This window comes from Maylandia zebra, linkage group LG17 (assembly GCF_041146795.1).
Source record: "Maylandia zebra isolate NMK-2024a linkage group LG17, Mzebra_GT3a, whole genome shotgun sequence".
NCBI classification, from domain to species: Eukaryota; Metazoa; Chordata; class Actinopteri; order Cichliformes; family Cichlidae; genus Maylandia; species Maylandia zebra.
The window spans coordinates 34,012,564-34,263,510 of NC_135183.1; the positions used below are offsets into that span (position 1 = coordinate 34,012,564).

The 250,947-nt window shown below is 41.4% G+C and overlaps 9 protein-coding genes, 1 long non-coding RNA gene and 1 other non-coding gene across 23 annotated transcripts; 5 read left to right on the plus strand and 6 right to left on the minus strand.

Moving 5' to 3' along the window:
• Positions 1-373: 373 nt before the first annotated feature.
• Positions 374-31,301, minus strand: strip2 (striatin interacting protein 2). Of its 3 annotated transcripts, none has more exons than XM_004560825.6 (22): positions 31,008-31,301; positions 25,708-25,777; positions 21,171-21,245; positions 19,271-19,405; positions 18,918-19,038; positions 17,578-17,646; positions 16,786-16,892; positions 16,538-16,665; positions 15,234-15,422; positions 14,821-14,871; positions 11,452-11,684; positions 10,745-10,810; positions 10,593-10,656; positions 10,239-10,310; positions 9,015-9,089; positions 8,605-8,702; positions 7,700-7,826; positions 6,788-6,888; positions 6,513-6,579; positions 6,310-6,414; positions 5,918-6,122; positions 374-4,394 (listed from the first exon to the last, which is right to left on the minus strand). In XM_004560825.6, exons 1-22 carry the CDS (start codon positions 31,026-31,028, stop codon positions 4,144-4,146), a joined length of 2,430 nt encoding a protein of 809 aa, XP_004560882.1. In that variant the 5' UTR covers positions 31,029-31,301; the 3' UTR covers positions 374-4,143. The 3 variants fall into 3 exon arrangements, with proteins under 3 accessions (XP_004560882.1, XP_004560880.1, XP_004560881.1); XM_004560823.6 differs by having other exon boundaries at positions 30,918-31,301; XM_004560824.6 differs by lacking the exon at positions 14,821-14,871 and having other exon boundaries at positions 30,918-31,298.
• Positions 31,302-32,847: 1,546 nt separating this feature from the next.
• ahcyl2b (adenosylhomocysteinase like 2b) lies at positions 32,848-83,006 on the minus strand. Of its 4 annotated transcripts, none has more exons than XM_004560820.3 (17): positions 82,590-83,003; positions 50,769-50,877; positions 47,451-47,594; positions 47,068-47,168; positions 46,872-46,974; positions 46,620-46,714; positions 46,274-46,380; positions 44,681-44,797; positions 44,447-44,510; positions 43,289-43,377; positions 43,136-43,206; positions 42,240-42,334; positions 40,671-40,769; positions 38,770-38,838; positions 38,593-38,671; positions 37,676-37,796; positions 32,848-36,066 (listed from the first exon to the last, which is right to left on the minus strand). In XM_004560820.3, the coding sequence occupies exons 1-17, from the start codon at positions 82,923-82,925 to the stop codon at positions 36,060-36,062; spliced, it is 1,806 nt and encodes a 601-aa protein (XP_004560877.1). In that variant the 5' UTR covers positions 82,926-83,003; the 3' UTR covers positions 32,848-36,059. The 4 variants fall into 4 exon arrangements, with proteins under 4 accessions (XP_004560877.1, XP_076732015.1, XP_004560879.1 ...); XM_076875900.1 differs by lacking the exon at positions 82,590-83,003 and adding an exon at positions 81,236-81,426; XM_004560822.4 differs by lacking the exon at positions 82,590-83,003 and adding an exon at positions 52,313-52,465.
• Positions 83,007-83,859: 853 nt separating this feature from the next.
• On the minus strand, positions 83,860-90,784 carry tmem209 (transmembrane protein 209). Its single transcript, XM_014409615.3, has 15 exons — positions 90,716-90,784; positions 90,256-90,416; positions 90,107-90,165; positions 89,485-89,616; positions 89,100-89,329; positions 88,806-89,010; positions 86,959-87,134; positions 86,761-86,832; positions 86,565-86,661; positions 86,303-86,428; positions 86,032-86,129; positions 85,586-85,700; positions 85,356-85,453; positions 84,865-84,938; positions 83,860-84,659 (listed from the first exon to the last, which is right to left on the minus strand). The coding sequence occupies exons 2-15, from the start codon at positions 90,393-90,395 to the stop codon at positions 84,605-84,607; spliced, it is 1,677 nt and encodes a 558-aa protein (XP_014265101.2). The 5' UTR covers positions 90,396-90,416; positions 90,716-90,784; the 3' UTR covers positions 83,860-84,604.
• A 7,351-nt stretch (positions 90,785-98,135) lies between these two features.
• Positions 98,136-100,391, minus strand: LOC101468601 (achaete-scute homolog 4-like). 3 transcript variants are annotated; one of them, XM_076875822.1, is made up of 4 exons: positions 100,282-100,391; positions 99,992-100,129; positions 98,948-99,000; positions 98,136-98,851 (listed from the first exon to the last, which is right to left on the minus strand). In XM_076875822.1, exon 4 carries the CDS (start codon positions 98,845-98,847, stop codon positions 98,308-98,310), a length of 540 nt encoding a protein of 179 aa, XP_076731937.1. In that variant the 5' UTR covers positions 98,848-98,851; positions 98,948-99,000; positions 99,992-100,129; positions 100,282-100,391; the 3' UTR covers positions 98,136-98,307. The 3 variants fall into 3 exon arrangements, with proteins under 3 accessions (XP_076731937.1, XP_076731936.1, XP_004560876.2); XM_076875821.1 differs by lacking the exons at positions 99,992-100,129; positions 100,282-100,391 and having other exon boundaries at positions 98,136-98,848; positions 98,948-99,961; XM_004560819.2 differs by lacking the exons at positions 99,992-100,129; positions 100,282-100,391 and having other exon boundaries at positions 98,948-99,959.
• On the plus strand, positions 100,288-105,517 carry prdm4 (PR domain containing 4). The gene is made up of 12 exons (XM_004560818.4): positions 100,288-100,376; positions 100,664-100,730; positions 100,928-101,043; positions 101,653-101,841; positions 101,936-102,706; positions 102,794-102,943; positions 103,033-103,151; positions 103,253-103,338; positions 103,426-103,553; positions 103,802-104,356; positions 104,440-104,608; positions 104,711-105,517. The coding sequence occupies exons 3-12, from the start codon at positions 100,929-100,931 to the stop codon at positions 105,063-105,065; spliced, it is 2,637 nt and encodes an 878-aa protein (XP_004560875.3). The 5' UTR covers positions 100,288-100,376; positions 100,664-100,730; position 100,928; the 3' UTR covers positions 105,066-105,517.
• Positions 105,518-107,625: 2,108 nt separating this feature from the next.
• LOC101467807 (suppressor APC domain-containing protein 1) lies at positions 107,626-112,532 on the minus strand. The gene is made up of 4 exons (XM_004560816.2): positions 112,296-112,532; positions 108,899-109,069; positions 108,333-108,488; positions 107,626-108,171 (listed from the first exon to the last, which is right to left on the minus strand). Exons 1-4 carry the CDS (start codon positions 112,392-112,394, stop codon positions 108,082-108,084), a joined length of 516 nt encoding a protein of 171 aa, XP_004560873.2. The 5' UTR covers positions 112,395-112,532; the 3' UTR covers positions 107,626-108,081.
• A 2,039-nt stretch (positions 112,533-114,571) lies between these two features.
• Positions 114,572-114,654, plus strand: trnal-cag (transfer RNA leucine (anticodon CAG)). The gene has a single exon. It is a non-coding gene; the product is annotated as a tRNA-Leu (tRNA).
• Positions 114,655-131,173: 16,519 nt separating this feature from the next.
• On the plus strand, positions 131,174-136,673 carry cdkn1d (cyclin-dependent kinase inhibitor 1D). 3 transcript variants are annotated; one of them, XM_004560813.4, is made up of 3 exons: positions 131,174-131,346; positions 133,466-133,941; positions 134,037-136,673. In XM_004560813.4, exons 1-3 carry the CDS (start codon positions 131,207-131,209, stop codon positions 134,093-134,095), a joined length of 675 nt encoding a protein of 224 aa, XP_004560870.3. In that variant the 5' UTR covers positions 131,174-131,206; the 3' UTR covers positions 134,096-136,673. The 3 variants fall into 3 exon arrangements, with proteins under 3 accessions (XP_004560870.3, XP_004560872.3, XP_004560871.3); XM_004560815.6 differs by lacking the exon at positions 131,174-131,346 and adding an exon at positions 131,589-131,804; XM_004560814.6 differs by lacking the exon at positions 131,174-131,346 and adding an exon at positions 131,837-133,263.
• Positions 136,674-136,861: 188 nt separating this feature from the next.
• Positions 136,862-146,012, minus strand: slc37a3 (solute carrier family 37 member 3). Its single transcript, XM_004560812.3, has 14 exons — positions 145,890-146,012; positions 143,531-143,729; positions 142,404-142,518; positions 142,036-142,128; positions 141,627-141,710; positions 141,329-141,474; positions 140,893-140,989; positions 140,698-140,782; positions 140,113-140,321; positions 139,889-140,030; positions 138,922-139,023; positions 138,553-138,752; positions 138,316-138,381; positions 136,862-138,070 (listed from the first exon to the last, which is right to left on the minus strand). The coding sequence occupies exons 2-14, from the start codon at positions 143,605-143,607 to the stop codon at positions 137,978-137,980; spliced, it is 1,509 nt and encodes a 502-aa protein (XP_004560869.1). The 5' UTR covers positions 143,608-143,729; positions 145,890-146,012; the 3' UTR covers positions 136,862-137,977.
• Positions 146,013-146,124: 112 nt separating this feature from the next.
• Positions 146,125-160,913, plus strand: LOC101466557 (DENN domain-containing protein 2A). 4 transcript variants are annotated; one of them, XM_004560811.4, is made up of 21 exons: positions 146,125-146,257; positions 146,331-146,417; positions 148,813-148,884; positions 149,968-151,098; positions 151,189-151,280; positions 151,668-151,762; positions 151,858-152,070; positions 152,695-152,788; positions 152,874-152,924; positions 153,018-153,214; positions 153,332-153,441; positions 153,632-153,701; positions 154,006-154,083; positions 155,747-155,887; positions 156,406-156,554; positions 157,133-157,310; positions 157,404-157,445; positions 158,028-158,136; positions 158,532-158,801; positions 159,345-159,431; positions 160,356-160,913. In XM_004560811.4, coding segments are annotated over exons 2-21 (3,213 nt in total). In that variant the 5' UTR covers positions 146,125-146,257; positions 146,331-146,415; the 3' UTR covers positions 160,388-160,913. The 4 variants fall into 4 exon arrangements, with proteins under 4 accessions (XP_004560868.3, XP_076732152.1, XP_012777196.3 ...); XM_076876037.1 differs by having other exon boundaries at positions 152,880-152,924; XM_012921742.4 differs by lacking the exon at positions 146,331-146,417 and having other exon boundaries at positions 146,132-146,257.
• Positions 160,914-207,407: 46,494 nt separating this feature from the next.
• Positions 207,408-221,504, plus strand: LOC143413249 (uncharacterized). Its single transcript, XR_013093878.1, has 4 exons — positions 207,408-207,474; positions 212,514-212,547; positions 213,940-214,038; positions 219,518-221,504. It is a non-coding gene; the product is annotated as an uncharacterized LOC143413249 (long non-coding RNA).
• The last annotated feature ends 29,443 nt before the right edge of the window (positions 221,505-250,947 follow it).

Below are 250,947 nucleotides of genomic sequence, written 5' to 3' on the forward strand. Positions count from 1 at the left end.
TGAAATATTACCCTAGATACAATAAACGGCAATTTTCACTGATTGTACAGTTTTCAGGTAGAAAAAAAACAACATTTTTTTTTGCATTCCAAGTCTTCAGTATGGACTTGAATGCAGATAGCAGAAACAAGAGAATAAAAACAGGAAATGGCACTCAAATTTGGCACAAGATACAAAAAGAAATAAACATTACATCTGAACTTTAAGTGCGACCAACACTCACAATGAGCTACTGTGTTTTTGTGACGATGCACAGCTTATGCAGTAAATGTTTAGAGGTTCAGGTGTATCAGAATGTATATTCCTCTTTACAGGTAGTGAGCCAGAGAATGGCAAGGAAGCTTTTAAAACTGTTGTCATATATATATATATATATATATATATATATCATCTCCATAAACCTGAGAATCTATAAAGTATACAATATTATTGTTAAAGATATCGCCTTCCTGAAGAAGAAAACAAAAACAGAATCCTGTGTGGTGCACAACACTGTACGAGTGACTGTACGAGAAACAAAAAAAACTTTTCTTACTGGACTGGAAAGACATTAACACGTGAACACAGAACAGAACCATGGTCATGCACATTTCAACAAGACTGAGTATCAAAATTATTTCTATACAGAGATAATACGTAACAGTTTGTAACCCCTCAAAGCAAGTAGATAACAATCTGAAACAATCAACAATTGTACAAAAACAAAAGTACATGCTTTTTGTCCTTTGTGCTTGTTTGTGTGCTTAAGTAAAGACATATCCAGGAATCAAGGTGCTCACCTCTGAAGCATCGTTTAGGCAGTCGCATCTACAGGAAGTTGCACTAAACTGGAAAAGCAGCACCATTATTGTGACAACCGCCACCACCAGTGTGGTTCACATGTTGTGCTGTTGTTGAGTGGAAGTGGGGCGTCAGTTAACGGAATGGCCACTGTTCCGATCATGGGTTCGAATAACTCCAGATGGTTCGATAGAAAAGCTCAGGGAAGCAAGCAGACACAGTCCAGCCAAGACAACAAATTCGTTTTCACTCTAGAGGTCTTTTTGCTTTAAAATAAACAAATTACAACTTTTGGAAACACTTCATAAAACATTTTTTGTTTGGTTTTTAATGTCTTGCTTCTTTGTGGCGTGCCAAGACAAAACAGACACACTATCGACCTTTAAGTCTGTGGAGGACAAAGAGTGCCAAACTAAACAATCAATAAAAAAAATGCTCCATTATTTAGATGAAAAACCTTTTAAATTGCCTTAACTTAGTTATAAAAAGGGACAATTACATTATTTTATTTGAATTTCTTCTGTGTGTGTAAATTTCTCTATTCACAACAGCCAAGAAAAGACACAATCAAGACAGACTTGTGGACTTTCCAATATGTCCATAATATTGAATAATAATGTTTGCAAATATCTGTCAGAACTATGTCTCAAAATGTTTTTTATTGAATAGGTTTCTGGTGCATTGAGAGAAACTATTTTGTGTTTGTTTATGTATTAATATTTGTTTGAGTATTTCTCTGTTTGCATTGTTACCACAATAATCCAAAGACATCCCGAAGCTGTAAAGTCATAGAAAATAAACAAAGAAAAATAGACTTTAACGTCAAAGCTTTGACATTTAGGAAACAAAGATTTTTTTTTTTTAAAGACAATTTTGGACTTGTTTTTCAAATACTGCACATATTTATTTATTTCCAATTAAATTTAAATCCTTAATCAATTTGTTAAACATGTACTAAAAATAGCAGGCTCCAGCCCCCCGTGACCCTGACAGGGAAAAGCAGAAGAGAATGGATGGAATTTACTAAAAATATTTGTTTTAAATCGTGAATGTATTTCAGTGTTATTTCCGCCTTAGTGTCTACGATTTCAAGCAGCTTTCTGACTGTTCAAGTTGAGCCTGGCATTAACTAACCAAAAGACACGACGATGATCTTATGATGAACTTGAAATTACAGCTGCTCAATTTGCATAACATAATAAGATATTTATTGAGAAATGAAAAGGTTGTAGTTGAAACATAATAAATGGATAAATAAACAAATGAACAACAAGAAATAAATGGATAAATTGGCAAATATGAGAATAAATGCACGAGTAAATAAATGCTATGCCTATATTTTTGGGATATTTTAAAGAATATTAATTAACTGAGTCACTCATTTTTTTTAATTTAGTTCTAATCTTGGCAGTTTTGGTCTTCCATATAGGTAAAAAAAACCTTCCCCATTCCACAGTCAATAACAAATTCAAACAAGTGATACACAGGTCATATTATGGCTCAGTCACACTTGAGTGAAACTACAACTATAACCTCATTGTGACTGGGAGAAATGAATAATTGCCCAGGAGCTGCACTGAATTTTTCACATTCGCCAACCAATTGCAAGCATTTGTGGTGACCCACTGGGGAGATCGAGAGTGCAACGCCCCTACGTCTGTGCAACCAGTCCCAATTGTAACTGCCGAGGTCGCCTGCCGGGAGAAAACCTGTTTTTAAACAGTCGTTGTCCAATTCAAGACTGACTGCCAGACAAACAGAAAAAGGTTTGCAAATTATTGTCCGTTTAGAAATGCAGACAAATTACCAACATGTTGCAATCTGAGCCAGTTTGTTTTGTTTTCAACAGAGAACTCAAAACAACTGGCTTTCAATTGACTGCATTTTGTTAAATTCCTGTGTAATTTTCAGTAAAAATTGCTGTCCTGCAGCAATTACGTCACCATTTCTGAATTTGTATTTCAGATCTTTGAGGTTCTGGCTGGACTCTTAATCTAAGCAGTGATGTCCTGTGTCTGTAGATAGCAACAGATTTGCAGTTTTCACTGATTTATCTTAGCTGATTGCTTTATTATCACAAACGCATTGCATTTAATTTCCAACTTGACCATATTCAGTGACAGACTGATAGAAGACTGACTCCATCTTGTTGCTGGTTCGTCAATATCTTTGTTCTTGGCACACCACAGTGGCTTTGAAGACAGCGACTGACTGTGAGTGGTTGCAGGCTTGGTCTGCACCTTTTGAAGGAACCATTTCAAAAGCAAGTTCATTGCACACGGTTGCAATAATTGTGGTCACACTGCGACCTCCAACCAATGTTTTCCCCAGTGTGACTGTAGCGTTACAGCTTCATTCAAAGTGATATGAAAAACTGAAGCGTTTTGATAAAAAGTACATCCAATTAGCTTCTGTGACCTCTTCATCTCTCACGACATGTATCGAAACAAACCCTGGAGGACATCAGTAATTATAGGTTTGACGTTGCTAAAAATGAAGCTAAGATATTTGGAATAGCAGGATTTCTGTATATAAGGTTAATTTTCTACTTAAAAATACAGATATATATTTTTTTAGGACAAAACATTTTGTTTTTTAAACTCACATCTCCCATTTTTTCAGATTTCCTTCTCCACACAAAGACTTTTACACATCCACAGAACAAACCCATACACTAATACGCTGGTATATTTCTCTTTAGTTTTTTTGGTGCCTTCGGAGCAAAGAGCTCCCATTTCTACATTTGGACTATCATAACCCTGTGGCTCCATTTCTCTTTTATACAAAATATATAATAGAAATGTTTAAACCCATCACCGACAATCCACAATCTCTATACCTACAGTAGGCTCTGTGTTAAATTTAAAAAAAGGTTCTTTCAAACAATCATTTATCACGTAATGTTTAGAACACACGTTGATACAAATAAAGAGGAAAACATCACTGAGGAATCAGAAGAGCACCGACGTGTTAAAAAAAGGGACATGGTGTAGAAATCGATGTTTTTGTTGTCTAACATGGGGGCGGGGCAGTATAACTGGCCAAAAAAAACAGTTTCCTGCTACAGCGATACCAGGTGTTTCTTATAACTGCTACCTCTGTTCTTGCCGGTCATGTGTGTTCATAGTAGTTATAGGCACATGTCAGTGTGTGGCACTCTTTAATTGGATCCATTTTACAACTCATCTTTGATCCTCTTGTCGTTTCTTCCATTGCTGCATGCAGCTGCCAGCTCCTTCTTCCCGCTGGCGCTGCTTGGTACGACCTCCTTAAACCACTCCCAAGAGGCTCAATGTGTGACCTTCGCACAGTTACATCCACCCCACGCCCTCATGCCCCCTCTCTTCCCTCCCTCCCCGTACGTTATGGATTCTGTAGTAGGCCCTCCCACTGGATTGGCTGCGAGAAGACCTCTCTCTCCAGCCACATCTCGTAGCTGTAGTGGAAGTCCTCCGGCAGCTCTACGCGCTGGCCCAGCACGCTCTGCAGGCAGTTGTCCACGGGCGCGAAATCTCCGTTCCTGTTCCTTTCGTAGCGGCGGCTGTTGAACTTCTCGATGCTCTCCCGCAGGGCACACTCCTCTGCCTGGAAGTCCCACGGCCGTGCGTCGATATCTGCGATTTTTACACAATTTGAATTTAAGTGCCTGCTTCTTCTTTCTATCTCCTACTCTTTCCCGCTCTCTCTGTCACGCTCACAGTGACAGCTTGCTTGCTCTCCCAGCAGGGATGGAGACCCTGAAAAGTCCCCCCACCCCACTGCCACCCCCATCCGTGTTGCCATAGCAACACAAACCAGACAGTTTGCCATTGGCTGCTGGACAACTGTACTACACACATATATGACAGTATAGGAATCATGCAACCAGCTGCACAAACACCCACATACATGCAGTAACTACCCTGAACGTTCCTGTTTTCACAGCCCCGGGTACACATGTTCATTATGCTGCAGTCTCCTCTCTGTTCATCAGCTCTGAGTGAGGAGCACTGCTGGGGCCAATTAGCTCTGTGACTGCTTCGTTTAGGAAGATCTAAAAGGCTAAACTGAATGTATTCTGAGCAATGCTGCAGGATGTTCCTAATTTAATCTGTGACTCCAGCCTATCAGACTACAATTTACTAAGCTCCACTCGACAGTTTTTGACTAACATAATAAGTACCCTGTGTCATCATCATAAAGCATACAATAAAACTGTCACAGCTGTTCCCATTAAAACGCTGTTAGAAAATTCTATTTTGCATTTTTAAATCGGATTTTTAATTTGCCTGCCTCTCGCCCTATGACAGCTGGGATAGGCTCCAGCGCCCCCCGCGACCCTGAAAAGGATAAGCGGAAGCGAATGGATGGATGGATTTTTAATTTGTATTATTTATATTTTTACTACATTATCTTTTCTTTTAGCTAATGTACTTTGTCACTGTGAACTAAGAGTCAGACACTGGCTTATCATAGACATATTAATGCATACTGACATTTTTTTAAAGCACACTGCAGAAAATCTGAATTTGGAAGTGCTGTTATAACAGCGTTTGTCCAGCAGAGGTTGCTCTATGTGTTCAGCACTGCAGCACAGGTAGCAGAGAGTCATCAAAGCTGAATGGTGCAGAACAAATGCCTTCTTCACTTAAGTTACAGTAACTTTATGGTTTAGATATACTGTATGTGTATTATACATAAAGAATATGCGTTGCTATATTTATTAAAGGATTTTTTTTGTATCTGTCCCCAAAATCACATATCAGTTGCTCCAAATTGGATAAAAATTGGCTAAAGAAAAATTCCTAGACAAAGTGTTAAAAGGAGTAAAAATGAAATAAAACCCAGAGAGCACACGAGTCACAAAACATAAACTGGTCTTTAGTAAATCAAACTGAACTGTGCAAACAGATGGCTGTTCCCCAGTACACAAGGATATATTCTCTTCCCATGAGACGTGTTTTTTGACCTTTCGTCCACACATAAACAATGTTTTAGGTCAGTGAAAACGGAGCTTCCGTGCACAGTGTTATTTGTAGCTTCTGATTGGCCAGTATTTTCAGATTTTTGGGGGTTTTCGTGATATTTTTCAAAATGTAAGCAGAAAATCCCTGTTTCAACAAATCCCAGCATACTACTTCTGCCAGCTGCTATTTACCGTTTCCATAGGCCCAGTCATCATTGAGCCTGTGCCGGACCTTCTGGTAGATAGCCGACATGGTCTTCATGTTGCTCTTCCTCCACTGGCGGCCCAGGTACTTGGTCTGAATCTTGAGCAGTTTGAGAACATAGAGCTGCATCATGGCCTGCTTCACCTTCAAAGCCCTCTTCAAGATGGGGGCAGACTTGAAAACAACCAGCATCTGAAAGAAAGATTAAATATAATGAAGCAAATTGAAGGAATCTTACAAACTAAATGTCCCTTTAACAGGATGCACACTAGTAAGGAGGCAAATATCACTTTGCATTCAATATAAAGATATTGAATTCAGGTGGGTGTTCCAACCTAAGGCTTCCTTATGAGACGCAGACTAATGCAGATTTACACACCATGGTCCTCGAGTGTTTCCACTTGGTCAGCTTGTTCAGGATTCTCAGCAGATTAATGCAGGAAAACAGATTCCTCCAGCAGAACTGACTGCTGTCTCCGGCTTCCTGAAAACACACGTGGAGACACCGAGATCATCATTAAACAGCGAGCGCTACGTTCTTAGCTGACTATTACTCATTGAGGCTCAATCAGTGTGACTCACCAGGCTCTCAGCTGTAAGCTCAGGCATCTCATGGACCACACAATGGGGAAAGTCCAGCACACATATACTATAGTGTGAAAACACAGAAACAAACAACGAGAGACAAAAACTGATAACTCTGCAGATCAACCTGTCACCTGTAACTTAATGTGAATCTGTATGAACCTCTTTTAGGTTATTACACAAACAGATGCTTGTGCGACTGATCGTCGGAGGTTGAATATGGTGACGTAAATGGCGCTGTAAGTCGAAAGGATGAGAGAAAAGGATCCTACCTGTTTTTGGCACTGATGTAAGACATGATGTTCTGGTTAAAGAACTTGAGGATGAGTGGGATACAGTTGGCAAACACCAAGTGCTGGGAGACAATCTCAAACTGCAGGGAAAAAAAGAGGAGGCGGCAGTGAGGAACAGTCTGGAGAAGAGCCATGGCTGAAAATGCAACGGTTACATTTAGTGATATGTATTGAAAGAAAGGAAAGCCAATCAATCAGTCAATAATAGTAAAAATAATGCAACACATTTCAGACTTTTCATTGGGGGTGTGGGGAAAAAACAACCCAATATTACTGCTGAGTGTGGAAAAGATCAGGAGCCAAGTGGGGTCATTTCTCATGCTGAAGCTACAGTATTCATCTCAATGCCGAGTTTGTGTGGGTCTCAAACAATCCGCAACCGATTTGGCTTCCCACTGGAGCCGCTTTCCCCTTCAAAATTGTGTCAGCATGTAATCTCCTTTAGTTGCAACAGAGGGCGCTATCATTCTAAGTTTACAGAGCAGCTTTTCAACTATGTAGATATCCCTTACTAGCATCAGAAAAATTCATAATCACTGAAGCAACAAAAAACTGAGATACTAAGCACCAGAAATGAGGATGTATCATTTTTCAGTGAGTTTTACGTCCTCACTGAGATGAACTCCAATTACGAGTCTGTGTGGCTGAGTCAGGGGTTTGCGAGTTGTGAGTGAAGATAAAGCTACAAACGTGTGAGGGGGGGAGGAGGATGAAATGGAGAAAGCGATGGCACACTTGACTGATTAATCAGGCGCAGGACTGGGGAGGTTACAGTGGGGGAGGTGTATGGATTTTATCAGGGAAGAGAGGTGACATGTAAGAGGAGGAAAAGTAAGTTAAGGTGTATGTAGGAGGGCACAGTGAAGGTGTCTGTGTGTGTGTGTGTGTAACCTGATAGATATGGTTGAGTTTGAAGTGCTTGAGGAGCAGGAGCAGCAGAGCAGAGATGGCCTTGACGATGATTTCCTTGTGCCGGTTAACATCGATTCCCAGCTTCATGCTCTGCAGGACGGTGATACTAAAAGAAACACACGCTGTAACTGTAAGGCCTTTGGGTCTTTAACAGTATAATCACTTCTCTGACAAAGTGACAGGCACAGAAGGAGACCGAATAAGATTTATTTTGGGCTTTTTAAAAAACTTTTTTTTTTAGCCAGGACAGAACTGGAAGACACGCAGGAAACAAACTGGGGCAGACTTGAACCCAGGCACCCTGTATGGCCTTCTGATGGTTCTGCTGCCAGCTCAGGCAGGTGAGCGAGTGCGTAGTTTCAAAACACGCTCACAAAAAAAAAAAGAAAGAAATGGATTTCAGCCATGAAAATATCAGACATCTTTCTTTTTTCTGAGTGGGTGTTTTTGCATCAGGAAAACTGTCTCTCCTTTCATTGGCGTGTCAGCGAATCTAAAACAGAGCCATCCTACAGACCACGAACAACCCACAAGTAGTGCATTTCCACCAGTGCTAACAGCCAAGAAAATCCATAAGAAAAGCAGGCTGTTTTTTTTCTTGCCAAGCAATTAGACAAAAATAAAAATAAATCGTACATAAACAGCAGTGCAAAGATGCTCCCGAGAGAATTTCTTTCTTTTTATTCCACACTGCATCTTTTTTTAATTATCGCTGAGCATTATTAGCAAAAGTGTGTTTACTCTTCAAAACTGTCTCATCTAAATATGGCTCTAGATATTTACAGCATCATGACAAAATAAAGAAAAAAAAAAAACAGCAGCACGGGTAGGGGAAAGAAAAGAAAGACAGTCAAGGATCCCAGCAGTCTTTCTGCAGTACTTACGGCATCTCCTCAGGCAGCACATCAGCCAGGATGTTGATGGAGTCCGTTTTGGCTTTGGAGGTCGGAGCTGCAGCGAGCAGTAGCTTCAGGAGGGCAATCTGATGCAAAAAAGAACACAAAAATAGAGGAATAATAACAGGATAATCATTCAAGTTTCTACAGTACCCTCTTAAAAATCTTGTAAGCTTTTTTGTCCTCCACAAAACACATTTCATATGAGATAATGTGCAATAATTTAATGCTAGCTAAAAAAAAGAAGCACGAAGTGCTATCAGAAATATGATTGAAACCAGTACAGAGACAGTTGCTAACCACTGAGACTCTGTGTTAGACTATTAAAGATTTAATGAGCTGGTTTTATTAAACAAAGGTCAATAACTCCGGTGAGAATTTAATCATTAATCACTCACCACATACTGTGACAGGTTGGGAAGCATTCCCAGGTACAGCATCTCTGCTGCTGTGTCCTCCACTTCCTCTTCACCCTGGGAGATAACACGTGCATACAGTGGAAAGTCAACACTGAGTGCTCAATAGGGCAACATTCGAATCTTTCTTCCAAATTTAAGTTCAAACACCTGAACAAAGGCAGATATAAGCTCAACACTGACAGAATTGGGGAAATTAGAGCCAATCACATGATGTGATCACAGCCAATCGATCGAGTTAATGTTGCTGAACCAGACCTATATTCACGTTCATGCTCAAGTTTGACATCAGCCACTGTATTTCACACAGTTTTAATGTTACCGCGCTGACAACATCTGTCCAAAGGCAAAACAATGTCTTTGTATTGGTAAGAATTAACAGATCTCTGGATCACATGATTCCTTCTTGCAGCCAGTGTGGTCCTACTGGCTTCACCTGCCCTGGAGATGCTCCAAAAAACTGCAATGCTGTGGACTTGTGGCTGATTTAAACTTCTGCAGTGAATCTTTGTAGAGACCACGACATAACCTACATAAGCATTGAGCATGGGGTTAAATACTTTGCAGTTATGTGAATTAGATCTATGCAGTATCACGCATATATATATTTCCGGTATATATAGATATATTTTTCATTTATGTTCACCTGCTGTCACAAGCTGTGGGTAGTGACTGACGGGATAAGGTCATGGACACTAGCAGCATGAATCACATTCACAGGTGTTTGTTATCACCCGCAGAGTTTGGGTGAGGACCTCAGACATTTAGGATGCAACCTTCTGCTGGGAAGCCTGGGGTCCTATGATTCATGTACTGTATATGTCAAGTAAATGCCCGCGGCAGTCACTGGAACACGTCGGATACACGGAGGCTCCAACAACACTGGAGCAGAGATGTTGCCGTGGCACCAGCACGGTATCAGGCAGGTGGTTTACGGCTGTAGCTGATCAGTGGACAGAGATCTGAAGGACCGCTTATGCCAACTGTGCAAGATGCAGTTCTAAACCTTAAATATGTATAGCTGGCAAAGAGTTTGGCTTGATGGGAATGGTACTTTCTTCATTTTTAATGTATTTGTGAGGTTACTGTGTCTGGTGCATAAGCCTAATAAGTCTTAAATCAGGCGTGCTTGGAGAAATCATTACAGTTGTGCCTGCTCCCTGTAATACACTCTATATTATACACAAGCCTGGTAGGATTGCTGACCAGAGTCAGTGGACACTGCTGCAGCTCCTCTTCCCTTTTGATCTGCACTTCAGCAATGGACATGTACTTATGCTGGAGAAAAAAACAAAAACATATGAGAATAATTGTTAATTAGCATCGTCGGCTGACACCCAGAGCTGTGTGATTAAGCATATCAGTCTGTTCTATGAAGACGTTATGGATTTTTCAGTGGGAGGCCAATTTCAAGAGGATTCAACAGTGTGGGAGTATTGATTAACGGAGACTATATCCACAAGGAAGTGGATAAGGGCATCTAGAAATGTGAATTTGTGTAAGAATGACTTACTAAGTCAAAAACATAGAAAATAATCCCACAGTAATTCCCACACTCACCTGTTTAAGAGTCTTGACACTCTCATGGATGGGTCTGGGTAAGCCCACCAGGGTTTCTGTGTCACTGTAAAGTAGCAAACAGCACTCGAATGAAGAAGTCGGCAAAAACTGAATGAATACAGATATTTAACAGTCTTAGATGAAGCACCTACTTCCCCAGAGTAAAACCGATGAACTTGTTCCTACTCGTCTCGAGGAAGTGCTCGATGTCTTTCTCCCTGAAGACACAGGAGCAGACTTAAGCGAGATTTAAGCCACAAATATGTGCGCACACACCCACATAAACGCACACAACACAAGGTCACAGCGTACTGCATCAGCTCCCTCTCAAATCTCATCGGGCACACGGTGTGCTGCTGCTGTTCTCTGTGAGAAGGGTTAAGAACCTCCTACTGATCAGAGTCTAATCACCATTGTGTGATGCAGCGCTCTGACCAAAGAAAAAACACACAGTAACGAGAGCGCCCAGTGACACGGCTCAGTTAAAGAAAAGGCTTTAACTGATGCACTGCTATAAAGTGTTTGTCTTCTCTGAGATGTATTATTCAACAGCAGCCCCCTGCAGAGACACCCAGGCTTGTGTCTGAAATACACAGATGGAGAGCATATTGTTGGACGTTGGCGAGGAGAGAAATCTGGAGGAGGTTGTGTTTAAGATCTACTTTTAACTTCTCGAAACCAGGGTGGGAAACAGACACCACCTTCCCGTCATGTCCCAGCTGAAGTTTCCTGTACCCCAGTGGTCACCATGGTAACAAACCAACCAATCCTTTGGAACCTTTGTAGAATAAAACGTCATATCATGAACAACTTTCTGACTTTTAGGAATACAGATTGCAACAACATTTTTTTTATTAACCTGACTTTAGGGGCCCAAGGAAGACCTTTGGGGAAGTTGACCCTCTCTGTCGGTGGTCTTAGAGGAGGTGGCGGTGGTGGCGGTTGGATGATGACGTCGCGGTCCAGAGGGTCTACCTCACCCTCAATACCACTGTCCGTGTCCTCAGGGTCCTCCTCTTCGTCCCGGGCGTCGTCGTTCTTAAAGGGGTCTCGCTCGTTGTACGTGTCCAAGCTGTCCTGCTTGACCAGGGGCTGGGAGACAGAGGGGAGAGGAGGGGAAGGAGGTGCAACCAAGGAGTTAGCAGCTCGTCCAAATTTTTAAGACATAATAAATTCCAGTTTTCACTGCAAAACCAAGAAGTGATTGAAAATCCACCATATAAACTTTACCTGTGAGTTTATCAGCTTTAAGCACCTTTTTCTCTGCAAATGTATATAAAATCATGCAAAAGGAATTAAGGTGCTTCTATCTAGACTGCAGGAAGCAGTGCACCAGATACCATTTTTACTCCATAAGACGATGTGTTTTAATTAAAGTGCCAAAAAATTCACACGCATACTAAAAACTACACACTTTCAGCTCAAGCGTTCCATATGTGGTTAGTAGTTGGACCGATAGTATATAATTTATAGCAATGCAGTCTCAGTGTGAGGACTCTTCAGGGACAGCTGAAGCAAACCTGCTGCAGGAGGAGTATTAAAGAAAGCTGCTGACGGAGGTATTTGTGAGGCACCACATACTGGTCACACTGAAAACACACAGCCTTCAAAAAGTGTGTAAGTGTACCTCAATGGGAAATACATCTTCTCCTCTGCTAAAGGATAGCAGAGGAGAAGATTGACTCCACTATTATGCATCATATCACCTTAGCACAGAGGCTAATTACGACCCAAGTGAAGCTGAAGTCAATACATGTTGAGATTTACATGTCACAGTTACAATAATGAGAATGACAAATGTGCACAGCTTCTTAACAGCAAAACAAACCGCAATATATCTGCACACACCCACACAGACCTGTGAAGTGGTCTAATTACACAGGAATGAATACACCTGTGTGGGTGGATGTGTATGTGTGTGACTTAAATATGAAGCTGTATACAGGAGGCTAGCTTTAGGGATCTCCACCTCTATTGCTCACTTAATATCAAATTTCATTATTTTGAGGCAGTGATAGCCTTCCTCTTAACCTTTAAATAGAAAGAGGCAGCTTCCCCTTGAAGCTAAACGAAAGTAATTGACATCATTCCATATTAAATGTAGTGTTATAGCATCTGCAAACACCTTTAAAGCTCACTAATTAACACACATTAGAAGCAGTAATAGCAGTCTTTTTGACGTTTGGAGGGAACTATGTTTGTTTTATCAAAATACTATCAAATACTGATACTATACTAATACGCAAAGCTAAGCTAACTGTTTCTTTGGGCTTTTTGGTCATTGATATTTAAGCTGTCAACCAGCACCCCTAAAGCAAATTATTGAGGTTTAGAGCTAAGGTATGTTTAATAATAATAAAAAGTCTATAAAAAACCTTATAGGAGGATATTTATTTGTTTTTTAACATTAGCTTAGAGTTGGGTTAGCTGTTTAATTGCACGTCATGCTACACCAGACCTGGAGGCATTCGGCCCTTTGCATTATTATTTACTTCTGAATCCTATTTTTCCTTTAACCTCACTGAGGCCGGTCAGGCACAGGCAGTTTGCCCCATTTTAGCCACCAAACACTCTTTGATAAAGTCCCCTGCTACATGAAGTCCAGTTGCCTTCACCTCAAGTGCGTGAGACTGAAATAAGCTGGATGGCTGGAAACCTACATAGACACATGTTTATTACGCTTTAAGTCTTTATGCTAAGCTAACAGATATTCCGCATAAAAAACTGAAGCAACAGATTTCTTGAAATGTTCTTTTAACTCTCTTAGGTTACTGTGTCCTGTCAAAAACCTGTGAAACAAATGTGATATATTGAAGAAAGACTTCCACAACACCACAAGCAGCATGTCTGATTAAACTTACCACACACCACACATCTGCACTGAAGAAACGGGTAAAAACGCAAGCGGCAGTCTCAAAAAGACAGTGTTCATATTGAACTCTTAAGTGCCAAACACACACACACACACACACACACACACACACACACACACACACACACACACACACACACACACACAAAGCATCTTTGTTTTCTACTTCTACAATGAATGATTGTGGTAAGAGTGCAAGCATCAGGCATGAGTCAGCGTTCGGGGCATTAGTTGAGCTACTGGAGTTGATGTACAGTATTGGTGTATCAGTGGTAGCGCTAATGCTAAGTGAGCACTAATAGTGAGTGTATGGTGGGAGCGAGGGAGTGGGAAGAGGGAGAGGAGAAGGTGAGACTGTGTCGTGAGCCATTCTCTATGGAAAAGCCATTCTCTGCTATGTGGGAGGTAAAGCTAGTGGTTTTTTCTACCAGGGTTAGGGGGCAACTGCTTTTAATGCCATCCATTTACGAGAGAGGTCAACTGAAACCTACAATACAGCACCTGCAGAAGTAAAACTACAGTAGCGGTGATCTCAATTCACCTCCTCAATGAATGCATTTTAAAGACATTGACCCCTAGTCCACACTCTACGGTGCAAGGTGATTTTTGAGACCAAACCCAGTAGCAATGTGATGAAAACTACAAGGGAGATGCTCCTACTGTTGATGTCTGAAGTGAGCTTTCTTTATGGGACTGCTCCAGCGCCAGTGATTACAGCCAGCAAGTCAGCCCTGTCCCTCAAACCCTGCCGCCCCAGGAGGAAGAGGAGGAAGAAAGAGTAACGAAAAGAGGGGAAAATAGTGGAATATGAGCACAAATAAAAGAGGGGAGAAGACAAAATGGAAAAGCAAAGCAGGGGAAGGGAATGAGGGACACTTGGAGGATTAAAACAGAAGCATGCAAAAATGATTAAAATAACAGGAGACTTAAAGGAAAGCAAAAGAAATACACACATGTGCATGAAGCTGGAAACAATTAAATGGAGTATTAGAAATTAGGCAGAATGTAAGGCTGCACCAAAACCATCTATAACATCAGAATTTTGCCAATCCATTATCTATTCAAACACTAAAGAGTTTGCCCAGTGGATAACTTCAAACTCCAATTTAAATCAGGTAAATTATCTGACAAGTGCAGTGCATCCGGTCGGGACTGGATGAGTTTTAAATGGCAACAGTTAGGACACGTAGAGGAGAAAAGTAAACGCAGGTAGAAGGAGAAAAAGGAAGCCAAAGTGGCAGAGAGAGGAGATTTTGCACGGGGCGGGTTGCAGGGATGTGGGAGAGGAGTGCAAAAAGTCTAGCTCAGTGCAGAAAGAAAATGCAGGAGAATAAGAGGGAACTTGTGGGTAAAGACCTGCTTCTTGGGAAAAGGACTGTCTCCTTCCAAGCTATCAACAAAGGCACTCTGTGGGGACACAAGGAAGGAAGAGGGGCAATTAAAGAGGAAGCCTGTCCAGTCAAACTTTGTAGTATTAAAAAAAATAGAGAGGCTGGGATTCTCAAAGCTGTCCGAGCACCAAGATCATCTGTGGTCACTGACTTACAGCAGGGAACTGATGATGTTGGAACTTTTGGAAAAAGGTGACCCAGCAAAGAGTTAGAGAGTGAGAGTCTACTAGGGTAGATAGATGAAACTGATCAACATTACATTAGTTTGTATTAATAACAGCATGCCAGCAATATACACTAAAGTGACACTGTCACCTAAACGTTGTCTAAATGGATTTAGCTTCAGTGTGAGATCCGTGTGTGCTTGAGGGCTAGTACCCTGCGGCTGCGGCGGCCTCTCTTCTGCTGCTGTTGCTGTTCGATGAGCTCCATGGCGGAGGCCGGGGGCGAGGCCGCTCTCATGGCCCTGACCACCTTGATGCTGTCCTCTGGCAGTGGGGGCAGGTTGAGACGCTCCCGGTGTCGCACCTTCATCTCCTGGAGCTCCTCAAAACCTCCCAAAGTAAACTGAAAGACAGAAAAGACCCAGGTAAACAATGATTCATTTGTTATAAAACATTAGCAACTAAGTTTAAGTAATGTCTATTAACAGCGGAATTAATTTTGTAAACAATAATGTGTATGTGTTAGTCCCCATAGGGAAATAACTCTTCTGCATTTAACCCATTCACCCAGTGGGCAGCCACCAGTACAGCGCCCAGGGAGCAGTGTGCAGGGACGGTACCTTGCTCAGGGTAGCCGTTCAGTGGATTCGAACCCCCGACCTTCCCATCATGGGGCAATATTAGCCTGTTTGACTTCCCCCCCAATCAACCAATCACATGGCAGCAACTCAGTGTATTTAGTCATGTAGACGTGGTCATCACGACCTGCTGGAGTTCAAACTGAGCACCAGAATGGTGAGGAAAGACAATCCAAGTGGCTCAACCTGGCATGGTGTTAGTGTCAGATGGGCTGTGTATATTTCAGATTTTCCACATCATAGCCATCTGACAATGGTATTAAAAAAAAGGAAACTATCCAATGATTGGCAGTTCTCTGGGAGAAAATGCCTTGATGACGCCAGGGTCAGAATCTGGTGTAAACAACATAAAAGCATGAATCCATCCTGCCTTGTATCAACCGTTCTGGCTGCTGCTGGTGTAATACTGTGGACACTTTCTTGGCACACTTTGGGCCCCGCAGTGGCAATTTTGTATCATTTAAACGTCACAGCCTACAAGACAGTACTGTTTTTGACCTTGTCATGCCTTTATGGCCACAGTGTACCCATCCTCTGACTGCTGCTTCCAGCAGCATAAAACCAGATGTCAATGCAACAGAGTAGCAAATTTACAGCGACTGTGCGATGCCATCATGTCAATATGGACCAAAATCTCTGGGGAATATTTCCAGCACCTTGTTGAATCTATGCCACCAACTATTAACACAGCTAAGAAAGCAAAATAAGGCCCAACCAGGTACCAGCAAGGTCTAAATAATGAAGTGGGCGCTGAGTGTTTGTGAAACTTGTTTTATTTAAAAAAAAAAAAAAAAAAAAAAAAGCAAAACAAAAATGCAGACATGGACAGAAATAGATTTATTTGCATTACATGCAACAACCATGACTGTAACACACTGACCAGTATTGTTTTCCACAGCAGCAGTAGTACTTTCTTCATGGGGAAGTGTGGCGCGTTCATGCTGCAGAACTTGGTCACCATGGTGAAAAGCAGTAGAGCAAAGGGCTCTCCGTTGTAAAGAGGAGAAGCTGGAGGGGGGGGTCAAAGGCAATGTTTTTAAATGGAATAAAATGACATGCAGCATGAAAGCCAATGAAAAGATATACTCATGCAACTTCAAAATACTGAATAAACACACACGCACACACCGAGCTCATTCTTGAAGGTCTCTCTGGCTGCTATCCACTCAGGTCGGTCGTCTTCTGTTTGCACTCTAATGGTTTCCACCATCAAGTACATGATGCTCAGTAAGACTCTGCGAGAAAAAGAAACATCCAAAGAACTCATCATGGACACATTGAGGTTATGTGTGCATTTGTCTGTGTGTGGCATGCATTTAACTGCTGCCCTGACCAGATACAATGGCCCTAAATGGCCTATAAGTACAAGAATCATTGATATAACAGAGGAAATTATAAGCAAGTAGCGCTTGGTTTTGCAAATTGCTCGCGCATTTAGGAAAAAATAATCTCCGAGCTCTGGCTGGATAATGCAGCCATTCCCTCGTAATTATCTGATGCAATACAGGTGGTGTTTTGTACATTAAATGCTTTGTTCGCTCAACAAAGCTTCTCGCTCGGTTCAAAAGGACTATAATGGCTTTCGGTTCTGCGGCAGTAATTAAGGGCAAATCCACTCGTCTAGCTTGTAATTATTTGTAAGTGTTCATCTAGGGAACGCACAGACGGTGCTACTGTATGTGTGTGAATCGTATGATTTCATGTGTTTGTGTGTAAGGCCTGTTGTGTTAAAAAAAATCAATTTCATTAGGCAGAAGTAGAGTGAAAATGAATGTGAGGACAACAGTCAGCGAATACAATTACATTTTGCAGATTAGGCCAGATGGCATGAAGTTAAGCATTTTGGTTATTTTTAAACGGTATTTATTGGCCTCCTGATCTGAAGCAGACAGGAAGTTGAATCGGTTTTATGCTGCTTACCTGAGCTCTGTGCTGTCTGCAAGAGAGATGGCAGGCTTCCTCACCGCACTGCTGCACGCCTGGCTGTTGCTGCGGGAACAAACGCTACATGATTTTAGTGGATTATCTGAACGTGGCAAGCCAGTCTCTGAATACATCGCAGGTGAGACTACCTGTACCTGTATGATTAACACTTCATCATGTTTTTCCTGCTCGTCTTGCTGAAACCGCCCTGCTCTGCAGCTCTATGCAACTTGAAGATGCCTCGCAGCAGCTTATGTAACAACAAAGCAGCACTGAAGCCCAACTGAGGCTGACACCAGCAGCAACAAAGCTGGCTTGAAGGAGCCTTTGTCACGCCACGTTCCCAGTGAAGGGGTCTGTTGATCACAGGCGGCGCGCTACCTATAGTCTCTCCTCAGCAGCCTTTTATGTGTCTCTGCCTCTCTGAAGTAATGAAGAACAGAGGTGTAGTGCTATGTATCCAGTTACAATGCGCTCCCAGTATCATTACATTTGTATATGACCATGTAACTAAAGTGGCAAGTTTGCATACATTAGTCATCTTTAACTGACCACATCATCAAATGATGGACTGGATTTATGATTAGATCACAGCCATCTGTCTGTTCAGCTTCAGCTTCATCTCTGCCTGGCTGACCATCTTCATCAGCCTCTGCATATTCCTCACTTCTCTCTCTCTCTCTCTGTTTTCTCTCTGATCCCCAGGGAATGCTAGCCCCTCTCTCCCTTACTTATTCTGAATTAGACTAAGACGTGAACTTGTATTTGTGTTTACAAGGCAATTACTTTTTCACACAAGACGAGGTTGGCATTTTCACTCAATTAATGATATCATCATTTACAAAACTGCATTTTGTATTTACTAGTTTATATTTGTCTAATGTTAAAAATTGATGATCTGAAACATGTAAGAGTAAGAAATATAACAAAAAAGAAACTTTTTCACTGCACTGCAGGGGCATGTCTACAAGGGGACATGGGATGGCAGCAGCATGCTTCTATGCCAGCCCATAAAAAGCTTGTTTGAATCTCCACTTTTCTTATAATAAATCTGCGATAGGACAGAGGTTTGTACCTCAGTTTTCTATAATTGTTCTATTCTTTTTGATAATTTTGTTTTAATTAAACAGTCTGCACTCATTCTAAGTCAACCCGCCGGGGGCGCCCCAGCGAAGGGGACCCGAACGGGCATTGCAGCTGAGGCGATCCACAAGAAGGGCGAGGAGGGCGATGGAGCATCTACTCCCCCAGGAGCGCTTCGCACCCCAGCCTGGAAACATCCCTGCAGCACTGCATAAAGAACAATGTTACATTTATAACCAGGGTGTCTTACTCACTCTATCTCCATGCTAAGCAGCTCCAGCAGTGCTGTGAAGATGCCCATGTCGTACAGCAGGAAAATGTTGTGCCTGGACCAGTGGAGGACATCCACCTCTGTGTCACACTCATCAAACACTCCTGGAGAAACAAGGCGAGAAGTGATGACTATTCGAAGCAAATGATGGCAGAATAGCAGTGACCGGTGTAAATAATGAAATCATTCTATTTCAGGTGCTGTGCATTCTGGCTCACTGTCACGACCTTGTTGAAGACTTAGCCATGGTTAATATTAACAGCAAGACATGTGCGTTTCCTCTAAAACCTAAATGTCTGCTGTGAAAAAGGCTTGTATTTTGTGCAGCCCACACACCCTGAGCCAGGTAGAGGATGGCCCTGGCCACCTTCAGCCTCTTGTCCCTGTCCGTCACCTCCAGCGCGTCCAGCAGCCTCATTACATACGCCCTCTGCTCCTCCACCGTCAGCTCGATCCACCGCCTGCCTCGAGCTGCAGAAAGGACACAGAAACAAAAGGTTCAAGGTTGCAGTCAGATAAATTTAATTTGTATTTTTTTTCTGTGCCTTAGAGAACTCCGAGTGTATCTGTGTCGACTTTTTCAAAGTTTTGATGCACTTTGCAGCATTTTTTTATGCGAGTGGAGGAATAAGTGGAGGAAAAAGTGAGGAAAAGAAACTTGAAAACAATCTGAATCTACAGGGAAGTTAATTTTTCAAAATAACAAGAATAAATAATTTTATAATAATGACACAGTCCTCGTACCTTGGTTTGCTATGGTCAAGGAATGATGCAGTTGCTACGTGCTGCACTAAAGCCGTTTCCTATAGTAACATGGATGTCGTAAACCCAGGATTCTCATTGGCTGTTGCACAAACGAGGTACTTATCATTTCCTGTTCTTGTTAGGAGTTTTCTTCATCACAGTGGATTACATATCAAACAATTAAGATGTGATTAAAGTGCAAATTTCCAGCTTTAATTTTACTGCACTGTGCCGTGCATGCAATTAATTAAGCTAACTGCAAAAGTAGCTGTTAGTTCTGCCATCTGGGAATCCATTATATTCAGATATTTTGGCAGACTTGTATGTTGTGGCTCACTGCATTAGCTGAAAGCAATGAGGAGAAACCTGATGTATGCTTTAAAAAAAACACTATTTTTAAGACTAGCAAAAACTAAGTCTGAGTGCACCTCAAACAACTACAAAAACAGCAGCACTGCAGAAATGTCTCAGTCTCTAGCAAGGACTATGGGATTTATTTCCTCCCATCTTCTACTCTTAGACTCTTCAGTTGATTAGACAGGCAGTGATAAGCATTAAGGAGTAAAGCATCCTCACTGATCTCTTTCAACTTAACACATCTCACTTGTGCAAGGAAAACACACAAAAAACGTTCTAATTTCAGCACACATCACAAAAAACGTTTTTTTTAAACAGCAAAGACCATCAATTAGACGTGCCTTGATAATAACTGTAATTCATGAGAGTGACTGGGAGGGTAGCAGCATAAAACATTGATGAGCTCTCACATGCTACACTAACACGTCCACAAAAAGGACGAGTCAAACAGGAAACCGCACATATAAACACTAATGGAAAGACAGTGATGCAAACAGGCAGCTCTGTCCTCTGTTCCTCCATAAAACAGTGAAGCTCTCATCTAATTCTGCTATTCATCATCACACAGCATGGAGGGAAAGTGACAGACGGCGAGGACCACTCACTTCTGATTCAAACCGTCTACAAAGGGCGCCTCGACACCGTCTCTGCAGGACTTGATGTAACGCCCTAAACCTAAAAATAATACCTCCCTCAATACAGAAAACCCGACTTTGTCACAATAAAATAAATCAAGAAGAAAGTTTTTCTTCTTGCTCAACAGGAAAAACGTAATTTAATGCAATTTTCCACACAAAAGCAGATAAAGCAACACCGTATTAAAGCTCGATCCTGTCAGGCTGATAATAACGCCGACGTACAGACTGGAAAAGCCACTTTGTTCTCGATAACCAAACGTTAATCACATGCTTTAAGGGTGGCCCCTTCAATCTGTAGGGATATCAATTCTTTGAACAGCTTAAAAGAGCAGAGCTTTGATGTGTCTGCTCACCCTCGCCTCGCCTCACCTCACCGGTCAGGTTGTAAACCACAGCAGCTCATTGAACACGTCGCTTTTACAGCCTTTAGTGTGCAAGTGCAATTTTGTAATTCTGGAACTTGAAGGGACACACACACACACACACGCACACATTACCATGGCTTCTGAAGTCCTCCTCGAAGTAGTCTCTGTTGAGGGCAAACTCTGGCTCTTCTGTGTAACTGTAGAGCTCTGTGGACACAACAGGATACAATCAGGGATGAAATAAATACTATAACCCACTCAGTAATGGAAAACCAATTTCCAGTTAATTCTAGAGCTTGAGAAGCAATTTAAACCCGCTAATAATTCCCCAAGAGTAAGAGAATGAAAAGAATACATCAGAAGAAAGATGAGCCTCCTAGCAGAGGATTCGAAATCCTACAGCGCCTTGTTCTCGAATCAAAAGATTTTGAGAAAACCTGACCTCTGACCTTGACTTTAAGGTTGAGCTCACCGAGATTCAAACTCGCCCGAGATCTTTAGTAGATATACCTATGGTATCAACTTGAAGCTCCTACGTCAACTTGCTCTTAAGTTATCACATTCACAAACTTGGGTGCGTCCATGCTGCCGGCCCGGTGAACTGACGACAGTACCCCGTCAGGCTTTTAAAGTTAAGGGCTAAAAATGAAATGCTCAAATCCAGCACTCCCCAAACTGCATTGTGCAGTGTTGAAGCTGTTCAATATTGTAATGCAATTGGGATGTTTTTGTAGCATCTGCTCCAAAAGGCTTGGATAAATCAAACCATGCTGTGGTATTTCAGTCAGCAGTTGTCCAGATGAATTATTCCGTAGTATCCCAAGAGTCCTAGATTTCCTTGATAGAAAAGAAATTCACATTTTACTGATTTTCAGAAGTTTTTTGAGTCTGCAGACTTGTATAAGCTCTAACGAAATAAATGTATTTACTGTTAACATTGGAGACAAAGAATTAATTGAAGACGTGTTTATCATAAGTCTGAATTCATTTCCGGCTTCATATAATGTACATATAAATAAACGTGATGATAAGATGTCCCTCCATTATAGACCAGTACAGTCACACCCAGAGACGTGCGTCTGACAGGTTTGTAAAGAGCTAGGGATGGATCTGAATGAGAGTCCAACAGACACTGCACTTTTACGTGGTAGGAATCTGTTAGTCCCAAGGTAGACCCACCACCAAACACCAAACATCAGTCAATCACAGGGCAGCAACTTAATGAATTACACACAGCCTGGATGACTGTGGATGTACAATCTGAGCATCAGAACGGGGAAGAAAGGTGATTTAAGTGACTTTGAATGTGGATGATGAGCTGGTCTGAGTATTTCAGAAGCTGCTGATCTAATGGGATTTTCACACACAACCATCTCTAGGGTTTACAGAGATTGGCTTGAAAAAGAGAAAATATCCAGTGAGCGGCTGTTCTCTGGAAGAAAATGCATTGTTGATGCAAGAGGTCAGAGGAGGAATGTCAGACTGTTTTGAACTGATAGGAAAGCGACAGTGACTCAGATAATCAATCAATACAAAGTATGCAGAAGAGCATCTCTGAACACATGGAACCTTGAAGCAGATGAGCTACAGCAGGAGACCATACCAGGTGTCACTCCTTTCATCTAAGAAGACACTAAAATTACCATAGGCTCAACAATATTGGACAACAGAAGACTGAAAAAACACTCAAATTCTACTACGATATTTGGATGTAGAGTCAAAATTTGTCATGAACAATCTGATAGGATCCATCATGCCTTATGTCAATGGTTCAGGCTTGTGGTGATGGCGGTGTGGGCATTTAAATGTCACTCAATAGAAAAGAGCACAGTGAGGATGTGGTGGTGAAAGTGCAACATCTTGTTGAATTGATGCCACTAAGAATTAAGTCCATTCTGAAGGATAAAAGGGGTCCAACTCAGTACTGGCAAGGTGTAACTAATAAAGTAGCACATACTCTGTAACCACAGCTGTATGCATGTAAATAAGAATGCAGATCCACTAACAAGCATGCAAAAATTCTGATTTTTTCTTAAAATCACTCTGCATCTATCTCTCTAAACAACCTTCATTCCAAAGCCCTGCAAAACCAAGAGCTAAGCCTCACAACAACAGTGCTGTGCAAACACCGATTAAAATAACCCAAATAACAATGCAGTGCAAAGAAAACGTATTCCGCAATCTACTAAAAGCCAAAGAGATTATGAATTGGCAAAATATCCGTCCGCCCACGCTCGACGGGTGAGGTCAAGACACAGATAGACCTCCATCTACAGCGAAAAACAACAAATTTAACTCGGAAATCCCAGATTTTTACAGAGCTTAAGGGCCTTTCAATATTATAGCGACACTTATAATAAGACACCTACATCAAGACCAGCAGGAGAATGAAATAGGACGACTTTGCAGCCCACTACGCACAACACAAAAAGCACACATGCACATGACAAACTGTAAATGCTGCATATAATTAAGGAGATGAATTATTTTCTGCCATAAGTTATAATATAATAATGAAAATTCAGGTTTGTATGTATGCATCCCCTTCACATTCACATTATTGTAACCGTATGATGTTTATTATATGCTCTGATGCTTTGAGCAGCTGTCCTCCTTGGTCTGTTTCATGCGCAGTCTAAAGATCCGTCACACAGTCACGCGTCTCCTCCTGTTCTCGGAGCAGTCGTCATTCCCTTACCCCGAGGAGCTGTCGGCAGAAAGCCGCGGTGACTGTCTTGCCCGTTTGTGTGTGACTAACCTTTTTGGCAAATCAGCTGCGGTTTGCCATCTACCAGGTGGACCATCATTCTGACTTCAAATCGACACACTTATTCAACGTTTCTCTCAGCACACCAGCCGGATCGGAGAAAATAAATAATATGCTCTCTAAATAATCTTTTTGTACTCGGCCCTGAAAGGAACATTATTAACCAAGCTCCAAGTCAAGTACAGGCTGTTACCACCTTACACAGATGCTGCGGTTCTGAATGAATAATCAGTGTTAATGATTAGTGTTAGTCATTTTTTCTGTGCGTGGCAAAAAAAATAAATAAATACCAGCACGCACCAAAAGATTTTTGTTCTGCGCCTTCATCGCTGTTCTCGCCGACTCTCTTTGTTTGCATGTGTAACATAAAACAGCTGAAAGGATCCTGAGGAATGTGGATGTTTGATTTATTTTTCAAATCAATGGCACATTCTCGTTCCTATGCTAAGTAGAAACAGGGGTGTCACCGTAGGAATTCTGTGGGCGAAGAGCTCTGTCATGCATAACAAGCAGACATAGATCTTTGATCTGCAGTCATGAGAAAGTTTTCACAGCAGTCTATACAGTCCACACTCACTGCTTCCATAAGAATTAGGAGAAAAAGAAGCAGCCAGGTCCTGCTATTCAACACTAGATTTGCAAAGTTGCATCTGAACAAACCGGTTACAGCTGACAGCTGCCCCTCCCTGATCCTGGTTCTGCTGTAAGTTTCTTCCTGTTAAAAGGGAGTTTTACCTTCCCACTGTCACCAAAGTACTTACTCAGAGGGGGTTGTCTCACGGCTGGGGTTTTCTCTGTATCATTGTAGGGTGTTTGCCTTACAACATAAAGTGTTTGAGGTGACATTTGACTGTAATAGACACAGCACCATGTTTGATGGAAAGCACACGCAGCATATTAGGGTAAACATCTGATACCAACTATAAAGCATGGTGGTGAAGGGGTGATGATTTGGGTTTGTTTTGCAGCCACAGGACCTGGGTACCTTGCAGACAGATCAACCGCAAAGTCCTCTGTATAGGTTGGTTTGGGCTTAAAAATTGGGGGATATTTTCTTGGCATATCTTGGATCTCTTAGTACCGACAAAGTATCTTTTAAATGTGAAAGCCTACTCCAATATTGTTTAGCCATGTTCTGATGTTCTGCGCCATGTCACAAAGCTCAGATCATCTCAAACTTGTATTCTAAACATAACTGTACTCAAATGGCCTTCACATTTGAGTCCATATCTGAGTCAAATGTGAGGCTATCTGTCTGACAGCTAAAGCTTGGCTAAAACTGAGAGATACAGCAGGATAATGTTCCAAAACAATCCAGCAAATCTACAAAGGGAAAGGCTGAAAAAGAAAAGAAAAGAATCAAAGAATGACTGCAGTGGCCCAGTCAAAACCTCAATTCGACTGAAATGCTGCAGTGGGACCCTAAGAGAGCTTTGTATAAATGAACGTCAGTGACTCTTAATCAACAGAAGCAACGGTGTAAAGAAGAGTGAGCCAAAATTCCTCCCCAGTGGAGAATATTTATTATGCACAGACTAGATGCACAGCACTGCATCGAGCCCTGTGAAAATGTTCCTTTTTCACATGACTGTAAGTCTGCTCTGGCAGCTTTTCGACTGACAGGTGTCCCAACACAGATTGTCAATCGAGTCGCTGATCTGCACCTGCATCGTGTTTTCGCTTTTGGTGGCTGTTAAAGTAATTTTATTGGAATCATTTGACGAGTAATATGGCCCGCTGTGTGGTACTGACCATCCAGATGGCTGTGCTCCATTTTTGATGGGTGAAACTTCGCACCTGTCATTCAAATACGGCCACAAAAGCGCAGCGGTGGTCAAAATGGTAATTCTGAGGCTTCGAATACAAAGTCCAAAGCCAACGGATGACGGTCTGTGGTCTTACCAGAGAGCTCTGCAGTCAGTGTGTCCGTGTCTCCGTACTCAAACTCCAGGTTTGGAGACTCCATGGAGCTCTGCAAGAGCAAAACACACATTAGCACACATAATGTAGCTGAATTCAGTTAATCACAGTTTCCCCAAACGCCCACAGACATTGAAATAGATGCAAAAAACATACTGTGGGATATTTACATATCCCAACACCTACAATTACTATGTACTCGGTTTGCAGTCACATCCATACACACATCACCCACACACACACACACACACACACACACCATGGCTTTTTACTGGTGGCTGTTTTTTCAGGCAGTGCTGATTAGTCATTTACATCTTTCCTCTGAGATCCTCTTACGCAGAGCCACTCACTCATGGTTACAGGTGCTCTCTATGGACGCACACAGCTACTGCTTTAATCAGCCTAATTGAACAGTCAGAGAAGGCTTTCCCTAGCCAGCACCAGAACAAGAGGAAAGAGAAGGCACAGGAGTCAACATGCCCCCACCCCCATATCAAAGCAGATTATCCACTGTATCCAGGAAAAGGTCTCTCTAAGCTCTGACATTAGCCTCACCCTGTGATTTACAAATACCCACGAGACAGGCTGCACACATTTTCTATGTTTCACGCAATCGCAACACTCAGAATCTGTGAGCGTGTGAACAGTATGTCATCCACGCACCCGCGCACACACACAGTCATATTTAGAGCGTAACCTTAGGGCAAGACAACTGAAAAATGTAACTTTGTCCGAGATCTCGCCAAACTAACAACACTCCCAGCAGCCTCAGACTCTTTTGTCTAGCTAGCTTAATGACCAAGACAGACCTAATAAATTATGAATGCATTTTATGAAGCCTTTCTCAACATCTAAACAAGTAAAACCAAAGTTGGGAGGGTAAGCATGTAATCGCACGCACACAACAGAGGGAGATGGGCAGATAAGCTCGCAGAAAGGCCTGCAGTCACTGTCCTTTTGAAACAAATTCATTTGCAGGGAAACAGGATGCACAGTACACATAATGACACCTTACTAACTTGCACCAAGACACACTGCACAATAAGTAGCATGCAGCCATACAGAGAGGCTTTTAAAACCTTGTAAGGGTAGGAACAAAGTGGTGAAAGGGTTGTGCTTGATAATAACGTGAAGCGAAATTTCTCTACAGGGATTATAAAAGATTCATGTTATGCTAATGAGAATTAAGAAACGCTCCTGGCAGCACTTAGCTTCAGGCTAAGGGTGTGAGCCGTGTTTAACCCTGTGCAAACCGCCCTGGGGACCGGTCCAGGACTGTAAATAAGGATCTGCTCTCTGAGTCAGGCATCCTGGTTAAATAACTGTGTGCTGCCATGTCTCCTATAAATACCTGCTGCAACCAAGTCAGCAGGAAGTAGAATATGCAGGACATCAGATGGCAGTTTGTTTATGACCGAGAGCCTGAGCAACACAATTTGATGTCATTACTGCACTTGTAAACCAGGAAATGAAAACCACTTGGGAGTCAGAATGATTGAAGGAAAATGCTTATCGTGACCCTTAAAGCAGCAGAAGGGAGGCTCTGCAGTGTTTATCCTTGGCTGTCTGTTTTTGAAGGGGGCGGGTGAACCAAAGCTAGGGGGATGTTGGTGACAGTGGTAAGGGTTTTATTTTCTAGGGACAGTTATGAAAACGAGCCATATCGTCATTTTAGACGGATTAACACTTGCCGGGGAGGAATTACGGCACTCACGGTAATTTACAGAGTCATCTACACCTTGAGTATTAATGTCTTCACATTACCACACTCTGGTTAGTGTATGTGAGAAAGGGCTTTACACACAGACAAGCCCACATGATAAAACATACACAACAGAAAGCCCAGGAGAGCAGAGGACAGAAATTAGTGTCATCACAAGACCCTAACTAGAGCTCGGCCAAAAGTAAAGAATAGATGGGAGAAATGCCTTTAAACCATGTTTTGAGTGTTGCTGTTGCACATTTTTTCCACCAGGGGGCAACTTCCCTATTTCAAACATATGTTTGGAAGGTAAAGGAGTAATCTTTGACAATGAAATCATTGTTTTTTAAGGTCCAAGATAATTAAAGAATCCAAAGACTTATAAATAAATGCACATAACAAATATTAGAGAAGTATGTTTATGTTTTTTGTGTCTGAAAGCAGAAAAAAAACATTGGCCGAAATATCGAATTTTCGTCAATTATCGGCATGGTATTCGTCTTAAAACTCCCATGTCTATTAGGCTCTAAATCTAACTTATAGCTTTAAGGTAAGTAATGCTGGTACCAGTACCAATAACAACATTTCTGATAGTGTGACATTCCTACTTTGGACTTGTTCTTATTTTTGGTCTTCTCTTTAACTTCATGCATTACAAACACATGTTTCAGAACAAACAATTTTGTCAGGCAACTTTTATCAAGTGAACTTCATCTGATTAGTAGCTACTATAATATTACAGCTATTACAAAACCATCCTTTATTAACATTATTCATCATTAATAATTAAACAATGCATAAAATTCCAAGGATTACTAGTTTTCTTAGTCGATTAGTTTTATGCAGAAGACTATACAAAAATTCAAGAACAACCCAAACTGTTTAGCTTACACTGAAAATTGTGTGACCATGCAAGAGCCCACTCCTGAAAGTAAAAGTGATTGAGGCGACTTGTTTTCAAGGCCGTTAACACTTTCACTTAGGCTTAATTAGCCTTGATAAATTACTTAAATAGATTATATTACTGAGTCTCTTAGTCCCTCAGTCCTCCATTGGCATCCCTGAAACTGAAGTTAACTCCTCTGCCCAAACTGAAATGACACGTCTCTTTATGTTTCTCTTTAATTCTCATGCCTCTCCTCTCTCTTCTTCGTCTGCTGCTACTCTTACATTTCTCCTTACAATTACCCAGTCTCTCTCTTCCACTCCTTCATTTTTCCCCCATTCACTCTCGTTTACCATTCCTCTTCTCTTTGCCACCAGCTGATAACCAAAATTGCCCCGGCTCCAAACTGAACTGGCACGGCTCCTGTGTTTGCACGCTCTACACCGCATCAGCGTGCAAACACCGGGCGCAGTGTCAAGGCTGAACGCCCCCTCTCCTACCAACATATGCCAACATGGACAACCGATGACCACTCCAGCCAGCAAGAAAGACAAACAGTCACGTACACGACTGAGTAAGGTTTGAGATTCCTGGTTCAACTGTAGAGGCCAGGGAACCTCATTCATTCACCCCCAACCCCCTATCCATTGACCGTATGATGAATATGCTCTAGTTCCCCCAAAAAACATTCAGCGTCCTCTTTCAAAGCACTCTGAATGGTTTCGGCTTCAACGCACTCTGAGTAACATCTCTTATGTATCTGGACCGAGTAACCCCACCAATGAAGCCCATCATCTAGTAATTTTTTCATGAGGAGGATGAATTATAGCTGCCGAGCACTGAGGGAGCCTTAACAACAAGCCTCGCCAGTCAAATTTAGAAATAGCGGAGGAGATTACAGCTTACAGGTCCATATTACAGAAGGTGACTCCCATAAGCGTCTACGGTGGCTCTAAACACTCTTTAAACCACAGAAAATATGCTTATACACCGGACCTATGGGACCGCCTCAGTCTTTTTTATCAAAAAAAGGATACTGCAATGATGTAAAAAAATAAAAAAAAAATAAAAAATTTATTGGCTGATTCCAATGTACACCCAGCAGTTCAAACACAAACTCACTGGATTTGCAGGTACAAATTCTTAGACAGTAAAAAGGCTCTAATATCAACATATTACTCAATATTCTATTTACATACACTTGCTAGCTACTTCATTAAGTATACCTGTTCAACAGCTTGTTTATGCAAATAACTAATCATCCAGTTATGTGGCAACAAGTCAATACATTTAGGCATGTAGATGCAGTCAAGTCGGCCTGCGGAAATTCAAACTGAGCATCAGAATGGGGGAAGAAAGGTGATAATCTACTGGGATTTCTCCGATGGCAAGACTGCTTCAAGCTGAAAGGAAGGCAACGGTAGCTCAAATGATCACTTGTTACAACCAATATGTGCAGGAGAGCATCTTTGCTGCTGAAGCAGCAGAAGAGCACAATGGGTCCCACTCCTTCCGGTTAAGAAGAGGAAACTGAGGGTACAATTTGCACAAGCTCACTAAAATCAGGCAGAAGATTGGAAAAAAACAAACATTGCCTGGTTGGATGAGTCTCGATTTGCAACAGGATCGATATTTGGTGCAAATGACATGAAAGCATTGATCCACCCTGACGTGTAGCAATAATTCAGAAGGCAATTATGGTCTAATAGTCTAGGGAGATAATTTCTTGATTCACTTTGAGTTAAAATACAATCTCATTTATATAAAACGCATTACAAATTTAAACTTTCTAACTCACAACGTTTACGCTGACTACATATTTTCATCATTTGTGCCTCTCTGTTTTTATCAGTTTACAATAGACGATAACAGCCTCCAGAGCTAGCTAGAAGGCAGAGGAGGGCACCTGCTGGTGATATGTATGGGACTGGAAACAACTGTACATTTAGTGGGACTGTAGCATCCAAATTAGGTCTCTGACGCGCCCCAAACAATTCTAAATTTATAACAGGCCAGCATCGGCTTATTATTGTGCCACCAGTATATCACTCATACTGTAGTTCAAACCTCAAAGATTTTAAATTTGCACATGTTTTATTGTCTGGCAGCCACTTTTATTTCAGTTTCCAAGAAAGCGTACTAAACCAAATCCCTCCTTTCACAAAGATACCAAATAAAACCAATAAATGCTCATCTGAGGAGCAGGCGGACTGCCAAAAACCGATCCGATTCTCTGATTGATTAAATGGAGGATGCACTCCAGATGCCATAAGGACACCACGAGGACATAAATATGATATGCAGTTACGTTCGGTGGTCCTGGGAGCAGCAGTCACATTTCACCACCTGCAGTCCCCCACGCTGAGCACCGCTGTAGGATTACCGCTGGGTTATTTATAGGAGCCGCTGCCAAAATAACACCTCGCCGTCTGCCCGCATGCATGCTCTGGAGCAAAGACGACTCGCTGCATGGAAAGGACATTCAGCTGATCTGAAAGCTTCCCAGCAACAACACACACATACACACACGTACGCACACACAGCCGTCCAGTGCGCTCCTGTACCAGGAGCTGTGGGAGCCCGCTGTGCTGTACTTGAATTTACCTCTGACTCCTTCTGCTGATCCTTGAACACATCTTTCCCTTTCGGCCTCTGTCTGTCGCCGTTATCGTTAAGGTTATTAATGATAGGTACCTCCATGTCCTCCGTCTGCATCTTTCACGGTCGGCTCGGCTCACTTCCTCCTCCGCGGATAGTGCATACCGATCCGGTGGACAGCTCAAGACTGCACCGAGTCAGGAGGGGGGGACCGACTCCGGAGAGCCAAGTTGAGGATCTCCTCCTCCTCCTTCTGCTGCTGTTGCGACTCCCCCCCCCTCCCGATATGTTTGATTCGCTGTCCCTGCTCGAACCGAGAGGGCGGAGTTAAATAGAGTCGCATCAGCTGACACATGGAACCAAAACGATGTCAGTGTACTAAAGTGGAGGTTGAATGACTCAAAGTATTAGAAGCACCTACATCTTATAAAAATAACTGCTGCATCCCCTTTGCTGAGCTGCCACACAGTCTGCCGTCAGCCGTGATGTCACTGTCGCAGATCACTTCACGTGTGTGCATCTTCATTTGTCATTTCACCTCCTGTCACTTTCCCCTGTGAATTATTGATGTGTGGCTGTGAGGGGATTGTCCTGCAGACTGAAACACACACAGCCCCCTGACTGTGGAAAAACCACTTAAGATGACATGATTGGAGTGAACAGTTCAGAGCAGGCTTGTGCCACATGGCCTAGGGCAGTGGGGGAGGTGAGAGAGTTCAAGGTTAAATAGTAATTTACTGGTGGTTAAATCCATCGCAGGCCAAGATCAGCAGACACAACACAGGAGCTACAAAAACACAGTGATGTGAGGAACTCTAGAACTCTAGTCTAAATGTAACTCAAGTACTCACTTTCAGAATTTTATGTGATTTCAGTTGATGGACGATTTTTTTTTTAGGAAGGCAAATTGGATTTATCAAAAACATTAACTGTTTAGTTTCATGGTAGCAGACAAACTGCAAAGTACCTACAGACAGTTTTTGCAAGGACGAGGTTTCCTATTTTCTGTTATAAATTCCAGGCCACAGCTCAGGTTTGGTCTAAAAACTATTCCAATGGTATCATCAGGGTTAATTTCTCTTAAAGGTGGGTCAAGGCAGCTTCAAAAGGCCTGACTACAGACTGTATGTAAAAGATGGCAGCAGACAACAGTGGTGGATCTATTCACATGACAGATGTAACATTAAGTTGTTTGCTGTAGGGTTACGTGAATAAGGCTCCAGTGAACAAACCTAGAGACCAGTTGGCAACTACTGATGTCTATTCTCTGGTTGGGAAATAGTTGGTTAAATAAATGTTAATAATGAGTCCTCATTGTGTATTACACTGGCATGAATGCAGTGTAGTAAGAAGCAGTGAGTTTCAGAGCCACCCCTGTGAAATTAATGGTGGCAGTCTGGTGACCTTGATAAAACCCGTCTGGCTCCACTGCTGTGCCCACTTCAGGCCACCCTCTCCCTCCACCTTAAACACTGCAATTTGTCACAGTGACACTTCATATAAGAAACTAAGCTTGCACATTACTGTTGTAGCACCCAAACCAAACCTCATTTTAAATGCTTCAAAAGAAACAAGCTGAAATAGAATGTAACTGGATTATAGTGTAACACACATACAATACGATTCTATTTAAAGTAATCTGCTCACATAAACTTGACTAATGTTTCTAGAATAAATAGAGGCTCAGAGCCAGCTCGGCTCAGCTGATGTCAGAGATGTCCCCGTCTGACTGCTGCTGGCTCAGATGAGCTCACTGTGGCTGTGACAGACCTCAGCAGCTGCATGTGTCTTCTTCTTCCACGGCACATAAATACAACTAGAAACCAATCCACGATGACACAACACAGGCTGCGACATAAAAAAAAACCCTCTGTATGTGAACACACTGGGTGACTGTGTATTAAATGTAGCAGAAATAAAGCAGCACACAAAGGAATAACTTTTTTTCCCCATTTTTTTATTCATTCAGATTACAGAATTTTGTCATTATTGCTCATCATCTAACATTATCACTTGCAATATTTAAACATAGGGTTTATTTTTTCTTTATTAGACAACTTAAAACATGTTGAATTTTTGTCAGTTTGAACAGTATGAGGATTTACAACAATAAATACAGGTGTCAATTCTTCTTTTACCTTCCTATACTTTTAAAGGTTGTCATATCTGCATATAGTATGTATATACATCTATGATGCTGGTGTCTTCCCCCGCCTACCCGGTCAGCAGAGCGCTGACGGAAAAACAAAACGGTTTCTCCACCCCTAACACACAGGCTAGGATCCTGAGGCAGCTGGTAACAAAGCAACTATGGCCTACAAAACAGAAAGGATGCTTACAAATACAGAGAGACATTTAGATGTGCACCGTCGTCGTCGTCATCACGCTCGTTCACACACGCGCGCACAAAAGGAAGAAAAAAGACTTAAGACAAAAGGTTTAAGTACTACAGACAAGCAGTCAACAACATGAAGAGACGGATGAAAGGGACTCAGTATAGGAGTTTGACTAAAGGGTTCCCATATTGTTCTTATTTTTGCCTAAAACAAAAAAGGAACAGTTTTATTTATTTATTTGACCAAAATTTCAACAGATGCGTGAAACCTTGTCAAATAGGTAGTACAAGCCCTCTCAGGAACCCTTCAAAATAAATCCTGAACTACTTGATTAAACTGACCTGCAAAAGCATACTTATTCAACTGGTAAACAAAGTTTTTTTGTGCCACTCCCACCTTTTCAAAAAATAAAACTTTTACTGTTACCTTTCATATCTAGTACGATACAGTAAACTTTCAGACTTGGGTAATGAGCCACTCTGTGTGCGTTTGATCCTAGTGTGTGAAAGCAGAGCTGGCGGCGTCTCGCAGCACGCCAGAAGAGATTGTGATCGGTTCAGGTGCAGAGCCGGTGTGGCAGCGGGGTACACTTCAGGTGAAATCACTGTCAGGGCTTTTCTAATTTCAAATGTCAGCTCAGCTGGGGACGAGCTGCAGTGGATGGCGACTGTGCAGCTCATTACAGCCATAAGAAAGACAGACAAAGAAAGAAAGCGCCTTCCGGGTGGGAGAAAAGGCGGAAATGGACCTGAAAGGCTAGTGCACGTCAGAGATGTCGTGTGCGTGCCGTCTTTCATTTGTAAGCTCAACTCATCTGTGAGTACCAAAGAGTTGTGTCATCTGATTATGGCAAATACAGTAATTCTTAACAGCACCATGTGTTTTACTGAGGACCTGACAGAAGAAATCTGCTTAATGGGACAGCTCACCTCACAGTCATTTATTAAATAGATTATACTGGCATTTAGTGTTATTTTATCCACAATGTACACTGCACAGATAGAGATGTATGCTGTAGAGGCGTCTGCCTTCTCTTAAATATAATGGACGTAAGTGGGGTTTTGCTTAAAGCGGTAACTCAAAAATACTGTTGGCCTTCTAGTAGATGCAACTATGGTATCAAGTTAAAAATCATACATCGTTTCATTCTCGAGTTATCACATTCACAAACCTGGGTGTCTACGCCGCCTGCCCAGCAGGGTGTGGGTAAAAATCTCATCTTGTTATTGGAGGTTTCATGTAGGAACTATTTTCTTTCTTCTGTCTACATCAGCCAAACAAACAGCTCAGGGGACGGGGGACACCCATTAGTGTTCACACCCTGTCACAAAAATAAGCGTTATGAGTGAGAGGGTTGTTGTAATTCAGCAGGAAGGAAACAGTTCCTACATGAAGCTGCTCACAATATTTGGGTGGAGTTTTGTTCCTTTATCTTGAATAGCCGGAGCATAATTTTGCGAAAGTAATCCTGCTACCTAGTTTCAGATCGATTTTTTTTAATGCTCCAAGAACTAGAAGAGAAGGTAATGCTTTTTAGTTCCATGACGTTCAAGAGAAGGCAGATCCAAACAAAGCTACAACCTACATTTGAAAGAAAACAAACAAACTAACTAACTACATTTGATTTTTGAGGTGAGCTGCTCCTTTACGTACCAGGGTGGCTGCTGTTTGGTATTTCTGTAAATATTTTCTCACAGTATTTAAAACGAGAGTTCGAGTATATTTATTACACGCATCATTAGAACATTATACTGCAATGATATTAGAGGAGAGGAAATAAACGAAAGATAGAAAAATCTTTTCTTTATAAACATCTAAATACACAGTATACCCTCGTGATGATCCAAAAGCCTGCCATGCTTTTACTACAGTATTCTTGTTTAAGTGAAGGACCAAATAAAAATACTTTTCATTACTTCAACACTGGCGTCGCTAGAGCGGGTGAGAAAGAAGAGCAGCGAATGAGATGGTTTCACTGTGGGTTTGAGTGACAGGTGTTTGGGTGAGGGGCTGGCGGGGGTCACCCTCCAGTCACGTTTTAAAAAACAAAGGAAGAAAGAAAAACTACAGGGTGACCCGTAGTGACATAAGAGCATACTAAAAAAAACCAACTTAAAAACAGACAATTCGCAATCAAATAAAACGATATGATTGGACCCTGAGACCCCCGCCTAAACCCTCAGTCTAGCCCCACCCGTCCCACCCCAATAATACACAAAAAAAGAGAAGAAAAAAAAATCACAAGTAGAAAAGAAAAGACGACAAAAATAAGGGACAGGAAAAATTGTCCGACACAAGATAAATCTTCAAAGGTGGTCTTCATTCACACAGTTTTTTTGTTTTTTTTAAATCAAGATTTTTTTTTAATATAGTATATATCTTTAGCTTCAGTAATTTCATATTTAACAGATAAACGATAAAAGATCTGGCAACGTGGAAGGGAGGATGGAGGTTTACATACGACTCTACATACAAATGAGCGTCTGAAGAGGACCGGGTGGAAATGATGAAATGACGAGTGAGCGGGAGACGGGGTTTGGGAGCTAGCTCGAGGTGAATGGCAGGAGCAGCTCCGAGGTGTAGTTAATGTTATTATTGTTATTATTACTGTTATCAGGCGGGGGATAAATAAAACGACTGCCATAAGCAGGGAAAGCCACGCCCCTCCCCACCCCCACCCTGCAGGCTCGTTCAGAGCTCCGCCCCCTTCTCCCTTACATATAAAGCAGGTGTATTGGCTGTTGTGTCCTCCCTCCTGTCCTCCGCTACCAGTCTGTATGATTCACGGAGTTCTTCTTCCCACAACACTTGGCTAATACCTTAAAAACAAAGAACATACATGTTAGCAGCTGTCGGAGCAACTGAACTGACTGTGGCGGAAACAAGCAGGTTAAACTGATGTACAGGTGTCAAAGGAAGAAATCAAAATCATTTTGGATAAACCAAATGCAAATTTAAATGATAATATATACCCAAATATATCTAAAAACCAAACTTTGTTGTTAATCTGATGCTTTTCATTACAGTTCTGCACAGACGAGGAGAGTCGAGTGAAGCAGCTCCTTCAGGCTGACAGACAGGCATTGCTGTAACCATGGCCTCACCTAATGGTTTAACAAATGTCCATCCACAGCAGCCTGAGACTGCATCCATGCACCAAAACTACATTTATCGAACCCCTTGATCTGGATTATTATCCTCAAAACTTTAAAATGACGTCTCCATATTTTTTGTCTTCTTTTAATTTGATATACATTTGTGAAGATGTGACGGGATGTGAGTGTTGAAATTTGCACATTTGCCTAACAAACAAAAGCTCTCCGGTTTGATCTTGGGAGGAAATGCAAAATGCCACTTTATCCTTCAACGGTAAAGATTCCTTCTAGATAATCCTGGATTCAATTACGGATCCAGATCAACTTTAAATTTTCCTCTTTCAGTTTAGCCATGCCCTACTTGTTAGGGTTTGGGGGGATCGACTGAAATTGTGATAGCGTCCACAGCAATGCTGGTATTAGCAGTGGCTAATACTACCAGGATAGGAGTGATGCTTTTGTTTGTCTCCTATAAGCCCAATGCACTCCATACAAACACACTTGGCTCCGCCCCCTCCTCCCTACTCTGCTGTATTTAGTAGGCGGTAAATGAAAACACTGCAAGCAGTGATGCGTGTTGAAGGGAAATTCTCTACTTTGGCAACACCACCAACTTATTTGAATACATGAAAGATCACAAAACAGAAACAGCTTCTTCCTGGAATGAGCAGCAAAAGAAACAATGAGGAGGAAGAAATGCCTTCAGACAGATCCAGTGAACAAAATGTTTCAGTCATGATGATGATTCATCTCTTATTAATGTCACACAGCTATCCTCAACATAAGATCCCATTATAAGTCAAAAATACCAGTATCTTTACTTTGTATCAGGAATACTGGCTCTGCATTTTCGTCGCATTGGGCGGATACCGTATCACACATCACTACTGCACAGCATCAGTCCAGCGACGCTGCTCTTTACTTGCAAATTTGTGTTTACGTTGAAATGGACCATGACCTGAACAGTAAGCGCGACACAGAAGTTTAGGTTCTGAGTCTATATGGAGCTGGTAGACAAAACACCTGCATGTATTAATCTCCCAAGATAACCAACCTCTTGCTCAAAACAAAGCATGGCTATAGTGGTGCGATACCTGGTGGCTGCTGTAGCTCATTAACATTCAGACCTAAAGTCGCTTGGTGAAAAGGCTGATTAGAAAGCTAAACCCACCAGTATTCAACAGGGTCTTTGAAAGGATTTAGCTTTAATAAGAGGGTGTGGTACACTATGTCAATTTAATAACAAGTACATACACACGGGATCATTATTTGAATTACGGGATTATATGTCAGCCACTCAAAACAGTGCAAGTGCGCTGAGGTGTTTGCTTACCTATAGTAATTTGGCTTAAAGGGCCCGTTCTTGTTTAAGCCCAGGTACTTGGCCTGCTCGTCGCTCAGCTCTGTAAGATGCGCATCAAATGTTGGGAGATGCAGGCTGGCCACATACTCATCTGAAGGGCAAGAGCGAGAGAACGTGCTTACATTCACCAGGCGTCCATGTTTGATTAATCATTTAAATGAGAACAGGAAGTAGCAGGATTTCCCAGCTGTTTTCTTCTGCAGTGATAACCGTCTTCCTTTTTCCCTTTCTCTGACCGCATTCTTCTCTTCCTTATCCGAACCCGGCCCTCTCCCACCTCTGTGTCAGTGTGTGTTGTGATAACAGTGGCAGTTGCTTACAGACCGACCTACATTCTTCTCCTTGTTTTTCTCTTTACGATATGTGCGCTCTGCTCTCAGCCTCTGAGAGACGGCTCAGAGATGTGACAAGCGGCAGACATGCACACATGTGTCTACAGATACACAGGATTCACTCTGCTGTGAGTGATTTGCTATCCGGGGAGACGACTCTGGACTGAACAGATGAGTCTGTCTGCAGAGATAAATGTAGTCTGTCTGCAGGGCTTCTAACATGCTGTAATCACATCCTGTACATCCACGTAGATGGTATTTGTTACACAAGAGGTTTTTATGTGTTCTGATATCAAAGTGGACTCTAAATCATAAAAAACTACTATGATAAAGTCCAAAATAATTCGTATTTATCTCACACTGGGGTTAGGCACAGCCCTGCAGTTCATCTTCATCATCCCCTTGAAGACAGAAGGTTTGAACAACAAGTTGGTGGAGCTTTTGCCTAAAACCTAAGAGCCTGACTGAAATTACTTGAATGCCAAAGTCGTTATTTGAAATGTTTAATACAAACATCCACTACTTTAACACATCCAGAAATGATGGTACTCTTACCCATCTTCTTGGGCAGCAGGTAAACATCCTGTTTGTACCGTCCTTCAGGGGCATTGTAGAGCTCTATCAGTGCCAGTGCCTGGACAGATCCACACACACACAAATGCAGCAATGCAAAGTGTAACAAGCCAAACATATGCGACAATATAAATGAGACAAATTGATCCACAGCTTTACCTGAGTGGTGGCAGTGATTGAGAGAACGAAAGTGGGCACAGTGGAACAGCTGAGGTTCAGCAGACGACCCTGGACAGGAGGGAAAAAACAAAACAAAAACAACAACACAAGGTTAGAGTACAAGTCAAAAATACACATACAGGCTCGCGCCTTTGTGTAAAAATGTACCTTTTGGGCGGCATCATGAAAAGGAATCAATAAACTCAGATCTCGGTGTCCCTCAACAAATCGACTGTGTATCAGCTGTGTAACGCTGCAGTCAGTCCTGTTAATGAATGAAACTGCTGTGCATTAGCTTACTGATGAAGACAGATGTTGCTAACTATGCACCGAGTGGCCATCCCTCTGAAACTGAAAAGCTACACGAAGAGAGGGGAACAGACTGCCGTTCAACTGTTGTTGCTGGATGATGAAAGCAGAACAGAAACTCCACACAGGGGTTTAATTTGCTGTACACACTGAAGTTCACACACACGCTGCTCGCTAGTGCTGTGTGCATTTTCACATGATAAAGCAGCTGTCTGTGAACCATCTTACAGCTTAATAATGCTCATAAATATGACATAAATGCCTGAGTGTGCATTATTACACTGGGACACAAAAAGGGAACAAAAAAATAACTTCCTTTTTTTGGACAGAGCCACAATTTAAATAAACTTTAAACATCCAAATGTTAGCTATACTAAAGGATCAGATGTTGTTTTGTATATTTAAACTGAATGGCATTTTTGGAGCACTGCTCTATTTTAAGGATCAGAACAGAGTGATCTGGAGGCAGGTGAGGTGAGGATGGAGGCGCAAATCTACTGATGTGGTTAAAACTTCTGCAGATCAAACAGCCTCAGAGAGGCAGGCATTGACAGGCTGGCAGTTTGCCTGTCTGGCCCTGTTGGACTGCTCTCATTCTGTCACATACGCACACACACCTCATCTTATCCTAAAATATTCATGATCAGGGGGTGAGTGTGTGCATATTACTGCAAGTAAAGTTGCAAAAAAGTTTGCAGGGTAAGTGTCCTGTTTATGTGTTTATTCCATAACAACTTGCACTACATTACAAAAGAATATTTTAAATGATGATTAATCAACCAATTATTAAATATGAGAGGATAACTCTGCCAAAGAGGTTTCCAAAGTGATTAAATCAGAGGAGAAAATAGGATGAATAAACTCGCCTAAAAGCAAGAATACGCCCTGAAAGCAGTCGAACTTGAAGATAATTTAACGGATGTGGTTAAACATCGTCTGTGTAAACGTCTACTGTATTTAATCCTTTAAAATTATTTTCTTAAACATTGTCATGGCAGTGGGCCCATTTTACAAAGTGCTCTTTAAATGGCCATAAACCCAATACAGTTTGTGACTCTGATGACAAACCATACGGGGATATTTGTGGTATCAACGCAGAAGAAAGCATTCACAAGGTTCTGCTGTCTGAACACAGACAACTTGGTGTTTTAGGCATAAATTTGGACACGTTATTCGATTATTTTGCCTGCTAACATTAATGCATTATGTACTGCTCTGTTTGAGTGGCTGTTTGCCTGCCAGTTACAGTCTACATACAAAGTAATGCAGAACAGCACTAGCTAGGGGTTCTCTGTCTTACAAAAGTACTCCTGACTTCCAGTTACACAAAGAGGTGCTTAAGAGAATGAAAGAATGAAAAGTGGAATATCCAGCTCTCTAAATAAAGTAAAAGTTTTCTTCTAGGATTTTACATTCTGTTTTTGTATCGCAGCACCATGAATCACTTTATGGCAACCATTTATTTAAATATGGACATATTATCAACATCATCACACCAAAAATGTCTAGTTGCCTGTTGTTGTACCCCGGACTGAACTGATGCCAATTAGACACCAGGATTAGAAGGAAGACGCGTGGCTGGGTGTGTTTACCTCTGCCAGCAGGACTATCCTCTTTCCATCAGGCCAGATTACGTGGTCCACCTGAGAGCGCACTCTCTCCCAGGTGAGTTCAGGAGTCCGCAGACTTGCCTATAAGGAAGAAACGACATCATCGGTTATTTGTATTTGGCTGTTTGCTCTATGACATCTCATCACGAGTCATATGTTGACTGAGCACGCTTCATTTCCAGGACTGGAGTGACTCAGAGCTTCCTTTCATATGAACCATTTCCTTTGTCCATCACCCATTGTTATTACTGATTTTGAAACATCCTCACGTTGCCCTTTGTTCCAATTTCTAAACACTTCTGTACAATCTTTAATGACCAGAAAGCTTTATTAGCCTGTTACAGACTGATAAAGGTACTAACAGTAGTGGTAAAGTGTGCATCCGGTGTCTGCAAGTACAAAAGTTTCACAAGACATTTTGAGACCTTTATTATCATTTTATATGAGGTGTAGATTGGAATGTTTAAAGCACACCCATAATAAATATGAAAATATGATTTTTGTGTTAACTGGTTGAAATGAACAATAAGTCAAAATGAAAAAAGGAAATAAAAGTTTCTTGTTAACGCCACGTCCAGCCATCTCTCATTAAACTTATCTTTCCATTCCAGCAGACTTATCGCACAGACTGGCTAGCCTCTTGATTTTTATCTTCACAATTTCCACAAGTGTACTGTAAACTCTAAATGAATGACCTGAAAAGATTCCGTAAACAACAGGGAAACTTATAATAACTTAAGGTTAAGGCAACAAATTAATCTCGTTTTGCTGCTACACACTTGAAACAGGCTTAAAGCATCATTGAAACATTAAGGAAGTAAAAAAGAAAGCTGCACATGTGACATCCATCCACTATTTGTTGTTAACATTAGCCTAAACCGCTCATCTCTGTATATGAAGATGATTAAGCGTCTTTCTGAAGTGTTCTGCTGGTACAGCCTTTTGTACTGAAGCAAATATCTTAAACATGCAGCTGCACAGGTTGATTTCATTGTGTACATGGGTCAAAGATAGTTACACTGTGTGGTGCAAGTTCTTGCATGCATGTGACTGGTGATACTTAATGATTTATTTTTATGGGGTTTTTTTATTGGTAAATGTGTATTTCAAAGACAAAGATTCATGGCTGCCCTGGATAAAAGCTTAACAATCTTTATGGTTTGAAAGCTTGTAAAGGTCTGCTAGTTTTTGCATTACGTAACCAAAGAAAGGCTAGTGGCAGCTCCATATTTTTCCTGTTTTTCTAGGAAACTAACTATCCATCTGTCAGTCTTGTTTATTTCTGAGTGTAACAGCAGGTTATAGATCAGACCTTTTACTGACGCCACACTTACTCAAGTCTACGTCGACTGCTACCATGACAACAATGAGCAATCACTGCCCCAGGTCAAGCTTTACAGACGTGAGGACATTTAACAGGGGAGCAGAAATCTTTTACAGTCTCGATCGAGTAGTTCAGTCTTCCAAAATGATAACTAGTGGCAGTGTTTTAACACGCCTAAATCTGATGAGATGACTACAATTTAGACCTCGTGCAAACTGGCAACTGACCACATCGATCTCAGTGTTGGAATGTCCCATGTTGCAGACGATGCAGCCGTTCTTCATGCGGTCGAGGTTCTCTCTCACCACAACGTTCTTATTGCCTGATGAGGGGAGAGGACACAAAGAACAGAGCGAAACGTTGAGGAAGCAAAAATCTCCAGAGGAAGGAAAGAGGCTCGGCTGTACGTGAGGTTTTAATCAAATACGACGCTGTAAAGGGACTGAACAGGTTTTCTGAAATCTATGTACTGGGGGGAAAAGGAGGAGGATTGCCCTTATCGCTCATGATTTAATTACTTATCGCACGACTTGAACAAAGTTAATTAGGGAATGTAATTTAGTTTAGAGTCTCACCTGTCTACATAGAGCATTTTAAATGGTTTTGTATTTATCTATTTAGATCAAAACAAGCTAAAATCTTTTACTAAGCAATAAAAAACAGACGTGATAGAGGTGAATAAAAACCAAACAAAGAGACTGCTGTGTGTATGTGTGAGATAAGAGTTATGACAGCGTGTTTTAATATATTTGTTTCTTTTATTTCACAACACTCTTGAACTTTATTGAGGCCACAAATCCTTTTATTATCTTTGCTGTTATCTTTGCCATTTCCACCTAAGGACAGACCTCTGCAGCTCGCCTGCCAGCAGCACCGACTAATGAAGCTGAGAGGGCGAGTAATTCTCTGCTTCAAGCGCTCAACTTGCTGGCTGCTGAGTTAAGAACTTTATTAGTAGCTGCTGCAGACTGATTACAAGGACTTATTATCCGTTTAGGCACCCTGAATGAATGATACCAGGGACTGCTTTATGTTTTGTATCCTCCTAACATGCAACATCTAAGCTGGATTTCTCTTTGCATTGTGATTCTTCTTGTCAGATAAGGACAGCGGCTGAACCAACCTGTGCAGGTAATGACGATATCCACTTGTCTGATGACTTCGGTGAGTTTCACCAGCCTGAAGCCGTCCATGCTACGGTTGGTTAAAGAAAGTGTGTAAGATGAATGCAGCATCAACGGCAACAAAGGAAGAACAAGAGCTGAAGAAGTCTCACCAGGCCTGCAAGGCACAGATGGGGTCGATCTCTGTGACGTAGACGATGGAGCCCATTGCTTTGAGGGCAGCGCAGCAGCCTTTTCCAACCTGAGGAGAGAAAAAAAGTACAAATGGAGTTAACACAAAGGACATAAACCCATATCACATGCAGAAACTGTCCATGATGCTTCTGTTTGAGTGAATGTAGTGTGTTAAGTGTGCACACTATTTCACTATTTAGAAAAAGAACTGAAAACGACGTGTTTCTTAATCAACCAGTCACACAATAGGAGCCACGTGGAAGCAACAAGGATCAAACCACCTATTTTGTAGCACTGCTGTCCATTTAGTGTCACTCAGTAGTAATATATTATATTAAATAAATACCAGTACGTCCTACTTGACTGGGTTGCATTTGTCAGTATGCAGGCCACAATTTGACCCCAAATCCTCTGAAGAGGACAGATTACTTACGCCACGACAAAGCACTAACATAGGAGTAATTTGAAGTAATCTTTTTACCATTTTAAAACCTCATACATTTTAATTTTACTCGAAGTCCTCTGTTACACACAAAAAGGTCAAAACTAAGGGCTATGTTTTGAAGCGTGTTCCAGTTTAATAGCAACTATGGTACACAGCGTTGACCACAAGGCGCACTTAGAATTCATTCAATCGTGTCTCAGTAAGTTAAGCACTTGGGTTCAAAGAAAAGACCTCCTACTGTACACTGACACATTAGCCCCGTTAGGTTTTAATTTAAACCCAAAGCAAAGAAAAAGAAAAAAAAAAAAAAGAAAGAAAGAAAGAAAGAAAGAAAGAAAGAAAGAAAAGGTTTAAAGAAATTTATGTACTTTTAAAAAAAAAAAAAAAAAATCCACAGCAGCTGGCCTCTGCTACCATCACTTGGATGTTCTATTAGCACAAAACTCTCTGGTGGCTTGTTCTGTATTAATCAAGTTCAAGCCAGCCTTTTACAAATTTAATTGCCACGGCCTTAGCAAAACCCCATCCTTACTTAGATGCCTCAAAAAGGCCGACAACAATTATCTAACTTGTCGTGCTACATTGAAATCTGTTCATGTGCATAAGCGAACTCACAGGAGACAGGACAAGGCTTCAGTGTTTGCATCACTGTGTGAACAAGAAAGGTGCGTGACGAGGACGGTGGCCTTACCTCTCCATATCCACACACCACCACCTGTTTGCCTCCAAACATGACGTCAGTAGTCCTCTTCAGGCTGAGGACAGAAACACTGTTATAACACACAGGCGACCCAATATTTATTCACACTGTTTGGAGCAGACTGGATGCGGGTGTATACACCTTGCAGCAATGCATGTTATTAGAAACAAAAAACTTGGCCTGTTTTATAATTCTAACAAGGTTCAACAGGAGAGCATTTCCTACCCGTCTAAGATGGACTCTCTGCAGCAGTACAGGTTGTCAAATTTCTGCTTGGTGACTGAATCGTTGACATTCATGGCTGGAACGCAGAGTTTCCCGGCCTTGGACAGCTGATATAACCTGCACACACAAACACACACCAAAAAACATTTAAACTTTACATCAGAATACAATCATGTCTCTTAATTCAATGACTGGAAGAAAGGTGGCAAATTAATCCTGACAGGAGAAGCTGCTGCTTAAATCTTTGAAAGGATTTGTTTTATCATTTAGATTTAACTGATGTGTTTCTATTTGCGCAAATGAAGTTGAAATTTTGCTACCATGCCACAAATATACAGTGGAGAACATATTCACCACTAGATGGTGATGTTGGCACACCACAGATTATGTAAACACTTCTTCAGTGAGAAATAAATACACAAACCAGCACATTAACAGACACATTTACAGCACCTGGTTTTATCTACCTAAAGGTGGAATGTCTCATTCATCTGGAGGTAGATGCTGTACTCCTCATCTAAACAAATAACCCCCTCCCACTGGGGCTCAATCACAAGCTCAGCCCTAAAATTCATTGACATGCATCTCCAAGACGACTGCACTAATAATGGGCTAGCTGGTTAGCGCATTCATGCTTACACAGCATGAATGCATATTTCTCATAGCTGTGATTTAAAAAACAAAACACCAAACAAACAAGATCAGCATTAAATATTATCACACAGACCACATGTAAGCACAAAACCCCAGCATGCCAAACTAGTGAGAGCAGGTTGTTCGGACGTTTTTTCTCTCTCTATAGGACGACTATAGTGCCTGCAGGCACCATCCTTTCCCCGGTGAAGCTGAAGCCAGAACCCAGGGCAACCTGCTGCTGCGGCTGCTGGCGCAGAGAAGCCCACCGACAGATGGGGAGTCTTTGCATGCAACAAAGATGCAAGGAAGGCTTCTTGCACAACATTCTCCCGTGAAAACGAGCTAAAATCAAAAACCTCATCAATTCCTCTGAATCCAGTTTTTTGGGATCAACCCTATTTTGGCTAAACAGGGAGTGTTTGCACGTGCAAAACAAATGCAAGCCTTTTTTTCTAATGTCAACCATCGACTCTGAAAACCTGTGCAGGCCTCCTTTTCCAAACTCAGAGACTGACCCAGAATTAATAAGGGGAACTGATGAATACGATTCTATTGATGTCTTCATTTCTATATTTCCTTAGTAACAGAGAGAGGTGCAGGCTCTCAAACCGTCCTGCTCTACAAGCTGGACGGTTTTCCTCTGAATCCACTCAGGAAAACGTGCAGACACTCTCAGGCTATGGTTCTCCTGTGTGTGACCGAACACTCCTTGCTCCAAGTCGGCTTAAACGTTGTGTGAATTGGTCAGAATCACATCTCCCCACAACATGTACAAACACCTGATTTGACTTCAGTACACATACAGAACGGACAACCAGTGGACCATAAAGGGATCTCGTGTGTTGAATCAGAACGGATCAATCGACGTTTATGACACACACACACACACACACACACACACACACACACACACACACACAAAAACAAAAACTAAACTAAAAAGACACCACGTCCTACCTGTGCACACCAGTAACGCTCTCCTCTACTATGCCCTTGATCTTCTTGAACATGCTGGGATATTTTTTATAAATCCAGTGAGTCAGGTCACCACCGTCATCCAAGATCTGACGAGAAATCAGAAAGATAAGTTTTCTATGTTTGAATATGCAGAACAAATTATCTGATATAATGAATGCCCCTTTCTTCACTTCTAGCCACAGTGGTAGACAATCATCACGTAAAAATACATTTAAAAACCTACTACACAACAGATGAATGGCCTACCAATGATTGATGTTTGATGTAAAAACCACAGAGGCAACTTTTCTGTAATAAGCTTTATTTAGATATGTAGGTGTGCTACCATGTTGGGCTGCCAGCCTTCCACATTGACACAGCGGTCGATGCACCACCAGAAGTCGTCCTCTGATTCTCCCTTCCACGCAAATACACTGAAACCTACAAAGAGAGGAAGCGTTGAATACATATTGCATACGAGTGTATGAATAACAATGAATGTGACCATGATGGGAAAAGCGAGCGCATTAATATTTTAGGCGGCAAAAAAGAGAGAAGAAAAGGTCAGGTGTCACCACATGGGAACACTGAGCCTCACCTCCCTCTGCCAGGGCAGCTGCCACCTCATTCTGGGTGGAGTAGATGTTGCATGCTGCCCATCTGCACTGAGCGCCCAGAGCTGACAGAGTCTCCATCAGCACCTTGGGAGAAGACAAGTCAAGTTTGAGTTTTCGTCGTGGCAGAAGAGAAAAATAAACAAGTGTGTGTGAGTGTTTTGCACTGCTACTACTTACAGCAGTCTGGGCAGTGATGTGGGTGCAGCCCACAATCTTGGCACCAGCGAGGGGTTTTTCCCCCTGGGCTCGCTTCCTCAGAGCCATCAGTGCTGGCATCTCTGAAAGAAAAGGAAACACACACATACACACAAATACACATAAGTGGATATACAGGATTGATCTGGATGATTAAGGAATTCCCATCATTTAATCCTCCTAATACTTCAAAACTAATCCATCGCCTCGTGCGGTGGAGTAGCTCGATGAGCGAGGCTCTCTGCTAGGTAATTAGAGAGTAATGTCAATGAAATACATTGAGTTTGATTTTAAATGGTGGTCATAACAGCAGTTTGGTATTTAGCTCAGTTCCCAGTTTTTAAAGCTACTGCCCGCTGGTTCACCTTGCTCAGCTATCTCGATCTCTCTGCGGCCGAAGTCGGCCTGTTTGATGTTTTTGATGCAGAAGTCGCCGTTGCCCTTGGAGTTTTTCTGCTGTTTGTCACGAGGAGATGTCTCGTCATCAGAGCTGTCCGTGTATGATGCCGCTGCAAACAAACACACACAGGCATTGTCAGCATGTCAACACATCACATAGGAGGCAAAATATTGCCGCTGTAACCAAAAACAAAACAAAAAAAAGTTGTAAACTGTGAATCCATGTTTAAGTACAGAATACACTGAATGTATTCTGTACCTAAACATGGATTCTCTCAGCCTCTGGTTTCATCAGAATACATTAAACTCAAATGTGCAACTTGAATTTGTTAGCCTACAGATTTCAGGCACCACAGGCTTTAATTTATCATAGAGCTGCCAGCCAAACTTTTCCCACTAAGAGCAAAACTAGCAGCTTTATCACCTCTGACTGAAGCAGAAAGTAAACACAGGATGTTATTGGACTTAAGTATTTACACTTGGATATAAAAAGAAAACATGTTTGAGTAGTATCACTGGACCTGTGATATAAACAGTCATATGCACAGTCTGCACTTTGCATTATTGTGTGGTTTCAAATGTACTGTACATTTCTATACATGGAGGTGCACAGGGTGTACTCCTCCATGAGTACAAATGGTGCATGATGCCAACATCACACACGCCTTTAAGTGCAGACAGGAAAACAAAGGTTTGAGGGTGTAAGAGGATATCCCGAATCCAATTCTTCACGTTTTAGTTCATTACAAGCAATCGATATTGATTAACAATAGCGTCACCTCATGTCCGGGGGTAACACCCATGAATTCAAGACAATGTCTGTGCTGTGTTTTTGGCTGTACATGTAAATGATATCCTTAGAGAACGTTCCAAAGATTTATTTTTTTTTAACCTGGCCTTCTTTGGGAAAATCTATGAAATTCTATGCAGAGTGCCTAAATCAGGTAAAAGCTGATGAAGTAAAACATGATTAGTGAGTTGATTTGAAATAATAATTTAAAAAAAAAACAAAAAACAAAAAACAAAACAATCTAAATGCCCAAAACTGAAAAACAAATCATCTATCAATGAAAAAAAAATACCCTTCCGTCCTACTTCCAAAACACGTTGGGACAAAACCAGGTGAGGGGGAAAAAGGTTTTGCATGATGAAATTCTTCTCAAGAAACACAAAATCTAAAAAAGCTTAAAAACATCCAAACTAAGAAGCCTTAGCCTCGATCTGCTTTACAGTGGCTATAAACTTCAGCTACATGTTAACTTTACCTGGAACCTGTACTGTCATGACATTATTTACAATGTACTGTAAATGTGTTGGTTCTGCTTTACAGACTAGGACCACCAGCTTTAAAAAGAACCCTAATCAAAGGATCCTAAACTAAAGTGGTTCGGGGGAAGCTGTGTGACTGGTGCTTGCTGTAGTCTCTGTACTGTGGGAGCCATCAGAGAAATCAGAATCACTCCAGTGAGGGAATTATGAGGAAAGACAGGGAATCAGCCGAGGAGGAAGAGCGGGGAAAAAAAAGCAGCACAAGGATTCTGTACTGGAGTCTGAAACCAGGCTCAAACAGGAAGAAAGAAAGGGAAAGAAACACAATGTCGCCTTCTCAGCTGACCCCAACAAGCGCCTATGAAAACACAGAGCTGTCTGCAAATGTGCCAGTGGGAAGTTACAGAGCCGAAACGCCTCATCTTCTCTGAATAAAAGTACTGATGCAGGGGCTTTTCTTCTTCTTTTGCACCCCTGACCTGAGGGATCCATTATGCACATGCACTAATACTGACTGACAGTCCATGTGTCCGTTTGCCATCCATCTGTCTGTCCTAGCGCCATCATGCAGATTAATTCATCATGTTAAATGGTGTCGTTTAAAGTTATGTGGCCCGTGACTCTGACACACAGCAGGACATCAAAAGAGCCCGAGTCCAAGTGGCTTATGCAATATCGCATTTAAAAACGACTGATAACTGAGAAGGAAAGGAAAGCCAGGATTATAGTGACCGATTTATAAAGAACCTTTGCTCCCTTGTCCCTTCTTGTTTTCTGTGGTATTTGAGCAGAGCCATGTTAACCATTTCCAAATATACAGGAGTGTTGCATCAATCTACTCAAACTATGGCTACAGCTATCAGTTATATTAGTGATGAGTATTTGAGACCTCTACATCATCAGTGTGACTCGTTTACTCCTAACTTTAACCACCTTATGTGCTTTTATTCGTTAAATTAATTCTGGATGAAAGAAAGCAAAAGATTAAAAAAACATTTTTTAAACAACCACGTTTTTCCTAGTTACTCGATAAATCGTTGCAGCTTGAACTTAAACTAATCATACACAGAGTGTATTGTCTCCAAATCACTCAGCCTGTCTCTCCTGGTTACTCCCAAAGAAAATCATAACATCATGACAATGCATACTTAAACCAAATTTACAAAACAAAGAAACCCCTTATCTATACATACAATGAAACTTGTACTGTAAGACATAAAACTACACCTTACAGTTGCTGATACTAGCTGCCAGCTAAAACTCTTTTTAGACTATTGGCATATTTATCTTTACCAGCTTTCCAGTTAATCACCAATAGGGCGATGGTTTGGCTCTCCCATCCTATTTGGTTTCAGCCACACCCAATGCTTCAGCACCTGCTAATCCTCTAACACAGGGCCCACAGTTTCACATAAACCCAGGGTCTGAGTGTGAGAAAGAGTGCTAGAAACACAAGGACAGAAGTGGTAGATAAGTCCAGTCAACCATTCATCCAGGTGGAACTCAATGGAAAATTTAACATCCCCCTGGAATATCAGATAAGCAGCAAGGTAAAGTGATTGAGTAACAGGCTATAGTTTAAGACAGGAATGCAGGTATGGCGAAAGAGAGACACTGTGATGAAGTCTGCACTATATACTTAAACAAACAGGTCATTTTAGTCTATTTACTTTGTGCTGTAAAGACACTGCTTTAGTCTTAGATGTCTGTGCCAACAAGGCTTGCACGGCCCTGCTATATTTTGTTCAGCGTTTCTTCCACCACTGCTCGCAACTTCCCAACAAGGCCGACTTTATTTGGCTCAGTGTGAGAGCCTCTACCATGCTACCAACTTTCAAGTCTCACTCCTGTGCTCTTTGTTTCATGAGGACACAAACTGAGAAGAGTGGAGCTGAGCAGGTAAGAATAATGTTACTTGAGTCGATGACAAGACATTACTGTGAGCACACTGACACCAAAAATAATAGCTATCATAATCAGGATGAGTCACCCAAACATAAAATCTGTCTGTTTACCTGAGCTGTAGCTGTCTGTGGAGGACTGGGAGATGGAGCGGGACAGAGAGCGCCGTCCGATCTTGGAGGGACGCTTGTTGAACTCCTGTTTCTGGTCTGCAAACTGGATCTGTTGGTGGAGAAGGAGAGCAGAAACATTCAGGCAATCTGAATTGAGCTTTGAAAAATGTATTTAAATAAAACTATTCACAAACAGGACTCACAAAGCAATTTGAAAGCCAGGAAAAGAAAACTTTGCATCTTTAATAAACTGATTGCTTTTTAGCTCAGGTTACTCTAGGTTCATGTTAAGCTCGTGATTAAGAGAATGCTATCCTGAGTGAAAAATGTTTTACAGATAAGAGAAGATCAATAAAATAGATAAATAAGACAGGCAATAAACAGAGAGAGAACAAGTTCACTATAGTCTCTGAGGAGGGAGACTGCCTTTGAGTTCACTCTGACTCTGAAAGATAAAAGAGACAATGAGGCTATTATCAAGCAGTGACAAGGCCACGCGAGGTGCACCAGTTCATTCTGGTTCTGTGAAAATGAGCGGGATGTGTTTGGCTATTTGCCGCTTTCAGGACACTAAACTGACCATGAGCCTATCTTTCAGTGTTGCATCAAAGCCAATGACTTGGTGCATCATAATTCATCCAGTGATAATATTACAGCACATGAATGGCTGACTTATTCCTACAATAAAGCCACACGACAAGAACAAAAACTGCCAGTGTGTGTGTGTATATGCATTAAAACCTCTTTTTATTAGTCAGGTTGCTTTTATTAAATGAGCAATAATGGTGTCCATAAATTCATAGAAAGAAAGGCTTTTACATTGCCACATGGATGTCTAATGGATGTTGCACAAGGCAAAAAAAAAAAAAAAAAAAAAAAAAAAGCAGCTGAAAGAGCATCAGTTCTTTGAGCATGTACTCATTTTTAAATAATTTTCATCCTCACAAAAAGATGTCCTTGAAAATTTTCAGGTTCTTGAGTGTGTGTGTGTGTGTGTGTGTGTGTGTGTGTGTGTGTGTGTGTGTGTGTGTGTGTGTGCGCGCGCGCGCGCGCGCATATATGTACAAGTAAAATACCAGGAGGCTTTGTATGTATTGACTTATTTATTCTCATAATGTGTGGAGACATTCGGTAAATTTCATGAGCGAGAGCTGCTGTTCACTCAAAAGTCACCTCTACGATCTGAAATCATCAGCAATATACACATTTCCCCCATTTTTTGCTTTGTGATCTCTGAGGCATTTCTTAAGTAGAGCCCAAACCCTGGTGATTCAGCCTGGAAAATGTGCACCTTAATAAACAGGCATGGAAAGGAAAGCAATGCAGCATTAAAGCTCTCAGAAAGCCAAACTGCACATGCAGCTGGGCAAGTTAAATAGTTAAAACTCATCACAAATTATCTGGTTAGGATGCTAGCTGATTAGCTGAGCATTTCTCCTTCCATTTCAATTCCACCCAAGCACCGATACTCTCAATATCATTTTAATCTCAATAAATAACACGTCATAAATCAGACTAATCCACTTCTCATCCATTCTCCTTACCTTTTTCACACAGCGCTCACTGCTCTCCCCACTCTTTTCCTTCTTCAACATTGCCACGTGTGTGTGTGTGGGACGAACTGCCAAGTACAGTGCGTGTTTGATTCAGGGCCTTGTGCATTGACGGGACATCATCTTTCAATGATCATTTCAGTGGCTGCACCTCTTGCCCTCTGCCTCTTTTTAGCCTTTCCTTTTCTGTAAACCAGCCCAAACTGCTCCGCCCATGTGCCAACAACACAATGCAATGAATTGTTTTCCCTTCCTTTCATTTTTTCCCCTTCCCTCTCTCCTACCTCAGTATTCTTGTTTAATTGTCAATTGTTCAAGCGCAGGCTGAATCGCTGCCATCAAAACTAAGCTTTGCCCTTGCTGACCCAAGACATGTAGCCAACAAACTAAGAGCATTAAGAAAGGAAGCAGTGATAGAAAAGGACTGGAATGAGCCATCTATACATCCTTATAAACTCTCTTAATGAATGGAAATGCTCATTAGCATACAGAAGAAGAGGTTAGGTTAAAAACTACAGTGATTACAGTTAATCTTGAAAGGAAGTAATTTCGATTGATCCTTTGAGCTCCACTCTTATCAGCACTGTGATTAAAAATGGCCATCATACAAGAAGATAAATAAATAAAAATATGAGGATTAAACTGTTGTTCTTTGGAACATAGAAGATTCCAAAACAACACAAGCAGAACAAGTCAGAACTGCTGCTTTATGTTATTTACAAGGGCAGCCATTGGTGCAAACATCGCTGACCTCATGCAACCTGTAATGGGTATGCTGGTCTCGAAAGTTTATTGGATGGGAGATTAAATGAGGGGCTTTAAGAGCTCAGAGTTGCACTGAAGGATTGCAGGTCATTTTAGGAGCTGGGGATAGAGGGCTTATTGGATGTTTTTTGGGACAAGATTACCACAGGGCACAAAGGAAACAGGGGCTACTGCCAGAGAGAATGGCACAGTGGTTCACTTATTCCTGTGTAAAATGAGAACAAGCAAACAGCATGAGAAGAACAACCCAAACGTAACCCATTCAGTTCTGATTTCTATTCCCTAGCTAATCTTTGAAAAGCACAGAATTAACAGGGTTTTTATTACTAAGGTATGGGGTAAGCATTGTCTAAAAGCTATTAAAACTCCTTTCCATTAAATGCATACTATATGAATGTGAATCAGTGAAATCTGTCACTTTTCCATCGCTGGCACACCTGCAATCTTATCAGTGTGAATCCAGTAATATTTATGCACCACTTCTACCATAGCTCAAGTCTATTAATCCAGTGCATGCATTAACAGACAGCCATGCACAAATTACAAGTGTACATAGTCAAGTTATAACATATGTCTCTGAGCTCGAGTCTCAATCAGAAATCAGCTCTCTCACTCAGACACTGGGTGCGAGGGGCAGGATCATAAAATTCAAAGTGGCTTATATGTGAATGACACAGCGCCATTTATAGACCAATTCTGCTTGCAGTGCTAAACACCTCATCTGTGAGAAAAGGTTTAAATCTGTATTTCAGCTTGTGGCAATAAAAGTCTGCAAATAAACTCAAAGTAATGAATGAGCTGGTGCTCATCCGCGTACAATAACCCGTCAGCCAAATTCTGGTTAGGTGTTCCTGCAGCTTACTGCTCACCACGAGTGGCAAGTCTGAATGAAGGGCTGTTGTTATGAGTGATCACATACTGGTTAGATTAGAGATGACTTTACAGTAACCTGACAGATTCTAAGATGGTCCTTCAATCTCAAATAATAAACTATTTTCAGTTTGACCATCTCTGATTTGCATAAACATTTTATGGTCCACAGCTTGAACAAGTGTAATGAAGAAAATAGCATTTTCTTCTTTTTTTGACTAAGAATTTCATGTAAAAATGTATTCAGCATGTTTTGTTTTGCATTATTGTGAAATTCAACTATATACTATTCAGAAATTGTCACCAATTGTGTTTTGACATCTTTTTAATGTTTAATTCTAATGAGTCTGCGGTCAAATACGGGGCTTTATAAGACTGCTTAAGTTTTTTGTTTTTTTTTAGTCCTCAATACTGAGACGTTTTTTGATCTGTCTATCCCAATTTCACAGCTATTGATTCATTTTGATGGTAAGAAAGGGCACTGAAAATTTCAGGTTTGTATCTTTAGTTTTTGAGATATTCATGTTCAAACAAAAACAACAAGAAAATTGCTGCAAGTGGTTTGACAAAAGTATTTCGAAAAGTATTTGAAATAAAAAAATCATTATATAGAAGTCCAAAAATGGGAACATAATATTTTTAGGCAAAATTGGGGATGGTTGAGGTGAAGGCCCACAGTGATTTGAGATCAAAGAACCCAAAAGACACTTGTAGCTGAAGGCAGTGAAAACAGCGAATGGAGTCAGCAGCATGCTCCTCCTGTGCTCATATATTAGCCACTCAGGAATGGCTGTACAAGTCCCAACATATAAAAAGCTATTTTCAGAGGCAAACAGCTTTTGTGTGTCAATGTCATTCAATTTGTCAAATACCTGGAGAAGAAAGGCCACTGTGTAATTCAGTATCCTCTGATTATTTACAATATATATGTCTGTAATAGTCTCTCATATAATGATCCAAGACTGGGTAAAAATGGAGAAAAAAAATCTTGGTGATTTTCCCTCCTCACATCAGTCAATATTGATATATAATCACGATATATATATATTTAAACCAAAATGAACTTCATGAGTTTGTCATAAGCTGAACATGATAAATGTACTGCAACACTGTAACTGTATTTTAAATAAATACTGTTGTAGTATATAGACAAACTCTTTCAAATTGTTGGCCACATGAAGTGCAGTACTGGGTAGTGAGGCTCATAAATGGGCCAGGTGTGCGCTTTGCACTCAGCTGCTTAAAATATGACATTTTGGACCATGTTTACCGACATCGTGTCTTGTAATGTGTGTAAGCCGCCATTGTGGAAACATGTTTTCAACACAGTTTACAGTGTATACTGCTCTGCTTCTTTGTCAGACTTTAAATAGCCAAAATATCGCCACATTAATTCCTCAATAGTGTCCTAATCCTTTGAGTATCAGGTTGTATCCACTGCAGTGTCATATTTGGTAACAAAGTCGTTTGATTTTTCAATAACAGTCTTTGTTCTCATTTTCTCTTTTATCTCACTCGAATTCCTAATATACTGTAGTGTGTAGCAGCCCAAACGTTAGCACATGTGCTGACTATTCTTACTGTCATTGGCCTTCAGTGTTGTCAGTAAAAAAAAAAAAAAAAAAAAAGGATTTGGATAAGCTCCATGCAGTTTATATTGACCTTGTTTAGTAATGCCATCTTGGAAAGTTTTTGCACGATAATTATTTTTATCGTTTTATCACCTGGCTCTATAAGAATCACTCACTTTTTTTATACTAGGTTTCCTTTCAGACAGCACCGGCACTGCTGCAGAACTCCAGCATGTTTGCAGGTTGCGACACTGGAAGAGCCATAAACGTGGAGTTCGTGTTGTGATGTGGGTTGTATGCAGGTAATAAAAATATTTCAGACTAATCTGCCTTAAGCAACAATGTTCATCTCTTGGCTTTCCCCTCCATGACATTCCTAATCTTCCACTTTCTATCCAGCTTTCACACCCCGCAGGAACTCTTTTACATAACAGATTGATTGGGTAGCTAATGATTTATGAATAATACATGTTCAATATTCAGCACTTGCTCACATGGGACACAATCGTGTATCCGGCAGTGACCATGAGCCACCAATACAACCACAGAAGAAAGGGGATGAGGAGCACTTGGTATGCACTTGTTTTCTAGCAGTCGCTTATATAGACGCATGTGCACAATGAGGAAAAGAGATGAAAAGAGCTCTATTTAAAGCCATGTGCTCCTTTGTTACAAGTGTCTTTGAATGGGCTATTCCAATTCAGTATAAGATGCTATTGAGCTCTTATGCTGAATTGGACAGACACAGATGCAGCATCGTTTTATATGTTTGTGCTCGCTGGAGGACAAATATAATCTTTCCAGTCGTGGGGTTGGGGTGGAGGCCTAAGCTTAACTCCTAATAATCTATAACCCCTTAACTCTAAATGGAAGCCCTAAAGTGCTGCGAAGCATCCATGCTGGAATACATCTGACATCTAACATCAGAGATCAAACACGCAGGCTTTATGCCCCATCTGTTTATGTAATTCATATGGCGATACCCACAATGAAACCATAAATATCACAACATCTAAATCCTGGCTCCTGGCACATTCAGCTGGGCTCTGCAGCCCTCTGGAAATGACAGATTTGTTTTAAATTTGTGGTAAGACGACATGTTTTAGAACTGGGTGGGGGGAATCTCCCGTTGAACACAGTCAACAAGCTAGCTGAGTGCCAAGGGAACTGTGGTACAGCGCAAAGAACATCTAGGCTGGCGTTGTGAAAAAACAGAGACCCCTCTGGGAGAGAGAAAATGAAAACAGACACAGATGCAGCATCAGATCTGACGAGATATGGTACTGTTTTGATTTCCCCACAAACACCGTGGATTCATCTCATCCTGCTAGACTATCAACAGAAATTTGAAGTGACAAGTGACTTAACAAACATGCTCTGTTATTAATCACAGAGGTGAAGATAGCAATATTTAGCACTTATGAATACACTGTAAAAAAACAAAAAAAAAACATGTTTGTCATGTTTTTGTATACAAATACACTTTGAAGATATACAACATATCAATACAACAGTGCACTTGCCTTATACCTGCTTTGGCTTGTGAATGTCAATAAGAGGATTTACAGCTCTTTAAGGTACAGCTATACGCTGACATCTTTACCTTCTTTCTGCTGCTCACTTTAGGGGTCACTACAGGTAATCATCTGCCTCCATTTCAACCTATCCCTAGCATCCTCTTGTCATGCCAACCCCCTTCACCTTCCCTCCTACCTCATAGCTTCATCTTTTCCACCCAGATGTCTGCTATCTGCTCTGCACATTTCCAAACTCAGCTTTGCCTCTATTTGCGTCTAAACCGCTCAACCTGAGCTTTCCCTCTGATGTACTCATTTCTAATCCTTTCCATCCTAGTCATTCTGAACAAAACCTTGGGAGGATACCCTGCCACATCCATCATATCCATACATCATAAACCACCATCATAGCAGGTCTCACTGCCATCTCTTAAACATGCCCTTTAACCTTGGTACCATTTGTTACGATTAACGCCAACGCTCTTCTCCAACCCCTCCACATGCCTGCACTCTCTTCTTCACCTCTCTTGTGCTCATCTGTAGCTTTGGATGGTTGACCAGCCAAAGTCATCCACCGTCAATCCTCTTTTCTCCAGAGCATATCTCCACCTGTTCCCTCCTCTACAGATAACAGTATGGTAAATGGTAAATGGCCTGTATTTATATAGCGCTTTACTAGTCCCTAAGGACCCCAAAGCGCTTTACATATCCAGTCATCCACCCATTCACACACACATTCACACACTGGTGATGGCAAGCTACATTGTAGCCACAGCCACCCTGGGGCGCACTGACAGAGGCGAGGCTGCCGGACACTGGCGCCACCGGGCCCTCTGACCACCACCACACACCATATTGTTATTCTCTGATTCTAGTAGAATAACGTGGCATGATTCACAGTTAAAAATGATCATCATTTATCTTTTGGGGCCTTGAAGAATTTTTTTAGTTCACCCGCTCTCAAAAAAACAAAAAACATTTATGCCCTATCCTACTCTCTTCCTCTCTAAGACCACACTCACTTTTAAGCAAGCTTTCTTCTGACTAGCACAGAAGGTCAGAACAGCTGGTGGTTTTTTGTTTGAGGGAAAGAAAATACACCCATGCTCACTGAAGTCTTGAGTACAGCAGGCTTTTCAGCTCCAGCAGCAGGAGGAAAAAAATGCCTCCCTCTTTTAACCAGTTTGGTTGTTTTTTGGTATGAAAGCTGCAAAAGATGAGACACCAGCTAACTACCTTAAAAAAAATGGCACCCTGCAATCTTGAATAAAAAACACATAAATAAGCCAATAAAGAGACCAAGCACAAACCAAAGCTAAAAGCTTGGCTCTAACTGCTAAGTGGCTTGTAATGACGTTGGTCACTTAATATTTTTGTAATACATTTCTGCTCAGAACAAAGCACAGAGCAAGTGCAAAATGCCAAGCTCTGCACTCTGCCTTTGACATCACTCCACCAAGGAAAACATTTCATCTTCTAAAATTAATGTTTAGCCATTTCTGAGTATTTCAAGGAATTCTAGACGAAAGCTTTAAAGATTAATTTGATGTTTAGTCACACATCATAACACGTATGCCTCGAACAAGGACTTTAAACCAGCAGTGAGGTGACGGGACAATGACCGTGCAGACTTTAAGCCTGGTGTCTTCAGTGCTGGCCTTTGCCACTGATTGACAAGCCAACAGGAAGGGAGGGAGGGCTTATTCGGCATCCCCACAACACCTGATAACTGTGGGGAGCCAAAGAGTCCTGCCCAATATGCCTTTCTGTGTGCGTGTGTGGGAGTACAAAATGTTCCCTTTGGCTGAAAGAACCTGAGGTACTTCAGGTTCATCAGGAATTTTCCCAGCTTTGAAATGCCTTTTCAGGGCAACACAAAAATCAGATGTGATGGTTTAACATTCTAAAAGGCAGTAAGTCTTTGTTGACCATTTCATAAACCAAAATATCTTTATGCTTCATAAATGAAACCCAGATTAACAAAATTGGTTTCAAAATACTGATGGCCCTCAGCGCTATCCCTCAGCCTTTTAGGAGAAGCACCTATGTCAATTAGATTAGAAAATCCTAGGTCATATCTTTCTCAAGTTACCACATTCACATGATTTTCAGAAAACATGACATTGATGTCACTGAGATTCAAACTTTAGTATCAATATGGAAAATCAATATGGAATAAAAAATTAAGTACTTCGATGCTGCTGATTTTTCTGTCTCAGGATGAAAACTTTGTAGGGTCATAAAAAATAAATCAATAAAATGTATTCTTTGTCTGAAAAATCCTGCATGAAGGGTAAAATTCTAGTGGTAATTAATCAAATTCAACTGAGACTTCAGACAGAGACTGTTGTGTGCACTCAGGTGAAATGGACACGTTTTAAGATAAACTTCAGGGCAAATTATTGAAGTGACTACCAATGACAGTGCAAGATACTAATGATTGACATTTTACAGTCGGGCAACTGAAGCCCTGAATGTCCACTAGCAACAAAACATCTTCAAAAAGTGATTAAAATGCAAACAATTACTTTGCTAATCAATTCTTTTACATATTCAACTTGCAGTTTGGGTGGCTGTTCGAGCAAAAACGTGCAGTTTTAAAACATCGCTCTGTAGGAAATACTGAGAGGGTTGTAGGGGGGGTTGTAGTTTTTCCAACAAGGAAAAATATTTCACAAATAAAGGCTGTGTGTGTACTCAGCTGTGACTGTAGGGACACAAGCTGGCATGCTATGCTACACAATGCAAAACATACAGTGATGTCTTCACAGCTGTGTTTCTGAAGGCTCTGCATGCAAATTTCTTCTAAAAACATTCGAGTTCCCGTAAATCAGATGTTTGGCTAGAAACGAGAGCAAAGCAAGCAGCTCTTTCGATGAGCCGTGTGTATGGTTTGGCAGCTTGAGTTTTGTTTTAATTTTTTTGTTTTTTCAAAGGTGGCTTCACACCAGAAGAGATCAAATCTGTGTTTTTCCGAACCATTGATCTCGGTCACACGACGGGGTAATGGGCTGGAGCGGTGACCCCTGCAGCGGCGACCCCTGCAGCAACGACCGCACTGAACCTACTGAGTTGAACTGTGGACTTTCATTAGAAAGTAACCATCTCACGTTCAATTGCTAACTTGCTTGGAAAGGATTCAAACCTTATGGCATCTCTATTACACGGCCCACAAGACTGCCTCATTGGCACACACATGAGATAAAATTGTCAGCCTATCCAGATCTCATCAGCATACGGTGGTGGATGTTCATTTCCCATTCGACCTGCTTCAGGTGCTAACTGACGTGAATAATAAACAGATACGGAGCCTCTCGTCTCACGGTGTGAGGCTTCTACACAGATTGGCATGTGTTCCAAAATGAGTAATCGTAAGTGAAAGACAGAAGGAGACAGACAGAGAGGAGCATGCTAACAAACACTGATGAGAAGGTAATGTACTAGAAAGAAAATTGAAATTTAATGATGATGACAGGGAAAATTGGCCAGCTCACGTTGGCTCCATTTGCCAGGATCGGTGCTGCAAAAGTTCTTTTTATTGTGCCTTTTTTTTTTTCCTTTCTTACAGTGGCACAATTTGCAATCACCTTGAGCTGGTCTGTTTTTTACACTTATTTATTTTTTGCTTTGCATCTGTGTGGACACTTGTCAGTCCGTTCTCCAATCTGGTGTCAAATCTTGCCTTCGAACTGCACGTGTCATCATCTATAAAAGTTTTAGCCACATCAGGAACAGAAAGAGACAGGGGCTGAGTGAGGAAGAGGAGTGGGTATATAAAGGATTGAGGCAAAAGAAGACTTGAGCCCTGTCTCTCATAATTGAAGTCTTATTCACTCACTCCCACATAACCTGTCAATTTTTATCGCCTCACTGCAGCTGTTCAAACTGCCAACCATCTATAATTACCACTCTAAAAATACATGATGCTGACCAAATAATCACAAACCAGCTTAAAACCTTTGTCTGATGTTTCTGGGCCCCAAAGCACTTATGTAGATGATCATGGGCCATATCATTTAATGCTCCTCCACCTAAAACCAAAGAGCCATTGTTCTCATGGAGCAAACAGTGAATGTTTGTGTCAGAGATACTGAGACCCCATGTGTGGTCATCTGAATGACACTGTTGGATTGTGCGCATCCCCAAAATGGATAAAACTCACCCAACAGCTCCGATGAGTATTTAACAGTATAACAGTTATAATTTTATGCAGGTTTTCAAATACAGCTATACTGGTAAACAAGTAAAAACACCCAGTGTGCACATTGCAAGCTTTTTGGAAGGATGGATAACCCAAGCAAGTTTTAAGTATCCTGGGATCTTGTTAATGAGTGATGGGAAGGTGGAGCGACAGGTGGAAGTGTGTATTGCTGCAATATCAGCAGTAATGCGGGCACTGTACCAGATTGCTGTGGTGAACAGAGAGCTGATCTGGAGGTCAAAATTCTCCCTGAGGTCTGCACTCGCCCGGCTGAGAGGAGACAGCAGGATAGACGCAGGACTATATTGCTCATTTGGTCTGGGAGTGTCCCACAATCCCCTAGGATGAACCTGCTATACTGCTAGGAAAAAGGGTGCCTGGAAAACCCTCCTCAGCCTGCTACCAAAGCAAGCCAACTTCGGATGAGGGGAAGAAAATGGACATTTATTTAGAAACTTCCAGCAGGATCATGAGGAGACTTGTAGAGTTAATATGTTAGGGTGCCGTTATAATTATGGGGATCCACATTTGATAAATATTCAAGAGGTGAATTTAAGGGTTTCAAGTATGAACAGACTTTTAAGTACTTTTATTACACCATAAAAAGTCACACACAGACTGAGCCTCAGAATGAAGGGACAAGACTGAGGGACGTGTGTATATATTACAATTATAGCAACAGTAAAACAGTATAATTGCTAGACTGTTTTAGTATGGTTGATGGGTTCTCCTATGAACATTTACCAGCATATGCTATCGCCACCTGTTTGTTTATTTAGAGGCTCTAAAGCACCCTTCATCCTTCTTTTAGTACCCACAGCTTGCCAGCACAAGCAACCATAAGCCAGGACACACTTAGCTCCTCCACTGATATATTAGCAATCACTGATGATTGAAGTGACAGTGACTGACATATTACCTACCCCTAGTGTCTATGTAAAAGAAGGAAGGTAAACAGTTGAGGTAACCTAAGCTAGGCCTGTAGAAGCCTGATGCACAGTCCTTTGAGAGGAAACCCAAGAGGAGAAGAGGGAAGGAAGTATTCTCCATAAGGCCAGTAGGAAACTTGCTGTTTATACCTCCTTTGCTGCTGCTCTTCTCTGGGGGAAATCTCAATTGCTTCAAATGTATTTCTGTGCTGATATTTTTACAGAAGTCATATCCTGATATTATAGCAAGTTATATTTTACCACCATAAAACAGAAGAAAATGAACAGTTTGCTAATTATAGTTTTTGAGAGGTATATAAATAGCAGACTTGTCTTAGCCAAACACAAGTTTTAAGCAAAAACATTATAATAAAACAGCAGCCTGGGCAGGACGGAGGAAGGGAAACATGAGCACGAAGCATTACGTCAGTGACTTTAGGAATAAAATTCTTGCTTATGGTGTCTTTTAATGATGCAATCTACACAAGATAGCATGCTCATTTAAGCTCTTCCAGAGTATAAGCTAGTTAGGAAAGACACCCTTCCCCCTCACTGCAAATGTTTTTTTCAACACCTTACCAGGTACCAAAGCTTTGTGATCGTTGTTCCATGGTGCTGGACTGGCTATCAGGTTTTTATGTCATAATAACATAATTATAGGTGATGATGACTGAACAAAGTTCAAAGGAGAAAACAAGCGGATCAGATCAGACTAAGAGCAAGGATCACTTCTCTTAAATCAAAGTGCCAGAGAGCTTTTAATAGCTTTGTTCAAATGTCTGCCATAAGGTCTGGAAAACTGAGTGGTGACATTTAAAAAAAAAAAAAAAGGAAAGAAAACAAGGAACATGTCCTGTTAACAGCTTAACGCACCACACAAATATCTGGTAATGTCCTCAAAACCAAATCCTAAAAGTGCTTCTGTCAGACTGTCCCCAATCTGGGAGTCATTTAGTTAAAAGTAGAGACTTTAACTCAGAGTTAAAAACAGTAGGAACCCTACCCATGTGCCAAAGGTTGTAAAAGCAAAATGCTCATGCATACAATATAATCTAATATTAAAATTAACCCAAATGCTCCCTATATATTACAAAAAGAAATATCTTGTAAAATTGATCTGCATCTGCAACAACTCATGCAATGTGGTCAAAAACATTTATAGGTAATTATTATGTGTGTAAATGGTCCTTTGGGGAAATGTAGTTTTTGAATGCCACAAGCTTGGGCATCCATCTCTTAGTCACTTAACACAGGTAATAATCCAACAAGGCTGGACACTAGAATATCAAACACAGTACTACATGAATGTTAACTTATTAGACAACAAGTTAAAATCAAAAAGCTTATGTGGATATTAGATGAAGGTTCTTCTGACTGCTCCCTTATTTCCACAGAGGTTGCAACAGTGGATGGATCCATAGGTTTCATTTGACACAGATCTTATGCCAGATGCGCTTCCTGATGCAAACATGCCAATTATCCATGCTTGGGACCGGTGATGTGCCAAAAAGTAATAATCTGCCACAAAGTGATTCCCAATGTTTCTGTTTTTTTTTTTTTATTATTATTATTATCTAATACATTTGCTCACATTGCAAAATAGGCTCTACTTAGCATGACTTATTAAGGCATTATACATAAAATGAAGAAATGACCTGTTCTTCAAGTATCTCTATGGCTCTGACTTGTTGTCCCTACCATTGTGATCTACATTATAATCAATTGGGTCCTTTATGGCCACTTAAAATATCTTTATAGAACCGTTTTGTTATATTCATTCAAATTGCTGCTCTCCTCTTGGCCAGAACGCCTCTGAAAAAGACATTTTTAATGTCAATGATAATGTTTACGTGATTAATGTCACTTTGCTAAGAACTGATTACAGCTTTAATATTGTGAAAGGTATCTATGTTCTGGCTCATAATGGCATCTAATCATTCATGAGAGATTTGTTTGACATGTATTTGACAGATTACAGGCCAACAAGTAATTTACAACAGTTTTTCGCAAGCACTGGAAATCACTTTTTGGCACAACACCTGGCACCAGGAGTACACTAGCTTGTGACTCACAATTAATGGTAATTGCTAGGAGTTGGGTGGCTAACATTAATATGTGTGCCAGCAAGGTTAACGTTTTCGATAACTGTTCAATACTTCACCATTGTTGAAACGGGAGCTTTTATGACCTCTTGATATTAGCAGTGTGTCACTATAAAGAAGCCAAAGAGCTGTCAAGACACCTTGGTGGAAACACGTATTGTTACAACATCTTGTTAACAGTGTGTTTTGGCCTTGGTTCTTAAAGCAGAGGAAGTCCTTCAGGCTTTTATGAAGTGTACTAGACAAAGCAACGGATGTCTTGCTTTGCAGCACTCCGTAGAGGACGTGCAGTCCTAAAGGAAGCAACTAAAAAGAGACCATAAATGATTCTCTCTTTTTACTCCATTCTTGTTACAACTCTTCCTCCGTAAACAATCTTGATTCAGAGTGGAGCCGACCACAGTTTATTATGTGCTTGTTTTGTAAGCTGCTCTTGGATGCCACATGTAAGAGCTGTGGACATGCTTCTCAGTGGTTTTACTTGCTATTCTTGGATTACTATTGTGTTTGTGTAGAAGAAAACCTATAATAGACTGCAGCAGACAGAGAGGTGTCGACAATATTTTAAAAATATATTTTTCTTCTTATGTCGCTCTCCCTCTCTTTACACATTTCCCTGCCTCTGTAATTGAAGTGAGATCAAACACAGCCCACAGCTTGGCTGGATTACAGCAGCCTCAGATTTAAGTCAAACTGTACTGACGGACAAGTCTTTAAAAAACGAAAATAAAAAATGAAAGAATTTTTCCATTTTTTTCTATTATTCTCACAACATCTACACTGAACCATCACAGTTTATCCACCTTGTGAACAATGTTATCAACCAGACAGAGCTAACAGGTGGCTGGATCTTCAAGCACGCACAACGCTGCTGACTGACATTTTGGCTGACAATTGAGGCTGTTGAAGACAGCTCGGCCTGTCATACACCCAGGCTGCGCTACCGCTGGATCGCATGCAAGCAGCAGACCGTCTGTCGATCTTTGCTCGGCCTTCAGGGAGGTAACATCTGCATTAAAGGGTGCCATCAGTCTCATCTTTGCCTGATGTCTAAATACTGTGCAATGTTGCATGTCACTGGCACTTCCATAGACAAAAGTTAAGTTACTGACCAACATGTTTAACAGGCATGAAAGGAAGAGTCCATTTTGCTTTTGTAATGAGAAACTGCCTTTGTCAGAGTGAAATTAAAGGCGACAGAGTAGGGTTTCTTACCCATGCATAGATTTTTCTACAAAAAATGAAAAAAAAGAAAGAAAACAATAGTTGGAGAGAACAACCTGCACCATGGAGCAAAACAATAACCATCTGAAAAACAAGCCTGTGGCTAAGATCGTGTCTGAACTCACGCCACAGGAAAGGCCAGACACAAAAACAGGGGCAGAACTCTGGCAGACGCCTGGCTTTTACTGAAATGGCTCTGTAGTCTGCAAGCTCTGGCAAAGCAGAAGCAGACACACAAACCAGACAAGCAAGTAAAAGGCAGAGAAACCATTTTTTTTTTTTTTTTTTTTTTTTTTTTTGCCTGTCCCGTTTGGCTCTTTTGCCATCAGAATTGTTGTCTAAAGGCAAAGAAAGATGCCCAACGGATTTACTTTACCAAATTGACCATCCCAGCCTTGCCGTAATGGTCCATTTGATTCACCTTTTATTGTTTATTTTATTTTCACTTACTGAATACGGGACAGATTTGACTGGGGGAAAGAAGGGGAGAAAGAAAGAGGGAAAGAGAAACAGCTGAGAAGAGGGACGGGGGAGAAGGGCAAAAAACAAAAAACAACAGAATGAGCAGAAAGAAAAAAAAAAGAAAGAAAAAATGCATATATCAATCACCTGGATCACCTGCTGAGAAAGAAAAAAAGAAAACAAGCAGAAGAGAACAAGAGTAATAGAATAAACAGCATCACAATGATATATGGGAATATGACAGTAAATACTAAATATTAAACATTATTGTGCAGCACATAAGATCAACAGAACACAGTGTGCTTTGAGGTAGGAGCCAAAAGGGTGTAGTTTGTGGGTGTGATCACCCGTGTGTACCCGTGTGTTCATGTAATGATCTGCTAGAGGGTGTGGGGGGCCACAGCCCCGTCCTCCAGGGCATGAAGCAGGTATGGAGGAGATCAAAACTCCAGACATCCAGAGGCACCCAGAACACAAGAGACCAAGGAAGACCAACAGAGGCCGCGCCACTGTCCCAGAAAGAGCTGAGGAGAGTCCCAGATGAGGGCTCACTCAGCAGCCGCGGAGCAGAAGCCAGGGGGAGTTGCAGTGACGCGCCCGTGAGCTCCGCCGGCAGCCAGCCGTGCCTGAGTGACCGAGCCCCAGGCCGAGAGGCCGGGGGCACCCCACCTCCGAAGTGGCCCGAGCGAGCCCCAGGCTCCAGGCCCCGATAAGCGGCCGCCAAGGAGTGAGCCGGTGTGTACCTGGACGCCCATCCCCGGACACAAAGAACCACCAATGCACCGACACCTGAGGGAGTCCGCCACCGGCAGGGGAAGTGGTGGTAGGGGGAGATAGGCCTCCAAACCTTGGAGGGCCTGAGATGTCCCCAGAGAGGTGGCGCCTGACACCCAACCTGACATATAGACACAGAAATACAGGCACACACAGATACAAACATCCATTCCCACCCTCATGCTCTCATATGCACTCACTCCACACTCAACCAACGTGGAGACAGACATAAAGAGACGCTGTACACACGATCACACTCCCCAAGCGTACTCTACAAACCGGGTCTAGGTACCCTTGCCCCTGGAGGGGGAACTGCACCCAGACCCAGGTGGTGTTACCCTTTTCCCTGCGGTGGGGGGAGGCAGACCGCCCCGACTCCGCAGCAGCAGGGAGGCCCCACACTCCAGACCGCAGTCGGACGGCCAACTCCTCCTCCTAGCCCCCCCCGCTCCAGCAGGTCGCAGAGAACGGGGGTGAGAGAAGACTCCAAACCTCCCTCCACCCGCTCATTGTAATGTTGATGCATGTGTGTTCTAAGGTGCATTTAAAACCCAGGAGGGCATGGAGCTACCTGCCAGAGAGCAGCAGGTAAGCGCATGGTCCCTCCTGCTAGCCCTCAATGTCTACGTGTATTTAACCTTGAGAGGTGGGCAACGACGCCAGGGGTGGGGTGTACACCCTGATGGTACTTTGGATTCCGTGTATCGTGCCCACCCCCAAGACCCTATATGTATGTGTAATGAGAGTGTGAGTAATGTGAATGTCTAAGTTGTGGGATAAAATTGAGGCAGACAGAAGGGGACGGGGGGGGGGGGGGGGGGGGGGGGGTAGCCTCCTCTGCACCCTGGTGACATACCCCTACTCCAAGGCCCTGCATGTGTGGGTGGTTGTGGTGGAGTGGGAAGAGGGAGGCAGCTGGAGATGGGGAGGGAAGGAAGGGAGGGGCAGGTGACCCCTCCCTGGGGCCAGCTCCCCCGCTGACCCCAGTAGGCACCCCCATACTCCGCGACCCGCCAGGGAAAGGGGGCCCAGGCCCATCCAGACCGGGGCCCAGTGCAGCAGCGCCTCCCGGCCCCACAGAGCCCGGGACAGTCCACCCAACCCCACCACAGAGAAAACTGCACCCACCCCACCATCCACTCATCTTCCAGACTACATAAGACAATAAACACCCAGGCTGAGATCTTCCTCCACCTCTCCTGTATCTCCCCCTCCTGCAGAGAGAGCTCCCGAGGAGAGGAAAGCTCCTGCAAGATGTGACAATCTCCCCCACCAGTTGAAGAGCCCCCCAGGCGGCTCGATGCACCGGCGGCACCCTGCTCCAGGGGTGGGCCCCCATGCACCCACCCGCCCACAACCCCGGCAACACACCAACCAGGCAACACATCAACTAGCAGGTGGCCAGAAATCAAACAGCTTCTCGTTGTGTTATGCTGCCATACAGTGTAGTGACACACCTAGGGTCCACCTAGCTAGCCAAACTTGCTAGTATTAGCTGACAACAGCACAGCACACCAAGCAAAGTCAGGTGCACCTGTCCAGATCTAATCAGTCAATCACATGGCAGTAAGTAGTGTATTTAGGCATGTGGACACAGTCAGGACGAGCTGCTGAAGTTCAAACTGAGCGTCAGAAAGGAGAAGAAAGGTTACTCAAGTAACTTTGAACATAGCATGATTGCTGGTGACAGATGGACTGGTCTGAGTATTTCAGAAACTACTGATTTACTGGGATTTTCCAACACAAACATCTCTAGGGTTTACAGAGAATGGTCTGTCCAGTGAGCAACAGTTCTCTGTGAGAAAATGCCTCGGCGTAAGAGGTTTGAGAATGACCAGACTTCTGACAGATAGGCAACAGTAAGTCAAATAACCACTCGTTGCAAACAGGGTACGCAGAAGAGAATCTCTGAATGCAAAACATGTAAAATGTTGAAGCAGCAGAAGATCACACCAGGTACTGATTCTGTGGGCTAAGATCATGAAACAGTGGCTGCAGCTAACCAAAATTGGAGAAAAAAAGAAAACTAAACGTGCTGCCCTGTCCTAATGTCTGCTGCAACATTCAGATGGTAGTTTTATTACCTTCCTTTCACCCAATTGTAGATTTCTGACTGCTCTGAGCAATAAGGAGGAAAAAATATGAAGGAAGGAAGCAAGCTAGTGTGAGGTGGTGTGTATAAGGATATGTTTCAGAATCAGAGCACAGTGTGCTGCCCTGAGGTTGCCTATGATGTAAGAATGCCCCCTCTGATTTATACACACAGACAAGTGCTCAGACTGTAAATAAAAAGGCACACATACGCACACTCATGCGCCCACCATTACCGTGCATACACTTGGCAGCTACTGAGACAACATGCAATTACCAATGGGCTAGCACGTGCCCACACACACAGTATGTATATGTTGGTAGAGGCTTTGTGCAGCCACGTCAGCAGCAGAGAAAGCCATCTTAAGCTCTTCACTGAAGCCTATTTGCAGCATCAGCACATACTGTGTCCCAAAAAAAAAAAAGTAAAGATGCATTATGTAGATGAACAGCTAGCAGCTACGTACCTGGTACTTTGGCAAATTGTTGTCCTTTTTTTTAAATTTGTTAATCAGTTGTATTAAAATTGATATGAACACAAATGTTTGTAGAAATGTTAGTTTAATCCATTGCAAAAGGAGATGTTTGAGTCTAGACTCCATCAGGGGACCAATTCACTTCTCGCTCTTTTTCTTTTTATTTCAAAAATGGAAATATTAAAATAAAAAGCACCCAGAGACAACTCATACTGTGAATTGGTTCTGCAGAAACAAAACTGAATGGACCTGAACTGTAATTCTAAGTTTTCACCAGGATGAAACTGTACAAGAGTAGAGGGAGCTGTGGGTATTTTCGGTCTGGGTGCATCTTTAAGAGGGACATGTAGTGCTTATTCAATTGTTTCTAATGACAATGCCTCATTGGTAGATAAGCTACACGCACCAACAGTGCAATGAAGCACTGTGTGTCTTTTCTGTTGCAAGCTTTCACCCCCCCCCCCCCCCAGGTCCTAAAGAGGGGAGAAATGTCCTTTGACTAGACAGACACTGACCTATGACCTAGCTGTCCAATCACTTTGGAGAAATGAGGGACAAACATCACCTGTGTGAACCAACTTGTAGCTGTATAACAATGGAAAACTTATTCTGCAACTCTCCAAATATTCCCACATATCAACTGACACCCCAGGATTACCACAAGAATTATATCATTACAGCACTGTTTGGGAGAACGTTTTGTTTGCTGTGGATCTGCAGCAGCAGTTAGACAGTACTCATATCACTGACAGGGGATGTTCTGTATTAAAGCAATCCAAGTTTCTTAGTTTTAAAAAAGAAAAAGGAATAATTATTATGTCCTCAAAGTTAAGTGTTATCAATACATTTCATCTATGTTTTATCTAATGATATAACATTATATTTATAACATACCAACACTGTCACTAAATGTCATAAATGCTGCCATAAGATGGAGTCTGTCTGCTATCACTCTGCAATTGAATGGGATTAAGTTGGCAATTTTGCAAGCAATCCGTTTGCGATAATACAGCAATTGACTGATAAATCATTTAAAAAATATATATATATATATCACACACACCTTTTGCCGTCTGCATAGACTGAAATTCACATTTTGGCTAAACAAGCTTTGCAGAAATTGCTGTCAGGCAGTGGAAAGCTCGGGTTTGCTGTCCAAGTCCAACATGACATGAAAAAAATGAAAGAATGAAAAAAAAAGTTTTTTTCCTATTGCCTACAAACTGTGCATGAGAATCAGAATTCAAATCTTAAAAAATAAAATTAAATAACATAAAAACAAATAATAATAATAATAATAATAATAATAATAAGGGGAGGATTACTGAATGAGCCTACTTCCTTTTGAATGCCTCTCTCTCACTGCAACTGCCTGAAATGATCCCAGTGCTGCTATAAAACTATGGAAAGTATGCAGGGCCATCTACACAGAGCACTCCCCTTTAAGAAACGTTTTGCTGTGTCGCTGATTTTAAATGCCACATTTTACTTGCAGTGACCACCAGAAACATTACTGATAAACTTTTGAGTCTTCAGCCCAAACTGACAAAGCAAAATATTCTGATTTAAAAAAAAAAAAGAAACAAAAAAAAAAACAAAAACTGTTAGACTTTGTTAATTAAAAACAGGCAAATTCAAATCATATCTAATTAAGAGAAGAAATACTGTATTGAGGCATTGTGGCATTAAATAGAAAAGATTTTCTATTATTAGAAAATCTCACGGAGTCTAATTATAGTCTTTATCTATCTCACATGCACAGTCCCAAAATTCAGTTGTGTAACAGGGTCTTTTTTTTCCCCCCACTACGTCAATCAAACTAGGGCACGGTTTGGTGCCCAAAGGCTTCACACTCCCATTCAATGGCTGTGGTCAAATAACCTCCATTCACAGAGATGACCAAGCCATCAATATTACTATTGATCAGCTCATTTAATAATCAATTGTTTCTACTCTGACTATGTGGCTCTCACATCTGAGAGAAAACAAACCGCGACAATCGACAAATGATGACTAAGTGATGCATCAAAACTGTGTCTGTGGCCTTTTTAGCAAATTGAAGAGCAACCTGTATCTGCTGCCTTTATACAGATCCATCTCCAGTCTACTTTTTTTAAGCCACTGCAGGGTCGATAAATGCCACCATTAGAAAGAAACATAATTTAACATTAACCAAAAATCAATTAAGTAATTATATATAATAATTTTTTCCACGAGCTTGAAAGCAACACCACACACTTTTAGAATATGCCACAACAAATCTAAAAAATTAAGTGATTTGTCTCTGGAAATGTGTGTTTGTGTTTTGTCTTCCCTCTTTTTGAAATGCTAAAAATAGCAGCAGCTCCCTGTGGGGAAGGTATAATTACATCAAAAGCACACAGTAGGGGGTGGTGCTGCTCTATTTTTGAATAAACCCATTATGGGGGTCAATGATCTATGTTTAATTAGGATTGTGGAGCAATTTCTTCATTGGTTATTAGGCTGGATTTGTCTTTATAAATTAATCCGACTAACAACAAAACCTGCACAGCAGCAAACAACATGAAATATGAGGAAAGCTGGTGTTTAAAGCTACTCTAAGAAGGAGGTTTTTTCCACATATATCGCCTATGCAAATAATTATCATATGACTCTAGTTTCCCCGAGCTATAGGTAACATTTTAGCATCATTCAGCTTATTGTTTGGGTTTTACACCCTGGAGTTTTGCCATTTTAGTCAATGATTGCTAAAAGACCACAAATCAAATACTAAAACACAACTGTGAAGAGGGCTGTCTGTTCAAACAGTACTATTCAAACAGCAGTTTGTTAGCAATACCATCTTTACATGATGTGCCTGACTTAACTAAGTAAAGAACATTACTTCTGCTCATATCAATGAAATTTCCTTAGCTCAAATGTAATAAAGTGTACATCTAGAAGTGGATTTATACATCCATTATCCAGCTCCAAGGTGATTCAAGCTTTAGCAGCCATTGTCTCTCTCTGCCAAGAGTTGGTGGTTTTGTCTAACTAATAGGAAGCTGGATAGACAGATGGGTGTGTAGGGGCTCATTTCAGGCTTTGTGAAGGCCTTTTGTGAGGCAGCACTTTTTGAGCACAATGTTGTTCCTTTGTTCACTTGCAATGCTCAAGCACAGAGCATTCGCTGTATTGCTGGGAGGTGCAACCAGAAATGTACACTACTTATTTTGTTTTTGTTAGTTTAAATTAGTGCTGTAACAAAAGGAGATTTTCATTTTGATATTACTGTATGATCAGCAAAATAACAATATTTTCACAGAATCAACAGAAAATTAAAGGGAAGTAGTGGTTTCATGTCTTTAAGCATGCCTGGGTTCTTCGGCACAGCCTGAACTCTCTTAGAAAGCTTTCTTCTAAGATCCCACGCTGCTTCAATAATGGTGAGGTCTGGGCTTTGCTGAGGCCAATCCATCACTGATGGTACATTTTTCTACCCAGCATAGACAGTTTGTTTGGAATCACTGTCATGGTGAAAAATCAAGCATCTATAGACATTCGCTGTTATACCACTTTCCTGATCTCTGCTGTACATATTAATGATGATTTGAACCAAAACGTTCAAAAATCTGGATTCATCACTCCACAAGAACTGCTGCCACTGATTTTCAGTCCAGTTCCAGGGTAATTTGGTATACCTTTGTGTCTTTTCTCAGTTTCCCTTCATTAAAAATGGCTTGTTCACAGACACCCTTCAGCTAAGACCATTTCTGACGAGCATTCAATAAAGAGCAGCTTGATCAACTAAATGACCAGATCTCAGATAGTTCTGCCCTCCATGGCAAGATACGCCAAGTTTTTGAACAACAGCTTTTTGGGAACCACCTTGTTGGTGCAAAATACTACTTTATGCCTGTCAAACGTTTTCATCTTTGGTATTTTCAGTTAAAGAACTGGAACAAGTGAAGTGTTTTGTCAGTTATGTGTAGACAACAATGGTTCATCCCTTGAGTTAGGTTCCTTTTTTATGCTTGAATGATTCATGGGTCAGTGTTAAGTGGCTTAAAGACAGACAAAAAAATTCCAATGAGAATTGTCATCTGAAACTCAGCGAAAAAGTAGCTAATGTGCAAACAAAGAACAATTGCTCAATATCTCTTTAAGGTGACAAGAAAGTCTGGCTTTCTTGCAATAATATATCAAGAAACGACAGGTGACTCGGACATTTTTTTTTAAACCACTACAGTTCCTTATACTACTGCTTCTTATAACAGAATTAAAATAAAAATAACAAAATAAAAACACTAAATAACAAAAACAGACTCTTGGATTCAATGTTTATATTGTTAGTTTGCCTCCCCCCCCTTCTCTTTAAAACTAACTAAATCATACAGCATAGAAAGCTCCCAAATTTAGTGATGAAGCCTCTCTCAGCTCCTAACAGGTTGTTTTTGTCTAGCCAACATTATCCAGCATGCCCCTGTGGTGTAATTTTGAAAACATACAATTATAGGTGTTACAAAGTGTCTAACATGGTGTTTGTTCTGTTACAGTTTTACTTGTATGTGACTGACTGCAGTGTTAAAGTTAGAACCATAAGTAAGAACGTTTACATAGTCGACAATATTACAGATTTCTGTTTTCCAGAGCCACAAGAACCTTGCATAATTTATATCGTATGGGGAAATTGAAACAAGCACAGCCCAACACCATTTTCTTCTCATGCTTGGCGACTTGTCTGTTAATGTCCACAGATTCTCATGTGTACTCAGCATTGTAGGCTGGAGGTCGCACATACACACACACACACACAAACAAAAAGCCTGGGCTCCCTCGCTGGTTCAACAGTAACTAAAGTAAGGGGTTTAAAATTTCACACTATGCTGGTTGTTTATGAACATGGGTTCCAGGAAAAGTGAGTGCTCTTCTTTTCCCTTCATTATGTTCACTCCTCTGTGCCAAGGATCTGAGGCTTGTAAAAAGCCTATTGATGGAAAGATGTGTAACTCAATCAGCTGTACATGCTCAGTGATACCAAGCTGGGATGACAAGGCAGGAAATGAGTTTCAACTGGGGAGTTGCAGATGTGTATGTGTGGGTGGTACACTCATTAGGAGGGATGCAAAGACTCTTAAAGTGCCAGTCTCAAACCAGACCCACAGGCAAGAAAAGGGGAAAACCTTCATGAATTGTCCACGACAGGCGTTCAGATCCCATCTACTGAGCACTAGATGTCAAGGCCAGTAAAGTCAGCATCATGTGCCAGTGGAAGGTGATACATGTAGGTGCAACCTAATTTAGAAATGAATGTGTGCTGTAAGAACAGCAGGAGACTGGGAGGTAAAATGCAAGCGATCAGTGATTCTTTTTTCCCTCCCCAATCTGACAGCTGCACACCCTTAATGCCAAGGTAACCCTGTATAACCACTGTGCTAAAATGTCACAGACAGTCTACCCTGATAATGTGTTCTCATCCCAGGGTGCAAAATACTGCCATTTCACCAGCAGGCACTGCATCACATACAGGCACAGCTGAATGGCTCTCTTATACAGGTGGGCAAACTTTTGTGCCTGTAAGATGGTGGGAAGTTTCAAACTTGGCAGAGAGTGCTGTCCCATTCAGGAACTTTAAGTGCTGCAATTTGTTTAGTTTTCACTTGCCAATTAGTTCCCCTTTCCATTAAAGAAACATTAGACATCCATTGTGTTTATCTATTGTGTTTATTCTTTATAATAACCAGAGACACCGACAGCATTTGGATTGTTGGCCTATAATTTGTATTTTTGTGCTACCACCAGCCTCACAATAGGCTGGAATTTTCCTGTGCCAAACCAGATTTACTTTACAACAAAGAGGAAGTATGTTAGCAAATTGCACAAATAAACCCAGAAGCTTATGCTTGATTTTGCTTCAGCTCTTTATATGTTATTAGGTTGCCCTTCCCCGCAGCTGGCTGAAGGACCAACGGCACAAGCTAAAGTATCACACAGTTTGTGATCCGGCCACCGCTGATCATAAACACCTACAACGCGTAAACGATGGTCTGCAAAGCTGTCCACACAACCACCACAAAACCATCTTTTACCCATAAGACCATAAGCAGCCTGTGTCCCTACCAAATGTTGGCTGTACAACCGCATAGTTCTATCAAGCAGTGTAGCCACTGCCCGCAGAACAGGTATCCATTGAGGGACTGCCAATAGAAACAAAGAACGCATTCACAGATTCTCTTTCTATGTGGCTGTAGATACACTGAATCTTTAACAATGCCTCTAGGTAGTGAACCTAGTTATTTCTTCTATGTTGATGGCTGTTGCTAGATTACAAAGAAAAGTAATACTACCTACTTCATGACAGTACTACATAATACCATTCAGCATTGCTAGAGGGCCAAAAACTAGTAGATGTTAAGGGTTCAATTTGTTACTTTACTGGGGAAGAGTGCACCTTGAGCATATTCTTTTTTCTTCTGGTCTCTGCCCCAAATTCAGAGGCTGCAAGGCATCTTTCAACTGGTTGCTTCATTTAGGTTCCTCAGCCTGGACAGCTTTGCCACATTCGTGAAAAACAATAATCCAAATTAGTTGATTCTGTAATCATTTTTCCCAAAAGCAAGTATGTGAGTGTGGGTATGGAGAAGACCTCAGGACTAACTGTTTATAAAGATTTTTACATTATGCCCACTCTATTCTATTACATTTATTACAGCTCACAGTTTTGTCTAATGTTTGCTTGACTTCACCTCTCAGCCAGTCCACAGTTAATGGAAGTACAGCAAGAGTTGTGTGTATTCATACGTGAATAAAACACTATATAAATAAAGCTGGTTGTGGCATTTTACTTTAATGCATTACATAATGAAAGCAGCCATTATTTATCAATTGCACAACTGGGATTTAATGACCAGGCTGCTGGTTAGTTTTATTTAGTGTTGAGAATATTGTAACAAATATGTTGACCACGTGACCACCTTTTCAGTGTGAAAATTCTGATTCTTATTTTATCCATCCATGCATGCAGCCCTACAGCAGAGCAGCCGCTACAACGACCAATCTGGACAGCGATGAAGGGCTAACTATTTGGCAACTTGGAGCGAGAGAAACTGTAACTGGTGTAAAGTACTAACAGTCCATTTCCTGATTTGGCCCGAGTGCCATGGATAAAGATGGTTAGGCAGGCATGATCTCACACATAGTGGTGCTGGGATTCGCGCTGGGAAAAGGTCTTGTGCTGTACGGGAACACCAAGACTGTGAGAAAGTGAGACACGGCGTGAAAGCTAAATAATAAAAAACGACAGAGGAAGCGGTATCCTGCGGTGTGGGTAGTTTGTAACTCAGACTGTTTTGGGGGTTATTTTAAGAAGTCTGCTGATCCACTGTTTGGAAAGTATTGTTGAGCAGGCTGACATGAGGCACACAGCCTGAGCAGAACCAGAGGGGAGATGGAGCAAAAATAAAAAGTGGTGTGACATGGTAATTTGAGCAAGAGGAGAGTGAGAGCACCAGAGAAAGATCAGATAAATCCGGGGGTTTCACTCATAGGCCATTAAAAAGAGCGATAAACCTCAGCTAAGTGCACTGAGGGCAAAGCTGGCCAAATATACACCCTCTACCATGAGTGGAAGAGGCAGTTCAGACTTGCCAAATCACACAACAGTACCATTCAGTTCCTATAAGCATTTATTTTGAGATATATTACTTGGTCTCTTGCCTGGAAGTATTTCACAGTAATCCACAGATATAGCTCTTTGATCTTTTAAGTTAGTATTACATACACATACAACCAATCAGGCTTACCAGTGACTAACTGATTAATCAATCATTTACATTCAAGCTATGCACTCAAACACACACATTAAAACCCCAACCACTTACTACAGCCATTAAAGCTCTACCCAGGTCTGATTAACTAGTGGATCCCATGCAGGCCTGCCTGGGCCTCTCCACCACTCCTTACAACTGGGTTTGTTCTTTTTAAGACAGTCCACTCTACTGTCTTAAAAAGGGGCCAGGAACTTTCCCACTAAGGCAAGCCTTCAAACTACCATGAGGTTCAAGGTCTGGGCACGGACTGTCGATCATTCTTAATGCTTCTCCGGTGACCTCTGACAATGCGTTAAAGCTTGCTGGGACCTCACAACTCCTGTGAGCTTTTTAGTCCTGTCATAGAGTTTCCAAATCAGCATTTAAAGGCACTTGTGAAGCTGGGAAGCTGTCACGTTGTTAGACAGATATAAAAATGACAGTAGAAATACGGCTCTTTGTGCTGTATCTGTAGTAGAGACGTGCTAGCCAACAAAAAGATAATTATAGCAATTAATTTGTATTAAATTCAAGACTCAATAGTTCATGTCAAAGTGGAACCATAACAGTTTTCTTTTAAGGAGTCGCCAGCAAAAAGTAAAACTGTATTTATGAAGCGCCTTTCAAGATGCTCATATTAAACATGCCCAAAGTTTCAGATAATAAGGTCAAGGTGTGTTCAAGTAACCACAGGCTTCAGACTGCTCTAAATATTAAGGGTCAGATTCTGTTTCAACATTCGGCTCAGTATGAAGTCAGAGAGATAGCTGTGAGCACATCAGCCCTACTTTCAAACCTTCTGTTTTGGAGGGAGAGCCAATCAGAAGAAGGTTGGCAAATTGATGTGCTGCACCATGGCCCAGTATAAGATAAATAAGGATTATTTTGAACTTTGACTCATTCTACTAGAGTCCAAAAAGAATAGAGTTGGCAATGAGCTCAATAAGGTCTGAGCCAAGAGTCTAGCCAGTATATCAGTGGGGCCCATGTATAGGCCGATATTAGCTCCTTACCGATATATTGGTACTGGTATTTATAGCAGTCAAAATATAAAAATTAAGTAATAAAATAGATGTGAGAAAGATGTACACGTGTGTGTGTGTGTGTGTGTGTGTGTGTGTGTGTGTCTGCCACAAATACAACCAGCAGAGTCGAGCAGAGCATATTGTAACCCTTGACTTTTGACAATAAAACTGCATTGTTATGTTATCTTAATAGTGACTCATAAATAACACGCACAACAAAATGTTAGGGAAATCTGTTTGTGTTTTTGTGCGTTTCAAAAAATGTAATAAAAATTGTCCGATATTAGATATTTAAATAACTAAATATCTATCTCAAAAAAATTTTATCTGTCAGGGTCTACAAGTTTATCTGAAGAGGGGACTTGAATAAATATATTTATTCCTATAATCTATTTGATGAATACAAAAGTAGGGGTAGGACATAATTCAACTTCTATCCCTTAGGAAGTGCATGTGATCACCACAATGCAGGCACTCCCCCACACACAGACCAGCTCAGTTGCTGAGGTGACTCACCAATCAGAGGGCACAGGGGAAGGACAGTGACACATTCGCCTTTGTAGCTGAGAACAGTCACGGGGAGATGAAGATCAATGTGCTTGCATGAAGATGGCCACGCTGAGAAACCACAGAGCAGCCACCTCATATCCTTCACCAGATGACTTGGAACAATCACGAGAGCATGGAAGGAACTGATGAGGAAACAGGCTGCGCAATCTTTAGCTCAGCTGGCTTCAGCACATCGTACTAGCTCCCTGCTTCATCTCACCATATTGACACCTGCATGAAACTGATCACAACAATAGTGCCTTTTACAGAGCAAGCTGGTGTAAATATAGTTACAATTAATGAGTTAATGAGTGGCATTAGAGTGGAAACCTATAGCACCATCAACACGTGGCAACAACAACTTGGGCTGATTTTTGACTCTTGTGAAACACAACCCCACCTTCAAAATTGTTTTCGTCCTGAGCCACATGTCACTAAGCCTGTTAACCAGTGAGCACTACCAGGAACATCAGCTTAGTAGGTGATATAACATTACAACAGAGAGGAATGTTCCTGGTAGATCCTGCTGTTCTGTGAAATCATTTACCGTAATTGTCGGGCTATAAGCCGCTACTTTTTGCACAAGCTTTGAACCCTGCGGCTTTTAGTCAAGTGCGGCTTTTCTATGGATTGTCCATGATTTTTGTCATATCGTAAGACTATTTGTTTTATTTGTTCCGCTGTTGTACGGCACTACGTTGCCTGGCGGAAGGGCATGTGATCTGACACACAGTATCGGGGTTCAAGAGTGGCATGTTGGTCACATGTCCATCCGCCAGGCAACATAGTGTTGTACAAGTAGCGCGAAAAACAAACTTCAAAGTAGCGCTACCCGTTCAGCAGGAGACGTGGATGATGAGCGCCGATAAACTTGCGAAAAGCAAGTTATGCTCAACTCCACCAGTGGAATCTGACAGCGTGGAAAAGTTTGAAAACATCCATGATCACCAACGGATTTCGAAGGGCTGGACTGCTGCATGATGGAGAGGAGGACACCGCCACGGCCCTTCTGATGGTGTTCGACACTGACACTGACAACGAGGATTTGTTTGGTTTTGAAAGTGACAACAAAGGAAAGAAGCTGAGAGTGGATGACGAAGCCATCCTGAGCCTGTTCGTATCCGACACTGGAGAAGAGGACTTTGGTGGTTTTAGTGCGCAGGAAGAAGAGAAAGATGGTGGTGAATGACTGACTTTTCTTCTTGTTAAAGCCGTGTCACTGCACCTGAGCCTAAAAGGTAGTCCGGATCCATTTTTCTGGTGTGCTGTAGGTTATTGTTATGTACTACATTTGTTACTCATTTATGAAGCACAGTACATGTTTCGTTCCATTACCGCTACTTGTACATATACCTAAAAAGTTATGCAAATATGTACCCATAACTTGTTATTCAAAATATTAATAAAAGGGGTGTGTCTCCAAACAGCCATCTCTTTCCTGACAATTCCCTTTGTGCATATTCTCTTACATATGATAAGTCAACATTGAAACACCTGCGGCTTTTAGTCAGGTGCGGCTAATGTATGTACAAAACAGGATTTTCCCCTGATTTTAGCTTGTGCGGCTAATATTCAGGTGCGCTTTGTAGTCCGGGAAATACGGTAATAACATCACTATGCATGCTTCCCATAAACCTGTTAGGAAGTGCAATCCCTGCCAAATCAGGCAGGTGACACTACTGACCAAGTATGCAGCTACAAAAATGTCTGCCTGCCACACGAGTCTCGCACAGCAAACGTGATAGCAGCTAGGCCCGCTTCTTGAAGTACTCCGCAGCTGGAGCCTTCACCCAGAACTTCCCAGAGGCTGGAGATATTCAAGCCAAGCTGGACGGGTTACAATCACACTCATCACTGACTCAGAAAGCTTACATCTGGGCTCACCTACAACAGCAAGCTGGCCTTTTAATCCCCTCATGTGGTGACATGATAGAGGCAAGGATTAAAAGCCAGCCAGCCAGCCATCCAGCCAGTCAGTCAACACCACTGCCCTGCCTGGCTGCGTACTTGCATCATCGTCCCCAGTGCTTCACTTAGCTTTTACTGCAACTGGGGAAGGACAGTTCAGCAGATGCTCGAGACCAGGCTGTGGTCATATAAATCTATAATGCAGTACCATTACTCCTGCTATACTTCATCTATAAATAGGCTGCAGGCAACCTTCTGTGAATAAACAAAAATACTGAAAAACAGTTGATCAGACCAATACAGTTCCAACACACTGCAGAAATTTACATAACAGGCAGACTTCAGCCCTAAAAGTGTTCAGGATGGCGTTCATCCTCAACTCAAGCTTTCTGGACTCTCTGCATCCCATGAACTTGAAACAAGACAACACACTTGCAATGAAAATTCAAAGACAGACATACATTTTAATCACACAAGCTAAGCCATAACAACAGGATATAAAGATCAACATATAATGATCAGATATTTAATAGAGTGCCTGCACTGATATTTGAAGGAAATATTGGTAAAGAGTTAACAAGTGTGACCAAAATGTTTACTTTCAAATAAATTTTTTTTTAAAAAAGCACTATTTTAAGTAAATTTTCACAACTACTTCTCCCCTTAATCAACAGTCTGTACCTTGCACCTGCATTCAAACTTGGCCTCCTCAGTAGCACAGATGTGGCTGTTGCTTTCCCATAGCTCTGGCTGCGCTTCCCCCTGCAAGCCCGGTGTTTCCGACTGCTCATTCTCTTCTAGATGCCGGCTCGCTTTGACAGTCTGAGGTACTTGAAGCCATCTGCTCTGTGCTGCGCACTCCATTCTCTCACATTACTACCAAACATTTGGCTAAAGGGTCTTTAAGCTGGGTTTCCTTCGGGGTTTGGTTTAATAGGATAGGATCACTGACGTAGTACAGGGTGTGGGTGGGGAGTGCATCCCACCCGACTTGTCCTTTCACCGGGTTTCACCCAATTTCTAGGCTTTCTGAAGCCAAAAAAAAAAAAACACTAAAGTGGCATGTGTATTAGTGCAACAGCTGACCACTACTTATAAAGTCCACTACAAAGATAACAGGATATGCAACTGTTAATAAAGCTCTTGCAATCATTTTCTTATCAAATAAAAAAAAAGTCCTTTCCTTGAACGTTGCCCTTCTTCTGTCCTAAAAAAGACCTTGTAAGGAGCAGAGCGATAAGACAACCACAGCTAAACAGTGCCTAAATCCACCTAAGGTATCAATTATAGGTGTTACAGACTCAAAGAGGTTTATTTTTATAAACCAGGTCACAGGGGTTACACATCACTGACTACTGTTACAGCCAAGTTAGACCACACACCTGCATAAATTTGACTAAACTAAAACGGCATGTCTGTTTTACAGGCAGTGAACTGTGAATAGTTTTAACATAATAATCTGAGGTCAAGCAAGGGTCATGAAGTTCCACAGAAGGACACCCAAGTGTCAATAATCAGAGCTTCTTCAAAAATAAGAAAGATGTGTGCCACAATTAAACTATGACTGAAAAGACCATATCCGAAAAATGTAAGCGGTCTGTGTTTTGCGTTTGTCACGTTTATGCTCAAGATAATGTGACACAAATATACACAAACCTACAAAAGCATGTGGGACCTCATGCTATGAGAGAGCTTTTAAATACCCAGTATCAGCACAACTTGTGAGAACAGTTGGATACTGTCGCCCACCTCCTGAGTCCTAAATATTTCACTTAAATGTCAGCCTTAGTGAAAACGGGTATGAGAAAAAGAATAACATTCCTTCCCTTGTGTTATAAGCAGTGAAAAGCATCATTTAAACCGTCAACGGCCGCCGCCGATTCAGCTTTGGTGCCAGCTAGCCTGTTAGCATCGTCACACAATGCCAGCTTTCCCAGCAAGCTCGCGCTGCGGCGAGGTCCTCAGTGGTGGTCCAGCAACAGCGAGATATACAAAAGCACTTATGTGTAGGGGAGAAAAATGCCGCCTGTCTTACCTTTTTCATGCGAGGAGCCTCGGCAACGGTTCCGTCCCGGTTGACAAACGCCTCCCCGCCGTTCTGCTGCGGGTCCGAGCGTTTCATAGACGACGCTTGAGGCATCTTCGCCGGGTTTGGGGTGAGCAAGCCCGTGCCTCCTTCCCCGGCTTTCGCGGAAGGCTCCGCGATAGGGGACACGGCAGCCGCGGAACCGGCCTCGTGCGGGTCGTTTCTGGGGAGGTTCTTGCCTTCCGACGTGGGTGTCACCGGGGATTCAGCCGGCAGGTCTTTGCCGGTGGGGACGTCTTTGAGTTCGACCTCTGCCATTTTCGCTGCCACAACCTGGACTGACATCGCTGCAGTTTCTCAAAGTCCTTTTTCCAGCACGATAGCGAGTCAAGCGGATGTGAGCGGAGGAGCCACGACGGCCAAATGCATTGTGGCTCTTGTAGTTCCACTAAGTAGCTCAATGGCCCACAGGACACTTCTCACACCACTTATTCGTTCATGAGTAACGTTTTATTCGACGTCAATACATGCAGCAAAAGAACAATATCGTTACTTATTATTATAATACATTTAAATTAGCTAAAAAGAGAGTCCTAATAGACATTGAGACCACATTTCCCAATAGAGATAGCCGGGTTGTTAAATACACTCTGGGAAATGCAGTTTTTAATAAAAAGAGGACGACAATAAACTACATAACAAACGTGAGCTTTGCAGATAATGCGGTTTCAAGAGACAATCTCATAAAATGCACACTTAGATCTTTTTTGTGAAAAATAATCAAATTTCTTTCTAAAATAAAATATTTACAACGTACAAAATCCACTACTGGTGGTGGTCAGAGGGCCCGGTTGCGCCAGTGTTCGGCAGCCTTGCCTCTGTCAGTGCGCCCCAGGGTGGCTGTGGCTACAATGTAGCTTGCCATCACCAGTGTGTGAATGGGTGCATGACTGGATGCGTAAAGCGCTTTGGGGTCTTTAGGGACTAGTAAAGCGCTATACAATTACAGGCCATTTACCATTTTACTTGTTTTGTCAAAGTAAGCAAGAGCAGGCTGCGCTATTACACTCTGTGTGTACCAGAGTGTTTATCAATACTCTAGTCAATATACTGCATCACATAATGCGGTGGTACATAAGACGGGTACAAGACGAAGGTCAAATCACAAATAAGGAGCTGCACTGCCACCAAGTGGATGCCTAAGATATTTAAAAAAACAAACAAAAAAAACAGATCTCAAGCACACTGCGTACAGTTCAAGGAAATGAAGAAACAAGTGTTTTCTATAATTAATATTTCAATTTAATTTCCAAGTCTCGTTTGACACTTGTAAAACAGCTTTATCGAAAACAAACAAACATGTAGAGGGTGGTATAAAATCTAAGGAAAAGAAATATTCACAGAAACAGACGTTGGTGACTTGAAGGCTTTTCATCTCTCCATCACACATAGTTCAACTGTTGTACATGTATGTGCAGCATTTCCGCAGCTGTACATATATGTACAACTGCTTTCAGCATAGCTGCAATATCCACTGGTCTTTTTTTCCCCTCCCCAGTAATTCAAGCGCATGCCAGGAATAATCCGATTATTGCATTCTAAACTACAACAGGACAGGCGGGGAAAGCGACAAAAAGTTGCTATTTACATTCAAGCTGATGGGTCTGAGCCCTTGCTGTCCACCAGATAAATCTGAGGTATATTATTTACAAGGCTGCCATGCGGGTACATTCTTAAAGTAAAAAATCAGAAACTCCAAACACTGTTAAAAAATACAGCTCTTTGTTGTATCATAAGCACTCTGTGGTGAAAAAGAAACATGTCTCTAAAAATGCAAATGAAAACACAGCAGGCTGTCAATCATCAAAATGTTCAAAGAACATGCATCTACTCTAACTGAAGTCTTGTGTGCTGTTTGTTTGCTGTTGTGTTTTTTTTTTTGCTCATGTCCACCAGAAAGGGGACACACATGTCCTCAAATCCACTTGGAGTTCCCTTGTAACTTAATATTTGAGGATGACGCCTCAGTCCTCAAATATCCACAGGATGTTCACACCTGAGAGGCCCAGATTCACTCTCCTGAGGAGAATATGAGAACAATTTAACCACAGTACACAAGACAAGGTCAAAGTAGTCACTTAAAATAAATAAAAGTCTATCTTAAATCTGAACTTTAGTGCATCATTTCTATCGGGAAAATGAATCATTTCATGATTCTTTCTAATGGCTCTGTTCATGTTGGAGATTAAAATCCAACTAGCTTTGAATAAAGAGAAACACTCACCCCAGCATCCCTGACTCCTTGGTCTTAATAACATAGAGGAACATGAGGATTGTGTGGAACAGGTTGTTCCTGCCCTGTAACCGAAATCAACATAGGTTCACATCAGCGCAATAAAGTGTTACAAACAAGCAAGAAAACCTCAAATGTTACTGAACGATACGCCCGTTACATGCTGGCTCTTTCTCTAGGACGAGGAAGGCCCATGGATTTAAAGTAACAAGAGTTATTCTTTTATGAATAAAACATGGGTTTTTGATTTGCAAATCATTTTATTCAGCATCCCAACATTTGATAATGTGATAATGGCATTAGTATTTTAAGTTATCCTCCATGAAGGAGATTTTAATGTTTCCTTGGGAAAACAGAGGAATATGTAACAACCGCAAAATTATTGGCTACATTGTTAATTTAAACACTGCCTACAAATGGCCAACAATTTTACAACTGGTGCATTCCTAAAAAAAAAGAAGAAAATAAAAAGGAGTGAGAACCTTGGGAAGACTGTAGACATGTCCTTGGTAGATGAGCTGGTAGTGAGGAGGAGTGGTGCTGCTTTGATGAATGCAGAAGAGGTTCTCCTTGGTAACATCTATGAGTTAATACAAAAAGGTGACACAAAAGAAAAAAAAAAAAGCAATGCTGGATTTCAAGGAGGATCAAACAGTGGCCATCTTAAGTCTTTAAGTACTATTCTTCAAATCCTATCTAATGTTGTGCTCACCAGGTTTGTCCGGGGTGTGGCTAAAATGTTGAGAAGTGAAAGTCTTCCCATCTGGGTACTTTGGGTGCGGAGGCAGCCTGGAGTCCAGGTATGTGCAAAACACATGCATGAGGATCTGAGGAGACAGACACGTAGTTATTGTGACACAACTGAGCCACAGCGTGTGCAGTAAAAGAGCAAGGTCGCTTTGATCTGACGAGTAGAACAATTACGGTAATTATTCCAACCTTTGCTACTGACATTTACTTTTTAGCTCATTCACACCCCATCCTTGTCCTTTAGAAGCATTAAAAAATCATTTATATGATGAGAACTGAACACTGGAGCAATTTAAACACATTTTGAGTATACTCACATGTGACATTTATTAAATGCACATAATAAATAAATAATTGCTGCTCATTATGTCTGTGTGGATATCGCTGGGTGTGGTCATGTACACTCACAGCACAGTCAGTAGGAAGGTCTGTATCCCATTTCCTGTTCTTCAGGTCACCACCACCGTTCCAGCGAAAGGAGCTCATACAACCGCTGTGAGCCAGCTCTGACACAAAGAAGAAATAAAACACACAGCACATATGCAGTGAAGTCCAATCACAGGTCCACAGTGTTCATTTTTCATGGCTGAAAATAACACATTTTATTTAGTTTGATGCAGGTATACAGGACTTTTTATATATATCAATTAATGCCTATATGCTTTAATATTATACGCACCCTTTATCCGGTCCACTAGATACTCCTGGTTGGGTGTGATATCCAAGTATTGGACAATAGAGTTCAAAGTAGGGATGGAGGAGGCTTTGGTCACTGCTGCCTGTTTCAGACTGCTTATGCTGGCCTCTGGTGGAGAAAAAAAGTGAAAAGGTAAAGTAGCTGGCATAACAGTGCCTACAGAGTGTCAATTTCAATTGATTTGGAAATATTTTGAGGCAACTCCTTACTACTCATCAGTCAATAGCAGATTTTAGAAGTTTACCTCCTATCTGGAGCTCTGGGCAGCCCATTCTCCTGAGCAAGCTATTAACTGAGTCTATTTCTTTGACCAAGGGGACCAAGATAGTATCACTGATCCACTGCAGACACACATAAAATTATTTTTTAAAATTCAGATCAAATATTTCTGGACACCTGGAATTCATTAAATATATAGATATAAGTGAAGCCCTACTCACATTTCTAAGCTTGGCTGTCCAGCCATCAATGCGATCCAAAACCGGGCGACTGGTTGTGATTCTCGCCCACACCTACGTATCAGAAAGGAGATAGAAAACATTTTCAAAAGAGCCAACTATAGTTTAAAGAAGAGACAAAAAAAGGCTAATCTTTCAACTGATAAACCCCGCCCAAAAAACAAATACTGACACACAGACCTCCTCTGCAGCCTGTTTGGAGCCCAGGTCCGTCTCATCCTTGTGGGCAGAAGGCGCCTGAGAGCGGCATGCAGGCTGGTAAAGGAACTTCCTCAGGCTCTGCGCATAATCTCCCACCGAACGGTTGTAGTTCCAAAACGTAGGACTGTGACTTGGAGACACAGACTCTGGACTTCCTACACAGGGAATGATGCCATCATGACATCAGAAGTGACCTACTATGTTAGAATGGGGGATACTCATGCTAACTATAGCCAAAGTTTCAAATAGAGCTGGGCGATAGAACGATAACGATATGTATCGCGATATAACTTTTACTCGATAGAGAAATTAAGCTATCGCGATAGACCTCGCCGCTCTTGTCCTCTTAAAAAAAAAAAAAAAAAAAAAAAAAAAAGGTCAGCCAATCCAAATTAAGTAGCGCAGAGCCGAACCAATCACAGCTGCAGCGTCACGTCGCGTGACTTGTTACGTACAGCACAAGTGCCAAGCCGCACGTGTGTTTGTTTGGGAAGCAGCCAGCGCGTAATGGAGGAAATGAGTGTGCCGACTAGAAAAATCAACCGAGCGTGACCGAAGAGAAAACAGATGATGGTTCCAATGCCGGAGAGATTGTCGAACGGAAGAGCCATAGAAGTTCCGTAGTGTGAAGGTATTTCGGCTATTTCAAGTCTGACAAAAAATAGAGTAGCGCGCACTGTAAATTGTGCCGAAAGCAAGTCTGGAAATACAATAAACTGGAGCATGCGTCACACTGTGCGCCACGTTATTGTTTCGGTGAAATGAATTTCTACAATACTGTTAATTCTACTCTCTGCAGTGTTTAAATGCTTACATATACACACAGTTACTGTCCCTCCACACATACGACTCGGTTCTGCTTCTATGCCCCAGCTTTGTTTCCTTTTTCCCACCGAGGCTTCTAGACTTCTGATTGGCCAACATTTCGGCACGGTTAGGAATCTAGCGCCACCTGCTGCTTTGGCATGTTCATAGCAGCGTTTTCCTTCATTTCTGCCTTTATGTGTGGACGGGATTATTTTTTAAAACGAAAACGGAAAATCTCAGTTTTCAAAAATACCCGTGTACGTGTGGGCGTAGCCTCAGTCTCTGACTGGAAGCGCTAATTCGTCATTCGGCTTTTGTCAGACTAAAGTAACTGTTAAAAGTGTTTGAAAAGCTAAGCTATACAACAAGGAGAGATTGAGAATTTCCTTTTAGTTCTCAGTTTATTTGATATTGACAAAAGTTAGTCAGTTTTGTCTGTTCTTCTGTAAAACAAACTAAGATTTATTTTTAGAATTAATATTTTGTTTCCAAGTGGAATTGACAATTTAGTAGTCTGTTTCGTTTGTTCATTTTGAAACTTAAACGCTTTAGCGGCTGCCTTTTGTGTAGTTTGCAATATTTGCCTTTATTTATCTGAAAAAGTCTCATGTTCCTTAAGTACATCTACCCTGTTGAACTTATTATGGGAAATAAATATTTAAATAAAAACAAGCTGCTGATTATTTCACATTTTACTTGTGAGCAACAGCACATTTAAATCTTACAAATATAGTTATTTGGCTTATATCGTGATAGATATAGTTATCGCCTGAAATGAAAAAAACATATCGTGATATGAAAAAATCTCATATCGCCCAGCTCTAGTTTCAAATAATAAGGATTTTCCACTCTTGGATCTGTACAATGTCCAAGAGAGGCACTATCCTTCAAGGCTGTAGTTCAAACCTTGCTTGTTAGCATAAACCCAACTGCCTAATTGTATTCATTCATTCATGCTTTAAAAATCGTGAATGAAACCTACAATTTCCTCTGTGATCTACTCTACTTTAGCTACCTACCAAGCTGGCTCCGATGACTCCTTTCCTCCTCTGTTCGCAGGAACCTCTCCAGACTTTTTAGATCCTCCATGTAGTCCTCCTTGCTTCCAGGGGAGTTAAACACTGAGGGAGGTGTGCGGTAACGAGCCCTCAAGCTGGAGCCTTCTGCTGACCCAATAGTAGTGGGATAAGGAGAGGAGCCAGAGGGTGGACTGTAGTTCAGCACCTGAAACAAGGAGAATCGTTAATGGAAAGGAAATGGAGTTCAGTTTTCTTTTTTTCTCGTGTACTCATGTCACTCCTGGTTAAAAGTACCTTTCCAAAGGACACAGAAGGGGAAAAGGGGCCTCCTGCACTGTTTGTTGGGGATGGGTTGCTGAGTGTGGGGCTATATCCAGGAACACAGCTGGGGGAGAACTTGGGGCTGCTGGAAGCTGTATGAGAGGGACTAAAGCTGAGCACGCTCTGGCCCTGCAAAGGAGATGACTGGGCTGGAGCCGGAGCTTCCTTCTTTTCTGGCTTTTGGGGCGGAGATGCCTGAATACCTGCAAAACAAAAAACCCCAACTCTGGCTCATATGTTCATCTAAAGATCGGATGGGGCTTCCTTTCTGCTACTTTACTTGCCACAAAGGATCTTGAACATAGCAAGAACTGGATAAAAGGTGTGGAAAAATATAAACCATAAATTTGCGCCTCACTTGTGTTTCTCAGACCCAGAAGGTGATGCTGCTCAGGGCTTACAGCAATTGTGGACGGAGCCATTGTGTATTTGAAATACTTCCAGAAGTCAAAAAGAGCATTGAGGCTAAAAAGGGAGGCAAGCACCAGTTCTGTAAAAGAAGAAAAAAACTAAATAAAAGACTGTAGCAGAGCATGAACATGCAGGTGGCAAATTAAAAGCCATTTCCCTGTATTCCTGGCATGAGTCTTTTCAGCATTATATATGGTATCGTGCAAAATTCCTCTCATGTGCAAACGAATGGAAATACAGCATGAAAAACAAGTCTCTCAAGTTACAATTTAAAGTTGTTGTAAAAGCAGCCAATGTCCAAAGAAAAACTCTGAAAGAATTTCAGAAAGTCAGGACAACTATAAGAAGAACACATTATAACCCTACAAGAAAGTCTGTTTGCTTGGAAGCAAAACATGAAGTGAAGCATGAGTTAAGACTTTTCTACACTGTAAATGTTACTTTAAGCACAGCTGAGAATAAATAGGACTTATTCTGAACAGAGAAACAAAACACAATTCTGATACGTAGCCTAATACGGTATATTAGGTCTGGGTTGCTGTTTGTGCAGTAGTGTAGAGGAGCCTCACCGATGTACCAGATAGGCCAGTAGGTAATGTTGTAGTATCGGCTCAGCAGCTTGCCTGACCTGATAGAAAAGTAAAAAGTAAAACCAGACGGGTACATAACCACACCGCCAAGCACACAGCATTATTTAACATTGAGGTATGTAACTTACATTTCAGTGTAAATCATGCCAGCAAGAGATACGTTTAGAACAGCCCAGGCAAGGACCACCTGACGAGCCTGCTCCTCCCTCCTCATCCTCAGCGCCCTGTCTATCATGCTGGGCATCCCCTCCTTCGGCGGAGTGAACATGGTTTTATCCCACTGATCAGGCTGAGGGAAAGCATAAAGAAATAACTGTTCTCTGGCTCGGCAAGGAATAAAACCGCGTGACAGTAATAGCTGTACTTGGCTCGCGACTACGGGTACCATAGCATAGTTTAGTTAGCCCGGCATACTAACAGGAAGGGCTAGCTAAAGTTAGCTAGCTTACAAGTTAAAACAGTTCTAAGTTAGAGGCTTGGTTACACTTTATGCGCCCCTTCTCATTGTTAAAAGTAACAACATTTGAACCAAACATTAATACAACCACAAAACAAACACAAAGCACAGGGAATTTAAGAAATTCATACCACGCTAAAGTGAATGACAAATGCGGCGCTCCATGATTTGTATTTCACCGGAAGTTGTAGGGTGCACTTCCGGTACCTTCTATATACGCATCAAAGCTGCTCAAATTTCAATAGTAAAAATAAAATATTATTATATTCTTATATATATTAATGCAGACACAATTAATTATTTGTTCATTTTCTGTAAGACTAAAGTAGTAGATTGCGCTTTAATCTTAGAAGGTCACAGTTTGTTTCAGGTCATAAATATTGAAACATGTGATATTAATATGGCCAACTGGGGGCGTTGCCCATCTTGTTTTACCATTTTCATTCACGTAGAGTTGAAATAAGGTATTAATGGCTTAAACTAAGGTCTAATTTTGACAGACACATAATCACAAAAAGACAAACACAACCCGAATTAACTAATAACAGAAGCTATTAGTTATAAAGTTATTCTATTTGTATTTAATATCTTGAACGAGAGGGAGACAGGTGTAAGAGTGAAACTGCAAGGAGCAGAGGTGGTGAAGGTGGATGAGTGTAAAAACCTCATCCAAAGGAAAGGGAAGGTTTACAAAAGGCTTGAAACCCCATTAATAACTATAGGGACAATCAGTCCCATACCATATACTGTCATGTTAAAATGTTTCAGTGATCAACAATTCATGCAGGAGTAAAAAGTGTGACAACCAACCCTGGTCTACCCTACATCAGAGGGACAGCTAGGGATGAGCGGTTAAGAGACAGAGTGAGAGACGCAGGGCAGAAAATGTTTGTGCGAAGGAGGGACAGTGGATATACTGTACAATGGGTGTTAAATATGGAGCTGTCAAATAGAAGAAAAAGAGAAAAAACGGCGAGAAGATTCCTGGATGTAGTGAAGCAGGACATGCAGAGAGGTTGGTGTAACTGAAGGGATACAAAAAACATGGTGAGATGGAGATAGATGATTCACTGTGATGATCCTAAAGGGAGCGGCAGATTAATTGTTCACGATGCAGACTTCTCAAAAACTCCCCCTAGGATCAGATGTTCTTAGCATCACTTTACTAATAGTCTGCTGTTTAAGAAAGACTGATATTTGTGAATCATGCCTCATTTGCCTCAAGATCAAACACAAACTGAACAAATTTTCAAAATTCAAGAGCATATACAAACAACATGGAAAATAGATAAATACAAATAAAAAAAAGTTAACAGAAAAAATAAAATAAAAGCTGTATTTTGAGGAAAGAAAGCCAACAAATCCTCAGTGTGAACTATGGTGGAGGGGGCATCATGGTTTGGTACCTTATTTCTTGGTCACCTGGAAATCACCTTGAAAGCAGTAAAGGGGAAAAGATGACTTTAAGCTTTAATCCTAAAATGTAACAGGAAATAATCAAGGCAGCAGCCTGTGAGCTGAAGCTGAATCTGGAGAAAACGGTGTGTGTGTGTGTGTGTGTGTGTGTGTGTGTGTGTGTGTGTGTGTGTGTGTGTGTGTGTAGAGGAGGTGGTCTGGCATTTAAGGTTTTCAATATATCATTTTCAGATTTGGTTTGAAGATCACACCAAATATGAAAATTAGCAAAGACTTTATATTTCCACCACAAGTTTTTTTTATGGAGCATCCTCAAACATTACAACAATATACTAGACCTAGACCTTTTTCAATATGACAACCTACAACATCACATTGACACCATAACAAAATTACACAGTGTGTGAACATATCTTAAAATCTCAAGTTTTTCAGCTTATACAAGCCACAAATGCTCGCTAAATTTGGCTCCTGGGTGTGCTCTCTGGGTGTTCTTGTTCAGGATTTATTCCAGCCAATATCTGGCAGTAAAATTCTGTATCAAATCAAAAAGGTCATACACGTTCATAAGTCGAACTACTTCGGGGCTTGTAGTTTAACTTTGATGAAGTACAAAACATTTGCTGTATGAAAATGTTCATCTGTGGTAAAATACAAATAATCAAGATGGTTTGCTGGTGGTGCAGTGTTTGCTTCCGGGACCTGAGGTTAATCTCCATTTCTTTCTTTGTTCTCTTCCTCTCCTCTTCATAAAATTTGATTTCTTTCTGGTTCTCAACCAGCATCTGTCTTTCTTCCTTACACTGGGTGAGCTGCTGCCTCAGAGCAGCATTTTCTGCATCCAGCTCCTGACTATCCAGAAGGGCTTGGTGCAGGGTTTGCAGCATGCTGTTGGGGAGCATGTCCATCATGCTGGGATGCAAAATCAGGCTGCACTTGTTCAAGTGACTAAAAGACAAAGAAATACACATGCAACACATGCAAAATAAACATGTTTTGATTCACTAAAGACAGTCACTTAACATTAAGATGAATTATTCTCAACAAGAACTGTATACTATTCACAAACTCATGCAAACTGTTAGATCAGCGGTTCGAGAACTCCAGGCCTCAAGGGCCAGTGTCCTGCAGGTTTTGGATCTCATCCGAGGTCAGCACACCTGAATCAAAGGATTAGTTTATTACCAGGCCCGTGGAGAACTTCAAGATATGTTGAGGAGGTAATTTAGCCATTTAAATCAGGTGTGTTGGATCAAGGACAAATAAAACCTACAGGATACCGGTCCTTGAGACCTGGAGTTCCCCACCCCTTTGTTAGAGTGTAGGTAGATCTAATGGCCATCAGGCTCAGCATGAGGCTACCAGTATGGGTCATTAAAACTCATCCCACCCTTCTTTCATCCTGACCCTCCCTGGAAACTTTATCTTTTGATCCAATCACACAATTGCATTTGTACAGAGATAAGATGAACCAATCAAAGAATACTGGACTGTCCTAAACACTTTAAGAAAACAGTCTCTGATATTCAGAAAATCTTACCTCGCCTGTTGAGTTGGTGCTTATCTCCATGTTGACTAAACACAGACAGTGTAGAAGTACTAGTCAGAGTATTGTTGTAGTTTTGCTTCTAGTTTTGGTGCTTTTTCTGTAGTTTTCCTGGTTGTTTGCTGAGTTTCATCTGAGAATTGATTTTCTATTGGACTTCAGATTAGAAATGAATCTATTAATCTAGAATTCTACAGTTTTATATCACAAACTGTACATACAGAACCTACAGTGCACATATCCTACTACACGTATAAAATGTAGTGGACTACAGGACCTGGATTTTCCTGTGATGTCTAAAGGCCATATGTGGTGATTGTGCTTTAACTTTTGTCCATCTGTAAATGTGATGGAAAAATAAATACAATATTTTACCTTTACTTACATAGTAAAATTGTATTACTATTCATTACATTCTCACATATCCATCACTTTAATAACCCGGATACGTGTGACTATAAATAAACCTTTTTTTCTCTCAAAATGCAGTTTGAGATTGCAAATTAAGCATTGCATTTATTTCCCCCGCTATACACTGACCAGCCACTTTATCTAGAACGCATGTTCAACTGTTCAAATATCTTATCAGCCAGTCACATGGTAGCAGCTCAGTGCTTTCAGGAATGTAGTCTCAGTCAAGATGATTTGCTGAAGATCAGCCTGAGCAGCAGAATGTAGAAAAAAAGATGATTTAAGTGACTTTGAAGTGAACATCGCACGATTGTCGTTGCCAGACTGAGTATTTCAGAAAATGCTGATTTACTGAGATGATGCCAGCAACATGGTTTAATAAACTGGGCTACATATAGTTCTGTGTTACATCACTGCTTCTTTTATCAACACTATGTCAGCTTTCAGACAGCGAGGACATCAGTGCATTTGTACGCCACATATGCTTCTTGACGTAGGATTACAACAGTTCAGTGTGTTCTTTGTTTTTCATCTCAGAATGTGGTGAATGCTTTGAGAATTTGATAGGACATGAACTTTTACATTTGAGCCATGTTGTCAGAATGCACGCAAAGTGTGGTTTTGGCATTGTGTCTTGAAATAAACAAAGCTTCCCCGGAAAAAAAAGATGCAATCAGCATGGCGGCATATGTTGCTCCAAAACCTGTATAGATTATTCTGCATTAATGAGGCCTTCACAGATGGGAAAGTTACCCACAACATGCTTACGAATGCAATCTCACGCCATCACAGATGCAGGCTTTTCAACTGTCGAGCTATTTAAATGCAGGAGTTTTACTAAAGATTTTTTATGGTGTGGCATTACTCCTTTCAATAAAGTAAAGCAGCTGCTTCCCCCACTGCTGTAATAGTAATGATGAACTAACGCTGATAAACTTGCTTTGCCACAAACACATGCTCTTTCAAAACATGTTTTTTAAGTTGAGCTCCACTTGTGTTTTTCTGCAGTTTGAGGAGGACACCTCAGCATCATTGCGTGCCCTGTTAGTCCCATTTCTTCCGTTTCCGTCCCCGGATGAGGGCTCTGTGTCTGAACATGCGGCAGCAATCTTTCCTGGTGGTCCCCTACTGATCTCACTGCAGCTGATAAACTTTATCGCACCTAGTCATCGCGAACGTTTGCAGGAATTCTCTCACCATGCGCTGCACGAATGTGTAGCCTTGCGCAAACAGGAATAGATCAGCAGGCTTAATATTGAGATTAAACTTGCTTGTCTGATTGTATTCTAATTTCCTTCCTCATTTTTCTTCCACGTTATTTTCTTTATTGTTTTCATCTTTCTGTTTTTGTGACTACATAATTGAAATCTTGCTTAGCATGCTTTTCACCACATTGTAAGGGATATACCCAATTGTTCTCAAGCGTGTGTTTACTAAGGGCCCATGGTGGCCCTGTGTGACAAGATGTTCAGAGGACAACAATGTTTGAGCAGTTGTTTTTGTTTTGTTTTTTTAGTCCCTCAGATTCAAAAAACTGATTGTATAGGAGGTAAGGATGTGGAACACACTTTCCAAAAATAAAACACAATCCACATGATTCCTCACAACCCTTTCCTCTTTATTATGGGTTAAATCTCACGCACACATAGGCAACAAATTTCACACTGAAATAGATCCATGGATCCAAGGAATCTGTGCAGGAATCCGATTAGAATCTGCCTGTGTACTTCAGGAAAGAAAACATGCATTATGGCAGAAGCTTTAGTAGCTTCAGTAGTAGCTTCATGTTTTCCATCTTTAGAGTGCCGCTGAACCATCAAGCGCAAAGTACCAGCACTTGGCTAATTATTGGGTCTAATTCACACACTGCACTACCAAACGCCTTTTGTTGAGGGTTTGTCATGCTTTAGTGGAAATCAATGCCATTCTCCCCTATCTGCACGGTTCAGTTGGCGTGCATTCTGCAGGGCTTTCCAAATCCCCTTTAACTGTATACAATATCGCTAATGTTTACTTTTTGGGGGTAAATTTGTGGTTTTGGTATTACAGAAAATGAGAAAGGGGCTGTTTCCATGCAGGCCAGCGGAGGTTGGAAGGATAAACATGCAAATAGTAGAAGTAGAGACGAATGTTTCTAGAGTTTCCTCTTATGAAGCTGAGGGTTCCCTGATAAATGCATTCCTCAAGATATTAGAAGGCAAAAACTTCCTGAGTACCATGAGATATGAAGTAGGTGGTCTTTGAAGAACATTTAGGTGCAAAAAACATGAAGAAAGAGAGAGATACTTTCTTCTGAAGGGATGCTTCTTGCTTAAGGAGTGCTTGGGAAACTGCTTTAAAAGCATGGTTTTGCAAACAACCGTTTAACACTGGCGAGAAATCAAGTATGCTAATCTACAGCTGCACAAACTGCTTGACAATGCTGATTATTTATTACAAAAAATAAAAGTTAAATGGCAGAAAAAAAGCAAGGAGTACTTTGGTATTGTCAGCTCATACATAAAGCAGTAAGATAAAACACTCAGAATGCACAGCTTACAAATGAGAAGGTAGATGTCATCATTGAGTGCTGTTCATCTTCGGGCTTGGCTTAAGAAGGTTTTTGTCCAGAGTGAACACTGAGCAGCAAATGGCCTTTAGCACAAGATTCTCAGCAGTCAGGGTGGGAGAAAAGGGCTCATCAGAAGGGCTACAGTTACAACAGAGAAGCAACAGCAAAGTAAAAATCCTCGATTTTCTGTCATGGCCAAAAGCGTTTTCATAGTTACAAATATATCAGGAGACTAACTGAATTCTTGAGCTCATATTAATGTGCAGCAAGTTCAAATGAAGTTAAATAACCACTTTAATGACAACTAAAGTGGTTAGTTGTCTTATGTTTTCAACTTATTGTTTTATATTATTACTTAATTTTTATTTCTGGTTTTGTTGTGATTTTTATCTGTGAAAAGTGCTATATAAATAAATTTATTTACTTAACTAGTTCAGTAGCAGATTTGAGATTTCATTTCTCTCATTTTTTATGACTATATCAATAGCCGCTCGTTCTTGAAACAAGACGAGACTGAGCGTGTTGTTGTTAAATAACAAACCAAAGAGAATAAATTCCACTCAATCGAAATCTTGTGTGTCAAAGCAGAATGATAACATCACCTTATTCCATTGATTAGAACAGATTTTCTGATTGCACAACCAAACTGCCCATGCGCGAGGCTCAGAAAAGTTCAAACAGCAGATTTTTTGAGTTGCTTAATCATTCAGTGCATGATTGTACATGCCACCTTAGACCTGTGCACGGGAAAGCCATTATTTTTTTAACTTACATAAGGGAAATTATTTGTATCTAAATCCAGCGCTTTAAAACTGAGGAAAACATTTCAAAGTAACCGGAGAGCAAAGAGACTGTCAACATGTGATGTGCACCCCGAGGTTCCACAGTAAAAGGTGAAATAAGCTCCAGCTCCTCCGTGACACTGAATTAAATATGCAGTTAAGATGGCAGAAGGATGGATAAAAATGGGACTCTGACACAGCAATGTTGAACCAGTGTTATATCATAGGCCACATACACACATGTTATTTGGGCTGGACCAGTTGAAATTCCCCCTTTCCATCAGTGGAAAGACATTTAGCTAAACATTTAATCCCTGAGATGTCTTAGTATAAGAAAAAAAGTGTTGAATATGTTAAATTACAGAAAAAGCTCTGGTAGCTATTACTGTACTGTATGCGATTACGGTAGCTATGGAAAAAAAACACAAGCAAACTTAAATTTCTATAGTGGATAAACAGGAACTTTTGTCATTTTATCGGTTACATATCATTTGGGTGTAGTATGAATGGAAAAAGGGGAGGTCTTTATCCAAAGAAAAAGCTGTAAACGTTATGAAAATACAGTTAAAAGTTCAAAAGTACTTGCTTATAATTTCCAAAGCGCTCATTGGGCTAGATTTGAGTCTTTGCCAGGCCAGTTCTGGCCCCCTGGCCTCATGACACCCTTGCTCTAAAGTCTCTCTAAAGAGACATTTCGCACAGGGTTATGTTTTAGTCAAAAGCAAGCTCAGGAACCTTGTTGATACTTTTCAACCACAAAGAGCTTGTAACATGTGGTAAAAAAATAATTGGACGTTAATGCTTTTTTTTAAACTCAATTTAATGATGACATAAATGAGCTGGGATTATTTTGTAACATGTACCTTTTCCGAAAGTGAAGAAAGACATTATTATTTCATTGACTGCATGATATAAAAATAATATGACTCAATAATAATTACAGCTCATCTTTACTGTCCCTTTTTCCTTTTTACACTTTGATCATACACAGCAGGTCTGAGTGACAGGCAGGGCTATTTAAACAACATCCCCGCTTTCGCTTAGGCTGGTTTGAGTTTCTCCATCGCTAGTGCACTCCGAGCTCTGCTGTAGCCGCTCGAGTTTGCGCGCCCCTCCGAGTGACACCTCCACCCCGGAGACGTTTACATCCAGCAGGTTCTGCAGGTGTTTGATATAGTCAATGGCCGCTCGCAGCGTCTCCACTTTGCTGAGCCGTTTGTCGTCGAACTCGTGAGGCAGGTGCTCCCGGAGGCGCGCGTAACCCTCGTTTACGCAGCGTACTCGGTGCCGTTCCCGTTCGTTCCTTTTCCGGATAAACGCGGGCTCGAAAGAGTAATCGCACACACCGAGGGGTCCGTGAAAGGGGATGTAGGAGAATCGTCTGCAGGGTAATCTCTGTCCGTGCACGGGGTCAAAGTAGGCGTCCAGGTGGCAGGGCAGTCCGAGGCGAAGCGCGTCTTGACGGTGCGCTCCGCTGTTGTCCATGGAGATGCCGTGGAGAGCCAGCGGACGGACGAGTGAAATGTGCTCCATCATCCCCTGACTGTGGTAAGCCATTCTGCTGAAATAACAAGAAAAAATACATTTTTTATCATAAAGTCAGAGGGTATTACATCGATTCAAACCATCCAGCACCAAATGAATCGTTTCAACTCACCTCGTCAGAGCCTCCTCACAACAACCATCACTGGTGTGTGCGCGAGTTTCCTTCTGAATTTTGCAGATGAAACGTGTTATCTTTAAAAAAAAGAAAAGAAAAGAAAAGAAAAGAAAACAACAACAAAGTCGGCTGCCCTCGATGTAGTCAGTGACAGCTTGTTTGTTGGGGGTTTTGAGGCTGCTGACATGGGTGGGTGTGATCCTGGGCGGAGATGAATCCATGTAGCTTTTCTCAACAAGATAAAATTGTTTACACAACGTTTTCTTCCTTCCGCTAACAGTGTGAAGCAGTTCTCAGCAGGACAAAAAAAGATTGGAAAATTTTATTGGCTTATAAGTAATTTTCATTGTAAGTTATTCAACAATTAGCCTTATGGATGTTGATTAGGATTTATTTGGTGTATTTTGGGATAAAATATCCCAAAGTCATCTATCTTTGTTTTCTTTTTTCTTTTTCAACAATGATAATAGATGACTTTTGCAAGGGACTGTATGTCCTTGAAATCCTAATCCAACAACAAAATATGAGTTGAAGGTAGCATTTGTACGTAAAACCATCATGAAACATCATAACATGAAGTTATTTGTTCCACATGATAGCATTCAATCTTTCAGTGCCAAAAAATTGAAACTTATCACCAACTGGTAGTAAAAGCACACACACTCCTCAATGTCACAGCAGAGGAGTGTAAGATTAACTTCAAGTTTATCTGACAAATCAGTAAATCAAGAACTAGACTGGAGCAGCAAGAAGAAAAATCACAACCTAAACAAACCCCATAGAATTAGATAATTAAAATATTACCTTTTATAGTATTTTTTATTTAAAAGAATAAGAATATGTCTCTTAGAATAGTGAAGAATCTAAATAAGCTTTTACTAAACAGTAAAAATACAAGAACTTTTCTGTCATTTCATTGTCTACTATTTACCTACTTTAGTGTATGAGTGGCTGTATGTGTGCGTGGGGGGGGGCGTTCTTTATTAGCAGGAACAGCTGGAAATCTTATAAAAATGCAATTAAAAGAACAAAACTTTATACCCTCCACCATATCTTCCGTCCAGCGTACCAGACTGGAGTCTTTGCCGGGCCGATTCGGGCCCCGGGCCCTATGTTTGACACCTCCGAACTACAGCCTCTTTGCCGTGTTCGTACTCACCAACATCATTCCCTGGACAGCTAAACAAGCACCAAAGGAAACAAAATAAAGCAAATAAGCGTTTCCTAGTTACATTTTTCACTAAGAAACACCGCACAGATTTATAAAAACATTAAATAGTAAATATTAAAAACTAAAGGTAAATTAGGAGGAGGTTATCCCTCTTACTGACCTGTGATCAGCCGACGCGCCTCCATCCTTCTATGCTACGGCGCATGCGCCGGGAGGCAGTACTGTCATGGCCCAGGTCATGGAGGTATTGTGTTGGTATGTTGTTGTTTTCACGGCTTTTCCTTTTAAAATCCTCAACGTTTCAGCAACAAAGCAACACTTACGGACGTATCGAGTTACACGTGTAATACTGCCCAGCAGAAACCGCTCGAACAAAGCTAACAGTGCGGCCAGTCCGGAGATGTTGGGCTAACTAGCTAGCTAGTTGCAAAGCTTTTTTATTTTCTTTAAAAAAAATCTGATAACGTTGACTTTAGTTTTAGCTTCTTTGTCAGTGTCATGCGCTTTAAGTTTATTTCAAGCCTACTGTCTTTAATTCGCAGGGACAGACATGTAGGAGCACCACTCAGATGTACACGGCTACTGCAGGACCTCAGTTGTTAAATTCAGGTAAGTTTGTACTTAATCTGTGTGCACATTGTGTGCTTTCTGTTTATTACTAAACGCTTCCCTTCAGAAAAAAAGACGGTCGCGAGGTTGGTACAATAACCTTCTCACCCCCTCACCCTCCCAAAATGTGCTTACTTGTGTATGTTAGCTAGCTTTCTGGCTAAACGCTCAGGTTGCCTCTGATGTTGACTCTCCAGGATGAATGACATGAACCTCAGTCCTGTGGGCATGGACCAGCTCAGCGTGTCCTCAGTGAGTGCCAGCCACCTGGGTCTGCCCACCTCCCCCACGCACAATCCCATTCCCACTCCAGGTATGGAACACGCTGCTTCCTGCTCTTAATGCTGTAGCTGGGAACACATTAGACCGACCTGGTGATCTGTGATGGTCCACACATTTTGTCCTTTATAAACAAAACATACTCACTCCAGCTATTCTGCTTTTAATTCTGATTTCTGGAAGACCCAATAAGGAGAAAAAGTCACAAAGCATATTGTAATAATTATTTCTTATTGTTAAACAAAGTTATAATTATAAGAAATTTAGTTTGTTTTCTAACTGATACTTGTAAAATACTGACTCGTCATCAGAAGTTACACTTGCACTTAGATTTTTGTTAATGAAGGTATCAAGCTTGAAAGCATCCTGACAATCCTCACATATTTACATATATTTACAATATGGGTTGTGTAGAGGCCTGCTCAGACTCGTGGGGCATACATGACTGTGTCCAGATTTCTGTTGTCAGTGTTAACCCGGTTTCATGTACTAATCAAACAGCTATTGACAGTTATTTTTCACTTTATAGCTGGTGTATAAAATGTTTTTGTTTGCAGATAGATCATATTTTTCATTTGCATATTATTCTTTCTTGTCTCAAGTGTCAGTGTGTATTTACCTGTTCTTTGGTTTGGGAGTTTAGGTATGCCAGTGGCCATCCCCAGTCTGGGTCCTTCCCTTGGTTCTCTCCCTTCAGCCTTGTCTCTGATGCTCCCCATGGGTCCACTGAGTGATAGAGGGGTGATGTGCGGCCTGCCTGAAAGGAATTACTCCTTGCCCCCTCCACCATACCCTCACCTGGAAAGCAGCTACTTCCGACACATACTGCCAGGTGGGTTAAGGTTTCTCAGAACACTCATCTAGAGGCGAGGGCAATGTTTAATTTAAGTTGTATATCCCACACGGTCTCTGTGTTTGGTCTACAGGTATTCTGTCCTACCTGGCAGACCGTCCTCCACCTCAGTATATTCATCCCAGCAGCCTTAACATGGATGGGACCCTGTCTGTGCCCAGTAACAATTCCTCAGGTCTGGATCCCTATAGTGGCCCTGGAGGCCCACTGGAGCAGGGCCTGGTGCCCATGGACTCCAGACAAGTTAGTGGTCAGGCAGACCTTCACCAGACAGGTGCTCATGAGCTGGACTCTACAGGGCTTGCCATGGAGTCACGTGTCAGCAGTCCCATGTCTCCTGAGCGGATGGGGGAGGAATTGGCCTCAATGGATGGAGTCGGAGTAGTGCCGGTGCCTGACACCCAGCAGCAGCTCGGAGGGGGAAGGCAGCCCCAGCCTCACGAGGGCCTGACAGGGGTGGACTCTTCTGGTGGGGTGATGCCCCTGCATGGACCCCCTGTGCTCGAATTGCCAGTGGTAATGGAACAGGATCACATGGGGGGGCGAGTGGGCAACTCGGGGGGAGGGGGAGCAGGGGGACTTGGGGAGCAACTCCACACGAACGGGGAGCTGAACTCAGGCGTAGTAAGTGTGGTACTCACCGGCTCCATGGCCAACCAGAACCAGCTGGAGCCTGTGTCTCTGCATGGACACTCTGGGATGGGGCTGGAGGCCGTTAACGTGTCCCCCATCACTGCTGAGGTTTCTCTGGGGCCGGAAAACAACCTGGTGCTGGTGAACTCGACGCTGCAGCTCGAGGATTCCTCTTCCAACAAGGAGAACATGGTCAATGCTTACAGCATCTGTGAGTTTTTAACTTCAAGTCTCCTATCCAAGTAAAATCGATAGCTTATGGAGAAATCTTTAAAGCTAATGTGCATTTTTGTTTTAGGGTGCACACTGTGTGAGTGCTCATATACCTCAGACTGTCCTGAGCATGGCCCAGTCACTTTCATCCCAGATGCTCCCATCCAAAGCCGGGCTCGCCTCTCTCTCCCGCGTCCGCTGTGCCTGCGTATCTCTGTTGCCGACGAACCGCTCGGTAAGAAAAGAAACTTGATTATTAATGAGGACAGACCTCAGATGTTACTCTAAGCTCATGTTTAAATGTGCATGTGGTTGCACTCATAGGAGTTTTTGCACGGGACGTCATTCCACCAAGGACCTGTTTTGGACCAATGGTTGGCCAGCATTGTAGCAACGTGGACCTCTCTGATTGGCCGGAAAAGGACACACCTCAAATATGGAAGGTTAATCTTGTGGCCCTTTGTTAGGAGTGCAGTTGCCACATTCAATACAAAACCACGATGAAAGCATGGGAACGCATGATAAACAAGTTTTTCTGTCACAGATGTACCACAACAACGTGCTAGAGTTCTGCATCGTGACAACAGATGAGAACGAATGCAATTGGATGATGTTCGTCCGCAAAGCTCGGTGAATGCTCGTGTTTTTATATGCCATTGTTGCCTACATTACCCACAATGCAAATTAAAATTAACACGTTTTTGTTTGTGTGTCCAGGACACATGAAGAGCAGAATCTGGTGGCGTACCCTGCTAACGGTAAACTCTTCTTCTGCACAACCACTGAGATCCACCCGGACCAGGAGCTGCTCTTCTATTACAGCAGAGACTACTGCAGGCTGATGGGTGAGCGGACATGACTAAATATGTCTAACCCTCTGTATAAATTTAAGGAACCCTCATTTAGTACGAGTGTGAGTAAACAGCTGGACCCATTGTCTGACCCTACATTGGTGCAGTGGGTCCTAGGTACCTCCTGGTACACAATAATCATATGGTGAGAGTATGCAGGCAGTTCCTGGAGGATGAAGGAATAGATGCCATTGACAGGCCCACATTCTCAACTCTCTAACTTCCTTTTCTTTGGTTCTCAGGTGTTACACAGGTACCCGAGGGTCAGATCTGCCAGTGTGGCAAAGAGTGCGCCTCCTTCTCTGACCTTAAGTCTCATCTTGGCAGCCATAACAGTAACCACAGCCATACCCAACCTCCACACAGCCACAGCCCATCACAGCAGGACCACAATCAGCAACAGCAACCACCAACTCAGCAGCAACAGCAACAGGAGCAGCAGCCCCAGCAACACTCTCACCAGGAAGACAAGCTGACAAATGAAACCTCTAGCTCCTCCTCTTCCCCGTGGCCCTGTCACAACCCTGCTGCAGGGCAGACAAACACTGACACCGGCGCCAGCAGCGGGGGCGGCAGTGATAGAAACTCTGATAACATTACCTCCAGGGCAAAAGGTCAGGGCCACGTGCGGGAGAAGAAATTCAAATGCAGCATGTGTACTCGGGCGTTCATTACATCCACTAAACTCAAGGTGCACTTCATGGGCCATGTGGGGATGAAACCTCACAAGTGCGAGTACTGTAGCAAAGCCTTCAGCGACCCCAGCAACCTCAGGATGCACCTGAAAATTCACACAGGTAGGTACAGCGTAAATAGTGTAACTTCAGATGCTCGGCACACAGACTGATTAACACATGCACACATGTTTTCGCACTGACAGGTCAGAAGAACTACAGATGCACAGTCTGCGAGAAGTCGTTCACTCAGAAGTCCCACGTGGCGTCGCACATGCTCATCCACACCGGGGCGGAGAAGCTCAAGTGTGACCTCTGCGATCGAGCGTTCATCAGGAAACACGACCTGAAGCAGCACATGTTCTCTCACACACAGTGCGTCACTTCATTGCTTTAAAAGTCAACAGATGGATTGTACTCTCAGAATCCAGAGTGTCTAATAGTTGTTTTTAAATCTCCTTCATTTCTCAATGACAGTGAGCGGCGGATTCAGTGCCCAAAGTGCAACAAACACTTCCTCAAGACCAACCACCTGAAGAAGCACATGAACTCTCACGAGGGCCGCCGAGACTTTGTGTGCGAGAAGTGCAACAAAGCCTTCCTCACCAAATACCACCTCACGCGCCACCTCAAGATCTGCAAAGGGCCCAAGACAGAAAGGGGGTCCCGCAAGGAGCAGGACGCTGACGACGAAGACGAGGAGGAGGAGGAGGACGACGACGACGACAGCAGAAGAGGAAGAGAGAGACTGGTTGACTCGGCCAATAGTGAAGACTGCGGTTTAGATGTCGGTGGATATAACTCTGAAAAGTCCCTGTCACCCCCTCACTGACAACACTGTGCCTGTTGAGATGTTTTATTTATTTAAGTTCATAAAACTATCGATGTTTACCTTTCGTTTTTGCCAAATATAACTTTCTGAATATATAATAACATATTTGGCCATCAGTACAATTGAACTGCCACATTTTTGTCTAGTTTCTCACAAGAGCTGCTAAAATAATCTGAGATCTGACTGTATTTTCTTTCCTCTCATGACTCAGGCCTGTGTAATTACTGGTTTTCGGGTTTCATATAAGCTATCATTTATTCATTATTTTTCTCTTAATCTTAATTCTTCAGCTCACTCAGTAATGTGGCTGATAACCTTTTTTTTTGCTACAGAGTAATATGGTAGGCATTTATGGTGCATTATCCCACACTGGGTGTTAAAGTAATGTTGCAGCTTTATACTGTGTAATGCATATTTTAATAAACGAACAACTGTGCTATAGAGCAGACTGATATTTTTTATGTGTCATCTCATTAAGTTGCAAAGAAAATTTGGCAACTTTTTTTCAAAATCCTGCAAATCTGTTAACTCAAGGACATCATCTAGGACTTTCAAATTAACACCATTCGCGCTTTACCGAGAGAGTAAAGGGTAGCACTGCTGATGTCAGCATTTTTTAGTACTGTTAACAAATTGTAGAGCATGTTTTTGTGACGTATGAAGTCGAGCATGCCAGCCAGGAACTAATGGCTTAATTACACTTGAGTGAAACTAGGAATAAAAATAATGAGAACCATCAGTGCTGCCCCTCAGCCTCCTGGTAAATGCACCAGGAAATGATAAATACATTTGAAAGTCTTCTTGAGGATTTCCCCCTTGAGTTATCAGATTTGCAAGATTTTCAGAAAAACGTTACCTTAAGGTCCAGGTCAACAAGATTTTAACACCTCTGAGATTTTTTTAGGTGATGCACCTATGGTATAGATTTGAAAATCCCTAATTGCATTGTTGGGTGTCCATGCTACCCGTCTGCCCGCCTGCCAACAATTCCTCATCAGCCTTCTACAGCGGAGGGGTAAAAGTCTTGTGACTAGGAAAATCGTAGTGTTTGCTTAGTGATTGCACTTTTTTTTAAATTCTGTAACCGACCACTTTAGATTGTAAGGCAATTGTACAGGTTGCCTGGTGGGACGCAACATGTTTCCAAACTGACTGCAATCACTCGCCAGATAATTTATAAATGCAAACTGATTTCGCACACACTGCAATCACTCTGAGCCAGCTACAGCGATTGAGCCCAACTGAGTGCCTATTTCATTCTGAAGTTAAGCAACCATGTCACTATTAGTAGAGGAATTTCAACATTCATACTCCAATTGGAGAGAAAGTTGGGGTTAGTATCTTGCCCAAGAAAATTTGGCATGCAGACTGGAGCAGCCAGGGATTGAACCATCAACCTTCTAATTTGTAGATGTACTTCCTGAGCTACAGCCATCCCTACTTATTGTAAATTCCAGTAAATGCAGACAGTAATAGATTCTTTTTTTAAATTACAGCTAATAACAATATTTCCATAAAAAGAATGGATTTATTTGCCAGCTTGATTTCATTGAATGCAAGCTGATTGAAACCAGACTTACTGCTCTGAAGAGAACTCACTGTGACCTGGTTCCCATCTTTGAAGTAACCACTTCAAAATACCACCTTAAACCATTTGTCCCCTCAGTGACTTCTCACAGTCCAGGCCCTGAGATGGCAAAGCAGCCCAAAACCATGATGCTCCCTCCACCGTGCTCTACAGTGGGAATGAGGCTTTGCAGCTGATGTCCCGTACCGTGTCCCCTCGAAACAGTGTTGTATATTTTTGTTTCTCCGTTTTTTTTAATTTTGTTTTGTTTTGAACAACTCTTCCAGGATTGTTTCTTGAGCTCTTCTTGTAATCTTTACAGGACACCCTCTAAAGACAGTAGCAGCAACAGTCATTTAGCTATCAGCAGTTTTTCTTAATGTGAATTGATGATCATTCTTTTGTTCACTTTTCCACCAATGTGAATCTCTGTACTTCTCATTAAGTGATCAACTACTGGTTGTAACAGATGGCTGCCCCTCCCTGAGCCTGGTTCAGTTTAAGGTTTCATCCTGTTAAAAGTAAATTTGTCTTCCCGCTGTTGCCAACTGCTAACTTGTTGGGGGTTCGTGTGATTGTTGGGATTGTCTTGCTAATAATATAAATATAAATATAAAACACCTTGAGGCAACTAGTTTTGTGAGTTAGTGCTATATAAATTACATTGAAATGAACGTAATTAAAACTGAGACATGGGCTAGTCTCTCAAATTTGTAAGCCTTTATTATAATGAGATTACTTTGCTTCAAGTGTCTTTTGGAGAAGTACTAAACACTATTGCTCACTTATTGCACTTACTCAGTGCATTCAGTAAAGGAAAAAAAAATTAATTTGCTCATGTGGTATCAGTTTAGTCATGTTGTGTCCATCCATTTCAGAGAGTATCTCCAAACATGGAGACATTTCATTTCATAAAGAATCAATGCAGTGATCCAGGTGTATCTATTATTCAACTGTACGTCTACATACAACTGAATATATTCACAGGGTCTCTTACAGTTAGAATATGATTTATTCACGTGCCCAGCAAGCACATTTACAGAAACTAGAAGGTGTTACGGTTCAAATGAAGCCTGGGCATCTTTTTCTGGACTTGCAGTTGTTATTTAATATACTTTTACATTTTAATTAGACAAATAGTGCAGGAACAAATTTGTGGGAATACTTGGATGTTGACATAACCCTAAATGTATCATCAGCAGCAGAGAGCATAAAGTGGTCAAAGTTAAATGATAGTCATGAGGAATTAACAAATGCAGCACATTCAACACGTCAGTCAAGTTATTCAAAAACCTTCCAGTCAGGCTGGTTCACTGCATACAAAGCAAAGAAAAAAATAATGTATCATTTACTATCATTTATTAATTTAAATACATATTTACATGCAAATAACTGTATGATATCCAGTTAAATGTAAGTTTGGGGTGTAATACACGTGTAAGCTTATAGTCAGCAGTTCTTCAGTGCATGGAGTTGACTGAGGAGAGCGTGTTTTTCCTGTTCTAACAAGGATATTTGACAGTTCTTGTTCTTCACCTCCTGTTAAAACATGAAAAATGACAATGTTACACAAAGGGACAAATCATAAGAACGCTGATGCAAAACTTATTCACGTAACTTTATTAAAAGCTCTTAAAGAAGATGTTTCAATATTTAATTAAAATATATTTCTTCTACCTCCTTGAGGGTTGTTTCTTTACCTGAGTCAGTACTGAGTTGTGCCACCGGAGGTCACTGTCTGCCACTGCTTCAAGCAGAGAGGGGTTGCTGCCGGTCATGGCGTTAGGCTCACTCATCACAGAGCCCAGAGAACCGTTCACCCGCTGGATACGAGACCCGAGGAGGCAGGAGCGAGCCTGAGGACAGGCACACAGAACTGTTAGTGGGCTTAGAAACACCCGAATGGATGCCAAGCACAAGTCTCATCTTTATGATTGGTGAGGAATGCTCTCACTAACAGATGAAAATGAAATAGATGCTTAAAATGATGTAATTACAGGAAATGTTTGTCGTTTAGGAATGAGGCTGAAGTCTTGCACAATTTTTCAGATATTGACCACTAAACTTGGACGCTGTGCATGCTAAAATTTATGGTAAGGCCCGATGCAACTTCCATCCTTCAGCCTCGACAATAAGGCAGCCAGTTGTGATTGTGTTACAATGACAAGCCTTTTCAAAGTCAGAAGGAAGTTAAGACTGTAATCATTCATCGTTATTAAACATGACAGCCTCATGTCAGTAAAATCAAAGAGGCCCTTCTCTGTACCTCTGCTCCATCTTCATTTCTGGAGACAAACCCACTTCTGCTTTCAATGCTATCCTGCCAAGCCCTGTTCTCCTCCAGCCGCTGGAGATACCAGAGCCGAGCCTTCTCCAGAATCTCCAGACCAGACCACAGAGCGTCCTTCTCCTTCTCCAGATCCTTCAACCGTTTAATCTGAAACACAAAGAAGCAAAATGAAATGGAAAACTTTGTTTGTGCTGAGTTATATGATAGAACCAGTTTTGGTATGTCCCTGTGTACTAGGCTAACATGTTTGACCTTCAGGTTCATGTATAGAAGCATGTAAACCAGAGGCCCCGAGGCACTGTGTACCAGGCAACACTGAGCAGCAGGTGGCCTTTAGCTCTTTAGTCTATGCCCAGCGGGGTTACAGGCTCTTTAAATAGGCTGAAACAAAGACACACAGTGAGAAACATGACATGTGGCGGTGGGGCTTCATGACTTCAGACCATTAGTCACTGTAATCTCAACGACAGTGAGGCCGAAAACTCTATTCTCTATTTTAGAGTTAATAGTCTAAATTTATTCTGGCTCGGCTGCTGATCGTTAGTAGATTTACTGCTAACAGAAAACTGGTTACACTGATCCTTCAACAGGAAGCTGTGAAGATCGAGCTTGACATGTGGGAATGTGTCACTGGGATGACTGTAGAGTCACGCTACCCCGAATAAAGCAAAGATAGAAATGACTGAACGCAACCTGACTCAACACACGCACTTTATACATACAACGATGCGCATCACCTTTACGTGACAATTCAACTTGTCTGAAAAACACACAGTGAGTGAGTGTGCTGTTCAAATGGAAAACAAATTTAAAAAGCTAGAAGTATTAATGAGACATGCTCTTAATCTGAATATTGCTAACATGACCTCTTAATCCATGGCTGTCAACCTTATGTTATCAGTTTGCCACATATGATTCAGTTATGATAGTTAACCAAAAATGTACATTGTGAAAACATTCAACTCTGAGAGCCTTGAGAAAAAGAGATCAGGTTCAACATTATCTACAAGTTTGTCACATTGAGTCGGCTTACTGTTATCACAAACAAACACTACATTTAAAAAAAAAAGAAAAGAATGGAGAAAGCATATACACCACTGGGCTGGTTAGCTGTTAGTGAGAAAACATGCACATTTGCTCTATAGTTTTCTCTGCTTTCTTGTCTCAAACGTGTTAATGTTTAAAAGAAACAATTAGACTTGCGACTATTTCTATAGGATTGTGCCGTGACCTTAACCCCTAAAATCCACATTTTTCCAGTTAGAAAATGTAAAATTCATGAGAAGTAAAAAACGCGGTGAGCGTGATATTTTATGCTAAACATACTGACATTAGCAGAATATAGTTTCCCTACCACAAGAGAACAACTGCAAAATATCATGGCAATTCCACAGGCAGTATCAAAGATGAAAGTAGTCACCGTGACCTCAGCTGCCATATATGGAAGAAAGGGTGGAGCCCTAATTTATCAAGCTAACTCTAGCTAGCTTGGTCAGAAAGCTGCATTCACAAACTGTTTGGGTGCAGGAATATGTTAATTGAGCCAATTAGTGCTGAGACTAACAAGCCAATTACAGGCAGATGAGTTATTAAAAAGAGAAAACTACCCACACAGGCGCAAACCCTATTTTGTACCAGGCAGTAAATATGCTTTTTAATCTCTAAACTTCAACCTTTGAATGTATGAGTCTGTGGAGATTAACTTCATTTTGGTGCCAGCCTCAAGTGGCAGCTACAGGAACTGCAGTTTTTGCCACTTTTTCAGCTCTGGAGTTTGCCCCTTGGTAGCTAGCACCTATTAAACTTCTCTCCCATGGATAAAAATATAATGGAAGCACTGTTTAAAATATAGTTTTTGTTCTTCACTTTCTTTTTAATTATCGACTGAATGGTGACTGATATCACTGCACAGATATCAGGCTGATCTTATTTTTGATGCCTGGTGTGATTTTCTGATGGTTGTGGTGTGTTGCAGGGTACACCATCAAGACTATAGCTGTAATAGCTAACTATATACTATTTTAATAGTCAATCAATTGTTTTGTTAATTAGGTCATTTGACATCGGTGGCAGGAGGTTGTTACTTATTATTTGGCTCATAAGCGTAAACCTTTTTTTCTTAAATGTTAATAATGCAATAATAGGATAGTTTAGAAATGCTGTCATAACATATTTTATTCAGCAGAGCAGCTTCAACATTTATCTCAGCACTGTTTGCAGCACGTGCAGCAGAGTAGCATTGCAACTGAACAGAGGGTGGTGCATCATCATTATATGAATCCAAAATGTGTCTTTTCAACTAACAAAGCTGTTCCCCAATGGTGTGTCGAGGCACACTTCTGTGCTGTGTGAGGCAAGTCTAGCTGTGTGCTGGAATTCAATAACAGTCAGAACCTATTACTGCTAGACAAAAAGATATGGATGAATTGTTAATCCACTGTTTCAGTACTTTGGAAGCAGTGTTTACCTGAGGCAAATCATACAAAAAAAAAAGCTTTTTGCACAGCTGCCAAAAGTTGGATGTTATTACAGCATGACACATGAAAAACCTGACTGACAGTGAGAGTAGAGAGCCCTGAGCCTGAGCCTGTCAAGTAACTTGAGTAATACTCCACCAAGCAATATAAGGAGGCACTTAGAAACCACAAAATCCTCTTTTGCAAAACTTATCCAGCTTTAAAAATGCTGAATTTTTACCATGCCTTTTTTTTGAAAATGTGCAGATATCATGTTAGGCATATTATTAAAATTGCCTTTGTCCTACAGTGCAATCAAAGAATGAACTGAGGATATCTCGTGTGACACTGAATTAGCTTTATGCAGACATGAAGACTTAAAATTGGACGTTTTTACCTCTTTGAATTTGCCTAAAAAGTTAAAAAAGTTTTTTTTGTCTGTGAGACTACACTTGTGTTTGCTGTCTGTTCAAAGATTAATGAAAAGAATTGTTTAACAATCTCAGTTCTAATCAACAGATAAGATTTCTGACATTTCTGTCCCTGCACTTTAGTTGTTTGTGTTTCTTGGCACTCGTTCCTTGTAGCTTGTAGCTTGTACCGGTTGAACTTACTAGTGAAATATGCTGCCATTTAGCCTAGATAAACTTGTCTCTTTATAAGAATACTGTAAAATAATGAGTAAATGAGTCAAAATCAACACAGAAATGATGGATGTTACATTCCAGAGAAGTGGGAAAAGTCAGGTTATTGCAGGTTGGCCAAATGTACCAAACTAGTGACACTTCCCCAGAGACAGAAGAGTCCATCAAAAGCATGTTTAGTATACAACAGTTTGATCATTCATACAACTCCTAAAAAAACAGGGAGACAAAACAGATGATGTATAGACACACAAATACCACCTCTATCCTCACCCATAGGTAGAAGCGAAGTGCGTCCACGCTGCACAGACTGGTCTTAAGCGGGATGATAACCACAGTGTAGGAGCCAGAGCTGGAGGGACGATAGGCCATGGAGAGCTGATCAGTCACTGACAGCTACTGCTACCCCATACAGCTGGGTTGACCACAAACAACAAACCATAGCTTGCCACTGGCTGACTCAGAATAATACCGCGGGGAGAGAATGAGTGTGCATGAGTGAGAGAGAGAGAGAGAGAGAGAGAGAGAGAGAGAGAGAGAGAGAGAGAAGGCAGGACTGGAAAAAAAAGCAGCACGATACACAGGCGCAGGCAGCATGGTGCCCCCGGGGCGAGGTGATGAAGAATTCCACATGTCACTGACTGGTTGATCGACAACCAGTGACAAAGAGAGGGAGAACCGGGTTGGAGAGGGGGTGAGACTGGCACTGCCGGATCAAATATGAGAGAAAAGACAACAAAAGGTGAAAAAGCACCCAGCAGGAAATATGAAAATGAAGCTGCGGATGGGAGATTTGAGGGGAGGATACAGGTGTGGTTACACACTTATCAGCTCCTGATGTGTTTCCATCAGTGTCATAACAGCAGGGGGGGGGGGAGCTTGTTTATCCCAAATTTACAGCAGAAGGCCAGAGGAGGAAAACAAGGCTGTGTTTCACAAACACTGGATTTTCCAACAAGATACGAAGAAGTTGTCCCTCAGCTCAAGGAAAATCATGCTAATCTGCAGCTAGGTCCAAAGGAAGGGCACGAAATCACTTTCTTGTTAGTTTCAGGTGAGCTTTCTGTCCCAACATGTTGCCTGGAATGTGACATAACCTGAGGATGAGAGATCAAGCACAGAGGTGTGGAGCACTGAATGGAGCTGCTAAACAAACTTGACTATGGCGAGTATAGTTTGGAGTTTGAGAGCAAGTACAGGAGATAGAGACTTCAGTAGGCTCAGTTTATTGACACTAACAGCATTACTATCAGCGCTCAGCTGTTCAGTTAGTCGATGGCAACACAGAAAATCAGCAACACATGTTATTCATTAGGGCCTCAGGCTAAAGTGGCTGTTATGGATCCAACAGCAGCCCTGTTGGAGAGATTTTAGTGCAACTTGTGAGGGAAAAATATATATAGAAAATAAAATCCCCTACTGTGCCCCCTCAGATTGGTTCTACAATTAACCTCTACAACAATGTGTTAAATATATGTTATACTAGCGTTTTGCATCAAGCACAAAACTACCATCAATGAACGGACAAAACCAAACTTTGGAGGTACCCCTCCTGTTTTGTGTGAGGGCGTTTTGTGTTCAAAAGAGAGGTCATTCATTAGCTTGTGCAGCTAAGCTATGGACAAAAGTGCTCCCTTTTAAAGTGGACACGAAACACTACATGCATAAAGGCTAATTTACATCATGGATTCCTGCACGTTATACAGCATCCAGAGGATAGTCTGTGTATTCAAACCCACCTCTGGCGCTGGTGCCCTACCCTCAATTTTAAATGCATATAGACACTGAGGGTTTTCGGGAGGAGCCGTGCTGCTCTCTGGCAGGAAGCATCATGCCCTCCTGTGTTTTAAATGCACTTCTTCACTCACCCCCGTTCTGTTAACCATCAGGGCTGGGCAGCTGGGAGGAAGTGCTGGCCGTCTGGGATTGGGGTCTGGGATGCGGGGCCTCCCTGCTACTGCAGATAAGGAGGCGATCTGCTTTCCTCCACCCCAGAGAGAAGGGTTACATCTCCTGGGTCTGGGTACGGTTTGCCCCTCTGGGGGCAGGGGTACACGGACCTGGGATATAGAGTATGTTTGGGGAGTGTGAATGTGTGTACAGTGTCTATTTATGTTTGTCTCTACGTCGGGTGAGTGCTGAGTATTTGTTCGTGTATATGGGGGTGGGAATGCACGTTTGTGTCTGCGTGCACCTGTTCACCTCCCCTCTCCACACTCTCTGCCAGTGGCTGATGCTCTGAGAGGTCGGTGTGTTGGTGTTTCTTGGTGTTTCTTGGTGTCTGGGGCTGGGCGCTCATGTATGTACTGGCTCACTCCTGATGGCTTCTGGGCCTGAGGCCTGAGAGGGGTCACTGCAACCCTCTGCTCCGTGGCTGCTGGGTGACCTCTCGTTTGGGGCTCTCCTCAGCTCTTCCCAGGAGGGTGGCAGACAACAATTCTGATGGCTAAAGATCCAAACCTCTGTAACAACAGCATGATCCGAACATTTTAGATGGCATAGGCAGCCGTCCTAAATTTTTAACTTCACGAAACCATGACTACAGATGTGTCAGGGTGGCCGAGCGGTCTAAGGCGCTGCGTTCAGGTCGCAGTCTCACCTGGAGGCGTGGGTTCAAATCCCACCTCTGACAGCAAGTAGCTTGTCTGACACTGTTCAAGTAAAGATGCTGGTGTTGTGTCAGGTCTAATTCCGCGTTGGTGAGTTTTGTAATAATTGACTTGTAATAGCTGACATGTACAACAAAGCAAGTCATTAATTTCATGTCACTAATATATTTACTGAAGATATATAACTGTCATGTACACTGTGCTAACTATTTATTAAAGGCACTATCACATACTGGTAGAATCACTTTCTTTTACACAAATCTGCAAATTTGAAATCACTGGAGCAACTTTATTGTCATTCGAGCATTATTGGTAAAATCAGGGCTGACCTTCTTTTTTATTTACATGATCTTTATACCATTAAAATGCAAGTTAACCACTAAAGCTAATATGATTCATTTTGTTTTCCAGTCAACAGCACAATCCAATGATTTCCAGCTAATTTTCTAATGGCATTATTTTGGCACTCCCATGGTGTAATGGTTAATGCTTTGGACTTTGAATTCACTTCAAAACACATTGAGATCTGCTTTTATGAGACCAAAGTTCTAAGCACCAACCATAATATCATATCTGTAACCTCTGTAACAGCTGCATGTATTGAGGGCTTAAGATGAAACAGGAAGCTCTGTGGAATTATCTATATCACCAAAAAGCGCTGTGGAAGATATAGATGGTTGAGCAGGTTAAGGCGTAGATTCGACTGCCACTACTGCATTCAGGTGTTTTCAATGCGGGAAACTGACTTGTTCAGATGAACAGGGTACAACTATTCTTAGTGTTACTCTGACAAAATGCATTTGAGATCTAAATTTCTCATAACACAGGTCTCTTAGTTGGGCACTGTTCAACCCTGCATAGTGACTAGTTTTGTAATGATGAACAGCATCTTCATCTTTCATTTGCTACATGCGAGAAACTTGCTGTCAGAAGTGGGATTTGAACCCCCGCCTCCATAGGAGACTGCGACCTGAACGCAGCGCCTTAAACCGCTCTGCCATCATGACACAATAGCCCATGAGATTTGGCAAAATGATAAATACCTGTGCTGGTTCATCTTACTCTGGAAGACCTGACAAAGTCACACCTTTCACAAAGTCACACAATTCAGACAGACATTTGTAAAAAACTGAGAAAAACCTCAGAAGTTAGCCTCCGGTTTACAGTTTTCTTCAGTCTTTGTGGTCTGCCTCATGAATGTAAAATTGCTTGTGTAGCCAAACAGAATTCCTGCAGTTTGATTTCCATCAGTGTCCTGAGTTTGTCATTGTTTATGTGATTATTAAAAATCCATGAATGTTTTATTGTTTATCTGACAGTGCATAAACAAAATGATCACACACACACACGTCCTTCTGCTAATTAAGAAAATGTGAGTGAGGCTGCTTCTTGCCAGGTGTGGTGGTGTGTGCCTGTAATACAAGCTACCAGGAGACTGAGGCTAGAGGATAGTTTGAGCTCAGGACCTCTGAGCTGCAGCAGTATATCAGGCATCCTCGCTCAGCATGGATATGGTGCACCTGTGGGCCCTGGTACCACCAGGTCATCTAAGGAGGCCTGCACCGGCAGACAGAGCAGGTGAAAGTAGGATCAAGCTCATGAATAGATGCTGAAGATCAGCCTGAGCAATGCAGAAGAAGCAAGTCTTTATGCACTACTGATTCACACAATGTTTTGTGCTCTCAGTGCATGAAGCATTAAAAACCCGCAATTATTCCCAGTGCTATCCATTTAGGATCTGCGTTTCCCATCAGCTTTCTTACAACTTATGTGTGAGAAATAAATCCATGTTTACATGTTTGCAAATTTTTTAAATACTGAATGAAATATATTTTGAAATGCTTCGTCACAGGAGCAGGATTTGAACCCACGCCTCCAAGGGAGAAGGCAACCAGAACACAGAGCTTTTGCTCAGCTACTGAACACTGATTACAAAGATGCTTGAGCACGCTTTTATCTGTCAATATATCATAATATACAATTGAATGATCTCGAATGCATAACCCTAAACTGAATGGAATCTGACTTATGTATTTAAACTTGAGGTCAAATAGCCTTAGAAACAAATAGCAACTCAAACATGCACACACATGCATTCCTGATGAACTATTTCCTGCAAGACCTAAATGCAACGCCTTAGACCGTTCAGTCATCTTGACTCCAGGTGGTGTGCAATTAGTTATGATGGTAAGCCAAGACAAAAATACTATCCACTTATTCCACCTCCTCACTGAAGGCACACCTGAATAAGCACAACACATAGCCGCTGGTAATACAAAAATGCACTGAAAAGAGGAAAAGAAACAACCTTTGTGGTAGTTACGGGTTCAGGGTCTGCCATCACCATCTTTCTTATGAAGCTGCCAACAAGGCTGGGATGCAGGAGCTGGTGTGTCTTCAATGAAGCTGTCCCCACCCAGCAGTGCAGCTTCCAGTAAATTTGTATCATTGTAGTCTGCAACTATAACACACACAAATACACACGGGGCAGAAATATTGATGAATATAAACAAGTATAAAATGTAATATAAAAGAATAGATCACAACACAGAGAGGTGTAAGAAAATTTGCATTTACTTCTGAAGAGGACTCTGGACTCTGTATAAGGTGGCTGGAAGAAGACCTGCACAGTACAAAAATTATAAAATACTGGCGTGTGCTAGTTCTACTTCTCAGCCTCCGAGCAGACACACCTGTGGTATCAGTTTAAAAATCCTATGTTGCCTCATTTTGAAGTTATTGTATTTACAGGATTTTCAGAAAACTTGACTTCTGACGTTGAGATCACTGAGATTTGAAATTTTTAGTAGATATACTTATGATATTAATTTGAAGCTCCTACGTCACCGTGTTGTTGCGTTATCGAGAAACTTAGATGTCAATACCGATCGCCCGACCGCCCACCAGGGTGATGACGATACCCTGTCAGCCTTTAAAATTTGAGGGGTAAAAACAAACAAGCAACACAATTTAAGTCATTAAACTCATTAAAGATGTATGCTACACACCCTGAAACCCCCCCCCCCCCCCCCCCCCCACACTATCATGACATTCATGTCCGTGATGACTGCATTTGAATTTCTGACCACAAGTGTATGTCTTTGTGCAGTTTTGTTTCTTTCTTTTTGAAATACTTTGGTGAAAAGGACTGTTTGCTATTACGCTGCTGTATAACCTAAACAAACTTGCTGTGGGTGAGGTGTAACAGGGATAACCCCTGAGAGTGATACCATAGTAATATTTTAGCTGGAGTTCTGATGCTAATCAAACAATATCAAATTATTATTAGGATTCTAAGGTCTCACAATCTCTGATAATCGAGGACCAATATTTATAAAAAAAGAAGCTCAGAAAAAACAAAACACAACAAACCATAAAACCTCTTTTAAGCTGTTACTGTAGGCTGCTGGGAGACTGGCTATCACATTCAGTACATACTGTGTTTTGATTATTCAGTGGGTGCGGTTAAGCCTCTTTTGGCACTGTCCTGACAGGGAGGTCCATCAACATGTGTTGATGGACCTCCCTGTCGGTACAGTGCCCACCCATTGGTCCCACCCACTACATTATCACAGCGCTGTACAGTAAAGAGTATCACAGAGTATCATGACCTGGGTCATAATAGATAACACATTGATCTGAGCCATGCCAGCTTAAATGCACTTAAGTTAGGAGTTTGGGTCAAATGCAAAGAAATGCACTGGTATTTAATTTTTGCAATACAGTAGAATAGCAGGACTTGTTCATCTTGTCATGGTCAGGTCACTCACCTGAGACTTCATACCCCTTCAATTGCTCATTAGTGCAATCACATGACAGCAACTCAATTTATTACATGACTTGAACAAACAGAATGGGGATGAAAGGTCACTTAAGTGAGTATTTCAGAAAACTGAAAATACGTTTTTGGTGTCAGAGGTCACAGGAAAACTGCCTGACTGCTTCAAACTGACAGGAAAAAAGTAACTCAAATAAGCATTCCTAACAACAGGTTATGCAGAAGAGCATCTCTGCATCTGTGTGTAGTTTTCTGTGGGCTGCAGCAATAGAAGAGCATACTCCTGTCAGGGTAAAAACAGAAAACTGGGACAAAATTGGACAACAGAAAATTAGAAAAATGCTTTCTAATATTCTCCATTCCGTTTCCCTTTTTCCCCACAGCCTACTTGAAGTGTGATATAGGTTATGAACAGTAGAGGGAGCTATAAGTCCAAACTGCCTGCTGAAGAATACAAACTGTTAAAAGCTGACATTTTGTATTATATTCTCATAAGTCTGTGCCGCAGTAACTTCAACAAAACACCAGATGGAGCAACACAATTAAGTGCCAACTGAGAGACTTCCTCAAAAGTATGTCAGCTATTTTCAACCTTTCCTCACCCCCATTTTTTTTAATGGGGATGTTTTCTTTCATGAGGAACAACATGTTCAAAGTATAGCTATGAAAAACCGACTGAACCACTTTTCTTCTCCCAAACGATGCAAATTTAGACAGAAAAGAGGACCAGATAAGGACCCAGAAAAGCAATTTCAAAATATTTATATATAAATATTACATTTATTTATATTCCTTTATATAGAAAAGTTACATTACAGAGGGAGGATTGTGTGTTCCATCATAAGACCTGTGAGTCTTGCCAAAATGAAGCCTAAAGCTTCATGAGCTCATAATATCCTGAGCAATAGATGGCCTGTTTTTTTGTACACAGCATATATGGTCATAAGTAAGACAACATACGATCACAAAGGTTTCCACCGTGGGCTCCCCTGAGGAGTGAATTCACCACATTTATTACATAAACGGTGCAAATTTATTCACACAAGCTGCAACTTTTCTGCCGCTCCTGTTTCCCCCCAGTCATGGTATAATACTTCGCAATATGTGCATACATGTTTGTAGGTTATTCATATTTAGTCTGAAGTTTCTAGCGCACACACAGACAATTTTATACACAAACACACAAACACAACAGTAACTCACTTCCTCTTAAAGTGAATCTTTTTAGTCACTACTACTACTTTGTGGCTGAGAGTGGGCCCCTGGTTGCTTCCTGTCTTGCTCTCTCACATACACACTTTCTCACACACATATTTGCTCCCTCGCTGTCACTCCTGTGTTTCATGAATACTTATAGAACTGTTTGCAACAAAAAAAGAAGAAGAAGAAGCAGCTAACACGGACAGGCCACGGCCCCTCTATATAGCGATGTGAAACAGTCATGAAGAGTCACTGTCAAGCGGAATGGACACATTATTCCTCGCCACAGAAGCTGGACGCTCCCTTCGCCTCTACAGTCCAATATCCAGTGCGGGCCATTCTGGGCTCACTGTTCCAGATCATAGTTTTGTGGAATCTTAAACATATTTTCCCCCCAACCCCCTTCAACACACACACACACACTTAAAACCAGTGATGAAAAAAATGACATGTCTTTGCAGTCTCTCAAGGGAGCTCATTACAGACTGGCTCCTCCTTGTCCTAAGAACCAAATATAAGCAATGGATAGGAATGGAACAAACAAGCGGTTTGAGAGGAAACTCAATCCTGAATATGATGTGTTCGTGCCAAAAATAATATTGCGTGATGAGTTGCAGGAAGTGTGCTTATACATGTACAATATATTGGCTGTAATCTGACCTATTAAGGCCTCATGGATGTAGTTTAGGGATAGCGCACCTACAGCCAGCACTTTTTCTTAGACATTGAGCTTCTTTTTTTTTTTATCAGAGACTAGATAGTGTCATTACCTTTACTCTTGGAACTAGGTGAGTTTATCCAACATTGCTCAGGCCCACGAAACTTTAAATGAAAGTCAAGAATTAAAGCTGTCAAAGATACCAAATGTGTCAAACTACACTTTTTTTTAACAGCACATCTCAAATGTTGTTGCCCAATCGATGTACTTTACACCATAAGCCACATTCCCCCTGATTCTCACACACACACATACACACACTGTAGTTGGCGCCTGAATTGTGCACATACAGTACTTTCTTTATCATAAACACACATTGAGGGTTGTTTATTTCAAGGAGGGTGTTTGAGGCCTTACGGACTTTTCTGTGTCAGAACTTTATGTAGAAAAAGATGCTTTATGGATGTTTAGATCATCACACTGTTTGTTCAGTTTGTTTGCAATATTATCTGCAGTTTGTGCAGTATAATGTAGCAGAGCAGCAAATGGAGAAGTTATTAATGGGTTTGTATAATACTTTGCCAGAAAGGTAAAAAATAGCACCATCATTTCCCCTTTACAATATTACTCTAAGTATGTATTTACATGTAGACTTACAGGTAAACCTGTGAAAATGCTCACAGTGTATGTCGTCGACCAAATTTCAACGCAGGAACTTAATGCATTTAATGGTTAAGACGGCCAGCTGAAGTTCAAGGAAGTGCAATTAAAGTGACTTTGAATGTAAAATGCTTGTTGGTGCCAGACAATCTGGTCTGATTATTTCAGAAACTGCTGATCTGCTAGGATTTTTCCATACAACTATTTCTCGGGTTTATAAGAGATCTAAAAAGCAACACAAAATATCAAAATATTCAATAACTGCCTGTTTTGTGTGTTAAAATGCCTTGTTAGTGCCAGTGGTCAGCAGATAATAGTTAGACTGGTTCAAGGGACTAGGATAGAGAGATTAACTCGAACATGTGTGCTGTCAGGAAAAACTCAAAGCAAGCTACAGCAGCAGAAGACAAGAGAAACTGAGACTACAACTTTCTTAACCTCACCAGTTGGACAACAGAAGATGGTAAACCCAGCATCTGTTGCAGCACAAATGGAGACGTCAACCTAAATGTGAAAGCATGGATCTGTCCTGCACTGTAGCAAAGAACCTTTGCTACAAAGAATTAAGGTTCTGAAACCAAAAGGAGGTTCCAACCCAGGACTAGTGGTGATTAAGAGATTTATTACACCATAAAAACAAGAAAACACAAGTACTTCAGAAAGCTCTTTAAAAACTTGTTTAAAACTACAAACTGAAAAACTGGACTTTTTTCAGAAATTAATCGGGCATAACATTAAACCTAAACCACATTTGTCTGTTCAGGGAAGTAACAGATTTGGATTCTTATTAAAAAATAAAAATATGCTTTTTTATATTTGTTTTTATTATTTTAGCATTAAAATATTATTTCAAGTCAAACATTTGTGTGACAAACAGTGAGGCGAAGGATTTCAGTGATTGACATACGACCTGGTAGTAAACACATTTGAGGGTACCCAACACAACTTTTGCAAGAAGCCATCCGTCAGCTTCAAAGTCACGAACGATGAGCAAAGTGCTTGCAGTATAGATGCAGCTTTGGACTACAAAACGCCAAGATAAACAGTGTATTACAATATAAAGAGACACAAAGGATGAAAATCATTTTAAAAATCACATTTCCAAGCCTAGAACCACTTTTTAAAATCTCATATTAAGAGATATTGATCAACAAAAGGTGCAACACATCTTATCATTTACTCTATCTAATACAATGTATATGCAGAAAGGTTCATACAGGCTTTAGAGGTTGTTCCTAAGCAACCCAGCTGGCCTGCTTACCATGAATACCCTGTGGCCCCAAATCGAGGATTTTTAATACAGACTCCTGCTGCCCCCTTAAAACCCAAAGGCCTTTTCTTTTTTCCCCCAGAGATGGACATCTTAAACATTAATCGTCATATCATCTGCTCACAAAGCAAGAATCCGACTCACACATAGGTTTGATGGTGCTTTTCGTACTTAATTTTACAACTTTTTTGCCCCTTCTGTTTTCCCCCAGTCATGGTATAATACTTCGCTTTAAACTGAGCCATAAAAACAGGACTCAACAGGTTTCCATTGAAGAGATAAAGATGCCAGTTCACTCTTCCATGCAGATTTCTGATGTGATCGTCTCCGGTGAAAAAAATAAAAAAAAACTTTCTGTGAAACAATGAGATTAATCACATCAGCAAAGATTTGTGCCTAATTTGTCACGGCAGCATTGAGATTATTGGTTGCAGACAAGGTTAACATGCACGCACGCACACACACACACACACACACACACACACACACACACACAAGCACACACAATCTTTCTCTCTTTTCGGCAAGTCATTAGCTCACCCCCTACCCCCCCAACTCATTCGTCCTCTCAGCCAGCCTGTCACGCACACTTTATCGAAGCTCACGAACATATTCCATACCCTCTCCTCTTCCCTTTCTCTCTCTCTTTTTTGCACTATTGTCACGCTCACAACCCAACCCAGTTCCACACGAGCACAGTCAGATGGAAACCAGATGTTCACCAGATGTAGATAAGGGCAAAAGCACAACAGCTGAAGCACCTATTTTAGCTCAGCTGCAGGGAGGAGAAGCAGACAGCCCTCCTGGACTTATGAATGGCACATAAAATATAGCTTCACTTAAGTTTCTTAGTATATTCCATGCAGTTATTCACCATGCAGTCACATTAAGCCTATATGCATTTGCAATGATTCAAATTTTGCTTTGGTTTTATTTAATGTTTCATATTGCCTTGCAGTGACTTTTGCTCTAGTTTTGACATTGAATTAACCTCAGTAAGACCAAAACAAGTTCCTCACACACACACACACACACACACACACACACACACACACACACACACACAGAGGCAGAGATAAAAACAAAGGATGGATTTACAGCAGCCTCGCTCCGCCCTTCAGCCTTCCTCCTCCCTCTCCCCACGCCCACAAATACACTCTGCAGAAACAATATTTCAGAAAGCACCGCCTCAGAGAACAGGCTGTTCTTGAAAGAACAAGTAGTACTTTAAGTGTACAGATAAAATGCAAAGTGGGAACACGCTGAGTGCACACTCAGGAAATGGTGCATGAGACACCGCAAGTCTGAAAAAATAAATCTTAGAGTCTCCTGTCTGTATCTTTTCCCCCCAACGCTAGCCCCTCGAGGAGCCCCCAAAACAAACAAAGTCAGGGTCTCTTTGGGCAAATTTCATCTTAGAGCCATTCACCGTGACGACCAAGTATCCCCCCCCCAGTGAGCAGCTCTAACTAGCTGCCACCCCAAACCCTCGGTCTCTCCAGACCCACAGCAAACTCTCTCAGACTTGCTCTTTCAACATAGCACATATATGAAAATAGTATATGACTGACTCCCCCACTCTCTGTGACAACCCCACCTGTGGCCTCCACAAGTGGAAACTCCCATGGAAACTCCTCACATATTTTTCACTCACAAAGTTTTTTCTTTTCTTTTCTTTTCTTTCCCTTTTTTTTTTTTTTTACAGCACTAATGTCCTGATTTGATTTTAACTCCACCATTGGCTTTGAAGGTGTGTCACCATTCAATATTAATGTCCTGCTAAGAACAGATTTTATGGTTTGCAGAACAAAAACATGCAAGTTAAGGTGAAAACCAGGCAAATGAAGAATTTTAGATGCTAAATATAGCAGGGCTGAATACTAAGGGAATTACAGTCATAAACAAAGTTGTAAAAACTGCAGTTTTTACAACTTTGTGTCACTTAAGCCTTTGTAGGCTCCAATGATAAACTGCTGAACTTTACAGCATTAAAACAAGTGTTTAAAACTTGGTAGAAAATCAGTTTGGGTTTCTGTGAATAGCCGCCCCCCCCTCCATAAGCACTCTGAATGAGGTGATTTTTTTTTCACATTCACCTGGAATAATTGCATTAGAGGCGTGGCAGGTCTGACAGGTGGATCTCACCGAGTAGGCTCGGCCTCATCCACTTGCCAGTAAACTGGACCCTTTTACTCTCTGTGCTACTGGACATTTTAAAAGGATTTTTTTTTAACTTCCTGTGTCGTAAAACGCATCCAAGAAGTTTTTGCATTAACTATTAGTCTAAAATGGTTTTCAGTCTCGACCACTTTCCTGCTAAATGTATGGGCTAAGTAGCTCATTTTGGTTTAAAGCAAATAAAACATTAAGTCTATTTTGTAACAATTGGTCACACTATATTTCAAAAAGGACAATTATCTGTGCTATTGTCACGGATTGCCGGGGCAAGCCGTGTGGAATGTAGAAAAGGACCCAAAGGGCAGCAGCTCTGGAGCAGGTGAGTGTTTATTTAACAAAAGAAAATACAAACAGCAATGGCGTGGGTGAAGGTGAAACAGGAAAACCTAAACTGGGTAAAACTAACAAAACAAACCAGAAACGAAGATGCAGAGGTCTGGGGAAATACATACGGGGAGACCGAGGGGAAACAACACAGACGAACCAGCAATTACTAAGACAGAAAATACAACTTAAATACACTCAGAGAACATAGGGAGATTACACACAGGTGGGAGACACAGCTGGGAGTGATAACCATGACGAGACTAGGGAGGCAAACTGAAAACACTCACATAAGACGCAGACCTTCACAATAAAACAGGAACTTGCACATGAAAGGACACAACCTAAGAAACGCGGACTAGATACAGGAACACACGGGCAGAACAGAGTAAACACTAACCAGAGGAAGAACAGAACCAAAATCGCGAAGAGAAAACACAAAACGCTGGGTCAAAAGGACCCAGGATCATGACAGCTATGGTCATAGGCTAGTCCTTAGCAAATAAGCAAGCTGGTTTCAAAATCAAATCATTTAGTGAAATCATTTAGGTTGTGCTTTAATTAACAGATTCTAATGAGTTAGCTAACCTAAAAATATTATTATGTTAATTAACAAACAAAGTTTGTTATATTTATTTTTGAAGTCTTTATGCTAAGCTAAGCTAACAAGGAAATAACTTCAGTTAGTAGTCAGTTGGTACGGATAAATGAGCTTCTCATGAACCTCACACCAAGACAGTAAAGAAGTATTCTCAAAAATTTTAGCTTATCACTGAACAGCTTCACAGTCACTGTATGTCGGTGTGTAATTTTGATGTGCACTAAAAAGTAACCACAATGATCTTCCAAAATATGTAGCTTTGTTCTCTAAACACAATAACTTTTCACCACCACCATATTACCTGTAATTCACCAGCCCGTCCTTACTGGAGCTGGCTTGTTATTATAATTTTTTTACTTTATGTAACATATGCACAGTTGAGGCCTACAGGTATCTTTGCTGCTTGTACAGCTTGTATGTTGGTGTAGATCCTTATCTGTTGCATGAACGTTTGTGTGTACACATTTGCACATGCACTTGTGAGCACACAAAAAAGCGTATATGCCCCGTAGGAAAACCGCTTAAAAGTCAAATGATTGTAGACTGTGTCATCGTACTGTTGAACTGTACAATTAAATTTAGATTTAGATCCATTTTCAAAACAACATTCAGTAAAGCACTGATTATTTCTCAAGCAGGCCCAAATCCTCTTTGACACCGTTGATGCTAATGTTACATAGACTTTTAATTGTTATATGCATGATGATGTAGGAGCAGACATACAGGGTACATACAGATATATATGTACATATCTATGCTACAATCATTATAGTCAAATTTTGTTTCCAAAAAACAAAAATATTAATATAAATGCTTGATTACCATCATATTGCACAGGGGGTAGTTTCCTCATATACTCTACAAACGAGCTGTCTGGAGGTTAGCTTCTAGCTTATGGACATAAATGCAAACAAATGCAAGGCTGTAAGCAGGCAGCTGTGAAGCCTTATGTCAGTGATGTAACATGCAGACCAACTTCCCGTAATTCGCTGCCATTCCTCTACTTCTTGTGCAATTAAGTGTCTCTTTTTCTCCTTGCCTGCATTTTGTTGTGGTATGCTAGGAAATAATGACTGATGTAAACAATCTCCTGTCTGTGGTAAGCCTCTTCTCAGCGCTTGCTTCCGGAGCTGAAGGGTAGAAGGATGTGGAAACCCCCGCACTGCACCTGTGAACCAACAACTTCCTCTCACCAGTTTTTCTGTCCTCCTTATCTCTATGAAAGCATCCCCCTTCAATACAGACGCTTCCTGCTCAAACGAGACTGGCGTATGGTACGTGCCGTACATTCTTTTGGTGTTTTCCTCAGAGCATCTTCAGCACCAAAGCTTCAACGCTGGAAAATTATCTCTAGACACGCACCTTTCTGAAACCTCAATCTCATCCGGAATGAAACCAAACTGCATTTTAAGTTCTGCATGGCACAATATTTGGTAGTTAAAGCAGTACTTAAAATAATGAAGGCACAAAGGAACATGAGCCTAACCTCAGTGTGTATTGTAACACCTTCCTACATATGCTATATGTCAGCACGGGGAATAATGTGACCAACAGTATTTAATTGGTAATTTAATGTGATTCTGTGGTTTAGTGAAAGTCAGTATTAATTGTCAATATTATCAGATAAATGTGAAGGAGGTGTATTATAGGGTTCCTAGTGGACTCTCTGTTGTTTCCTTTGTTTGTGCACTGAATCAGTAACATTATAATAAAAAAAAGTCTGTATTCTTCTCTTTTTTGCAATCACAAGGCTCACCATGACAGTTTCCAGTCTTCTGACCAAGTCACATTGTACTATGATGACTGTTGTTTTACTAAGAGTGCTAATATATTCAATGGGCACTGACCGTGGAGCCGTTACAATGGGCTTAATGACTGCATATGCAACTGCAAAATAAAGCACAGGATTAAGAATGGGAAAAGGGGGCGGGCGCACCAAAACACACACACACAGGACTGTAGACAACAAGAAGAGGATTAGGAATTAAATGTGGAACAATAAGCTGACTGTAAATACAGGTCACAGAGCTGACAAAACAGTGAGGGATCATGCTGCTGAGGACTTATTGTCTGCTGCTGAGTCCTCAAATATTACAGTGTATAAAAAGGCCACCTCACACACAGATTAGTAGGGCATTAGGGAAGTGGGCCACAACCCTGACTGACTAGTGTTAAAATAAACGAGACCTAAAACAATGAATCATTAAAAAAAGAAACACTGTATCTTTCCATTAATGTGACAAAGATGCTTGGCTGAGGGGACACTCGGTCCCCTCATGTAAGTATTCATGCGACGGATATTTTTCAGTGCCAACCTTCTCCAGAAACGTGAAACGTAACCGTAACCTGACACTTTCTGGATGCTCTATGGAGCATGAAAGAAAGGCAGTTACTATGAAATGTATTGTTTTAACTTGTAGATCTATCTCTCCACCTAACTTTACACTCTGGATAACAGTTATTTCTAGTACAAATGGAAGAATTACATATGTGTAAACCAGACACTCAGGGTATAATTAACAGGAAATGGAGGGCCTTTTCTTCAATGGTACAATATTTTTGCCTTAAAGTCAGGCAGTTTAGCATAGGAGTCAATGTGATTGCTGTGAATGCTTTTCAAGGCAGGGTCAAGTCGCCATTTAAAGACCTTCACTTCTTGACACTGCAGCACTGGATGATGGTGCTGGGCTGGTACAAGCACAAGGCAGGCTAAGGCCAGGATGATACTTTCTGGGTTGGAGCAGGGTCTGAATGAAGTAAATTGAAGTAAAGTATATGAAGTAAACCAATTGCACATGCACCCCAGGCTTCAGACTTCAAAGGAGTATAACAGGAATGACTGCTTGCCTGTCGGGTCTCCAGCTCTCTCTGTCCGCCACAGAGTATAATCGAGGCCTTAAGGAGGTTTTGTGGTCGCCACACTGGTTGTGTCGCGAGCTATCTGTGACATCACCACAGCACGATTCATATCTTCACTGTGAGCGCATCAGATGGGATGCAGTATTCTGCTGAATGACAGGTCTCACCACAGAAACAAAACCTGTGTATCAGTACACGAGTGGAGAAAGTAGACCCCGGAAGAAAACATGGAGGTTTGTTTCTGTTTTCCATGGAAAGTGTCATCTTTTCAAGCTGTTACAGCATCTTCCTGTACATAATCTGGCAATCGCTGAGCTTCTGTACTGATATGCCATTGAATGTCTACGCAATAGAACAAAAAAAGGTACACAAATTGGTCGTTTCTTTTCTCTTTTGGTGTGTGCCACTCTTCGTGAGGATGATAGCAATCTAATGGACCCTTTAAAGTTGCATTCACACTGGAAATGATTCACTTGTTACCGCATTATTGACCAGAAGAGCTCATAAACCTCTGTCTGCATCTCTTACTGAAGGAGGGAAAGCATTACTTGTGTCAGACTTGAATAACTCATTGTGCTAAACAGTTTAAAAATAGTCCGTGTATGTGTTTGCAAATCCTTGAATAACCTTTGGGAGTGAGGGCCGTTGGCTGGCTAACAGGCCCCTTGGATGACTTCTATATTATGTCACTGATAAGCAATAAAACAGTAAATTTTTTGCCCATGTGAAGAGGCACTGCAGCAATAGGAAACGGGAGAGTACAACAGGAAAGAACAATAATATTTTTTAAGTTAAGGGAACAAATGATGTGTCAGAATAGGTGTCAGAAAGATAAAAGAAGCAAAAGGGATGCAAAAATACCACCAGTGCTCACTGACACTAAAAACTAAAATAGAAATAAAAGGAAGGCAGGCAGGAAATAGTGACGACAGTGATGATTTAAATGAATTTAGACTGTAGATGTCTGCGTGTTACAAGTCTATTGATGGATGTAACTAATTTCTCGAACAAGAGCCACACTGAAGGGGTCCCTGAACATCACTAAAATTACATCATATATAGACAAGTGGGAGGTATTCAAGTATAAAATAAAAAGAAAACACTTGTATGGCAAGAAAGGGGTGGGGGCTCCAAATGAACTGCTCCGTGGTTTATCTGTAGTGTGAATGTGAAGCAACTCAACTACCACCTTTCCATAGCATTTTTTGCTTTGCATTCTGGGATGCGGCAGGGTACCATAGATGTGCAAAGGTCATTACGGTCTAGTAACTGGCTGTGAAATTAATGTAAATTTTCCATGTTCTCCAGTCCTCCAGAACACAGCATCGTCATTACTCTATTTACTTTTGTTGCTTCACCAGACACGTGTGGCCAAAACAGGCTGAACATCTTCACAAGGTTTGAAATTGCGCATTTTGGTTCACTTGGAATTCCCTTGGCTTTTTTTCTGTGTGAAAAGAAATCAAACCACTGGGAAAAAAGCATAAATTGAACTAAAGTAAAAGAACTATTTAAAAAAAACATGCAACGTGCATGTTAGGGTGGTTTTACACGACCTAACAGTCAACTATTTAAAAAAAACATGACTGTTAGGTCGTGTAAAACCACCCTAACATGCACGTTCTGTGGAAGGAACCTGAAGGGAGTTAAATGTAATAGATTTTAAAACTGGCAGAAACAATGTAATAAAACTGTGATATGGCACATAGTCTCAGACTATTTTTTTAACAGGGCTGGTACACGCTTTATCTTGAAACGTGACTGCGGTGTTGGCAAATCATCTCTAAAGATAACACCGGTCTCTAAATCTTTGGACATTATTTTACAATCTGAACTTCACCACCTAAAAGAAATCATTGGGATCAATAGATACATACCCGGCAAGAGAAACCCGATGCTTTACAAGAGCTGGATGGATAGAAATATAACTATTACACTCAGAAACATGTTTATGCTGAAAGGCTAACTTTGTATATTTCAATTTACTCCAACTTTTTTCTTCATGTTTATTTAGGGTGAAAAATCAGTTTTTGTGACTAGATACAAATGTAGGTGTTACTTTTTGTCATATACTGGATTCTGTTTACCATTATTTAAATCTCCTATCAAAACCACAACCAGTGGATTAGTAAAAACACTCTTATTTCCCCAAAACTAATGAATGGTTTTGATCCATCCAGTGATTTCTTCAACTGTAAAATTTGATTTTGAGTGCAATTAATGTGTTTTGTTTGTATGAAGGTGTTATTGAAACAACGGAACATCTCTTTGTTTTTGCACTCATGTTCAGTTGTTCTGGAAACAATTCATTGAATGGTACCAACAACAACAGCAACGTAGTATTATGTTTACTCCTATAATACATTATAACACCAAACAACCCAACAATGGGTCTACTGTTTGGTGTCCTCCTCGTTAATGGTTTACTCATTGAACCAAAGGTCTTTACTCACAAGCACAAAGTTTATCCAAGCTCCACGCACCCTGACTCAACTTTGTATCAAGTCCCAAAAGACAGAGAGTTATGCACGTTTTACATAAACAGATATATGATTTAATGTATTAAACACCTTATTAATTTGGTCAGCAGACAAATTGTCAGTGAAAACATCATGTGTGATGGCATGCAGTACAATGTCACGTCGTTTTTTCAGAGCTGCAATTGCACAAGATTAAATCTAATTAATTTTCTTCAGGGTCAGAAAGCATTAAGTACATTATGTTCTTTTCAGTATTTATGATAATAAGTTGGTCAAGAGGTCAAGGGGAGAAGTAGCAATTGAGTTAAAAAACAAGTTCCTCTTTTACTAAATGCATTGAATCCTGTGAAGTAAGTTCAGGTGATTTATTTTTATTTTATTCCCTACTTGGTTGGAAATTTGTATTCAACTGGAAAAATGTAGGGCAAGTCCAAATGAGTCTGTCTGTCCAGCCCTGTCACGTTGCAGCTCAACGTGACTCGAGGATACGGGCACGTCGCCAAAATAAAACGTGATGCAAGCAAACACGGGAACTGTGTGTCACATTTGAGAGACGGAAAAGGGGAAATGGCGGCCACTGCCAAAATATTTGACCTACTTCTGAGCGCCGAGAGGGAGAAGCGAAACACAGCGCGGGGAGAGCGAAGAGGGAACAGGTTTGGGAAGAGAGCTGCGAGGAATTTCACATTTTCGCAAACATATCAGAGGTAAGAAGTTTGTCTTTATTAAAATGTGATACATTTTTATTAATCTATTTCCTGTAGCACGTTTATAGGTGTAGGTGTTTTTTGTGTGCATTTTTTTTTGTTCCCAAAAGAAGTGCAACGTGCTTCATATTTTAATCACGCTAATAAACTATTATATCGTTACTAACCTCCTGGCTGCGCTCCAGCAACCTTGTTTTGGTGGCGACCACGTGACCGACTTCTCGCGTAAGGACGTCCCCTGTCTCTTCGCAGTCCATAACAAACAAGTCGCGGATAAGGGGACAGGACCGAGCCACCCGTGGGTAGTGTTTGAGTGAAACTTTGCAGCGTGACAGTGTTTATGTCCGCGAGGGCTGTCACACAGCAACACCGTTAATTCCTCAAACCGGTGCGACAAAATAGCTGGAGCAGTCAAAGCGACACTTTTACTGGACTATTCTGAGATACTGACGCCTATGGTAAGATAAAAAATAATAATGTTTATAATACTAGTATTAATATTGCTGGTGGTCATTATAGACATATATAGGCTAGTTTTTATTTTTCCTTTTCTTAATAAGACGCTAGCTTTGTTTTAATCTTTCTTTGAAGCTAACAGAGTTTGCTCGCCTCACTGCTTAAATGTAAGCGTTCTGTATGCTTTCGTAAGAAAAAATAGTGCGTGTGTGTTGTTTTATGTAGCAAGGGCGAAGAGACTAGAAAAGACATGAGGCTGTTTGTGTGTCGCATCTCATTGACCCACATCCTCGTTTAATGTAACTGCGTCACGAACTCTGGCTGCTCCCTTGTTAACCCGCAAAACCTTAAAAAAATAACACCCACCGCTGTGCGTTTATCCGCAGTTTAATGCCAGTGTTATAGTGCTGCAAAGGAAATAAATGCATTTTAAAGTGGAGGGATATATATTTATTTATGTTTAGTTTGAGGAGTGGAGGATTTTTTTTCCCTCGGGGACACCGAGCATAGTAGAAACCTGACCACCAGCACACCGCGCCCACTTCATTTTCGACGCAAACAACTTTCTCTCAGGGAGCGCGGTCCTCTTACTGAACACAAAAACTGTTATGTGCCCGTTTTTTAAATGTTTTTGTACGGCAATGTGAGTTAAAATAGGTCATTGAAGTTATAAATATGTAATACACACTCACTTAGGAAAGTGTTTGAATTGTTGTGGTTTGGGACATTGTAACGGTTCCTGTGGGTGTGCAGGTGCCGTAAATGCATTTAAGTGTACGTGTGAAAGTATAAGCATTATAAAGTATTAGGTGTCAGACAGTTGCGCAACTCCCTCACCCCCCAACCCAGGGTCTAATTGCTGTCTTTCAGGCTTATCTTTGCCCGATAGAGTGCTGGTATGTTCAAGAGCAGAATAGGCGAATTTGTAAAGTGCGTTTTCACCTCTGGAAAAACAGTGTCTTAACGGAACGTTTCTAAATCAGTTATGCAGGCAGGGGAAAAAAAGGCAATTCATGACCACAAACCAATTTCCAGCGCTGGGCTCCCTTCCTGAGGGTTTTGACCTACATTTGCATGGGCAAAATCATTTAGTGTTTATGTATTTATTTTAGCTTTAGGTCTGCCTTCAGGGAGGAAAGACAACTTTTTACGCTGCATTAAGTGCGTGGCAATAACTGCCTATCCCAAATACCATGTTTGTTCTTTTTAAGCCCCGGGAAGTTAGTTGGAGTTGTTTGTAAAATGTTAACTGGGTTTGGCTGGGAGTTGGAAACCAGCGGAGGCTGTGCTCAGAATTCATCAGTCTGCCTCTAATGAAATGTCACAAATGCAGGGGAACCATTTTTTTGTCGACCTTCTGACCATTACTGTCGACCTTTGGCCTGTGAACACCAGAGCAGGTTGCTGGAGATTTATTTGGCGTTAGCTCATGTACCTGTTGCTGCAACAGTTACTCAGCAGGTGAGGGCACATGTGTGTGTGTGTGTGTGTGATCACATAAAACATGTGGGCGCCCAAGAGGCCGATATGGGTGAGGGCGGGAGTTTAGGTGTTCAAAAGCTTGAGTGTGTGCGTGTGTAATCTGTGCCAGTAAAACCTCAGATCACACCTCATTTGGAACTCCACTGGACTAATATATCCATGTGTGTTTGCTCTCTGATAGGGACATGGCGATGGCCTCTAAATCAATAGCGGAACCAGCTATGGAATCTGACCCAGAGCTTTCGCGCCTGGGAGGCATCGAGGCCTGGAAGTTGAAGGCGGGGCCGGTGCGGAAGAACCTCTTTGGGCCCGTGGATCACCTGCAGCTGCAGCAGGACTTCCAGCGACTGTTCTGCATGAGCGTGGAGGTGGCCAACAAGCGCTGGAACTTTGACTTCCAGAGCGACGTGCCGTTAGAGGGCTCCAACATCCAATGGGAGGCACTAAGGTGTCAGGACGTGCCGGCGTTTTACCACAGCTGCACGGTTCGACCGCTGGCGAGGTCTGGAGCTGAGAAGACAAAGGAGAGACGGCGGACGTCGTCTTTGTCGGGGTCGAGCGCCTCGTCTGGGTCTGGGGACGAGTACCTAGAAGTAACCACTAGGGGGTGCTACCGGATCCAGCGAACGGGGAAACGCAGACAGGCTGCGATCACAGGTGAGTTCGCTGGATTAGCTTGATTAAGACAAGGAAAGTTAAACCTCTGTGGTCACACTCATAACTGATTTCCACTCTGTTCTCTCACTCTGCAGATTTCTTCAAGGTAAAGAAGAGGAGGCTCCTGCATAACAAGGCTTCCTCTCGGCAGTAGAAAAAGCACAATGAGCGGAGGATCACCAAGTGGTCGACATCCCTCCTCACATCACCTCATATGCATCACATGTAGATATGTAGCAATATGCAAGTGACTGTCCACAAGCTCATACATGCATGAGCTTAAAAACTTCTGACACCACATACCTTTATAACTCAGCACAAGGAAGCTACCATTGCCCAAGTAAATTAGACTCTAGAAATCGGTTTTTGTGGATAGCTAGAAATAATAATAATAATACTGTATACTCTTCATACTGTTAGCTTTTTTTGTTAACTATACTGTGAAATCATTCTGAATGCACTCTCGCAGGATCCAACAGAAAACAGGCTCTAGTTTGAAGAGGTTAATGTTCTTCTGAACGTGCCTTAAGTAGTATTTGACCTCAGCCCTTGACCTTTTTTTTTCTCCCCACCCTCCCTCTTGCTGCAAGTCATAAGTGATTTTCATTTGACAAGTTTAGCCTTTAGTCTAACCCCACAGCGCGTGGGGTCAAAACCTCGCCCGTAGTCAAAATGTGGTGACGTGACTGGGATCAACCTTTGGGGCAAAAGGTCAGCGGTGGAGGTTTCTTAGGGAATGTGGCTGTACGTCAGGGTTTTAAATTATAATAATGTTTCATATATCACTATTTATTATTCAGATTGATAAAAAAAATAAAGTGTAAAAGCGAGGTAATTAAATTACAACTTAGACTACAAGCCCTTATGGCTCATAAAACACTCCACCGTTGCCACTTAAAACTATCTGAAACCATCAAAACACAGCAAAAAAAAAAAGTACAAACTATTTCCCCTTTTTTTTGCTTTATATTATTAGCATCTTTTTGGCAACAGACTATAAACATATCTTAATGGTTGGCTTAAGCTTTTATTAATGTAGCATGTTCCCACTCTTCGTGTGATATTGTAAATGCGAATGTAGTGTTTTTATCACTGTGGTGCAGCTCAGAGGAACCAAATCTTCTGGTTCTACCGTTTAACTTTTTTTTTTAATATATAAAAAAGTGTCACATTTTCTGTTGCTGTGCAGTTGTATAAGGCTTGTATATAGAAGATACATATATGTATGTGTGAGTGTGTCAATGTTTTTTCTCCCCTTTTATTTTGTTTTTTCATTCGTTTTAAAAGTTGCGGCAGCTGATGCAGTCCAACCAAAGGATTAAGTTGCACACTGTTTGAGCGATCAGTTGTGGGTTACAGAAAGTCTCCAACACTTTAAAAACAAAAAGAGTTTTTCTGTTGTGATCCGTTACTGCATGTTTTGTGACTCAAATAGCATGCGGCTTGCCCTAGCTACAGTGATTCTAATTTGTATAAGGGTAAAAAGCCATAGCCTGGGTTTATCTGTTGTAACTACCTCATCATAAAATTCAATAACACAAATATAAGAAAATCAGAAAAAGACAAAAAAAATCAATCAGTGTAGCTCAGGTTGTTTGTGTCTACAGGCATGAAAGAGAGACAGACTCAACGAGGGGGAAGTTGTTATTCTGTTGTGGTAAAAACCTGTTGCTTCGTGTCGGGTTTCTCATCAGGTGAAAGAGTCAGTGTGTCATAGGGCCGTGCAGAGGAAACTCGCCGAGGGGCGGTGTGGGGTTAGCTTTTGTTGTTGTTCCCTTTACTTTGCTTTGACACCATTCCCAAAATACACATGAGGAAAACAACAAGGGTCAGATTTAACCAGAACAAGAGGAAAAAGGTCTCAGATCCTATCTGGATCAAAGGATTTCTGCATCCAGATGATGAGTGGTCTGTAAGTGCCCCCCCTCCAGAGTGTGTCTGTCTCTCTTTCATGACTCAGCTGCCTCACCATGAAAGTAGTTGTTTATAATCATGTTGGGTTTGACTTCCATGATTTTGCACAACTGTTTTTCACACATTTCATAAAAGCAGAAATTGCTTCTTCTTTCTTTTTATAATCTTTTACTTTATCTCTGTGTAAGTTTGAATGTGCATCTGTTTTCTCAGCGTGTTTGTAGTAACTTATTTTCAGTCTTTGTCATTTGTTTTCAGAGGGACATCATTTTAAATTCCCCATTCTTTCTTGTTGTTTTGGTTTAGTTTTGTTTTGCTGTAACTAACTAATTGTTTTTCTTTGAAACCATATCATTGCACTACTTTAAACATTTTTGACAAAGGAACTACTTTTTTTATGGTAATCTTCAAAAATAAGGAAAAAAAAAATTCTTAAAGAGAAACAGACATGGAGTAGATGTGTCCAAGCAGATCTGCCATGTTGTTGAACGTGGCTTCTAACGGTTAAGCAGCATTTTGTAGCTTTGCTCCTCAAATCCACTAAGAGGAAAAATAAAAATAAAATAAAATCTAAGAAAAATTTGGACAGAAATAGAATGAATCTCTAGTGTCTCACTCTGCTCAAGCAACCGCTGCTTTCCTAACTCACCTGTCGCAGCTATATTAAAAGGTAGTGCATACTTTGTATATGCATGAATGTATGACAATATTTCCATACGATTTATAATAATTTTTTTTAAACTGTAATTTAATACTGGTATATGTATCTTTGCAACATGTAAGAAGTGTAATTAAAAGAGATTAATTGTTGAGTTGAATGAAGGCTGTTGGTGTTTTAATGTGCTTCAGTCAGTTAAATGTTTATGAATTATATGGATATAAACTGAAATTACCAGCACAACACTTGTTTCTGCTTCAACAGGAAAGAAAAGGGAGTGAAGGTTTAAGTTTGCATTCAGAGCACCCCCTGGTGGATTTGATACAACACTGCACAGACAGCAAACCATGAAATAAAAATTGCATTTATTTAAAACAAAAAACAGTTACATTTGTTAAAAATTATATGGAATCTCATATGATTTTTTTTATTTTCAAGAGACAAAGAAAATTTCTTAGCATGATAAAAAAAATTGCAATAGCTATTCCTAAATGTGCTTTACACAATCCTATATAGCTACATGCAAATGTGCAGCTAAATTAACCATCTTAACCAGAACAAATTGCCCACCTTGCAGATACCACTGCATCTAAATTAAACATATTTACCTACACTGGCTGTTAAAACCTAAATCTGGACATAACCTACATGGATTTACAGTTAAAAATCAGTTAAAACATATGCAGGGCTCCTGATGCACACAGGCAAACCTTTCCACCATGGTAGTGTGTTTTACAGAAATAAGGCATGCTATGCTGTTAACACAGAGTTTAAGAACATTTCTGCCCGTGTGTGCAAGTTAAGACACTAAAACTTAAGATGTGAACATTCGAGCAAACAGTAAATGGAAAAGGGAAAAATGAAAATCACATGTACACAGAATGAAGAGAACCAGCCCCCTGCCATGAAAAGACTTTACAGTACAACATTAAAACACAATTACAAAAAACTGTACACAGGTGAGATAAAATGGCAGTGATCTGGAGCTTTCCCAGACCTCTAAAAGTGATTTATTAAAATGTTTTAAGGCTTGTGCCTGATTACTGTGAGAAGAACATAGTGCAATATTTAAAATGACTAAAATATGATACATATCTACAAGAACTGATTACAGAGTTCTACTTTACAATCACTGTTCACATTCCTTGGGCATTAAGCTTTCTCAAAGAGTCTGATCTTTACGGTAAGAAGCTCTAGTTTCTATATTTGGCAACACTGATTCAAATACATCAACATTCACATCCATTTAAAACCTTAAAATATACACATTAGTACATTCTGGGATGTTTTACAAAGCCCTGAATATACAGAACAGTGCAACCTGTTGTGGTTTTTTTCTTCTTAAGGCAAGGACTTCAGCTCAAACTCCAAATCTTACATGCACTGTAAGTAGCATCATCTTTCAACAACCACAAAATCACACCAGACCTGATTACAGTAAAAACTGATGGTGGTTAAGATTTCTTACAGCTGCCGTTGCCGCGCTCGCCTCTCTGTCCACATGGCCCGCAGCTCTCTAACAAGCAAGGGAGTGATGAACACAATGCTGCCCGCAGTCTGTAACACGAAGAGAAGAAGCCTTAAGCAACAAGCGCAAACTGTATATAAAAGATGGATGGAATGTCTTGGACTGAAAAGTGTAACCAGGTGTCATGCTTCGTGACGGTCAGCAGGGGGAGTTTATAAGAAATCCAGCTTACATCTCACTTGATTTACGACCTCGGTAAACACCTTTCTGATTAATTCAAAGTTAAAGTCTTATTTAACACATTTTGTCCTTTTAAGGATAAGAATTATCTTACCATGACAATAAAGAAGTAGAACACGCTCATCCAGCCCAGCTTGCTCTCTATCAGAGACACCAAGTACTAGAAGACGAGGGAGAAAATGGTCAAATTATAGGTCAGTCTGATCACTCGTGTGTATACAGTCAATGTCATAGCTGTGTCACAAAAAGGCATCAGTGGAAGCAAACATGCTCTCATGCTGCCAAATTCATTCTGTTTAATTCTCCAATTTGATTTTTTTTTCATCTTTACCTGTCCTGCAGCAGCTCCTATACTTCCAGTTCCATCCACTATACCAGTGACAGTAGCCAAGGCCTCCTTACTGCCCCTCAGAGCATCCTGCCTGCCAAGGTCAGCAGATATGGCCGAACTGATTATGTTGGACGGCCCACCAATGAAGAGTCCGGTAATAGCTAGCAGCACACCGTTTATCACCTGGTCATTAGGTGATCCTGAGAGAGTGGATTTTAAACGCAAAATTAATCGTGTGAATTTTAAACCTTACAGTGTTATTGTGAGTTTGACGCCTTGACTCATGAAATGCAGTTTTTTTTGTTTTATTATTATGAAGAAGAAGATATCAGATCGTGAGCTGTTGTTAGATGACGTGCATGTACTTACGGCTGTATCCCACCAGGGCTCCGATTGCCAGCATCAGACTGACGACCAGCACCGGCGCTCTCTTCCCCATAAAGTCAGAGATCAGACCCTGAAATGTTCCTCCTGATACAAAAAATAGCATGATCAAGGCAAATTAGGAACTGACAAACTGCAAAGTTATTTACCAATGAATACATTACACGTGGGGCTGCATACATTACAGCTCCACTTTAGGACCCTGCCAAAAATAAATAAATATTCACACCACACATTATTTTGTTTAAACCACCATTAAGTACAGCAAGGATCAAAATCAGCCGTGCCGCACACCTGTCGAGGGCGTACTCTGCCTCTCAACTTATGACAGCTGGGATGGCCTCTAGCCCCGCCCCCTACACTGAATTAGACAAATGGGAGAAAATAGATGGATGAAGGATCCAAATCAAGTTATGCTTATCTGATGGTGCCCCCACCTCCAGAGGCTGCATGCCCCACCGTTAGAGAACCACTGCACTACTATAAGTTGTGATAATAACATTCTATTATTAAGCATCATACAAAATGATGAGTGATAAGTGATTTTAAACAGGACCTTTACTGCTCATTACCAGCTCCAATGGTTTTATTCTTGGACTCTATAAGAGCAGCTTTGCTTTGATCCCAGCTCCAAACAATCTCACACTGGTCCCCAGCTCATCAGTTCTCTGAAACAAGCTGTTTTAGTTCCTCTCCTTACATACTTCCTTTAAGCAAACTTTGCCCTGATTGGTTGCCCCTCGCAAACAAAGTGTAAAGAGCGGGAGGGATCTGAGATGACCATATCAGGACTATGGTTGCACAGCCAAAAGTCGGGAAAAACATTTCTGGAAAGAGTGTTCAGAGAAGCCTGAGTGTTTAGTCACAGGGATGACTGACTGTTTCTTTCAAAATAGAAAGTCAAACCTCAGTTTTATAACAGAACTTTTTTCTTTTTCAAGCAGCTGCTTACCGATGATTCCTCCGACATCATACCACACAGACAGGCGGTCGGCCTGGGCTTCCTTCCACTTGTAGTTGTTGCTCAAGTAGAAGGGAAGCCAGAAGAAGAAGGAGTAGTTGACCAGCTTCAGACATGCATAAGCCAGGGAATACTGCAGTGCAAGCGAGACAAAGTCATCACACTATAAAAACATTGTTATATAGTTTTATATAGTTCGTCTTCTTCACACTCACAGGCAACACCCCAGGAAGACAGAAAGCCTTTAAGAAGCCGATGGCCTGTGGAGACTCAGCTGGAGGCTCTACAGGCTGCTCGACAGACTGGCCTCGCCTGCTGTACTTCTCCACCTCCACCTCATCCTCCTCGTCGCTCATCAGAGGCTTGTGGCTGTCTGTGTCTGTCTCAATGGGGCTGAGTCCAGTTTCTGACTCCAAGCTCAGACCTGACACACACACACACACATTAAAGGAGACCATAAGTTTAATCAAAAGTTTAGCTTATTCAAACTGTTTCAACTTGAGGTAGAGACGAGTTCACACCTCTCATGGAAAGAAGTTATAAAAAGTAAAGATACAAAGTTGATGGTATTTCAAAACAAGCTGAAACCTGATCACATAGTATATGCACCAATGTATTAAGAAGAAATGAGGGTTATAAATTTTTAAGCATTATGGAGAATATGAACACATATGCAACATTCTGGGAAGTACTTTGAGTCACCTTAATATATTTAAAGCATGCAAAAACAAAAAAACAAGCAAACACCCTGCAAATTTTTTTACATTTTTAACATCTAACTTGCTTCCTGAAGTCCTTACCAACTTCCTTTGGGGAGGTAAGCAGGCCGAAGAACACGACCACCCCTCCCGCAAACTGCACAACAGAGGTCACCAGGAAGGCGTACTGCACACAGCAACAGTCAGCACATTATTTCAGTGCTTAGTTGTTGGCAATGTTAAGTGGGGCGGGGGGGGGCGGCAACAATAAAACATGTTTGTCTATGTGTGCTTCACCTCATATCCATATTTGAGAACACTGGAAGCAAGGAAAGCACCCAGGATGTTGCCTACAGAGGCGCATGCACTCCACAGGCCAAACACAAAACCACGACTGAAAAAGAGATAAATGGCATTAAGTTTATTTATAGAACAGCTTTAAGTATTTTTTACTCTGTCACTCGCCGTTTTTAATATGAGCAGAATATGCCCTGCTGCAGAGCAAAACTGGGTCTAAATAGGCCTATGTTCTCACTGTGGCACCAGTGAATAGAGGCTATTGATGGCGAGTGTGAGCATCTGTATTTCCATTTGGGCGTGTATGATGAAGGTCGACTTGGCAAATATGAGCCTGACTAATATTTCTGGGTTGGACAGATGCTGTGTCTGTGATCCAAACTCATCTGGCAGCCGTTAAGGCAAAGATAATGACATTCACAGAAATGACACGCACCCCGCCTTCCCGAACCAGTTGCCCATGACGGCCACCACGCAGGGCCAGACGGCCGACTGCAGCAGGCCGTTCAGCACCCACAGGCTGCTGTACAGGTAGATGTTGTAGATGTGGAGCCATTCAGTCAAAGTGCCAAACACAAACTCCTGCAGAAACATGCACAGCTGTCTTGAGTGTTTGGTGTTGTAGTTGTCAGAAACTTTACTTTTTGTGTGGATTTTATACAGATACCAGCAATGATTAATGCAAAAACCACCACCCTAATAATCAATCATATAATTCTGTACTATGTACTAACCACTGCAGCAGAGCCACACAGGCCGAAGCAGAGCACATAGCGGAGGTTCACTCTGTCTCCAATCATACCACTCAGATACAGACCCTGTGTGGACACGAACAAAAAAATGGAGAAAATAAATAAATAAATAAAAGTCTGATCTGATTTTGTTCAAATTACAGGCATAATGTACTTTCTCAGTGAGTTCCAAGAACAAATCTGATACTTAGTGTTACAGAGATGTGCTGGCCTTTGTTTTAATCTTATCATAATCCACACAGGTCACCAGATGGTTCAAATGATTTCCATTCCTGAGTAAATGCAGGCCCAACTTGGCACGGGGTCGATATACAAAATTATCTTCTGCTCACAGTTTTACCAATTTGTGTGGCAGACGCATCCTAATAAACAATGAAAATCATGTACTCACCACTGCATATGAGAAGAGGAAGATGGAGTCCAGAATCCCCAGAAACAGAGTGGCCTGCTTTTCATCCTCAAACAGACGATTATCCTGCCAGGTCTGGGACAGTCAGAGAAAACGTGATTGTGCAGAGTTCATACAGGCTCTTAGACCAAGGACGTGACTGTAAAAGTTTTGCTTTTGTGCATCAGGGATTAAGTTAAACTGCAGAGAAGCTAAGTGTGCACATTGAAAAACAATAACACACAAAAAAAAGTAAAAAAAAACAAAGGCTTTACTTTGGAATTGTGGCCAGCCAAAAATATTTCTGACTTATTTTAATTTCAGCGTTGTATATGTGGGAGACACATTGTTCTGTGCTGTATGCTCATTACCTCGCCAGGCGAGAAGTCAGGTGAGCTGTCATTAAGAATGAAAGGCGTCCACTGAGCTGAGATGCTCACTTTCACATTGCTGAATGTCTTCCTGGACGCATGCAGCAACACGTAGCTGGAAAGACAGAAAGCAGTTTTACTCAGAAAGGAATGACAAAACATATGTGGACAAACATTTACTGAAAGTGCAGCGCAGTTATTTCATTCTTATTTAATATGATGGATCAATTAAAGGTTACATTTATGAGTTTTGAACATGCTTTTTGTTTTGAACACGGATTTTTGAGGGCTCTTGGGTACAACAGCTCTCTACTTGTAAATAAAAAGGTAAAATTCCAAAGTAATGTCATTTCAGCTGTGCAAGAAACACTGAAATTACATACTTAAAAATGAAAATGAAAAAAAACAAACCCCAAACAAAATCCACTTCCAAAACAACTGAATGCTTAAGCCAAATTTATGCTTGTAATAAAGATTTCATGCACAAATGTCCGATGCCATGGCAACAGCAATTGCTCTATATGACTTTTACTTGAACCAAAATAAAGCAAAGCCTATTATATGATACACACTGTCTATTTAAAACGACATTAATTTCTTTGCTAGATTTGTTAAATAAAAGAAAACTAAAACTAAACGTTAGTAGCAAAAATAGGGTTACAGCGAACAACTAATAAACCTCCACAGTGAATAGGGATGTGCATTTCCATGCATATGATTTGATCAAAAATTGTTAAAAAACAAACAAGAAAATGGATACATTTATTTTTTCCTACACTCTAATGTGTTTCAGAGTATGATAATAAAACAAGACAGATAAATCTGAGCTGATTTAATCTCTCATAGATCTTTAACTTGACCTCACAGCTCACATGCATTCATACTGCATTAACTATATGGCTAGATTGGACTTGCTGGGATTAAAACTGCTGCAAAAAATGTGTGTAAATTCCATCATTCCAGATACAGTTTCAAGTTTTCAAGTTTGTGCAGCTCTTGTCAGTTTTCTGTTAGTCTGTGGATATCTCACGTAGCACAATGTTATCTAGACACCGGCACAGGATGACATTTGCATTCCTACTCAAGGCTTACAGGAAGTTCTATAGGGCGGGGTGACTCCAAATTACCTAAAGAAGGTGAGAAGAAAGACAACCAGATGATGATGAGTGTACTGTGACAGAGAGGCACAGCATGATGGAGGCATCACAGGAGCGGCCAAAACAAGAAAGAGGAGGAAGGTGTTGGTGAAGGTCTTCGAGGACAGGGAGGGGGTTCAGCTAGAGTCTTCCACTATACCACATGGGACAAACACATCACTAGACGTGCCTGGAGAAGAAAGAAAGCCAATGTCAAACTAAATAACGTATTTTTCATTCAGCACTGATTATAGGACAGGGCTGCAGACACAGACCACAGGGGAAACTCCTCTGATTACATAAAGAAGGCAGATTTTACAGAAGCCTATGGGAAAACAACCCCTCAGCTCCCCTTATCTATCACCTGTGTAAACACTTTCCTTATGAGCTTATGGCTTCAGCAGACAGTCACAAGTTTTATCTAATAAAACACACTGTTTGTGTTGTAAATTTTTATCCCAACAAAAGTGAAACACAACGATAAAGCAGGGTTTTCTTTAGGCAAGGCCTAACAAGACTGACCAGTATGGTGCTCGGCCCTGGTTTTAAAACCAGGATGGGTAACATCACTCTGTTCAAAGCTTCACACCAATACACCCTGACCTCACTATCCATATGGTGGGTACATCCAGCTATCATATACAGTCTATAGTTCAATGGAGACTGTGGGATAAATATTATTGTGGCTCATTAATTCGTTTCAAGTCTCTGATAATTCCAATATGGCAGCCAGTCAGTACTTCTTGTTAAAGAACTATGTCCCCATAGGTTAAAAGATAAATATGAAGTAATGCACCTCGTCTGAAAGCTGGGATTTGTGTGTTGCCTTAAAAAAAAGAGGGCTCAATGGACCCAGTGTGCGCTAACTGTCTTCATCATTCCATCCTGTTCAGCTGTAACACTGCTTTGCTTCATCTTTATAGCGCTCTACCAGCTCAGAATACATGGACCAAACTGATGGCAAAATTCTGGTGAGCTGCTGATGACCTACTTGCTTAGCATGACTATTTTAATGCTTGGACCAATTTCTTGAAGTCAGTTTGAGATCTGAGTTTTCTAACTCTCGACACATTTGATAAAAGTGGTCGAAAGCAGGTGTGAAAAATAAAAATGAAAGTCACTTCGAGTACTTGACACGGGAAATCCTGAGGGGCTGGTGTTGTGCCAAAAAAGTGATTGCCTGCCAAAAACTGATTTCCGGTATTTGCCAAAAACTGATTGCTCGTATTTCAACTGCTATAAGTAACTTGTTGGGCTATAATATGTGAAACATATGTCAAATGTATCCCTCGTGGATGACATAAAGTCATCTTGAGCCACAAACAACATTCGTGTAACAAGGTAGAAGCCGCAATCAGTTTTTGACAGTGACTTTTATATAACCTTTATTTATGCAGTTACAAAAATCTCATTAACATAAAAAATGTCTTTTGTAAGAGTAAGTTGGCCAAGAGGACAGCAGACATGGCAGCAAATATTACAATAGTTCTGTAAAATTATTTTAAGTGGGGATAAAGGACCGGATTGGTTATAATGTAAGTACAATAACACAGAGTTATAAAGATACTTGAAAAACAGATAATTTTTAAATTCTATATATAACCCCTTTGTAAACCCGAAGCCTACTTACCAACATACGTAAAGATATTACACATAAAAAATACACAGAAACATTGGAAATCAGTTATTGGCAGTATTACACAGTATCTACAATAGTTTGTACACCCTTGTTTAAACTCTAGTTTTAAACTAGATGCAATACAAAAACAAAACTCTGTAACAGTGGCAAATGAGGTGCATGGGAAAGTTTAATCATGGACACCTCTTTTCATTCATTTTGCTGTTATAGAACCTTCATATAGGACAGAAGTGTCTGACAAGCTCCCAGAAGACAAAAAGGATCTAACAAAAAATTGTCTGCAGTGTGGGCTATGCTGTGCACTTAATACAGCACACTGGAGGAATATGACCGAGACGTGCTGTGCTGACAAATTTCGATAGCTCGGAACAGACGGGCTTTTGTTTTGAACTAAGCAATCACAATTTTATGGACTCCGTGGTTAAATAATGATTTACGTCTTCGTGGATCAACGACACATCTTGCCACTGAAGTTATAAACCCTCCACTGTTGTTCTGCCAACCGAATTAACGTTTATTTTGTGAAAAGAAGCTACTGCCACACCTACAGAGCAGTTTCTCTCTACCTCGGCTTTCTTAGTAACAAGCCGCATACTGGTTCGAGCCTTTCGAGTCAATTCCGGGTTCGTTGCGCCTTTAAAATCACCACAAACATCTCCGAAAAAACAGCTGACTGCTACTAACTCTCTGAAAACAAAAACATATGCTGACCTTTCAGCTCTGAGTCCCGTTGGCTAGCTTGCTCTTGATGAAGCGTCAGTTTTGTGTTTACTGTGGGTTGCCCCGTCACTCCAAACGTCAACTTTCGCAGAGCGCCAAGGCGCGCTGCTGCCGCCAGTAGGACAGGAGTGGAATTACAGCTCCCCCCCACCGCCCCAAAAATAACAGCTGGGATTGACTGTTGAAAAAAAAAGTGAGCCAGCTGCTCACATTTCACCTGCTGCCGTGCCACTTGTTCGCGAGAACCCAACTTTCATTGGCTACAAGCAAATGTATTTACAGTTTAAAAACTGCAGCGCCAAAAAAGTCCGTTTACAGCAGGGTTGCAGCACTTGAACTTGGACAGCACTACATTTCTGGTAAGCATTTGGCAATTATGTAGATTTATCTACTCGTATAGTTGATACATATGTATGTAATACTTTTACAAAGCCTTCTAGCTTCTCAAACATCCAAAGCTTCACGTCCATTCACGTGCAAGAGCAACGTGGTACGCGGTTGGGTGTGGTGATAAAAGATGTGAGTAAACTTGAAGTTTAAAAGTTGAAGGATTTAAATCCACGCTTATATGTAGCAAATGTAAATAAACACTCCCATAAATATTTATATCAAACATTTGCATAATGACAGTCAAAAGTACAAACAAATGTAGAATTTTCCCTTTTTACATGTTCTCCTATCAATTTCTGTATGACAGTGAACGTAACGTCATTGGAAATCATTGGAGGGGGGTTGTGCAGCTGCACGAGCAGCTGGAATGAAAAACAATTCCAGTGAATTTCAGATTTGGAGGGAAAAGCCGTAATATGATGATGTCTGTCCCACATTCCACAAATTTCCACACAGCTTGTGGATGTAAAGTATGGGATGAAATAGTTTTAGTTAGCATCAAGAGACATCTATCCATCCATTCATTCGTACACAGCTCGTTTCTGAAGCCAGCTCTAAGTGAATCAACAGTAAAGAAAGAGAGAGAGAGAGAGAGGAAGTCATATCCAGGGTGAGGGGAGAGAGAGGGTGATTAGAGGCGAGGCAGGGAGAGGGGGGCACGTTCAGCACTGTGTCTTCAAGGCTCACTAAGATAAGCAGTCGATGAATTGTTTCAAGGCTTAGAAAATCTATTTGAACCTGGGCATATAAACTGCACACTACAGCTGTTTTGGAAGTTATACCAATGGATACTGTTATAGCAGCATGGGATGCACTGTGCTCCCATTCCACTGATGAACACATGAAAACTGTGCAGCGAAAGGAGGTAAGAAACTGATTTAATGTTTTAATTTGAAAGGAGATAATGTTAGAAATGATCTGATTTCAGCAGAATATGCACTGTGCCCATGAGTTTGTCTTTGCCAGAAGAAACAGATTACTGCAGAATATAATTTCACTGTATCTAAATATACACTCCTACGCTTTGTTTGACACACCTGCTGAACTGCTTGTTAACACAAATATCTCATCAGCCAGTCACATAAGAGCAATTTGGGCCATTTAGGCATGGTCAAAACAGCCTACTGAAGTTTAAACTGAGCATCAGAAGGAGGAAGATAGGTGATTTAAGTAATTTTGAATGTAAAAGGGTTGTTGATACCAGATCAAGTCAGGTCAAGTACTTCCAAAACTGCTGTTCTGCTCATATTTTCCCACACACCAAAGAGAAAGTATGCAGTGAGCAGCAGTTCTCTGGGCAAAAATCCATTTGTTGATGCCAGAGGTCAGAGGAGAATGGCTCGACTGCTTCAATTTAATAAGACAACACTACCACAAATAACCATGTGTTACAGTCAAGGTATGCAGAATACAGAATACAGCAGCAGAAGACCATACCGGGTGCCACTCCTGTTAGCTAAAAACAGGAAACTGAGGTTACAGTTCACACACAGGCTCACCAAAAGTGGACAAAAGATAACTGAAAAATCCTCTACTGTGACAGTGAGCTGGTAGTATCAGAAGACATAAGAGCATGGCTCCATACTGCATTGGATCAACAGTTCAGGCTCGTTCTGGTGGTGTAGTGATTTGGGGGATATTTCTAGCCACACTTTAAACTGAGCATCATTTATACACCACAGCGTACCTGGCCAAAATCTCTGAGGGACGTTTCCAGCACCTTGTCGGTGAAGAATTAAGGCCATGACGGTAAAAAGGGATCCAGCCTGGTACAAGCAACATGTACCTAAAGGGGCCACTGATTGTATGTTTGCTAATAAAGTAAGATTGAAGTGGTGCTTTTTCTAATTCTAACTAGTATTGTGTATCTTGTTGCCAGGATGTATCTTCTAGCAAATGGTGTAGCTCTAAATGGCTTTTTTTATAGCCAGTCAGCTACCCTACAGCCTTAAGGGTGGTATGTAGTCCTTATGCACATCTGTCATATCATTTGGAGTGTATATCAATAAACAAATGATGGCAGGGGCCTCACATATGGGAAATCACCAAGCCCTGTTTTAGAGGACGCTGAACTACAAGAACATTGACCTCGAAGATGTGAAAGTACGAGAATTTGCACAGCAGCTTTGTCACTGCAGGGGTCAAATGTTTGGAAGTGGTGGAAAAACGAGTATACTACAATACACTAAAGGAGAGGAAAGAAAAGGCAGGCCCTAAATGACTGCTGAATGAAGTGTTAGTTAGTGTGATGAACTACTTCGGGGAGTTGCACTTGAGTCTCTGGCTGTCATGGTTTCTTTGATTTTGCCCAGCTGTCCTGTGGCCCGAATGCTGAAGTTTACCAGCTTAATGTTTAATCTACTAAAAATGCAATGTGAAGACTATATAACAGTGTAAAGCCGGATAGCTATTGTCAGTGGGAGCAAAACCACAACAACCGCTAATGTGCAATTCAACGAACAAGCAAAATCAGAGAAGATGCTGACAGAAGTTGCTTCTATGTCTCTCTTTCTCTCTCTCCCAGGTGTGCAGTGATCATGGAGGCCGCTGAGAGAATGAAAACAAAGCAAGATTACATCAACTCATCTATCAACAGGTTTGTATCTGACCAGGTTTACCAGTGAGGCATTAAAATAGGACACGGGCCTTCACAAATTTCTCCCTGAGCCCTGAGAAAATAAGAAACCCTGTTAGGCTGCCCTTTAATCATTACATCCATTAAGGGAAAGTCAGAAAAGGTCTTTCAACTTAAGGCTTCCCATTTCCTCCCGTTTATTTATTAAAACATAACAGTTTGATGAAATGGGCTCCAATCCAAGCATGTGTTTATTTAGCGAGGCCGATGAGAAGATGCTCGGTCATAGGCTTGTCCTCTGGCATTTACTCTCAGGATGGATTTTCCCACTGTCCAGAAAAAGACTGAATGTCCCCTAGCTGGCAGTCACTGTGACCATACTGGGAAGTTCAGGGAACTCTGCTAGCAGTAGGTTATTCTTTAATTGGTATTCCATTTATTTTCAATTTTTCTGATTGAATTTGGGAATGTGGAAAAGTATGCATTAAAAAAAAATCCAAATAAATGTTAACGTGTTATTCCAGGAGACCCGAGCTGGAGATGGTAGACTATGTTCGACAGATTTACCCAAGCCTCCAGTTCGCTTTATATTTTCTTTGTTCTTCCAAGTGGAAAAGTATATTTATTTGACTTTATTGCAGATGCTTCAATTTTGCATCATAGCTGAGGGTTTTTTCCACACACTAGGGGACAAAACCACAACTGTGCTCTGAAAGCCATTCTTTTCTATGGTTTCTATTCCTGCTGGCCGTGGTGACGTGAAATACGTTCACACAAGCCATCTATCCATACATTTGCTTCTGCTTATCCTTTTCAGGGTCCACTGGGGCGCTGGAGCCTAGGCAGGGTACACCCTGGACAGGTCGCCAGTCTGTCGCAGCGCATTCACACAATCATTACAATATATGACATGCATAAACTGTATGTAAACACCCACATGTGGTTGAAAAAAATGACATAAAACTTGCAGAGTGCAGCAGCCAGTGCAAGAGACATTTTGGGTTGTTCGATTTACCCGGAAGTTATCATTGCGTCATGTGATAATGTGCGATTTGCTTTTATATTTCAAGCATTTCTAAAATGATTTCCTATTTTTATTTTTAGGCTAAAGAGGGGCTCTCCAGTGGGGGAAAGTGGTTTCTGTTTCGCTTCAGTAGAAAACAAGGGAGGTGAGCACAGAAGAGAGGGAACACTAAAACACCCCTTTACCCCACTGGAAAACCTCATTAACCAGAAGGAAGAATCATCCATGATGGCCCACAGGAGGTCGAGCTTTGACCCTCAGAGCAATGACAATGCTCTCTTAGTAGGAGTCAAGCTGCCCAGATCAAATGGCTGCAGCATCAGGGACAAGATTTCACTATGGGAGGGCAAGGAACCCACTCATTCATCTCTAACCTCGGATAACGTGGGCCAAAGTAGCGGTGTAAAAAGGACAGACTGGCTGCCAAAAAGCAACAATAAATGTATAGAAGACAAGCAAAGTGCAGAAAGTTGCACAAAAGTAGCCCATAAGGAAAAGCAGGATCTTAGGAAAGAAAGTGTAGGAAAAAATGGAGATTCCAGGCCTTGTTCACCGGTTGAACCCACAAAACAGCAAAGAGGAGCATTCAATATCAGTAAGCCTGGTAGCAACCAAGTAAAGGAAGACTGTAAAAGAGTTGTAGTTCACAAAGAAAAACAAGAACACGAGAAAGAGAATGTAGAAAAACTTGGGGATTCAAGGCCCTGTTCGCCTACATCAACAGATAAACAGCAGGTGGGAACCCTGAAAAAAAGCATTGACAGGAGAGCAGCAGAACAGACGAGTCATGAGAAGAGAGCTGTATTCAGTCTTTTTAAAAAGCTGGAGGCTATGGGGGGGAACCATGGAAAAATGCCCCCAGAGCTTGGAAACTACTTCAGCCCACCGAGCAAGGACAAGCAGCTGGAGGTGAGGAAAAACGAATCTGAAGCTTTAGCTCAAAGAAGCACAGTTGCAAGATCTGGGACCAAAGAAAAGAAGGAGCAGCATGAAAATGTGTACACCGAGCCAGGTGCACCCCCCATCAACCCCGTCCCTAAACCCCAACGAACCTTCCAGCACCCAGCTACTGCCACCCTGGGAAGGAGGCAAGGCAGAGGGCAGAGGAACCTCCCGCCACTACCGTCAGTAGCTTCGAAAACTTCCTTGAAACCTCCCTCTGGCATCTACGGAAGACCCAGAGGTGAGAGAGTCTGGGACAGCTTCAACAGGTATCCATGGATTAGAAAGATTATTTGCTTGGTGAAGTTATGCCAGCTGTATGTAATGTATTAACTCATGCTTTCATCTCATGATGACAGGAGATCCTTTGAGTTCGAAGACCTTGCGGGGTCAAATGGTCTGCTCTTCTCTCGCTCGCTGTCTCAGGAACATCACTATGAAGACATCCTGGGTCAGACACCAACCTGCATTATCCATTGAATACCTTTATGAGCAAATTGTAGTGGAAGTGTAGTTAGATGGGATGCAGTTGATTCCAGAGCTGAGTTTTTTCCTCTTCTACATGCTAATTGTAACATGCAGATACAGTATTCAGCAGAAAACAATCAAGTATGAGTACAATTTTTGTTAAACGTGTAAAAAAAAACAAAACCCCTCCTCAAAACTGCCAGGTAAACTACTTTACCACTTTTACTGCATCAGAAATTAAGTCCAAAGTGTCATGGCAGGACTGCAGCCCTGCTTCACTGTAAAATACTGAATAATGTTAACTTTGTGCACAATTATCAGACATGCTTGAAAACTTGCGTCAAATGCGTTACTTCTGGTTTTTCTGCAGACTCGTCAAATGAGAACCCGTATGAGGATATAGAGTTGGAGAGCCAATGCTCCCAGCAGTCTTTACCTTCCTCTCCTGGTGCTGACACTGCTAAGGTTAAAGTATACCCTGAACTTGAAACAGCAACTACTTGGTTTCAGTAGTTAGAAATAATTATGGTTATTATTATTTATTTATTTTCTGTCCATAGGCCTCCAGACCAGGGTTCTTCAGGCAGAATTCAGGCAGAAGCTTTAAGCTGCTGGACATGCGGAGAACCAACCAGCAGATCCATAGCACTGGAAGCAGTAGAGGTGTTTCATCTCCACCCCAGCTCAGCCCTCCATCTACCCCCACCGGACCTGAACAAGCCTCCTGGCTGCCCGGGGATTCCTATGGCCGCACCTGCCGGAGAATACCGACGGTCTGTGTTTGTGCATGTTTTTTTTTTTTTTGCTGCAGAATCTTATCACATCCATTTTGAACAGTCGGTTTCTTTTATTAACCCTGGCAAATTATTAAGCACATACTATTTAAGACTAATTTGCATGGTTAGTGCTAGTTTTTTACTGGAATGACAACAGCTGGGCACTGATTTAGTGTTTTTAATTGGAGAAAACAAGCACTGCACTGTTTTGCTAGTGATGGATTAGTAGTTGTACCTCGCTTAAGAGCAAAAATAATCCTTTCCTCACTTTTTCAACTTTCCTACTGGAATGTACTGAAGTCGGGGGTGACTTTGCTCCCAGTTCTGATTTCCGAAGCAAATGGAACGTTGCATTAGATTAGGTATCACTGTGTTGGTGTTGTTCCTGGATAATCAAAATAAATGTTGATCCAGCTTCTGCAAGGGACCAATCATGTCATAAGTTTGTGACATGGAAACATCATCACACCACACACCATAACCATAACCCTCAACTCCAATCCTAACTGCCTCCGTTTTTGGATATTTTCCTATACATCAGATACAGCCTCTTTGCACACAGATATCACGCAGTAGTATTTACTGGCACTGAGACATATTTTTATTTATTCCTTTGGACAGGTTGTACTCAGGATCAACAGCATATTTGAAACTCGGTCCAGGAAAAAGCATCTCAGAAGGATCTATCATTATGCTGAGACAAGCTCGGGCAGAGGTGACAGTGTTAAAAGGAATGAAAATTGATTGTAATATTTATTTTACTGTCTAGTAAGTTTGTATTTTTGGGTTTTAATTTACAGTAACAGATGAGAACAGTGACTCTGAGAGTGAAATTGAAGAAAGAGCAAAAGGTAGGGTTTCAATTATTCATTTATCTGTCATTGTTTCTTTATTTTTCACACTGAGGTGTATAATAGTGCTCTGGCTTACATCCTTTCTTCCAGCTCACCGCCAGCGTCTCGTGTCGGTGAAGTCTATACTGAGCCAGCCGAGCCAGGCTCAGGTCCACACCAGAAGACACTCACTCGAACATGAGCTCCATCAGCGCAAACTTTTTGAATATTTCCTGGTTGTGTCGCTGCAGAAATCAAAGGCTGGAGCGCACTATCTACCAGAGGTCACACAGCAGTTCCCTCCTAAGGTCCTTGAATCATGTCTCATTTTTGTAGTAGTTTAATTTAAGACCAAATACATTAAAAAAGAAGAAATGCAAGAAGTGGTAACTGATCTTAAATCTCTCACCTCATTTTAACTGCAGCTGGAGCGAACCTTCAAGTTCATGAGGGAGACGGAGGATCAACTGAGGATCATTCCTCAGTTCTGCTTTCCTGATGCTAAAGACTGGGAGCCGGTGGAGAGATACCCAAGGTGAGGAGTGTGAAATGAACAGGGCGACACACTTATCTCAATATAATAAACACTGAAAATTCAACTCTTTATACCACGGGAAACACTATCAATTTCATTAATAGTGTTGACTTTTACAGTATATGTGTATTTTCTCTTTGAAAAGTAAAAATACACTAATTATATTTATGTCATGGCTCTTCCCTCGCAGTGAGATGTTCTCATTTGTTTTGACTGGAGTGGATGGGAGCCGAAGGTTTGGATACTGCCGGCGTTTACTGGTAAATAGAAATCGTGTGCCGTCACCGAACAGGAAGTAGCTAAATACCACAATGACGGCTGAGTAAATAAGCATACCAGAATAGTGTGCCTGCGCCTGTGGGAAAACAGCCCATCTCAGACTCTGGGCGGAAATGTGTGAGACTGGGAACTGTGTATGTGCGGGTGCGCATGTGTTTCTGCTTATGCATTTCTGTAGGAGGAGTGTGTGTATTGCAATACTGTTGATTTATATACTAGTCTGTCCTCATGTCTAGGAGTACACTAGTGAGTATTATGTGTCATATTTTCATCTTTTTCTCACAGCCTAGTGGAAAAGGCAAACGTCTGCCAGAGGTCTATTGTATTGTCAGCCATCTTGGCTGCTTCAACTTGTTCTCCAAGGTAAATCACTCCTCCGCAGATAGCATCCTTTATTACCCTATATTGTCATTGTCCATGTCCATGTACAACAAAATTATGGGCACTCCACACCAACTGTGTAGGAATAATGTATAGATAGTAAGACACCGGGAATAAATAACAAACAGGACAAATATATACAGTCAAAAGGGATATATACAAAAAAAGAGAAAGGGACACATTGGAGACAAAGTGCTTGGAAATAGTGGAAGAGTCTGTATGCGAGTGGCCTGAGTGATGAGGGTTACTCAGACCATGGCGCAGATTAATATTGTGAGTGGGCAGGGGTGGGGTGTGGGGGGATAGTGCTTGTTAACAGTCTGAATGGCCCAGGGAAAGAAGCTGTTTGTGAGTCTGGAGGTGTGCGACCTGAATGACCCGAGGCACTGACCAGGTTGCAGCAGGTCAAACAGGTGGTGGGCGGGGTGCAAGGGATTACCTATGATGGCTCTGGTTTTGCTGGGAGAGGAGGATCTGGCGATGGCCTCCAGGGGTGACAGAGGGCAGCCACTGATTTTTTTTTTTTTTTTGGGTGGTGTTAATTATCCTCTGTGCAGCCTTCCTATTCTCAGTAGTGACCCCTTCATACCAAACACCCAGGCAGTAGGAGAGCACCCTCTCCACCGAGGAGCGTTAGAAGGCCAGCAGCAGCTTCTGGTCCCAGTTATTCTTCCTCAGGACACGGAGGAAGTGCAGCCGCTGCGGGGCTTTCTTTAAGGGGCGTTGGTGTTGTGGGTCCAGGTGAGATCGGTGGAGATGTGGGTGCCTGGAAATGAAGGTGGAGACAGATTCCACATGTTCTCCACTTAAGATGAGAGGGTGGTGGACCTGCCTGTGCCTCCTGAAGTCCATCATGAGTTCTTTTGTTTTAAGGATGTTCAGCTTTGGGTAATTTTCTGAGCACCAGCGGGACAAGTTCTCTACCTACGCCCTATACACTGTCTCATCTCCATCAAATATGAGCCCAACCACAGTGGTCTCATCAGCATACTTGACAATAACAATGGTTAGATGGGTTGGTGTAGAGTAGGGGGCTGAGAGGGCAGCCTTGCGGGGATCTGATACTGAGTGACACCAATAAACAACCTTTATTTGTCACATACACAATGTAGTGAAATGCTTGTGTCTGAGCTGCAGCATTCCAGGGCTTGTTTTTTGGGGGGGGGTTTTTAGCATGGCGGGTCTAGCCAGGACCCTTACTGGATAGCGGGTGGGAATCGAACTTGTGACTCCTGCTCCAAAGGTGTGTAGTCTTACTATCCAGAACCATGTCTGATCAGTTTGATCAGAGCCTGTACGTCACTCATCATCCAAGGTTTTTTAGTTAGGAAAAACCCAGATGGTTTTGGTCACTGTCACATTCTCTACGCAGCACTTACTGTAGAAAGGGACAGACTGAGTAAAGGTCTCCATGTCCTGCTGTTCAAAGATGGACCAGTCTGTCAAAACAGTCCTGTGGCTGGAGGATCATCTGGCCACATTTAATGACCTGGGTGCTTCAAGGGGTTTGTTTCCTGAGCAGGGTGTAAGCAGGGATGAGGAGCAGAGAGTGGTGGTTAGATTAAGGAAACTTAATATGTTGGTGGAATTTGGGGAGTACAGATTACAAATGAAATTAAGCTTGTTTTATATGCACGCATTCTAGGTGCTGGATGAGGTGGAGAGGCGCAGGGCTCTGTCTCCTGCCTTGGTCCAGCCTTTCATGAGAGCCATCATGGAGGCCCAGTTTCCAGCTCCTAGGAAAACCATCACCATCAAAACTTTTCTTCCTGGTTCAGGCACTGAGGTGAGCGACAGTGGAACCCCCCCACCCCCCAAAAAAGTAACAAACTGTAAGAAAAAGTCAGATAAAATAGTTAAAAATGTCTTTTTATTTGGAATCCTAAGCATAAATCAAATAATCTGCTAAGAACATTGGCATTTTTTTTGACCAGATTTTGAAATTTAAATCTCACTATACAAAATTCATCCAGTTTTGTTTCTTTCATCTAAAAAAACACTGCAAAAAAATGAAACCTTTATTGACACCCAGTAATTTGGAACTTTTACTACATTTTTTTCCTACACATGTAAAGATTTGACAAAATATTTGCTGGCTAAATGTTTTTGCATTTTTGCCTAGCAGTTGTGGATGAACAGCTTATACAGTTCGCTAACCATAACTAGAGCTGAAAGTAGTTCAGATCCAGATTAAAATGACTTGAAATGAACATATTTAGAACCGAATGATGGAATGGATTTGTCAGTCCATCAGACACAACTTTGGTGTTACATTGAGTAAGCTGACAGGATCAAATCTTTTAGGTGATGGAGCTCTGTCGACCCTCTGACTCACGCCTGGAGCATGTGGATTTTGAATGTCTGTTCTCCTGCTTGAGTCTGCGCCTGCTTCTCAGGGTTTTTGGCTCTCTGCTGCTAGAGAGGCGAGTCATCTTCACAGCAGACAAGCTCAGGTTTGTCCCTTCATTTATGCCATATTGTCTGTACACCAAAATCCATATCTTCCAGCTATATATGAAGCTGTACTGTTTATGCAGTTATGAAAATGGCAAATATTAGTTGAAAGCAGCAGGGGTGTTTTACGATAAAGTTACAGGATATGTGGGTGGTCTAGACTCACAATTTTAAATAAATTTAAGGCAGTCCCAGTTTTATTTAGGGAACATACCAGAGAGCTAAGGCCAGCTGAGTTGTTGACGTGTTGGGACTGGTTTGTTTGCTCTGCTGAAAGCCACTGGGAGTCAGAAAGATCAGCCACAGTAGTAGAAGACAGGAATGCAAAGTGCAGTGATGTAAATGAAAGAAGTCTGTAGGCTTGGTTTTCTCTCAGGGCAATGGTATTACATTAGAGAATGGCTAGTCTCTATTTAGACTGTGGTGCCCTCATGCGGTGAGAATAACTGATAATTCTCTCCTTTGTCTCATATAGACTAAAAGGGAAAGTCAGTTTTGTTTTGTTTTTTAAATTAAAATTCATTAAAAGCTCAATTTAATAATGTTCCACTGTTGTGTTCTCTGCTCCCTCCTTTAGTACTCTTTCCCAATGCTGTCATGCAGTCGTGGCATTGCTTTACCCCTTTGTGTGGCAGCACACTTACATCCCAGTGCTGCCCTCAGCTATGCTCGACATCGTCTGCACACCAACCCCTTTCATCGTGGGCCTGCTGTCCAGCTCCCTGCCCCAACTCACTGAGCTGCCCCTGGAGGAGGTCAGAGGAGTAATACAAGTGTCACTGCAATCATATAGGAATACATTACTTATGAGCTGCTGTGCAGAGAAATAACCTTTTTTCTGTGTACAGGTTCTGGTTGTGGATCTTGGGAATAGTCGATTTCTCAGACAGGTCAGATATTTTTAAAGGCATGTGTGTGTGTTTATGGTTTGTCACACTCTGTATCTGTGTAGATGAAATTGTTTCAGCCTCACCCAGACTTTCTCAAAAAAAAAAAAGTGTTGTAGCCAAAGAAAAATTAAAAAAAAGCCTTAAATGTGTATTGTTTTTCAAATGGTCAGTGCGTATGTGACTTCTTATAGAAGCCTGCTTCCAGCACTGGAAAAAAAAGGTGCTTTCTGTCACCCAGAAGTTAAAACTTCTAGTTATATTCACAGAAGTCTGAGTTAGTAAGTTGAGATTTTAAGATAATAACCTGAAACTTTGACTTCTGGGCGACAAAAAAATGTTTGTTTTTTCAGTGACAGAAAGTTTCCATAACTGTTCTTAGCTAGTCATAGAGCAAAGAAATCAAAGGTAGTTATACCATAACGTAAGTGCTTTTGCAGCAAGAGAAAGTTTACAGCACTTTTTGTATTGACTTCACTTTTTTGAGATCTAGAGGCTATATTTATCTTTCATAACGTTTCTAATGTTACATCTACCTATCTATGGTTTATGAATACATTTTCTTTCCTGTTATCTCACATTTAGTTGGACGATGAAGACTCCATCCTGCCACCTAAGCTTCAGACGGCTCTGGAGAACGTTCTGGAGAGGCGAAGAGAGCTTGCTAATGAGCGAGGAGGAGATACAAGCAGCGGTGAGTCAAACTGAGGACTTTTTTCTATGACTCTACAGTGTCATAGAGGCTTCTTTGGTGGCTTTGAGGCTTCTTTATGGTTAAACCTAGAACACAAACATGGTTGTGGTGACAACGCTTATGTGCTTTAATGTGGATCTGCTGTATATTTACCATGTTTACCACCAGGTTTTAGTTGGTGCCAGAGAAAAAGTCAGTAGTCACTGTAGTTCAAAGACTTGATCCCCTAATAATTTGGAATGTCATGAAATAATTCATACTGGGGTAAAGGGATAGAAAGACTAACTAGAAGATAAAAATTTCTGTAAACATCTTTTTGAACATTATGTAAATGGTTGATCAGCAAGTCGACTTTGTTATGTTTTATATTACCACGTCTAACATCCCGTCTCCAGACTCAGGCCATCTTAGCACCATTGTGTCCGAGGCCTTTGTTCGATTCTTTGTGGAGCTGGTAGGCCACTATCCTCTCTTCATCACCGGCGAAAGGGAGGACGGCTACTCCTCTTCATCCTCCTCCCCTGCCTCGTCCTTCTTTCAGCGAGAGGGTTTTCGCAAAGCCATCCCATCCAAAACCGTGCGCCGCTTCTTGGAGATCTTCATGGAGACGCAGATGTTTGGCTGGTTCATCCAGGAGAGGGAGCTTCATAGGCAGGCTCTCAGAGGTACAGAGGCACAGCAGAAAGAACAGGAATTTTGTCTCAAAGTGTGTTTTTTTTTCCCAGAGGTTTCTTCCTGTTGAAAGGGAGTTTTTCCTTCCCACTGTTGCCAAGTGTATGCTCATAGGGGCTCATCTGATTGTTGGGGTTTTCTCTGTAATACCTCATAGTAAAGCCTTGAGAGCACTTTGAGTTGTTTTATCCCCCATTTTCAAAGGCTCAAAAGTAATTGGTCAAAGTAATATCATTTTAAATCAAAAGATTTTTTATACTTGGGTCAGAATCCTTTTGCAGCCAACGACTGCCTGAGGTCTAGAACTCCTCATCTGGGGCCTTTCTGTGTGGAGTTTGCACTTTCTCCAGTTCTCTCCAAGTACTACATCATCTTCCAGTCCAAAGACATCATAATTAGAATAACTGGTGACTCTAGATTGGCCATAAGTGACTGGTGACTTTTACAGACAGGATGGATAAATTTAATGGGTATGGGTGATGGGTTCTTCTAGCTCTTCATGATTGTTTTTGTTTTGCTTCTTTTAATCTCACCAGGACTGTTTGAAGTGAGAGTGCAGGAGTATCTGGATTCTATCCATGATAATGAACATAGGAGGGTTAACAGGTTTCTCAAAGGCTTGGGTAAGGAAACAACTGCTTTATATACACTGCTCAAAAAAAATTAAAGGAACTCTTCTTAAGGAGTGTGTAACATCAAGTCAGTGAAACCTTTGGGATATTGATTTGGTCAGTTAAGTAGCAGAGGGGGTTGTTAAACAGTTTCAGTTGCTTTGGTGAAATTAACAACAGGGCGACTTTTTTTCACTAGTTTTGTATTTGGCTAGGGTCAGTGTCACTAATGAGGTGATACCTGGACCCTACAGAGGTTGCACAGATAGTCCAACTACTCCAGGATGGCACATCAATACGTGCCATTGCCAGGTTTGTTGTGTCTCCCTGCACAGTCTCAAGAGCATGGAGGAGAATATAGCAGACAGGCTTTACTCTAGAATGGCTCTTAATCTATCAGTAGGACTGACATATAGGCAATGACACTCTGACTGCCATTAGGTATTGGGATGAAATCCTTACACCCGTTGTCAGACATTACATTGGTGCAGTGAGTCCAGCCTAATGTGGTCAGAGTATGCAGATATGATACCATGATACCATTGGCAGATTCCCACATCTAGGAGCTCTGTGGTGCCATGGTCCAGACCTAGGAGGAGATCCTCCAGGACACCATCTAGAGCATGCCCCAACACTGTCAGGCATGCATACAAGCACATAGGCACCATATAAGCTACTGACTACTATTTTGAGTTGATTAATGAAATTTTAGTAAAATGGACAAACCTGCTGCATCATTTTTTCCAATTTGATTTTTGAAATCTCTTTGAATGCAGCCCTCTGTAGGTTGATACTTTTTATTTTGATCAAAGATATGGCATGCATTTATTCCACATTACCTTTCAAATTGTTCCTTTAATTTTTTTGAGGAAAATATTGTTTTGGGCTCATTCTCACTTTTGGTCACTTTGTGTGTGTGTCTTTTTTTTGTTCCAGGAAACAAAATGAAATTTCTTTCAAAGAAATAATACAACAAATAAAGCACTGAAACCAGGAAAGTCTTGAAGAACTACTAATGTAACAAAGAAAAACACAACCAAATTTTGTTCATCCTGATTTATGTCACTGAACGAGGGATTTTGCAAACAAATTAATCCTGCCAAGGGAAAAATGCTGCTGCATGTCACACAGATGAAAAACCTTGTTGATCCTTTTTATAACAGGATTCTTCAGACATCATCAGTTTATGCATGTCTGGTTTTGTGTTTGGTGTGTTGCTGTGAGCTACATATGGCTGAGGAATTAACCTGGATTAATGGGAAATAAATAGACTGATTAGTAGTAACAGTGGTAGTCTGGATTTGAATATAAGTTAAAGTGAAAGAAGCGTTCGCAGTAATCTTTTAAATCCACCAGGGGGCAGTAGTATATTTTTGCTGTTCAGACATATTTTGACAGTGACTGACCACAAAGTTACACCAAATAGCATTTCAGTTTTCTTTTATTCATAACATGACAACATCACATGCACTTTGAATAAATATCCTCTGGCTATGCTGTGGTGATTTCTTGTCTCGATGCTGTCATATTTTTTTCGTTGCCATCAAAGCAAATGGCAATATGTCATGCAACCGTTGCATTACATGTTTAGATTCTCAGTGCCATTTTTGTAAATGTCTTTTCTCTCTCTTCCTCCTCCAGTTTGCACATTTTCAAATGATGAGCTTACTTTATGGTAAATACAAGATGTATCCAATGGCACGGTGCAAATTTTACAATTTCCGTTTGTTACACGCTGGGAACAAGAGAATCAAAGCCGAGGGAATTGCACTCACTCATCATTTGTGTGCCAGTTTTATAACATGAGTAATCCACATGCCACCAGTTCCCTAACTACTGGCTGATGTGTTTGTATGTTTGAAGGTATTTGGTTCTTTCCTTTTCTTTCTTTCTTTTCTTTTTCTTCTTTTACTACAAAGAGCCTTGGTTCAGGGTTGGTGGCAGCTTTACTATTTTAGTCTCTGAGTCATGGAAACAAAGCAGATCCTCAGCCCACAAAGAGGAAACATCTTTGTCAGCAGGAAAACATAACACAGGTGCAGAGCAGAGCATAGTAGCGTATTGTCTTAGGGATGGTATGTTCAGTCCTTGCCTGTTGGCACGCCTGAGAGCCCCTAACCTGTTACCTTGTAAATGGCAAGTTCACACACAGGCTCGCTGACACACTTGCTGATTCTAAACACAGATGGCCAAAGTGCAAAATCTATATTAAACAGACACACCAGACTTTAAAACCCACACGGTTCACATTTACTTCAGTACTTGCCAATCAGCCTTTGGGGCTGAAGTGTAGAGTACAAAAGTGCCAAAAACTGCAATTCCTCATAGGTTAACTCTGAGAAACTACAGTGACATCACCTGTTGTTTGGTGAAATCCCATTGTGAAGGCTTGAGATAAACATTTTTGACATAATCTTAGGGTTTTGAAACTGGGTGTAGATAAGGAGCAGACATGAATGCGAAACCATATAATCATTGGCTGATGACCTGGCAAACACAAATTAGTAGCCTATCCTATATAATGCTCCCATCTAACCCTTAGAATGACCATAATTTACTAAATGGACGGTCGGTCCTGAAATGAGCAACTGGCACCATCAGCTCAGCTGGAAGGAGGTTAATGAGATTCTGTTAGAGGGCAATAGAGGCCAAAACTGTTTTTGGCCTCTATTGCCCATTTTAGAACCCAGCCAAAATTTCAGTGATTTAGCTTTTTGAAATTTCAAAGATTAAAAAGAAACGGAAGAAACACCTTAAAGCAAGCTATGAGTTTTGTTATTGCAAAGTTTGCTGCACCAGAGGGCGCCCTGCAGTCCTGCTTTCCTGTTGACATGAAAATATTTTAGAAAAATACAAAGTCACATTTAATCAACAACATTATATAAGATCCAGTTCAAAGTCAATACAAATACACAATTTGAACATGGAGATGAGAGACGATGAAGGGATAGTTAAGCGCTTCTGACAGGGCTGTGGGGGCAATAAAAACACGTGTTCCCTGAATACACATGTTCAGTCGGGCTGTCACAGAGTAACAAATGTGAAAATCATACCACAACTTCCTATCTGGCTCCCAAGGTGGGAAGGCTGCTGTGCTGTGGGACAGGAGTCATCTCAGGAAGATGAATGGATGTGGTGAGAGAAGAGCACGGACAGCGGCTGGAATGTTTGCTCAACCCACTCAGGTTCTTGGAGTTATGAGTATGTGTGTGTGTCTGTGTGCGCTTGTGTGTGTAGAGAGGGGTGAACCCCAAACCCAATGTATCACATACTGTTTCCTGCTTAACACCTGGCTGCGGTTCAGGACAACCAGCTCGTTAGCGAGGAGGTAATTATGGTTCCGATTAATTCCAGTCAGCAGGGGTTGACCCCCGAAGCCTTACATCCTGCACTGGTGTATTTCCACAGCAAACCTCCCAGTGGAATATCTCCCACTGCTGAAAACACAAATGTCATGTGTTTTCAGTCAGCGAGAGAGGACTCTTATCTGGCACTTAGAGGCAACAATAGCTTGTTGAAACTTCGATAATTCTCGCTAAGTCCCTTTCACGGGTGCCTAATACCTAACTGCATTCCACCTTTAAGAGATGCTACACAGTGGTACCCTGACTTGAGCACAGCTACCTGCTGCAAAGCTCAGCTTGGCAATACAATGTAAGCCTGCAGGTAGGCTCATTATTCTCAGCAGAAATAAAATCATACAAATATCATGGCCCATTAAAACCAGCAGCTATTTCAACTGGAAAATCTCTTCAGAGATACGCCGACCTCATTTCGAGGCTTGAAAACCAGTGTTCGCAACTCTCTTGAGGCTGCCTCTGCTATTTACATGATTTATGGTGTCATTTATGGAGGCGTGGAGGTGCGGCAAGCAAAAGCAGCACTTTGCATTAATCAAAATGAAAAGTGCTATGTCGTTTTCTGCCATTTTGTTTTCAATTTTTTCTACCTTCTCTCCCACAACCCTCAATCAAAAAGGGCATTGTGGTTAGACTCCAGACGGATTTGGATTTTTTTTAAAAAAAGAAAAAAAAGCTCAGGGTGTTTCTAAACCCCAGGTGCTGCATGAAATTTTTCACAAATTTTGTGTGCCTAGGGTTTTCAAGTTATCACTACACAAATACGGTGCCTGGGGGGATGCCCATACAGTGCGCTTGTGCTTGCTGAAAGTTGGGGAAACCTTCCTATTTAGTCCAAAACATCTCACAGTAGTTCAACTTGCTTGATTCTGGCTGAAGAAAAGTAAGAAAGTAGGGAAGAATTTGATATCTGAGAAACTCTGATTGACCATGCACACTGAAAAATGCATGCAGATGTACACTACACACACACTCAGATGCACTGAAAGTTTCCTGAACTTGCACCCGTCAGCTTGTTTTTCAGAGCTGCAGGTGCAGTGTCCAGCTGCAGCACTGCCATACATGCCAGCGGCTTGAATCATTTCTCCCCCAACCACCCCTCTTCTGAGGAGGAGCCATCAAAGCATATGGAGAACATAACAGCGAGGCAGGAGGAGGTGGGGAAGGAGAACAGTGGAAACAGTGGAAAGAGGAGGAAAAGAAGAGGTGAAGTGGTAGGTGTAGAGGAGAGAGAAGGGGATTAGGAGGGGAGCGTTTCCATTCCCCTGCTGCTATGCTTGACCAGAAGCTAGCAAAGAGGACGAAAGAAGTGTAAGGAGGGGAAAAGGAGAGAATGGGGCACTGAACATGTAACACAAGGGTAGTGTGAGAAGAGGAAAATAAGTGTGGGTTGTGTGTTTGACCTCTTTTTCTTGCCCTCTTCCTTTAATCTCAGATTTTGAAAGGAGGAGAAACGGTGAGGCTCAGAAATAGAATTCGAAAGGGGGAGAAAGAAGAGTAGTGGGGGGGGTGGGGGTGGGGGGGGGCATTGAAGCTCAGGCCACACACATAGATTTCCAGGCCTGAGGGTGCGTCAGTCAGGCCTGTCTGCATGTGGTCTCCTATACGTGTCCAAGTTTATCCACACCACTATTACACCACCATTAGTCGTGGCAACCGATGACAAGGGTTAAGATCCTCCGCTCGTCCTGTTTTGTTGTTTTTTTCCTTCTATAAGTCGTTCAGCTCTAAGGATCTTTTAAAGGGTCATACCCCTAATTTCTTTTAAAGTTTCCTATCTCACCGCTGTCTGACTTTGTGTCTCCGCCGAACACGGAGAGGAGTCAGTCTGGAGCCTGCAGAGTGGACGTGGACAAACACACTCATGCACACATAGACTAGTTGCAGGGGATTGTTTGTCAGGATAGTTACACGGTGGTCTGGTGTTTAAGTGTCGGTATGTCGGCTCATGTCTCTCTTAATGTGGTTTTGAATGTGTGGACGTTGTGCGTGTCTGAGGACTCTGAGCGGTTATATTAAGTCTTGTGGAAACGTAATAAGCACGAGGATTCAAGCGTTTATTTTTTTAGGTTTTCCTCGAGAAAATTCACTGGCGTAGAGACAAGAAATGAAACAAGGTGAAAAATCACCCCTTATCACCTATGTGGTATAATAAACCTTTAAAAAAATATCTTCACACAGTCTAAGTGTAAACATTTTGTGTTTGAAATTTCCGCAAGGAATTAAATTTTTAAGTTATTTTTGCAGATATTTATAATAAGTTTAGTGAAAATCAAATAGAAATCTTATATAATGATAGTACTAAATGAATTAATAATAAATTAACAATTAAATGTACATCTGTATCTGTATCCAGTATCAGGGAAATCCATCTAGTGGAGAGATCTCACCTGAAAACAAAAAGGAACAAATTACAATTAAGCAACACTAATAAAAAGATTGCTGTAGTCATATTACCAATTGGTTTTAAAGCCTCAAGTGTTGCCTCTTGGCTGTTGCTGTTTTTTTGAAGTCAGAAGTGGCCATATTTAGAAGACAGGATTTATGTTGCGCTCTTTTTACCTCTGAACTCAGATGATGGAGAAACGTCACAGAGTTTAATATATTCCAGTAGTAAAGTCGAAAAAAAATGGAAAAACTGGATTTTTTTTACGCATCACTAGTAATATAGAGTAATGACGTTTCTTTTGCACTTAAAAACACCAGCCATCCTGGGGCGCACTGACAGAGGCGAGGCTGCCAGAAACTGGCGGCACCGGGCCCTCTGACCACCACCAGTAGGCAACGGGTGAAGTGTCTTGCCCAAGGACACAATGACCGAGACTGTCCAAGCCGGGGCTCGAACCCGCGACCTTCCGATTATAAGGCAAACTCCTAACTCTTGAGCCACGATCGCCCACATTATCTGTGACCACCATTACCTTCACCCTCAACAACTTCTCAAGCGCTTCTCTGAGCCCTTGGTATTTCTCAAGCTTCTTGTGTTCCTTCTTTCTGATGTTGCTGTCATTGGGAACCGCTACATCTATCACTATGGCCATCTTCTTCTGTTTGTCTACCACCACTATGTCCAGTTGGTTAGCCACCACCATTTTGTCCATACCGTGCAGGGGCCTGTCCTTCCATGATGGTGCCTCCTCTTCCTCCTCATTCTTGGGTTTCTGCTACTTGAGGTATTCCACTGATGGGGCCATCTTCCTGATGTATTCATGGATGTTCGTTGTCTCATCCTGGACCGTGGTGCTGACACTCACCAGTCCCTGGCCCCCTTCCTTCCGCTTAGCATACAGCCTCACGGTGCTGGACTTGAGGTGAAACCCTCCATGCATGGTCAGGAGCTTCCTTGTCTTGATGTCAGTGGCTTCTATCTCTTCTTTTGGCCAACTTATTATCCCAGCAGGGTACCTGATCACGGGCAGGTGTTGATAGCCCGGATCTTGTTCTTACCGTTCAGCTGACTTCTCAGGACTTGCCTGACCCTCTGCAGGTATTTGGTGGTTGCAGTTTTTCTAGCGACCTCTTCATGGTTCCCATTTGCCTGTGGGATCCCCAGATACTTGTAGCTGTCCTCCATGTCTGCAATGTTGCCTTCTGGTAGTTTGATCCCCTCAGTTCTGACTACCTTCCCTCTCTTTGTTATCATCCGACTACATTTCTCCAGTCCGAATGACATTCCAATATCATTGCTGTATATCCTGGTGGTGTGGATCAGTGAATCGATGTCTCGGTCACTCTTGGCATACAGCTTGATATCATCCATGTACAGGAGGTGGCTGACAACTGCTCCATTCTGTAGTCGGTATCTGTAGCTGATAATCTTGTCAATGATCTCACTGAGGGGGTTCAGGCCTATGCAGAAAAGCAGTGGGGACAGAACATCTCCTTGGTAGATCCCGCACTTATGGTGACTTGTGCTATGGGCTTGAAGTTGGCCTCTAGTGTTGTCTGTCACATCCCCATTGAGTTCCTGATGAAGGGTTTTAGGGTCCTGTTGATCTTGTATAGTTTTTAGGCATTCCAGGATCCAGGTGTGGGGCATTGAGTCATAGGACTTCTTGTAATCAACCCAGGCAGTGCACAGGTTGGTGAGCCTAGTCTTGCAGTCTCAGCTGACTGCTCAGTCTACCAGTAGCTGGTGTTTTGCGCCTCTAGTATTCTTGCCCATCCCTTTCTGTGCCCCACTCATGTATGGACCCATGTGCCTGTTCATCTTAGCCGCTATGATGCCTGACAGGAGCTTCCACGTGGTGCTGAGGCAGGTTATTGGTCGGTAGTTGGAGGGGACCGGTCCCTTCTGAGGGTCCTTGAGGATCAGGACTGTCCGGCCTTCGGTTAGCCATTCTGGTTGCCTCTCGTCAACTAGCAGCTGGTTTATTTGTACTGCCAGGCGCTCGTGGAATGCAGTCAGCTTCTTTAGCCAGTAGGCCTGAACCATGTCAGGGCCTGGTACTTGAGACCCTTGCTGTACTTCTTAGGCACCTTCTTCATCACACCTTTCTGCAGCTCCGATAGTTGGCTAACCTCCCTATGTGCTACCTTGATCTTAGCCTGTAGCCCCCTTATCCATGGAGGGTACTGCTCCTTTTGGCTGTTCAACTTGTAGCCAAGCATCTCACTGATCACTACTGCCGTGGTGTAGATCAGCTTGTTACTCTCGGTAATGGTGGCTGTAGGTATCGTCCGTAGTGCTGCATTAACATCATCTAGCAGACCTTCTTAGGGTACTTAACGTAGTCTTGGTAACCGGCTACGGGGGATCCAGGTTTCAAGCTTGGCCATGAGCCCATCTTTCAGGTCAGTGAAACCAGAGAGAACCAAGGTTACAATGTAACCGTACGCTTAGAGCTAGCAAGCATGCTACCATTTCTGATATTCATCAATAGATACAGAATCGTGCCTCTAATTTTAAGCCAAACTGGCAATTTATTATTATTTTTTAATCTGATGTCATAAAAAGGAGAATTACCTTTTTGTACCAGCCTATAAACATTTAATTTTGTCAGTGAAATTGAGCATTTTCACATGGGAGTCTACAGGGACTGAGTTGCTTTTGGAGATAGCCAAAACAATGGCTTTGTTGTACAGGTTGTTGCCTTGGTGATGCTAGGTGAGTGGATCAGCATTGGGGTTCACCGTTGGACCTAATAAATATCTGTACAAATGGTTTGCTGAAGAATGTGATGCATATTAAAGCTTACAAAGATGGAGTTCACAGGTACACAGGTATTTTTTTAAATGTGATTTTCTGCTTTTGTTTTTGAAATAGATGTCTACATAAAAACTAAAAAAAAGATGTCAAGTGCTGTCAACAAGTGGTGATTTAACCCAAAGGGAAACCAAATGTTTTCTCTTTGTTTGTTCTTCACATTTTAAGCATTAAAAACAAACAAACAAACAAACAAAAAACAATCTCATTGTTCAGTTTCCTAACATGGTGTTTACTTGTGGACAAAATCCCCAAAATACCTGTGTATATGCACAGACTACATACCTGTACCATGGAGAGAGTTGATATGGCACAAGTGAACGCAATTAAGACAATAACGATTGTAGGAAAAGTAAAAAAGGAAGTGAAAACAGAAGGGAAAATAACACAGGAGGAAGTAACATACAAAATAAAGCAGGGAGTAAATGGAAAGAGGCATTGAGCAGGAAGCACATGGAAAAAGAAGAGAGCAAATCGAGAAGTAAAGAAGGATCAACACAGAGATCACGGTATTTTGGTCTGGAGCAAGGTGATGGCCCAAGTAAAACGACATAGGTTTAAAAGCCTGTCTGTACAAGTTTCTTTTTCTTCACTCTCCTTCTTCACCTTCCTTCTCAGCATCCTGACAGCTTGCCAAAATGAACAACGTGACTGCCAATCAGAGTGCACAACAATCGTAATATCTTTTCCTGTAAAGCCTACCATCTGTTAAAGTGATCCAGATGAAATGTGATCTTTTCATACCTGCGATGGCACTCAGTGTCAAGGCACACTTGCAGTTTTACAATGGCCAGCTTAACATAAAAAAGCTTGAGTGACTAGTACTGCTTGCTGTAAATAGGGAAGATATACAGTAACATATGTTTTTCACATTAGCACAAGCCCTGTATTTTAGTGTGTGTGTTTTATGTGTGTCAAATTAGGGATTGCCTTGCCACTATAGTGCATTAAGATCTTATTTCTGCAATAAGTGTGATTGAACCTTTTGTAACTTTTGTTTTGTTGACTATAATTTCTTCAAACTGCAGTAAATGAGGGCGTTTTCAAAATCAGGACTACTGTGCAGGCATGCAGCGCATACCGAGTGCGTTGAGAGAGTGGTGCTATTTGCAGAGAGGGAAAATTGCCTGACAACTGTATGCGCCTGTGAGTAATGTTGCTATGAGGAAGTACGCCCATACAAATAAGCTCTGTCTTTAAGCTGTCACTCAGACATTCATCAGCCTGTGTATTTATTCTCGGGGATTAGAAATGCTTATCTCGTGGTGGTCATGTTTATTTTCCACTAGATCCGTCACAGAAGCGCTTTTTCCTTCTTTCAGTTTTGTACATCTAGGATGATCAACACCCCCACTCAGGTGTAGCTTTAAAAAAAAACCTCTCTATATTATTATTATTATTATTATTATTATTATTATTATTATTATTATTATTATTATTATTATATACCTATTTTTCTTAGTTGATCTAATTGGACTCAAACACCAACATTCAACAATATTTGACTTGCATTTTGGGCTCCTGTACATTTTGTCCAAACAACCTTGAAACTTTCCTCAGGTTTGTCATTTGTCCTGCCAAGGCACTATCTGATGAAATGCAGTATATGCCTTTGCTCCGAATGGTGTATCTTTACCGTAATACTCCCTGGCTCCTGCTGGTCTCCACTTAAGATGACAGTAATAGAAAACATGCTGCTATGAAAAAGACATGCTTCTGCTTTATTTTGGTCCTCTTCATTTTCCACTTCAGCCAGTCCCCACAGTGATTTGTTCTCCTGTAGGACTTCAACTGGCTTTGGTCTGGAAAGTTCTGGAAAAGGGGCTTTTTCCTACTGGGGCAGGTTGTGAATTGTACTGAGTCACTTATGGAGGGAACAGGATAGGATAGGGTATCACCCAAACTGAACATCGACTACTGCAAAAATGAAGGACTGAAATTCACTTTAGAATAATAATAATAATGGATTGCATTTATATAGCACTTTTCTAGACACTCAAAGCGCTTTACAATTCCACTATTCATTCACTCTCACATTCACACAATGGTGGAGGCAAACCACAGTTGAAGTAGACACAGTAGAAGACCTGTTAAGTTTTAAAAAGTGGGAGGAGCATTCTCGTTAAGTGTAGTGTGCAAAATAATTTGTGTCAAACAGACATTAGAGAGACATGTACTGTGCTTTGGTAACTATAATTCTGTGACAGATAAATCCTAAGAGAAGTTAAAAAAAAAGAAGCAACAAAACAAAAAGGTTGTGTACCCAAATTATAGACTGTACACAAAAGATGTATGTACCTATGGTGATGCCCATTAGCTTGTGAACTAGTGTTTATGAGCCTCAGCGCTAGCATTTTGGCTGCTACCGTGTTGGATCTTCAAGCCAATAGTAACCATATTTGGGTGGGCGGGTGAAGTTTTCAGTTTTCACATAGTGCAATAAAGTAAGTAAGTAAGTACAGATGCCTGCAAATTAGTGCTAAGCAACAGAATAACAAATACTAGAGTCTGACTCTAAAAAACAGTGGTGCCTTAAAACTGGTGTTGCCTAACATTACAGCTGCCTACAGTATATCAGTAAAAGCAGCCACACCCCTACCTTTGAGCTGAAACAAGATGCACTGCAATAAGCTATACAAATTGCAAACCATGCAGTCATAATGAAGGGGAAACAAGAGCACTGTACAAACCTGTTGTTCGATTATACTGTAAATATGCTTTTTGAAGCCCATACGTTGGGTATTTTAAAGTGGGAGATTATTGGAATTTGCTCAAAATCAAAAATGCAAAGCCTGGATAAATGGCAGGGTTGAATCAGGAAGCGGATCCATCTGCTGTGGCAAAATAAGGGACGAGCAGAAAGTACCAATTTACTGTCTTTTGGAACAAGCCTCCAGTGGCCACTTCTGGAACTGCAAATGTTGGTACTTCTGAGCTGTTCTTGAATCCTGGAGGTTGTTGCTTGATACGCAGACTACACCATGTTTACTAGCATTAGCTAAAACTGTATTCATAGGGTGGTTTTAAATGTTTGGCTGCCTGCTGTTTTGTCATTAATATCACTGCAGACCATTAACTTTGTCAGTATTTTCTTTTAATACATATCAAATATACCATACAGAGAAAGCTTTAAAATACATAAAGAAAGCTTGCTGATAGGAATTTTTTAAAATGCAATTTACACCACGAACAGTCAATGTTAAAGTCCACACTAGTGGCCACACTACAGTGGCACAGGTTTTGGGGAAAAGCATGAATCTACTGTTCTTGTAAGCAGGATTACAAGATGGGTGCGTTGACTTTTTAATAGTGCAGACAATTGTTTTGAGTCCAAATTGACAAAGAGTCAATATACAGTCAGCCTCTAATTTGTAGCCATTTGTCAGTGGATGGCAGGTTAAACAGGATGTCAGATTTACTGGACTGTGTTTCCAAGAAAAAATGAGCAAAACTCATCTCAGCCTGGGCATATGCTTCTGTGGACAGTTAATATGATTTCATTTCTTTCTGCAAAACTTTTGGAACATAATATTTTGCTCTGAAGATGTTGACTATCCATCTCCCATGTAAAGGATACATGTGGAAAATATGTTTCTGTGCAGTCCAGCTCCTTATAGGCTGCCAGACCCTTACAAGTGAAAACAAACTATGCTGCCCTTCCAGTCCAGCTTGAAAGCGTTTTGTTCAGTGTTTTCAAATCAGTGATAATCCTATTAATAAATGTAGAAAGTTGTTTATATAAGTCATTGACTAAGAGGAAAATCAGAGTTTATTTGGGTGGGTTGATTTTTCAGTGGTTCTTACATGTGGCATACTGTATTTTATGTATAGTTAGCATGAGCTGGACCTTGTTTTAATAAATGTGGGAAAAGGGGAAGTGGCTGGGCTGCATATTATCTTATCTGTGGACTGTCCAAGCGACAAACTGAGCTGTGTCCTGGGAGTGACTAGCACAGTTGTGTGTGTGTGTGTGTGTGTGTGTGTGGTAGCTGGCAGCGTGTTTCTCTGTACAACAAAATGAGCCTGAGAGACGGTGCAGAGGGTTTTCAGCTAATTCTCTCCAGGATGTTCCAAAGCACTATGAGTTGATATGTACAGAGCTGTCTGGAGTGAGAAAACAAATGCTGTAACGGAAAGTACAGAACTCATAAGCTTGTATTTGGCTAAAGAGCACGCTGAAGACATTTAATGACTATAGGACATATGAGACATTTAATGAAATCCTCTGAATGACATATGAGGCAATTTGGCAACAACAACCCTCGGACATTTTGTTCCAAAATGCGATAACCATTATTGGAAAAAGGTGAAACTATGTCTTGCCAAAGAGCACACAGTGAGATAGTAAAGAAACTTCCATTGATAAAACTTTTACATGTTGGACTCTCTTTATTTTAGAAACAGTGATTAATTACAGTCTTCTCCCTCCTCTAAAGTTTCATCTTGGAAGTAGACATTTTCTCCTCCTGCTGCAAAAAGCAGCCACTCCAGCCAAAGCTTTTCAACTCTGGACTCAACACGCTGATTGATTGACTTATGGACTCTGGCCAGCGTGTCCTTGTGTGAACCGCTCAAATCAGAATGGCCTCCACTGTGGTGGGAGATGAACTCGTCTCTCTCCAAAACCACAGCAGGTGGCCTGTGTTTGGGTTGTACACAAGCTTAGTATCACGTTACCTCCCTATACACATGGTATCAATTAGTATACAGTAGATCCTCAATGTGGTCATTGCTCACAGCTTTCTGTCTCCTCTTCCAAACCCAGAGATATGAAGAGAGGGCTACAGTAGTAAACAGAAAACCTGGCCCGACATGCAAAAATGCAGTTTACATTTCGGCAGCTTTTACAATCAATTAGGTGTTGAAATGTCAAATAAACATGGGAGAGGGTGGTCTAATGGTTGAAGTATCATGGGTTGCATTAATAATTTCCAGGCAACCATAACTGTGCATCATGTTGGTGTTCGTTATTAATGAGTTGTCCGTGCAAACATAACAAAATTAGAACTTCAGCACAGATAGTGATACATGGATATGAACGTAGCCCAGTGGTGTCTGCAGATAAATTCCTGAGAAGTGAGGCAGGTGTCTGAAGATCTGGCTGGACCCTTCACAGAGGGAAAAGTTGGAATTCCGAAAATCATCCGTCACTTCGCCTCATTCAGAAATATGTCTGGGACTGGTCTTATGTGAAACACTTGTACAAACACAGACTCTGTCCTTTTATACAATTTGGCTGTTGGTGACTCAGAGAGCTGCCTCCGGGGTAGGGTCTCCTTCCAGGCAGTTTCCACTCAAGAACCAAAATATATCCTGACTTGGCAACGGAGACCATGACATTATAGACTGTTGGTACACAAGAAACTTTTGTCACTTTTTGTATGGGTCTATAGGCAATGAATATGACTAGTCCTTTATCATATAGTGATGATTACAACAGGAAAAGAAAAGATTTAACTGCACTGGATATTCATTCACTGATTAAATGGAGAAATGTAATAAAACTGAAGATAGTATTAGCCAGCTGATCCACCTGTATTCATGTTTATGGGATTATTTTAAAGAAATGCTCCATTTCTAAACTGTATATGAAAAATGGACTGGCCACTGTGATGTCGCCCACTGGAACTTGCTTAATTCTCAAGTTGTCTTTTTGTTTGTTATTTTTAAACTAGATGTGACCATATTCGGATGAGTTAATGTAATGTCACTGACACTTACAAAACTTTATGATATTGAATGCAAATTCTTTCAGGGAAAATTGTCTTAAAAGTGTATTTTAATGCAAAAGAACTTTAACACAAAATGCCCAACTATATCTTTTTAATTAGCATAACTTGAAACATATATACAGTTTAGATGACTGAGAAGTGCGTCCACACAGTTGTTATGGAGGTGGGAAATTTTGCCTCAGGTGGAAAACCTGTTTCCGCACGGGAATATACAGAGATTCGAAAACGGGAGTTCTGGTTTGGGTCTTGCAAGGTGTCCCTAACAAAGTGGCCAGTGATTACTTGTCTCACATAGTGTATTCTTTTTAAATACAGTGGGGGTCCAGATTAATTTTTAATAGCCTTTATAACATTTATTCAGGAAAAAGAATGCATTTTTATTGATTTTGTTCCACCTAGCATACTTCTGACTTAGACAGCTTGTTTGACACTCATTAATTTGGCCGCTATCAAGCAAACAACAAGTCTATGATTTTGTTCCTGCAAACATGTCTGCATGTGTTACTAAGGCTGTTTTACAGGCATCCGCCATGAAAACTGATTAGGTGTGCAGGATGTTTCATTAAGTCAAGTAAAGTGTCTTTGATCGTGCAGTTTATCTGTATTATGCAGCCCAGTTTTGTGGCAGGAAACTGGCTGCACACAAAGATGAAACTTACCTTTAGCTCCATCACTTTTAGGCATGTCTCTTCTAGTTCTATGTCTATCTGAAGGTTTTGCTTTCTATTTATGAATCCATACCTTTGCTGTATGTGGACTCAAAGATTATATTCTTTGAAATTAGAAGATGTTTCATAGCACACTCATTAACAACAAGGCTACTCAGTCTACCAAATTGTTGAAATGATCTACCAGCAACATCAAACTTTCCCTTTTGTTGCATTGCGTTATCCGGCAGGAACTGTGGAGGTGTAACTGTCTGTTTAGTCTGACGTGTGCATGGGGTGCGTGTTTCTGTGCAGACATTAACAACTACCAGGTGGGCCAAAGTTTACTAAGAACCTAAAGTGATATGCCTTCATTTTGACACATGTTAAAATCATTCTCTTCTATTAATATGACCAGACGCATCTGCTTTGGTGCTTCTTTTCATTTTTACGCCCATATTACTCTAGCTCTTTAGTCTGAACCGATGCCTTATACAGGCAATGGAAATGTCCATTTCTGAAACATCTGCTGCTGCTGTTTTATGATATTTACTTCCATGAACAGTTGTAATTGTGACTCATTTTTCAAGGGGTGTGCCGGATCTGTTGTCAGATGTGTTTGTGTGTGCTGCTTTTATTTGACCATGACAAAAAACCCTTTTAGCATTTTTTGGTAATTAAGATGCCGTATTAATAGAATTTCCACATACTGTTGAACCACCTGCGGGAGCTTTATGTATATACTTGTGCACGTACCACAGTTTGAGAACTAACTGCCAAACATAAAACAAACAGCTGAAGATTGTAGCCCTTATTTCTTTGGAGACATTTTGCTGATAAATACGAGGCGGTTTGGACAAATCTAATAACGGTGTAAATAACAGTCACACAAATTGTGTTTTATTGCCATTGAATCCAGATGTTCTGTTATGGGAGCATTTGGGGTAACAGGTAGGGCCTGTAGCCTGGTCAGTAATTCTCCAAATCCCCTGGCTCTCGGCACTGGTCCTGATACAGCTCATTAAACTGTGATTATACTGCTCCCAGGGGTTTGGGCTCTGGACCAGCTCATTATTAAGGCAACAGAAAACAGAGCTTGTGGGATGAATCTTAATGCAATGTGCTTCCAATATGGTAGTTTTGTCTCCAAACAAAAGCTTCTCGTTTGAAGAAACATATTGCCTTACGTAGAACGTAAATGAACATGAAGCTGAAAGCCAAGACTTTAAATGTGAACCTGGGCTAAAATATGTTATAGAGTGCATTAACATTAGTATTAATTGTAGGCTGACCTCCAGTGCTACACAACTCACCTTTTGCAGTTGTAGGGGACCTGGTAGCACATTAGAAGAGGGAGTCTGGTCAAATTAACTCAACCTGAGCAAGAACAGATTTAAAATGCAAGAAATTCCCAGGAGGTCTAATTCTATTTCTGCTTGTCATTTAATCATAGTGTTTGTCCATTTCATGGTAAAGAATTAGACGTAAAAGTGTACAGGTTTATTATCGCAGCACTGAAGATTATTAGCTTTTACTGGTCATTGTTGCGCTTCATTTAAGCCATTTATCTCTTGTTAAATTCATGAAAACCTTATCTGTATTACTCTGTTTTAGTCAGCATTTATTTGGAGTTTGGTGCCTGAACACCTGTGAATGCAAATGCAGTTAATTTCTTGCTTTACACTACCACATTAGATTAGAAATTAAACAATCAAGATGCAAAATTGCACCCAGTTTCAGAGGTTCAAAGGTAACTTAACAAACAAACATTATTTTAAATACGAGGACTGGTTTTAATTTTTGGATTAAAATGCTTTTGCAGGGAGTCTAGAACTCATGGACATCACCGAATGTTGTGGTTCCTCCACAGAGATGCTCTGCTAGGCTTCACTTCAGCCACCTTCATATGCTGTTTCTTTGTGTTCAGTTTTATATTTAATAACTGAAAAGCATTATGTTCTGTTTGACGGAAGCATGGTGTTGTGTTGTTTTAGCCCCATCACCTCATAGCACCAAGGTCCACGGTTTGAATCCACTGGACTGCTGGGGCCTTTTTGTGTGGAGTTTGCATGTTCTCCTGTGTCTGCATGGGTTCTCTACATAAACTTTGCTATCCAAAGCATGTCCAATATCATGGTTAAAAATGGAGGCAGTTTGCTAATCATGCCAACTAACCACTGATAGCATTAGCTGATAACTAATCAAGTTTCCAGTTTGTCTAAATGTGGTTCCGTTAGGTTGAAGTAGCTAACTTAACTAACCAATTAACCAGCTAACTGACAACTAATTATGGCATACTCATACCTTCAAAGTTTTTGTCACACTGGCTATTGTATCCATAGTGAAAAACTACAGTGCACGCTTTTCCAGTGTGACAGTTTGTATTAGGAGGACCTGAGCTGAATTGTAAGGGTAGCATATACAGAAGTCACTCGAACACATGGTAACTCACAGTTTAATTTTACTATTTGCTCTAAAATCCATTCACTGCCCTGAACAAACATTGGTTTCGCAATCCCTCTCCCTCCTTGTCTGTTCCTCTGTTCACGTCTGGTTGGTATTTCAAGCAGACAAAGATTAGAAGTGGTGTCAAGTATCCTGCTCTACGTCTGGCAGTGTAACATCCCTCCTGTGTTTTGACAGTCATTAATGAGTGCAGTTAATGCAGCGACTAAGAGCGCTAAAGCCTCTAATAGAGAACACATCCAAATATATGCCAAAGCAAGCATTCTTTGTGAACAGAGGACAGGATGTTACTGTAATACTACTGACTGGTGCCAGACTGTGGGGATTGGCCTTGATGATAGCTGGAATGTAGTGAATGCCAGGCTGAATACCAAGACAGTGAATTTACAGACAATGCAGATCGGGGAAACAATGGCTTCAGCAGATACTAATGAAACCTTGAAAAGCCACAAGTTCTCAGAGTAATTGATCACCCCATCAATTTCCCTGCAGAATGTGAACTTAAGCAGCTGTGTTTTACTCCCTTATTCTCTATGGACACTCTCTATGTTTGTCCATCAATCTGACCATCACTTTAGTCCTGACTAAGAAGTTGTAATGCCTATTTGGGATAGCCTTTCTGTTTGCCCTTACCTTTCATCATAATCATGCACCTGATTAGTACTAATACTAGTCTCACAACTTGGCTTATAAACTAAGATGGTGAGCATGGTTAAAGGGGTCGTATTCTAACATTTCCAGGCCCCTATTCTTATTCTTGAATGCTATTAGAATAGCTTTACATGACTGGCAGTTCAGAATAATTCATATCTATCATATGGACCTTCTCTTCCAATGTGTGGAAAAAAACAGCTTCCCCCTCTTAGGCCACCCTCTCTGCATTATGCCTCTGATTGGGGAAAAAATAGTTCAATAAGAATAAAAGGTTTCAACAGCAGGTGGGGGGGGGGGGAGTTTCTGTACTCACAGCCTCGTTCATAAAGTGCCAAGAGTAAAAATAACTGTCTGAAACAGAACTAGAACTAGAAGTGTGATGCATACGACATGTGGGCAAAATTGGGCCACCAGTCCAGCCCACTGGACGGATTTTCAAAGCGTAAAGATCGCAGAGAAGATTAATTGTGTCTCTGTATTTCTACAAAGAAGAAAGTAAGACCTTAGACATACCTTGCTTCTTACCCTGTGCCAGCTGGGATTAGGGATGGGTATCGTTTAGGTTTTATCTGATATCGGTGCCAAACTGGTACTTTTGAAACGGTGCCGGTGCTTAAAGAATGGAGAACACAAACTTTGTCCAAAAACCTCTTATGTTTTTATTTTTATTTTTTAATTTTAGAAGTCTCTTTTTTTCTGCAAAATGATAACCAAGTTAGCCTTTTCTGTTGATACAACATACCTCCTTTGGTTGGAACCGGTGCTTGTACTAAAACCTCTCATGTTCAGCTGATTTTGTAAAAAGATAACGATGTTAGCCTTTTCTGCAGCCATAGGGCATATATGGTATCATTCTATCAAACAAGAAGACAGCCGCATGTAACTACAACGCTGTTTGCTAGTTCACCTTACGTGCATTAATGTAATAATATGGTTAGCTCACGCAGAGAAGAACGGCTGCTGCTGCCATCATCATCCGTCTTCATTTCTGCTACACTGGCAGGGCTAGGGGCAGGACTCTCCTCTTCGGGTTCTTGGGGGATGTTGCTAACTCCGGGTCGATAACAGGCACCACACCTGCAAGTAGATGTGCTCGGTGGTCGGTCTTGCAGCAAGCTATTAAATATGGTGCATTTCTCGGCTTTAAAAAAAAAAACGCTATGCGTCGCCAGATATTTCATCAGCACCGAAATGTGCGCTGCTTTTCGGTCTGGTTACTACCGTTTATGTCAGAAACGGTGCCATAATGGCACCGGATACCAGTACCCATCCCTAGCTGGGATAGGCTAGACCTGTTAGGATGCCTGGGTCGTTGACCCAGAGGTTTGAGTTTATTATATTATTTATCTTTTCTAGTCTTTGGTTTTTTTGTTAGAGTTCTATCTTATGGTTTATGTCTCTGTGTCTGCCCTGGTCCCACGTCTCTGTTCCCTCTGTTGTAGTGCCTGCCTGTGAGTCTGTGTCTGTAAGTTCAGTCTGTGTTATGTTTCCTCTTTTACTTTGAAAGTCCTTGACTCATGTAAATGCATCTGGTTGTGCTTCCTTTGTCTCGTTAGGCCTGATTTGCCCCAGCTGTGTTTCCCTCCTGTTACCTATTCCCTGATTGCTCCCTCTGTGTATTTAAGCCCTGTGTTTCAGTTTGTCTGTGTCGCGAGCTACCGTTTATGATGCTGTGTGTTCTGGCTGTTTGCCTGAGTTTGGTTTTTGGAGTCTCAGTTTTGTTACCTTTTTTGAGTTCACGTCTGTCTCCGGAGTCTGCACTTTGGGTCCACCACTCCTGCCTGCACACAGCCCTCTCATAACAAGACCCCTCATGTGACTTTGAACAGGGGTGTATCCAGGACTTTTGAAATGGGGTGGCATAGCGAGGACCAAACAGAAATAAACTCAGTGTAGTAACTGGTTACTCACATGTGTTGTACCATTGTACCAGTAATTTAATGTGACAATAAAAGGGATTTGATTTGAAACAAGGTGACACACAAGAGTTTAAACAAAATCTTATGTTGGAGAAGACTTTATTTAGTTAAGTTTTAATCCTACTTAAATAACTTCATAATCTAAAAAATATATATATAATCAAAATATATTTAAAGTACCTTAAGTAAATGAAATAATTATGTGGAATATAAAAAAGTCCCCTCTGGTGATATACATTATTGGATCATAATTATTGATTTATTGGTGTGTATATCTCTACTGTTGCAGCTTTTGATGATTTTAATTACTTATATATTTCCTGTTAGCTTGATCCATAGTACTGTAGTTACACTGCAAAATAATAAGTAACTTATGGTTTAAAATAGGTTTGGAGTATGACGTTTAATAATTTAGAAAGAAAGTGGCATAACATGGAAATACTTGTAGTGCAAGTACATTAAATCTGAGTAAAGTACTTGAGTAAATCAATTCAGTTACAATGCTTCTGGTCTTATCCATGCTCTCATCTAATGGTACTGGGAATTACAAGGCTAGAGTACACTAGTCAAGTAGTTTTGGTAGGTGGGGAGTCACATTTCAGTTGGAGGCTGTTCCCACCCCATGTCCCGTGCTCACAAATATGCTGACCCGGAATTGGACGTGGAAGTGGAAGAAGATGGATAGATGGACAGCGAAAGCAAGGCCTATAAGCCAGGAAAAGACATGGTTTTTTTTTTATTACAAAATACATCCATCCATCCATTCGCTTCCGTTTATCCTTTTTCAGGGTCGCGGGGGGCGCTGGAGCCTATCCCAGCCAGTCTGTCGCAGGGCTAACACATAGGGACAGACAACCATTCACACTCACTCGCACATTCACACCTAGTGGCAATTTGGATTATCCAATTAACCTATCCCCACAGCTGCATGTCTTTGGACGGTGGGAGGAAGCCGGAGTACCCGGAGAGAACCCACGCAAACACGGGGAGAACATGCAAACTCCACACAGAAAGACCCCTGATGGTGGAATTGAACTCAGGACCTTCTTGCTGTGAGGCAACAGTGCTAACCACCGTGCCACCGTGCTGCCCTACAAAATACATATTATTATTATTATTATTGAAACTGATAATGAGAGTATTTTTACAGAAAGTGGAAAAACCTAAGTGAAATTACACTTATTTTGTTGCTATGGCAAATAAAGCTGTTTGTCACGCTGAAAGAGTGGAGTTTTTTATTTCATATGACTGGTTTTGCTTCTCCGGCACTCTAGAGGTCAGTGGCCAGTAAACTAAAATGAATGTGACACCTCCGATTTAGAGCACTTAGAGAAACTGATCTCTTGGTTCAGATTACTCGTACAAATCCTGACCTCATTATATGAAATTTTGGCCATGTATAATTTTTGCAACCACTGTTGTAAAAGGATATATGCAAGAACATAAGGCAAGACATAATGGGCACGCTATTCTACAAATATGACAGATTATAAACATAAGTAGCAAGTTCACAGTCGAAAAAGGCTGCATCACTTTACTGGGACATTACTCAAGTATCAGTTTGCCCGTTGCTTTTTGACCTCACATTCAGTATTTACTGCATAGAGTATGCGCACTGATTTTCCAGTCTGTTCAGCTCCAGGTGTCTCTTCAGTGTGTCTGCAGCATGAATCAAAGCATTTTTTTTAAATTTAACTGGAAAGCTTGCTGTTGTTTATCACATAATATTCCTAATGTGTTTTTTTTCTGCAAAATGAGATAAGAAGGGGAAAAGGGAGTTGTATGAAACGGGCCAGATTTAAATGCGCCGCACGGCACATTGCATACCACAAATGCCGGTGGGCTTGAGTAACCAGGAAGCCAGGGCCTTATAAATGAAAAGCTCTTTTAGTGAGACAGTGTGAAATATGATGGATACTCCAGAGCTGAGATGCTGGACCGCAGCCCTGAGCAGCACTCCACCTCATGTGTCATGTTCTCTGGGCATCGAGTCAAGTGTTAAACAGTGCTGGAGCTACACCATGAAAGGGTGGTAACCATTGTCCTATTAACAAAACCGAGCCTGTGCAACGGATGTGTTTATTTAAAAATCTCCAGTAATTACTTAACTATGCCTTAAAGATATGCTAGGGAGAAAAAGAATTCCAAGTGTATATTTATAGTAAATGCTGGGATAGTTACAGTCAAAACCCTATATAGCAGCGCTAATACACCACTGACATTAAAACGATCGGCTTCCTGGCACTAATGTGCTGGAAAGTCATTCAATGGAGACCTCTGTGCTCATTTTCTATTAACGTTACACAGAACATTTGCAAATCTGCACTGCTGAGAGCTGCGGTTGGTGTGCCATCGGGAGCACTTTCAAACAATGGACAGAATGGGTTTCCGTTGCTTTATGATGAGGAACCTGAGCCGTGGCCGCCTGCCATCCACAGAGTCCCGGCCACGATTAACAGGAAAGGACCTGGCACTAAACCTAGAAATGCGAGGGCACACGCTCAGATGCAAAAGTACACATGTTTCTTTGATCTTCAAAGGAGTTTGAAGGTCTTGCTGAAAAGACAGTGTAATCTGGTTTTTCTGGTGTGTTTTATGTATTAGAAACAAAGTCAGGGAGCAGACCTAAACAGTGAGGAAAAGTAAAAAAGCAACTAACATGAAGGTAGACTGTTACACCAGTAATCTTTGAAAAGCTTGGTGCTGCAGCACCGTGCAAGAACCTAAAATGTCTGATTTTTCTTTTCTTTTTTGGCAATATTGTGAGTGACCTATCATGGGAGGTCCAGACTTCTCCCATATGCCAGGCCTGCATCTGCAGGAAGCTAACAGCTCTGCGCACTGGGTATAGTTGGATTCATCGCACGTTGCTGCCTTTTGATACTTGACCCAAAGTGCTGACTTACAAGACAATTCAACAAGTGTCTTGTTGCATTGTCTTTGTTTTAAGCATTTAATAAAATATTTGACTAAACAGGAGCCAGTTCTTTTTTTGTTTGGTTTGTTTTTTTCCCATTACACAAATGCCAAACGTCAGTCTCGTGGTCCAGGCACTGAAAACCAGGTTACCCTGTGAGATTGATTTTATATATTTTTCACCTTTTATTCTAACATAGCAATAAAAGCACATATGTTCAGATTGTTTTGATTAAAACAGGAATTTCTGCTCTATTGCTTCTAGATTTATTGCAACTTAAGAGATGGCCTTCTAAATCTGTAGTGGCAACGAAGCGTTTTTTCCACCCAGCTGGGATGTTTTTCAGCAAAGGACGAATCTGAAACTGGGCGAGATGTTATTATTACTATGATTTTTTCTTTTTTTTCAATCGTGGCCTTTAACGGTTCCAAATCCAGATTGCTTACATCTTTCCTCTCCTCTGGGCTGACATGCGAAGTGGAAGATCTTCAAGTCAACGTCTCAAAAAATACTGAAAGAAGATTATTCAAACCATATGATGCAGATGAAAAATTAATGCATGTTTTTTTCCACTCTGTGCAGCTGTGCAGGCTGATTAAAAACACTGTACACATTTTTGAGTGATTAAAAAAACATGAAAGGGCTTTTAATTGGAATCTTAAGGTTGAATCTAAAACCTCATCTCCAGGCCGTAGAATGTAATAAAACAGTAAAGGTTTCAAACAAAGCTACTCTGACAAATATTGTGCTTGGAGAGCAGCCAGATTCTTGTGCAGATGACTCTGTGCCAGAGGCAAAGCTCATCCAAGCCCAGAGTACTCTCAAGTGGGCCTGAGTGTTGTTTTGGAGTTTGAGGCAAAAAAGAATAGGCCAAAGGCTCCCTGTGAGATAAACTATTATAATCCACTCAAAATGCACACACAAACACGAACTGCCCAAATCTGTGTTTCTTTGGAATGTATCAGCAAACTGTACGGCATGAGACAGATCAGGCTTTTGTTGAATTTTTTTCAGGCCGTGAATAAGTTACTTGTGTTACAGCCCACATGCAGGTAATCCTAGTTTAGCCCCGACTCATCAAGCACGGCTTACTCAGTCATGTACTGTGTGCTGCCCCATTGTTCTAGTATATCCTGGTCCTTGTGAATGCTTCAACTTTCACCAGAAGGGAATTTTTTTGTTACTTTGTGTGTGTGTGTGTGTGTGTGTGTGTGTGTGTGTGTGTGTGTGTGTGTGTGTGTGTGTGTGTGTGTGTGTATAACACTGTTTTTTGTAGCTTTTATGCCAGACATTGTTCTGGTTTTTCATGCATTTATGCTTTTTTTTTTTTTTTAGCAAAAGACATTTCACACAAAATTTGACTTTGTCACATTGTCCATAATACATTGTAGGAATGTTGATAACAGACTTAAAATAGATAGGTTTTATCTCTGACAGAACCATCTTTAAAAAATGAAAAACAGGATTCATATCTCTAAATAATAATACATATATTTTTTTTGTTATCACTACTTCTATGGTACTGATAAAAAATGTAAAAAACTATCAAAAATGTCAAAATATGAAGTCTAGTTATCATATTTTTTACTTAATGGATAGCTTCAGCAAACAGACAGCTAGCTTAACTTAGCATAAAATCAGAATGCACTTTAAAAAAGCTAGGCTCTGTCTACAAGATAGTCTATCTTTTTATGTAATAATTAAAAAAAATACTGGTGGCCTCAGAATCTCATCTCTGATTTTTGCAGATGATGTGGTTCTGTTGGCTTCATCGGGTGAGGGCCTCCAGCTCGCACTGGAACGGTTCGCAGCCGAGTGTGAAGCAGCGGGAATGAGGATCAGCACCTCCAAATCTGAGGCCATGGTTCTCAGCCGGAAAAGGGTGGAGTGCCCACTCCGGGTCGGGGATGAGTTCCTGCCCCAAGTGGAGGAGTTCAAGTATCTCGGGGTCTTGTTCGCGAGTGATGGGAGAAGGGAGACAGAGATCGACAGACGGATTGGGGCTGCAGCTGCAGTAATGCGGACGCTGCACCGGTCCGTCGTGGTGAAGAGGGAGCTGAGTGTAAAAGCGAAGCTCTCAATTTACCGGTCGATCTACGTCCCTACCCTCACCTATGGCAACGAGCTGTGGGTAGTGACCGAAAGAACGAGATCGCGGATACAAGCGGCAGAAATGAGCTTCCTCCGAAGGGTGGCTGGCCTCTCCCTTAGAGATAGGGTGAGAAGTTCGGCCATCCGGGAGGGGCTCAGAGTAGAGCAGCTGCTGCTCCACATCGAAAGGAGCCAGCTGAGGTGGTTCGGGCATCTGACAAGGATGCCCCCTGGGCGCCTCCTGGGTGAGGTGTTCCAGGCATGTCCCACCGGGAGGAGGCCCCGGGGCAGACCCAGGACACGCTGGAGAGATTATATCTCTCGGCTGGCCTGGGAACGCCTTGGTATTCCCCCGGATAAGCTGGAGGAGGTGGCTGGGGAGAGGGAGGTCTGGGCCTCTTTGCTTAGGCTGCTGCCCCCGCGACCCGGCCCCGGACAAAGCGGATGAAGATGGATGGATGGATGGAATACAAAAGTGATAACTGGTAGCTTTAACCCCACTTCTTTCCTAAATTAAGCTAATACACAGAAATATGCATACTCTTGCCAGATTGAATAGCAAATTAGCTAAGTATGATGACTGGAAACAATTGCGATCAGCTACCAAGGCACTGTCTAATTTTGCCGTGATATGACCACCCACCATGTGATGTTAACTTGTCCACCCTTTCAGACTAACCATCTTGTCATGGTAGAAATGTATATTTCCATGAATGGTTGCTGTAGGTTGTGTCAGTCACTGTGAAATCAATTGGTTGTTGATCCACTAGTAAAAAATATTTGTTTCCTAAAGGTTTGTGAAAACCTTCTTGCAATTGCGTTTGATTTTTAATTTTAGTTTGAAGGTCTGTGTTTGCAGGCAAGTTGGGGTCTTCTGTGCAAACTAAATGTGACCATGGCAATCTACCGGAAATCAGACGGAGGGTTTTGGCGGAAGTTGCTAATTTAATCTAACAACTTCCAGCAGCTAACCAGAAACCGCTGTCCGACCATACTGGGAATATACACCTTTTTCCCGCGGCTAGTGTTTGCATCACGTCTAATTTGGGAGACAGCTGTTCAGCAATGTGCACACGATGTCATGCAAGAAACCTCTGTGCTTAGGAAAAACAATACTTTAACATTAACTATGAAAATTTGTGGTTTTAGTGCTTTTCTAACCTAAACTAACCTTACATACAGAGTTGCAGACATGAGAATATATCATGTATTTTAAGTATTGTTTGTGGCGATGTCTGTAATTACAGTCCAATATGTTTTTAATCTACTAAACCTCGCAAACTATCTAATCTTGGCCCCGGGGTTTTGTGTTGTATCTTTCCCATGCCCCACTGTCACACAAACACAAAGTCACGTCTCGAACTTAGGTATTTCCTCTGTCATTATTATCATTATTAATAATATTTCTTTTCATAGCGACCTGGTGAGGACCCCTTTGCTTGGCCGCATAGCTTGCATTTTTACACACCCGCTGTTTATACAGCTGCGTATCCTTCGGAGTCTGGTTCGGGCCGAGTTGGGTAACACAGATGTTTGGGTTCTGCCTGATGCCATCTGGTAACACTGGCTCCCAGAAGAACTCAGCTGGACACGGATTTCATGGTTGAACAGGAGGGCAGAAGGGAGATACAGTGTCAGGGAGAGGAGAAGTGGGATAGAAGAGCGAGAGGAGGAGAGGAACAAAGATGGGAAAACAGGTTAAAAAAGAAGTGTGCTCTTTCACGGAGAGCTGCAGAGAATTAGAAAAAAGAAGTGATGGAAGAAGGGGTTGAAGGGGTGAGAGGGGAGTAGAGGGATTTAGGTGTGTAAGGGGGCAGTAAGTGGATACAGGGCATTTGGATGGCGGGAAGGAAAAGAGGTAGTGGGAAAGACACGACTGGATGGTGGGAACTTAGCGTGTGAAACTGTGGGCATTGGGAAGCAGGAAACTGCAGGGTGACAGGATAAAGTAAAAGTGTTACACATGGTGCTGCAGTAAAAAAACACATGCATATGCATTGCATGCTCATTTTCTCAGAGTTGAAATATAACATTTATCTATATATTGATGTACGCCCTGCTTCAAACACAGGCTGTTCAGAAAATACATCATATCACATTTATTTAAAAAATCTGTGGTGACAATCTAATTGATGCAGTCATGGCTTAGCATTTGCTAATTAACATTAACATAAAGTTACCACTGAGGCTGAGTGGAATGTCATTTGCAGGAAACTGGCCATAAACCATCAAGTAAACACTTAACGGCTGATCTTTTTCGTCTTTAAGCCAAACGCAAACTTATGGGAAATCGCTTAAAACATCACTTATCCGAGAAACGTTCCTCGCCATATTGAAAAGATTATACATTTTGATTGCAAACATATTGCCAGGAGGTTTTTGTTGGGTGAATTAGTCAGTCAATCAGCAAAGCTGTATACAGCTGTATCATGTTAAAAGAGGGTCAGAACTATGAAACATCTGGACAATTACTGCTCTCTCTGCTTTTGAACGGCAATCATGTGACTTTGAGACCGAGCGCTCCATGCCATCTGATTTATGATACTCATCTGAGTCTACTGTACAAATAACAACTGAAGAACATGATTATGTTGTATACAGCGCTCAAGAATATGCGATTAGTGGAGGGTGCCCTGTTCTCGCCTTCACTGCTTGTGACTTTCTGACAAAGTCCATTAGTAATAATTTTGGCTCTCTGGTATTTTAGACAGAAATATAATTTGAGAAGGCAGTTTTGCAGTAGTTGTTAAAAGAAAAGGTAAAAAGAAAAAAGGACTTTTGTTAAAACATGGGTGGGAATGTGTCAGACGTTTGGTGAATAATATAGAAAATGATTTATCTTTTTCTTAAGCCCATCTTCTTTAGCACATATATTTCTTCATAAGCAAACCAATGCAGTGATCCTTGTCACAGTACATACCATGTTTGCCTTTCATAAATGAGTTTGATTTCCTTCCAGACGACAACCTGCCCACACGAAGAAATGGAGTTTGCTGCGACAGACATGTTTAAATGCCATATCAGCCCACTCCATTTAAAAGTCCACGTACTGTCTGCAGACTGTAGCCTCCGGCTGCGTCAGGTCCCTCCCTCTTTGCTACCCTTCCTGTCTGTGCCACTCTTTCATTCAGCTCAGCTGTAATAACAATAAATCAGAGGTTTACAGGTTGTATAGGGTGGAGGGGGGTTCAGAGGTAAAGAAGGAGCAGAGCTTTATTTCATTCAACCTTTTTTTTTTTAACGGCATACATTTAAGATAAGTAAAACTCCTTTGTCAGGAAGATCGGGTAATAAAAAATGCGCTGCACACAAATAATACAGTCATGTTTTAGGAAGTAGGAAGGCAAGCGCGAACTGGGGAATGGTACCATCAGAGATGATGCTGTGGTTTTAATGGAGGCAAATGACTCAGTTAATGCAACCTGAGCTTTGAAAATGGACAGCTCCATAGAACAAATGATCACAGCATCGTTTGCAAGGTGTGGACAGGGTTAATGAACATTACCAGTGACTGCACTGTATTTGTAGCTTTCACGATGCATTTCAGTTTGTGTTTTTAAATGGAACTATACACTTTGTTTGTATTTCAAGCCCTTCAAATGTGTGTCTCTAGTTTGCACTTACAGGAGTAAAGAGATACAAATCTATGGTGGCCCTGAGAGGTCAAATTCACTGCAACTTTAGAAAATAACAGCAAATGTAAAAATGCTGCAAAAGCATAAAAAACACAATCAAATAATTTAAAAAATCACTGTTTGGCCTCTCAAGGCCACCATACAAATCCCACGTATACCTTATTCTTTTTTAAATTGCTAAGGTGGTCAAATGACCCAAGTCTACTCTAGAGCCAAAGCTAATTTCAGCCAAAGAAGCTGATATGATGTTTAAACTTCTCAGGGAAGTTGATGAAGTGAAATGAATTTCATGCAAAGCTCAACACACTGCACAACAAGTGATGCTTTTATTCCACCTCAGGGAGAACACCAGAGGAGATCACCGTTCACCAGGTCTTAATCTTCATCACACAGTCTGAGCAAAGACACCATGCATTTTAAAGATAACTTATAATTTTGAAAGCCTCTGCCAGCCGACCAGAGGAGAGATGTTTGACTCTCATAGAGCACAGATTTTAAGTCTTTTTTGACCTTCAAATACAGCAATTCAGAAATTCTAGAGGATCAGGATCAGGGACTAAGTAAAGCGCTATACAAATACAGGCCATTTACCATTTACCATCTCTCCTTGTTTATGCCCGTGTGATTTCATTGTTTGTTTTGCAGTTACTCCAGAGATGAAATAATCTTCCAGGATAAATGTTCTTCTTTTCTTTAAATAGCACACACACACAGATCCTCTCATGCTCCATCTTCCAGCAGGGGGCGGTGCATCCATTGTCTGCTTGATGTACAATCACTGAGGTCAACTTAGAAGGCCTCAGCTCACTGCTGGAAAACAAGGCGATGCAGCATCTCCTCTAAAAATTCTCAGAAATGCGAACAAACACACTGCAAAGAGGAGCTCTGCCAGTTTGTTTTATTTTTAACCATGCATCCCAGGACTGACACAGTAAAATTCTACTTGTTGACACACTTCAAGGAAGATCCTGGCCTATTTTTTATTTTTCCTTTATCTCAGCTGGGATCATTGTGCAAAGACTGCATCAAACTGTGAAGATTAAGATTGTTATGTCTCTGCGAGCAGACGCTGCATTTAAAGAGGCCACCAATCCCCTTTATGGAAATGTGCTGCAAAAGCAGGAAACTCGCATCAAAGTGTAGAGCTTTCTTTCTTTTTTTAAATAGCAGTTTTACATCTTTATTTATATTAAGAAGAAAAGGCCCAGGACTTTTTTTTTTTGTGGGTGAAAACATCTTTCTCTCTCTTACTCCGTGCTCTGTCTTGCCACAGATGGTTAAAGTTTTACTCTTTCTCTTCTCACAGTATCCCAAAACAATTCATCTCATAAAATCCAGAGTCAGCGTGCCATAAGTGAAAATGTATGGCTCCCATGGGTGCCCTGAAGGAAAGTTACTGGCCACAAGACAGCAATAGAGGATCCTTGTTTTCTTACTTTCTTATATGGAAAAAAAAAAGCATGTATGTGCGTGTATTCAATTGGGCTGGATGTAGTTTAAATGTGGGTTGGTGGTGGTAGTCAGTCCTTGTTATCCAAAGTATCCTTCAGTCGGTAAAACTGTCAGGCTAGAAGAAGCACATCGGGCTGTTTCTGCCAATTGTGGCTGCATCTCAACGACAAAATGATGTTGGAAACGTAAATTTTTTTTTCCAACGAGGAAGTGGTTTGTTGTGAAAAGAGAGGCTTTGCTAATTTTATTATGGAATATATTCCCGGGACATGAACTCTGAGACCTCAAAATTGTATAACAATTCAGTCAGGACCGCTGCTAGCCAGAGTGAAAGTGTTATTTTGATGTGCAGTAATTTATATTTGGTGGGATGGCTCTGTTTGGGACCTTTCTGCACTTCTGTGTGCATGCAGTGAAAAAAACAGGTGGAAAAAAAAATTGCAAAAACAGGGCAGAAGAGAGACGGCATTGGTGCCAGCAGATGAAGGCCAAGTTATTAATTAATTCAATTAAAAAGTAGTTGTGTATCTATGTGTGGTGGGTTGCGAAGCAGCTTGCAGATGGTGTTCCATATACAAAGGCCAGCTGATCTGTGAGGACAGCAGCTGAGTGCAACTTCATAGCCTATGCTAACACAGTGCTTCTTCATATTGCTTTGATCATGGTTTTCATGACATGATTTTCCATATTTCTATCCATGTATTTGCCCTTATGGCTACATTACATGAACATCAAGGGAAGGGGATGTTGCAAATACAGAATGTTAAGGGTCTTAATCCCTTTTATAAACAGTGCTGCATGCCTATAAGCAGCAGTTGCCAGCAGCCTACATACACGACATGTTTAGCAGGTTTATCATACCCCCGATTGCTTATTTTAATCTCTGACTGTTTTGTTGCGGCCGGCTGTCCGTGTACTCCATGATGTCAAATAATAATTTTTCTTTCTTTGCTTTTGACTGATGACCCTTCATTAAGAGATGCTAGCAGTTATACACTTAGAGTTGCTACTGTTACTATACTGCAGTTCTTGCTTGATTGCAGCACCCTGAGCTGTATTTCTGTTCATTAGCCCGAGGCGACCTCATATCAGTAACTTTTCCTGTCTTGAGTTCTGTGGAATCATTTCAGTCAGTAATCTGGAAGTGACTGCAGAGTTGCTTCCCTTTAGGACAGTAAATTCATGCAGAAAATTTTGTCTAATTTCACAGCTACTTCAAATATTGCTCTTATCCCTTAGAGATGGGGTTCTCAAAGCGGACTCGGGGGACCCCCAAGGGGCAAGAGGTCCAGAAAATGATTTGCTTTAAATCTTAGAATTTTACTCTAATATATAAGACTGCTTAATGACACATGGAAATCATTCACACAAACAAAATGTCCCACCCCCAGCCCCGTGTTATCGCTGAGCTAAAGATATAAGATATAAAGACAAGGTGTAGGACTGGACTCTCCCAAACACGTCACTATAAGACTGGACTCTCACACACGTCACCACACGCACCACCACACATTTCCTATAATCCTATAATTCCTATAATTTATAATCCTTATCTTTATAATCTCTTCTGCTATTTGCACATTCTTTACTGTAAATTCCTAAGTTAATTTGTAAATTTTTGTAGTAAATTGTAAATATTGTAAAACTTTTCTTCTGTCATTTAATGGTCGGGCATTGTACAGCTACAAGCATTTCACCCCCATTTCATACTGTGTATGGTTGTGTGTGTGTGACAAATAAAATTTGAATTTGATTTGAATTTGAATTTGAAATATTACAACCGTGGCTATTACTTGAGTAGGGTTTAGGTTTTTTTTTATGTCTTTTCTTTTAATCTGTATCTTTATCTTTGTCAAAAAAAGAAATAGAGGGCTGAATAGAACAGGGACTTCTGCTGGCTACCAGAAAATGCCCTCCCTGCAAAGGCTAAGTCTGCTGACTTAAAACGTGTTTGAGATAACAGGAACTCTGGTTTTGCAACGGTATCCTGGGCTAAGCCAAAATAGGCGGCATGCTGACATGCGAAGACAGATGTGAGCCATCTCTGGCCACACAAAGTGCAAGAACCTTTGCTCTAGAGCATGAAAGTACAGTTTAGTAACACTGGAACATCATGTGTATAATGCAGTGCGGTGTGTTTGTTTGTCATTTCTCAGTAGAAGCTGTTACCTATACAAAACATGTTGGTTAAACTTGAACAAACGTGATCCAACATGTGGCCCTGTGGACTTCATAAGTGACGAAACTGTGTGTGTGGGCGCTACAGCTTTTATGGTATTATTTTTAAATATGACTGAGATTTTCTTTTCTTATTTTTTATTTTTTGTGCTCTGTTCCATTTGCAAACAATGACAACTGTCAGTTTCAGGATTTGAGTTTTATTCTCTAGTGGAAAATGTGAAAATGTTCAAAAGCGATGGGAAACTTTTTACTGCACCAACATGTAAACTCTGAAGAAACTAATTGTGTGTCATTATTCCCGCTGCACTGCTCTGTTGCTCTTCTGTGTTTATTTAACTGAAAGTAAACCCCCGAAAGCTTCACTCTAATTGTGTGGTTGGTTTATTTTATTTGTAAAAAGCAGCACCAAGTTCCCTCCAAGCTTTGGATTATGTTCTTTGATATCTCCCTGCTACTTGCACGTCTCTGTGCAAAATATTTAAAACACAAGGCTGCCTTTTTTCCCCTCAAAGCCCTCAAATCCTGGCTCAAAATGTGAGTCGGGTGATACAGTATGTGCTGCCACATTTCTGTTTGTGATATACGTCAGTCTTTACAACTTTTGAACATCTGCTGAGCACTTTCATGTTCAACTGACTTGTTGTCACCATGCTCAACCATCAAAATGAAATGGTCCATGTATCAACAAGAAGGCCGCAAACATGGAGGCATGCACACAAGCACAGATGCATCAGATCTTGCACATTACCTTTTGCACCACTGGTGAGCTGGTTTTGTGAGCATCAAAAATTCAGAGCTGACTTATGGTGTCTTTTATCTAACCGAGTTAGGGGCCGCACTGTGGCAAACCTGGATTTCATAAGCAGCCCGTCTCTGACTCAGACCGTTAGTGTGTGGTAAGGCTACATGCCTGTTGGGAAGAGATGGAGAGAGGAGGAGAAGAGAGGAGAAGCTAGACGTGATTCTGCGGTGTGACCAGTAAGTGCAGCCGAGGAACCCAATGACCTCCACATCCTCCTTCTTCTTCTCCTCTTCCCTGGCGCTCTTTTGCCTTCTCTTTCACCACATGTCCATCACGTATTCAGTTTTAATAATAGGCTGGAGCATGTGAGTCATGTGCTTCAGTGTGCTGGCATGCATGCAGGCAGTGTGTATGTGTGTAAGAATTGTGTATGTGTGTGTGTCTATAGCATTAATCAGGTGTCTGTGGTTGATGTAGAAAGGGGTGGATGAGTTGGATGATGCAATCATGCTGCACACTTGTCCAACATTTCAGATCATTTCTCTAAGTCAGTCATTAAACTTTATAAAGCAGCTGTGGAGCGCTTTCACATCACGCTAATTTAATACATTTACATGTTGCTGCAGGGGATTCCACCTAAAACCGATGCAAGGCTTCATATTCTATACTGGTAAAGGTTTTAAGGTGTTAAATGTGTGTGTGTGTGTGTTTCTGTGCTGGGGGTCTGAGCCTGACAGTTAGAGTTCCTCATTATTCAGACCTCAGCAGTGGTTTCACAGCCTTGTGCGGTTTTCTACACCAGACAGCAGTTATCAACAGACTATCTCTAGCTCTATCACACACCACCCCCTCTGTTGTTCAAACACAAACCCACTCATGAGAATACAAACAAGTGTTAACATGTCAGCAAATGTTAACATTTTTTACATGGAGTTATCCTGGGCAAACAGATGTTTTGTGTTAAATATTTGCTCTGCCAACTAAATTAATCAGCGCTCTACAGCAGGTTAAGAAAAGCAAAATTCAGTGCCAAGACTGGCTGGTTATTACTCTTTTGACTGACGTGGTTTTAAGAGGCATAAATCTGTCACAGCTCCGTGTCTCTTTCCTTCTTGGAGTGCAACTCTGTGTGTGCATGTGTGCAGAAAATGTTTGTGTATTCATGTATTTGCATGTATATGCATTATACAATCATTTGAAAAATAAAGTTTCCACAGAACTCTATGCAGTCCTGTTATAAATAGTTCACTAATGCTGCTTTCATGAGTATTAAGAAGGTAAGTAGCAGCTATGTTGCTGCTAATCCAATGCTCTTCATGAGCTTATCATCAGCAAGTGTGAGCAACTCTATGAAAGCAGACGTTTTTTCACAGTTTACAGGTCTGGAGCATAGTCTCCAAAGTTGATGTCCAAGCAAAAATGTCTCTAAGGTCTTATTGGAGACATTTTTGCTGTCTCCAAGTGTGTATTTGCCAAAAACCCTGAAGCTATATCTCAGTTTGCAAGTTAAATGTTAAAGTTCATGATAGTACAGCTGGAAAAAAAACAACTGAACACTATGACTTGCTTGGAAGAGTTGCCAGAAGGATGCCTCTGCTCTCTAAAAAGAACATGACAGCAAACGCAAAACTTCCGGACCAGTGTCCTTTGGGCAAATGAGACCAAAGTGGAGATGCACATTTGGTAAATATACCAGACAGAGCATATCAGCACAAACATCTGATACCAACTGTCAAGCATGGTGGTGGTGGGGTGATGATTTGGGCTTGTTTGGCAGCCACAGGATGTGGGTATCTTACAGTTATTGAATTCATGAATTCATCTGTATACCAAAGTATTCTAGAGTCAAATGTGAAGCTGTCTGTCTGACAGCTAAAGTTTGGCACAGGATAATAATCCCAAGCACAGCAGCAAATCTACAACAGAGTGGATTTAAAAGCAAAGATTCATGGTGCGACCTTAGGAAAGATGTGCAATGAATGCCTGCAAACCTAAACAAACTGAAGCAATGTTTTGAAGAAAAGTGGGCCAAATTTCCTCCACAATGATGTGATAAAGTTATACAGAATATACTGACTTCAGGTTATTGCAGCTAGTTCTACAAGCTACGGAATCAGAGGGTGTACTTATTTTGTCACTGGCCTGCGGGCAGGTCTAACCTTTTGACTGTAGGCTTTTATTCACATTCTTACTAAGCTGCGACTAAAGCCAAAATGTTTTGCCAGACAGGCTCTTTCTGGAGCTGTCCTACCACAGCTGTCTTTTATTTTTGAATTATTTAACATTTATTCCAGTATTTTATGTTGTCTCACTCACATGGAGGCAAAAGTGCTCCCTAGCACTACTTTCATGGTCACAAGCATCACAAATTCTGTGTTTTTTTTTAAATCATATAATTGTTGTTACAATAATGAATAATGAGATTTATTATTATTATTATTATTTACAAGCTTCATTTGACCCAAAAGCTCAGAGTTTTGCCTGCTCTAAATGTGTTGTTTCAGACAATTACTTCTACTGCCGTATCTGTATGATGTCAAAGAAAGAGGATATTCCTAAAATGGTCACCTCAGGCGCACAGTTGTGAAGCCACACCCACTTTCTGGCAGTTGGTAAGAAGACAGTTAGCGTAATATGACAGGAGCTTGAGGGGGCTGCGCTAAGGCCTAATCTAATATTCATAAGGATAATTTTAAACAGTTAATCATGCAAAGTACAAATAATTCACTTGTCAAAAGAGGTACTGAACAACACGCCCAACATGACTCAGAAAGGAAATTTTTAGAAGTTTGGAAAAGTAATCATCACGTGACTTTATGTATATCCCCTGGCGATAGGGTCTAATTTGACTAGGAACGAGATATAAAAGAAGTCCATGTTACAAGGTACATATAGGTTTAATAGTATTATGCAACTGAATTGCATTATAGGACTCGAGTGAAACTGCATCACTCAAGTCACGTCACGTTCTGTGGCTGCAACATCCCAGCTTTACAGAAATGTCAAGATAAACCAGTACAAGGACTGTGTGCTGATAAAAGTCGCACAGTCTTACTGTTGTCTTGCAGCATGACAACACATGCAACAGTGATAAGATAAAGAGAGAAAAATGTAGGGCTGAGGGTGGAGATTTAGGGGGATTATGGTGAAAGGGAATGAAAGCAGTAGGAGGTGTCTGCGGTCAATGCTTAATCACAAACTTGTTCTTTTTAGCATGACAGGAAGAAATGTATGGGGGGGGGGGGGGGGGGGGGGGGGGAGTCAAGAAACAGCAACATCAATCAGGGACATCATTTGTGACTTGTGTCTGTTGTCCTCATAGCGTGTCTGCTGAGGACAGAAGTCACAGCGCTCATATGTCTGGGGGGCCTGGCAGTGTTTAAGCTCTGTAGCTTTGCATCATGTCTCACGAGAGATGAGAGGATGCAGAACCGGTCCAGGGGTCAAAGGGCAAAGTTGGGCTCTCTCGGAGCTCATATCGAGTTACAGACGTCTGAACCTGCTGACACTTCGGTGTGCGGTGAAAAAGCTTTGTTGACTCATTTGAAACTCCAAGGGGAGGTTATTTATTGTCAATGTCAGGCTTTTAAAATTAGAACAAAGAGAAGAACAAGGGGGGGGAGAGGACACCAGCGAGGCTCGTATTTGCCAGTGAGTCATGTAAACCATTAAGGAAGCGTGTCATTCTGTCTCTCTTCTTTTTACTGTTGAAAACAGAAGCATTTCTGTGTACTGCATTTCCAAGAAGTGCCAAATAAATAAACAGCCAAGTTTAACAATTATTTTCCTGCTACATTTTCCTACATTAACAAATGAATCACGTAAGTTTTAGGTAGCCTCTCTGCCTTGATTTTTACATAGTCAAAACAAAGGCTGCACGAAACACATGTGCAATATGAACCCCGATTGCTGAGCTGATACTTGACCTGTACCAGGAGCTCTCGCTTTCATCCGCCTTCACGAAGCCACACGTAGGAGATAAAGCTTTCATTCCTATAGGTCCTCCTATTGTCTGTAACTGCTGTTTGCCATGTTCATTTCCACTGACCCGAACACCCTTTTGACCCTGCCAGCCTTCCGAAAGAGGCGATGAGTGAGAGATGAATTTCTAAGAAGTTACATTCCAGCAGCAGGAAAGTCCTGCTTTTTATTGTTTAGTGGGACGCATGGGTCGCCATCACGCATCACATCCTGGTGACAAACAGCTCTCAGGGTGATGGCTATGCTTTGGGTTCTTTTGAAGTCCAAAAAAAAGCAGGAAGCTTCTGGGCAAAGGTCAGTGTGATAGTGTTTTCTTTTTTCTTTTTTTTCCTTTTTTACAGAGGTTGTAGTGTTTTCTCTGGACTCTTATCTGAAACTACTTTACTTGACTTTAAAGGGGACCTTTTATGCTGATTTCCAGTACCATAACTCACCAATAGACTATGGTTGCTTTGCATGATTTACAGTTTGAAATAAACCAAATAAACCTTGTTTCTCCAATACCTAGCCTTGGTGCAACCCCTCAGTTGATCATCTTCCTGAAACAAGCCATTGTAACTCTTCCCTCTTTAAGGGACACGCCTTTAAAGACAACCTTTTTCTTATTGTAAACTTCTTGTAAACAGAACATTTTAAACAGTTGTGGGTGGGGTTCTGTACTGTTCTGTGCTTGCAGTCGAGCTGTGTGTCTGAGATGATCCTATAAATAATATGCCCTCTCTCTGGGCAACTATCTTAATGCGTACCTGTGTGTCATTTCTTCATGACACCTCTTAAGGCTAATTAGGTGACTAATTAGGTGAATTATAGGACAGTTTAGGTAATGAGCTACCAGAACGTTTTCTGCAATTTTACACATTTATTTCTGCTAACAAATGTCTTCTAATTACCACATTAACATTTCTTTATCATGCATAATTAAGATGCATTGTTGAAATTTCACTCATTTTTCTTACATTAATACATTTCAAGGATTCACTGTGTAATTAAACTTGACAGAAAGGGGAGTTTTGACTGGTCCTGTCCGCTTAAGATCAAAGTGGACTGTATGTGGCCCATGTTGTAAAATGAGTTTGACATTCCTTGTGTAAAGTATATAGCATTTCGGTTTTAGTTTACTAACATATCCACACTTGTTGTAGAAAGTAATTCAATGCACAAAAGGTAATTGCTACTACATTTTTGTACACATGAGGTGAATTATCCATCCGTCTATTTCTGCTGTTTATCCATGTTTGTGTCTCGGGTGCACCAGTCTAAGCAGAAGCGCCCAGACCTCCCTCTCTTGGGCCACCTCCTCCAGTTCATCTGTGGGGGACACCCAAGCCAGCTGAGTTAAATCAACTTAAACTTTATAAAACCACATATCACCCATACAGACCCTGTAGTTAAAATGAGATCCTACGCAAGATCTGCTCTTGTAGTATTGAAGTATTCCCACACAGCTGCTAGAAGCCAGCCCAAAGAGCACTTTATAGAAAAATGTGGCTACTGATTCTACCAAATCTACTGGTGATAATGGCAACATTTCTCTTTACTCTATGTGATGGTTTGAACACCACTCTGAGTCTGGTCTTTCTAGCTAGCTTTGTGTTTGGCATGCTTCATTTGGAGGAGCTTGGGGAGATGTGATGTTGTGTTTGCAGCAGTGGATAGCTGTTCCTGTCCTGGCCACACTTTGTGCATTACATTCACATTCTTATGCTTCCATGCAAATAAGGTCAAAGTAATGTGGAATTATCCACTTCTTAGATACTGTAGATGGTGGCACAAGCATGCATGGAAAGGGATGTTTGTCAGTTTTTGTTTCTATCCTTCAGTTATGCAGATGATTGAAGTTGTATAATATTAGTGACAAAATTGTTTGAGTGACCCCAGTCATTACTGAATTTAAAACAGTAATATGTTACAGATGCATGCGTTATGATAGCATTACATTTGCCAAACAATCTGATATTTCTAAAACTAAGTGAAACATGTAATTTGAAAATGCACACTACCTTATATTTTCCTTATCATATTTGTAATACAGTCACAAGTCAACCCAATTTCAGTGGTCTTTTTGTTTCTCGGTGGGATGTTCATGTGTTTTAGTGAGATGCAATCTATTATTTAGTGCATATTTCAAACTCTGACAACATTTCAAAATGAGTCAGCTTGAAACTCTAGAAAGTGAACAAACTTTCACTAGCAAATTATGGCTTCTAACAACCACAAATTTTGTGTTGTTAAGACACTAATGAGGCTTGTAAGGATTTTCCACTGAAATTGCCGTATTCTGTTTCAAGATTTTGCATTTAGGTGATACAAGACAATGCGATAGTATGACATAACATGACATTCCACACACACTTTGACTCGTTGAAATATCATCTCATTCCTAAATCCCCCTTAATTCAATGGCTTACACACTTCAACCACTGCCATGGTTTGATAATGCTTTAATGCTCTAGAATACGAGACTGTGAGAAGCCCAGTCAGCACTTTGACGGTAGTTTCTTCTGAAATCCAAGTGAAGGGGGGTAAACTGCACATTATTATAATACACAAACAAATATTGCTCATGTGCATCTAATTTTCTGTTATCCAAATGTGTTCTACTTCAAGGCGACTGTCCATTTCCAGAAATTACCAACTTAGGACTTGAACTAGGGATGAGCACGTTGAAGGTCTGTCTTGGCTTCGGTGTAACCAAGTAAAATGTCTGGTCTAGATTGTGAGGTAATCTATGTTTGCATGACACATGCAGACATTTTTCTAAGAAGTTGAGCTGCTCAGTCATGGCAGGTTCAGACATATACAGCCAAATGCTTTTTATCAAGGGGGGGGGGGGGGGGGGGGGGAGAGAGGTTTAGGGTGTGGTAGTGAGACAGTGACACACAGGGATGTCTGTGAAAACCTGTCTCTCTTTGCTAATTAGCTGTCTGGCTTCTATCCCCCCCCCCCCCCCCCCCCCAAACCTTTTTCTACATCTAAGATATTCATTTGGTGGACTGACCTAACTCATCATATACAAGGTTGCATTGGCGGCAGCACCTTTCTAGGTGTGGCTGCCAAACCCCAGAGATGTCATTTTAAACAGTAACAACAACAAAACCTTTGATATTGCCATCTCATGACTGGATGGCTATGCAAGCTCATCAACTTGTAGTTTACGTCCATTTATTCTTCTGTACAAAGTAAATAGGGTGGCAATTATATCATGCTCTACTGCTCTACCTGAGCACTCAGAGCACTTTTTATTGTAAGCTATACATACAATTCCTTTATCATTATTATTCTATGTCTTTTAAGCTCTTTCTGTCACACGCAATCACACCCCAATTGATCCATTTACTAAAAACAAAAACAAACAAACAAAAAAGATTAGCTTCCCTCATAAACATGAAGCAATAATTTTACTAAATATTATAAATACAATTTTTTTAAGTGTTGGGGGAAATGTGTGTCCCTGGGTAAAGATACTGAACCCCTTCCTGCAGACTCAGGAGGCCAGGAATCAAACCGCCAGCTCTATGATTAGCAGAGCTGCAGTGACTCTTAAACAGTACTTAAAATTTTTGAATTGTCATCAATTTATGCTGTATTTTTTGGACGATAAGGCGCACCGGATTATAAGGCACACTGTCGATGAACGGGTATGTTTTCATCTCGTGTTTAGGTGGAAAGCGAGCTAACTTCCTGCTAACTTATAACTCTGTTAAATTTAATAAATTCTCTTTTCATGGCTGTCTGGATGTTAAACTTACTTGTTAAACCTGGTAAAGCAGCAACACTGATCATTTTATTAAAGATGAAAGAATTTAGACCATTTGTAATTATCGGTGATGCTGCAATGTTCATGTGACTTTGGGACCTGAAGAAGGCAGAGTTTTGGACCCAGATTACTCCGCAAGGCTCCTGACTACGGTAGGCGTAATGCTCCGACAATCCATCAAGCGGTGCGGCTTCGTAGTTACTTCATAGTTACTTTGTAGCGTACTAAAACATTTTTTGACAGATTTTAGATAAAAATGGTTCGAGGTCAGTAAGCACAACCAGAATTCATACATAAGGTGGATTGTAAGGCGCACTGTCAAATTTTGAGAAAATTAAAGGCTTTTAAGTGTATTCTAAAAATTAATCCTTTAGATTTTTTCAGAAATTTGTCCCAGACCAGATAAAAATCCCTCCATGTATGACTGAGCTTCACAAGAATTAGGCCAACATGACTTTGACTACCAAAATCAAATTAGTACATTTGTGAGTCTGGTTGAACTTTTGTGCCAAAGTATTTCTGAGATAATACCTTCACAAGACAAATATAAACTATAAGCCCACAGCTGTCACAGTGTGGAAACATGAAAGCCAATTCTCTTCAGTCTCACTACTATACAGTAACTGGTCAAGGATGATGGCTGTTGCAGATAATTTTAAAAAAAAGAATAGAAAAAAATTGGAACTAACTACCAACACTGAAGTGTGCATACATGTGCATACGGTTATGGAAAAAGAAAGTATACTTTCTTTCAATTTTAAGGCTTTACACATCAGGACATAATAAAATGTGTCACAACACAATAAAGGTTTGTGTAGGTTTTCAAAATATTCTAATTCAACCAAAGATGAATAACATAACATGATATGCTACACCATGTCTCTATGTATTTAACAAAAACTAAGCCAAAATGCAGGTAGCAGTGTGTGAAAAACTAAGTGCATCTTTATTGCTTTACAACTTCCACCAGGACCTATGAGGGTAAGTGGTGGGTAAGCACCAAGGTGCCAGTATTGGCAAATTGCTGATCTGGAATATTGAGCCATGTGCAAACATAATGGCAAGGAGAAAAGACATCAGCAGAGATTTTAGAGTTGAAAATGTTGCTGGTTGTCAGTCTGTGAAGGGTTAAAAAGTCTAAGTATACCAGTTTTCCCAAGAGTGGACTTCCCACCAAGTTCAACCCAAGGTGGGCAGGTGGGCTGGAATCTAGGGATGGTGAAGGAGCCCTTGTTTCCTGAGAAACAAACAGTCAACTCCAGGCAGACCAATGGGGAACAAATGAGGAAAGAGGATTAAAGAAAAAAGTCAAGGAGTATGAGGATAGCAACTAAACCTGGTGAGCTAATTTACCACCATGGTGGAAGCAACAATCTGGTGAAGAATAACAGCCACAGTCGGTTTTCAGATACTTATCTTTATCACTCATCTTACTGTTGCCATCTTGGTATTTTGAAACCAAACATTACGACTGGGGGCCAAATGTGCAAGATTCGCTGAGGGACACTGCATGTTCATGGACTAGTGAATTGTGTGTATTTATTGAAACCATCAGGAAAGAGTCATATGGTACAAAAGCCCTTTATACCATCAGATAGATGAGAACAGGTGCTATGTCCATCATTTATAAACAGTCTAGGGTAAGTACGCAGCTATGTTGGTTGCGGTGACCTTGATCGAACTGTTCTTTTTTCTTTTGTAGGACCAGGCTGTTTACACTTTCCATTGCTCTTGAGTCAGAGATGACTTCAAAATTGAGTCAGTTTCCACCTTACAGCCTCAAGCGGCCACTCCAGCCAGGAACTTCACTCTGCCCCATGAAATCATTTTGCAGGCTTCTTGATCAGATTTGGAAATAGACAACTTTAGTTGTCAGGTAGAAAATAGAGCTCTGCTTTCTCATGTTGCTTTGAGAGCTTTGAGAACTCTTTTAAAACAGACAAAAAAGATTTGTTGTTTTTTCCATGAGGTGTTTCAAGCTTCTGTCATATGCTGAAGCATTGTGTTATTTCATCACGCTGCCAGTACACAGGGGTCTCATTTCAAAAGCTGATATCCATTTAAAAACTGCACAAGCTCCTAGTGAATGGTTTTATGTGATATTTATGTTGTTTATGAGGGATCAAACTTTATCTTCACTTATCTTCACTGTAAAAGGATATTGTCTTCTTCACTTGGAAGTGTTCAATATGTGGGGACGAAGTGGTTGCAAAACAGATGTACAGTGTGTTGCAGTGAAACTGTCCTCCAGCCAAGCAGGCACTCACTCAGTGTTCTCCAACTCACAGTTCTCACCCCTCAGGGACAACAACTGGCAGGATGCCCTGTGTTTTTGTCTTAGACACGCTATGCCTGCAGTGCTCGACCTCCAGCCAATCACAGTATGGCTCAGGCCGCCACAGAGGCCAGACAGGGCGGTGTCCTTTCTGAGCGGATGGAAAAAAAGAGCTCACGTGAGACCTGTTTAGTAGTCAGAGAAGAGATAAAGAACGTGGAAAAAAGAGAAAGAAAACAAGATGGGAGAGAGAGAAAGAGAGCAAAAGACAAACAGAGAGAGGGAGCGAGAGAGAAAGAGAGTGTTTCAGTTGGCGGGAAAGCAGGCGAGGAGGAGGGCAGAGGAGAGTAAAGGGAGGAGGAGGAGGGAGGCAGCACACAGTACTGACTGGACCCTGGATATAGATATTTCCACTCATCAGCTAATAGTCATTGCTTTGGCTCATAAACTGCACACATACTTTACACAGACAGAGGCTTAATTTGATTATAATGGTCGGCCTGCTTCACTTTTAAGGAAAATCTAGGGCTACAGAAGCATTAGTGAGTTTTCCAAAGTAAAGCAGTTGTTGCACCTTTCGGGGGAGCAGAGGGATACAGAGATGTAATCCAGAGTGACACCCAGCAGAAACGAATGCGATGGTGTCTATTTTGAGTGCTTCAAAGGGATTTTAGGATTCCTGTATACAGATTCCAGTGTACATCATTTTCTTCTTTAGTTTGTAACATAAAGCTCAGTTCAAGGTAAGAGGCTCAAATGCAAACGCCTGGCAGGTAGAATGCAACAAAAGCCACCCTGACATTGTTCATTAGTTAGTGGATTCCCGTCTCACTCTTCCCTTTGAAACTAGGAGTCACAAGCAGAGTGAATTTGAGTGAGAAGCCGTGAGGTAGGCACGGCTTTCCTTTAGGGTTTATTTTACCCCAACAAGACTATAATTTACAGAATGAAGATCATTTTGTGTTGAGAAGACTTTAAACTAGAGCTTCAGTGCATGAATTCAATAGTCCCCAGTCATAGCAACCCCACAGCAACCAGTCTGGTTGCTAGGGAAAAATGTGTATTCCCAGACCGGTTGTAAGTGGTTGTTCAAGGTTACTGATTGTTGCTGGGTGACATCAGTCACAAAGGATGTTGCATCAAAAACCTACTTGCAAGCAGATTCTGTGGTTGCTTGTAGTTTGTGGGGAAGACACAGACTTGTCTGCAAACGTTTGAGGCAGTCAAATGTGGAAAAATAGTCATATAAGCTGTAAATTGAGAACAAAGTATAAGTATTAAAATCTTTTTAAATACAATCTTTTTAGCACTCAGTTTTGTAGGAACTAGCGGCAACAACTCAACCAGCCTGGGAATGCTAATTTTCCCCAGCAACTGCTGGTTGTCAGGCAGTTGCCAAGTTTCTGGATTTGTGTAACTGGAGCCTTAGGGAAGTGGTTAAGAGTCCATAAATCAAGCAGGAAGTAGGATCATTATCTTATAGACTTACATAACATCTGACCTGTCTTTACAACTGGAGTAGTCGCCCCCTGGTGGCCAGTTGAAATAAAGTGAGTTTAAGAGGCTACAGTGATCTTAAACCCACTTTATCTACAGTTAGAAGTAAATTAGAAAAAAGGAGACACCATTAGTACACCATTAGAGGCAATTAGGAACAGGTAGGACTAATCAAAGAGTCAAAATGTTGAGATTAGGATAAAGGCATGAACAAAGCAAACATATAACAAACATAAACATATAACCTTTATAGTATGAGTAAAAAATCTTCAATCTGGCGAATGGACTGGCACATGACTGTACTCTATGATGCATAATATTACCACATACAGATAATTCAAATAACACATGTTATATGTTGTGCTCCACCAGAAGAGCAGAGCAGAGCATAATCTATTGTTTTCATTTCCTGCAGAATGGAAAGAGACATCACAAGAAAAAAGAAAAGTAAAAAAGAACTGTGCGTAAAGACTCACACCCAGAAAAAGCTTAGCGCAATCCATATGAACAACTCTGAGGTAGAATACACATTTTTGTTGAGAAATGAAGCTTGATAAACTGCAGGTTGCTGTTATAAATCAGCTGGAGTGTGCATGTTTTGAGTGGATAATATCCCAACTGTCTTTGCAGCAGCTCCCCTGCGCTTGTTTTCTTTGCTCCGTGTCTTGGCCAGCCTCCAACAAAAGCACAGGCCTTCTTCTTGCTGGTTCCTTTTATTTTTCACTATCGCTTCACCATTCAGATCTGACCTGACCCTCATTTCTCTCTGTCCCGTTCAAAAAGGCAAGCTGAGGTTAAAGTCCAAAAATGGGGGAAGAAATTAAGGAAAATCATGTAAATAATGTGAGCGGGAAAGAGAATATGCGGTCGCTGTTGATAGGCTTTTAATAAAGCAGTCAAACTCTTTGGGTTTATTGCACCAGATTCATTGTGCTGTAATTGGTATGACATCACTCATTTTGTAGGCTTTCATAAGCCAACATAGAATCGCACAGGAAAGGGGAAAAAAGACAGCTTTTCTTCACCCATAGGTGACCCAGATCGGATGGTTTTTCCATGTTTAGCCTGTAATGTAAAGATCACATACAGCTCATTATTGCTTCTGTAGAAATCCAGACATCAAGAGCTTAGAACAGTTGTTTCCACTGTTTTTCACTGATTTAATCTTCTAGGTAAAGCCTTGCCGTGACATTATTTTGAGTGCTTTTGGAGTGTAATGTAGTGTTCAGTCTTTAACACTTAACTATTGACTTACCACTAACGTATCTAATCTTTCCATTGTTTTCTTTCATTCTTATTTTCTTTTGAATGAAAGAAACTTGGTGCCTTTTTACTGCAATCACAGGAAAAAGTGCAGTTAGTCTGTCATCTTATGTTAAACCACATAAAGGACCAGAACACACGTAGAGAGTTTGCAGCTTTGTTTAAGCAGCTCCAGGATCTCAGGTAACATATCTAAAGGTGCAGTTTTGAAGTTTTTTTGCTAACCACTGCCACCCACCTATGTTCTGGGACCCGACAAACGGCCGATGCAAAAGATAGCTTGTCTCAATCTTAAGCTTGAATTAAATCAACAAAAAGGAAGTATTTCCTTTTCTTTTGTCAGCACTGAAGTTACGGGTTACGGGTTCTTGTTTTTCTAATTTCTTTCTACTTCTTCTGCACATTACTTACTTAAATATAAGAATGCATGTGCATAATTTTATATTGTGTTCTTTTTTTTTAAGTTGCTTTCTGTGGTTTTGTCATCTAGTATTCATACAACATTTAACACACCACCAACATCACCACCTGATCCAAAAACGGGACCATCCATATCCCTTATATATTCCAAAAATATCACTTAGATCCACAAATGATCACAAATATAAAGTCAAATTCCCCCAAAAAAGGTAATGAAGAAACTGCAACATTACACTGAGTACAAGTTCATCATTCAGTCTGCAATAATAGACTGAATAGAATTATGATTTTGAATGATAAGTTTTCACCTATTGGAGGTGCTGGAACATGTTCAGTGTCAAAAACAATTGTAAAGATGCTACATCATGTGCCATGTTAGTAAAGTGCGCTGCCACTGGCTAATCTATCAAATGTATCAAATTGGCGAATCAAACTTTTATGTTTATGCTGGACACAAGCATAAATGGCCCACTTTAAATTCATTCATCAATGTGCTGCTAAACTGTTACTTGACACCTTGGTATATCTGTGTTGAATACTGTGTGCGCTCATTTTAAATTTCTCATTCAGAGAAAGAGGAAATATAGATACTCATAAACTCTGCGACCTTGAACTTCTGATAAAACAGTTCAGGTCCTATTATGTTACCTTATTTATCATAACAGTGGCAGTGCCAAAACACCAAGGCTTGTGCAGACACATGAGCTGGCATTAAGCCTGCAGTGTCAGCTTGCCACCATGACGAAAGCATAAACAAACAAGCCCCATCTACAGGTACCACATGAAATACTGGAAGAGAGCGACCTCTGAATGACAAAAAAGCACATATAAGCCCTTCACTGTGTCTTCATCCATGGCTCTGAATTATGTATTGCACGAGAGATGACAGTAATTCCACAGCAAGTTGTTATCTTGTCAAACAAGACTCTGTTGTACTTGCTTAACAAGGACAGGCTGTCATGCTAGTGTGACATTCCCTCCGTGCGTGCACAAACACACCCATGTCTTCCTGTCACCAGGCGTGCGTTTGCTAAAACTGCAAAAATCAGAGGAGCAAACAGCTTCTATATCTTTAATCCCATAATGGCCTTGTATAAATACTAAGGACACTTACTCACGCAATCTTTCTGCTTGGCAAAACAGAGCGTGCAGCCAGCATTGGAAAAGCCGTCAAACTGAACTATATTAACCACCTGTTCCTGATCCAACAGCATTAATGGACAAGTGGAAGTCGCGTGTGCTGCCTGTGGTGCAGACATGGTAAAGAAATAGACAGAGGGGGACCCCCCCCTCCCTTCTCGGGTGCATAAAACAGAGTGTCTTGGCACGAGAGAGAGAGCGTGCTTGGGAGGATTGAGAGAGGGTTGAGGTAAAAGCAGGCGTACAGAGAAAGCACAGATGATGAAAGGTGACGTGAAGGATGAAGCTGCACGCTGAATAAAATTGTTTACCAGACTGGACCTTATTCACACACGTTTAGCTGAGAAGTGAGCTTGGTAAAACACTTAAGCACAGTATCAGCGTTAATGTGAATCAAATCCAATATCCCTGTCCTTCCCTTTCTCCTGTTAGTCAAAACCATCAAAGAAGAAACCCTAAAAATGTTAGTGCAACATGTAATTAGAGCAGAAACAGGTAATAAGAGCTAGAAAGCGACAGATGATGACTGATGAGGCAGTGACTCAGATGTAAGAGCTCAAAATTACTGCTGCAGTAAACGTAACCACCTCAATATATCATTTATACTTTTCACTCTCTGTTTCCTCCCTTCCTTCTTTCATTATACCCAAACCACAGACGGTGAAGACCAGCTGGCTGGCAGGATCAGTTACACAGCTCATTTGGAAAGAGATGACATCAGGTAAATGCATTCTGCAAATATCCATTACTTTCGCCTACTCTTACCTCCCTTATTCTCTGTTCTTGTAGGTGCTTAAAGAGCCAAGAAATTGATTCTTTAATAACACATCTTGATGTGGAAATATGTAGACTTGTAAGCACATTCATATTTAGTATTAAAGCATCATATATGACTTAATCCTCTTGAGGATATTCAAGGCGTGTGGGAGTTTGCCCAAACAGTCAACATGAGTCTTTGGACTTGGAGAGGGCATTCGACTGTGCTGCAGGATGTCATGCAGGTCATGTGGGGAGTGCTCATGAGTATAGGTACATCTGGTCTGTTGTTAAGGAGCTTGCTGGCAGTGAGTCAAACCTGTTCCTGGTGGGAGTTTGACTCCACTCGGGCTATTCTTTGTCTCTTTATCTGTTTGTAAAGTTTCTGGACCTCCAGGTGCAGCCAGGCAGCAGAGAGTTTCTGATTTGCTTTCTGTGGATGATGTGGTTCTCATAGCTTTGTCGGCTGATGGTTTCTAGGTTATACTGGGCCAAGCATAAGATCGCTTTGGCCAAGGTTGCAGGTTGACTTTTAAGTCTCTGGGATGAGAATTAGTTCCTCCAAGTCTGAGGCCACGCTTCAGTCGTTAAAGGATGGGGTATCCTCTCTGAGTTCGTGAGGACTTGCTGTCCCACATAGATGAGTTTAATTATCTCGGGGTCTTGATTATGAGTGAGGGAAGGAGGGAATCGACAACTGACAGATGGATTGGTGCGTCACGGGTGGTGATGCGGATGCTGTACCAGTCTGTTGTGGTAAAGACAAAGCTGGGTGTGAAAGCAAAGGGCTCAGTTTACCAGCTGATCTACATTCCTACTCTCATCTATGGCCACGAGTTTTGGGTAACTACTGAAAGAATGAAATCACATATACAAGTAATGAAAAGAGACGGAACATTTGGGAGGGGCTCAGAGTTGAGCCGCTACACGACTGTATTGAATGGAGCCAGATGACATGCTTCGGGCATCTGACTAGGACATCCCTGGGATGCCTCGTAAATGAGGTGTTTCAGGTATGCACTACATACCTGAAACACCTCATCTCGGGAGGAGACTACAGGCCAGACCTACAAAAGCGAAATTAGATCTCTCAGCTGGCTTGGGAAGACTTCAGTGTCTCCCTGGAAGAGTTAAAGGAGATGGCTGTAGAGAAAGTCCCTTTGCTTAGACTGCTGCCCCCAAAACCCAGACCTGGATAAGAAGCAAAAAATTTTAATGGATGATATTCTATTATATGATAATTATATAATATCTTTAAGATATTAGATAGGAGTAGACTGAAACGTAATAGGACAAATGTCATCTCTTTTATTGTAATTCTTTTGTGCACCATGCATTATCTAGATTAAGTAAAAAGGTGAATTCACAGCCCAGAATGTCCGAACAACGTCCAAGTCTTGGTGGATTTAGAGACAAGAGGAAATGGTAAGAAGACGGCTAACCCAGCTGGTCTGATAATCAAGACGAGCCCAACCAGTTCGTTCACACTTTTGTTTTTATCTTTCTTACAGTAAATTAGCGCTCAGATTACAACTGAAAGAACATTTTTCTGTTTCTGCTTTTTCATCATAAGCCAAGTCAGCCCATTTCAACACAGGTTTTGCTGCCAGCTGGACTTCGCCATGGAAACTGAAAATACTTTTTCAGCAAAATAAAGGAAAACCCTAAATCTCTACCCCCACTTCAGTGAGGGCTACCATTTGTCATCTAGAATCCTGCATCTACCACATATGGCCACCATAGGCACTAATGCCACCACTTAGCAAAAATTAGAGTGTTGCATGAAGATTGAAAAGAAATGTATGATTATTGGACAGCTTGATCTATGATCTTGGTCACTCTTTAGATCAGGCGGTGGGGGGTGGGGTGGGGGGGGGTCACTCCAGGCCTCAAGGGCCACTGTCCTGCAGGAGATCACCCTGGATCAGCACATGTGAATCAAATGATTAGTTCATTACCAGGGCTCTGGAGAACTTTAAAAGGCAGGTTTTCTTAATGTCAGAAACCACAAAAGTCCAAAACTAACAATGCATTAACCCGTCCCTTAGAAAGTGCAGACTTAAACTTTCCTTTACCACTCCAAGGTTGTTCCTGAAAAAAATGTCCAGTCTTTCCTTAGAAAGGGCAAACTAGTTTTCAAAAACAGCTGGTAGTAATTCTCAACAATGGTGACTCCAGCAATACCTGGACAATTTTTCAGCTGCTAGTTAATACTCATTTGGTGCCTTAGTATTTATGACAGCAGAACAATAGCTGTGGGAATGAATCAAAATAAACTAGAGGCCCCATGTTTGTTGCAAGAAAAAACTGACCATGTTAAAATGATCAGCGGTGTGGCTTGAGGTATTCGGATTTGTTTTGGGCAACAATCGAGCTCTATGACACAGAGAAATAAGCTTTAGTGGGCTGTGGTTGTGCAGAAAGTAGGCCACGTGTTCCTCTTCAAATTAGTCAAGAGTACAGATTATCATTAGATTTATCTGTGTATATAATGAATTTGAGATTGAATTCATTAGAAGTGACATTTTAATTTCATTTTACATTTTTATTCAATAAACAAATGGTACTGAGGCTCTTTTTGTGTATTACCAGTGTACATAACAGGGAATTTGTGTGGACAGAAACCGAAATGACCAAAAGATTTAATTCAAAATTTTCAACAGTGTTTTCCTATGGAAGCAAAAATGTGCAATTATTTTTAATTGCATATTGTTTGCACAAGATTTCTGTGTGGCTCTATTGTATTTTTGACTTTTATGGCTATAACTGATTGGGCTAACTACCCACTGCATCCTTGTTTCGTGACAGACAAACCCCTCTTTTGACCCGAGACCCTGTGGTTTACAATGTGTGTGTGTGTGTGTGTGTGTGTGTGTGTGTGTGTGTGTGTGTGTGTGTGTGTGTGTGTGTGTGTGTGTGTGCTTATGACTCCGCACATCGGTGTTTGCTCCCAAGTTTTTGCCCTATCCAAGTTTCGGTGACATCATTTGTCAAATAAGAGTCCTGCTTGCTCAGACTCCAGGAGTCAGACACAGTAGGTCATATGTTTGCTTTCTTTTTCATCCATGCTAGATAATAGATTCCCAGTTGTGAGCTGAATTCTGCAGACAACAAGACGTTTGACTTTGAGAGACTCTGTGAGACAATGTGATTTATACACCTCTGAGCTACATTATGATCACACAATTCTACCAACAGGTGTATTAAGAATCCAATAATCCATAGACTGTATATCAAAGATGGTGATAGCTAGTATAACAGTATCTAGTTGTCTATGAAATGTCATTTTAAACCAGAGTGTTAAAAACATGAGGTTTGTTTTTGCTGTGTTTGTTTGTATTTTTTTGGAGCCATAGCCAATCACATTTGGCTGAGAGGGTGGAGTACAAGATGTTCTGCTATCCCTAGCTAACTTGGTGAGCAAGGTTTACTCACAAGCTGCATCACGCAAACATGGAAGTCTATTGGGAAAGATTCATTTTTGCAACCAGCCTCATGTTGCAGTTTGCATAAACTGTAGTTTTGATGTTCCACTGTTGGCATTATTTTTTAACGTGGGAGTTGCCACTTGAAGATAAATCAGCTTGAGCAACTGAACAGAGGTTTTTGGTGCAGCATTGTATTTCTGTTTGCAAACAGTTTCATGCTAGCAAGTACTGAGTGTTTGACGGAGGGATGCTCATATTCTCCTAGCAACCAGTAGTTACCATTTGGTTGCCAACCAGTCTCTATGCCTGTATAAGTGAAGCCTAAAGTAGCACACAATTGCTCTAGGAAAAACTTACACTTACACTTATTGTGTCAATTGAACTGATAGGTGGAATTTGTAGCAAAAACAAAAATCTTTTAAAAAAGTTTATATGCTTAGATTGGTGTATAATCGCTGATTGATGATTAAGCAGGAGATTTGATCTCCTACTTAACTGGTCCAAAAGTAAATACATCATTAAATGCTAGCACATATTTAAATTAAATGATCTCTTTAAGACTCATTCCTGTAATTATACTTTTCACAAGCCTCTAATATTTTCTAATAACAAGCCAAAACAAGCCAACACAGTTATCCTCCCACTGTAGTGCTTATTGACTCACCGCACTACCAAAGAGGCAGAGGTGAGCAAAAAAATACACAGTGCAGAAAACGACTGCATGCTCTAAACTGCATGCCTACATGAAAATAAACCCCAAAAGATTAGTTTTGAAATGTATGTGTGGATAAGCATCAGTGCTTATCATCAAGCTTCCCTGGGGTAACGTGATAAAAGCAACACTGTGGTGGACTTCTCACTGCACTTCTCTCAACTTTCTTAGCTCGGCTTTGATTGCAGTGTAAACACAAATTGCACCATTTACGCGTATCTCGCAACACGAGCCAGCTCTTCTAAAGACCTGTGTTGCAAATAGGTTGGTAAGAAAATTCATATGCTGCATTTGCCAAACTATTTTTAGTGTTCCAAACAAAAGGGAGCAGAGCAGTAAAAAGGTAAAGCCCGTATAGAATTTTATAGAATTTCCTCTTTTTGTTTCCCTACATGCCAGAATTTGGCACGCAGCAGTATGGGCCACCCTGAAAGAGTGTAAAGCGTGATCCCACTCCTCCAAGGAAAGACAGGGGGATATTCCTGGAGTCTGTGTGAGGTTGAGTGTGTGTGTGTGTGTGTGTGTGTGTGTGTGTGTGTGTGTGTGTGTGTGTGTGTGTGTGTGTGTGTGTGTGTGTGTGTGTGTGTGTGCGCAAGCGTGCATGTGTGCAACCTGTCATAAACGCTGATGAGTGATTGAGTGCATAATCCTGTTCGCACGCCACATCCCAAACAACCCCACATGCAAGAGTGAGTGCGTGTGTAAGACGCCATTCATCTTAACTGAGTAATTCTGGTAGACAGCAAACAATGTAGTCCTGCTCACACCCTATTAAGCTGTCACGGTGCAACAATTGGTCTTAACTTATAATGTGTATTATAATCGTAGACCATTTTTATTCTTTGTTTTTTTCTTTTTTTGCAGGTGCATTGCTAACACTCTGGCCCACGCACACAAAGTAAGCAAACAGTTTAAAGCATTTACATACCAGCACATAACGTAAATACACTCACACACGTGCAGATCCTTTGCATACAAACTCCACAATGCCATCCACCAAATGTTCTGTTCTTTCCTGTGACCTTAGCTGTGAGTTCATTCCACCCTCGCACATATGGAGCCCTGGCACGGACTCAGCTCTCGGCTGCTACCCTGCTACTATCAGCACATTTTTAATTGCCTGGCTTTAGAATATAACAGCCTCTGTGATGACAGCACGCTTGTTTATTTTTATAGGAAACCATAAAGGGCCCCAATAGCCCAGACCTTATAAGGCATATGTATGATGTTTTGCTCCCCGAGTCTTTTATTTTTAGCCGAGTGCAAAATAAGTGTAGATGGTGGCAACTAATTTGCTTCTTGGCTCAGGATATGCCATTGTTATTAAGTTTGTCAGTCAAACGCAAGGAAAATCTTTGTACAGCAGCAAATGTGACCTCTGATCACAGAAGCAATATCAGCAGACCGTTGTAGCTAAATAAAGGTTAATGTCTCACTGTGTGCCATGACTTGGGTTTGAGGTCACATTTGTCATAAACAAGCAGAATAAAGTGCATTATTGTTCATATCTCCATGGTAGCAAAGCCTAGTGAGACAAATGGGATGAAATTAATCAACGTCTCAGTCTCACAATGTTATCACTGTTAAAAGCCATCTGGTCAGGATCTCTCCTGAGTTTTAAGCAAAAAATTCTTATTGAAATAGTTCGAGAACCTCACCCAGTTTTTTTCAAACTGCATTGCTTCTTACCGCCCAATCTAGCACATCCGGATAATCCTGCATCTCTTTACAGTAAAACTGTACTGTTCTGAGTAATGTCACAAACCACGCAAGCACAGTTGATGACTAGATATCTAAAAGCACACCCGTATCGTTTACAGCAGTTTTACTTCTTTGTCTGTTCTGTTGAAAAAAGAACACAAACTCTGAAAATCAAACAAAGACAAGCTGGAAAATTGCATTTTTCTAAAAATAAAAACTTATTTTGAATTTAATGCCAGTTGTGACATGAATGTGAACAGAACATGAGCAACCAAACTTAGCACATTGGTACATTTTAGGCTGCTTGAGGTTCTTACCTATATCAGATATTATGACATTATCACGTTGCCTAGCAAGTACCTAGCAAAAGGTTAAATGTTCTTTTCCACCAATATATTCGACATAGTTCTATCACTCTATCACTAGTCATACTGAAAGAAAGAACAATTGATGAGATCAGTTAAGATCAATGCAGACATGAACTCTGTTTCTTATATTCATGAAAACAGTTACCGAAAATAAAAAAGTAGCTTTCAACTCATTGTTTCAGCATCACAACAGCTAACTTTAAAGTTTGTGTTCATTTAAGACTCAGTGCATCCTTGCAGATGATGTGGACGTGAAAATGGAACCAACAAGCCTGAATATTAATCCATTCCACAGATATGAACATGACTTCAAATAACAGGTATTGTTCACAATTACATTTAATACACCTTTCTTAGTAAAACGACTAAAACTTTGGAAGCAATTTGCTTGTGATTCAAGAGACATTCCCCCCTGTCAGTGATAGGATAGATCAGAGACTAACATTTTGCTTAGTAAACACTCGTAGAATTTTTTTTTAAAAAGGAACTGCTGCAGCTTGTGCTTTTGTTACTGTGGTATTGCTATCGTAAAATGGTTTACCAATGGGTACAACATGAGGTTTTGTGCTTTCAAACAATGATTCAGAATTTTAAATACGGGCAGAGTGAAATTTCTGCCCCACCTGGTGTGTGCTGAGAAGTTTTGTGTTGCAATTCAAGCCCATTTCCACTGCCCAGACTGGGTAGTAACTCACCAGAGTTCATGAAGATTAAAGTTCAGTAATCAACTCTGAACTGGACATTGGCCAAGCTGGAAGTGCATTCACCTCTCTTACTTTAATAGAATAGAATAAAATAGAATAGAATAGAATAGAATTCAACTTCATTGTCATTGCACATGTTACAAGTACAAGGCAACGAAATGCAGTTTGCATCCATCCAGAAAGTGCTTTAGCCATAATATAGTTTATATAGTTATATATTACAAAATGTATATTAGCAATAATATAGATATATAGATATATTACAGAAATAGGTGTGTTATAGGTATGAGGGTACAAAATATGGGTCTATTATGTGTATGTTACAATGTACACGGTATGAAGGTATGTATTAATTTAATATATTAGTTTTAGCAGCTCTCCATGCTGTAAAGTAATGTTGCTTTGGTATGCTTGTATGTAGTCACAATTTACAGCATCATTTATATATTTTGAATATGAATTGAGCTTCAAAGCACTTGCTGACGTCATGTTGATCAGAAGGAAAGTTTCCATGGTGAAAAATCACAAATATCGAGTTTGTCCACTCTTGCCTCACATAACAAAGTCATACTTTATAAATGAAACCTTTAACAGCTCCCAGAGGTGTGGACCAAAGAGGGTGTGACATCACATGTTGCTCATCAAGGGACAAAGCTTATGGAGAAAAAAAAAGAAAAAGAAAAGGAAGATTATGCTTGGCATGCAGTCGATTCTAGTCTGTCTCGTTTTCTTTCTTTCTTTCTTCTTCTTTTTTTTTTTTTTTTTTTTCGTACGAGATGACACAATCATGTAGGAAATTCCCTGGGAACAGCCCTGAAAAATATCGCTTACTCCTCTACTGTTGATCTTTAAGAAATACTAAATAAATGATGTGTCATCTGTTGCCGTGGAGGAATGCTCATCAAGACCAACCCAGTTATATATATTTTTTAAACTCAGTTTCATAATAAAACCGAGTATCTTTCCAAAAAGATGGAACACTCACACACTAAAGCATCCATGCCACAATTTAAGAGAATGTTCCTTGTACCTTTGAGCAGGAAAGTCCCTTGGCAGCAGCATTTGAATTATGAAATACATATCATATGCTCTAAAAGAAGTGCAACAGTTCACAAGGCTGTGAGTCATGCATGTGTCAGAATATCAAAGTGGAAGTTCAGTGTCATGTTCTTAGATGTGTTCAGGGATATGACCTTGAAGGGAAAACCACCCCCCTATATTTTTTTGGGGGGGCCAACTCAAAGAACTTTTTGATCAGACTTGGTGTGCCTGTTCCAGACTAACCCGGCAAATCGCTGGAGCCAAGGGAAAATGTGAGCAAAGTTCACTCAGCTCTTATCTATAGATGGTTGTGACGAGTTTTCCTCATTATCTCATCATGCGTGTGTTTACAAGTACAGACTGCTGATACTGTGTAACCAGGTCAGCTATTCACGTTGCCAGAGTTGTTCAGCAATCAGGTAGTAGTAAAGGCTAGTATGAACAGTTGAAAAGATCTGCATCCATTTCCTTATAGAAAAATTAAAACTGGTAGGGTGAGATAGTCCAGTGATACTGGTTCAAACTGCTTTCGAGGGGAGTGTCAGAGAGTGTGATAATATATTGGCACAGAAAACAGGTCAAAAATTCATTTCTTGTAAGTTTTCCTTTCACTTCCTTTGGTTTCAGTCATTTCCCAGTAAACCTGCCAGTCGTGTGTATGTGTGTGTTCCTTTTAAAATGATGAAATCTGCTATGCAACAAGAAATAACACAAGATTATTGGATAGAAGATGCAGCTTTATTGTAGCAGTCATGCTCTTTATATACACTTTTCTTTAAACTACATTTAGCAGTTATTGTGTGTGGAAGTATTTCACGATGCGCTGCCATCAATCATACAGGATATTTCTCTGTGAAATAAAAGGGCATGAATGTAAACGCACGTGTTCTGTTCTCAGGTGAGCCCAGGTACAGGCACAGACAGAGGGACAAAGAAACTGGTTAAACTCTTTTTACTATGAATAACAGTTGAAGGGAGAGGGCCAGTGGTTACCAACTGGCAACGGAAGCGATGGCAGGTGGCCGGGCTGGTGGCTGAGTCAAGAGGGCAGGGTGCAGTGGTGAGCATGAGCTTGAGACTATGCTGGAGGCAGAGCAAGCGAAACTGAAGGAAAAAAAATGAAGACAAGACAGGCCAGGGCAAGAGGCACTATTCAGGTGTTTTGCTAAGAAGTAAATGACTAGATCAGTGCGTGAGCAGACTATGAGCTGTAAGGGTGGAGGTATCTCGAGCCAGCCCTCTTTTCTTTCTGTACTTCACAAGAAAAAATTGGAAATATTTGCAGAGGTTTAATAATAATAATAATGGATTACATTTATATAGCGCTTTTCGGGGCCCTCAATGCGTTTTACAATTCTACTATTCATTTACTCTCACATTCACACACTGGTGGAGGCAAGCTACAGTTGTAGCCACAGCTGCCCTGGGGCAGACTGACAGAAGCGAGGCTGCCATATCGAACCATCGGCCCCTCTGGCCATCACCAGTAGGCAGTAGTGACATGACTAATATGCAAACAGTCCAGTACATAAAATTAAATATGTAAAATTAAAATAAGCTGAAAAGTCAATATTTGGTTTGACAACCTTTATTCTTCAACACAACCTGAACTCTCTTAGGAAAGCTTTCTTGTCATTTGTTTTTAAGTATTGTTGTGGAAGTTTTCCATTTAAATAAAGCCTGCAGACGAGCGGTGAGCGGTAGCTAACATTCTTTAATCCAAACACACAAAGAACAGAAAACCAAGCTTGTGGAGAACCTACATGACCGCGGGGCAGGTCAGCAGAGTCTCACTCCAGGAACAAAAGGCAGTACACAGCTGTTTCACACCTTAAGGTTCACACTCCCTTGTGGAGTGGTCTGCTTCTCCCAACTTCCTTACTACACCCCCACCATTTGTCTTGGGTGTCAGACATGTTAAAATCCAGTGGCACCAAGGCATTATACAATAAAATAATGTGATTAATACATAAATAAAAGAAATTCCTATACAGTATTTTCAGGAATAGTTCTCAAAGTTTCTTGAAGCACATTCAAACCTCTTCTTTGGATGTTGGCTGCCTTTTGTTCTGCTCTCGGTCAAGATGATCCCACGGTCCTTCAAAAAGGTTGAGGTCCAGGCTCCGGGGAGGCTAATTCATTACTGATCTTTTCTTCCGTCCCTAGCTGGCAGTCCACGAAGCCAGGGTTTCCATCTTGGTCAACAATATACTTTGACCTTTGCTTGCTCGATGGTTAGACGTCATTGTTTAAGATCGTCTTCAATTTGCTCGATCCAAGTCTTCTTGGGTGCATCACACTTGATTCTCCAGTGGGCAGGCCGCTCCTTCAGCAGAAGGCGGTATGGCAGGCGATGGTTGCTCATGGTGCAGACATGGCCAGACCATCGCAGTCCTTGCTTCTGGATCAGCCTTTCCATCAAGGGCTGCTGCTGACATTGACTATGTATCGCACTACTGCTGAGAGAGTCATGGAGGGACTGTGTGAGAATCTGACCCAAACAATGCCAACAACAGTACCATGACTGATAATATTCCACTGAGTGTTTTTCTTTCCAGGTATGCTTTTACTGCATTAGCAGTGTGTCTGGGATCACTGTCGTGCTGAAAAATGAAGCTGAAATTTCTGTGTTCACAATTCCATCAGTTTTGAAAAGATTCCCAACATCACTGGCTGAAATGCAGTCCCAAACCATGACAGAGCCTCCACCGTGTTTCACAGATGGTTGTAGACTCTCACTGTTACTGTTACCTTACTCCTGTGTCATCCTCTGTACAATTTGAACTAAAAGTTTCAAATTTAGATTCTCCCTCACTGGTTTTGTTTAATTTTGCATAACTGAGCCTTTTCTTCCTGTTTTCTTTCTTTAAGAAAAGCTTCTTGGCAGCTCCCGTAAATAATTTCTTGGATCTGACACATCTCGGTACTTTTTTAATGCTTGAATTTGCTCAACAAACAAAGTACATTACTCTGATACAAGGGACTGAAAATGTGACGTTTTTAAAGAAAGATCTTGAGAAAGCTCAAAGAACTATTACTCAACACCACTTTATTAAAAATGACAAGTATGTCCGTCTCCTTGAAAGCAATACGTAAAGAAATAAGTAAACCAATTAAAATTGTTCTCATTTTTCTCTGCTGCAGTCACTACGCATAACAGAAAAGACCAGCTCCAGATCAGCACGCATCATCATAACCGTTACGATCTCAATATCAGTGTTGACATTTTGAAAACAAGTCTTGTGAAGTGAGCGTTACCAAAATTGGCCTTTAACATCCCGTAACCCTGACAGTGTAAATATCACCGTGACTTTCATAGTAAATAAAAGTGTAGATTTCATGCTCAGATAGGCTGCTGTTTGTGGCTAAGCTCTGATTTTAAACATGTAACACTGAAATAAAAACTGGTGGTAAGACTGGTGCTTTAAAATGTGCAGTGCACCATAGCTGGGTCAGGACATCCCGCTCCCTAGTGTGGGGAAAACTGCCAACTTTTTCCTCGGCACTGGCTGAAGGTGTTTACCTTTGCTTTGACACTGGATTTTAATCTGTAAGTTAATTAAGAAATGTAATATCATGGGGGTTCAGCTAAGCACAACCTGAGTACTACAGCCCTGTATTTTAGATCGCTCCACTAAATTTTAGGCTTCCTGCTAACTTGACAAATGAACCTGGACTTCATAACCACCACACACTCATAATCACACATTAAGAGCGAAAAGGAGAGAGGGGAACGGCATGCGACCTGAGGATCGCTCCCTATACTTAGTGAACTTCTGGTGTTTTAATGGGCCTGACGTAGTTCCATGCTGTGGTCTGAGGTCTCTCTAACCAGCATCTATTTTCCCTCTGAAACTGAGTTGGAAAAAGCACAGAGCATTTAAACAGGCTAAAAATGTATCTGATGGCAACCACTGCTGGCTGAAAATAGCCTTAAAAGGGTATTATTATCATTAATGAGGGATAAATTTGTCGGCTGACTTGCAGTGGAGTCAGGAGCGCTTAAAATTATTCTGGAATTTGCCCACTTCTTTTTTTTTCTTTTCGTTTTTAGATGTTTTGGCAAAACTGAGGCATCAGTTCTGTCTGAGGAATGGATGGTGTCCCGCTGATTTATTCTCATAAAGTCAGCTTCTCCTGCAGAGCAGAACACATCATACTGTGTAAAGGTAAACTATCAAAATCTTTTTTCAATTTCAGCGCTCGTGCTTTAATAACCGCGCTGACTGCATGCTTTAGCTGACTGACTTAAATAACCTACTCTTCAAATTACATCTGACCTTCTCCCAGTGCAAGCAATATGTTTCACTTTGATTTCCCAGCGTCCAGGCTGCTGTTGATTTAAGCTAATAGGATTACCCCATCGAGGACACCATCACATCTGGTTATGATGCACAGTCATAAACTCTTTTTCTTGGTTTGTTTGGAGGAAATGTCATTTCAGACAGCTGCTCTGCCCTTGCCAACGCTATTGTGACCCTATTTTCTTTCTGGTCATAAACAGCATGTGTCTTTTGAGGAAACTTTAGACTTACATTTAAAAAAATAAATTCAGGTACATCCCCATCTCGGCTAAATTTGTTGGCCAGTTGTCCAGTAGGTGAAAGGACTGACCCATATTTCAATAATGGTATCCATGGAGATTCTCCGCCACTCTGGCAAGAAAGGATGAGAAAGAAGATTGCCTGAGCCTTAATTTTTCTCCAGATTGGGCATGTTGTAATAAAAAACATACAGAGGAATCAGTGTTTGCTTTTCACTAAGTATATTTTGTTATCTCATTTAATATATTTATATTGAGACAGATTATAGAGTATTTAACTTTTACCTAACATTTCAAGCAAACCTGTTCTTCATAACAAAGCGCTGCATTGTGCATTAGCTAGCTGATAATAACTTAGATTGATGTCACCCATGTTTAGAAGATTACGGTTTGGAGTCCTGCAGTGTGCAACCCTCTTTCATGTACAGTGTTGACTGAATTTCAACAAGATTTTTGCCTAAAATCTTCCTAGATGAATCCACAGCTGCCTGTTTAAGACCATTTAGATTAGAAAACAACACAAAATGCATCTCATTAATTTACACTCACTGGCCACCATAGTCTAAACTACCCGTTAACATAACTTCCTAACCAACCAATCCAATTGTAGCAATTTATTTAGGCTTCTAGACGGATGAGAGGAGACGAGACTGGCCACACAGCTTCAAACTGATACGAAGCCAACAGTAGCTCAAATAACCATTCATTACAACCAAGGTATGCAGAAGAGCATCTCTGAGAACACAACATCTTGAACTTTGAAACAGATGGGCAACAGCGGCAGAGGACCACACTGTGGTCACAAAGATCCAATCATCTGATATCCTGTACAAACAGCCTCCACAGTCATCAGATCTCTGTCCAGCAGAAATTTAACTAAGCAACATCTGAAAAAATTGGAATGTTCCATGTAACAGCAATATCCTGCAAAGTATAAAATGATTTAATAATAAAGGATTGCATTTATATAGCGCTTTTTGAGACCCTCAAAGCGCTTTACGATTCATTCACACACTGGTGGAGGCAAGCTACAGTTGTAGCCACAGCTGCCCTGGGGCACACTGACAGAAGCGAGGCTGCCATATCGCGCCCCTCCGGCCAACACCTGTAGGCAGTGGGTGAAGTGTCTTGCCCAAGGACACAACGACCGAAACTGTCCGAGCCGGGGCTCAAACCGGCAACCTTCCGATCACAAGACGAACTGCCAACTCCTGAGCCACGATCGTCCCGATCGATTTGTGGCAACGACACCTCTTAAATTAACAAATGTGTTATGTAATGAGCTATTTAAGTCCATGTATGCATTTAGTTTGTGGTTCTCCTTAAATGTGGCATATATATTTATTGTAATTCATTTTCGTATAAAAAGCTTTTTCCGGTAATTTGGAGCACTTTGCTTTGACCTTTTACTGAGTTAGAGCAATTTACGATCCTTTACTGTAAAGTAAATGTAAAGGTCTGTCTTTTAACATAAAATCTGGATCGTGAGAAGACAAGCAGATTTCAGATTTGTTGTTTTGGCATTTACAGACCTACTTTTGCCTCCATTTTTTTCCACCTTCCCATTCACTGATTTATTGGCTGACAAAACCAAAACATTTTCACAGACCAAAAGAGACAATGACATCTTGCTGTCAACATTTCCTGTTTGGGATTATTGTTGTTGAACAGTTGTGCGAGCACCTGGTTTGAGGTTGGATAAGACGAGATAGGGAAGCTGTGTCATGTGTGTTCACCAAACAATTTCCTCTAGACATATGTGGCTACAAGCAGCAACACCCAAGGTTTCCATGGCACCCTGACAGATGGTCAACAAACACTCTTCCCTTATTACTCTGTCTTAATTTAAGAAGTTTCCAAACACAGTGATTCCTCGTGCCGCTCAAAAGCCTCTCATAAGACCAGGGGAGGTCAAATCAGTAACCACAGTAAGGCTCTTATTTGTTAATTTCACACATTTTACACATTTGTTGTAGATTCTGCTGCAGACTCTTAGATCTTGAATATACTATAAATGCACACATTGATTATCTGTTAAGAGTTACATAAGTTACTCTTTCTTCTTTTGAGTCTATTAGAAACAGTGATAAACATGTCATGTTCTTTTAATGCTTCATTGTGCTGACACAGTTCTTAGCACACCTTTAAGTCTCTTTTGACAACCAAATTAGGTTAAACATGACATCATTTTACCCAGGATGTCTTTGCTGTTTCAGCCAGTGCCTTACACAGGGATGGTGGGCTCATGATGATGCATTACAGTGTTTGAATCACGCTCTGAAGCAGAGATAAAAGAGGTGTGCAGAACCAAGAGAAAGAGATAAAGAAATACACTCTCAGGCTAATTTATTAGGTACATTTGTTCATCCGCTTATCAAATATCGGTGTATTTAGGCATGTAGAGATCGTCAAAAAAAAAAAAAAAACTGCTGAAGTTCAAACTGAGCATGAGAATGGTGGGAGAGTTTGACTTAAGCGACTGAACGTGGCATGGTTCTTGCTGCCAGATGGGTTGCTCTGAGTATTTTAGAAAGTGCTGACCTGCTGGGGTTTTCCACACAAACATCTCTAGGGTTTACAGAGAATGGCCTAAAAAAGAGGAAATTGTTGATGTCAGACGTCAGAGAACAATGGCCAAAACTGCTTTGAGCTGATAGAAAGGCATCTTTAATTCAAATAACCTCTCATTACAGCCAATGTGTGCAGAAGAGCATCTCCAAACCTTGAAACAGATGGGCAACAGCGGCAGAAGACCGCTACTGTCTGCTAACAACAAGAAACTGAGGCTACAATTCGCTCACCAAATGTTGCCTGGTTTGATGAGTGTCAAAGTCTCAGCATTTGGCATAAACAACATGGAAATATGGATTTATCTTGCTTTGTATCAACAGCTCAGGCTGCTGCTGGTGGAGTAATGCGTGGGGGATATTTTTCTTGGTCCAACCTAATACTAGGACAGTGTGACTAATGAAGTGCTCAGGCACAAGCTAAAGCTCAAGATAAGACAAGGCAGGCAGGGAGTACTGGAGTATTTGGTAGTTCATTCACATGCAGTGTGTATGATTGTGTGCGTGTAGGAAGAGTTACAGCACACTGAGACAGTTACAGATGAGGTAATAGTCAAGCTAAAGCCTTTACTGTATAATGAATAAGTGAAGAGATATTTATTTAATACTTAATACATTCAGCTATATTTCACCTGTCAGGCCCAAACCTCCAGCAGCTTTGGGTGAACTCTGACCTTGCCATCTATCAGGTGACTATATGTAGGTGTTATATATCAATTACAACAACCAGAACAAGTTGTAAAAGGACATTAAAATATTTCTCAGAGTGCACACTTTCTTATTCTGAGCAGGTTGCAAAATCACACTGCTGGTGTGTGACACAGACTTTCATTCTCGCACTCTCTAGTAGTAGCTGGTACTTTTTTAGTACCTACTTCACCGTGGTTCCAAGTGAATCAAGTCGAAAATGTGACATCAGTAGACTGCGTGCCACTGATTGGTCAGTCAGTGGTGTCACTCGATGAATCATAAGAGCAACCCCTTCTCAAAAATCAAAGCTGCCATTTTTGAAACTCGACAACAAGAGAACTGAACCCCGCAGAAACCAACACCACGGTCCGGCGACGAGGTGGAGACGCTTACCATTGGTTTTGCAGCAGGTATACCATCACCTCCATTTCCTCCATTGTTGCGTTGTGTCACATACAAATGATGTCACGGGACCTTCGGCCACATTGCTGTAACGACCCCAAGCACATAGCGGTGGTACTCGACTGTAATGGAAAACGCTCAAAAGTGAGTAGAGTCGAGTTGAACCAAGTAGGTACTGGTGGAAAAGAGGCATAAGTTATTAATCAGAAGTTATTAGAGAGTTGTGCTCATTTATGTATGTGACTCTAATTAATTGATTTAATGATTTAATAATGATTTCTGATGTAATTAAAATTCAGGATTGGCTTTTTGTTGTTGTCTACACATTAACCTTAAGAACCTCTTAAGTCTGTATACTTTAAATCCAGTGGCCTTTACTGCTAAACCCAGATGCAGAACACAGACCAGGACAGGACTGCAGTTGTTTAAACTGTTTATTAATAAAGACTAATGTTATGCTGCTTTTAATCTGTGCAGTTAAGAGGGATAGATATATATACCAGGTTGAGCTGAGAGGGGAAGTGAGGAGCCAGAGGCAAGTGATCCAGAGTGGTTTGTGGGTCAGAGTGGTTTCCAGAAGAATACTGACTAATGGTCAGCTGAGGCTGGAGTGGTTCAGGGGCAGAGGTCAGGGGGGGTTTGAGAAATTAAAAAAATTATATATATATATATATATATAATTTGACCAAATTAGCTACAGTAGCAATATTTAAAAGCTGAAGTTAGACTGAGATCGTTATTGACATGAAATTAACGACCGAGTGAATGAGTTATACGTTTTGGTTGGTTAAATATGTAGTGCACAGTGTCCGTGAATACCTTGAGCACCGTAGCCGCGACAAACTGTAATAAAACCTACGGAACCAGTTACTGTAAGCCACAATAAAAGGAAGTGAATCTGCATTTAAATGCTCATCAAGAGGGAAGTCATGCTTATTAACACCAAGGTAAAAAAAAAAAAAAAACCAAAGGTGAAGTAATCTGTGCATATTCCTCAGTTGTTATCTGCTGGCATCAGGGTGGAATTATCACTGCAGATTTATCGTGGAACAATAATTTTATTACATATATAAACACTCAAGTACCTGCTGATAATATACAGCACACACCCGGAGTTTTATGGCCTGTAATGCAAATTTAATCGCCACCTGCATGACATGATTTTTGGCCGTGACTGTAAATGTTTTACCCGGGTCTGCACGCACACAAGAGTACATACTGAGCTGCACCTACAAGGTCATAGTGTTCTAACAATTATAAGCACAGACCTGAGTGCAAAGGTAGACAAGTGCACGTGTTTACCAACACATGTACTGCACACACAATTCCTGGAGAGCCCACTTCGAACTCTTCGAAACTAAAACTAGTATTTTATTTCCGCCTCTGTGTCATACCTTTACATTCTCTATACCATATGCTGTGTACTAAAAACATGAGGGAAAATACTGGCACTGATTCCTGTGGTGCTTTACAGATGGAAAACTACCTCTATCTGTTTGGAAATGCCTGCAGAGCAGCAAGGTCAACGTGCCGTTACCCATGCACATGTCTCCACCCAACAGTTTTAAAGGAGGCTGGCTTGCCTGACCGGTTTGGTTAACACAGCTAGTAGTAAAAGCAGTTCTACTATCATGACAGAGTATATCTGTTTGATCTGTTTGTCTTTTGTGTGCAGATTTTAAGTTGCAAAAGGTTGTGATGCCTGAGTATACACAGGAAAATTCTACACTAAAAGACAGAATGTACACTTACTGGTCACTCTATTAACACCTTGCCTTCAGAACTGACTTAAGTCTTCATGGCATAGATTCAACATGTTGCAGGACACATTCCTCAGAGATTTTGATCCATATTGACATGATGGCATCACAAATTTGTCCATTGCGCATCCATGACACAATTCTTTAAACAACCTTCAAGAAAGCATTATCCTGCTGCAAGCACTGTGACCATAAAGCGATGCACATGGTCAGCGCCAATGCTCAGGTAGTCTGTGGTGTTCTTAAATGATGCTCAGTTGTTACTAAGTGTGCCAAGAAAATGTCCCCCACATTATTACATTACTACACCACCACCTTCAGCCTGAACCACTGTTACAAGGCAGGATGGATTCAAGCTTTTCTGCATGCCAACAAACACTTATTTCTGAATGTTTAGATTAGAATACTTAAATAAATCTAGACAGAGAAATAAGTTTAAATAATGATCTACATCTTACTGTGAATTTCACCCCTTATTGCCGGCTGCTACACATAGACAAAGAGGAACAAGAGTGAGGATTCTCAGATTTATGACTACACTGGCTCTTTAATGCTGAAAGACAGTTTGTGTGTGTGTGTGTGTGTGTGTGTGTGTGTGTGTGTGTGTGTGTGTGTGTGTGTGTGTGTGTGTGTGTGTGTGTGTGTGTGTGTGTGTGTGTGTGTGTGTGGTAAAGTTGAGAGCAGCCACACCCTTGTTGTAGTAAAATCACACTCACCATTACGCCGCAAGCCAAACAAAACCCAACCGCTGGTTCAAAACTACAGTGTCAACATGGCGATGTGTGCGACATTATCTGCTTTCCCATCTTAATGCATATTTACTGTCATTTCAGACTTTGAGTTCAATTGTAATATAATAGCTAACATGATGATGACTTGGCATGTTTTGGATATATCACAGTGTAATGTTTTTGTCAGAGTGAGTGGATGTTAAACACATTGTTTACATGTGGGCTGCCAGCTCCATCTCCATTATTAATCAGCTGTATGTGGCTGCTCAGTATGGATCTACTCTGGGGTTTAAATATTAGATTGAAAACAGCAATTAATCTACCAGTATTAATAATCCATTTCATTTTAATCCCTGCTTTAATCTAGAGTTGCTTCTTATCTTTCACTTGTTCCGTGTCCCTAGAGTCAACCTGAGCGTCTGTCTTATACACGCATGCGATTGCCTTGAATGCAGCACTTTTTGGATACAAGAGATAAGCTCTTGTCCTTAAAGGAGCAAACCTGAAAGCAGCAAAGAGATGAGACGTGAAGCAGTGATGATAAGCAAAATCCCTGCTCCTCCCTCAAAACTGGAGATTTTCCAAGCCACAGTTAAAAAAAAAAGCCGTTTTTTCTCGAACTCAGTCCAGATGAGGCTCCACTTTGTCTCTTTAAGCAAACCCTAATTAGATTAGTGGACTTTTAGTGGTTGTCCAAAAAAGAGAGGAGCCAGGTAGAGAGAGATGTCAAACAAAGTGAGACAAAGGGATCCACCAAGCTGTCACTCTTTGATCTGGTCATCTGCGAAATGTGTTCCTTGTCCTGTGTCCCCTCATCATCATCTAATAATCCTTCATTTACCCACACACACACACACACACACACACACACACACGCATGCATCTGCCCTGAGCATGCAAACAAGAGCCTGTCTTTCATTTTGCTTTTCCAAAAGGCCGAGGCCAAGAGAGACACAGAGAGAGAAATTATGAGACGCGCTCCCTACATTCCTTTCAATTTAATGGCCACTGTAGTATGTCCTGTTTTGACAAGGAATGAATTTGAGCCTCAGTGTTCTCCATGATTTCCTACCAGGGCATAACTTATGGCTCGGTGGTTGGAGCATACAGTATGTTCGCTTCCAAAAAATTTTTAGGCTGTCAGTTTTGAGGTTGAAACATGATCTGAAACTCCATCAGTCAGCCAAGATTTTTGACTTTCCAATCAGCAGCGTATTCATTTCATCCACCACTCATCAGCATGTGGTAAAGTAGTTTCTGTGTCTTCAAACTATAATTTTGAAAGATGTGTGAAAGACGTTTTTGAAAATAAAGAATGGCAAACCGATGAAAAACGAGTTCTAGTTTGAGTTCTAAAAAGAGGAAACAAAGTGTATCCATGTTTATTCACTGTTTGCTCATGTAGTACACAGGAGGTTCCATCTGTTATTGTTTTTTTTCCTTGTTTGACCTTGAATAAATATTATTGTCAGCTCATGATGAACTGCATCTCATCCCACTTGTTTACCTTGCCTACCCCGCTTACCTTCGCAGAATCACCTAAGAGATGTTGCAAAACAAAAAAGAAAAAAAAAACAAAAAAAAAAAACCTGGACCTATTAAGTACGTAAAATTACATTTATGGACTAACTGTAAGAGGTTACAAGCGTTGACAGACCTAAAGAACAGGGTCAATACATTCAGTTCTCCTAAGGTCTGCACAGCTTTGTAACATCTATTCCGTTTCAGTTCAGTTCAGGATTATTTATATAGCTCCAAATCACAGCAACAGTCAACTCAAGGTGCTTTAGATTATAAGATAAAGAGCCTACAATAATACAGAGAAAAGCCCAACAATCAAACAAACCCCTATTAGTAAGCACTTGGTGACAGTGGTGAAGGAAAAACTCCCTTTTAATGTGTGTATGCACTGCAACTAACAGGAGGCTTTTGGGGCTGTTCAATCAGATATCATCAAGTCAGTGTTGTTTCTGGATTAATATAACTACGGTTCAGGCCCAGGTTTTAACGCTAATAGCTCTTTGGAATCACCTTGCTGGTACAAAAAGGCTCTTGAACTTTGTTATTTGGTATTTGAAATACCTTTTTTTTTTTATCCAGACCACGTAAAAACATTAGTCATATTACTGACTTTACTTAACCCTACCCACACCCTTTCATTAATTTGCCCGTACAGATCTGCTTCAAGTGTTTGTCACTGTTATGCAGATAATCAACTTTTCTTGACAGGCAGTTGAAAAGGAGTTTCCTCTTTAACAGAGCGTGCGCAGCCCAGATAAGATCTCCACTTACCTCTTCCCTTCTCCTCGGTCCATTGACTCTACCCCCAGAAAACAAGCTGTTTTACAACCACTGACCTTGTCCTACTCTAATAGCTTTGAAGTTGACCAGCAATTCAGCCAAGGACAGTGGATATTAGAAAGTGCCCTCTGCTTCCTTTCAGAGAAAATGACCCTTAGGTTTAATAACATGATGAAAAGTCAGCATTACAAAAAACACCACAAATGACTGATCATGTTATTCAGCAAAATCCCCATGTTGATATTTCTACCTATTTCTATTTACTTTCACCTTTCAGTTAGTAACTAGATTTCCTTCAACTGTGTGTATGTTTATTAGCTAGCTGCCTTTTAATCCTAGCCTTTAGTGGGCACATTGCCTCATTTCTGTTCTTCAAGCAGGGTAGTGTTGTGAAATGGGCATCACCAGTCTGTAGACAACTGCCAGTTAATTATTTACCCTGACTTGTGTAGTTAACACCCAGGCCTTCCTTGGTTGCACCTGACTAGATGTCCTTACATTACCTTTCCTTGATGGCGTTGTGTGCATTACCACATTTTGTGCTCAACCCCCTCTACAGTTGCCAGCGTGTATGCCTATGTAGGTGTTAGAATATCACAGCGAATTATGTCTACATGTTGATCTGTCCATGGCATTTAAAAACAATTAAAATGGTCCATGCTTTGTTTGCATTTCTAATCCATGCCATTTTGATATTGTACTTTTTGTTGGCACTTCTTTCTGTTTGTACTGAGCTGTGGATCTCTTTGTTGTTCAAGACAGTTTATTGAAAGGGATTTTAACTGTGCATAACATCTGCGTTGCACTGGTTGAGACCTCATAATCCTTTTTTCTGCGTACCCAAAGACCTGTGCAAACTGGCTTATGAGACAAACACATTTGACACCAGCTTACCAAAACATATGCCTTATAATGCTAACAGTAATTCGTTACACAAATATTAACTGATCTTTTTCCCTATTCAGGAGCAGAGCAAGCTGCATGAAAAAAGAAGACACTATATTACCTTAAAGATATTTCTAATGTCGTAGTTAATAATTACCTGCTTGTAAATCCAGCAGATGCAGAAAATGAACTTTTATTTGAAGGTTTTTTTTCTCACTACATGACATGCAGCAGTTGCATTGTAAGACCAATGGTGCAGCTGACTAGTCTCTCTGTTGTATTATCACTGAGGCTGGGAAAACCACTTAAGTGTGGATGAAAAGTAATAAAGAGTGAAAATATCTATGTATGGGCAGGGTCTGGGTCATGGTGGATCAAAAGGTCAAAGTCTTTCACCCCTGAACAATGTGACGCATGTGCCATGTTAAACTAAAAGAACAGAGGTTACATATGCAGGATGAGAAGGCACGTTGAAAAAATAAACAAGTGAGCTTGTAATTTAGCTGCTGAAATCCAGAATACACAAAGTCTAAGAGTGAAACAAAAACAGGAATCCAAAACTGTAAGATACATGAGGACACTGCAAGATAAAATCCAACACTGACGTTAAAAACAGAGACAGGGGAAGACAGAAAAAATGTGTAATGAAAGAAGCTAAAAATATAAAGTGGCACTACCCACTCTGATTCCCGTTCCCTGTACTACGAAGCAGGATTTGGTCTTAACCAGGTAACTTTAAGGTTAACCCTGGGATTTCGGTATTGCACAGGCAGTTCGCTTCTTACCAGGCTACACTGCCATTGTAACCTGACCTGCAGACCTGCTCTTCAGCTGCTCCAAATTACAGATCAGCGGGTAAAACTCACCGGCAAATCAGTTCCCTGGAAAACAGCATTTAGCTGTGTGTCTGGGGTAAAATAGTATTATTATACTATTTATGGATCATTGTATTCATAAATAGTGGATTTATTATCCACCGTTAATATGGATCATTAACAGTGCATATTTTGAGTTACAAGCGCAATGTTGCCAAATGCAGTGATTTCATTGGTCAGATCTGTTTATTTGCAGAAATTGGAAAAATCAATCTTGGTTGGATAAAATAAATGAAGCAAATCTGTCCAGCAAAATTACACATTCGGTGTGAACAGCTACATTAAGAATAGGCAGGTCTGAAAAATGCTTTTAAAGCATGAAATATGTGCAGAGCCTCTCTGCGAATCACTACCTAATTGTGGTGGAGGGACTATATTGTCCAGGGGGGTTCTGCCCCCTGGTAGGGTCTCCAATGGCAAATTAGTCCTGGGTGCAGGACCAGACAAAGAGCGATTCAGAAGACCCTTATGAGAAAACCATCAAGGGAACAGTTCACCCTGCCCGGGATAGGGTTACCGGGGCCCCGCCCTAGAACCAGGCCTGGGGAGGGTGCCTGAGGGCGAGCATCTGATGGCATTAGCCCATGGGGCCCGGCCGAGCACAGCCCAAAAAGGGGACATGGGCCCATCGTCCCGCAGGCCCACCACCTGCAGGAGTCGGGTGCATTGTGGGTCGGGCGGTGGTCAGGAACGGAGGCCCTGGCGGACTGATCCCCGGCTTCCAAGACTGGCAATTAGGACATGGAATGCCACCTCTCTGGTGGGGAAGGAGCCTGAGTTAGCGCGTGAGGTTGAGAGGTACTGGCTAGATATAGTCAGGCACACCTCAATGCATGACTTGGGCTCTGGAACCAGTCTCCTGGAGAGGGGCTGGACTCTGTCAGTCTGGAATTGCCCCCGGTGAGAGACAGCAGGCTGGGGTGGGTATTCTAGTATCTCCTTCGCTTGCTGTCGGTAAATTGGGGTTCTCCCCAGAGAATAAGAGAGTCTGTTCCCTGCACCTTTGGGTCGGGGAATGGGTCCTGACTGTCATCTGCGCAGCTCAAACTACCCAACCTTCTTGGAGTCCCTGGGTGGGGTGCTGGAGGGTGCTCTGCCTGGAGACTCTGTTGTCCTACTGGGAGACTTCAATGCTCATGTGTCATGGTGGTAACCCCCGAACCAAATGGTGGACACCAGAGGTGAAGGGAGCCACCAGGCTGAAGAAGGAGTCCTATTGTAACTTTTTGGTTACTTCATTGTAACAAGCAATAATGTTCACTTGACACCAATTTTATTTTATCCTAAAAGTGCAAAAGTCAAATTCTTAAAGACACAGAGGTTTTAATTAAGCCCAAAAACAGCATGATTACAACACCTCATCCTATTTGTGCTAATTTTGGTTTTAATTCCTGCATGAATGTGGTTGAGACTTCAAAGTGTGCCAGCGCAGCTGATAGTTTATTGAAGAGAGGTGCGGCTGCTGCTAAAGCTGTGAATGTGGGGTCTCTTGTGGTGAAAATGATAATACTGCCCTTTTGCTTTTATCTGACTCCACAATAGTATTTAAATGTGATGCACGACGTACAGAAACTCCTGTAGTGGAGCAAAAGATAGGAGGAGTGACGCCGATAAAATCACATTCATGGTTGTGTTTAATTTAGAGGGTGTTGCTGCCAAACACACCAAACTTTCCAGATTTTTTTTTAAACTGATGGTAGATGTGTGTAAAAGCCAAGACATTCCTACATTTGTGTGGCGGGATTATTCTCTTTCAGTCTTTTCTGTATGTAACTCCTTCTCTCTATGAATCTCTTTCTCTTCGAGACCTTTGAAAAGCTTCGGTTTCAGCTAGCTGTTCTCTTCGCCCTCCTTCTGATTGCAGCCCAGAGAGAAAACTCCCAGCATTGTCTGTGTGTGCGTGCATGTGTGTATATTTGTGTTTATATTGCAGCGTGGAGCCCTTGGGATGTGACTCAGTGTGCAATCTAAGACAGCTCCTATCATAATGACTGCTCATTACCTACCATGCTCCCATATAAAGATATATTTTTATATACCCGGGGACATAACCTCACTCCTCATCTACATAACAATTATGGCTCATTTTATTGGCCTCTTTGGAGCCGTAGAGAAAGTTCAGAATGCCTTCAGTTGCAAAAACGGTCTGGGTGACAGACAGGTTGGGAAATTAACAACAGCTGCTCATCATATTTTGCTTACATGTGTGCTGTGGCTTGCAAGTTTGCCTGTCAGTCTCTTTATCATATTCTTACTGTATCAGTGAGTGGCCAGATTGAGTGCTGTGTGGTTAGCTGGTAGAACAGTGGAATAGGTGGTACAACTTTTAGTGGCCTGTATAGATTAAATGTTTCTTATATCCTGGAAAAAAACTGATGATGTTAATGCCCTCAAATACTTTGTTAACTCGATGTTGACCACTAACCTTACTGCATGATGAAGAGCCTCCACAGTGTGACAGTGATCATGTCAGAGGTTCAAACATTTGATTTTGCAATATTTACAGAAAGGTTGAGAGAGGCTAAGTCAAGGTTAAATTCAGCAATACCTATTAATTTGATAAATGTATTACTAAATTAAGCACACTGACATTAATAACAGAGAGAATTTTTGCTACCATCCATCTTCTTCTGCTTTATCTGGGGCCGGGTCGCGGGGGCAGCAGCCTAAGCAGAGAAGCCCAGACCTCCCTCTCCCTAGCCACCTCCTCCAGCTTATCCGGGGGAACACCAAGACGTTCCCAAGCCAGCCGAGAGATATAATCTCTCCAGTGTGTCCTGGGTCTGCCCTGGGGCCTCCTCCCGGTGGGACATGCCCGGAACACCTCACCCAGGAGGCGCCCAAGAGGCATCCTTGTCAGATGCCCAAACCACCTCAGGGCAACCCTGGCGGAGCCCATCACCCACCGGGAACGAGTCCGACTTATTGCCGGCAATGCAAACCAAGCTCTTGCAACGGTTGTATAGGGATCAAATGGCCTGTAGCAATGGGCTGAGATGCTGAACATGGTCCATTCGGACTCAATGTCCCCAGTCTCCCTCGGAATGCTGTTGAAGCTCTGCCGGAGGTGTGCGTTGAAGATCTCGCGGACTGGGGCCTCTGCTCTACTACGCGTTTAGGTGCACCAGGTCTGTCCAACGTCCTCCCCCGCCACCTGATCCAACTCACCACCAGGTGGTGATCAGTTGACAGCTCAGCCCCTCTCTTTACCCGAGTGTCCAGAACATATGGTCGCAGGTCTGGTGATACGATTACAAAATCGATCATCGACCTGCGGCCTAATGCGTCCTGGTGCCACGTGCACTTATGGACACTCTTATGTTCGAACAAGGTGTTTGTTATGGCCAAACTGTGATTTGCACAGAAGTCCAATAACAAAACACCGCTCGGGTTCAGATCAGGGAGGCCATTCCTCCCAATCACGACCCTCCAGGTCTCGCTGTTGGTACCCACGTGAGCATTGAAGTCTCCCAGTAGGACAACAGAGTCTCCAGGCAGAGCACCTTCCAGCACCCCACCCAGGGACTCTAAGAAGGCTGGGTACTCTGAACGGCCACTCGACGCATAAGTGCAGATGACAGTCAGGACCCGTTCCCCAACCCTAAGGCGCAGGGAACAAACCCTCTCATCCACCGGGAAGAACCCCAGCAAGCTGGGGGGGATATTAGAATACCCATCTCAGCCCGCCGCCTCTCACCAGGGGCAACTCCAGACTGAGACAGAGTCCAGTCCCTCTCCAGGAGACTGGTTCCAGAGCCCAAGCCATGCGTAGAGGTGAGCTCAACTATATCTAGCCGGTACCTCTCAACCTCACGTGCTAAGTCAGGCTCCTTCCCCACCAGAGAGGTGACATTCCATGTCCCAATTGGCAGTCTTGGTAGCTGGGGATCAGTCCGCCAGGGCCTCCGCTTCTGGCCGCCGCCCGGCACACAATGCACCCTACCCTTATGGCACCTCCTGCGGGTGGTGGGCCTGAGGGACAATGGGCCCATGTCCCCTTATCGGGCTGTGCCCGACTGGGCCCCATGGACTAAGGCCCGGCCACCAGACGCTCGCCCTCGGGTGCCCCGGTAACCCTATCCCGGGCAGGGTAAACTGTTCCCTCGATGTTTTTCTCATAAGGGTCTTCTGAATCGCTCTTTGTCTGGTCCCTCACTGAGGACCAATTTGCCATGGGAGACCCGACCAGGGGGCAAAAGCCCCCAGACAACATAGCCCCTGGGATCCCTGGGACACACAAACCCCTCCACCACGATAAGGTAGCGATTCACGGAGAGGGAATTTCCGCTACATTTTGCTAAACACCTTTAAATGTCTCTGTTTCTAAATGAACTACTATCTGGTGCAGTGGTTAGCGTAAGATCTGAGGTCTGAATCTGACAGCTGGCCTCCGTGAGCAATTCAGCTTTCAGCAGTCCAAAAACAAGCTTGGTCGGTTAACTGGTGATTCTAGAGTGACTGTATTACAGGTGTGTCAGTGTTACCTGCTGCCGTCAACCTCGTAGATGGCGGCGTGGGTCATAACTGCTCGCGTGAGACACACTTTGTATGAATTTGACTTCTCATGCATACTTCAATTACCTCATGTTTGCACCGTGGCCAGATTGTGAACATTACTGTAAGTTTTTACTGCCAGTTTAATCAAATATCAGTACAGGAGCTCAGAGATTTCCAGATTATACATAGAAAGATGCTGCAATGTCTTGAATGAACTAGGCTCTCTTGAGAATTTTTAAAAAAAAATAAATTCAGCAATTTCTTTATTTACCTTTTCAGTTTCTTCCAATTCTATAGCAGAGCTGGTGCAGAGGTTTTATCTGAGCGGCAACACTTCTCATTCAGGAGTCTGACACACCCACCATGCCAGTAATAAATGTTGGCACGGCTGTGGTAACATCACTGTTTACATACAATACAACCAGTGTGGCAACTGTAAATAAGTCTTTAGACATGCAGTAGAACGGTTACCTCTTCAAGATGTACCCTCCTACTCGCCCTGTGACAGCTGGAATGTGTCACGATCTGGTACAGGGATTCAAGCGCAGAGCGGTAAGGTATCTCCAAGGTGTGGTTTATTTACAGTGCAGTGCAATATATGTACAGTGAAGGGATCCAAAACTCCGGGGGGAAATCACAGGGTAACTCGCTCACGTCTTCTTCGCTCACACTCACACACTTTCCCGCAGCAGGGAGGTCGCAGGTCCGGGGGGGGGGGGGGGGGAGATCTGAAGCAGACGAGAAGGCAGGTCACCAACTAATCACAAGTCACGGATATGAAGCACAAGAGCTGTGAGAACACTAACGTTAGGGGTACAATCATCCAGCGACGAGAGGATCTGTGTTCCAGCCTCAAATAGTGCTCCCAGTGATGATGGGTGAGTGTTGTCAGGTGTGTGTGTGGGCCAAGGGCGGGAGCCCACAGTGAGCTCCGCCCAGGCAGAGAGGGAGAAAACAGCAACAGCAATTGTAGCCTTGTGGGGCCGACCGGGCAGGCACGGAGACCATGACAGAATGGGCACTTTCAACCTTTAATTGGATAATTAGTTGAGAAACTGGATGGCTCCATGGTCTGTATTTACAATACACCTAAACCATAGTTAGCATTGGCTAACTATGGCTGCGTAGGTGACTAGCTTCCTTATTTTAAGCTAACTTTAACTTAGCAGCAGGCTAGTTGTTATACCTGGTGTATCCTGTAAATGTTGGTCTTAAGACAAGAAAACCTGGCTCACAGTTTTTGCTCTACTTCATCCCAAAAGGGTTCTGTCTGGTTGAGGTCAGGCCAGTCAAGTTTTTCCACACCAAAATTGCTCATTTATGTCTTTGTGGACATTGCTTTGTGCACTGCTGCGCAGTCATGTTGAAAAATGAAGGGGCCATCCCCAAACTTTTCTCACAAAGCTGATGTCTTAGTATGCCAAAGCATTAAGAGTTACTTTGACTATACAGAAATTTGGTAACTTCTGCACACTATGCACCTCAGCAGTGAGTGAATGCTTTTCACAATACAGTGTGAAGGTGTGTATTAAAGTGTGTAAAGGGTGCTGGACATGGCCATGGGGTACAGGGCCAAGGGAACCTGTGGCCACCTAGCTTTACCCCTGTGTCCCACATTCTTTTTACTTTTTCATCTGGTGTATCTGTGTAGGTTCTCAGTCATCTGGGTCGTGGTAATCTAAGGAGCTTGGAAACAAAAGTGTCTGGACAACTTAAAGAACTCCAAGCTCCTTAGATTTCATTTGATAAACCTAAAATATTTAAAATGATAGTTTAGAGAATGGTGGGTTAACATTTGTATAAATGATGCAGTAGATCTGGATGCAAGAAAAAATAAACAAATTGATCAGCTTTTGTTGCTAGCTGTCATGTACCTTAATGTTTATTCTTTCAGTTGATGTCACAAACAGTCACACTTCTGTGAATATTCTTACTAATCAGATCTTTAAGTGAAAGTATCCCAGAGATAGTGCAGTATTTTATTCTGTTGAGCTACATTCAGTATAATCTGCATTTGGAACAGGCCTTATGCGCTATCCTTTGACACAGTGAGAAGAACAAATATAATTTAAAGACCTATAAAACCACAATCTGTAAACTTTTATGTTTGCTCAGATATCATTGCAAACATGCAAGTTTGCATTCACACACACGCACACACACACACACACACACACACAAAGTCACTGTAATGGAAAACACAGCTATTGGTGTTTTCTTCTACTTGGGTATCAGCTATCACAGTTGATCAACAAATGATGCAAACTAATCTACATAATGTGGCTGAGACTTTTTAAGCAAAACACATACTCAACACATGGCATTTCCTGATTCTTTTTTTAAAAGCAGAAATATCAAAAATGAACTTTGCATTCATTACAAACAGCACTTATCGCTCATATTGTAGTAAAATTATTGCTAGTTCAGACCAACAAAGTGCTTGGAATATTGTCGATTTTTTTTAAATATACACAAGATTTCATTTAGTTGGATTAAAGGTGGCTGCTGGTAAATACAGAAGCTTGCTTCTGCAGAAACTATGCGTACCTTGGCTGCTGAAAACAGTAAGATAAGCAGATGTGTAATAAATTGCAGAATAAGTCAACATTGCACAAATGTGTGATGCAAACTGAATCAATAGTTCAAGAACGTTGAGGAAATTTATTTAAAAATGAGCCTACAATTGCTTAAAAAATTTCCTTGAATGTTTGGTGGAATATTCTGTTACTTATTATTAAAAAACCAAAAATGTATAAAAGTTGAAAACACAGGAGACTTTGTAGTGACAAACAGCTGAACTTTGACCTCTTCACCTTATCAAAACCAGCACAGAGATGGATTTTTTTTTTTTTTTATCCCTTTATCAATTACTCGTGTACACTGCCCTTTGCCCGAGTGCACGCAAACATTTGGCTTTCGTGATGATTGTTGACCTTAATTACAGTTAATAATCGACCAGTGCAGCTTATCGCAAGCTAAATGTATCATCGTCGTCGTCAGTCATAAAAGGGCAGCATGTTTTTTGGATTGGGCCCAAGTGCTCACAGGTGTCTTTTTTTGTGAGTGGACATTTATCATGTCTAAGAGAGAGATAGGTAGCTGGTGCTGACTATGTCTATTTGTTTTCCTGACTAGTAATGTTGACGTAGTTTTTTAAAAAAGCTGACATTTAATGGGTAAAATGTACTTTTTTTTATTAATTTAACTTTGCAAAATCTGCAGTATTTGTTTATTTGTGAAAAAAGAGGCCTCTGCACTGGATGTGACATTTGGCTTGTGGTTTAGGCAACAGACAGACTTGTTGTTGTCTGTTAGAGCTCACTGTTTCCTCTTCTCTTTCACACTCACACATAGAAGTGGTTCACCATGGCGTGGGTGCAGGATTTGCCCTTGTTTGATGTGATCGATGCCAAAAGTCGTCTGATGTCTCTCTGCATGTGTTGCTTGGTTCCAAATGTTAGCCTTTATCTACAAACCAGATAAAAAGAAGCTGCTTCAAGAGTGAAAGTGTGTGGGCAGTGGTAGCTTCGGGCTGTGTGCATGTGTGAGTGCATGAGGGGAAGTGCATGCGTCTGGCAAATGTGTGGGCTATCGGTGACCCTGATACCATTGAAATTCAGAAACAAAATAAAGCCTGCAGGTGTGTGCCTTTGTTGTTTCTCTAGATTTTTCTCTCACACCCCCAAAAACCAAATCCAACATTCATGAGAAAAGCATTGCCTGCCTGTCCATCTCTTGTCATGCAGCATACAGTCAACAAGTAGATTAGGTAGACTAAAATAGGCCCAACAAATTTTATATATATATATATATATATATATATATATATATATATATATGTATATATATATATATATATTAGTAAATGCATTTTTCTTTTTAAAAACACTTCTGAAGCCTAGATCTCACCTTCTGCTGTGGTTAGTAACACATCAATAGAACAGCCCCCAGTGCCTACTTTCAATTAAACAGTCACAGTGACGAATGTTCTTTTTTTCTCTCTCTGTAAGATGCTGACACAAATCAACAGCAGCAGATGTGTTATATATTAAAAAAATTTAAAATCCCCTCTCGCCCCTGCGGTCTTTCATTCAAGCTCGGGTCCTCTACCAGAGGCCTGGAAGCTTGTGGGTCCTGCGCAGCTTCTCATGTTCCTTCTTCCTGATGTTGCTGTCATTCGGAACCTCTACATCTATCACTACGGCCGTCTTCTTCTGCTTGTCTACCACCACTATGTCCGGTTGGTTAGCCACCACCATTTTGTCCGTCTGTATCTGGAAGTCCCACAGGGTCTTAGCTTGGTCATTCTCCACCACCCTTGGTGTAGTGCCTCATTAGACATTAGTGCCTCTGTGCTGTCTTTCAGTCCAGCTTTGTCCAGCCACTGGTAGGGTTTCTGGATGTCCTACCTCCTCTATCTGCTGGTGGCGCATACCATGCAGGGGCCTGTCCTTCCATGATGGTTCCTCCTCTTTCTTGGGTTTCTCCTGCCTGGGGTATTCACTGAGCACGTGGCCCATTGGGGCCATCTTCCTGATGCATTCGTGGATGTTTGTTATGTCATCCTAGACCGTGGTGCTGACACTCACCAGTCCCCGGCCTCCATCCTTCCACTTAGCGTACAGCCTCATGGTGCTGGACTTGGGGTGAAACCCTCCATGCATGGTCAGGAACTTCCTGGTCTTGATGTCAGTGGCTTCTATCTCCTCCTTTGGCTTTTTATCCCAGCAGGGTACCTGATCATGGGCAGGGTGTAAGTGCTGATAGCCTGGATCTTGTTCTTACTCTTCAGCTGACTCCTCAGGACTTGACCCTCTGTAGATACTTAGTGGTTGCAGCTTTCCTAGCGGCCTCTTCATGGTTCCCATTTGCCTGTGGGATCCCCAGATACTTGTAACTGTCCCCTCAGTTCTGACTAACCTTTCCTCTCTTTGTTATCATCCGACTACACTTCTCCAGCCCGAACGACATTCCAATCTCATTCCTGTATATCCTGGTGGTGTGGATCAGTGATCCACTCTGCTGTCATAAATTGTGTAACATCACGTTCAAATATTCGCAGATAAGTTACAATAGTCCGAGTTTTTCAGATGCTTAATATGTTAGCCCTGTGGTTTTGATTTTCAAAAATCTTATTTGACATGTCAGGGATCAGTGTCCCTGAAATGTTGTGCTCATGAAAATGTATTTTTATTTGGTGAACAGCAGACACTTTCACAAAAGGAGAATGACTCTAGCGCAATGTCAGTCAGTTCACTACTTTTATTAAAGCAAAATATTTCAAAAACTAGATTTTTGTGGCCACAAAAACACAGTAAAAGGAAGTTGTTCTAGTGTTTTACAGCTGGCCTTTCAAATGAAAATGTCCTAATTATGTAAAGGGAAGGTCAGGGACTTTAGCCTATTCGTGTCTCAAAATTCTGATAAATACAGTTGCACCAAATTTTAATCTAGCACTACAACAGGGGTGTCGAACTCCAGGCCTTGAACGCCAGTTTCCTGCAGGTTTTAGAGATCACCCTGACTCAACACACCTGAATAATGAACTAATGGTAATGAACTAGTTCATTACCAGGCTTCTGGAGAACTCTGGAGAACTTCAGGACATGTTGAGGAGGTAATTTAGGAATTTAAATCAGCTGTGTCGGATCAAGGATACATCTGAAACCTGCAGGAAACCGACCCTTGAGGCCTGGAGTTGCCCACCCCTGGACTACATGTTAAGACCTGCTATGATGTTTGGAGTTGGATGTTTTGGAGATAATGGCACTGACAAAAAGACAGAAGGCAGAGCTGGAGATGCCAGAGATACTAAGGGTTGCTGTGACAGAAGAGGATGCTAGAATGAGGTGGAGGCATTTTAATATACCATTACTATCAGGTAAAAATTTCCATTTGTCCATTTGTACTTTGGTTTATGACCAAAGTACTGATGTAATTTTTCTTTCACGTTTACTTTATTTAGCACTCATTGTTGTTGTCGGGGGGGGGGGGGGGCTGGAAGGTTCAGTTTAAGTTAATTTTTATGAGAACATTTCAAGTCATCTAAGTCACAATATTTTGTTGAAAGACTGGATGCTAAGTTATCAACTAATGCTAGCTAGCTTGGCTAATAAGATGCGTATGGGTGCAACTCACAGACACGCCCTTAATATTTGTTAAAGAATCTATTACAAATGTACCTAAAGGTAACAACTAACGACAGAAACAGCAAAGAGGACCAGGCTGTTGCCAGGTTAAATTGATTGCAGAGAAGGTGCTGCACCAAAAACCTCCCAGTGATTGCTTTCATAGTTATAACATGCCATGGCTGCATTCACTTTTTCATGTTAGTCTGCAATCATAAGGGCGTTTCCCAACTGACTAGTACAGGGAGTGCAGAATTATTAGGCAAATGAGTATTTTGTCCACATCATCCTCTTCATGCATGTTGTCTTACTCCAAGCTGTATAGGCTCGAAAGCCTACTATCAATTAAGCATATTAGGTGATGTGCATCTCTGTAATGAGAAGGGGTGTGGTCTAATGACATCAACACCCTATATCAGGTGTGCATAATTATTAGGCAACGTCCTTTCCTTTGGCAAAATGGGTCAAAAGAAGGACTTGACAGGCTCAGAAAAGTCAAAAATAGTGAGATATCTTGCAGAGGGATGCAGCAGTCTCAAAATTGCAAAGCTTCTGAAGCGTGATCATCGAACAATCAAGCGTTTCATTCAAAATAGTCAACAGGGTCGCAAGAAGCGTGTGGAAAAACCAAGGCGCAAAATAACTGCCCATGAGCTGCCAAGATGCCACTTGCCACCAGTTTGGCCATATTTCAGAGCTGCAACATCACTGGAGTGCCCAAAAGCACAAGGTGTGCAATACTCAGAGACATGGCCAAGGTAAGAAAGGCTGAAAGACGACCACCACTGAACAAGGCACACAAGCTGAAACGTCAAGACTGGGCCAAGAAATATCTCAAGACTGGTTTTTCTAAGGTTTTATGGACTGATGAAATGAGAGTGAGTCTTGATGGGCCAGATGGATGGGCCCGTGGCTGGATTGGTAAAGGGCAGAGAGCTCCAGTCCGACTCAGACGCCAGCAAGGTGGAGGTGGAGTACTGGTTTGGGCTGGTATCATCAAAGATGAGCTTGTGGGGCCTTTTCGGGTTGAGGATGGAGTCAAGCTCAACTCCCAGTCCTACTGCCAGTTTCTGGAAGACACCTTCTTCAAGCAGTGGTACAGGAAGAAGTCTGCATCCTTCAAGAAAAACATGATTTTCATGCAGGACAATGCTCCATCACACGCGTCCAAGTACTCCACAGCGTGGCTGGCAAGAAAGGGTATAAACGAAGAAAAACTAATGACATGGCCACCTTGTTCACCTGATCTGGACCCCATTGAGAACCTGTGGTCCATCATCAAATGTGAGATTTACAAGGAGGGAAAAAAGTACACCTCTCTGAACAGTGTCTGGGAGGCTGTGGTTGCTGCTGCACGCAATGTTGATGGTGAACAGATCAAAACACTGACAGAATCCATGGATGGCAGGCTTTTGAGTGTCCTTGCAAAGAAAGGTGGCTATATTGGTCGCTGATTTGTTTTTGTTTTGTTTTTGAATGTCAGAAATGTATATTTGTGAATGTGGAGATGTTATATTGGTTTCACTGGTAAAAATAAATAATTGAAATGGGCATATATTTGTTTTTTGTTAAGTTGCCTAATAATTATGCACAGTAATAGTCACCTGCACACACAGATATCCCCCTAAAATAGCTAAAACTAAAAACAAACTGAAAACTACTTCCAAAAACATTCAGCTTTGATATTAATGAGTTTTTTGGGTTCATTGAAAACATGGTTGTTGTTCAATAATAACATTATTCCTCAAAAATACAACTTGCCTAATAATTCTGCACTCCCTGTATATGCATGTTTCACTACCTATACATGGTAGCTAGGGGGTCACTGAGCAGTCTGTAGATGTGTTTGACTGGGACTTCAACTGCAATTTCACCAGCAACTGCTATTAGCGTAGAGCAGGGGTGTCGAACTCCAGGCCCCGAGGGCCGGTGTCCTGCAGGTTTTAGATAACATCCTGGGTCAACACACCTGAATCAAATGATAAGTTCGTTGACAGGCCTCTGGAGAACTTCATGACATGTTGAGGACGTAATTTAGCCTTTAAATCAGCTGTGTTGGATCAAGGACACATCTAAAACCTGCAGGACACCGGCCCTCGAGGCCTGGAGTTGGACACCTGTGGCGTAGAGTAACCCATTGCAACCCCTCAGGAAATACTCACATTGTTCTCCTATGAAAGGTGGTTGCCATACCAGTCTCTCGGCCTGTGTGACCAGGGTCTTATTCACACAGTTAGTCATGTACTTTTTAGAGCTGGAAGCTACACCATGAACATACCTCATAGGAAATTTTTTTCCAACTCCATGTTGGCTCCTTTTTTTCAAGTTGTCCTTTGTTACAGTGTCAGTATTTGTGTCCCCCCGGCTGGATTGGGTGATTACTTAGTAAGTTTAGGCCCTTTTATCCAGTCAAATCACACAGACTCAGTTTGTCCTCTTTGAAAGGGATGTTATCTTGCTCATTGTATGAATGCTTGTTTATAATTATAATGAATCTTGGAGGATGGAATGTCCTTGAACTCACCAGCAGCAGCAACTGCAACAGATGTAATAGGAAAGCTCTAAAAAAAGACTTTAATATTTGCCCTCTAAGTGGGTTATGACTCAAACTCACCCAATCACAGCACCAATCAGACAAATTAGAGGAGTTTGATGTGAACTCAGTTTGACCTGTAAGTGCTGATACGTCTGTCCTCAGGTCAAACTCACTGCTAAAAACCTTATCAGTTCAGTTTTCTTTTAAAATTTGTTTTCTACTAGTTGCAAACACTTTGTTGTTTAGGTGTAATGCTGACAGAATCATCCACAGATTTACCCCAGCAGCACAGAGAAGCTCTTGTAATGCATTACTACACAAGTCAAAAATTAAGCAGCAGGCAGTCAGTGCACGTGTCACAGACACTCACATTAATCAATCTATAGAGTTGCACGAAACATTGTGAAAACACACGCACAGTCACATAAACCTTCGGTGATTGAACAAAAGTGACTGCTGCTGAACTGCTATGACTTTCAGGACAAATCCTTAGCAGATTGATATTACTATGCTTGTATATTTGGAAACTCACACACATAATGAGTTTTGCATGCCATCGCCTGATCCGTCTGAACACGAGTTATCTCTGCATTTGACGCTTGCCTTATTTCAACTAACCCACTGCTCTCTTGTTCTTTCTCTGTCATGTCACTGAACCCTCAGGGTCAGAGAGAAGCGATCAAAGCCGAAGCGTTGATGAGGCCTTGATGGGGTGTGTCTGTGTCAACGTGAGTGTGCGTGACTATCATTAATGATTTTTATTATTTTTGTCCATTTAAAAGGTTTTAATTTTAAATTAAATTAATGTAAACCCAAAGCCATATGTTTTCAGTTTTATTACTTTGCCATGCTAAATCAAAATAAAAATCCAATAATGTAATAACAATAATGTTTTAATGCCACACTCAAATATGGCAAAATGCATAAAATAGCAGATTAATGTTATATCCAATCATTATTCTTTTAATTTAGGATGACATGAAGGAGTTGCATTTTCTACTACTATTACCTTTAAAATAAATCATCTACCACTCGGACAAATAAAACAACAACAATCATTGGGAGAACATAAGGAAATATGAGAACCTTGCAGTGCATATTCAGTGAGTGTTTATTTAACCAGAGCTTTATCATTCCCAACGCGTAACTAGATACAGTTTGTGGGAGTGGGAGGCATCAGTTAAGCTCACGGGTTGAGCAGGAGACCACATACAGCAGACAGAGTTTGTTGTCAACCCAAGGCCCTTTGCTGTGTGTCTTTTCCTGCTTCCCTGTCTGCACTTAACTTTACTAATAAAGGTAAAAACCCATCGCAACCGTTCAGGAAATACTCACATTTTTCTCATATGACAGGTGGTTACCATACCGGTCTCTAGGCCTGTGTGACCAGGGTCTTATTTACTTGACGTTACACAGTTAGTCGTCATGTTTTTTGTGGGACCATGAATTGTTCTCTGGTGGTTTATAAAAGAATGCAGGCTTAAGGTACTGTACATTGGCTTTACTTCACTTTTTAGAGTTGGAAGCTACACCCACCTTTGCATCTTTGGGGGCTGACCCAGTTTAACATATGTGGGACTCATTTCATGGGTGGACACAGATGAATGTATTGTAATAGATAACTGACACCCCCCCCCCCCCCCCCCTAATTTTATGTGTTTGGTGTGCTTATCATTGTTACGTTATGCATTCAGTTCTTTATTACTGTATTTCTGACACATACTGTTCTCACTGGCAATCCAGCTAAAATATTTTGGTCAATGATGATTCCCATGGGTTACGCTCATGCAGGCACTGAATCGGGCAGCTTTGGGGTCCTGTGTGCTTTACTGCACAGACAGCCTGCAGAGTGCAGTTACGCTAAACTGGAGTGCTTGTGTTTTGTATTTGCAGGTGAGGACAAGTGATTTGATGATGTATAAACAGAATGATGTTGACGTAAGAAATGTATTAGAGTAAGCTACTGTCATTAATGTAACACAATGCTAATGTCGGAGTTTGTGATTTACACGATGTACCTGAACTTGTGTGAAACTGGATATCATGTCGCAAATGGTTAATAAGAGGATCGAGAGAGTAGCCTCCAGTTGCTACATTACTACTTGGATGAGCATGCGGGTGTGCAGAATATTGTAATATGAACATTGGTAGGAAAATACTGATTAAATGAGTCCTTTGTTAGCACATGTTCAGTAGTTGAAAAGTTATTCTGTGTGTTTTACTGCACAGACAGCCTGCAGAGTTCAGCTACGCTAAACTGAAGTGCTTGTGTTTTGCAGTTGCAAATGAGCGAGTAAAGAGAATGATTCTGAACTCATGCACGCCTGGAAGTGTCTTTTTTCCAAGTGTGCAACACATACCTCAGGAAAATTTTTGGCACCTCCATGTTGGCTCCTTTTTTTCAAGTTGTCCTTTGTTACAGTGTCAGTATTTGTGTTGTTTTTTTTCCCCCCGCTGGATTGGGTGATTTGTAAATTCAGGCCCTTTTATCCAAGGTCAAATCACACACACTCAGTTTGTCCTCTTTGGAAGGGATGTTATCTTGCTCACTGTGTGCATGCTTGGCTCATTGTTTTTGTGTTTATAATTATAATGAATCTTGGAGGATGGAATTTCCTCAAGCTAACATCTGCACTTTACCATGCTACCTTCTAGAGTGACACACAGTTAATCCAGCGGCAAGTGCTAAAACAAAAAAAAGGTGCATACATAGGAAAAGCGTGACAAAAGCAGAAAGAACTTTGTAACAAGTATGAAGTACATTGGTAGTAAGTGTATATTCACTAGCTCTGCTAGTTTCTCTCCTCTGCTCTCTGTTTTCATTGTGTGTGGGCATGTGTTTGCTTGCTTCACCGCCCACACAAGGTACAAAATGCGTACCTTACTCTTGCAATCTGTCTAAAGGCCATCAGAGGGTAATAGTTGTGGCTCCAAGAAGACTCCTAGTCCTATTGAGGTATCTCACATGATATCACACATTGCTTGAGTTGCTGTCCATATTGGATGTGATATGATCACCGTTTGCTTGGAAAATGTGTCTGTTTTTTCATTTCATTCGTTAGCTGTGGTTGCTTGGAGAATGCCACGGCTACCTGTAGTATTCACTTTTGAATGCAAATACTTGCTACCTACTAGCTGAGTGGTACTACAACTTGCAACTCAAACTGAAAATGGAGAAGGCTCATGTTTAAGATAAAAGCTGTGTCACTGGACTGCAGCCAACATATTTCAAAAAGCACAAGTTTTACTTTTTTGGATTTTCGAAAAATTTCCAGGGTAGTCTCATCGGCTAATGACTTGTGATTAAAACGTCTATACCTGATGAGCATCAAGGCATCACACCAGACTTTACAAACCAAAGGGTGGCATCCTGGTGGCTACAGCCATCTTTCATACTATATATGTTTAAAATTAAACAACACTAACAAGAGGAGAAGCTGACAGAATAAGCACAGAGAGACACACTGTCTTTTTTTCTGTTATCCTTTTCCCTCTTATAAAACGACCTACCCAGCTAAATCACCTACATATAGAGCTAAAATACCAATTTTCTGAATCCGATTTTTACCCCACACGAATTTTACAAAAATCCACCATATGGTGACAGTGAAGGAATGTGATGTGAATGTTATGGTGAGAGCCAGTCAGAAGCAGAGGAGAAGGTCTTTGCAGAATACCGATGGAATGAATGTCTGGTAGGTGACATAATCTGATCTCAAAACAGCAAATTTTACAGAAAGTGAGGAGTTTGTATCTGTGTTTATATCAAAATTGGTGTATTTGCTGCACATTGTCTTCAGTGCAAACAGTCTTTGCTATGGTAACAGGACAGGACTGAAATCTCGAGGACAATACATTTAAAAGCTTGCCTGTCTTTGCATAGAAACCAGGAGCTTTAGTTTTGGAAATCCATAACTTTTTTTCTGTCCACTTCATTGAAGACTATTTGTATGCATATTTAAGGAACACAGCAGGCCTGCATAGTCTTGGTGACCCCTGCTGCAAGGCAAACTAAACACTCCAGGACTGTAGAAGGCAGGGCAGTCAGGCTGCATGAGTCACAGAGCCCAGAAAAAACCCAAATGTGTAAAGACTTCGCATTGGCAGATTAGTTTGTTTACATCCTGCACTGGACGTGATTTGGCCAGGATGTAGCAAGACACAGCCAAAGACCCCATCTTTGCTTCCCTCTCTTTAACTACCCATTCTTTCCCTCATTTTTCCTTTTTCTTTCTTTCTACCTTCTCTCCTTTCTTCCCGTCTATCTCTACTTTATCTCTCCAGATCTCACCGCTGCCAATAGCATGGACCATAACACAACGGGGAAGTGACGCAGCTCTGCCCTTGTAAAAAAACCCAAAAAAAACCCCCAGAGGTTTTAAAAAATTGACAAATGAATAATTTGAAACAGATGGGGGAAGTTGTATTTCTAGATTAAAACAAGACAAGACTGTTCAAAACACACACACACCTCCATTCCCCAGTGGAGTTTGCCAAGCTATGAGCTCATACTTTTGTAGGGCCTCTGCTGAATATCTCCTAATAGCGTCAGCTCCAAAGATGTCAGACTTTTATGACCCATTTCTCCTCTCGTTATCTGCAGCAATAATAAGGGGCCTGCTAAAATTTAACATTGGGAGTATGGTAGTATTTTCCTGACTTAGAAGCAAATGCAGGACTGCTCACGGTGAACCCGATATGTACTGGGACTCATTAAACTCTTCATACATCTTGAAGGGTATAAGAGACTGTTAAAATTCAAGGCTTTAACTTTGTGTGCATGTGGGTATCTTTTTCACCACCCCGGCTGGAGTGTATTGATTATAAAAGGTCAGTGTGGGTTAACACAGAGACTCACAGACAAGCTTACCCTCCAGTGTGGTTTTGAGGTCATGCCGAGTACAGCTCTGTACAATGCTTCACAGTGGTTGATGTTTTATTTGTTAAACTGTGAGCTTGAAATTGAAACCCATGAAAAAATGCTTATTTACAAATCAGAGGGTTAAAGGAGGCTTACAGCGGGACTAACAGTGCTAAATAGAGCAGCATACTGCACTTTAAAGGCCTTGGAGCAATTGGTTACTGCCTGACAACCACCGGGAAAGGTGAGGGAAAAATGTGGATTTCCTGAATGTTTGCTAAGTATTTGCATGAGGTTGCTGTGAAATCGATTGCAGCAAGACTATTGACAGGGAATACAAAGAGAGAGCACATTTGTCCTGTACTGGCTTTTCTTCACTGGCTCTCTGTTAAAACTAGCTTTATATTGTAAGGTAAAAACCCTTCAAATATAAAGAAGCCTTTCTTCTGTGGAACCAGCTCTCAGGGTGGATTCGGGAGACTGACACTCTGTACTTTTAAGATTCGGCTTAAAACTCTTCATTTTGGCAAAGCATATAGTTAGGGCTGGATCAGGTGACCCTAAACCCTCGCTTAGTTATGCTCTAATAGGTCTAGGCTTCTGGGAGAGAGGAGTGTTTTCTTCTTCACTCACCTTTTTTCATCATTGTTTATGCGCCACCTTGCTTCTAATCATTTGTTGTTATTAATCTCTGGCTCTCTTCCACAGTGTATTTTTTTGTCCTATCTCCCTGCACTCACCCCTAACTGGTTGCGGTAGATGGCTGCCCTTCCCTGAGCCTAGTCCTGCCAGAGGTTTCCTCCTGTTAAAAGGGAGTTTTTCCTTTCCCCTGTTGCCAAGTGCTTGCTAAGAGTGTTGTGTGATTGTTGGGGTTCTCTCTGTGTTGTTGTAGGGTCTTTATCTACCACATCTTGAGGTGACTGTTGTTGTGATTTGGCACTATTTAAATAAAGTTGAACATTATTGAAGCCCCAGTCATGTAGGCCTAGACCATTGGAAACCACTAGGGAAATATATGCACTCCGTGACTGGCTGGCGACTAGTTGTGAATTTATTCTCCTGAGACCCAGCCTATTCAGAAAGTTAAACTGAAAGCTGAGCCTCACGGCTAACCCAGTTGTTTTCAATGCCTAAACCTAATAATGTATTTATAAAAGGTACAAATGATGGGTGAGCATGCAACTTGTTTGACTCAAACTTAGGTCTTTGGCATGAAAGGTACCACCATCACCCCTCTAAACGCACATTGTAGACGGATATAAATCACTACACGAGAAGGAGATCAAAAGTTGTGTTCAGGGACTTGGAAAAATGTTGGGAAATGTTGTGACTGGAAGCAAGAAAAGGAAACGAGCTCCTTTGTGTTTGGAAGAGCTTAAAAAAAGGAAACATGGTTTGTCTATCCATTCAGGGTTGATGCAAGTAAAGATGCAGATGGCAGATTTGATGTTAGATCCTACGCCTCTTAATCTTCCACTGCAACAAAAGTAATAGCCGAGTGAGGAACATCTAATTTTTAAGAGATCTAATCTTGCAAAAGTAAATTTTAGAGATAAAGTCATGTGAAAAACAAAGAGCATGTGGAAAAAGTAAGTCGATCACCTGGCACCACAAGGTTTATTGAAATATTTCTTCTTGTGGATCCATATAGCAACTTGTGCTCTTAGGGTGATCATCCTGTTGAAAGATCCATTTCCATTTAATTGTTTGTTCTTCAGTCTTAACATCTTAATGTGACTTCCACGCTTCTGTCTTCAGTAACATCTACAGAGCTCTGACTCTGTTGATATGACTAAATGCTTGACATTTGCTGCCACTGCTGGCCAGGAAGTTGACAGCATGCAAATATAACATTAACCATTTATAGGTTCTGGTTCTCATTAGGGTTCAAACAGCCATATGTGAATCTGAGAAGCTGGTCTTTTATGGTCGCAATAGGTGCTGTGCTCTATTTAGAAATATCACTTACTGCAAACATATTATGTTTGTGATAATAACACCAATGAAGACACAGCAGAGGTCGTGACGTTACCCCTGGTAGCTAACTATAGTAGAGGTCACACTTAGCCTTTACTTGTCTTTGGTTTTTTTGAACCTCTGTCTCCTTCATTGGTCAGTGTCTCATTGAACAGAATTTAGCTTAGCTAGACTTAGCTGGATAAAAGAGGGTAATGATTTGTTCATTTGTGCACTCTGTATGTGATAATCTTTGTATAAATACTGACCGGAAAGGCTTTGGTTTTAGTCTTTGGTTTGCACGGTCTGCATGTTTCCACGAATGACGTTACAGTCATATGGGGGAAAAAAAGTCTTATAGGAGTCTTTGCAGTCCTGTGAAAAATTAAGTACACCCTTAGTGCTTCCGTAGCGATTAAGAGGATAACTAGCAGCCATGAGCAGTCATTCAGTCAGACTTTGATTGATACTAATATATCATCAGCAAGTGTCACCACCTTTCTAAAAAGCAGAGGTTTTGGCTTTGTGGTGGTTTGGAGCATTCAGGTGTGTGTTAATACAATGCCACAGTCTTCCCAGCAAATACGCCCTTGGGTCAGACAATGCTCAGACAAATTCCTAAACAGCAAAGAGCGAGATCACAGACTCTGCACACATTAGTAAGCATGTTAAATGTTAAAGGTCATGACAGCACGATTAGGAAAAAAAGACTTCTCTCTAAAGACTTCTCTCTACTTCTCTCTTCTCTCTAA

Excerpts from the sequence above, each read along its gene's own strand:
- strip2 (XM_004560823.6), bottom strand. The coding sequence starts at position 31,028 with ATGCAGACGGAGGACATGGAGGTACCTATCATTAATAACCTTAACGAT. Across the intron at positions 14,872-15,233 it reads GAGGCCGCCGCAGCCGCAGG|AGTGCCTTTGTTGATAGCTT; the intron begins GTACTAGCCCTC and ends GTGTCCCCACAG. Across the intron at positions 10,311-10,592 it reads GTGTCAAGACTCTTAAACAG|CATAAGTACATGTCCATTGC; the intron begins GTGAGTGTGGGA and ends TTTTTTCTCCAG.
- ahcyl2b (XM_004560820.3), bottom strand. The coding sequence starts at position 82,925 with ATGTCAGTCCAGGTTGTGGCAGCGAAAATGGCAGAGGTCGAACTCAAA. Across the intron at positions 44,511-44,680 it reads AGAGAGTCCATCTTAGACGG|CCTGAAGAGGACTACTGACG; the intron begins GTAGGAAATGCT and ends TTCTGTCCTCAG. Across the intron at positions 42,335-43,135 it reads TATCGTCATTACCTGCACAG|GCAATAAGAACGTTGTGGTG; the intron begins GTTGGTTCAGCC and ends TCCCCTCATCAG.
- tmem209 (XM_014409615.3), bottom strand. The coding sequence starts at position 90,395 with ATGTTCACTCCGCCGAAGGAGGGGATGCCCAGCATGATAGACAGGGCG. Across the intron at positions 89,330-89,484 it reads TCTGGGTCTGAGAAACACAA|GTATTCAGGCATCTCCGCCC; the intron begins GTGAGGCGCAAA and ends TTTGTTTTGCAG. Across the intron at positions 86,833-86,958 it reads CCAAACAGGCTGCAGAGGAG|GTGTGGGCGAGAATCACAAC; the intron begins GTCTGTGTGTCA and ends TCTGATACGTAG.
- LOC101468601 (XM_004560819.2), bottom strand. The coding sequence starts at position 99,171 with ATGGATTCATCTCCGCCCAGGATCACACCCACCCATGTCAGCAGCCTC. Across the intron at positions 98,852-98,947 it reads TGTGAGGAGGCTCTGACGAG|CAGAATGGCTTACCACAGTC; the intron begins GTGAGTTGAAAC and ends TTGTTATTTCAG.
- prdm4 (XM_004560818.4), top strand. The coding sequence starts at position 100,929 with ATGAATGACATGAACCTCAGTCCTGTGGGCATGGACCAGCTCAGCGTG. Across the intron at positions 101,842-101,935 it reads CTTCCGACACATACTGCCAG|GTATTCTGTCCTACCTGGCA; the intron begins GTGGGTTAAGGT and ends TTTGGTCTACAG. Across the intron at positions 103,152-103,252 it reads ACACACCTCAAATATGGAAG|ATGTACCACAACAACGTGCT; the intron begins GTTAATCTTGTG and ends TTTCTGTCACAG.
- LOC101467807 (XM_004560816.2), bottom strand. The coding sequence starts at position 112,394 with ATGGCCTATCGTCCCTCCAGCTCTGGCTCCTACACTGTGGTTATCATC. Across the intron at positions 109,070-112,295 it reads CACTTCGCTTCTACCTATGG|ATTAAACGGTTGAAGGATCT; the intron begins GTGAGGATAGAG and ends TTTGTGTTTCAG. Across the intron at positions 108,489-108,898 it reads GAAATGAAGATGGAGCAGAG|GCTCGCTCCTGCCTCCTCGG; the intron begins GTACAGAGAAGG and ends GCCTGTCCTCAG.
- cdkn1d (XM_004560813.4), top strand. The coding sequence starts at position 131,207 with ATGGCGGCCACTGCCAAAATATTTGACCTACTTCTGAGCGCCGAGAGG. Across the intron at positions 131,347-133,465 it reads TTTTCGCAAACATATCAGAG|GGACATGGCGATGGCCTCTA; the intron begins GTAAGAAGTTTG and ends GCTCTCTGATAG. Across the intron at positions 133,942-134,036 it reads CAGACAGGCTGCGATCACAG|ATTTCTTCAAGGTAAAGAAG; the intron begins GTGAGTTCGCTG and ends CTCACTCTGCAG.
- slc37a3 (XM_004560812.3), bottom strand. The coding sequence starts at position 143,607 with ATGCCTCCATCATGCTGTGCCTCTCTGTCACAGTACACTCATCATCAT. Across the intron at positions 141,711-142,035 it reads TCCTCTTCTCATATGCAGTG|GGTCTGTATCTGAGTGGTAT; the intron begins GTGAGTACATGA and ends GTGTCCACACAG. Across the intron at positions 140,031-140,112 it reads GTCTTCCTGGGGTGTTGCCT|TATTCCCTGGCTTATGCATG; the intron begins GTGAGTGTGAAG and ends CTTGCACTGCAG.
- LOC101466557 (XM_004560811.4), top strand. Across the intron at positions 151,099-151,188 it reads GTCTGGGACAGCTTCAACAG|GAGATCCTTTGAGTTCGAAG; the intron begins GTATCCATGGAT and ends TCATGATGACAG. Across the intron at positions 153,215-153,331 it reads CACAGCAGTTCCCTCCTAAG|CTGGAGCGAACCTTCAAGTT; the intron begins GTCCTTGAATCA and ends TTTTAACTGCAG.